Source organism: Lepisma saccharinum, chromosome 19 (assembly GCF_977018435.1).
Source record: "Lepisma saccharinum chromosome 19, izLepSacc3.1, whole genome shotgun sequence".
NCBI classification, from domain to species: Eukaryota; Metazoa; Arthropoda; class Insecta; order Zygentoma; family Lepismatidae; genus Lepisma; species Lepisma saccharinum.
The window spans coordinates 15488714-15777071 of record NC_139247.1 but is presented as its reverse complement, the minus strand read 5'-3'; the positions used below and the strand labels follow the sequence as shown (position 1 = coordinate 15777071).

The window sequence follows — 288358 nt, the reverse complement described above, 5'->3', positions numbered from 1 at the left end:
CTCTCAATTATGAAATGAAGGATGAATGGTTATTTAATTATTCTCTTATCTATAGTCGCTTTCTGCCACTTTCGGCTAATTGTGAGAACGAGGAAGAATGATGAATGATGAGCAGTGTGGGGAATGGAGAATCTCATCCTCCCAACATGGCGTTTTTCCTAGTTTTCGTTTTGAGTCCATTTTATGCATATATAAGCTGATCGAGACTGAATCCTAACCACTATGTGCCTCCGCTGGGTATCGAACCTGGGGCCCTTTTGTAGTCAAAGGGCTCCAGGTACTTTTCATTCAAAATGCTGACTTCATATCAGTCTATAAAAAATGAAATATTTATTCTAAAGAAAAATATGTTGATGTGGACATAAATACGTAATCCTACCAAATTTTATTTGTGTATAGTTGTAATCATTAATTTCGGTAACACCCTAATTGCAATATTCATATATCAAACTTGAATTGATATGCCACTTGCATAGGTATGGTATTCTCAAAAACTATAGTAAAAATAAGTAACTGAAGTAACACTGCTATCAAAATTATCGAATGACTGGAATCATGATAATAAATAACAGAATCTATTTATAATAGGGAATTTTTTTAATACCCATATGGTTGTTTTCATTTTTTTTATGCAGAAGTAGCGCAAAAAGTAGCGAAGTAGCGAGTAGCGAACAGGAGTAGCGTAGTGAGCTACTTTTTGGTAAATGTAGTTGTAGCTGTAGCGAAGCTACATTTTGGAAGAGTAGCTGTAGGTGTAGCGAAGCTACTTTTAAAATGTAGCGTTCTGATCACTGATCATATTTACATGTTACCTCACAACTTTGAGTTTTTATGCACATGAATATGACAAATAATTTCCGAATGCCTCTATTTTCTTCATGTGACAATTCACAACCATATTCACGTAACTGGACATAAAATCGTGACGTGTCCAAATAAAATTTATAAAAGAAAAACTAGTAGCTAATTTTGTTAGCTTTAATAAACATAATATAATAAGTAATATGAGCAGGTTTTTTCGCCCTTGTTCCTGTGTCGTTCTTACAACCAACCCTTGTCACTTAGGAAGTTGAAATGTTCTTTCCTTAACTTTTTTTTTTTAAAAAAAAAACTACACACAACAACATATACACAAGAGGACTCTCAGCATTCACTAGATGCCAGTCAGGGCATAGCCAATACTTCATCGTTAGTAGTTGAATGAAATCAAATACAAAGTTTTACTTAGAAAAATAAGTGTATTTCACCTCTTGCCAAGCAAAATACAAGGGAGAATCATTGAATATCTTAATTTAATTTTGTTTCTTATCTAGTAGATTTTCCTTTGTATGTTTGCACAAGTTTGCTGCATGTTAGCACAGACCTATTGCTGATCTACATATATTTTCAACTTTGAGTTAGTGTCTCTATACCTTAAGAAGAATAAGTCTTTGGGGGTCCACGTGCAGTCACTTATGAGCCACTGCGAAGGCCTTTCCATCTATCTGCCTGCGAACTGAGGCCATTGTTGAACTTTCTCCTCCATTAGTAAACTTCCTTGCGTGGTAAGCATGCATGCAGCTATTGAATTTTCATTTGCCGAGGAATATCTGTATATTATAGGCTGACGGAGTCAAGAAACCACTCCTCTTCACTGGTGCAAGTATTTATTGTATGCGACATCTTTAACATAAAAATGGCGTTTAGAAGCTCACTTGATTAGTGTTGCAGCCTTGAGATCGTTTTGTAAATAACAGTTGATACCTGATGTAAATTTGAGCTGTATACAGTCTGTCCTACAATTTTTATTGGACTTCTTAATGTTTTAATTTACTAATATGCGTAATTCCGACTGGCTCTATGAAATTATAACATCTTACAACTCAGCTAACAGGTTTTACAAGATATACATCTACAGGTAAGTCATTATAGTCTGACATATCCGAAATAGGTAAACATATTGATGAAACACACAGATCACATGCCAAGTTACAGAGTTAAAAAAGTAGCAACTATAAGTATTTTAGCAACGGGAAAGGACGTGTCAAAGTTAGAGAAAAATGAAATATTTGAATAATGGTAAATATTAAACACAACGCAGTTATTGCGATGAACTCTAAGAGATACGATGAAGTTCACAAGCCGTGACAAGCAGTGTTTGAGGAAGTCTAAATTTAAAAGTTGCCCAAAAGATTCTATCGGGAGAAAAAAGTGGCATGCTTTAGAGAGATGGGGGTCGCATAAGGTGATCCACGTGTCTGACTGATGAGGCTCATCTAAAGAAGAAGTTAAATGGAAACAGGAAAGATCCTAACATTATTCATCACTTTGTTTCAAATTTCCATAAAATTGTATTTTTCCTCAGCAACCGTTTTTGTGCTAAATTTACTCCATTACTGCCACATCTTCTGTCATCGTCAGAAATATCATGGAAGATGAGTATGTTGTTAATGCCCACTTGTTTCGCCACGTTTTCTTAAATTGCAAGATTGCTTCTAGATTATCTGCACCACTTGATGTGTTTCTGACTTGCACAGAACTTGGCAAGTTTTAGTTTTTTTGCGGGAGCGTTGACCTCACGCCTGCCAGTTACTTCTGACACATAACAAGGTTGCTGACAAAATCTCACTTAATTCTTTTGTCTTCGCTGTTTTCGTGACGTTTTTCTGTTAACTGTCAGGAATTCTCTTTGGCAAACAATAAATGATACTCGTCACCTCAGTGATCAGCTTAACTCCTAAGTATGTTAAGTCTGACACGTTCTTTAGTCAAAAGAACATGATTTAACTAAAAGATCAAATAATAAGTTCACATGAAAGACTAGAAAGCATTCGCGTGATGCCTCTCAGGGTATGGGGTAATATCTCTCTGTTAGTTCGTCAAATAAAAACAAAAGTTAAGTTTGCACTAAGAAAAAGGAAGTCTATTTTACTTCTTTGTAAACTAAATACTTACTGTATATGCCTAACATATAATCCATGTTACTCAAAGAATTTAAACTTCTTATAATGCAACTAGATCACTCTATTCAAAAACCGAGCCCGAACTTTCAAAGTCATGACAAAACACACTCGTAATTGCTATGGCAACTGCTCTTAACAAGATAAGTATATACAGGTTAGTCACTATCCTGACATTATCAGTGATAGGTAAATTACAGAAATTAAGATTAAAGAACAATAAACATTTGTACAGGAGAAAAGATAATTAATAACAATAAATACTTGTGCAATGGGAAAAGACGTGTCAAGTCTCAGGTGAATGCAAGATAAATTGGCTTCTCAAACGTATTGATTTTTGACCTTCTTTTGTCAGATTAAAAATACAGTTTATTATGAAGCTCGAAAGTCGTTTTTAAAAAGTAACTGAGCTTCTGGTACAAACACTCATTTGAAAGAGAACTCAGTTACAGTTACTGCAAAATTTAAATGTGTCTATGAGTTTCCTTCACATGTAGCCTCCCCAATGGCGTAGTGGTATCGTCGTTGTTTTGTAATCAAGGGGCCCTTGGTTCGATACCAGGTGCATGCACATAGTAGTTTGGATTCCACTTTAAACTGTAGATCCAGTCTCATTTATCCTTTCTGTGCATTAGCAACGGAGCCCAGCTTCCTTTCCTTAAGCAATGTCACGAAAATCCTTTCATCTTAGAATCCATTGAAAGCACGAATGACCTTCGTACATTACACTTCTTTCGAGTGTCTGATTTGCATTACACATCTTCCTCTGGAAAGAAAATTATTACCCTTGTTGCGGCTAAATATGTTTATCTTGCAAACACTGCCACCTTTCATTAGGTGAAATCGTGAAATTTTTCTCTGATTTTGTACACGAGTGCAGTTTCAATCCTTGGGAAGGGAGTTGCGGCAATTCTGTTGCTTGAGGGCAAACTCAAAGCAAATAACACAAGTACAAAAGGCAAAGAGGCTTACGAATCAAGTTTCATATAAGAACGCTGTATTGATCAAGAGAAATCGCAGTGAACGTATGAATAATGAATGGTCAAAGGAAATGTGCCAAGCGCCTCGGTTGTGGACAATTCGCAACAACACCAACACCCTAGATCCGAACGGAAGTAACCTAACTTAAACACCATGTCATCATTCACAAATAGCTTTGGGCAATGCGGCTTACCTAGCGATATTCTGAAGACCCTAAATTGTGTTTTTTCCAGTCCGTTGAGTGGCTGACGGATTCACAAATGAAGTCTGGCAACACTTTGAAATCTCGCGTTGCCAGCTATTCACGTAACGTCAAGCGTGAAATGTGCATTTTTAAAACATTCAATGGAGAAATACAGCTTAAGATTTAAGGTCCTAATTTTCTCCTGTCACACCAACAAAGGAAGGAAAAGAGATTTTGAATAAGCTAGCCTTGAGGGGAATTATCTAATTGGAGACGATCTATAAACTAACAATATAATCCATTTTCTCTGGCACAGTTCCTACATCGGTGTATAATGAATCTTGGTGGTGAATTTGGCACATTGTGACATAAAATTGATTTCTGCGCCCTCTTTCACATGCTATAGGAAGCTGGATCTTAATGTACAGATTCATTGAAATTATGTGGTGGTGAATTGAATTCTTCTATCTTAAATCTTTCGATTGTCTTCTTCATTTCCCGGTCTTCTCATTATAAATAAACTTACTATTATTCCTTGGCGGAGAACACAAGACGTTTCAGCCTACTATAAGGCAACCTCAGAAGTGTGATGCATAAGGCTTTTTATAACAATATCAAACGTACACGGTCAGGACTCAATTAAACTACCACTGATGTTATTTACTACAATCTGCACCCTCAAAATAAAATTCTAGTTCAAAGATAAAGCTGTATTAATTTTCAAAATCTTGTTTGATTACACTAACAAAGCCCCACATTTAAAATCCACTTACATCAACCATAAAATCAATAAATCACCTAGCAACCGAAACTGAAATTTTGAGGTTAGTCAAAACCATTGGAAAAGATTACAACTTTGTGTCAAACAAATCATGACGTCATATTTATTTTTATAATTAACATATTAAACATTGAATTTTGCAAGGAAATTTCATAGAACCTATTGTCCTGTATACAAATCACACAGGTTGATGAAAAAATTCCATGTACTTCAGGATTTGTATGATTTCAAACTGACACAAATGTTTTCTGGAAACACTGAAACCTGCTACTAAAGTGCAAGCTATCTTGACAGTGACGTCAGCTGGGACCGCACTACAGGTTGATGCGAAACCATTGTATCACTCCGCGCAGAGCATGAAAGATTCTCTCTGTCACAGTTGTGTCTCAGAGTCCGCAGAGAAAGCACACAGGAGAACGGAACGTTTTTGTGTACAGCTGATCGAGGGTTGGGTCGGGTTAGAGGTGGGGGGTAGCAAGGACTGCTCGACTTCTGACACCCTGTCAATGTTGCCAAACTTACATGGACGAAAGGTCAATTGAGTTCGAGTGCGTCTGTTGTTTGTACCGAAATGAAGGGAAAAACCGTACATAGTGAGAGCCGAGAGGTGATTTCGAATGTTGTTAAATTTCTTGACAACGAAGCGAGAGAAGGATGTTACACGTTTCCGGTCAATCAAACTACAAAGCGTGCGGCGGCTGCAGTTCAAATGTCGGACACTTTCATTAAGAAAATTAGAAAGGAAGGAAATTCCGGGGGCAAATTTACGAAATTTACGTCTGCCGAAAAGCATAGAATTGTTGTAGACGACTTTGACAAGTGTTTGATTAGAAGAACTATTGGTAATTTTTATACGGTTGAACATGAAGTGCCAACAGTAAAAAAAAAGTGCTTTCGAAATTAAAGAAAGAAATTAATTTTCGGGGTAGTCGTGAAACTCTTCGCAACATTATTTGCAATGACTTAGGATTATATAGTATTATATATTATATAGTATATAATATATATAGTATTATATATTAGTTATATCAGCTAATCAAAACCAACAAAAATCCCCCGCAATATCGGGTCGACACTCTTGCAGCAGAAAACGGCCACACCGTACTTCGTCTTCCACCTTATCATTGCGATCTAAACCCTATTGAGTATGTTTGGGGTATCATAAAGGGTCGTATTGCATCACAAAATGTGGATCGTAATTTGGGCAGAGTACTGGAAGTTGCAAGAGAAGAATTTCAGAACTTTCCCAAAGAAGAATGGAAAAGGTCTTGCGAAAAGTAAAGGCGAAACAAGTTAGCGCCTCTGACCTGGTACCTGCAATCGCCGCCACTGTCTCTAAGGATATAATTATAATTAATAATTAAATTGAAGATAAAATCTGTTTCTTAGATGGTAATATTTACTTTTTCGCATAGTAAGAATCACAACCATGACAATAGATTTTATTGTCATTAATTATTTAAATCGGGAATCATCACGAACGCTATCCATACTTCTTCAACCACTGACCGCGCCTTCCTGAACGTCGTGTTTTGCGGCAGGTCCGCCAGAATTTCATCTGTCAGAGAACAGCTGTGAGGCATCGTGGCAACAGCGTGCCATTTGAGAGCAGAGAAAGAGAAGATTTTTCCCCCATATTCTCGTCTGCTGCCTTTCACCGCAACAGAAACAAGTGGGGGTGGATTTTAGTTTGCATATTTTCCGAGGTTTTTTTCTTCTTTGCTGAGCAGTATATATAATTTTAACTTCGACTTGTAACAAAATAATCGTGCCGAACACTCTACATTTCAACAAGTTTTTAAGTACCTAATATTTTTAACACATTTATATGCTCTGTATACGCTGTAACGTGTTTTCATTAAGGAACTATATTTTTGTGCTCAAGCCTTGCGAACTTTCCGTTCAAAGGCGCGTTGCCATCTCGTATTCATTATCCGATTCCGTTCATTTTCTTGTATTTATACATCGTGCTGGTTTTAATTGCTCTTTATTTTACATGATTCCATTCTAAAAGAAACCTCGCATCGCGACATGTTGGACTTCCTTCCCTTGCATTTCAAACTATTGAAATTCTTTCCCTTGTTTGTCTTTTTTCTTAGTGCAGACAGTGAAAGTATCAACGATGGAAGTTTGCAATGCTGTTACTACGTCACTGTCAAGATAGGTTGCACCAGAGTTTAGTCTAATTGTGCCCATGCGAATCCTGTAAAAAGAATCACGTACGGTCTAATGCGTCAGGCTTTGTGCTCGGGCTACAAACGTCATCGGGGGTGTGTGCCTTGATGAGTGTCAAGAACCTCAGTTGCGAAGTAAAAGCTGTAGGGGTAACATCGCTCTCCGGTCACAATGTTGCCAAGCGTACGCATTTTTTGTTAATTGTTTTTATTAGCTTGTTTCTACAGTGTTCGGATGTTTTGTGCACTAATTTTCCGTGCTTTGTGTATTATTGTACTACTTTTATCCAGTAACGGCTCTGATCAACTCTCTCTCTCTCTCTCTCTCTCTCTCTCTCTCTCTCTCTCTCTCTCTCTCTCTGTCTTCCGTTTTACAGTTCGTTGGCGACGCTGTGCATCCAAGACTTATTTGTTTCGTCCCGCCAGCAACGTTTGGGTGCATTGTGACACGAAAATGCCCGATGTCAGTCGAAGGGAATTCAACTGTTCGCTGATTCGTTGTTGCCCAGCCACCAGTTTGAAACGCCAGCAGTATAGTCTGTCTATTCCGTGTCCGTCATTCAATTGTTCGTTTTTACAAGCGTGCAACCATCAGAGCCATCTGTCGATCCAGTATTTACAAGGTCTCTATGCATACAACGGGCACGAATGACAACAGGTTAAGTGGCTTCGTAAGAGCGTCTGCCCTGTGCGGCCTTTGTACCTGGCATTCCTCTTTCGGCTGTGACCTCCTCGCACGCAAGGTGCCTTCGCCCGACTGAGGGAATGTGAGCCGCCTTCGAAACACCTAACAGAACACGAGTGTCGCTCACATCCGGGATTCCATCCTGAAACAAGCGTGGAAACATGCGTGCTCGTGGAAGACCTTCGTGTTCATTCATTGGAAGCCATGTCGCGACAGGCGCGCATTATTTGGTAGTTTGTGCACACGCACTTATCTAAAAATATGTTTCGGGGGGAGGGTCCAAACCAAGTGTCTCAGGAATAGTAATAAGAATAGCAATAAAAATAAGGTAAATGCCCCAGTGATCGACCATGTACCAGTAACCGACCAGTCATTTTTAAAGGTCAAGAAACAAGGCAATATGCAAGCCTAGCAACACGAGAAAATATTTGGCAACATTGTACAACCCTCCAGGCCCGTACCCAGGAGAGGTGGCATGGGGGCCATGGCCCTTCCTCAAACGTTGAAATATTTAAATGTGAACCTATAAAAACTACGAAAATAACATCGTCTATTTACAAGTTTCAAAGATATTCAATTTTGTTTTTGCATAAATTAATGTGTTTCTTGTGTAGAAGTCTCCAGTCTGCAATATTGGGTAGTTTTAGTTTTATAATCATTGATGCAAGGCTACCACACGTCCTAATCACCGATTTAGTCAGTCTTAGACTGTTGCGGAAATATTGATGTGGAGACTGAGAATTTATTTTTTGGATGAGGCAATATCCGCTCTTCAATATCAACAGTAAGTCTAAAATTGACATGGAAATTTTGGTGTTAGGATTGAGTATTAAATTTAAGGGGGAGATAGGAAGCTCTTCATAAAGTGTTAAATCTTAGATTGTCAAGGGATTTCTGTGGTGAAGAGAGAGTTCGCACATTAAATTTTGGAGACTGTATTTAGCGATATGGTATCCACACGTTTTCGACCCCGAAAGAACCAAAAGAGAAGATGGAAAATACTAAATATCTCGAAAGTATTGACACCCCATTAAATTAATATTCTTGAAAGCCTGCAAAGAAATGGATGCAAAAATGTTCTTGCTTGCTTCGCTTGCAATGATGTTTTGCGATAATGTGTGTTTGGCGCTGTACTGAGGTGAATGTGACGTTTTATACTGTAGCTGCATTACAAGACATAAGCGATATTCTCGATATTCATTAATAACATAACTTCTTAAAATATAATGCTTAGTGTTAATTTTTTTGATAACTCACATTTAGACATGTTATTTATTGTAATAATAATTGCTAATACGCAACATTTAATTTATAAATATATTATTTTCTAAACATAGAATTATCATGACTTTTCAATGGCGCTCGCATAAGAAATTTGAAGCAAATTTGATAACATTGTTAATTTGCGGAACACAGAACTATTTGAACTATTGTGTAATCTCTCTCTCTCTCTCTCTCTCTCTCTCTCTCTCTCTCTCTCTCTCTCTCTCTCTGTATATATATATATATATATATATATATATATATATATATATATATATATATATATATATATCTTCATGGCGTGGTGCTATGCACAGGGGAGCACTTTACCTTTTTAATATATATATACTGCTGGACAAAAAAAACCGGACACCTTAATATTTGACATCTGAATTGCAATTTCTTATGAATTAAGCTCTCAGTTAAGTATTGAACAATTGAACATTCATTATTGAACATTTTGCATAGTTTTCCATTTACTATTTATTTATTTATTTACTCGTATTTACTTATTTGGGACACCTAGTAGACTCAAAATTAATTTCATGCAATTTTGTTTTAATTTATTGATTTTCAATTCCTGTTGATGTTATTTTGTTTAATGTCTAGAGAGGCATGAATTTTGGTTCATAGTAACCATAGTAACAGATATTATTGATATTGTAATTTCTGGTGTTTATCTTGCAAGTGTATTGTAAGTTTGCTATCTTGAAAATGAGACGTGAAGAGGTAGCAAAAGCAGTAGCTCTTCGTGATGATGGTCGTATATTGCTAGGGTGCTAAATATAGCACAAAGTACTATCAATGAAGCTCTCAGACGGTATGATATAACTTGTTCCTATGGTAGAAGACCGGGTTCTGGTCGGAAACGATGCACAACAGCACGGGAAGATCGTTTCATGTGTATCATAGTCTTAACGGAACCATCGTACGACTTCAAATATTGTGGCACGGCGTTTGAGAAATGTTCATAGAGCTGTGGTTTTTTCACGAACAGTTCGTAGAAGACTAAATAAAAGTGGTTTATCATCTCGGAGGCCGGCTACACGTCCCAGGTTGTTAGCACGTCACCGGAAGCGAAGACTGGAATTTGCTACACAACACTTACATTGGAATGTGGAGCAGTGAGAAAAGGTTTTATTCTCCGATGAGTCAAAATTCAACCTACGTTCATCAGACGGGTGTGAACAAGTGTACAGAAGACCTAGTGAACGTTATGCACAATGTTGTTTCGTTGAAATAACACCCTTTCGAGGCGGTGGTGTAATGGTCTGGGGAGGTATTTTTTTACAAGGACGTACAGAGTTGGTTCTTGTAGAGAATGGGGCAATGACAGCTCGCAGGTATATTACAGAATGTTTTGCAGATCATGCAGTACCATATGCACCATTCATAGGCCCAGATTTTGTTTTTATGCATGACAATGCGCGTCCTCACATTGAAAAATATTGTCACGGAGTACCTGGACAAAGTTGGGATTACGCGATGAGAATGGCCACCACAAAGTCTGGACCTAAATCTGATAGAGCATGTCTGGGATCAACTGAAACGACATATCAGAAACCGTGCAATAGTTCCAGGAACAATTGAAGAGCTAAGACTTGCTATTCAAGAAGAATGGGAGCAATTGGACCAATAAGTGATTGCCAACCTTATTCGAAGTATGCCACGGAGGTTACAAGCTGTAATTGATGGCAGGGGAGGTAACACCCGCTACTAGTCAGCTTATATACCCCACCAGTAGCACTTAACAATATTAAAACAAAATATTGCTAAGATTTTTTTTTCTAATTTTTTTTGGTAGTTTTCTGTAACTTTCGTTTATGTTCTAATTTAACTTATTAACAATAAATTTTAATTTGCTTTCTGTTGAATATATTCAGGTTTTTTTATTTCCAATAATTTCTGCAACATTTAGTTAGCCTTCGAATCAGAATTTATGCGTTATCACAAAAAATGCAAGTGTCCGTTTTTTTTGTCCAGCAGTATATATATATATATATATATATATATATACACACACAAAATTCGGGTCTGGTCCCTCCAAAAAAACCTGGGTACGAGCCTGCAACCCCCGACTTCTGTCGTGTGAACAATAACCAGTTCAACGAGGAGTGTGTCGTCTGTTATCTAGATAACATTGTTGGTAGTGCAAATTTTGACTTGTTGTGTTGGTTTCCATGTAAATTTATTATTAGAGGCAAGTGTAACTTTTTTGTAAGTATTCTTTTTCATTCTGTTTATTTGTTTTTACCATTCCTTCAACATATTGTGTTTGTAATGTTAATATTTTTGAGAGTTTAAAATCGAAGACTTTGACTAACGTTTAATAACCCTATGTCGAACATTGGGACACACATATTGGGTTGGTGCGAATGAAATGTCCGCTTTGGCGTCTGGTGGGAAACTTACCTCAACAACACAACACAGGGATTGACTGAGGTCACAGGTCTAACGTCATAAACTCTGTATATGTCCAGCAAACAGGCTGGAGCACCCAGACAGTCAGGAGGCAGTGTGTTGCTGAACAGGGTCATCTGAAAGTGCACCATGGAGAACACACAATTGCGAGTGATTTGTCTTTACGAATTCAAACTGGGACATTCTGATCAGCAAGCCACCAAAAACTATAACAGTGCATTTGGGCCAGGAATGGTAAATGAACGCACCATTCGCCGCTGGTTTGTCAAATTTCGTTCCGGTGACACAACATTGCAAAATGACCCCCTTGGCAATCGACCAACGTCATGTTCGGATGAGCTCCTCAGGAACGCCGTTGAAGCGGATCCTCGGAAAAGTGTTCGTGCCATTGCAGACGAGTTAGGCATACACCATACCACTGTCGTTCGGCGGCTCCGTGTGATCGGTAAAGTGAAAAAGTTGGACTCATGGGCACCACATGATTTGACACCGGTCAACAAGACTCGCCGTCTGGAGGTGTGCAGTTCTGTGAGTGTAAGGAATAACCGGGATGGTTTCCTGCATTGGATTGTCATTTCAGATGAAAAATGGATCTGCTATGACAATCGTAAACGATCAGGAGAATGGTTGGATCGTGATCAACGTCCAGGGCGGTTTACGAAACCACCTCTCCACCCACAGAAGGTGTTGTTGCTGGTATGGTGGTCTATGGTGGGTGTGATCCATCATGTCTTTCTCAGGCGCGGTGAAACCATCAATGCAGATCGCTGCAGTGCTGAACTCCATGAAATGCACCACAAACTTCTCCGCAAGCATCCAGTAATGGTCCACAGACATGGTGTCCTCATGTTGCACGACAATGCTCGCCCACATGTCGCGCAAAAGACGGTGCAGGCTCTCCATGAGTTGCAATATGAAACCCTTCCTCATCCAGCATATTCTCCCGACCTCTCTCGCACTGACTACCATCACTTCCGGCATCTTGATCACTTCCTGACAGGGAAGACCTTCGCTGATGATCGGGCGGTGCAACATGCCGTTCAGGAGTTTTTTGCGTCGCAGACTCCAGACTTATTTCGCCATGGAATCCAATTGTTGGCTGAGCGATGACAAAAGTGTGTGGCTGCAGACGGCGACTATTTTGATTAACCAGGTATTGTAGTTTTGATTTTTTTGAACTTTGGCACTAACGCACCTGGGCCGGACATTTCATTCGCACCAACCCAATATTATGATGAGTGCTCCAAAGTTTGACACCCGAGTCGAACACTGGACGCGCTAAATAAAACCAGGCCCGTAACTAGAATTGATCTCCAGAGGGGGCTCACGGGTTCGCAAGGGAGGCTTTGTAAACAAAGTCCATTTTTCCAAAGTTTAACAGTATTAATTGAAGGTATATTGTGTGTGTGTGTTGGGGGGGGGGGTCATTTACATAACATTTATAAATATCATACGAATATTACATATTTTCTATATCCAAAACATCCCTTGAAGTGTTAATTGACTGATACTAAAATCATTAAGCCACTCAACTACTCATCTCCATACTACTTTTGGTGATACAGATATTCATATCACACAAGAAAAGATGCATAATATTAAATCATAATGCCTACAGTACATTCCACCCTCAGCTGAAGCAATGAAACTCCCCTTTGTTCCCAAAACTTGGGAGCTGTTGAACTTTGATGCAGATGTGAAAGGAATGTGGATGAGAATCTTCTAAATACTTGCCGCTACTTAGACTTCTTATCAATAAGATGAACAAATGAAATAGCTGTTGTTCATGTTCTTTGAATTTTACTTCACCAAATTGTGAGCAAAGTAATATTTTCTGTCTTCTTTTTTGGTCTTCACTGCAAACAAATTATATAAACTAGTTTTACCTAATGCCAAGGGGGCTGACTGCAGTGCTAGGGGGGGGGGCTGACCGCAGTTCCAGGGGGACTGAGCCCCCCTTGCCCCTGCCTGGCTACGGGCCTGACTAAACTAGTTCACATTAACAATGACCAGCAAAATGAGTGAAAATGAGTCAGGTCTAAAATTCAGCTTCCTACGACACTGGGATCCAGTGTTCGACCACCCCTGGTCGATTACCTTTCGAAGATTGGTGAACGCGTTTAGATGTTGTTTATTGACTCCTGGTACTTAACTCCATGTCAAAAACTGAGTTTACAGAATATGAGAAAACGTTCCTTTGGTAAATTTTAAGGACATTGAGTGTATTGTGGAAGCTAAAGTCTTTAGCGTTCGGATCGTCGATTTTTCGATCAGCAGGGCACGAAAGCAATTAACTCCCATTTTTTTTAAACTACATATGATAATTCAGTTTTTTTATTTTATCTTCAGTATACATATGAAAGTATGGTATACTCGAATTACAAAACAATATATCCATTGTTACTATCATTAGCCGTTTGAAAAAGCCCTTTGTTTCCCTTTTGTTATTATGTGATAAAATAAAGATAAAATTCTATATCTGCTCAAATTTGAAAATTTTAAATTCTAAATATAACAATGAGTAAAAAGGAACATTTTAAGTAACATCCAACAATTTAGGGTCCAGGGAGAATGCAAGGGCAAAGGTCCAAAGTTAAAAATTTTCCATAATTACGCAAAATTTGCGAACGCCGTAACTTCCATGTTTTCCAAACTTGGGGCACGAGAATTACATATCCTCATACAGTGGTCTTTTGTCGTGTTTCCCTCCAAATGTGGTGCATCCAGCGCCCATTGGGCCGGCGCTAGAAGCGAAAGTCTGGACATTGTCCCGAAGCTGACAACACTGCCGCTATACTCGTATATGATGTTGTTGTTTTTTCTTCAAGAAGTATTACCACAGATAATGACCTAGTTAGAGTCTGTGCCTTATCACAGACTGTATCATTTAAAACATACTCTGGACGCTAATGTTAAAGATCGTCTTATGCAAGCACTCGTCCTATCCACATTAGACTATTGCGCTCCAGTGTACAGTAATATATCCCAGGGCCTAAACTATAAACTTCAAAAAATTCAGAATTGTTGTATACGTTTCATATTTAACCTAAACAGAAAGGAACATGTATCCCCCTATTTAAAGAAACGTTCTTGGCTAAACATTAACAATAGAAGAAAATACTTAACACTCACCTTGATGCACAAAATACTTAAGAGTGGCTCCCCAAAATACTTATCCGATAAGATCTGTTCTCGTAGAACATCAGCCGAACATAATATCCGCAAGAAACATAATCTAAAAATTCCCAAACATAAAACCGCAACATATAACAAGTCCTTCATTGTTACAGGGATCAGGGAATGGAACAAATTGCCTGCACCATTGACTAACATTATTTGCCATCAAAGTTTTAAGAAAAATCTGAAGAACTTACTTTTGTCCCAACAATTTCATTAACCTTCATATGTTAACAATGCACCTGCACTTATACATCATATAATGCATACCTAACCTACCCCCCCCCCCCACATTGAACTACCGAAGACTTATTACTTATCTTTACTCAACAATATATATACTAATCTATTCAATGTATTATTTTATCATTGTATAATCTTTATATTATCTTTATTGTATTATCATGATCATTATGTGTTTTTTTTCTTTCTTTTTGTTTTTATTCATTTATTGTATCTTTGACAAGGGTTGGTTGTAAGAACGGCCCACGAGGCCGAAACACGCCTGCTTAAATAAAGACCATTCTATTGTATTCTATTCTAATTCCTCCACTTCTGGACATAGACAGACAGGGGCGCCGACTTGTCAAAATTATTGGGGGGGCTCTGATCAATGAAATAAATGAATGAATGAGACTCTCCCTCCCTTTTTTAAAAATAAAAATTAAGTCTTCGTATAGCAGTTTTTAAGCAGCTATTATATTCCTCATGCAAATGATATGTAACATGAAAAAGTTTAGAAAATGTTTCAAAGTCTCTTATGTCTTTTGCGTCTGCTCATTTTTTTCTTAGATAACAATTAACATTTTTATTGAAAATTATGTATTTCCATTAAGAGACCAACCTAACAGTTTTATGCCGGCCTCTGTAGCCGAGCGTGTTGGGTGGTCGACTCAACTCGCTTTGATACAGGGGTCTCGGGTTCGAGTCCCGGCGAGTACATGGGTGTGTTTTAATGTCGGCAACAGACATGTGATGGGTTGCAAATAACCCATAAAATAACGAATATTTGCAATATTTAACAGTTTTATTTAATTATTTACATAAATGCTAACACAAATCGCAGGAAAATAGTTTACTTTTTTGTTCTTGCTACAATATTTTACTTTTTAAATTTAATTTTGCAATAATAAAAAAAATAGCATGTACACTAAGATATAAAGTGACATACACAACAAAAACATATGAACGTGATTTAAAAATAAAGCGAAATTTGCTCTACGCAGTGGGTTATTTTTTTATGAACTCATTAACGAGCGGTCACAGGTCCAAATTATCAAGCACAGTTTGATGTATGTGGAGTACCGCTAAGTTGCTTAGTCTCTTCTGCCTCATTGTAGATCTCAAATATGTCTTTAGTCGGCTAATAGCACTGAATGACCTTTCGGCTGTGGCTGTCGTCACTGGCACAGACCATCATGAATTGGGCTCCTGGAGGGTGCTGTCTTCCAAGAGAAACTTCCTTATGTCACGCATGGTAGTTAGAACCACTTTCTTCTGTTTGGCGATATCACCAAGCATGGACATGTGTAAGGAGAGCCTATCGGCATCCAAATCTTTGCGAAAGAATTCTCGCTTTTGCTCAAACTTTGTTGTGCAACTGTTCACAGCATTCTTTCTCTACGGCTGTTACCTTTTGTAGTCCTGTAGATTCATGTCCTTGTTTAACACATGATTTTGCTGTGTCACACACGTCAGTGTATATGGATTTATAATACTATTTTGGAGTGTAGAACTTGTGATGTTTGGCAGCATCAGGATTTTCAAGTCTGTTAGGGGCGTGACGTTGCCGGGGCAATTCTGGCTCATCAACGAGGCTCGCCTTGTCCTCTGTACATTTCAGCCAGAACTGTTCAAAACACATTCGCTTTTCTTGAAAGATGTCAGTGAAGTATTTTAGTTTTGATTCCACTTCTGTGGCACCAATGCGTGGAGACAATCTTACAGTTTGCCTCTTGTATTGGACCCATCACATGGCAGTAGAGGGAGAGAAAGAAAAATGTCTTGAAGTGAAGCATTGTCTCCAGGTATCCAGCACATTTTAATGCTGTGTTAGTAGAATCTTCTTCAGAAAATTTCTCAAGAAAATTGAGAAGGTTTTCATAGTTCCTTAAGATCTGTTGCATACTGGAGGCTCTCAACGTCCACCGACCAGGGAAAGTGGTCGCAGTCCAGTATGGCCAGCCTTCTCATTCACATCAATAATATTCCTATATATTTGCATTCTCTTAGGGGTTTCCCAAACAGTTTTTAACAAGTCGTTGGCTACATTCATTATGTCTCTGATTAATATATGTATAATAGTAAATAATAATTATATACTTAGTATATAGTAATAAGTCATGTGTTTTGCTGTCTCCGATTATAGCCCCCCCCCAAAGTTGATGGTTTAGCGGTCTCAGCCCCCCCAAAGTTGATATCTAGAACATTTCAATATTTATTTAAAGTTAAGTTCATGTGGCACAATTCAGAGTAAACTTTACAAGAGAAGAAAAATAATACATTAGATCTTCTTAAGCAAAATTATTTGGGGTGCTCTGCCCCCACATCATTAACATTGGGGGGGCTCGAGCCCCCCTAAGCCCCATGGAGTCGGCGCCTATGTAGACAGATTCCTTATCTCCTGAACTCCTTCCCTCCTCTTTTCTTTCTCAGGGACGGCGCTACAGGGGGCTAGGGTGGGAAAGGCCTGAAGCCCCCCCAAAACGCGCCTCAGCCACTGTAGGCCCCCTAGATTTTTGTAGTACGGTAGACGCATTTCAACCAAAAACTTATAAATGTAAAATTTCCATTTTCCATTATGAAACTTCCATTGGGTCAAGTACAATGTTCAAGTACATTTTCTAGTTGGGGTAGATCGCAATTACTTTATTACGACGTGTTCTTGTTCTGAAATCAATGGACCACTGGTCATTCGATAGTAACAAGTAATTTGCCAATCATGAGTCGGCAAAATTGCTACGAAATCTGCTACCTGCCTGGAAGATGGACGTATTCAGTGGCTGTGAGATTGGTCTTTGATTGTCGTTGGCAGCCTTTGTAACTCTTATCACTATATTTCTGAAAGGTCTAACAAGTGTGACAAATGTTTTTTTAAAAGTAGGACGACGTTCAAAATGTAAAGAAGCGCTATGTTTCCTTTCTGTTTATGGCTGTAGCAACACAAGCCTTCCTATCCTCATCACTGCAAATCTTCGAGAGGGAGAAATACGAAGTTAAAGAATAAAATATACACAAACTATCTAATTCCTAAATGCTAAACATTGGAAATATTAAAATTGGCCTCCCAGCCCCCATAGTCTAGCGATAGAATTGCTGCGTTGATATCAAGGGGTCCCAGGTTTGATCCCCGGTGGAGGAAACATTTAATTAAGTCATTCAGATTCCACTAGAAGGGCTTTCCCTATGGCGTAATGGCAACGCGTCGTCTTGTAATCAAGGGGTCCCGAGTTAGATACCCGGTGGAGACATATTGCACATTGGTTCGGATTCCACTTTAAACTGTAGGTTTAAACATCTGTGCATATAGTGGACTTAAAAAAAAAAACAATTCAATTCAATTCCACTAGAAGCTGTAGCTCTCGTCCCGATTAGCCTCTGTGCATATAATAGACCTTAATACAAATTCAATCAAGTAATCATTGAAATACGGTGCGAGTATCAGCAGTCTTGGGCAATTTTCTTGTTCGCAGTCCTAGTCCTGCATGTTAATTAATTATAATTTGTTAGGTTAGGAAATTATTGCTGCAATACCACCATAGTGACCAAACTTGATTCTGTGCAGAAGAATCAATCTTTGAAGCACTTCTAAAGCTATTGATCCGATTCTGTTCAGTATTTATGCATAATATATTCTGAAATTTAATTTGAGTCTTCAGCAGTTATTTTCACTAATAAAAATGCCCAGTGCAAGAGTTGCAACTATATTCATTGCTTTTGTGGCAATGTATTTTTCTCCTAGTAGAGGTGAATTTGTAGTGAAAATATGTTTGTTCCTTGAGAGTGGCGGCTCCTAAGTGGATGGTATTTCTCGCATCCTCCCCATTTTTAGCCCTACGTTCTGAATTCCAGTTGTTGAACAAGAAAAAATAAGACATTTCATCATGGAAGAGAAAATGGTACTATTAACATACTTTCTATTCAAGGGTGGTATTGTTTATTTGATGGCTACTTTATTAAGTTAGTGCCGCTTTTCTGAAGCACGAAAAGCTACAATCTTTCGCCGCTCTCTAATGTTGTGATTTGAACGGTTTATAATTATGGCACACTGAGGCAGATAGGAACTCAAAATAAAGACCCTTCAGCAGCTGCTTGCAATGGTTGAAATATTTAAAATTGCCTTGTACGAACTTTAAAATCTTTGTGTTATTGAAATGTGCACACCCCCATCAATGGCTGCTTACGGCAAATCAAGTGTTGCCTTCGTAATCTAAATGGTAATAAGAGGGTGAGTGCTATATTTATTCTGTCCTGTGAGAAAGAGCTTGCAAAATCTTTGGATTTAAACAATCTTGTAGCTGCTCATGAGAACAGACGTATCTTATCGTAGTTTCTTGCTGTGTTTTTTTTCTTATTTTATAAAAAAAGTACTCACATTCTTTACATGGAAAGAGTGTTACGTGCAGTATTTATACATATATCCAGCGAGTTGATAATGAGTGTACTTTTTTGTATTTTGTTTACTGTTCATATGAATAGTAAGTATGTGATATTTTTCCTCCCGATAATGGCTTAAGACAAGTAAACAATACAATTATGACATTTTAATTGATATAAAAGATTCGTGCCTGTGGAATAAAATGCAACACAACATTTCAGTGATTTATCTTTGGATCTGACTGTAAAACATGCCACTGGTAAAATTATACCGTAGGAAAGTATTACCTTTTAGCCTATATTAGTTAGCCCCCAAGAATTTGACTCCGAAATGCGTAGTCCCCTCACTTATTTTAGGCTGGCGCCGTTACTGTTCTTTCTTCGTTTTTCTTCCTTCTTCTTTCCTCCTTCCTTTCTCTCGTCCTTTGTTTATTTTCAGCCCCCAATTCCAGTTAATTATTTCTTCTCCTTTTTCTCTATTTCCCTGGCCTCTTTCCACTTCCTCAGTATTCCTCTCTTCTCCCTACCTATCCTCCTAGCCATCTCCCATTCTATGTCGTGTCCCATTTATTTTGTGTGCTTCAATGTAGCATTTTTCTCCATATTTAATCTTGCGTCATCCTTATGTTGCTTCAACCTGTCTTTCATTCTCATTTTTGTTTCCCCTATGTACACACTCTCACATTCCTTGCACTGAACTTCATATATAATCTCTTCCTCTTCCTTCTCTCTGTTTTCTTTCTTCTTCTTGGTCGTTATCCTAAAAATGCTGTTACCTCCCTTTCTGTATGTTTTTATGTCCGCTTTTCTAAGTACTTTGCTTATCGTCTCTGTGGCTTTCCCTATACTCCTTATACCAAACCACCTCTCCTTTTATTTCTCTTCCCCCTCTCCTGTTTCTTTATCTTCTTTCTTTATTCTTCTTCTGTTTACGTCAAGTTTGTCTTCCTTTTCGTACCCATTCTTTTCTAGTTGCTCCCATAGGCTCTCCATTTTTCTCTCTTTTTCTTCTTTCGTGCATATTATCTTGATTTTGTCTTCCATATTCTTTATAAAATTTATTTTTGTCCCCTCACTCACATCACTTCATTTGTGACAGAAGACTCCAGCTGCACACTTTTTCTGATGCCAAGTGGTTTTAATCTCCTTTCCTCTCTCCCTTTTCATCATTATATCTAGGAAACTTATCTTCTCTTCCTCTTCTATTTCAAGTTCCAGTAATATCCTTCGTGCTTCATCTTCTATTTCTTTGACAAATATGTCCAGCTGCCTTCTTGTTCCTCTCCATATAGCGAAACAATCGTCCACATATCTGGAGAACCGAATTATCCTTTCCCCTCCTTTTTCGATCACTTTCTTCTCCCATTAATTCATCACCAATTCTGCTAACACTGGGCTTAAGCTAGAGCCTATATTTAAGCCTTCACTCATTTTCATTGTTTTATCCCCCACTCTGCAGTAACCATTATCCCAAACAGTTTCCAGTGTTTTCACTACGTCCCGTTCACCTAGTATTATTTCTTGTCCCATCTTCTTCCTAACAATTTCCACTATGTGTCTTCTTAATGCTCCGGAACATGCTTTTTACATCTAGGCTAAACATTGTCGTCTTGTTCTCACTAACCTTCATTCCTTTTATAAGTTCCACTACCTGCTCACTGTTTCTCACTGCTCTGCTTTCTTGCTCTTTCACTAACAATTCCAATTATCTTCGTTATCTTTTTCTCCAAGGGTTTCGAAACGTTGTTCCTGCAATCCATTACTGGTCTCAATTTTATCTCCTCTTTGGATATATTGAGAAAGCATTTCAAACTGGGTAGTCTTCCTGCCTCTTTTTTGCACTTTTTAAATCTTCTCCTCCCACAGTCTTTTATTATCTTCTTTTTAATATTTTGTTCCTCTTCGGAATCACAAATATACTCATAGCTGCCCCCTTTTAGATCTTCATACTTCCTCTCGTACCATTCTTTTTCCAGAACTACAATGGCTCCTCCCTTATCTGCCTGCTCCACCACAATATCATTTCTTGCCTTGATTTTCTTCATGTCTTCCCTATCTTTCTGACATAAATTATCTAATATTCTCTGCTTTTCCATTTCTTTCTTCAATATAGCTGCCATCTTCCTTCTAATCTTGTCCCTTCCTGCCTCTTCTTTTATCAGGAGCACTGCTTCCTCGATGTAACGAAGAAGTTACTCGTATATTATATATGTTATATACCTGTATGACATCGAAGAAGCAGTTAATATTTATTGAATAACAGAAGTGATGTTAGATGATGTCGGAGAAAAGTAAAGTTTCTGATTAATATTTTATACATATTATTATGAGTAGTAGTGTGCATACATCTTCTTTGTAATGTCATTCATAGCCGTAGAATCCTTTCCTTCCAATAAGTTCAGAGGAAATTAATAAGCATCGATTATGCAACAAATGTTAAACGAGTATACTTTCATTATTTAATTTTAGTACTTGGTAAGTCTTTCAGGGGGGTTCGGTCCTTGTTTGTGTAGTGTGTGGTTGAAAGGTTTGTTCACAGACATCACTCCTAGAGCTAGAAGTAATAGTCGAGAGAAGATAATGTCGTCTGGGGAACTAATTGCAACAGAAATGAAACCAACTACCTTGATCGTAAAAAAAATCTTGAAAAAATGGCGCCAAAAATTCACCTTGCAAATTAATAAAATATATAATATCTCGAAAACTGTGCACTGTACACAAATAGTGATGGCAACCAAAATGAAAGGTCAAAAAATTTGCTAAATTATGATTTATGTTTGATGGAGCTACCATAAATCTTAATTGAATTAGAAAGTTTAAATTCTTTTCTTTAATTTTTAGAATTAGCATAAAACTTATTTCCGACACAAATAACAGCAAATATGTAAGAAGTATGTAATTTATGACATAAAGCCACCCCAGAGAACGTTCTTTGTTAGTTCCTTAATGGCCATAAAATTGAATAACTTTCCTGGACTATAACCTTCGGGAATGTTTAATCATTTGTAACACTGGTAATACTTAACATTTTTCATTACATAGGAATTTACATTTTTCTAGAATTATGATTTTGTAATTTTTACAAAATTTTCTATGTACTCTACTTCACAAAATAAAGGGATCCATATTAATATCACAAAACTACAATGACGTAGTTTTCTCGACAATTTTTACACAGATTAACCAGCAAGTGGAATATTGTACATTCAAGTTAGGAATAGGTAACAAATGTCAAAAACAAAATTGAGTTCATATTACTACCTATTCCTCTACTTTGTTCATTTAGTTCATGTAAATGTTAGAAGCTCGATGCATTCTACGTCATCTTTATGTTGCATTGTCATTAGACATATCGGCTGCAATTTCGAAAGAGGCCATGTTGTTTCGTACAGTCTGACGGATGGTACTCAACTCAGCCTGACAAGATCTTTTAAACATACGAGTGGCGTTGACTAAGATTTACGAGAATGCATTTTGCTAACAATTTGCAACAGCTGCAGCGATGACGTTTCATTTTCTGGCAACGGCCATGCATGCAGTTCACGTGGAGATGCACCATGAGAGACAGGGGCGTAGAAACAATTCTTTCCATAAAAATCTTCCAAAAAACAACAACTGTGAATTGGAATTTGTCAAGAGCTTCACCGTGGCCGTAGGCAGGGAGCGCACAAACAAAAGGCTGCGTGTGCTTGTGGTTAAAAATGTATACCACGAGCGCACGTGCGATGTTGCCACGTTCTGTCAACTGTTTTTGCCTAACCTAACCTAACCAGTTTTATTCGGCACATCCCAATATTTTCATCATTTTACGAGTACTTATGTACTTACAAACAAAGTCATTGGTTGTATTCATTAAAGTTTTGTTATAATAAACATGTGTAATACTTCTTGATATTTAACTTGTTACGCAATAAAATGATCCTCTACACAGGCCAGCCATTACACAATCATAGATGTGGCAACGCAACATTGGATGTTGTGCGCTCGTGGCACCTTTCATATAGCACGAGCGCACAATTTCACATTTTTGTGCGCTAGTGGACTGCACCCTGCACCGTATAGCTAGATATTTTGGCGCCCTAAACTGAATTGCGGTTTGCCCTCTGCCCTCCTCCCCCACTATAGTATACTAAGCAACAACATTTTATGTGCGTCCTTCGATATTTTCTTCTTATGCCACGGTTTGTGATATTTACAACCTACAAATATTGATATGATGATAATAGAACAACTCTTTTGAAATAATACAGGTTATATTTAAGGATTTGTAGTTTGCATTTATGATTTTTTAAACAAAAGTAGCATATTTAAGAATATTTCAGTTATGTCTTATTGTCTGAAGAACATATTTAGAATATTTAGAAACGTACTATTACAGTAAATCCTCGTTAATCCGGACTAATGAGGGGGATAAGTTGACCGGTTTAACGAAAGTCCGGATTAACTGAAATAACCTAAAAGAACAGTAGAAAGTGCATTAAAACTACGTTTATAGCAACAAAACACGTTTATTATGGTGTATTTAAAGGGCATAGGCCCAAATACACTATACAGTATAGTACAAAGTCTGCGGGAAAGAGAATTTCATCAGTGGTTGACTGCCTTTTCTTTGGGAAGTTCTCTTGTTGACTTCTAGCCACATTTAAAACCTTGCATTCTGTTTTTTTTTTTTTTGCCTGTCCGGATTAAGCTAAGTTCGGCTTCTCGGGGTCCGGATTAACAAGATTTTACTGTATTTATTTTACCTAAAGTTTCAGATACAGTACTGAATTACCATTTTACAGTAACAGTAGGAAAATAACAATAATAACAACAACAAAATAGAGTACAAGATGGCACACACAGAGACAATTCAGAGCCACACATCCATTGTTAACACTTGGCGAAAACTGTGCTCTGCCAATAATATGTCAACATTGAGAGACAGTTTATTGTTTGAGTGAGGAAGCCTGTAGAAAAGAGACCGCTGGAGAAGGGAGAGCCTTGTGGTGGGATTGTGGAAGAGCTTCACGTTGCGGGTTGGCAGAAATTCGGATTTAATTTTACCATTCACGATTTTGTGCAAAATTTTCATGACTGCTAGTGTGTGGTGGTTGGATAATGTGTGTTTTGTGAAGGTGCCTGAGAGAAGGTATGCTGTGGCGAGTAATAGCGAGGAAAAAGTTGAAAACAGGATCAATCCGAGAAAGAGTTGTGTTTGAAGCCATGGTCCAGATAGGGGAGATGAGGGATTTGTAAAATATGCTGCTGGATAATTGGTTTTGGATTTCAGTGAATGTGTACAGAAGACAGAGAAGACGCATTGCTCTTTTAGTAGTGTTTGTAATGGGCTCATTTCTTAATTTCGTGTAAGATTTTGTTCTCTTTAAACTGAATTGCATTCTGAATAACCTCTCCAGATTTTAGAGCGATATAAAGGTTGAAGGAAACTAGTGGCACAGGAACATTTTTGATTAGGGGGAAGTTCACTTGAAAATTGGGCTTCAATCGCTCCTCTGTATTTGAATTTTATGAAATTTGCAAAATCTACAGGGTGAGCCAAAAATCACAAACGGATATTCATATAATATTATTCTTGTGAATGAAAATGTGGCAATCCATGCAGAAACTGTTTAAACTGAACAAGATGCATTAAAGAGTGAAATAGAACAAGAATTACAGTGCTGCAATGAGCGTTTTTTTCTCGAATAGTTTGCACGGCCAACGATAGATGGCAACCAGAATTGATAGGTCTTACGCTCGAGCGAAATACACTCGAACTCTCGAACCCTATTAGTACACGTATTTCCGTCATTTGTCTATGGTAGTGGGCCCTCAAATATGGATCGTGAAGTAAAAGACGAAGCGAAATTGAAAGATAAGTGAAAATAGGCATCATCTTCACGTTAAAATGCAGTTTTGTGTATCTTGCCGAGATATGTGAAAATGAAATAGATGATTATGGGCTGAAACTACCAAGGCTGACATTTTATGTTTCTACGATTATTGTCACATTGAAATGATGTGCGATTGAATGTTATAACTGCATTTTATAATTTCGCAGAATATCATTATCATTTTCGATAAGTGAACAATTATGTACACGTACCTACTTCTTGCACTGCGATACGATATTTGTAATTGCTTAGGCAGGTCTGTCAGCATGTGTATCCCAGGGGCGATTTCTCCATGTAGGAAGTGAGGAACTTCCTACAATTCATTTACTTGCTTCCAGTTCTCTACTATTTAGGAGTTTCATAATAATGCGCATTATAAAATTATGAGCGCAATGTATGTACAATTTGCTAGGTTAGCTACTGTCAAGAGTTGACTGGTGGCGCTCCTTCCAGCCCAGCGCCAAAGACGATGGACACACACGCTTTGCTGCCCCGCCTGAGGAACCTCGCTGGTATCACTACAAACAGATGGGTGAGGAGTGGAAAAGGGGCAGGGGGAAGGTTGCGGTTTTAAAGCATCCAGCGAGGAAGCCTCGAGGGGTTCCTCGATCAGTGGTGCCAACCTCATCAAAATGATGCTAAATCTAGCACAGTTTGATCTTCGTTGGCACCTAACATCCTGCTTTTGGTATAATGGTAAAATCTAGCATAATCTGCAAACGCAAGTCCCTGGGAGATGGAAATTGAATTCAAAGGAATATGTTTTCAGGAAATAGAAATACAATTGCGTCCAAATCTTAATTATACTTCACCAGCGGACTTGTTTTTAAAAAAGAGAGTATGCATACACAGTGACAAGCTTTTTTACAACGATGCCACGATCCATCCTCAATCTTTTCTTTATCCTGTCGATTTTGTTCGTGAGAAGATTTTATGGCAGGTAATCGATAGAAGGTTTGGGTGAATAAACAGTTTTCTCAAACCGTTTCAAGTTCTATGCTGAACTCATTTCGTCTATTGAACCATTCTACACAATTTTGCGGGAGAATTAACAATATCACATAACTGTAGTGAATAATAAGTAACGCAAGCTCGAAACTCGAAAGGTATGTGCATAATTGAACTTAAAACTGCAGCTATCCGAAAAAATAATTAACAATAAATCCTAGCACAATTTAGAAGCATTTGGCATAATTTAAGAGTTTAAGCAGCACTTTTTATTATCCTCAATCCTCACGACAGGGAGAGGGGACAACATCGAAATTCCTGCAATATCTACTAAAATATCGTCAATGCTATTTTCGTAGGTTTCTATAGCTTCACATTAAAATATTTCATAGTTCAAGGGGCCAAGGGCCTGCACCTAACATTCTAAATATTTGAGCGACTGTAATTGAACGCATTTTTCAAACCTTCTCCGGTTTACCATAATTCCTTCCTACACTCCAAAAAAGCCGCGAGTCGCCACTGGTATATCCATTTTACGATTCGGTCTGTAGATATTGCATAGTTTCATATAATTGTAATTTCATGTAATTCTGTTCATAGAATCTCAGTTTTCAATTAGCTTGTAAGGTTATATCCCACAATTTAGTTTAATTATTATTGTATTACCTCTGTGCATTTTTTGTCTCTATAATCTAATAATTAAATTCTTTGCACAAGTGTTATTTAATTCAAATTGTGTATTACATCATTCATATTTCTTGTGAACTATATTTATTATGATATTGGTAATGTAATGGTGGCATCCAATATTGAACACTGTAATTGGGCATGTTGTGTCTCAATTAAATAAATAAATAAGTGTAATGTCAGTGCAATAATTAGTGGTCAAACTTCTCGGTATGTTGGATATCTTTCTCGGTGCACAGCTATAGAAAAACATAACTCCTAGCCACAGTATTGGGATTGACAGACGAATTTTTACCACACAACGTATATGAGAAGGACATGCATTCTTCTCAACGTACGACAACTTTTTACGTCTATTTGGGTTGTGAACAACACGTTCTTGCACTGTAAATAATATCCTGTCGTGACTCTTGCGGTGAAACTTGGTATGTAGGCTAAAAAAACCATGGGGAATCGAACGCTGACGAAAAGATAGTTCAAATTTTCACCACCAGGTGAAAATGTGGCGTAAAAGTAACAACAACTAATAATTTGAGTTTATGTGGGAACAGCAGTGTTCAATATGCGCCCTGTCAACGTGAATGACTATTTGGAAGTGTAAGACAACGTGATGAATGATCAGACGAAGCGTTTCCAGGGATGTTGTTTACTCTGCACCAGACTGCACCGCCACATTTCGACCTTGTTAGGTGAAAGGATTTTCGATTCATTTAAACTTGGCTAAGATGCAGTAGTTTTCGGGTCATAACTTCCGCTTAATGCTCCATACCAGAAACTAAACATTAATTTATTTCCAACCGCGATTCCAATTTCTGCTGTGTGGGACTACTAGTTGAGATTGTACTGTACGTACACAAAAAGGGTTATATGGATATTAGTAGAAATTCATCACGGAGTAACGGTCGATAAACCCGTGGATAGAAATATATTACTATTTACTTTGAGGATCATCAAACCTGACTTACTTGCCTAACCACCACAGCATACCAAAAGAAATGCATGACGAACTGATAACAAAGCACAGCAATTACAGAAATATTATGAAACAGATACTGGTCTACACACTGAAGAAACTGAATAACAGCAAAAGCTTTGACATTTACTTTCACAAGTGCGTGTATTTTATATAGAAGGATCTTTAGTAATACAGCGTGTGCAGATATTTTTCATCGCATAAACGGTTATCCATCAAAAAAACTTTCTATGCAAGTGGAGTGAAGGTCGTTAGTATTAACATGAATAACATAGAAAAAAGAATTCTTCCATGTACTTGGCAACACTCGGTACCATCATACATTGCGGCAAAACAGTAAAGTAGTGAATATGGCGACGGTGAAGAAAAATGTGTGTGTTGTGGTTGTGGGAAATAAAATCTCCTGTAACTGTTCAGCGTCATTATAGGAAATAATACAAGAAGGAACGAAACAATCATTTTACGGAGTCTTGCAATAAAGTTACAGACTTGGTGGAACTGAAGTCCAGGATCGAGGATATTGTGAAAGCCACTAAGGGTGCCCATGCATAGGTTTATTAATAATGAGATCTATGTTGACTAAACATTCTTTGAGTCAATTAATGTAATTCCATGTCTGTTGTTTCCGAGAAACTTTTTACAGTAAAGATATTTTTAATCTGGTACGGGTTGAATAATTTATGGACACTGCATCTTGCGGGATGGTCCAAAATGTGTAGATTCTAAAATTGTTAAATTTACATTTACATTCGTGTTTGCGTGTCTAGGACAACTGGAAGTCAAATCAGAAGCAAATCCCTTGAGAGTAACTCGCTCTCATGCTACTACAGTAGATGGCGTGCGGGGATTACCGGCCAGTTGTAGGTCAGCAGGAGCGGCAATTATTACGGATGCCCCGCATGGCACGTTGCACATGCCACCGCCCGATGCCAGGAGCAAACGTTTCTGCACTAACGTGATGGGTCACCTGGCAGCAGCTGTGGACTGGCAGGCTTCCAGGCTGCTCAAATGACGCCCGTTCCTGCTTTCCTTGCTCTAGAAATTGCCACACGATACTGTAGTACCTGCATGCATGGAATGTTTGTGGCAGAAATCAAGTTTTAGTTGTAAAACTGGTTAAATTGGTCAACAATGATGTTGCGGTAGTTTATGGAAGAATTTTGTGTCCTTTCCTCTGCGTGTTTGTGTGCGTGCCCGAGGGCGCCGACGCCTATTTGGTTTCAAATTGGACGTATTTTAATTGTTACCATGGATTAATTGCTGTAATGGGAATAAACCATATTAGGAAGATATAAATGAAAGATGGATAAAAACATACAGGCATGACTAGCGTCCATACTCTTGTCGAAGAAACTGCAAAATAAAAAATGTTTAATATTCTTCATAGTATGTGACAGAATTCTTTGGATGTTGCCTTGGAAGTAGGTATTAAAGCCCTAACTCGCAATTTTTCTGAAGGACAAAACTAGTTGCAGCCGTGTTGATGGTGCTAGTGGTTCCTCAGAAGTAAGGATAAAATAAGGTCACAGAATGTGCAAGAGCTTAGGTCGCGTTATTCGGGGGGGGGGGGGAAGAAAAGAAATATGAAAGATATACAAATTTTACGAATGCTTACGTCATTTCGTCCCTTAACTGAATTATGCAGACTAACTAGACTCTGGCGTCTGGACACTCAACCAGTGGGGCTTGTGCTGTGTCTTATCAATCTATGTTTGTGATTCTCCTTTCACAAATTCCATTGCCTTTCATCCTCATTTTTGTGATTATCCTAAAGTGGCAGAAAAGCGGAGTAAAATAAAACAAATCAATGAATGAGTCATTGGGTTCCTGCGTGTTTCACTTTCTCTTCCTGATCCAGAAACAATATTCCTCAGATGTAATGCATCACTATAGTCATTACTAGGGAAAGGAACTTTAGGTAATTAAATGTTTTTTCTGCGATAAGATAGAGACCCTCATTTTTGCCAAAATTCTGATTATAGCCTTATATGTCAACACAGCAAATTTTATTTTACATAAAAACACATATTTTCCAGTTTTCCGTATGTAAATACATATTTTGCGAATTTTCATTTTAAATACATAAAATCGCTCATTGACTTCATCCACCTCGAAATCCTCGAAGGAAAAATGTTTATAGGCTACTCTGCACCTCTTTCATATCGAGAGTGCTAGGTTTGTTTTGTCTTTGAACACCCTCGCTGGCAGACTTCTGGCACCTCGCCTACGATCCTATTGGGAGAAAATAGCTGTAAGTAGTAGCTGGGGCTGGCTACAAGTAATGATAGCAAGGCTTTTTAACGAAGCAATGCAGCTATTGTGGCCGGAAGGCATAACATTTGACAATGTTCTTCTCCTCGTGACAGATGCTGCAGCTTACATGAAAATAGCTGCAGTAGGCCTTGCCGTTAGCTACCCCAAAATGGTGCACGTTAAATGTGTGGCCCATGCGTTGCATAGAATATGTGAAAAGATAAGAGCTCTTTATCCCAATGTCGATAAACTGGTTTCAAATGGCAAGAAAGTTTTTATCAAGTTGGCTAGAAGAATAGACAATTTTAAACAAAAATGTCCTGAGGTTCCCCTTCCCCCTACACCTGTAGTTACGCGATGGGACACTTGGTTGGATGCAGATGTTATGGCCAGAAGTTTGAAAAAATTGTATCTGTTGTAAATGATCTCGACAAAGAAGAATTCTGCAAGAACTGTTGATGGAGCCCTCCGTAAAAGTCGAATTGGCATACATCTCAACAAACCTGTCCATTCTCTCTAATTCTATATGAAAGCTTGAATCGTCCGCGAACACTTTGGCAGCTTCCATTGTTAAAGTCCGTATAGTAGAATCGAAACTGCAAGAACTCACTGGATCTAAGTGTCTAAATGTACAGAATTTTTTGGGAAAAAACAAGGTTTTCAAACTTTGTGCCAAATTGCATGTGTTTTGGAAAGTGAAGTAGAGGAAGAGGAAGCTTTGGAAAACTTAAGCGTTAGTGACATTTCGTGATTCAAATATGCAAGAATTGTTTCTTGTGACGTGGAGCGATCTTTCTCACAATATAAGATGCTTTTTAGAGATAATCGTCACAGATTTACAATCGAGAATTTGGAAAAAACTATGGTGATCCATCCACTGCAACTCTTCCAAAAAATTCCTCGCTAAGAGGTAATCATTTAGAAACTAATTTCAGGTGTTTAAAATGCATGTTATAGTTTGTTTTTGTTACCAAATGTTTTTATTTTTGTCACATATTTTCCTGTTTTTATCACATATTTTCAACATTTATGACACATAAAAAATAAATATTTCTGTGTTTTTTAGCACATAAAGTTCCGTTCCCTAGTCATTACCATCGTGTGCTTAAACATTCCTTAAATCACAGACTAATTCATGCTCCAAACTGTCTGTCCTTAGTGCAATCGATCATAATTATGTGAAGGTTAAGAGAAGGAATTGTTAAGAGAATATCCCAGTTGTTCGTTCGAAATTTAAAATATCATAAATTATACGAGCTGTTCTCCTACACGTTAAAATCATTCCGGCCTCTGTGGCGGAGTGGTTAGCACAGCGCGCTACGACGCCAGAGGGCCCGGGTTCGAATCCTGGCCTGGGCATGGATGTTTGTGAGTGTCCATTCATCAATTTCATCACGTCATCACTCATTACCATTTTCGTAAATTAGCCAAAAGTGGCACAAAAAGTGAAGTATAATAAAGCAAATGAATCAATCCGTCATGCTTATATTTTGTACCTATTCATCACTTATCCCCGCCGTCACGATTAACCTAGAGAGGCAGAAAAATGTTCTAAAAAAATCAAGAATCTACAAAAATACTGTGAATCACAACATTTACGAATGGAAATGCGGATGCACATTTCTAACCGTTCAGTCTTAAACTTAGTGGACACTTTGATTTTCGCGCAAGGAAGTGTTCCGACGTCAACAAACAAACAGTGAGCTACTTAAAAATATAACTTCAAACGCGATTTAGGTTGCAATTGTTTTAATTGTTAATTAACTGTTTTCCCGAGTGATCTTTCAGTGACGTTTGTTCTATAGTGAAGAAATGGTTTAATCAGGCCCGTAGCTAGAATTGATCTCTAGCTCACGGGTTATCAGGGGGGTCTTTGTAAATCAAATCCATTTTTCAAAAGTTTAACAGTGTTAAATGAAGGTAAATTATGTGTGTTTGAGGAGGGGTGTCATTAAGTTACATAAAGTTTAGAAATATCACACAAATATTACATTTTTCTATATCTTTAAAAACATCTCTTGAGGTGTTAATTCACTGCTACTGAAATCATCCCTTACTACACACTCCATACTACTTTTGATGATACAGATATTTATATCACACAAGAAAAGATGGATAATATCAATCATAGTGCCTACCGTACATTCCACTCCCCGGCGGAAACAATAGAACTCACCTTCGTTCCCAAAACTTGGGAGCTGTTAACCTTTGACGTAGATGCGGAGGGGATTTGCATAATGACATAAAGTCACAGATTTCTGTATAAATGGGAGGTCGGAACAGGGGCAGCGAAGGTACATTTGATTGAATTTGAATTTAAAACTTTGGTTGCGTTTATTCTATTTTGCACCTGTCACATTATACGGGGGCCAGCCCCTTACCATTACAAATAACAACTCTAAACGTCGCATAAGTAAAATCTTAAAATATTCTGACCGGCTAAAAACTGAGGCTGTAAAGGGGCACTTAGAACACACAAGGACAAGAAACAGGACAACACATAGAATTATACTGGCCATAGGGTCAGTCGCCAGAGCCTCGTTAGTCTGCAAAAAGCACGTGGAAGTGAGGTTGACAATTGGGTGTACTACATGAAAGGATCACCACTTACACCCCGGAGGTACAGATAAAGAAGCTCCCCTGTGAAGAAATTTTCTTTGTCAGGGATAAAAACGTCCCTGGCAGGGATTACAAAAGTTTCTTCTGCTAGGGATAAAAATTCTTGTGTGTGTGTGTGTGTGTGTGTGTGTGTGTGTGTGTGTGTGTGGAGGAGGGGATCGAACACTGGTTATAAGCCTCACCCTTTCACGAATTTTTTGGACACACCCTGAATCCAAGGATGTATTTAGTAGGGTTCAGAGGGTCCGTACCCCCACCGAAATACTTACTAAAAAAAAAAATGATGGAAATAATGAAATAATAAAGTAACTAAAATAATAAAGTAACTAAAAATAAATAATAAAAATATACTTGTTGTTTAATCGAGGCGAGGGTTATTTATTTCAGCCAAACTCATTGGAAGGCAAGGATTATATTGTGATCATGACTTTGAATGACAGTACCAAAGAAGATTTATGCAAGATTTATTTCTACTTATGAGGTATCCTTCATAAAATATCACGAGGAGCTTTACTTTTCGTCAGCTGGATCTAACATCCTTTTTTTATATTCAATAAATGTTCAATTATTTATCTATTTGACTTTAATTTCCTTACCAAGGCTGCAAATTTTGCCGACCTTAACTACACGTAAGGTAGATAATGAATACGTGGTGTTACATCACTATCCTTATACCGTCATGTTACCTATTCATGTAATAAAAATATAATATTAATTAATTTGCATATTTTAATTAATTTAATATAATTATAATTATTTTAGCTTAAGTATTATTATCATTATTATTATTTTGAGACACTTGGTTCGGACCTTCCCCCCGAAACATATTTCTAGATGCCTGAACCCTGTATGCACTTTTTATCTGGACATTCAGTTCTTTCTGAGAACTTCTGAGTAGGGAGCAATTTAACTGCAATGTAATTTGCAACGTGCTTCTTTTCCCGCAATTCGCAGTCATGAAGATAACTGCACATTCCGTCTTCAGTCAAACATATATTTTGTCAGGATTCCTTAATCTGTACTTACAGACCTGCCGTGACTTCTTTCAGGCTGCTACTTACTGAAGTAGACATCAGGTACTGACAAGAACAGCCTCTGCTCTTTGCCTGCCATAAAATTACATAGGAATGGTTTACCTGACACAGGAGACACACGTAGCAGAAAAGAAGACTGAAATCTAGAGCCATATCTACCAAAATCGTTCAGATCATTTCTGTATGTGCATGGATGTCTGTGGGGGAGTCCCAGCAAGTCCATTGATCCCCTCTGGAAATTTGCATAGTGCATCTCAAGTTACAGAAAATCAGAAATAAAGTTCAGGTAGTTATTATTCGAACAGAATAACGAAGTAAAAAATGTGTTAAATAAGAAAAATGATTGTAAAACATATCCTACCATTTTAAACGAAGAATAAATTGTTTCACATTATTTTTAATATTTTTAAAAAAATAGAGTTTTATGTGATAGCCCGCACATCATAAACACTATGTCTTGAACGAGCTGCGTAAAATTTGAAAACACAATAAAATAACTTTGCATTTCAGTACATTAAATATATGAAGTTTAAAATAATAATAGAAACAGTTGTTCTGGATATTCGCTCATCTGGTGAATCGAGCAGGAAAGTCTCGCCCAGGTTAGAGGAGCCTCCGTTTTAATGTTGTCATTTTCGGAGGGAAAAAATTAATATATCAAGCACCTGTCTTTAAAATGCATATCTATGAAATATGTACTTAAATGGAATAGAATGCTAAAGTATAGATGGTCTCCATTTCTTTTTATAAAAAGCAATTTCCAAAAAATGGTAAAATGATGTATTTCAAAATTGTGGTCTAAATATGGGCAACATCACAAAAAGCAATTAAAATTTTTAAAAAACAGTCATTTATCGCTAAAACATTATAAAATTCATATTTATGAATAATCTGTTGTTTTGAAAATCAAGCGGAACGGGGGGAAAAATCGAAATTAAGAAAAACATCCAAATATTTGTTGAAAATGTGATCTCAACATAAGACCTCATGTCATAGCCCATATTTAGACCAGCAAGCTATTTTTCTTCTTCAATTTATTTTCGCTCTCTGTGGTACATATTTCACAAACAAATCATGGCAATATAAAAGCCCACATTTGTTTTATGTACCGGTAATATCATAACCTATACAAAGCAGATGAGAATTCAGAAAACTCTGAGTTAAAACATACCTGCAAAAAGTTTTCGGAGGTCGCAATTCTATAACAGCGTCCAAGGCCAAAACTAACCACCACTTTCTCTTGCGAATTGGCGCCGCAACCTTTGCCCTTGACAGATAACCAGTTCCCATAGCCTCCGTCAGGCTGCAGAACCCGGTATCGCTGATAACTCCAAAACCCATATTTAAACCTTCGCCCATATTTAGACCTTCTCCTCTAATATAATAATAATAATTCTTATTATTATAGTTTATTTATTTAAAGTACTGAGAACAGTTAAAAATAAAACCTTATACAGCACTATGTCACAAAGAGTATATAAAAGGATTAGTTCATAATGGTTATTACAGTAAACCTCATCTTATACCTAAAGATAATATGTTAAACGAAGTCATAGCCATAATCATCGATTAATATTTTTATAAATTCCCCACCATTTCTCATATTTATTGATAGTAATCAATTTGGTCTTGTTTTGTATTTTGGAACGTTATATACTATTATATTTATAAAGTATTCACTATCAATCCTATTTGACAAAATGTTTTGCATCAATAAATTAATTTTATATTTCCTTCTTGAGCTCAAGGTTGTTAAATTAAGTATCTCCAACCACTCCACCGGGTATCGAACACGGCCCCTTGATTACGTTACCACTACGCCATCTGTTGATCTGGTGTCCAGTTACAAGGTATTTGATGACGAGAGGCTAGACACAGCCTTAGAAACTTGGAAATACATGCTATCACTACCAAACCTGACCTGCCTAACCTATCCACGTATGCATATAATAGCTTAAATAAACAAAATTTAACCTGCCAAACCTATTTACATGCTTATTTGTGCTACTATATGTCTACGTGGATAGGTTAAGCAGACCAGGTTTGTTGATGTTAGCAGGTAATTCCAAGTTGCTAAGGCTGTTCCTACCGCTTGTTATTTGATGTTCACGGATGCATCAGAATTTGTCGTGTCCTCAGACAAACAGACGGAGACAAGGGAGCGGTTCCAGGAAAAAGTTTCAGTGTTGACAGACACAAAGCAAAATGTGTTTGCCAGCATCGAGGAAAAGTACATACGAGCGCATTCGGTGTGAATGTTTGTCTGAGTTTTAAAGGAAATAACTGTTCTTCGGGTGACCATTTCAAGGTCAAACTATCAAAAGAGAACAAAAAGCACTTGACACGTGAGATGAGATCGGATACTGTTGTCCACGTGATTTGGATATTCATTGTCAACGTTTTAACGAACTTGTTCCTTGGAAGGCCAATGCATCTTGTGGCCCAGATTGATAACCAAGCAGTCCGTCTTCAATAGCCCCGTCCAGTTCGCTGCACATTTTGGCTCTCCCTGCACTGACGCGTCTAGTTGGTTACAAAGTGCAACACCGAGTCGGCTACTTCGCTGATTTAGTGTCACGTAGTGTACTTGGTGTCTGCACTGTTTGCACTACGTTCTGGAGCGGTGTACAGTGTGGTGTATAGTCACGTAGCGCGTGCTACGCTAGCCAATCAAATGAATGATGAAAGCAAATGAATGATGTTCCATCTTTTGAATTTGAACACCACTTATCTACTTCGTCTACTTCGTTTCTTTGCACCAGCCTGAACTTCATCCAATTGAAAGGTGCCTTCCTTGTCCTTTCAACTTTCTATCATTCATATCAACAGGTGAATAACTAGGAAGAGCGACGCATAGCGTTACTCAAAATTAGGGAGGAAAACATAACAACTTGCGGGATGCTGATGAGAGAAAACGCTCAAAATCAAAATAAAACAAATACCATCCTTTTAATATCATCATACCTTAGCTGCATGGCAGGGGAGAGACCTGCGCTCGATCGCCAGCTTTGAACTTCGAATGAGACGAAGAAAGTGAAACATCCATCGCGACACTTTAGGCTGCTCTCATACTGAATTAGGCTTCGTGGCGGTTCCTCTCTCGAACATTTAGGCCACCCTCTGTCGTAGCGTCCTCGAGCATAAATCGCCTTCGAGAAATTATACAATCGCAGCTATAACATAAAAAAAATCACGAAGACAAAGCGTCCATAATCATCTTTACCTTCCTATTTCCTTCGATCACCTTTCATATTCAATTTCATCTGTTTCTTCACCTCGGCTAGACTCAGTGGGCTAATGGAATGCTCTGACCCCTCTCAGGTACGGGTATAGTAAGAGAAGTGCATGAGGTATGAGGCTTCAAGTATACTAAATCATTTCTGACATAGGCTATGGGAAAGGAGACTAGATAAATGAACAACTTCTGATTCTGAAGAAAGGTCTGCATCTTCAGTAGGCTTCTTTATGGGCAATTATTTTCCTGAAGATGGTTTATTTTTAAGATTCTTTCATAAATTTACATCTTCGTTACAGATCTGCATAAACAAAGGACTGAACAGATTTCCTTCTTATAATCAAATATATGCAACTCTTGCAGTTCAATTACTGAACATGGGTCAAGCTGTCATATCCGTTATATAAAGACGACCAGGTGCTTGTTTGGAACTTTCTGAACGCTCCCTGATATAATGAAGTATAATTTTGACATGACTGGCGAAGGTTTTGAGTATTGACTCCGACTTAATATAAATTGGACATTATGATCTGGCTTCAAGATATGGAAGAAGTACAAAACTGCTATAATTCGTAAAATATTATAGATATCGACTTGATATCGGGTATGGCAACATGTTAACATGTTCACAGGGCGAAACCTAACCATGCCAGATATCAATAATGAATAACCTGATAAATAATTAATAGTCATGGAGACGAAATAATCTGATCTTATTCTTCCGTATGATGGCATGTTAGCATGCCTACAGGGGGAACCTACTCATGCGGCAGAATAACATTAAGTCCTGTGCTTTATACAAAATTGGAAATACGAGTATATTGCGTATAAGTTTCGAAGAAATCAAACTGAATTATCACAAAGTTGAAAGCAGTCTTAAATTAACTTATTCTCACGCATGGTGACATGTTATTATGTCCACAGGGCAAACCTAACAATGCGTCAGAATAACAGTAAGTTCTGAGATTTGAGTCGAGATTTAACATTATATTGCGAAGATATAATTTAAAATTTCATAAAGCTTCAAAATAAAGTTTAAATGAACTTATTCTTTCGTATGGTGACATGTTAGCATATCTACAGGGCGAACCTACCCATACGTCAGAATAATAAGTTAATTTGAGAACGAAGACTAACTTCTTGAACCTTCCCATAAAGGGAGCTGAGTATTTAAGATGTTAACCCATCGGAGTCGGTGATGAAAATGCCCAAGAATTAGGTTTCGAGGCTGTATTTATACCCCGCATGTCAAGCAGAGCGCCTCCCGTGACATAAAAGATAAACATACAGCTGTGATATGTAGAACTAATTTGTGTACAATGGCAATATTTTAAAGATTAAACAGTATGTTCCATAAGGTTCATTTTTCTATGTCTAAAAACAACAATTGTGACCCTTGAAGTTCCTATAATATTCTCTATTACAAACTTTGTCACATTCTTAAAGAACTGCTTTCCAATGTCCATAAGGTAAGGCTTATGTATAATAACTTCAACTGAAATTTAGCTCTTATGGCTTTCATAATAGTTTAATTATAAAACTGAGAATAACATATTTTTAACCAATTGCCAATAATGAAAGATTTTGCTTTCATGAAGCTTGCAAATAAGAAACACGAAATTTCTCAATAACAAAATGTATGTAATTAAGTCGACCATTAAGTACCGTAACTTTCATAACGTTTACAGTAAATATAAGGAGCAAAATAATTATGAATAGATAATATTAAATATGGCCGAATCTTTGATAGGATTCTGGAGGATCACATCACAATGTATGCCACATACAACATATACCACTCACATAAATAACAAAATATACTTTTAAAACATAAATAATGCAATTTTACAGTTACAAATAATGTTGAAGTTGTTTAACTTATGCTCGTTGGGCATTTTTCTGAAATGGCTCCAATGCTTGGAATCGAATATTTAAATTATTATCTTCATCCCTGAATTTTTTCTTGGTTGTTCGTTACACACATTCTGTACAGAATTTCTTGGTTGATTAAAAAAGCACGAATCTTCGAAATATCGTTATGGATTTCCGTACTGCAGACCTCAACAACTACACTAGCGTTAGCTGTGGCAGAAAACGGAAGTAACAGTGCTCAGCGACCATCTGTTAACCGCGGCCAACACACTGTAGGGCACGCCTCTACCGGCGCATTCTTGAACTGGGTTAACTTATCAGTAGACCTCGGATTTTTAGGTTCTAAAAAGTGTGCTTTTAGGTTCTTAAAATAGGCTCTAAAAATTCTAAAATAGGTTCTAAAAATCATAAATTAGGTCCTAAAATCTTAAGTTAGGATCTAAAAATCTTGAAGTAGGTTTAAAAAAACTGAAGATGCTGATTAGGTATAGTCACCGGCAATGAAAAAGGGGCACCTATATCCTGAAATAAGCACTATCTTGCATAACGTTATATGTGTTGCCTAACCCTACGGCGATGGCAGAACTTACCATTGGAAATTTGCTATTAAAATCCACTCTTCGCCGTATGTAGTTAGGCAGCAATCTTTCTTCATGTTGTACATAGTAAAACTCCGCAATTTTGTCTGTGAGGATCATCTTACATGCTGAAAATAATCTTTCAACAAAAACATAGTCAGTGGTGCAAACTTCAATGCTGAAATGTTAGTTTGCAAGGCGTGAATGCCACAAAGAAGCCAAGTGACGCGAAAGTGAGCAAGACCACACAGATCAGACCACTTTGGATTGTACAGGTAACAGTGGCACCAGACACTTTGCTCTGTTTAAAGCTTTGAAAAATCACCATGGACTTGGAGGAAGGGAAATTGACAAAGAGTACGTTTCAAACACGTTCGTCATTGAATTTTTTCGTGACCAAACAAACAAATGCCTCTGTGTGACACAAAAATCCCGTAAAACATTTAAAAAGGCTTGATATAGGCGCATAACCTAAAATAGGTTCTCACAAGCAAAATAGATTTTTTTAGGCACTATAAAACTTCATCAGTTGTTGCGTTCTTTTTAACGAAACGCTGACATAACTTATTATTATTTCTTACATTCCTGTAAAGGTAAAAATAGGTTAAAAACCTAAAATCCCAGGTCTACTTATCAGCAACATGAATACTGTATGTCAGTGGTTCCCAAACCTTTTCATTTCACGGCACCCTTAATATTACAAGATTTTTTTCACGGCGCCCAAGTCAGGATGTAGGCCTATCTACAACACTTGAAACGCCAAGTTAGTGTGGTTAGGTTGCTTGACTTAAGTTAAAAAATAAACGAATATTTCAAATCTAGAAACATTTTATGTATATAAGAAGTTCTAAAACCATGTGTAGGCTGACAAGTAAGTGTCATTTCAGTGAAAATATTGGAACATTTCTCGGCGTCCCTGTAAGCCAGCCAAAACCCCTGGCAATTGGTGACGAAAAAAATTGGGGAAAACCCAGGAAAGAGCCGCAGCGCACACTTTGGGAACTACTGCTGTATGCAACAATGTTGACCCCGGAAGCCAATTAAGTTCGTAATAGACACTTAAGCCTGAATCACACGGAACTGGATATCCAGTAGGAATGCCCTAGTTGGCGCTGGACTGGCTACCCATTTGCTAGTTTTCGCCTCACACGATAATTGTTGCTGTACTTGTTGATAGACTTTTGTTCCCATAAGACATTGCGCAGAGCAGACAATCTGTAAAGATTGACGAGGAATTTGAAGAATGTTGCAGTAGAATTACTACTTTGTGCTTCTTTTAAAAAACTAAAATTAAAAAGTATGGACTAGAGATTGGCTCGAAAAAAATTATGGTAATCAATGCGTACCGAACAAGCTTTATAATTAACTCAGGTATGCATATTCATACATGAGATTCACAGGATTCATTCACATTTTTTTTAAAAAAATCAAACATTTAATTGAATACACTTGTAATAATAAGGATTTTAATTTTCGACTAATCATATTTGCCACGTACATCTCATCGCTTTGTATATTAATGAACAGGACACGAATGCACTGAACGTCATTTTCCTTTTTTTTTATCGAGAAACTAACAAAAACAGCCAACACTCAGAATCCACAGACAAAAAACTCCCCTTTGCAAACTCACAGATTATCACATGGCCAAACTTTACTCTGATTGGCTGTTCCACAGAATCCAGTCGAATAAAGCGAGTAGCAATTAGAACATGTTTCTATTCCTCCAAACCAGTCAAGCAGCCAGCCAGGTAGCCATCACATCCGGGTTGGTAGCCAGTTCATCGCCAACTAACTGGATATCCAGTTCCGTGTGATATGGCCTTTACACAATTCATAAAAATTCTCAGCACAATAATTAAACAGTAAATAGACATCGACTGATATTTGAAAACATTCAATAAGAGAAGGCTTCAGCTCTCCAAGGCTTAAATTTACATTCAGAATTTAAGAGAAAGTATTAGCTCTGCGTCCGATTACAAATACGATCACTAACTGTATGCTACATTGAATATTCGAAATTCCCTACTTCAAAATTTTCCGTAACTTCGTTTGTTGTGCATCTTTCACGAGGCATTTTATGACATGCTACAATGAAAAATAAAAGTTTCTGGAATCTTTTGAATATGAAATGAATCAATCACAATTTCCCACGAACTTAGAATTATTTCTTTAATTATAAATATTTCCGTCTGACGCATTTTACCTGGTGAAATAGATTTTGTTGTGACTAAGAATCGAACGTACGACCGTTGGATTTGAAAGCAACTACGCTGACTATGCATTAGGCAGTTCAATTGAATATCAGAATATAGTTTTATCTACGACGTCTTTTTTCTGCCTTTAGCTTATCGTGATGGTGATTATTTGATTTGGTTGACTTTACTTCGCCTTTCTGCCACTTTTCGTTAACCGCGAAGATGAGGATCAGTGATGAAATTCATGTAGGGACGCTCCCAAAGAACACTCATGCCCAGGCCGGGATTCGAACCCGAAACCCCTGGCAATGGTGACGAAAAAATGGGGGAAAACCCCGGAAAGAGTCCGCCTCCACCCGCATACTTTCAGGCGTATACGTTGTGCCCTGGTACGTACCTAAGAACTTTAAACCAGTGCGTCTGTTTGACGAATAATAGTTCCCTCTTTTTTGTTTCCCTTTATTGTTCCATATTGGGCTATACAATTACAGTTATATTCCTTTTCCAGAATGTCTGGAGTAGCGACGCGCAGAGGCGAAAGCTTGTGGGCGGGGCCAGACTAGGTGGGGAAAGGTGCAGATGCAGAATTCCCCTTGTAGGCTTCCGAGCTGTCATGTTCACTACAGAACTACTGGACCAGTCGAGTCGCCCCCTCCCGCGTGGTCCCCTACCCTCTGCACGTTCATTGGACGAGGCACACAGCCGCAACGTTCGCTAAGGACGCGTTCGCGTTCTCTTACTACAGACATTCCGGAAAAGGAATATAGAGTACCTTTCCTGTTCTGGTTTCCAGGACAGGGAAGGTTTACAGTATATTCGTGAATGTTCTAACATCTTTATTTATATCTACGTGTGTTCACTTATTGCTACACCTCTTGGTATTAAATTACGATGAGTAAAATAGATAATTAAATTACATGTTCTGTGTGACGTAAATATTAGTAGTTAACATATTACATGTTACGATTTGGAATATCTCGCCTATTCTGGTTTCCAGAGTAGGCTAGATTTACAGTTTATTCATAATATTCTATTGTATTTCTACATAAGTGTATTACAGATATTTCTATACATTTTGATGTTGACGTACAAATAGAACAGATAATTTTGTTACACTTTACATGATTAATTACACAGGACTGCATGTTTCAGGGGTTTGAGAAGTAATGGTGGGTTTTTAGTATATGTATGGTGCTGAACATGGAAATGATATCCGTTTTATTCCTTCACCCATAGTTCTTTCTCTACAGCTATCACGTCATAGTATGTAGTACACGTAAGTTCACTTTGTTTTGTCTGCATGTATTGTGGTTTTTTAACTTTCCGTCGAGTCATTGATTTATTTGGTGTTTTAAGTCCACTTCATGCACAGTAAGGCTAATCGGGACTGGACCTACAGTTTAAAGTGGGATCCGAACCACTATGTGGCTCCACCGGGTATCGAACCCGGGACCCCTTGATTACAAGGCGTCATCGGGGAGCCCCGTTTAGTACAGTTTTGTGTTATTTTGTTATAAGTATGTTGGTGTAGTCAGTGGGCGAATTAATGCGGGGGATGCCAGGGATTTTCCCTCACAGAAAATTTTATCTCCGGCAAAGGAGAATTATTTTTATCCCTGCTGGGGATCTTTCTATCACCCTCAAAGAAAATGGGATTGAAAGTATGTAGTATGCCATTTCTTAACTATGTGGCAAACAAAACAAAATCATTCGCTTTCATTAATGGTCCATTCATCAAAATTTTCCATGTCGAAAAGTATGCAGCGTTGCTTTGTGGATTAAAGAAGAACACCATTCAGAAGCTGAGTAAATTTACCGAACCGAGACAGCAGCAGGCTGTTTTCCACTTAAGTTTTCATGCATAGTGCTGATATTTTATGAGTATTAAGTGTTTACAAATCACAAGAAACTTATAGGTAGATTAGATCAACATTAAGTTTGAACTTGACAATATAAATTTTTGCTCAAGTTTTCGGTGTTACTAGTTCGATAGCTCTTTTTGTGTATGAGTTCGCATTTTCTTAGAATGTAATTATACTAAATATACTTACGTGTATTGACCTAGGTTAGAACCAATTTTCTATGATTCTAAGCTCAAAACAATAGTTTAGTTTACTGACTGGAAACATATACAAATTTGCATACAAAAGAAACCTTACCTCCTGAAATGAAATCACAAATTCGGCACTGAGTGGGCACTCCCCCACCTAGAACAAAAAGCTTAATTCGCAAAGCAACAATGCCTCCCTGATGCTATGCCAGGAATTTCACAAGCAGGGGTGACATCATTGGCAGTGACCAGGCGAATGCTTTTAGTATTTCTACAAGAAATTTCAAACATTATCCTATGCCAAGTTGAAAGAAGTTGTATTTTATGGACAGATATAAGAAAGATGATCTAGGATGAATGTTTTTAATCTACAATGACACATGTTGAAAACCAGGCATGGATGAATTTTCGTGGATGAGTTACATTTTCTTTTCGGAAAGCAACAACATACCAAAAACTGGAAAATGTTTGTAACAATGTTGAAAATCTTCCAAAAATTGGGATGCAACATGAGTCTCAACTTTCCAGTTGTTGATGACACAAATGTGTAGTACGGTGAAAGATTTCACTACGAAATGATTTGATTGATTTGGTGTTTTAAGTCCACTTTATGCACAGTAAAGCTAATCAGGACTGAGCCTACAGTTTAAATTGAGATCCACCACGAAATGAAGATAATGGAACAACGTTTTCAAGATCGTTGGAGTGTGAACTATTAAGATAGTAGTCTAAGCAAACTAAGGCAATTTTCCACCTAACCTGGGCAAAATTGCTTTAGAAGCGGTTTAAACATTTTCTAGCTCAGAAATCATTGCTGAATAACATATCCAAAATCAGACAAAGTCGGACCACGGGAAAGTCCCCAAAAACGTTTTTCAAATTAACGGACTGTGAATTTCCTAATGTTATATGTTTTTTGTGAATAATTTTTAATATTTCGTGTATTACTTACAATTTGTTTTTTCTTGTTGTGTCAAATTATATTTTGCCTTGACGAATGCAGATCTCTAAATTGTGTGCGATTTGTTCACTGTGTGAACTTGGCTAGGGCATACAATGGTGCATCAACTGCCAAAACGGGTACATGTCTAGAGTTTACATATTCTGTAGCCCAACGCACGACATTCATCCCAGGTTCATAGAAAAGGGGCAACATCATACATCAAGTTTCATGATCTTCTGATACATTCTTGGAGGCGTGAAAAGCTGACCAGGAAACCGTATCAGCTTTTTGAAGTACATCTTTCTTCAGAAGTTTGCAAACATACTGGAGGCAATTGCTTTCCTCCAATTTCGCAACTTCTAGTTGTCCCACCTTCGGTTGTGAATCATTTGAATGCTTTGGAACAGACACATCGGTCGTCTTCAAAGCCACAACTGGGACAGTGGTGAAGATTTCTCCCCTTGTCTTCGATTCCCTTGTGCATTGAGTGGACATTTTAGATTTTCTGAAAATGTGTAGTTGTATTCCCTGACCCCAAATATGTATACTTAGACACCAAGTTTGTGGTCCTAGGTGATTTAGAAGCCGAGATATTGATAATATACCTATATTTCAAAATGGCCACTATAAAATTCAAGATGGCCGACGGAGGGGTTGGTTCCTATCAAAAATTGAAGCTAAGCACCTAAGTAGTACCTGGAAAAAATTTGGTGCTTTTGTCCGACGTGTCCACATTAACGCGAAATTCGACGTTAAGCTGCCACACTAAATTCTTCGACCACAACTAGTGCTACAGCTTTCGGTGGTCGACTCAATGATCACTCCTTCGAATCAGAGCTACGTTGTGATATCAACAATTTCTTGAAGAACATAAAATCTTCAATAATAGAACTCCTGAAAAATTAAGTTAAAAATAAATCTATTAAGTTCTATACTATCCTATCCTCTGAATCAGGGTTGGCATGTTTAAAACAAAAGTGTTTAAAACACTTTGTTTTAAACGTTTAAAACACACGGCTTTGTTTTTTTACAAATGTTTTAAACGTTTAAAACAATGTGTTTTAAACATGTTTTTTTAGAAGTGTTTAAAACATATTTTGGTACTTGATATTTTATAGTCTGTGATAATTTTTTTGGTTTGTCTTTTCATTGAATCAGTGTCAATTAATCCGTGCTTTACGGGTCTCACTTATCGCACAACACTTGAGCAACATTATGTTCTGATATCACGGGAGAAAGCTTTCTAATTTTGGCTAAATGCCTGTTAGGCAGGCTAGCTATGTATGCACAAGGTAGCAAAACTGTTGTGCGACAAGAAGGGCCCGTGCTTTACTGTAGAAATCGAAACTTCTCAGTTCTTTGTTTCGTACCGTCCTGTAAGTTTGAGACTGGTGGAAGTATCTGAATACACAATGCGTGATTTTGATCACGACGTGAATTTTTATTCTCTTGCGATATGATTAATTGGTTTGTTTAACTGAATGAAGCGCAGACGCTTAGTTTTGGTAACACAATTTTGTACTTTGGATAGATAAATTGATCTGGAGAATCTATTATCTATGCTATTATGACACTGCAGGTTGTTTTCTCCTATATAAACTGTTCAGGCAGCAGGAAATATTTCACCCTGATTTTTCCACGACGAAGATAGTAATTCTATAATATTTAGTTTCTTGAAATTTACATGACTATGAATCCTAACCTACTTCAGCAGTGGCGGAAAAAGGGTGCTATTACCCCCTACTTTTGTCCCTGCAGTAGAGGTGTGCGGGATTCCGAAAAGTCGGTACCGGGATCGGGGTGGGTGGGGGGGAATCCCGTCCCGATCCCGACTTTTCGAGGTCCCAAGCAGTAAAAAAGTCGTCAATTCTCGACGTTTTCTTCATTGTAAATGTATGTCTGGAACGTATCGGAAATTGTTAGTTTTTGTACCAGAAGAGCAAAAACAAACACTTAAGATGAAAATTACGTGTAGAATTCGAGATTTCAAGAGCTTCGGGAAATTTCGAACATATACCGTCCAGAAAATTTCCCGACTTTGTCGGGCGAATTGAGAATTTTCCTCGAATGTCGGGATTTAAAGAATTTCCCGTCCCGACCCAAAAAATTATGTCATACACACTCCTTCCCTGCAGTATGGCAAACATTATCTCCAAAGGGATATAAACTGTCCTTGCAGCCACTGTACTTCAGTAATATAGTTTCATAAAAATGAGTATTTTTTTCTAGGGGGTGTGTGAGATAGACTTTTTTTGGTCGGGACGGGAAATTTTTTTAAATCCCGACATTCGGGACGGGAAATGATCGAAATTACCCGAAGCTCTGAAAATCTCGAATTCTACACGTAATTATCATCTTAAATGCTTGTTTTTGCACTTCTGGTACAAAAACGAAATGCTCGGGAACGCGAAAAGTCGGGAATTTTTTTCCAGATCCCGGTCCCGACTCTTCGAGATCCCGCACACCCCTATTTTTTCTTTAACGACTTTAACTATAATTTACTGGGAAAAGGTTGACTTTCTTTTGTTTAAAACACATGTTTAAAACATGTTTATTTAACTCATGTTTAAAACTATGTTTAAAACAAAAGAAACATGTTTTAAACAAAAAAAACCAGTTTGTTTTGTTCTTTTAAAAAAAAAACACAAATTTTGCCAACCCTGCTCTGAATATGAGATACCCGATGAAACACATTATATATATCACAATTGTTCCAAGACACAGACTCAATATTTGAGTGATATCGATAATTTGGAACAAATCTATGCACAGGTTATGGACACACTGCTCACAAAACACGAGGAATTCGAGTCCAAAGGATCTGGTTGGAAATTGTGTGGGAGTCCACACAAAGTGGAACTGAAAATAAGCCAATTCTCGTCCCTCTCTGCTTCTACCTATGTCTCTCTTCTAAAGGATATTCGGGATATGAAAGCAGTGCCAAATATACAAAATAATGATAACAAGTGTTTTCTGTGGTGTGTCTTGGCAAAACTTCACCCAGTTCATTGGAAAAACAATCCAGAGCGGGTTCATCATTATATACAGTATGAGGCAGAGCTTGAGTATGCTATGTTGGGTATCGAGTATCCTGTTGCTATATTTGATAGAACAAAATTTGAAAAAGAAGTAAACGAACCCTTGGCAATCAATATGTTTGCCTATACAGAAGACAATAATATATATCACCTCAGAATAAGCACCATTGATAATTATAATGCTACTGACATCGATTTGTTACTTATTTCAGATGAGGAAAATTTCCATTACTGTCTTATTCGCAATCTCTCTCGTCTGGTTAGAAGCCAAGCCACCAAACATGACGGAGAAATCAAAATTTGTCATAGGTGTTTGACCACATTTGATAATCAAGTTCAACAGAACTATGACAAATTCAATAATCAAGAAATTGCTATCCAAAAAATTGAAGAGCACACATGATAGTGTGGTGAAAACAAGCCTGTGTGTATGGTTATGCCCAAACCAGAAGAGGTCAAGAAATTTAAAAACACACGGCCCTGTTGGAGCATCCAGCTATAAAAATAGTAGATTTTGTGCATTTCTCAAACCACTCAACAATTCTGATCCTGAAATATCTTCGACTACACCTTATCAGCTCAATTAGGTATGTAGTTATGGATACGTAGTTGTGTGGCGCAATTCATCAAAACCAAATGAGCCTTATGTATACCGATGACCCGATGGCGTGAAACTTTTTTTTCCAAAAAATGAAGGAAGAGGAGACTAAAATTGGTAGGGTATTATCTGTGCCGAAACCAAGAGCCCCATTATCTGCTGACGAAGAGCAAGTATATGAGGTCAGTGAGAAATGCCTACAGTACGATTCATATTTTACAGATAAAAATAAGAAAATTCATCACCATGATCGTTTCACGGGAGAAAATCTCGGGCCTTTATGCAACAACTGCAATCTCAAAATACAGAGAAAGAAATGTGTCCCTATATTCTTCCATAATGGAAGTGGGTATGGTTTCCACCATTTGTTTAGGCATCTCGGTTATGATACAAATAACATAGATGTCCTTGCAGAGAATCAAGAGAGATATATCAGTCTCAGCAAAGAAGTGAGGATTCCTGGGAATCCATATGAATGTGACGGACCATACTAAGTTTGAATTTGAGTCTCTTCCTCCTCAAGAGGAGTTCTACAGCCAACTCAGAGAAAAGAACATCACAGATCAGGATTACCATCATGCACATCTGATGTGGGTGGAATTAGGATGTAGGACACTGGGAGACTACCATGATGCATATCTATAATTGGATGTGACAATCCTTGCCGATGTATTCCATGCTTTTAGAAAATTGTTCATGGATATCTATAAATTGGACTCAGAACACTTTTACAGTCTCCCAGAAGTTAATCTGAGGGGGCTCATCATTTGTACACTGTAGTTTCGGGAAATTCCCGAGGGCATTTTTACAAAAATCTTGGATTAGACAGGGTGCTACACTTGAGCAAAAAGCTCATATGCTCATCTTGAGCTAGGTTTAAGTGTAGCCAAATCTGCTTGAGGGGGGCTCATCATTTGTTGAGTTTATAGTAGCGTCAATTACACTACTTCCATTGCACCATGCCCCCACGTACAGCTCCAGTATAATGTCATCAAACACAACAACAGAATTATCGAGACATTCATGAAGTGGCTTAACATCTGATTCAAAAGTGGCAATATCCAATCCATCATATAGCTTCATCAGCTGCTGACATTTTAATTGTTCCAAGCTCTTAGAGAAGACATACAAGTGCCTGTTTTTCCAGTCTAACCAGTTGGGTGCCAATAAAAAATTATCAATCATTAGTGTAGTTTTACCACAAGCTGATGGCCCAACAATAAGACATCTAACATTATCAGGCAGCAACTTGCCATTTCTCTTAATCTGCTGTTCAGGTTCTGGCAGCCTTTTTATAACATCCCAGGTGCTCATATTATCACTTTGTCTGCATCGATCCAGCTGTGTTCTGGAAGTCCTAGGCATTTGACAAATAACTTGTTTCCTTTTCTGCGGATGATTTTTTCTATGAGATATGTGTCAGGCTGTTTAGTTCTGTTGAGTTCTTCTTCATAGAACCGGCCTTTGAGAATTTCTCCTCGGTGATCAAGTAAGAATCAGCAAATATAAGCACTTATTTAAAAGAGGCTTTACAAGAAACTGGAGCACTGAATTATTTACAGTGGTTCAAGTTAAACCTGGGACCCTTAACACATATATAATAAAAGATCACCGAGGAGAAATTCTCAAAGGCCGGTGAATGATGAAAAACACAAACAAACAGAACAGCCTATTATTGATGCTATTAGTGAATTAGTTAAAAATATCAAAACTGTTACAGAGCAAAATCAAAATTTGATCACAGAGCTTGTACCTGTAGCTGCAAGGAACATATTAGATTATCCAATCACCCCACTTTCCAGTATTCATACACCTAGTCCTGTTGCTCCTCGAAGAATTGAAGCTACTCTGGATCCTATTGAATTGGGTCTTCTTGCTCAAAAATATTTAAGCACACCTAAAGACAACAAAGATGAGGTCTTTGGCTTATATGCTGACACAGAGCGTGATGGTAGCATCATACATAGAATTGGCAATTTCAGAGTAACATTTATGGGAGATGATATAATTGTATATTCAGAATCTCATCTTGGAGAAAAGGGTGGTTTTGTTAAGTATCTCGGAACACCTGGGTTGTGGGAACTGATGACTAGGAAAAGGCCTGGCAGCTATACAGATCAAGATTATGAGCACTACAAAGAAATATTAATAAAATCAGATGCTCTATACCAGAACAATGATCCCACACAAAAAAGAGTCAAGTCTAGCAGTGGAGCAAAATATAACAACTTAATCAAGCCCATATGGTCACAGATCAAGACTGGCAGTGGAATCAAACAATACAACACCCTGCCTAAAGAATTTGTGTGGGTTGATGATGTCAGGAAACTTGTAGATAGGTTATTGGTGATAGCTGGGGAGGAAAATGCTGGCAACCACAATTTTTACAATGAAAAGGTTGGAATTATGGACATGATAAGCACCAAATTGTCTAATTTTATAGTGAATGACACTAAGGGGATTGGATATCTTATAAAAATTATTAATACTCTACCACCTAAATTTTGGAATATTTCTGAGGGTCGGGGGTTGGTTAATGACATTATAAACAAGCTGCCATTTGAACTACACATTCCAGGCTATCAGAATTGTGGTCCAGGCACAAAATTGGAGCATAGATTAAACAGAGGTGATCCTGGTGTTAATCCCCTAGATGCTGCTTGCAGAGACCATGACATAGCATACAACACACATTCTGATCTTGACAAGAGACATGTTGCAGACAAGAAATTAGAAGAGGCTGCATTTGGTGGATTTGTAAGCAAAGATGCTTCTTTGAGTGAGAGAATAGCAGCATTGGGGACCACCATAGCTATGAACACCAAACAAAAACTGGGGTGGGGGCTGTGAATATGTATATAATAAACCTACAATGAAGGCCAAGGGTGTTATGTATCAAATACCTTATGCAGGTCTTAAATCTCTTAAAACTATTGATAGCCTTTTAACCAAAAAGCAGCGGAAGAAAAAAAGCTCTTGTATTGCCAAGGGCCATGGTATGAAATTGTTGCTTAGTACCCCCAATTAAAAAAAGAATACAACAATCCAGGAAAAAATCACATGTGGGGGGTTTCATATTTACTATCCCGGCCATCTTAGCAGCACTTGGGGCTGTTGGGAGCTTGGCTGGGGGATCAGCTGCCATAGCAAAAACAGTAATAGATGCCAAGAAAAATAGGGCAGAATTAGATGAATTGAAGCGCCATAACCTGGCCATGGAGAAACAAGGCAAAGGTGTTAAGAGAGCCATGAATAAGTTTAAAAAAACAAGAGCCGCTTACAAACCAAGATATTGAAGCTTTAATCAAGCCACTGGGCATCAAAAATTTTAGAGGTGTGTACATGTCTGATTCTTTGCCAGAGCAACCACTCAACAAAGAGTGTGGCATTGTTAATTTGGATAAGTACAAAAATCAGGGCACTCACTGGATTTGTTATCTTAAATATTTAAACAATAAGGCATTTGTGTTTGATTCATTTGGAGGTGTTCCACCTGAAAATTTAGTAAAATATCTAAAATCAACTAATCTTTATTACAATAATGCCCGTGTTCAAAACTTCAAAGATGTTAATTGTTGACATTTGTGTTTATCTGTTCTCAGATACATGTCTCAAATAAATAAACCATCAATTGAAAATTTTCAAAAAGCCTTGTGGTATTTAAAACATCATGGGGGTATTCCATCTCACCAGCCAAAATTCAATATTGAAACTCAAATTCATGATGATATAGTGTATCCCAAAACAATAGCTCTCAGAGCATTTTATGGCATGTACTTGATCCCTAATATTACACACCACAACAACAAAATTGCAGTAGGGGATCAAAAAATTGTCATCACTCCAGGGCAATATAATCTGTCCACTCTAAATGCTCAATTACCCAGAGGTATAGTATTAACTCAAAATTCTGTCACTCACAGAGTAGAGATTGTATCTGCTACAGAAACAGTGGATCTGGGTACTATAGGAGAGCTGTTAGGCTTTGAGAACAACACAAAACTTGAACCGGCCATCAAACACACTGCTATTAATATACCTAAATTCTTAGCCATAGAGACTCTGAATATTCACTGTAATGTGGCTGAGGGTATGATCACCAAATCAAATGGCATAGGCACTCACAAACAAACTGGCATCATTGCAACATTTAAACCTAATTCTGAATTTATGGAGCCAATCATCTACACTCCATCCCCAACATTATATTTTCCTGTGTGCCATAATAGAATAGATAACATTGAGTTGATGGTCACTAATGAAAAAGAAGAATTAGTTGATTTTGCTGGAGCCACAACAACTGCTATCATAGAGATTAATATTTAAATAAAAATACATACAAAAAAAATGGAAAATATTGAGAGTTATGAGCTACAATCATTCCCCCCAAACAGGAGGACATTTGCAAATTTAAATCAACCCAACACAGAAATTGAGGTTGATCTTGATGCAGGGGATGGCTTTATACACCCCCACAGAGCAGATCTATACATCAAATTTGATGTTGTAAAGCTCGATGGAACAGATTATCTGGCAAATTCAAATATAAGATTGGTAGACAATTTTGTGCCGCATCTGTTCTCTGAAATTGAGATCAGAAAACATGGTGTTGTTATAAACAGAGTGGATTATCCCGGCATTACCTCCACAGCTTTGGCCACACTAAAATTATCCAAAACCGAGGCTTCTTACTACAAAATAGGTGGATTTGAGGCTGGTGATAAAATATTATCCAAGAGCCACACAGTGCTGTTCCCTATGCGCCTGTTGCCAGGATTCTTCTCAGATTACAAAGATATTATGTGGAAGGGTGGTTTAAGAATCACATTTAGAAGAGCTGCCAATGATAATAATGCTTTGATGAGGTACAGTACATTAAACTCTACATAGGAAGCTCTGCCTAATACCCTACCTGATGAAGGCAAATGCATTATTCAGACTATGGAGCTAAGAATCCCAGTTGTTGAATATGAAGCCAGTTATGCTCTTAAATACAAAGCAGATATAATAAAAAATCCACAAGTACCTTTACAATTTTATACATATCAATGTGTACAGAAGCCTGCCGCTGGTACTTATTATGAGTTTGATGCTACAAATTCATTCTCCAGTATACAATACGACATGCCGGATTTTGTGGTGGTTCTGTTTCAGACTGGAAGACACATTAATCAGGAAAAAAATTCAAGTAGATTTGATAACTGCAACATCAAGAACATATATCTTAAAAATGGCAGAAATGAGGTATTTCCTAGAGAAAATTATAATTTAGACATGTCCAAGGATGATTTCCTCAAATCATATGAAGCATTTACAGCATACAAAAGGGTCACTACTGGCAATACTGACATGTATTACACACCAGATGAATTCAAAGCACAGAGACCGATGTTTGTCATCAACACTTCAAAAAGAAAACAAGTTGTGGGTAATGACAGGACAAACATTAAAATTATCTGTGAATTCCACGATACACTCCCTGATGACACGATATGTAGTGTTATTCTTATAGGTGAAAAATCATATGTTTATGATGTAAGAAATGAGAGAGTCACAGAGCAATTCTAGAAGAGCTCTGCTTATTACATTATCTTAATACTAGATATACAAGTTGAGCCTGGTGCCCAATTGAACTTAAACCGGAAGTGGACCGGAAGTAAATATGTGCGGGTGGGTGTGTGTTTTATGAGGATTTTGGCTTAATTTCAAGTGTATCCAAAACAATATCAAGAAGGGGCATATTTTTAACAAGCTTATGGACAACAATCTGGCTGATGCAACTTTTGTAAGTATGGGCAAATCAATCTGAGGGGGCTCATCATTTGTACACTGTAGTTTCGGGAAATTCCCGAGGGCATTTTTACAAAAATCTTGGATTAGACAGGGTGCTACACTTGAGCAAAAAGCTCATATGCTCATCTTGAGCTAGGTTTAAGTGTAGCCAAATCTGCTTGAGGGGGGCTCATTATTTGTTGAGTTTATAGTAGCATCAATTACACTACTAATGGACACAGATATATGCAAGGGACAGCAACATACATATGACAGAATATGACCCAAATGAACCCTTCAGCTACATATTCTATCTAGATGTGAATAATTTGTATAGTTACTCGATGATGCAGAAACTCCCCTATGGTGGTTTCGAGTGGATAGATCCTACATCGATCCAAAATTTTGATGACACTGAGTATGGTTACTTTGCCGAAGTGGATCTCGTTTTCCCTCATGATTTGCACGATCTGTTCTCAGATTTACCACCGGCTCCCGAGTTCAAATGTCCACTCGAATCAAAACAGAAAAAGCTTCTGATGACTCTCGAGTCTAAAGAGAGATATGTTATCCACTATAAGAATCTCATATTCTTGATGGAGAAGTAGTCAATATAGTGCAAATCCGAAGATTCCTCAAATCGATATGACTCGAAAAGGAAACAATGGAAAATACAGAAACAAAATCAACAATTTTATAAATGTGGAGTCGATATGAGATACGTTGTGACGTTATAAATAACCTCTAATCAAAATGACAAGACATAAAATCGAAGACAATCTGAAATTGCGCGACTATCTGCCCCAGAAGATTTAAGGGCTGTAAATCCGAAAATCGAGGATACTATGAAGAGCATAAGCGTCAGGACCAACCAATTATTGATGCCATCAGCGGTCTTGGTAGAGAAATTAAGAGTGTCACAGAACAAAATAAGTATCTCATTAATGAGCTGATGCCTCTTGCTGCTAGAAATTATGCAAATTTTTCTTCTACACCACCAGTATTCACGCTCCTCTAGTACTCCAACAACCACCTAAGGCCATAGGAGAATCACTTCGGAGAAAATAGAGTTGGGTCCCTTGGCGAGAGTTTGCCTGAGTACTTGGAAATTCAACAAAGATGAGTTGTTTGGATTGTATCCAACCATGGAGAAAATTGGAAAATTGGTTTGGAAAATTTGGAAAATCTAGAGTTACATTTAAAGGGGATGATGTGAAAATCAATTTGGGTGGATAAAATAGCTGGCCTAGATATCCGGGCACTGTGGAACTGTGGGAACTCATCACCAAGAAACACCCCAGAGATTATACAAATGAAGATTATTAGAGTTACTCAGAAATTTTAATACTGTCTAATGCTCTGTACCAAAACAATGATGCCAGTCAGAACAGAGTTAAATATAGCAGTGGGGTACAAATACAAGAATTTGATCAAACCTATATGGAACCAACTCAAAACTGGTAGTGGCATCAAACACTACAATACTCTACCCAAAGGGTTTACGTGGATGGATGATGTGAGAAAACTCATAGATAGATTGTTGGTAATAGCAGAAGAGGAAAATGCTGGAAACAATAATTTCTATAATGAAAGAAATAGGCATTGTGGTATGATCAGTGCCAAACTACCAAATGTTATTGTAAATGACAGTAAAGGCATAGGATACTTAATTAAAATTACTAATACTGTACCCCCAAATTCTGGAAGGGTCGGGGTTTGGTTAATGACATCATCAACAAACTTCCTTTCTAGATGCACTTACCCGGTTACCACTACTATGGTCCAGGGACCAAACTAGAACAGCCACTGGAGAGAGGAGACAGAGGAATCAATCCTTTGGATTCAGCTTGTAAAGACCATGATATTGCCTACAATACTCACACCGATCTGGGTGCCCGTCATTAAGCAGATCAAAAATTGGAGCAAGCAGCATTTGGAAGACTGATCAGCAGAGATGCCTCATTAGGTGAAAAAATAGCAGAACAGGGTACGGCCATTGCTATGAACACGAAACAAAAAAATGCGCGAGGACTATAATATCTTGCAAATATATAAATACCCATCATCATGAAACCTAAAGGTATCGTATACCAAGTACCTTACTCAGATCTGAAATCTCTGGGATCCCTAGACAGTCGCCTCACCAATAAACAACAGGAGAAAAAAAATCTTGTTTGAGTAAGGGTCGTGGAATGAAATTAACTCTCAGTACATCTCAATTAAAAAGATTGCAGAGTTCCAGAAAAAAGAAACACACCGGTAGTTTTTTATTTAGTATTCCTGCCATCCTAGCAGCTCTGGGCGCCATGGAAAGTTTAGGAGGAGGTAGCACAGCCAAAGCAAAAACAGTCATCAATGCAAGAAAGAACAAAGCCGAACTGGAAGAGCAGAAGCGCCACAATTTGGCAATGGAGAAAAAAAGCAAAGGGCATCAAAGCTCTGAGAAAATATAAAAAAAGAACCGCTCTCCAACTTTGATATTGAAAATTTGATCGAGTTACTGGGGATCAAACACTTCAGAGGTGTTCTCATGTAAGATTCCCTACCCATCAAGGGGCCATATAAAAAAGAGTGTGAAGTAGTCAATTTGGATAGTTTCAAAAATCAAGTCACTCACTGGATCTGCTATTACAAACAAGCCAACACTTCTTTTGTTTTTGATTCTTTCGGTGGCATACTACCAATGGGGGGTTTAGTCAGTTATCTTAATACTCCTAATCTCTATTATAGTGACAAGCGCATCCAGGGTTTATAGGATGTAAATTATGGCCACCTACGTGTTTCTATGCTGGCCTTCCTATCTCGAATAAATAACCCATCAATTGAAGATTTCCAGAAAGCATTGTGGCATCTGAAGCATCATGGGGGTGTTCCATCTCACCAGTGAGACTTCGGTATTGAAACTCAGCTTACACGATGATATTATCTATCCTATATCCAGAGCTCTTTGTGCTTTCTACAGTATGTATCTTATTCCAAACATCACAGAACACAATAATATGATTGTAGTAGGCAATTGAAAAAAGGTTATCACCCCTGGTCAGTATAATCTATGTACATTACAAGCTCAACTGCCGAGAGGAGTGTTACTATCACAAAACTCCGTTACACACAGAGTGCAATTGGTTTTTGCAACTGAAACAGTGGATTTGGGTACACTTGGTAAACTACTGGGTTTCAAGAACAACACCAAACTCGAGCCTGGTATCAAACACATAGGTGGCAATATTCCTAAATTCTGAGCCATAGGGACTCTGAATATCCATTGTAATGTGGCAAAATTGATGATTACCAATTTCGATGGAGACATAGGCAGTCACAAACAAACTGGAATCAGAGCGACTTTTAAACCGAATTCCGAGCAACTTTTAAACCGAATTCCGAGTTCATGGAGCTGATCGTCTACACACCCTCGTAACCGATCTATGTTCCAGTGTGCCACAATCTCATAGACCACATAGAATTGGTGGTAACCAATGAAAAGGGAGAAGTGGTAGATTTTGCTGGTACATCCACAGCATAGAAATTAATATATAAACATGGAGCATATCGAGAGTTACGAATTTCAATCTTTCCCTCCTAATCGTTGCACTTTTTCCACAATCTCACACGATTCACAATCTCAACCAGCCTAATCGGGAAATATAAATAGACGTGGTCGTTGGAGAGAGCTTCGTGCGCCCTCAGAGGGCCGATCTGTATATCAAATTTGAAGTAGTGACAAATGAGAGCAGCGAGGATTTTCAGCCGGTGCAAACATAAAACTAGTAGATAATTTTGTCCCACACTTGTTCTCTCAAGTTGAAATCAGAAAACACAGTACTGTGATAGATCGAGTAGACTATCTGGGCATCACTTCCAAAGTAGATGCAACCTATTACCTATTACCAGGCAAGGGGGATTCGAAGCAGGAGCCAAAATCCTGACAAAGAGCCACACATATGGAAGGGTGGTTTGAGGGTCACTTTTCGGAGGGCAGCCAACGACAATGACGCTGTGATGTGTTAGAGTACCTTGAACACAGATGGCACGGCACTCCCCAATAGCCTACCCGAAGCAGCTAAGTGTATCAAGACCATGAAGCTAAGAATAGCAGTAGTGGAATACGAGACTAATTATGCCCTCAAATACAAAGCTAATATTCTGAAAAATCCGCAAGTGCCCATCTACATAGTTTTACACCTACCAGTGAGTCCATAAACCAGCCTCTGGTGGGCATTATGAAATTGACGCCACTAATCAATTCAGTAGTATACAGTAATGATGCTAGATTTCGTAATTGTGCTGTTTCGGTCCGGGAGGAACAACAACCAGGAAAAAGATTCGAGTAAATTTGACAATTGCAAGATTAAAAATGTCTATTTCAAAAATGGGTGCAATGAAATTGTCCCTCGCGAGAATTATAATCTGGACAGAGCGCAGGACGATTATCTCAAATTATATGAAGCATACACCGCATACAAGAGAGTAACTGAGGGAAACATAGATGTATACTATAATCCCAGTGAATTCAAGGCACGCAAACCTATGTTTGTCATCAATACGTCGAAAAGAAAACAAGTGGTTGTTAATGATAGAACTAATATCAAGATTGTGTGTGAATTCCGTGAGCCTCTGCCCGACAACACTTTATGCAGTGTTATTCTTATTGCAGAGAAGACTTTTGTATATGATGTGAAGAATGAGCAAGTCTCAGAACAATTTTAATATACACTCCAGTTGCCAAGAGTCTCTTAATTTACTAGGCCATAACACTGCTGTATGAGAACAATTTTAATACAGACAAAGTCTCCTGGGAATCAAACTAGGAGCTCTTAATTCACTAAACAACACTAGCACTTTGAAGAAAAACTTACTTAAACCAATAATTTGACAAACACTATATGTGCTTACGCAACAGAATTCTTACTGCTTTATCTTGGCCAACTATATACCATGTTATCATGATGCAAGACGACGCATTGTGACACACTAAGATGCAATATAATGCAAGATAACACAATATTACGAACAATAACATAATTGGATGCATCATGACACACCATGACACATATTGACGCACTATGACATATTTTGACGCACTACTACAAAGATGAGCACTGGAAGAGGGGCGAAACTTCTGATGACTGGGAGAAATTTGGCATCGAAGCAGCAACTGGAGGCTGTGTGGTAGTTTTGACACGTATGGAAAACATGGGGTTCATTTGGTTGGCCGAAGATCAACAGAGATTGAAGCCCAACGACTGGAGAAACTGTTTCCTGATGATAGAGTAGACGTTGCAGGCAGAGTGGAGAGAGAGAAGGGGGTTATGGTTGTTATGGGTTGACAGTAAGCATCAATGGGGCAATTTGAAGAAACAGGTACAGGCTGATCAGGCAACGGCAACGCTTCTCGATGAGGCTGACAAGAGACGTTGTGGGGGCACAAGAAACCTTTCCCATTGCTGCTACTCTTGATACTGTCTACTAATTGAGTACAATTATTCTGCAATACGGCACTAACCAACTGGTCAATACCGTGACCTCACGTGGTAGCTAAATCGACCTGTCAGTTGCTAGGTTCTGCGTGACAGTATATCAACCCATCAATCTCCCGGCAATATCGTAATATATTGCAAACGCTTGATAACAAATACAAATCACAATTATTATTTGTTAGATTTCTCCATCTCGGGACACGACAATTCAGAACAGAGAGACAAATGATAGATAATTACAGCTTTTCTGCGAACAAATTATCGTTGTGACAAATCTCTCTTCTATTATTTATAGCATAGAATATGAGCCAGTGTCGCAGTATGATTAATATAGCTGCCGGGCTTTATGCAGCCAAGGTTAATATGGCTGCCGATCATGCTAGCATCGACAGGTTATTTGTCCTAGTTTATCCACTTGATATATTGAGTGTCTCTAGCTAAACAGATAACAGAATAACACACTAGATGAATAAACAGTCTTAGTTAGAGGACGTAATCATCCTCTTGATTTGATTTGATTTAATTTATTTTATTTTACTTCGCGTTTTGTGCCTCTTGGTTAATCGCAACGATGAGGATGAGTGATGAAATAATAAAAATTGGTGAATAGATATTCACACATAACCATACCTGTGCAAGATTCAAACCCGAGACCCCTTGCGTCGCAGCATGCTACAACTCTGGTCCCGGGTTCAAATCTTGATTTGGGATAGGTGTTCTCTATGAATATATAATGACGCAAGGTACGGCAGTTGAAAAAAGAGGTAAGTGCATATGCATTTTACTATGGAATAATTTTAGTATTAACTTCTGACTTGGTTTATGTATAGTCTCAAAAATATTTAGTGATGATAAGATTAAATTAATAAAAGATCAATCTCAAAAAATGTCAAGACCAGGATTCGAACCAGAGACCCCTTTTGTCATGGCGTGCTGTTCTAACCATTCCGCAACTAAAAACAGCTAGTAATTCCTTTATTTAATAATATCACTATATATTAATTACTGCTGGAGGTAATATTCAAAAATTTTCATTGGGCCAGAGCATACTAAGCTGCTTTGTCATTGGTCAGCACATTGAGTGCTCAGCCAAATCACCAGGGGTCACATGACCCCCTGCAATCACAGTATAGGCACAAGATTGTTACACTGCAAAATTCACCAGATTAATTTTAATCATCCTAACAATAAGATTGTAGACCTTGTAGGATGATTAGCATAAAATTAGGCAATTTGTTACACTTATAGATTAGCTAAATCCACCAAAAGATATGAAAATGTAGCTCAATTTTAGTTAAAAATAGGCCCCCTAATATTACTGCCCCACTAGTACTAGGAGGACATTGAACTGTCTATTTCCTACTGCTAACAACAACTTGATTGTCCTGTACAACAGCTTGTGGCAAGTGTTAGCAAATCAGTGGTTTGAATAATATCATGACAGACAGTATGACAGTCACTAGTGTGGGCAGTACTTTTTCTTAATGTAATAATGAGGATTATTTGGCTACGTTCTACAGGAGGATACCTAAATATTTCGTGTACTAGAAACTTTTACTCAAAATTGTAATTTACGGATTAATTTAAGAGGGAATTGCATTTAGCACTTTGGTTTTTCTCTAGATCTTTACTGCGTTCATTTTAAAATTTTAATTTTCTCAAAATTTCCGGAGGGGCTGTAGTTCCAACTGCACCCTCTGTGATTACAGTGATGAAGACGATTAATTAAACTTTGTCCACCCTTAGAAGTTGACTTTATAATTAAGAGAACTTAAAAAAAATATATTTGAAGTAATTGTTATTTTATCGATTTTTAACCTCTATAAACAATTTTTAATATCAAAATTGGATAAGAAATGGTATTATATTGAAAGATAGTTTTAGTTTAAATATTGTTAAATAAAATGAAAACAGCATATCTCTCTAAAAAGCCTAAATTGCTCTATTTTTGCCTTTAGTAGAAAACAGCCAGTCAGCCATTTTGAAATCCATTTTTTGCGGGGTTCCCGTGATCCAATTTTATTAGTAATTAAAGTAATTAATTAATTTATTATTAATTAATTAATTATGATTATTATTATTTATTAAAGTATAATAAAACAATGGTCACGTGAATTTGTAGAAAGTTTTCGAAATATCCCCCCCTTGATAAAATCCTCCGTACGCTACTGCCTAAGAGGATGACAATTCTGAAACTTAGACGAGGTGTAATTACTCATTGGGTTCAGTGCTCCAGAGTTCTACCACAGAGGATGCTGAGGGTACCCAACTTTACTATAGGTTCCTTTACTAGACGATAAACACGATGGTGAAAGATTTACATTCTTGCTTATAAGAAGAAGCCTGAAACAATATTCCAGCACATATTGCCTAAAACACACAAACATTTTTGTAGAAAGTATAAGAAAGGTAGTATAAATCATCATAAGATATCAAAACAAATATATCTTATACTTATGTGCCTTAATGGAACTACAGCAGCATGAAACGTGTTACACATCTGTGAAGAAGTTACTTCATAGGTCATGCTACTGTGTTGAATTCTTTCTCGCTCCAAAGAAGTGCAGTGTTCAGAAGTCTTCTGCCAAGGTTCTTGCGAATGTCTTGTGGGACAAGGATGGTGTAGCTACTGTTAGTTTACTAGTACCTCGAGAAGATCTCCAATACAAGCATGAACGTCCGGAAAGGGGGGGGGGGGGGGGGTGGTGGGCCTCCTTGAAAATGAATTTCACACATAATTTCATTTCAGTCAAAGTAATATGTATTAACTATTTGAAGGGTGTTCAAGGAATCTTGATAATTTGAGACTGAAGCAGTGGTTGTTGAGGAAGCATCACTATTATGAAGGGAAATATGCCTCCTTGCCCCCCGGAAAAAATATCTTGCTTGACCCTCCCTGGAAAAAAATCCTGCGGACGTCACTTCTTGATCAGCTGAAGCAGAAACTGACGCAGGAAGTTGTCCAAGCGAGTAATTTTCCTCCATAACAATGCACCATGGCAACAGACCTCTGTCACAATGCAAAAATTGACTAACGTAGTGTTCTATGTGCTCCCCCCCCCAAAATGAAGGGGACTCGCAGGAGCAATCAAATACATTTTTTAAAAGGTCTTCAAAAGTTGCGAGGTAGATTGCACATGTGTGTTGGTCTCCACGGAGGATATGTTGAATAAAAACCTTAACACCATTTGCCAAATCTCATTTCTTCTAGCTAAAGCTAAAGCCTTGTCAGCACCGTCTCGTATATCCCACTTAAGAATACAACTCTTCGATTTTACATCCTCGGTCCCCATGGGAGGCAGGGTGACAGAATTAATTTCTTATCTGAGGAGAGGGGCTAGCTAACCATTTGATATCCGCCCGGCTCTGTGACATTATCAATACTCATATGAGTTACACTACTGTTGGCAATTATTTGCATATTTTGCATGTGGGGGCTCACAGAAGACCGGCCAACGCTGCTAATGGAAAAGCAAATTTATAATAAAGTTGAAATGTTCTAAAGAGCAATAGTTTGTTTAGGAGGAGAAGCAATCGCCCGTCAACCACTGGTGTACTAAAGGGGGAGCTGATGTGACTACAGCCCTTCCCATAAATTTTACAAAATCAACATTTTCAAATGAAAGTAGCATAGAACTCTGAAAAAAACAAAGTGGAAAATGCAACCCCCTTTAAAGGATCCCTAATCATCATTTTTGTCTTTGAATAACTTTTACAATAAAGCTTAAAAGTGGCAATTACAAAATTGTTTAAGTGTATTCCGGCCATACCTAGAACACAGCCATGAGATATCCACTTTTACGTTTGCCCTCTATATATATATATATATACAGGGTGTCATTTTAATGGCGCCCACGGACCACAGATTCGTGTAGAGGACATCAAAACAAACAACTTTTCTCAGTAACATTTTTCACGTTGGTGCGTCAATTCGACGCTACAGCCGTTCAAAAAAGACTGTTTTGCCGCCTGGATGCTGGCAACCCAACACAACATTTGATCGTATCTGTGACATCATTTCCTGCAGCGATACAGCGCACGGTAGGGTTGCAAGGAACACACAAATTTTGTGAAAAATGATAAACTACCAACTACATTATTAGCTGTAAAACTAAGCGAGAAACGCGTCCAGTATACCGAACATCATAGCCTACTAGCCAGAAGATCAGCAACATCTCAGGGGAAGGGGGAAGTGAACCAACGATATGAGAAATGGTAAAAACGTATTCAAAATGAAAAGTCAATATCGGATTTTGTCTCAGCCTACATGTCAAATATCAACAACAATAACTTTTATTGTACTTACAACTTACATGTGGCTGTTTACGCCCAGTTACATGTCAATTATATTTGCAAATCTCGTTGCAAGGTTGATATCTACAGGTTTGTATCCGAGGTTCACGTTGTTACATTACGGCTAAAACACGTACAACCACAGTAACAATCTAATTATGAATCAGTAGCGAATACACTACCCTGTTCACAGTTGCAAACTATTACATGTGTATCCGGTGCATAGATAAACACAGTCGTCGGAGAGTTTGTTTTACTACTATTTATATCCCTATATTTTCAACCATTTTTGTCACTTGCCTCATAATGCCCTGAATATACATTATATTATGTGTTGCTTACCTTTGGAATTTTGAGTTCTTTCATTTCTATTTTGTCATCTGTTCAGTGTGTCACAGACAACTAGTATCAGAAGGACGAAGTGGATAGACTAAATTGTAGATGCCAACTTGGTAACTAGATTTGCAAATATTTGACATGTAAGCTGATACAAAATTCGATATGACCACTTCCACTTGAATTCTATTTTATTTCTACCATTTTTCGTATCGTTTGTTTACTTCCTGTTAGGTTACAGAACGTGTTTTCTCGTTTTGTTTTACGGTACATAATGTGGCTGAATGTAGCTATGTGATTTTTCACAGAATATGTGTGTTCCTGGCAACCCTGTAACACATCGCTTCACGACGGGATATGACGTCACAAATGCAATCAAATGTTGTGTGTGGTTGCCAGCATTCAGGCGGCAAAACGGGCTTTTTTGAACGCCTGTAGCGCCGAAACGATGCTCCAACGAGAAAAATGTTACTGAAAAAAGTTGTTTGTTTTGATGTCCTCTATACGTTTCCGTGGTCCGTGGGCGCCATTAAAATGACACCCTGTATATATATATTCTGCGTACGCTAGTGTCTACGATTGATTTGATTCATTGATTGATTTGGTAGTTTTAAGTCCACTTTAAGCACAGTAAGGCTAATCGGGACTGGACTACAGTTTTTAAAGTGTGATCCTTACCACTATGTGCCTCCACCGAATATCAAACCAGGGACCACTAGTGGCCGCAACTATTGCATAGTTACTACATGACAAATTTGCATTATGAATTACTCCCTCCCTAACTACTTCTATCACATTTTATTGATGACAAATCCAGATGGAAATTTACAAAAAGTTGTTCCCAGGTGTAAAATTGTGATGAGCTTGAAATGCTATTTCACATCATTGTCGAAATATGTATCTGAGTTTATGTCGGGCTGAGGAAGTTTTCAGACCAAAGAAGGGCCACCAATGGAATATGAGCTTGTGCAGTCTGTCATGCCGCTATTGGTGTGAAACGTTGGTGTTGATTGGTTTGTTTCCAGGCAACATATATCGTTTGCCACTTCGGTGTGAAATCTCCCTAATATGCATGCTGTACGAGAGTATTAATCTTACTGTATACACTAACGGCGCGAGCTTCGAATCTTAGCGTGGGAATGCGTGTTATATTGTGAATGTCCCTTCATAAGTTTTATCTGATCATAACCTGCTGGTTGAATGTCTATATTCCCACCATCAAATAACTATTATCTTAACTGTGTAACTTTGGAACACACAGCATGCTAAGTGCTTAATCAGAAACCAACAGAACTTTTTTGATTACCTTCACAGAATTACAAAATACGTGTTATATGTATTATTCTGCATATTCTCATTCTGCTAAACAATATTACAAATGAAGAATAATAATGTGACAAAAATAATTTATTTGGTGATAACAGTATATATAAATGTGTCTTTTTGTTGATTGAGCAATATATTGCAAAAAAGAGTAAACAGCTCTAAAAACTGAATATATCGCAAGGCCTCTTGCTTCAAAAACAATTGCAAAATATGTCAGTTTGTTAATTTAAGCTATATTATTAATAGCTGTTAATGTAAGTGATCTTGAAAGCTGGTGCCTTGTCAGTTGTTCTTTTGCATAAAATTTCACTGTTTTGTTTGGTTGCACTATGAGGAATCCATTTTCAGAGAACCTTCCAGGGATGCCATCCACCTCAAGCCAAACAAAACATGCAACATTATCAGTCGATAAAAATATATGGAAAACTGAGCTGTAGTGTGGGTCCCTATACAATGCAGGGCCCATTATTCTCAATACCTGAAAGAGAAAATAATATATAGTTTAACTACCACTGTATTTTGATGTAAAGGTAACAATTGTTGCAGAATTAAAAGAATATCACAGATCAATTACTTACGTGATATTTAGAAATTTTGCACTTCCGCATTGTACAATTTAATGGTTAAATCCTATTAATTTCGAAGATGCACTGTCTTCATTCACTAAGGGTACAGTGTCTGGTTCCGAAATTTCTAAATTTCACGTAAGTAATTTTAAACCACATTTACCACATCAACATTACTTTGCCAACCTTCATGGTGGAGTGGTTAGCAGAGCCCACTACAATGCCAGGGGTCTCGAATCTTTCAGTGTTCCTTGCGAGTGTCCCTTCATCAATATCATCACTCATCCTCATCATCGATATTAGCCAAAGTGGCAGAAAAGTTATGCTAACTAACAAAAATCAAATCGACATTGCCTCAAATATTTTGTGAATTAACATGACTACATTAACCCTCCGTCACATGCACCATGGAGTGAGACTCCGCAATTAGGAAATTTTATTTTATAAACTGTAATAAAACCAGTTTGAAATAAGGCCTCCTCACTAACTTCCCCCTTCACTCTTACCAAGGCACTGGGGCAACTGACAGCAATAAACATTCAGTCCCTAGTTGGCAGTGAGTCAATTACTTCGAAAATGGAGTGATGCTCGCGCACGTGCCTCTGTGTATTAAATATTGCGGAATCTCACTACATGCTTTACATGTTAAGGCTATCAAAGATGTGTATCTATGGGATGCATTGTTAGTTATGTATGCATAAATACTTCCCAGTGGTTTAGTGACTATTTTGCATAATTGAATAATCAAATAAAAATTGGTCAAAACACTGGGTTGGTTAACAGATTTTGAAAATGATTTATATCACACACAAACTAAATGTTTTAATTGATCAATTGATTGATTTTGTTTATTTTACTTCACATTTCTGACACTTTTGACTAATGGCGAATATGAGGATGAGTGATGATATGATGAAATTGATGAAGGCACAATCACAAAAAACACCTATGCCCAGACCAGGATTCAAACATGTGGCCCCTGACCTCATAGAATGCTATGCTAACCCCCCTGCCATGGAGGGAAGTGTTTCAAAAACAAAATCTCAGTTATAACAAAGTTAAATGTAAAATTAATATTGATAGCCTATATATACACACATCAAGCCAATATTTGCATCCAAATTGTGTAGAGAACATTTTATTAGATATATATTTAAAAGTTATTATTCATAATAAGTAAATAGTAACAATTAAATTGTATCTATGAAATTTTTGCCATCATTGAGCTACTATCCCTTGAACCCTGCCCATTATTTCTGTCTATTCTGTGTATGGCCATGGGTATTATGAATGGAATGCGTGTGGTGTTAAGGTTAAAGGAATGTACTGTGGTATTTATGTTTGTTAGGTAGATTTAAACATGAATTTGTTTACCTTTTCAAATTGAGGCCTCCCAAATGGTGTATTTGTTATGTTATCATCTTGTAATCAAGGGATCCCGGGATCAATACCCAGTAGGGTGTATCGAAAAAAACTTTTTTTTTGAAATGTTAAGGTGGCTAGTGCGGAAAAGTGGCCATTTGTGACCAAAAAGACGTCTGATTTTTTTCAGATTTTTGGAGGTTGTTTAGGTGGCGCGCATCGACCTTGAAGTTTTGATAGTGATTTGGTTATACAACACGCACAATAATTTCACAAAAATGTCATTATTTGGCTATTTCATGTCTTTCCTTCTGCATTATGGTCAGTTATGGATGGTTCCTTCTTGAACTCAAACCACACCAGTGTAGTACACAATTATGTAGCCCGACACCTCTAGAATTTGATCCACTTGTTCGGATTTCTCCCACACCACTTGAGATATCTGATTGATAGGGTCATTCAACATAACGCATTCTTCGCCCATCTTGAAAATCTCCTGCTGGCTCTAATAACCGACCAAAACCCAGAAATAAGAAGTCTTGGTTGGCAAAGAATTAAGAAAGCAAGAGGATTGAAAAAAGACAAAAGAATTTGCACTTTTGTTTTACCAACCATCAATTTTAATGCAGACCAACACTATGACATGGTTGATTGGGCTTCATGCTCCCTCCATGAGCCTCCGTTGACCAATAATATTACAAATAAAGAAGTAGATGACTACATTAAAAACAAAAAAAAGAGCAGAAATTCAAGACCTCCCCTGCCACACACAAGGAGTGAAGCGACTTGTGAAAATCATCACAGAGGCTGCTTCTTCCATTTTCGGTGCCAGCGCACATCATGGCTACATCAAAACCAAATTGGAATCTAGAGAACATATGCCGACATTTCGAACAAAAAAGTGACTATAAAGTTCAAGGAGAAAACTAGAAGAAAATCTTGGCCTGCCCCTTAGTAAAATTATGTTTGCCAACATAATTTGGGTGGGTGGGTGGGCAAGTGGGTGGAGCTCGCAGTCCAGCCACCTCCTCGTGGTAAGCTCTGGGTTATTTTCAAAGCATAATAAGCTATGAAATTAAGCGAAGCGCTGGACAGTAATTGAGGAACTGTTAGCAATTAGAAAGCCAAAATATTTTATTTAGTCTTTTATATCGGAAAACTTTCGAATAAAACACAACGTCGAAACCAATTGGAAGCCAACAATAGAAAAAATGGATTTTTTAGCCTCAAATTGACAATTTTTGACCAAAAGCATACGTAAACAGCATAGGAAACCACCCCTGAGGCACGAATGTAACATATTTGCCATAAACAAAACAATAAACGACCATAATGCAGAAAAAAAGACATGAAATAGCCAAATAATGACATTTTTGTGAAATTGTTGTGCGTGTTGCATAACCAAATCACTATCAAAATTTTAAGGTCGATGCACGCCACCTAAACGACCTCCAAGAAAATCTGAAAAAATCAGATGTCTTTTTGGTCACAAATGACCACTTTTCCACACTAGCTACCTTAACATATCGAAAAAAAGTTTCTTCGATACACCCTAATACCCAGTGGAGGCACATTACATAGTTGTTTGGATCACACTTTAAACTGTAGGTTCAGTCTCGATTGGCCTAACTGTGCATAAAGTGTACCTAAAGCAACAATTCAACAAATAAACCAAAAAACCTTTTCAAAATGAGAAATAATATTAATATAACACTGTTAATGATTTTGCATCAATTTTTTTAAAATATATATAAATTTTGTTTCTTACCTTTATCTCAACATTTTGTAGGCCCTTTATGCTTTTAAAGTTGGTTGGAAATAGGTAATTGTATGGTGAAATGCTGGACTTATCTTGTGTTTTGAGTGAAAAGTGGAAAAAGCAACTGTCGATTGCATCAGAGCCACTTCCACAACCTGATGACTCAAGCAATGGACCGATTTCCTTTACATAAATGCTCTTGGCAGAAGCAGCAGCCTGAAAGTTGAAAAAATGTTATCACTTTTAAATCATTGGGAACATACCCCCTTCATTCTCTCCATAACACAATCAGCAAAATTAAAGATTAGAGCTATGTAAAAGTGTGATTTGTTTCACATTCTAGTAACTTTTTTTTTTCAGGATGAGTGGCATCATATGCATGGTAGTCAGAAAGATGGGTCAAATGTGTAGCTTGTTCTGAAAATTGACCTGGTTTATGCAAAATAAAAATATATTGTACATATTTATTATATATTAATTAGATATAGAAATAAAACACCAATTCAGGCATGCAAATACAACAAAGCAGATGTCTGACAATTTCAAATTTTCCCGTAATTTCTGTATACATGAAAAAGTTGTTACTGGGGGTAAACCAATTAACGTGGGATAATATGCCACTGGGTGAAACTTGTCAGTCCTTGGGATTGACGTTAAAAAATAAAAAGAACAACCAAAATCTTGTTATTTTGATAGCCAAGAACAGAAATAAACTTAAATTAATTAATATTTGAGTAGAAGAAGAAGAAATGGAGTTAGCTTGAAAAATTGAGTGGAAAATGCCAAAACCAGGTTAGAACTTCACGTTTCCATCTTCTGGCACTTAATCTAAAGAATAAGTTGCTCAATGACTTTACAATATTCCAAAAATGAGATTATGTTGCGTAGAACAAACTTAAAGTTTAATTCATGCACAGGTTCACAATTGTATTGAGACTAAGTCATGATTGATTTAAATTAAGTAGCTTTATATGACATAGTTATATTTCATCAACAATACATGAGACTTTACTCATGTATTAATGGAAGCTACTTTTATAGGGTGACCATAAGTTCCGTTTGACCAAGACAGTCAGAGGCATAACCCAGTTGCCCCATCGATATAATTAAAACTCCTCTATTTGTCCCAATTTTAAAGACATTTCATGCTAAAAAAAATTGATAGAATTTTTAAACTAGTGTCATGGCAAAAACTGTGGTAAAACAGCTGAACTGTGTTTCAAGCAATTCATAACAAACAAAATGTTCAGGGTGTTCTATATTTGTAGAGCAGTGAAAAAGTATGGCCAAGAAGAATACATGTACTTCCAATATGGACTTGCAACAAGAATTTAAATTCCTACATCTTGACACAAACTCAAAAAGACAAATCTTGCGTTGTGGGTCAGATGTGTGGGGTAAGATTTTTTTTTAATTTTATGAAGGCATGGTGGAGACTAAAGCTGTTCTCAAGAAAAATGATTCTTCTGATAAATACCTCTGGCATTCCTCAATTTCAGCTTAGGACTAACCTCAAAGGTTGATTTAAAGGGATCAGAAACACTATCTAAGTCATACAGAGATTATGATGTCTATACAATGATCATTCAATATACAATAACCGGAAATATGTTGTAACAAATATTGAATAAAAGTGCCAAAAGAACTACAATACTATGTTTTAACATAGTATCACCTAGTTCATTGCACCTACACCAGTGCTTGATAAACACACTGATTCAACAGGAAAAAAAATCTTTTGGACGTGTGCATAACCACTCATGCACCACTGAGTCATCATTCTGAAAATTCGATCCACTCAGTGCATCTTTCAGTGGGCCAAAGGTGTGGAAATCGGAAGGTGCATGATCGGGCAAATATGAAGGGTGGGTAAGCACTCAAACTTTAGGTCCTCTATGGTAGACATTGTGACATTGGCATAGTGTGGTCTCGCATTGTCATAGAGCAAAAGCACACCAGTGGACACCAGACCATGTCGTCTGTGCAGAATGGCTGGTTTCAGTTTTTCGCGCAAAAGATTTCGGTACGTGGTACTGTTTACATTATAACCTCTGGGCATGTAATGTTCAAGAATTGGCCTCTTGTGGGCCAATAGAAGTAAACCCAACTTTCATCTCCAGTGACAATACGATGAAGAAATGCCTCACCGTCAACTTCAGAATGGTGCAAAAGCTCCCTGCACACATCAACACGTCTCTCCTTCATTTCCATTGTCAAACATTTTGGAACCCACCTCGCACACACTTTCCTGAACCTCAGTATGTCTGACTGATATGGTGGGCTGATCCTACACTTATTTCCATCTGGGAAGCAATTTCACTGACAGTAATATGACGGTTCTCTCATGTCAAGTTCCCCACTTGAGCAATGCTGCTTTCCGTGACTGCAGTGAATGAGCGACCTGGACGTAGAGAATCTTCAACACTGGTTATGCCCTGTTTGAACTTCTCAGCCCACTCGTACACTTGTGATCGACTCATATACAATTATCACTGTACTGGACTGTCATGCGGCGATGATTTCTATCGGTTTCATGATTTGGCTCAACAAAAATCTTACGACACTTTGCTGCTCCTTCTTGGAGCTTTCATGCATTTGGTGACCGTCTGTATAAGTATGTGACTAATCTGAAGTTTTAACGTTATACGGAGCCTCTCGGTAACGTAAAAAATACAAGTTTACCCTTACAAGAACAAAAAAATTGAATTAATCAGCTATCAGTATATCACTTGCAAGAGATAAAATTTCAGCACTCATATCTGTAATGTGATGCATATTATGTGTCTACCAAATCAATCATTTTATCATGTCTCAGGATTTTTTAGTCTTACCAAGAAAATATATGACTCATTACTAGGGCCCGGGAATTTATGTTATAACATATTTTTCATTTGGCTTTGGATCTAATCATATCTGAGATCTTTACATATCTGTTGAAAATCAGTCGAAATAGACAAACTTGACAAAGCATATTTTGACATATTTCACCTATTTCGCATTTTTACAACATATTTCTTCAGTTTTGTTGTAATAAGACATATTTCTGTATAATTTCGTAATTCTCTCGCACATAATCAGTTATTTCATATTTTTTTCTTTGTAGCTTTAGCACAACGGATAGTTTATATTGTCGATGGCAGGATATGGAAATTACGGAGGAAGAACAATAATACCCAACTTTTTTTATCCAGCCAACAATTGATAGCCATGCAAACATTATTGAGGAAAAATGTTCTCTCTCATTGTTGCATGGGAAGTAAAGAAGTTTTGTTCTCATTTCTTTGCCTTTTTCGCTTTTCACAAAAATCAGTCAAAAGTAAAAATAACATTCGGTACATTACAGCCCCTACTCTACTCTATCGGGTATGGGAGAAATTCGAGAGTACTATTGTACATATTTTTGACTTTACTGGGAATATTTCTGCATTTTTCTGACATATCTGTAATTTTTCATGACATATTTTCCAATTTATATGACGTAATTACATACATATTTTACAGTTTTATAGGACATAAAGTCCAGGGCCCTAAGGAATAACCAGATTGAAAGTTCTTAAAAGAAAATTGCTTCACGTCAAAAATCTTCTATTTAACAATGTACACATGAACATAACTGAAATTTGCATTTTTAGTTTACGCATCATATGCTTATGCATAAAAATAATCAATTTGTAGCTCCAATTTTACAAATTACAAGTTGTCACGTTTTTAGAGAAATCAAATATGCAGAAATCCATCTTTAGGACAAAATTGCAGTTTTCCGTCTTTCAATAATTATCATATACTTTTTCCGAACATGTCCAATATTGATAACACAAATGTTCAATATGCTATTAGCAAGTATTTTATACTCTTGTCAAGTTATCAATACTTATCTGAAAGTCCTATCCTCTTGACGAGTCACTATTTTCGTGCTTCTTCATGTCAATTTTTAAGATACATATCAAACATATGAATCCTTATGCAAAATATTTCAAAGTTTTTATGGATTCATTCCGTTTTCAAACATAAAATACCATTTTTAGTCTTATCCCAAATTTTATGACTCCTTTCTCTGAGTCCGCGATCTTTTAGATGATCAGGCAGTGGCGTCTCGTGGTCTCAAATTTGGCCTGGGCTTATTTTTTAAAGAATTTAAAATATAATGACAATTCACATGAATTACAAAAAAATAGGTATTTCTTTTCTTCTAGACTACAAAACTGGACTTACTTTTTTGAAAGAATTTAAAATGTAATGACAAATTACATGAATTACAAAAAAACTGGTATTTATCTTGTTCTAAACTACAAAACTGGACTTATTTTTTTAAAGAATTTAAAATATAATGACAATTCACATGATTACAAAAGAAACAGGTATTGTTGTGAAACATACCTTTCTAAGAACGTTGACTCCTGTTCTTTTGCTCAGCAAATTTTGTTATTACTTTTTCATTGAAGCCCACTATGTTTGAAATGTATTCTATCTCTATTGTAAGCAAGTGCCAAGGCATTTGGTCTGTCTTGTCCCATTGCATTTCTTAAGCAGGTTTTAATACGCTTCAATGTGCTGAAACATCGTTCAGATTCAGCTGATTCCACTGGAGTTATTAAAACTATGTTTGTCATTTTTCTGTTCCTGAAAAGGTACCCTCTAAATAATTTTAAATAAAAAATGAATGCAATCTACTGACAGAGTTTATGCTTTTCAACTCTTCACTACAATAAAGAACACGAAGTTCCCTCTTTAGTTTTCCCTCTTCTATGAAGGGATAATAAATCTGGGAAGATGCCTCTGTTTAAAGATTGTTCTCTTTCAGTATGTCCTCGTACAGCAAGTTCATGTCGACCACAGAATTTTAAGCAATCGATAATTCTATTTAATATATGCCTATTTTTCCAGACAAATTCATTGTGTCTTGTAATTGACAGCCTATGTCCTTCATCAATTTGTGTTCGAACATCAACCCTGCCAAACTCACTCAAACATAGCGAATGAAAGCCACCAAAAACACTACAGAACAACACGCGAGATCGAACGCGATGCAACGGAGCTAGCCCCGAATCAGCACTCAAATCCATTGCACTCTCCCCTCCTCTCTCTGCTAGCACGTGACCTTCACTGTAGCATAGGTGGGTGTAGGCCACGCCTTCCTTTGCGATGTGCCCCGGAAAACAATAATTGACATCAATGCCGCTAGGAGCGCTGTTGTATCCATTGCAACAGACGATAAATTTATGTGGGTAAAAATCACCTTTTAAAAGACTGTGTGATAGTTATGCGTTATGGTGATTGATAATTACGTGAATACGTCCGTTTTTCTTTAGGGGCTAAGCCCCGGAAGCCCCAAGGGACGAGACGCCACTGTGATCAGTGTATCCAAATTCACACTGTTACAACTATATGCACAGCATATCAACTTGTTAATATTTTTTAAGTAATAATTATAAAATTGTACAATGTTAATACATGAATATGATTATAAAATGAAGTTAGTAAAATAGAACAGATATTACAATACTCTATTACGTGTTTTGTATTTCTTTTTAATTATTAAAGGTAAAGGTTCATTGAAAAAAAAGTTTTTCCCAAATAACAATCACATGTAAGCAACGGGTGGGTCTAAACTTACAAGTGATGATAAAAAATGCACTCTTAGTTTACTTGGCAACGTATTAATAACAAAAATGGTATGACACGAAGCATACAAATTACTTTAATTACTTCCTTGGGTCATCTGCTATCCAACAAGGCACAAATGTTGCTAACATTCACATTTGTGTACAAGAAATAATACTTCATTCATCTTCATGTGAAAGGAATCAATGAACAATACAATTAAAGAACATTATACATCTTGCTCAAAGTGGGCACCTCCGTTACGAATGCAGGCACGCAGGTTTTTACGGACATTTGGTCTCTTAACTCATGATGTGATGGTGTCATTGATGTGTTGACCAGCTGTTGAGATCCTCTCCCAGAGCTCTTCTTGCGAGTTTACCAGTGTCTTGTAAACTAAGTCTTTCGTGTGGCTCCAAATGTGAAAGTCGCAAGTTGCAAATCGGGGGATTGAGCCGGCCAGGGAATCGGGCCACCTCGGCCAATAAATTTCTTTGGGTAATTGTCATCCAGCCACTGTCGCACGCCCAGGCAGAAGTATGAATGGGTGTCATCAACAATCATTTGATCGAGCCATTTTTCCTGCCCAAAATCTTAAATAGTATCACTTATGAACATTTTTTGAGGAACGGGATGGCAATGTTGTTGGAGGATGTGCCTCTAGCTACAAGACGTGACATGATTTATTAGCATGATGACTGTCCAGCTTGATCCCCCGATTGATTTGACGCCTTGCGACTTTTACATTTGGAGCCACATGACAAGACACCAGTAAACTCGCAAGAAGAGCTCAGGAGAGGATCTTAACAGCTGGTCAACACATCAACGACACCATCACATCACGAGTTAAGAGACCAAATGTCCATAAAAACCTGCGTGCCTGCATTCGTAACGGAGGTGCCCACTTTGAGCAAGACGTGTAATGTTCTTTAATTGTATTGTTCATTGATTCCTTTCACATGAAGATGAATGAAGTATTATTTCTTGTACACAAATGTGAATGTTAGCAACATTTGTAACTTGTTGGATAGCTGATGACTCAAGGAAGAAATTTAAGTAATTTTTACGCTTCGTGTCATAACATTTTTGTTATTAATACGTTGCCAAGTAAACTAAGAGTGCAATGTTTTATCACCACTTATAAGTTTAGACCCACCCGTTACTTACATGTGATTGTTATTTGGGAAAAACTTTTTTTTCAACGAACCACTTATTTGTTAGCTATCAGAAAACGCTGAAATAAGTTCCATACAATGAGCAATTTTTTCTCAATTCATCTTTTTATGTGAAAAATTGTCATTTTTTAAAAAAACAATAGAAATTCGATTATCTCGAAAACTACTAATTTTTGGATGGGGTATCATATGATCAAATTTATTGCAAATTGTCTCTACTTTAACCCCTTTCAGGAAATACATCTAATTACCAGTCACCCTGTATATAATTATGTACACATATATACACATTGCATCTTACCATGTTGAACTTGTAGTCAAAACTTGATAAGGGAACAAGGCTATTCCACTTAAAAATTCTTGTTACAAGAGTCACATTTGGCACATCTGTCAACAAATCAGATATGACATATACATTGAGTTGATCCAGTATAGTTGAATATGGAGAAACAATAACAGGTGAGAAGAATTCCATGGCATAATAGTGTACCATCTTCCAACGGCCTCCAAAGTCTGTCAAATTAAATGGAAAATAACATTAGTAATTAAAGCTTTATAATAATAATTCTTTATTTCCGTTGATCCACGTCCATAGGTATAGAAATCATCATATAATAATACATACAGTAATAAAATATTAAAACAAATTTAGACAAGAATTACAGTAATGATTTGAAAAATTTCTACATGAAGGAAATTCAAATAAGGTAATAAAATATTAATACAGTTATAGACAAGAATAACAGTAATGATTTGAAGAATTTCTACATGAAAGAAATCCAAATAATGGAAGAATACAATATAGAAATAAAATTACATATAATATTTAAGGCAAGCACAATAATAAGCTAAGACAATTTTAAATGTATAATGAAATGTAAATGTAAATACGTAACTTTACAACATGGAAGAAAGTTGAAGAAAGTAAAGTATATAAAGAACCAATTAATGATCATTTAGGCACAATAATAGCACATAGTGAATAATTTGTATATGATAATATAAATGGTATAATAACCTTTTCTGTACAATTGAACTCTCTTTGTTGACAGTTTATATAATTATAAATATTTAAAAATTTAGAAATTCATTTATTGAATAAAAACAATGTCATAATAAGAATTTTGATAATTCCTTCTTAAACTGGGTACTTGATTTCATTATGTGATCAGGTAATTTACTATACAAGTGGATACCTTTTTCAAAAAGAGTGGTTTTGTGGGTTTGTATAACCAGATTGTATTTTTTTTTTGTTTTGATGTACTTCCTTGATACATTTGGAGAATCTAGACATATCTTGTTTTAGATAGCACAGTAAATGTAATTAATATATATAGGCAGAATGCCGAGATCCCTGAAGATTTTCCTACATGGTTCATTTATTTTCTTTCCTGCCGTAATTCGTACTACTCTCTTCTGCAGAGTGAAAATTTTTGCACTGTTTCTAGCATTCCCCCCAAAATACAATTCTGTATGTTACTTGAGGCTGGAAAAGACTGAAGTATGTTGTTCTTATTGTCTCCCTGTTTGTTATGGTTCTTAAGGTTTGGATACCATATATGGTTTTGCTTAATTTCCCTGCTAGGTGCTCAATATGTATGTCCCAGTTGAGATTTTCTTGTATCCAAATACCCAGGAATTTTATGGAATTTGTATATTTGACGTGTTCATTTTCTATTTTTATTACTGGTTCTTCATTCTTCTTATTTCATGAATGATGGAATTTTATTGCTAAAGTTTTGTTATTATTAATCGTCAACTTATTTGTGGGGAACCATTTGCAGAGTTTGTTTGAAGTGTTTTTTTATATTTGAATTTAGTATTTGTTCATTTTTGCCAGTGAGCACAATGCTCGTATCATCTGCATCTGTGTTTTTGAAGTGGTTACAACACCACCTAAATCTCCCAATTGTATCCTATATTTTAGTCTTATGTCTGGCATCTGGGAGTATCATATTGTACCACGTGGCCACAATTAAATTTCCCCTCTCTGGAGCCTGGTCGAAGCATCGGGTAGAGGTGAAACTTGGTATAGAGGCTACGGAGACCATGTAGAAATAAATTCTGATGCAAGAAAAAAAGAGTTCCAATTTTCACCACCAGGTTGAAATGTGGCACTGAAATCTGGTGCACAATGAACAACATTCCAGGAAAGGCTTCATGCAGCCATTGATCACACTGTCTTACCTTTCCAAAGGGACATTCACATTGACAGGGTAATCAAGGGGTTCGATACCCAATGGAGGCACATAATGGTTCGGATCCCACTTTAAACTCTAGGTGCAGTTCCGATTAGCCTTATTGTGCATAAAGTGGACTTAAAACACCAAATCAACCAACCAACATTGACAGGGGGCATATTGAACACTGCTGTACTGACATAAACTTAAATTACTGATTGTTGTTACTTCAGCGCCACATTTGCACCAGGTGGTGAAAATTTGAATTATTCTTTCTTCATAAACATTCACTTCCATAGCCTCTATACTAAGTTTCAGCACAATCTGTTGCTTTGAACAGGCTCCAGAGGGGTCTGAGAAGAGGGAATTTAATTGTGGCCAACCGGTATTAGGTAATTGGCACTGCCACTAACAGGTGATTCATGGGTATCTAGTGAGTGTCTGGGACCATCCATTTAGCATCCCACTTTAGAGAAAGAAAGAAGACCATGAGATAAGAAATCTGTCCACATGTGAGGGCAATGATGAGATGCAACACTCAGGAAACCTGGATAGAAAGCATCTCATTATAAAGACTGACACCTTCATGTGTTGTTGTGTATAGACTAAAGTGCTGCAATGAGCAGGGCCGGGTTAAGGTGGGTGCTATTGATGCTGCAGCATTAGGCCCATTCCTGAAATATTCCCAGATGAATACAGACGAGAATTTTCCAAAAGCTGAACAGTTTTCTTTTGCTATATTAACCGGAAAATAAATCTTAGAATGAAATTTGGAGCCCCAATTCCGGACGCCTAGACACAGCATTACTTATTATACAGTTACTATTATTCTTTGTGCTGTGATGTAATTATAACATCGTTGTGTTTATTGTTCACCGAAGGTTTCAAGCATCAGACCCAATTTAGTCTTAATCTGGCCCTGGCAATGAGTGGCAAATAGTTCACACGGATGAGGATAGATAGTGTATTGACAGCTTCTTCACTCGAATGAATAACACTCGAACAGGCAAAATGAGTGGTATACACTCGAAGCCCAGTAGTACACACATAAACGTAATTTGTCTGTGATAGTGGATCCTCAAATATGGATCATGAAGTGAAATTGAAACATAAGTATACATAGTCATAATCTCCATGTTAAAAAGTACTTTAGTCTATCTTACCAATACAGTGATACATGAAAATGAAATAGGTGATTGTGGGCTGAAACTGCCAGGATGGATATTTTACATCTATGTGTATACTAGCATGCTACCCACAAGCATACCACACTTGTAGTGGAATGATTGGCAACGTCCTGTATTTCAAGGCCTAATAAGCAGCACTGTAAATCTAAAATCTATACATGGAAGGAACCCACTCTATGCAATTACAATTCTAAATCATAATTCCGAATATTATTATGCAAGACTCAAATACAATATATTGTGGAATGTCTGTAGGTGCAGGTTTGAGTCTCGCAACTCAAGATGATGAGACAGGAGTTTCTCAGGTAAATGTATGTAGTTAATTTCCACAGCCTGTGTTCTGTCAGACATATTACATCAATGTTAGATAATTCATTTTGTATAAATATTTCTAACTTAAGCTTTTTGCTGTGGTAAGGCCTTGTACATTTTGATGAAATATATTTAGAAAGATTTCTTTGCATTTACATTTATATCATGAGCATCTTTCCCATCTTTTTTTTGTCACATTTGTCACTTGGTTCTACCATAAAAAATCTTTATTAAGTTTATGTGGTACACATTTTTCCCTTCTTCACAGCCTTAGAGCTCCGTCAGTTGTATTAACTATTTCAGATTTTTCATTTATTTCTGGTAGCTTGTCACTCGACTTTATCTTCACAGTGGAACACATTACACAAGGATTCTTTACTCACCTTTTTTTGGTAGATTCATTTGTTACCTGTCCTTCTTCAACTGCATCTTTTTCCTTTATTTTCTTGAGATATTTTTCACTATTTGACACTTCCACTAGGGTTGTTCCCTTCTCCTTTCCAGTTGAGTGAGGTGCAGGGAGGACTATAGGATCATTGCTGTTATGTGCGGATGTGTTTTTCAGCAGTAAGCAGAGTTTATTACATATAATGTCTTTGCCTCTTCTATTCAGATGCTGACCATGGATGTCTGCCTCTACCAATGTCGTCGATACTCAACATTTTTTACTGTGGAGAAGAATTTGCACACTTTCGATAGTTTTTAGTTTACACTTTCAATTTCTATGTTTACACAAGAGGTTGGTATAAAATCATACCTATGTGGGACTTCTGTAACAATAACATTTGTGTTTTGTATACTTTCGAAGCACTTTTTTAGCAATGGTATCACATTTTTTACTTCATTTTTGGCGATATTGTTTGATCCACCCATTATAATGACAAAGTCTTTCCTTCCTTAGTTCATGCATATGGAAGCCGCTGAGTTCACTACTTCATTCAGTGGGGCAACCGATTTAGTGTATCCAGTTTCTTCGTAATTATTGCGTTTCTCTGTCATTTTTGATGCAATGCTTCAACTATGACTATCCCCCAAAATTAAAATCTTGCCTGTGCACTGTTTATTTGGATTGTATTTCTTCTGTTTTTGGAGTTTACCTGTTTTGATACCATTTTCTTTTTTGCTCGGCTTGGTTATGTAGACAGGCTTTGTTGTTGTGAGGTTAGTTTCTGTACTGTATAGCAACTCATATGGATTTTGATGTACAAATTTGTTCGAAACTCTGTGGTTTTGACCATTGGTACTGGTACGCAAATTCATTGCTGTTTCTTTACTTACACTACACATAACTACTTCTGACCACACGTTTTCTTCCTTTTGTCCTTTTTTTTGCATTTAGCAGTTCAAGTTTATCTGCTTCAAGCACTTTTATGATTTCATCTTTAGACGACAGTTCCATTTGCAGTTCTTCCATTTCTCGCATCATTCTGTTGCAATCACAGTAGCCTGGCATTTTTGTTCTCTTATGTTCCACTCACACATATGCTTTTTTTACCTTCTTTTTTCAGCTATGTAGTATCCTTGTAATTTCGTAACATATATGTAGTACACCAGACAGATTTTAAATGTGTTTTTTCAACAAAGAATTGATTTCTTAAACACACTTACTAAGAATGTACAGTAACGGCCGCCATTTTTTTTATCAATTCTGTATGTCATCTAGCATTGCCAGTGGGAACTATCGAGCATTCTAGCAAAAGGCCCCCATTACAGTACTCTAGTGTATACGATTGTTGTCACATTAAAATGATATTCCATTGTAAATGCTTGAGTGCGGGAGAATTGAACGAGTACGACCGAGCAAAAGTGGTCTCATGTAGTATTCTAGTATAGACTCTGTACTGTGTGTACAGATAACCTTCTTGTTAAATCTTTATTTCATTTTAGTCGATTCTTAAGGTCAACTTTAGATGTAAGCATTTCCTTTGGCATTTTTGATAGCATAAATGATATGCAAATGCTTCCAATAATCTTGTAGCAGATAGTAATTTACATGGAAGCATTTCATGTAACATTTCAGTTAGTTTTTGCAATTACAATGTACAATATATACAACACAAAAGGCACATCGAGTTACGCCATCTATGGTGAGTGCATGGTGTTTACAATTGAAACAATTAAAATATTCTTCCATATGTATACTGTATGCATTATAAAGTATGTATTTAAGCAGTGCCATTGCTTTAAACATGAGACCATTTTCATAGAAAACGTTAGTCCTCTTGGTTGAATATTTATCGGCTTTTAATAATGTGAAATGATACATATCTCACTCGGACGCTATCACATCTGCACTCGTGACCTTGAGGTCGTCTCTGATTGGTTATGCTAAGAAAAATGCTACTGAAATATTACCAATTCTATCCCTGAGAAATGCCATAACATTTTTCACTTTACATTGTAGCATTTTCGTCATAACATAAATGTTAAGAAAAATGCGGAGGAAAAGCTTTCGTCTAAAGTGGGCCTTAGTTGGAAGAAAACCCTGATGTAAGGTGGAAACGTTAAATGCTTTTTATGTAAATAAAACTGCCTTGGTCAGCATATTTAATGTTTTTTTTCTAAATAATTGAAGCATTTTGATTCTGACTCTTTTCAAAATTTTCTAACTATTAAATATAAATAAACTGAAATTTTTGATAACTATTCAAAGGCACCATGAATGAAAGAAAAAAATATTTTGCAAAGAACATACCTATGGAAGACCAGCTTGGAGCAGGCCAAACATCATTAAGTTGCCAATACAGTGCACCCATTGTGTTGCCTTCCCCAGTTGAAAGTAGCATATTGCGTCCCCTTCTGTAAAACTCTGTTTGTGTTTTATATATCATTGCCTGATTTATCTGTAGAGATTAAAAAAATATACAGTTGCAATTGAGAGAGTATGGCCTGAAACATTTTAATAATGGCAGAATTCATTAAATATTTTAATTTATCATATTGTACTATATCAAAGGATGTACCTCGATTACACTGGTCAACATTTTGAGAAAAAAGTTTGGATGTTTTTAAATCAATAGATCTTTCTGGAAGTATTTTCAATGCTGATCATGGAATTGATATCCATCTCTTCACATCACAACAGGATTTTTCACAATTTTACAATCAAAATTCTCATATTCGCCATTACATCACATTTATTACACAGCGCAACAAAATAAATTCATACAAGGAAATTTCGTTTTTTGCCAAACCAGTAGGTGATTCTACAAGTATTTTGAATGCTGATCACGGAAATGATATCAATTTCTACCCATCACGTCAGGATTTTTCTCCATGTCACTAAGTTCAATCAACCCACCATATTATAACATTGAGTATTGGACAGTGTGAAGGAAATTTTCATGAGGGATTTTGAAAATAGAATTACATATTCAAAGCCAATACAATTTTCATGCTAACGTGTCATGTGAAGGTGGAAGGTGGATTAAATGCACACAATTTATGGTTCAAAGTTGGATGATTTGTACTGTAGAAAATCAATATTTTACCAGCATTAAAACAGAGCAATCCATTGAGGAAATAATGGAACTACACATTATATTGTAAAATTGTGAAAAATCCTGAAGTGATGGGGAAAAATTTATACTATTTGCGTGATCAGCATTGAAAAAACTTCTAGAATCACTTATTGATTAGGAAACAACCAAAATTTCTCTTTTGTTGCATTATGTACGAGGCGCATGAAGAAATTAAGTTTCCCTATTTTTTTCCCGTGAAAGTAAACATAATCAGCCATGTAAATTGCACATGCGCAGCAGAGCTAAGACGTATCAATCATATGCCAGGCGGACAGATCCCGCCCGGCGCCAGTAGCGAGGCAGCAGTAGTCCGAAGTGGAAGCTCGTATTCCTTCTCCCGCCGCATGCCAGTAGCGAGGCAGCAGTGGTCTGAAATGGAAGCTCGTATTCCTTCTCCCGCCGCATGCGAGGTTCGGTCGGTGATAAAGTTCCTGAATGCACAAAGCATTGCGCCAATTGACATTCATCGTCAGCTCTGTGAGGTCTATGGGCCGAACATTATGAGTAAGCAGATGGTGCGTCGCTGGTGTCGGAAGTTTTCGGAAGGTCATCAAAGTGTCCATGATGAAGAGCGCAGTGGGCGTCCATCCCTCATCACTGATGATCTGGTTGAGCTGGTGCGGCAGCGCATCGTAGAGAACCGTCGCTTCACGATTACGGAGTTGAGTAGCCTTTTTCCACAGATATCGCGATCCGTGTTGCATGAGATTGTCACGCAGCGCCTGCTTTTCAAAAAATTGTGTGCCAGGTGGGTGCCGAAAAACCTGACACCCGAACACAAAATGAAACGTTCAGGAGCAGCACTGACATTCCTGCAACGGTACCATGATGACGGCGATGATTTCCTCGACAGGATCGTCACCGGCGATAAGACGTGGATTTCACACTTCACCCCGGAAACCAAGCAGCAGTCAATGCATTGGCGGCATAGTGGATCTCCAGTCAAGAAGAAATTCAAACAGACTCTGGGAGTTGTTTGATCATCCACCTTACAGTCCTGATCTGGCTCCCAGCAATTTTCACGTTTTCTTGTACCTCAAAAGATTCCTGTCCTCGGTGAGCGTTTTGGCAACAACGAAGAGCTGAAGACGTCTGTCACACCCTGGTTCCATTCACAGGCGGCAGAGTTCTACGACAGTGGGATCCAAAAGTTGATACCACGATATGACAAGTGTCTCAATTCTGGTGGTTGCTATGTTGAAAAGTTGCTGAACCTTTCTTGTACCTGTTGCCAATAAATGGTTCCTGAAACTGTGTTGGTTTTTTTTTTAAAAAATAGGGAAACTTACTTTCTGGATGCACCTCGTAATAAATGTACTGTAATGACAAATATCATAATTTGATGAAATTGTGAAAAATTCTGACGTGATGGAAAAAAATGGATTTCATTTTTAGAATCAACATGCTGAAATTATACAGAGACAACAGTCATCTGCAAGACATCAAAACCCATGTTGGGTTATGAATATATATTTTAATGGAATTATTTTTCTTACATGTAACAGACTCATAAAGAAATCCCATGGTGGAGTGGGAATCACAATGCACTATGATGCCAGTAGTCCCAGATTCGAAACCTGGCCTTGGCATGGATGTTCTTTGAGAGTTTCCCTCCATCAATATCATCACTCATCCTCATCTTTGCAATTAGCCAAAAGTGACAGAAAAGAGAAGTAAAATAAACCAAATCAATCAATCATAAAGAAATCCTGCTTTCTTCCAAAGCACATTTTACTATGTAAAATAATCTTATTTGCATTCCTTAAATCAATTCACTTAATCGTTATTTTTATTATTTAATTCACTTTTCTTGATATACGCATATATTCAAGGTGCAGTCAGGAAATAAGAATCATTTGTGAATACAGGAACTTTGATTTTAAGTTTTTCAGGAAACCAAGCTGAGAAAAACTGAAAATGTGAGAAAATGTAAAATCGAGGAAAATTTTGTAACATTTTGCTATGTTGGAACCATCAAGATTAAATGGATATTGAAGGAAATTGAAAAAATCGAGGAATGTAAAATGAGGTTCCACTGTATTTCCTCTGCAGATCTCTGGCTGTGGCTCTCTCACATACATGCCATATAGACGTCATTATGATAACATCAGGCTATGCCCCGCTAACTGCGTACAGTGTATTATCTTTTTTTTTTTTTTTGTATGTACGCATTGCTTGCATTTAGAATTATTTTCCTGTAGTTTACGGTTATTACAAGCATAAGAAAACATTTTTTCTTTTTGATGTTTCAGGAGAACACACGCTCCTTTCATCAGACATTTATTTTCATTTTGACTAAAGATACAGTTATAACAATGGTTAGTAATTTTTTTAAACAAAAAGAATCCCTTATAGTATAATGGATGTTGTCAATGTTACATTGTTGTAATATAGCAACTTAACTGTGAAAAGAAGCAGTCTGTTTTAGTTTTATTTCAGATATATATATTTGGTCTAGGAATTAATTCGTGAGCCTGGACAAGAGATGGCGTAACGAGCATATCGTCCCACAGTTCCGTGTATCCACACATGCGTTGAAAACTCCTGTCAGCGCGCATCGTTCGTAGTATAGGGCAGTTGATTGACGCGTCAAAAACAGCATTTTGTAGTCAACTGAACATGGCGCAGTTCGTGCCAGATAAAGTGTTTTTGCAGGGTGTTCTGCTTCATTACTTTAACATGCAGAAAAGTGCTACCGAAAGTCATCGTATTTTGGTGGAAGTGTATGATAACCATGCGCTAGCTGAGCGAATGTGTCAGAAGTGGTTTGCACGGTTTAGAAGTGGTGATTTCGGCCTGGAAGACCAAGAGCGACCTGGACAGACAAAAAAATTTGAAGACGAAGAATTGAGAGCATTGCTCGACCAGGATTCGTGTGAAACGCAGGAAGAACTTGCAGAAGCATTAGGCGTTGATCAAACAACAGTTTCCAAACGCCTCAAAGCCATGGGAATGATTCAAAAGATGTCACATTGGGTTCCACATGAATTGAAAGACAGAGACGTTGAAAGACGAAAACCATTTGCAAATTGCTGCTTCAAAGACAGAAAAGAAAGGGGTTTTTGCATCGCATTGTTACTGGCAATGAGAAGTGGATCCATTACGAGAACCCGAAACGAAAAAAGGCCTGGGTGAAGCCAGGTGAACCAGGTCCATCACAACCGAAATGAGATATTCACTGTGCAAAGGTTATGCTGTGCATATGGTGGGATATGAAAGGTGTGGTGTACTATGAGCTGCTGCAACCGGGTGAAACTATTAATGGAGAACATTATCGATGACAATTAATGTGTTTGAAGCAAGCTCTGGCCAGGAAACGACCAGAATGGGAGAACAGACATGATAAACTTATTTTTCAACATGATAACGCTCGCCCACATGTCACAAAACCGGTCAAAACCTATTTAGAAAATGTCGGATGGGAAGTTTTACCCCACCCGCCGTATTCACCAGACGTTGCTCCTTCGGACTACTACTTGTTCGATTGCATGAATAATGATTTGATTGGACAGCGGTTCACTTCTTCAGAAGATATCGAAAAATGGGTTTCTGACTGGATCGCTTCAAAGGATGAGGACTTCTTTCGCCACGGAATCCGTAACTTGCCTGACAGATGGGCGAAAGTGGTGGCTCGCGATGGACAATATTTTTCTTAAGGTATTTATGTATTTTGTGTTTGAACTACAGCTTCAATATGTGTGTAACAAGTGCACAAATTAATTCCTAGACCAAATAAAAACACAGGAATAGGATCAGAAAAGGTGCCAGAATGGCGGATAAACACTAATGATGAAGGAGACAGTAAACACTTACCACACAAAGAGAAATTATTCTATATTTCGCGATCTGAGTCGCATTTTCAAGTTGATATATACTAATGATGGAGATATATATATAATATATAAATTATGAATCCAAAATATCATCAGGTAATTCAAATTCATCATTGTTTTCACAAAGTCTCTTGATGTTTTCTGTTACATTAAATTTTAAAGATAGTGGCTTACTCCATTTGTGAAAAAGAAAACTCCATACTGGATCTATGTTACCATTTTCATTATTTAATTTATTCCAGTGTTCTTCTGCAATGAACGAAGCTTCCCAGACATTCAACTCTGTTTCCCGTTAATCTTTTTAAAACCCTTCTCTGTTTAATCAAATGCTTCTCTTCGATGATATGAGTTGACAAACCTGTTCTTGGGTTTAGATTTATAATGTCCAAATCGTGTTCATGCCATCTTATTGCCATTTTCCTTGCTGTTTGTCCCATATAATCCTTTGAACATGAACAACTTATATTATATATTCCTGTGGTTTCCACATCTGGTAGAGTTTCTCATTTTGAATTCATTAAATGTATATTCCAAACTTCTTGGTGATTTAAAAACAATTTTGATATTAAAACTTCTAAAAATTTTTGCAATTTTATGTGAGAATCCCTTGTGGAATGGACTGCTTCTTTTCACAGTTAAGTTGCTATATTACAACAATGTAACATTGACAACATCCTTTATATAAGGGATTCTTTTTGTTTAAAAAAATTACTAACCATTGTTATAACTGTATTTTTAGTCAAAATGAAAATAAATGTCTGATGAAAGGAGCATGTGTTCTCCTGAAATGCCACAAAGAAAAACTGTTTTGTTATGCTTTGTAATAACCGTAAACTACAGGAAAATAAGTGTATTATCTGTTTCTTGATGCAAGAAATATGAAAGCAGATGGCATTTGTCATCAGATTTGTTAGCTCCATGGTCAAAAGTCATGAGCGAAGGGACAGACAGGTCAGACTGTTAGAGGTTGTGCTCTGAAAGAACCAGTCCGTCATTTGTGGTTGATGATGATTTTCTAACCACAAGCAACCACATATAAGTGTCCCCAAACATATGGGTTATTATTGGCATGTACGTATGTTGCTGCATGTTTCGTGAAGTTATGTCATCATCATTTCAGGTAAAAAATACTAATTTTGTGCTCAAATTTTTACAAGAGACTTTCTGACATGGATGAAAATTATTATGAGACAATATTCCCAATTGTATGCATTTTAAACTAACAATTCGTTAATCAACTATGATACACAGAATTACTGAGGCAATAAAATGTGATTCATTTCATATCCATGCATTACTAAAACAATCTCAAATTTTTTCCATGTCAATTATTTCACGTTAATTATATTTTATACACTTGCAAAAGCCTTTACATTTAATTCAACATTACAGGTCCTACATACAAGCAAAATTACCTGCGAAATGTAGATAAAATTTAAGTATTGCTCAGGTTGTTTTATGCTAGGGAAATTGAAGTTCTTATCTATTTGAGAAATAAGGTATTGGTTGCCTCCAGCAAGATGCTGCCTGTGCTTGCTCCACTCACTGTTGAGATTCCTATCAATGGGGCTTGTCACCTGAGCAATGGTCTCATATGAAGGCATCGATTGGAATCCGTACTCAGAAGAAAACCTTGTTCGTGGATAGACGTTAGGGTTCCATCCATTCATGAAGTAGTTGTAGTAGTGAACTGAAACAGAATGAGGATAAAAAATTATTTTACATTTTCATAATACATGGTGGCACATGCTACTAACTTGGGCTATTTGTTTGTGGACCACCCTTTACAAAAATATCTGAAATTTTTTTATGTTTTCTTAACCCTTTTTGGATGAGCAACGGGCATAGCTCACCATACAGCTACTCTCCATTAAGATGAGTGATGGGCATAGCCCGTCATTCACTACAAAATTCTGTTGTGAGTGAAGGACTGACTATAATCGCACCGTGTCTCTTGCGCATGTGTGTGTTGTCACGTTTTCTTTGTAGCTGAACTTTACTAGAACTCATGTTGCACTTAGCATATGCTATTGAAAATAGCATCGAAAAATTTATATTCACATCGTGGAAACTTTTTACGAGGATACTGCTTTGGATTTCACATTTAGTGATGATTGGTTTTTTTTAATTAGTGATTTCTATATTGTGTATTGAAAATATGTTTTCAGGAACTTAATTACAATGTATATTTTTTTATCTTTTTTAGCTTTGAAAAAATATTCATAAATGTGAGAAAATCTGTGTAAAATGGGACGTCTTGTAGATTTCAGAAAATACTGTTAAATAATGACACACTAACAACATATTTTCTATGATTTTCTAAAAAAAACAGGTCTCCTGGGAAAAACTATGTATTGTTAGGTCCGTTTGGAAAGGGTAAAGTACATTTGTACTTATGTATTAGTCGTTTAAACAAAACAATGAAAATAAATGATGAAAATTTTTCTCTAGCTATTGACCAGGTGAGTTGTGGAAAGGATTCCAAGCTTTTGAGAGCAAACCTCACTCTCATCTTCACTTCTACCCTAGCTCAAGAGAATTTTTTCATCATTGGTCACCAGGAAAACTTCAAGACTTACTTTAAAATAAATTATGATTAGATGAAATTATAAACTCTATATTATTCAAATTTTGGGAACAAACTCACAAACTTCAAAGCCAAGATCATTAGTCAAACTCTCAAACCATATAGTGAAAAGTGGCCAAATTAAAGAAAAACAAAAATAAATTTTTGTACGAACATCAGATAGAATTAGGAATGTTCCAGACAAACTGAAAAATGACTTTTTATGGTAAACGATGAAGATGCAAGTAAAATTAAAGCTGTAAGGGATATTAATACACAATCTACAACAATGGTAAACAATGAATATAAACCAGTAAAAAGCAGGGAACACAAAGTCGTAAAAATTAACAGTGTATGGGTAAGGAGAGATGGAATGGCAATATCTCTAAATAATTTCCATAAAAAAACATCCAAGGTATAAACAATGACAGAAAACTAGAGACAGAATCACTGTTAACAGATAAACTAGCAGACATAGACATAGTCTGCTTTACAGAACATTGTCTAAAATCAGGGGAAATTACCCTCATAAACTTTCCAAACTTTTACCTAGATTCAAACTACTCAAGATGCAACATGGGGAGAATGTACGTATATTCGTAAAGAAGAACATAGTGGCAAATGAATGCAAAAATTTTTACCATCTCAATATTGAAAAACATCTCGAATCATGCATAATTTAACTACCTCTCTTTAAAATAACAATAATATGCATTTACAGAATGCCGGATAGCGATTTAAATATATTTATCAATAATGCAGAAAACATTTTGAACCACTACCAACAAACCAATAAAAAGGTAGCATTAATAGGTGACTTAAATATTGATTTTATGAAAAACAATGTACACCATAAACTCAGCATGCTTTTAAACACCTTCAACTGGAGGCTATGGTAAAAGAACCGACCAGAGTGACAAAAAACTCCAAAACTGCTCTGGATAAAATACTTTTAAACACATTACATTTTCAATGTTCAGTAGAGTTTTATGACACAGGTTTTCTTATCACTTTACACAATGTTTTAAAATTTCCATTCATTTCTCTCACAAAAGAAATGATGGAACTGAAACCACAACTGAATATATAAAGAAAATAATTTTTAATGACAATAATTATGTCTACTTCAACCACTGGTAGTAAAGAAAACTGGAAAGATATATATGAGTGCAGTACAGTAAACTAGGCATTTGATGAATTCCATAATACATTTTCCTATTATTATGATGTAGCCTTTCCAAAACAACGAGTTAAGAAACAAAAATGGAAAGAGAAATCATGGATCACAACGGGAATAAAAACAGCAAGCCAAAAATTTAGATTTAGAATATTTCAGTAAATATAAACCAATATATAGAAAAGTGCTCCAAACAGCAAAAAAAATGCACAATGACAAATTAATACCAAACACCTCCAACAAATCCAAAGCTATGTGGGATGTAATCAACAAAGAACATCACACTGCAGCACAATGAGCTAACCATAAAAGACCCCCAGACAGTGGCAAACATGTTCAACAAGTACCTCACTGAATTAGAGATAGACAAACTAAAACCACATCAAACCTATTCACAAATAAAGGTAAAATCCTGTAGCACATCAATGTACCTACAACCAGTCACTGAAAAAGAAATGGCAAGCATCATTTCAAATATGAAAAGTAAATGGTCCACCTGTCTGGATGATATACCTTCGACAGTCATAAAGAAAAGTCTTACCCGCATCCTCCATCCATTGTCCACCCTCTCCTTCTCCACAGGAGTTTTCCCTGATAAATTAAAGGTGGCAAAAATTAAACCAATATACAAAAAGAGTGATAAGCTCAACATAAGTAACTACAGACCCATAGCATTACTCTCCCCCCTTCTCTAAAATCATAGAAACTGCAATGAACAAACAATTGACAACCTTCTTGAAAAACAACAACATAATCTTAAATTCACAACATGGCTTTTGGAAAGGCAAATCCATAAATACAGCAATATTTGAATACATAGAACATGTCAGAACACTGTTAGACAATAGAGAACAATGCGTTGGACTATTTCTAGACTTAACAACATCTTTTGACACAGTACCGCATGACCAACTCACAAATAAACTAAACCACTAAGGTATGGGGGTTGATAAACTCATGGTTTAAGTCCTATTTACAAAACTGCAGTCAAGTCGTGGAAATTTTACATACAAAAAACACTTCTATATCTGCCTGCCTTTCTAACCCTTGTAAAGTATCATGTGGAGTCCCCCAAGGCTCGATCCTGGGACCAATACAATCTATTATATACATAAATGACTTGTCATCAAACTTAGAACCAACCAAAACAACTTTAATTTGACACAAGTATAGTGCTGACTGGCAAAATTGAGCAAACACTTCATTCTATCATCAAACACACAACAGACAGACTTTCAGAGTGGTTCAGCAGCAACAAACTAACAATAAATAAAAACAAAACAGTAGCAATAAAATTCCACCACCCAAGAAATAGAAGCAACAACATATCAACTGTAAACATAGAAATTGAAAACATTAAATTTGAAAATTCCAGAAAAATTCTGGGAATATGGCTACAAGAAAATTTCAATTGGGACAGCCATATTAACTATGTAGCAGGAAAATTAAGCAAAATCATATATGGCATAAGAATCATGAAAGATGTAACAAAAAAGAGCACAATAAAAACCCTATATTTTAGTCTGTCCAATCGCAACTCACATATGGCATTATATTCTGGGGAAATGCAGCAAACAGCACAAAAATATTTAATCTTCAGAAAAATTTATTAAGAATTATGATGGGAAAGAAAATGTATTAAGAATTATGGTGTGAAAGAAATGGAATGAACCATGTAGGGAAATCTTCAGGGAACTTGGCATTCTACCACTAGCCTGCCTCTATATACTTAACTTATTATGGCATGTAAAATGGATCTGACACAGTTCTCCAAATGCAACAAGGAATGCATCATTACAACCTACTCTTGCAGTTCCAATGCATAACACATCCCTATTTGAAAAACGTCCAAAATCCACAGGCATCCACCTATACAACAAGCTACAAGATCATATAAAAACTATTGAATCAGTAGCCAAATTCAAAAAGAAATTAAGAAATCAACTGTTGTACTATTGCTTTTACTCAGTAATAAAAATTTTTGAACCTCTAGTCCATCAATTCACTTGTGGGTTGATGGATTTGGAGGTTCATGGATTCATCCACAAGAGTGCTGGATCTAATTTCACATGTTGTACCTGTTATATCACATGAACACAATTTTAGTATCATTTTACAATGTTATTAGCATTACCATTTTATTATCTCTCAATATTTAATGTTTTAATCCATTACAGAATATTATTTTTATATTATAACTTTAACATGTCTTACTGGTGTTACTTTTATGTATAAACAGTAAAACTAATACGAGTACACACCTCCAAGCATAAATCTGTAATAGGCTAAGGTATCATTTCAATGTATGTATATTACATTATTATATTTGATTGTATTAGTATATTGTAATGTTTGACTGACATGTCCAATATCACAGCATGAAAATGCAAATGAGATTCATGGAGGAAAAAACCTAAATCTAAAATATAATAATAAAGTGATACCTTCTTCTTTATTAGAATCAAAACTGAATCAGCAGTTGCAATACTCTCATACTCATGCTAGTTTTTTTTTCCTTTTAACTTGAGCTACATCATAACTTGAGCTACATCATTTCTGTTCTTAGAACATTTTTATTAGACATAATTTTCAAAGGAAATTGTCCTCACTTTTTAACTTTGATATTTTCTAATAAAATCTGCATATCTAAAGGAGATTTCACACTGAAGCTACAAGCAATATATGGCATGTGTCGCTTGAAAATTTTGCCAGTTGAACACAGGCTTCTTCAGCCTGTCATACTGCTATGGTGTGAAACGTTGCTGTTCCACAGCAACAAGTGCCACGTGTTGCTTGTTGCTTCGATCTGAAATCTCCCCACGATTCATCTATGATAAAATGTGTTCAGCAGTCACCATAAAACATGATCTTATAAATGTACATCACTGCCATTCTTGTTTCCTTTTCAAAGAATCTGTAAGTTAACTTATCAAGTCAATTGCTATGATCAACTTTGCAATTTTTCTACACTGTTTTTTTTTTATCCTTTTGTCAAACTTTTATTTTTATTTTTATAACTAAAGCAAGAGGATGTGTTATATATTTATAATTAATTATATCAGTAACACAAAGGCACTAATATTTATAAATGTGCTGATGCAAGAAATAAAGAAAACAAAAACACTTATACAAGATTCAAAACCTCACAAATGAAAGTAAAATATAAAAGTATGATATGATCACTTTGTTGAGTATTTTCAGTGCTTGTAAGTGAGAATTGTTAGGTAAGGGATGTTTTGCTGAGTCTTGGGTGTTAGGATTCAGGTTTCTTGTATGGTTTATCATGGTGATAACAAAACAGGTGGGTAAATTGAGGACTAAAAGTGGTAAACATTGTAAGTGCCAAAAGTGAAAGTGTTGGGGAATCGCATCATTCCGCACATCAGCCCATAAGAATGTTCACACTAGTGACTTCTTTACACGCCCTTTGAACTACTTAGAGGGCTACCAGCCACATTTCACGTTTACCACATTATAAAGCATGGCACATTTCACAGTTTAATGTGGAAAACGGTGCTTGAATTCTTGTGACACTTACAGCATTTACCAATTTTAGTCTTCAATTCTCCAAACTTGGCGATTGTGCCCCCTTCCCTGCCTGTGTCTAGTCTTCTTATATCACTCTCTAACAAGCACTTGATAAATATCTAAAAAGTTACTAGAAAATTATGTAAAATATAATTTGTTATGTTTGAACTTACTGTCCCCATATAAATTGCTGTAAGGGTTCCTAGAAAGATATCCTTCTCTTTCAGATTCAAGGCCATTGGTAGGACTTGAAACAAGGAAAGGTCTTGATTGGTCTATAGCTAATACGGCTCTTCGAATCACATCTACATACAATGTAACATAATCTTCTTCATAAAGCGTTTGGTTTCTACCTGTATCATACCTGCAAAAATTAATTAATAAAAATACTGCTATCTTAATTTATTATAACCAAAGGCAAACAAAATTAAATTAAAATGAGACAGGTTAACAAAAGTTACAACAACATTGAGATTAATATCAATTCCAATTAATTGGGGATGACTGTGTATAATCTGTGAGAAAAATAGCTCGACATGTAGTATTTTTTTTTATAAATTACATTTATGGACACTAAGGAAAAAAATAGCCCAGTAATGTTAGGATAAAGTACATATTGCACACAAGGTGTGACATTCAGACAAATTCACATTCATTGTTTAATTATTTTCTCAGCATCTTCAAATGTGTACTCTATGAATTCATGTAATGTCATTTCCCTCAATTTCAGAATATTCGTCCCCCTTCTGAACTTTCAGTTTCAGGAAATTACATTTTTTGTAATTGAATCAGAAACCCCTATCTCCATGAATATCGTTTGTAAGAAAACAACAAAATAATGTGTGACAAATTTTGTTTTGGGTGTGACACCATGCATATTATTTAATTTATAGGAGTAAGGAAGAATGACAAGTCTATAAAAATTATCATAAATACGTAGATTCTTCAAACTAAAATTTGTTTCAGAAATGAAATAGGGTACTTCAGAGTAACAATAAATGAGACAATTAGAATGAATTTAGTTTTCTTATGGCATAATACTATTAGGCGCATCCAGAAAGTAACCTGTCCAGAAGGGCTGCAGTGTGCCTAGCCATATGCGGCTTCACATTGTCGTCATGCAAATTTTGCCGGCTTTCAGTAAATGTCCTACACCAACGGCACACCATCTGCTTGCTCATGAGGTCTGAACCATACACCTGGCACAGCTGATGAATTTCGATCTGCTGTATGTTTTGTGTGTTCAAGAATTTGATCACTGAACAAACCTCGTACGTGGCGGGAGATGGAATAAGAGCAGCCATGTTTCATCGCTGCCTCAACACTACTGAGAACTCTCGGTAGGCATCTTCTAGGACATTCATTAGCCAGGGCATGTGCCTCTTACACATGTGCAAAACCGGTTTCAATACGCATGGCCTGCCACCTGTGGGCGAGTGGGAAACTTACTTTCTGGATGCATCTAATATATCGTAATGAAACTAAATTAATTGGAAACAACTCACATACAACCTCACTTCTACTATAAATAATATTAATAGATCATATGCAGTGCATTTTAAATGCTAGCTATGTTCTTTAAAAGCTATGAAACTAATGTTTTATTAATAGTTCCATATTCTGCATAGTAATCCCCTTTCATTTAACATACTAAGTAATACTTTGAATAAAAATTAAATTAACATTGTTTGTCCACTTTCACAAGGAATGGCTCAAATACAACTTAATTCTGCACTTATTTGTGAGAACTGAACTTACCAATTACCTACTAACGCTGCCTCATTTTCGTTATTCCCAGCCCAAATGGCAATGCTTGGATGATGTTGAAGCCTGCGAACATTCTGAACAATCTCTGTATGAACAGATTCCAAGAAGTTGTTGTTGGTTGGGTACATATTGCAAGCAAACATCATGTCTTGCCAAATCAATATACCCAGTTCATCAGCTAGCTGAAAGACAAACAAAAAAGCAAGTTGAAATTAGTGGTCTGTGTGGTTTTTCCACAACATGTTCATGATGCTGAAAATTGTCCATATCATATGGAAGAAATAGAACATGTTTCAATATTGTTTTTTTCATTTTCCAAGTACAAAAGTGTCACTTGCTTTTAAAAAATGCTTGTTGAATTAAGAATTGTATAGTTAACATTAATTAGTTTGGTAGTCTATTCATCAATAATATTAGCTGCCTGATATTTGTATTTGTTTTTTTGTAATTTTATGTTGCATTTCTGCCACCTTTGGCTAATCGTGAAGATGAGGATGAGTGACCATTAGTTGAAATTGATGAAAGGATACTCACAAAGAACTCCCATGACCAAACTGGGATTCAAATCGAAGACCACTTGAATCAGAGTGTAATGATCCTGGGAGATCATACTCATTAGTATCACTAATGTTTGTTTACTCGGTGAATATGTAACCATAGTTATTATGTTCAAAGTTATTTTATTTACTTGTTCAATGTTACATGTGTTAATACCTGCTTTGATAATTGTGTTTATCAGTAGTAATTTATTATTATTTTGTTAATAAGGCCCTGCATGGTCACAAAGAATATGTAATATTTATCTTATAATTGTATATTACCGTTTAGCACACATTTATTATAATAATATGTATTTATCGTTGGTCCCTTGAGCATGGAGTTCAATCTACTGCCGTAGAGATGGCCTTGTCTGCTCTAGCATGGTTCCACTTAGTTCTTGTGAACGGCGCTAAAGGCGCTACTTGAACCCAGGCTATATAACCAGCCGTGGAGCAGATTTTCTTCAGTTGGCTTTCAGGTCGGCTCACGATAAGATCTCTCTTACCAACTGACCTGGAAGAAAAGAGCACTCCGCTCTTGCGAGAGACCAAGCATCCTAAGGAAGGAAGGTGCACTCCGCTCTTGCGAGAGACCAAGCACCCTAGAGAAGTTGTCCTCTGCCTGCGGGCGAGAGAAGCCGCACTCCACCTTCCAGCAAGAGAGGTTGAACTCTGCCACTGGCAAGAGAACTCACTTCACTTTTGAGTGAGAGATACCCCACTCTGCTTATTGGCGAGAGATAAAAACTCCACTTTAGAGTGAGAGGACCTGCTCCGCTTTCTGCGAGAGATTTCCTCCCCCTATCAACCTGGGGCACCCCGCCAGGGTAGTGTGGCATTGGGTTTCTAGGCAACCACCCAGAAGAAAAAATTACAGGTCAGATAAGATACTACGGTTATCGTGAGGGTGACCTTAAAATATGCCCCTTTGTTCCCCGAAAGCCAACAGTTCCCTGTAAAAGCCTGCAACTATAAAAGTCGGCGCTAGTAAAGGAGTGCACTTCTTGACATTTGTTGGAGCTAAGGAGACGACCCCAGAGGGCAGCAGCAGCAGTGTATCTGTTCCCAGTTTACGGCAGTTTGCAGAAGCCATTCTCCCCCATTGTGTGGCAGTATATTGGCCAAGTGAGTGTAATATCCTACACGAGCGTGTGCTAAACTTACAACGTTTATAGTTGCATAAGTGTATCCAGCTACATTCATTAAACTTTCTCTAACGTTGGACAGTGTACTTATTCCCGAATCCTGAGTGAAATAGAGTCTCATACCACTGCTGGAGAAAACGTTAGAATAATGGGTAAAAATTTGCAGAGCGTATGGTGCTATTGATTGGTCGTGGCCAAGTTAGTAGACTTGCATCTCGTTGACATGCTCATGTAGGTGTAGTAGGCACCCTTTCTCGAGCAGGACGTTGCAAGAGATGTTTGGTGGTGAGATCAAAAGGCAACCATTTATTATGCTTGGCCACCGAGGTGTTAGACTGGTATTTCTATACTCAACTTTCCAACTTGATGTTAAAACATTATGATATGTGGATGATTGTGCCTGACTATTAACATTAATTCCATTGGCTAGAACTGTGGTGGAGTGGTTAGCAGATCATGCTACGATGCCAGGGATCCTGGGTTCAAATCCTGGCCTGGGCATGGATGTTTGTGATTGTCGTACATCAGTTTCATCATATCATCACTCATCCCCATCTTTGCAAATTAGCCGAATGTGGTACAAAAAATCAAAGTAAAATAAAGCAAATCAATTAATCAAACCATTGACTAGGACATTTATTTTCTATTGATCAGTATTTAATAATACTAGTTGATACAGCCAGTTTTATGTATATTTTCAATGTACATTATCAGCAGATCATAGTGTTTAGTGATTAGGGCTGTAGTTTTCATATTTTGCTGCAAAAATATGGAGTGCCTTACCTAAGAGCATGTCGAGTATATCTAAAATAGAATCTTTCCATAATGAAGTAAATAATTTTCTTCTAGCAGAGCAGAGATTGTGTTCAAATATTATGTTGTAACTTGTATGTTTATGTTATTTATTTTGTCTACATCCAAAAAAAAATATTTTACTTCTCTTTATGTTGTTGTCTTTTCACAATTTTTGTATCATTTTATTCCTACAACATTTATTACAATTATTTCATCAAGAGTAGCATTCTGTAACTAAATCGTACATTTTATTGTATACTGTATTAATACTGTAACCCCATATGTATAAGAAATGTAAATTTAAATGTAATTCATGACACAGGTTAGGTGGCAGAACAGCATCATGCAAATAAAGAAATTGAATTTGAAGGGTATTACATGCTACATACCCTCTAATTAACTTTACTCATTAGAGTATACCTTTTGCTGCAATGAGCACACTTTCTACTTTTAGGTCTTGTTTTGTTTTGTTTATGTAATTTGACCATTACTCCAGTGAGTTTATTATGATCAAATGGTTCTGATTTCACATGATCGGGAACAAAATGTTGTTCAGTTTAAGTTTCAGACTTATGTGACGATATGGCTGCAAAAGCACTTTGCAGCAAATGACACTAATTCAAGAGTATGCGAAAACTGTTCTAGTGACAAATGTGGTGGCTATAAAAAGAGGCACTGTGGAGTGATTTTGGAATAGACAGGTAGAAACAACTACAGAAGAAGACTTTATGACAACATAAGTAGTGTAGTCTTCAAAGTACTTTTTTTTCTCAAGTGTATCATTTTTGGTGCTATTAGCAGTAGATTGTTATTAAAGTTATTAAAAGTATACAAACTAACAATTCAGAAAAGTCATATCCACAAGAAAACAAAATACAATAACATGATGTATTGTAGCCTATAAATTACTGCTGCAGCCTTTAAGTTTAAATGCAATAATTCAAATATGCATTTGAAGAGCTTTATTTTTAAAATACCTTGTATATTGTAACAAGAACTTTAATCCCCTATAACTTAGCATAAACCCTGTTGTTGTCTTGTAATGAAGGTTCTGAAATACTGCACTTGCAGATCACACTTTACACTGTAGATCCTATAGGTGTGTTTCACCTACATCACAAACTGTTACAATGTGGCTTTGAGCAGCCATGATTGAGGCCAGTTCTTGTAAGCATATGGAATTCAAGCGGAAGATGGTAACACAGAGATTCGTGATTTAAAACAAATGTGCAGTTGGTGCAGATGTAACGGATGCTATGTGGGGGCTATTTCCTTGAAAACAACAAATAAAATTGGCCGCAAACTATCCACATTCTGACGTCACATGATACCCACCTAATAGCTCATCTTTGCCAATACAGATTAACAGAATAGATAAGTCCTTGTATGTAGCATAGAAAACATGATTAAAAAAGAATACCTGCGGTAGCTGGTGGCCCTGATTTAGGTAAAGAGCTAGTAGGAAGAAATGGAATAATAAAGAAAATTATATCAATAATTACACATAGTTGTTCAGGGGTGCTCATCCCCCCAAGTGCAATGGCACAACCCCCCAAAATCATGTCATGCATCCCCCCCTAATCATATCATGTCCCCCCAATTCATATAATTCACACCCTCAAATCATATCATAATCCCCACAAAGTATTTAATTACTGAAAGTAACTCTTTCATAGCTTTAATGAACAGTCTACTTGATCTGCTTCGCCTCCCTAAACAGGGGTGTCCATCACTCAAGACTGCCCCTAAAATCGTTCATCATAATCCCTGCAAAATAATTTGGATGAATATGTAATAATTGATGTCTATTTGAATGAAATACCATGTTAAAGTGTCCATATTTTCTAATTGTTCGATTTTCTAAAAACTTAAAGCTAGTACATTGATCGGTTAAATGTAGTTAATTAAATTATGTAAATATGCATATAAATAGTGTTTGTGAGTGGGTTTATAAAACTCACAATTTGAGTATTAACACAAATTGTTACACAACTTAAGATAAAGATAGAAAAGTCAACCTTAGCAATCAAAATAAAATGCTCCAGCTATATGACCAATTCAATTATTGTTTCATAAGAAATTATAGAACCCTAGCTAAAAATTCTTAAGCTCAGGGCGATAATATAATACTGTTCTTTTGAAAGAACTCACCCCCCACCCCATTTTCTTAGGGAAAATATAATTATTTTAGTAACCCATAACAATATGCCGCTGTTGTAGAATTCAGTTGGTTGATCGTGGAACCACCACGGGACAGTGGTCTTCGCTTTATCATGGCAAATGAACCTCTGTTCTACCAGGAACTTCTTCAGTGGATCGAACACGTGAAAATCACTGGGGGCGAGGTCTGGACTATACGGTGCATGCTCCAGAATCTCCCATTCGAATGACTGAAGTCTGTCGATAGTCCTGTTTGCCATGTGAGGCCTGGCTTTATCATAGAGGATAACCACATTGTCCACATCGAGAATCTCTTGGCACTTTTTCCTGATGGCAGCTCGCAGAACTTGAGAGTCTGCCACAATAGCTGTCAGTGTTTGTGGTGTCATGTCATGGCATGAAATCCAGCAGGAGTGGTCCCTTGCTCCAGAAGTTAAATAACACTTCGCTGCTCATACGACAAGGACATGAGGAGTACTACAGCCATCATTGCAGACTGAGAGCAGTGCTGTGCCATGGAGCAGCTGAGAGTTAACTCTGGACTGTTCCAAGAAAAACGTATTGCATTGAATGCATATCTTGGTTTCTCAATCACACGTATTTCGGCTGAAAAAATAGGGGAAAAGACTTTTCGATTTGCCCTCGTACAAAACTTCACATTTACCTCAGAAAAGTGCCAAACACACATTCTGGCACCACACAATTGTGAACGTAGTGAGCAAGAAAATTTTTACATCCATTTCTTTGCAGGCTTTCAAGAATATAATTTAATGGGGTGTCCATACTTTCTTAGGATCACGAGATATTTAGTATTTTCCAGCTTCTCGTTTGGCAATTATGGTAAAAAATGTATGGATACCACATCGCTTAATACAGTCTCCAAAATTTAATGTTTGAACTCTCTCTCCACTACAGAAATCCCATGACAATCTAAGATTTAACACTTTATCAAGAGCTTCCTATCTCTCCCTTTAAATTTAATACTCAATCCTACCACCAGAATTTCCATGCCAATTTTAGACTTACTGTTGATATTAAAGAGTGGATATTGCCTCCTTCAAAAAATATTTTTCAGTCACCGCACCAGAATTTTCGCAAAAGTCTAAGACAATAGTAACCAACCCCTCAATTTAATGCTCAATCCTCCTCTAACTAAAATAGCCTCCATAATCTAAGACCTAGAGTTGGATACTGTCTCCCCCCCCCAACGTTTAATACTGAACCCTTCCCTCAGAACCAACATTTCAATTAATGCCTAATGTGTAAGAGTTGGATATCCCCCCCCCCTTTTCGATAATAATTTTAAACACTTCCTTTTCTTCATATAATGTATTAAATATAGTGTATTTAAGGTGTAAAATTTTTACATATATTTTGGAAAAATATATAAATGTTGAATTTTATATTATTTGAAGGGAAAAAATCCCCCCCCCCCCAAATCTCGATGGTGCAGCCTGCACCATAATCCCCTCTATGGGCACCACTGTACTTATTAGAAAATGGGGTTACTAACAAAATACACACTAAATTTTAGTGTATGTGCAACAAGCTTGTCTAACTATTGATCTCATTTTCTCTATTACTGCATTTTCTTCCTACTATCATTTCACCTAATTCAGTAATTCAGAGCCACCAGCCGGTGCTGAGATTTACCTTGTATTTGGTAAAATGAAACAAAGTGTCAACTTACTTCATAAAAGTAGTCTGGCTCATATATCCCTCCACCCCAGACTCTCAGCATGTTCATGTGTGCTTCTTTGGAAGACATTAGCAGATCCTTGATAGTTTCTCTGCTGGCTCTTTCTGGAAGAACATGCGCTGGAATCCAGTTGGAGCCTTTCATGAACATTGGGTATCCATTTACTTTGAAGTAAAAACTTAGACCTGGAAATGAGCACAAAAACTCTGTAAGGTACAAACAATGTAATTTGTTGTCATGATTTACATATAATGCAACCAAATATAAGGATATTGTTTTACTTTGTAAGCTAGCATTGGAGTTCAAGCAAATCTTCAAACATTCTAAACTTCTAAGTTGGCATATTTACTTACAAACCACATGCACCTTCTTTTCATGTAAGAAAATCTGACAGAAATCTGGCTTACATACCATAATTTACATCTCAACAAATATGTATTACTCTAGTAAAACCTAAATCTGTTCTTGAAATATAGTGTATTGCTAGAAAAAGACCTGCTAGAATTTGGATTGAAAGGAATATTCCTAAGAGTGACCCAAAATTTAATCAATAGGAAATATTTAATGAAGCTGGTAACTCTAATAGAAGTATTTTGGTATTTTAAACAAACCACACACACCTTCCAGTATGCCTACTATGTTACAACTTATTGAGCCTACACAAATGGGAGCTGTGTGCATGCCTTAGAGCCAAAAATCAAAATATTTTTCTAAAATAAAATTACAATCAGATCCAATTGCAAATCAACATAATGTAACCCATCTCCTCTCAATAATAAGTTCCACCTTGACCTGAAATATTTTATAAATTAAAAAAAAAAAAAGTATATATTTAAACTCTAAAATTACGACGGTATACAAACTGAACAATTTACAATAATGGTCCAAATAAAACGTAGTATAGAGCCTCTATATATGAAAAAAAAAAAATAAAGAATCTAGCATCAGAAATGCGCAAAAGCAGTACACTGCTCTTCATAATCAGAATACATAATGAAGGTTGTGCGAATTACTCACAAGTTTAATATATATATAATATTAACTTACGTTTTACGAGTATTGAGGTAACTCCTGCGACGTTTCAGGGTGCAACTGCTCCCTTCTTCAGGCTGCTCACGTTTAGGTTATGAATAAATCATAATCACGTTGAACTTTCCATAGGTTCAGGATATAGGATTGGTGAAAGGTCTATGGTTACAAAAACAGTAAAAATCTAAAACCTATTACAGGTACACATCAAACTACCATGCCGTTTTCCCAATTAGAAACTGCTCCTTGGAATGTTAAAACTTTAAAACTGTGAGTAGCCACGGTCCGCGTGTGCTGTTATACTGTATACTGTAAGGGAGTAGTTGCACCCCGAAACGTTGCAGGAGTTACCTCTATACTTGCAAAACGTAAATTAATATTATATATATATTCATAATCAGAATAGATGTGATTGATAGAAATGTGGAGATGATAGGAGAAGGAGAGATAAATGCACTACTGTTTGCTATTAATTTAAAAATATGGGGATTGAAAGAGGAATAGTGAAATATTAGCATGCAATGTTAATTGGACATTATCCATTGTCTCTATTAACTATACTTCGAGAGAGCACCTCTTCCCTTCTCTTTGCGTGAACAAATTAATTTTGTTGGAGAAAGGATTGAACCTATGGAAGATTTGTGATTTTACTATTCCGTGGTGTCCCTCTATAGTTCAGGTTATATGGTGCTATATGCCGATACTCTCTGGTTAACCTTATTCAATAGCGTATACCTTCTGTTACAATGCATTGTATCACTTTCATTTTATTATAATCATTAAAAGCAATGTAGAAGTTGAACTTACATGGCTTCAGATTTTGAAGTATTAAGTAAGTCTCATGTAAAAAGTCTCAACAATGTTCTTGTTTCTCTTTTCTGCAACAATTGATAGGGGACTATAAAGGCTCTTATCTTTAACTAACTAACTAAATAACTCTCTAGCCTTCTTAAACCCGAAGGTTCATGGCTGCAGCAATACAGGCCTTCCATCTGTCCCTATCCTGAGCAAGATCTACATACTCTATTCCATCTCAACGTTATCTCTCCATCTTCATCTTTGCCTTCCTACAGTTCTCTTATCATCAGGTTTCCCAACAAGAATCCTGTAAACTCTTCTTTTTTCTCCCATTCGTGTCACAAATCTTCTTGATTTAATCATTCTCATAATATCTGGACATGAATACAAATTATGTAGTTCTAAATTATATAACCTTCTCTACTCACCTGTCTCCTTATCCCTTTTAGGCCCAAATATTTTCCTAAGGATCTTATTTTCAAATACTCGCTCTTATCTTTAAACATGCTAATTCTTGGTATTTCAGTCTTAAACACAGAGAGAGAGAACAAAAACAATGGAGAATTGTTGGTCTTTCACACAGCTCCATGTAAATAGTAGGATCTTTAAAGAATTTTCTTCCACATTTTTCATTACTGTCATCAGCAGTATTATTAAAGTTATTAACTGTATATAAAATGACAATTTACAAAAAACAATTTCAACAAGAAAATAAAATACAATAACATGCTGTACTGTAGTGTACATCATACTAGTGTGGTCATTATATTTAAATGCTATAATTAAAAGACACGTTTCATATATATATATTTTTTAATTTTTACAAAATGCCTTCTCTATTGTAATATGCCTCTTTTATACCAATTACGGGCATATCATCATCAGTATTCTACCATCAATGACTCTTTTGAATAAGTTAAATGATTTCATCCATATATGTGATGCAAATATTGTCTCAACAGTTCATGACAATTAGTGTATAGTAGAGTGCTGCAATGAGCATTTTTCGCTCGAGGGGCAAAGAGTTTGCACAGTCAACGCTAGATGGCATGCAGAATTGATATGTCTTAAGCTCAAGCGGCAAAGAGTTCGCACGGTCAATGCTAGATGGCATGCAGAATTGATATGTCTTAAGCTCGAGCGAAAAATGCTTGAAAGAGCGAAATACACTCGAACTCTCGGACCCTATTAGTACACGTATTTCCGTCATTTGTCTATGGTAGTGGGCCCTCAAATATGGATCGTGAAAAAAAAAGACGAAGTGAAACTGAAAAAAAAAAGTGAACACAGTCATCATCTCCGTGATAAAAATTAAGTTTTGTACATCTTACCGAGATATGTGAAAATGAAATAGATGAATATGGGCTGAAACTACATAGGCTGACATTTTATGTTCCTACGATCATTTTCACGTTGAAATGATGTTCGATTAAATGTTATAACTGCATTTTATTATTTCGCAGAATATTATTATTCTTTTTGGTAAGTGAACAATGATGTACACATACTTCTTACACTGTTATACGATATTTGTAATTGCTTAGGCAGGTCTGTCAGCATGTGTATCCATTTAAAGTTTTGGTCTGTAGATATTATTGTATTGCATAGTTTCATATATATATTGTATTTGAGTCTTACATAATATATGGAATTAACATTTAGAATTGTAATTGCATAGAGTGATTTCCTTCCATGTGTGAGTTTTAGGTTGACAGTGCTGCTTATTAGGCTCTGAAATACAGGACGTTGTAAATGATTCCACTATGAGTGCAGTACGTTCGAGCATAGCACGTTCGAACATGGAAGATTTGATCGAGTTTGAGCGAGCTAAAGTGGTCTGATGAAGTACTCTAGTGTATACCCTGTTTGACTTCCATGCCAGAGTGGTTAACACATGATGCTATGATGCCTGGGTCCGAATCTTGGCCTGGGCATGGATGTTTTTTAGTGTTCATTCATCAATCTCAGGATATCATCACTCCCCCATCTTCACAAATTAGCCAAAAGTGGCTCAAGAAAGCAAAGTAAAATAAAGCAAATCAATCAATCAAAAACTAGAATAAAAATCAGTGCAGAAGTGTTAATAACCAGAAGATATGGAGCCAACAATGTATCAAGAAGAAGGTTGCAAATAGAAGAGTTAAAGAGTAGTGGGAGAATAGATGAGGAGAAAACAGAAGAAAGTAACTGGGTACTGGATACTACCAACGTGTAAGAAGATTGATACAAAACAAGGACATGCTGCCCTACACGACAGAGTGGTTGCACAGCATGCTATGATGCCAGGAGTCCCAGGTTCAAATCCCAGCTTAATCATGGGTGTTATTTGTGAGTGTCCCTTCATCAATTTCATCTGATTGCCACTCATCCTCATAGTCGCAATTAGCCAAAAGTAGCAATGCGATGCTAAATAACAAAACTTAATTTGGCCAGCCCCCTACGGCAGAGTGTTTAGCACATCACACAATGACACCAGGGGTCCTGGGTTGAAATCCTGGCCTGGGCATGAATGTTGTGCGTGGCCATTCATCAATTTCATCATATCATCAGTAATCCCCATTTTCGCAATTAGCTAAAAGTGGCACTAAAGTGAAGTAAAATAAAGCAAATGAATTATAACACCATTAAGCCTTGTTTCCATGATTATGAAAAATTAAGTATGCTGACCAAGTCAGTAATTTATTTTATTAAAAACATAAACTAAACGTAACGTTTCAACCTTATAGCAAGGTCTTCATCAGACTCTGTATCAAGTACAAAAGTGTAGTGGTGTACTTGATACAGAGTCTGATGAAGACCTTGCTAGAAGGTTGAAACGTTACATTTAGTTTATGTTTTTAATAAAATAAATTACTGCCTTGGTCAGCATACTTAGCAAATGAATCAAAACTTAATTCAAACTCAAAACAAGGACGTGCTTATGAAATGCAAGAATATAATCTGAAGGACACATGTACTTGTAATTGCGTATGGTGCAGAAGGGTTGGACAATGATAGAGACAGAAGCCAAATTAAGGCAATTCTTGACAAATATAGAGCCTAGTGTAGAAGATCTGAATATACAATATAAGGAACTAGGAGATTCAACATGGAATAGACCTAGTGAAGCTGCAAGAGAGAATATATCAGGTCAAGTGAAGATAGTTTGGACATGAAGAAGATGGAGCTAGAAAGACTTCTAGCAAGGGCATACGTGGACAAGGAAAAGGCCAAAAGGAAGAACAATATTTTACTGAAAAGATCAGATAGTGAAAAGTAGGGTAGAATTAAAATGCTGTTGAAAGAGAGATGTAGTGGAAAAATATAAGTAAATAGAGAAGTTTGACTTCCATGTCAACCTAGCCAGAAAAAAAAGTAAAGTGCTCCCCTGTGCTTAGCACCACACCATGAAGGCGTATGGTTGTACCTAGCCAGAAAGTGGAAATGATAAAGGATAATGATAAGCTATACATTAGTTTCTTTAATGGAGTGACTATTATTATTATTATTTTAATTTGTAGATTTCAGCACTGTCTTATCTGAACATATTACACCATCTCGTCTATTTACTCCATGCTTATTACATGTGCTCCAAAAGTGTTAAATATCATGTGGTTAATCTACAATAATATATATGATTGCTATATATCATCTCACCTTAATGATTCTATAATTATTAGTATCGGTTTTGGAAATTTTGTTGCCAGATATTTGTACTAACACCCAATTTATGATAAAAATAATTAACACTATACTTCAACATCAGTTCATTTTAACTGAAAAAATAAGTACCTTTCTTCTCGTCACCTGGAACAACTGGTTCTTGAATAAGTTCAACTGTTCGGAATCCAATTCGAATTGTTTTTTCACTTGTCTCATTACTATCATGACTGACAAAAGTTAAAGTCACATTATACAAAGGCTGCAAACCAAAACCATTAGGCCACCAGATGTCTACCTCCTCCTAAAGACAGAAAAAACAGATTAGCTTCAAGTTAATATATGATTTTGTGAATAAGCAGTCACATGTTCACCAGTAAACCAACTATTTTCACATATTTTTATTCAGTTAGCTTTAATGTATGAGTAAATGCTCATTATGTATTATGCAAACTATTAAAAGAAGCTTCTAAACCAGAATTTAATACTTTTTAAAGAACTTAAAGACTGGTTCATGTATACCACTGATAGTTCTCCATCGCACCCTTGCGATGACTGGGTTTCCATGTTGATTGTACTTGGGGAGGGCGAAGGAACTGTAGCGAGTGGCTATTTAAAAACACATGACCTACGAGATAAATTTAACCTCTACAAACAGAGTTGGCAGGAGAAAACTGCTTATTCCTTCCTGCTTTCTGTGCTGCACTTGGCAGAGGCAGTGTTGCTACATGAAGGGAAATTCCCCTTGGGGCAGGGAAATCTAGGTCCAATTTTAGGCAAAAAAAACAACAGATTTTATGAAAAGTATAGAAATTACCAGAAAATTTAAACTTGTCAGACTTCTGTTCTTTTACTTGCATTCCTGCATTGGTATTTTTTCTATTACATCTAATTAATATAGGTGAGGTGTATAAAAAATATATACAATAAATAAGAATTGTTGTATTAAACCAGGTCAAATTTCCAGAATATGCTACTGTCTGTAATAATAGCTATAATGAAAACAAATTGTTATAGCCATACATTGTTGCACAGCAAATGTACATTTTGCATGTTCCTGTAATGCATTTTCATATAAGATTTGTTATTGGGAAGTTCGAAAGTGGACATATAAAATAATTATGTGGAACGACATGATATATATTAGTATGTGATATAATCTCATCCTCATGCCAGTGATTGAAATTCTAAACTAAAGGGCTTAGGAAACGAAACATAATGACAAGTAATTAAAGCTTTTCAGCACCTTTATAAGCTTTCATCTTTCATAAAAATCCACACAAGCACACACATAAGATAAGATTAGAAAACATTTATTTCATCCATGAATCACTTATTTGCACATACATCCAATAATATCGGACATGTCAGCTTGTTTACAATATCATAGACAATGCAGTAGATTGGTTGATTTGATGTTTTAAGTCCACTTTATGCACAGTAAGGCTAATTGGGACTGGACCTACAGTTTAAAGTGGGATCCGAACCACTTGTGCCTCCACAGGGTATCGAACCCGGGACCCCTTGATTACAAGGCGACGATGCTACCACTGCGCCATCGGGGAGGCCCCTCAATGCAGTAGAAGAAAACAATGAAATACAATTTATGGTTACTGTGAAATATAGTAAAATTATTATACAATAATACGATGCCAATACAATACATTTTAACTGTAGAATATAATAAAATATCATTGAGTACAACATAATGTAATGAAATACTGCAGTTAAATGGAAATGTTACCTTATACTGGAGTGCTGGATCCAGTCTCACATGTTGTACCTGTTACATCACATGAGTGCAATTTTAGTATCATTTTATAATGATATTAGTCTTACCATTATATTATCTCTCAATATTTAATGTTGTCATCCATTACAGAATAGTATTTTTATATTGTAACTTTAACATGTCTTACTGGTATTACTTTTATGTATAGAAAGTATAACAAATACAAGTATACACCTCCAAGCATAAAACTGTAATAGACTAAGGTATCATTTCATTGTATTAGTATATTGTAATGTTTGACTGACATGTCCAATATCACAGCATGAAAATGCAAATGTGATTCATGGGTGAAATAAATCTAAATCTAAATCTACCAGTAACCAGGCCATGTTTGGAGAATCTGATACACAATGAGATGCCTCAATATCAGTATAATATAATGTGGTTTATGTTTTACAATACCTACTTTATTTTTAATAATATCTGAATTAGCAAAAGTGGTGAAGAAAAAATATATACATACATACATATATTATTGCAGGCTTAGATATTCATCAATTGAGTAAAAGCAGTGTTCCAGTAAATATTTTTTTACAGTTCTTTCTTAAAAGCTTTGCTTGTTTCAATGGTTTTTATGTGGCTTGGAAGGTTGTTATACAGGAGAGTCCCTGAGTACTTAGGTTCTTTTTTATATAGAACTGTATTGTGTACAGGTATTAGTAAGTTAGTTTTATTTCTTGTGTTGTAATTGTGTGTGTCATGGTGGCACCTAAACAAATCACAGAAGTTTGCCATTACATAATAGAGCAGGTAAAAAATGTACAAGCATGTGAGTGGCAGAACACCAAAATCCTTGAACAGCTTCTTACATGGTTCCTTTGGTCTTGTGCCCCTCTCATGATTCGTACAACTTTCTTTTGTACAATAAAGATTTGCCTACTCTTGTACGTATTTCCCCAGAATATAATTCCGTACGTTAACAAGGACTGAAGCTGAAATAAATTGTTTTCATTGTCTCCAAATTTGTGGTAGCCTTTATTACCTTGACGGCATAGATTATCTTGCTCAGTTTGCCTGCCAAAAAGTTGATTTCTGGTTCTCAGCTAAGATTTTCATTGATCCACAGCCCTAAAAATTTAACAGATCTCATAGTTAACCACATTGTTTTCTAATTTGATAGAAGGGTTACCTTGTGGTTGGCTCCTTGTGTGATGAAAATTTACTGACATTTAGTTTTAGTTTGTTTGTTGAGAACCACTTATCGAGATACTGTATTGTGTGACAAATGTTGGAAAGAAGATCACTGTTTGAGCCAGTCATCACCACACTTGTATTATCATATAAATTATTGCATTCGTATTAATGTCACATTTACTTATACTGGCTTACTTTCTCTGTTGCACAAAAGCTGTTTGAATATCAAGGCCAGCCAACCAGCTTTACATTGGATACTGCATAATCAGTACATCAAATCTAATGACTGCTATTACCACTCTTAACCTTTTCAGCATGGAGAACAAATATCTATGTTTACTCTTACTGTGTACCAATCATGGACAACATAAATATATGTTTTTATTTTTTGAGTGCTTAAACAAAAATATATGTGTTTATACATTATTTGCCGATTGTTTTGCTTCAAACGTTTCATATTTTAGTTCATAATCTGCCTGCTTGATGGCAGCACAAGTGCTATTATTTAGCCTCCCCAATGGCACAGTGGTAGCGTCGTTGTTTTGTAATGAAGGGGTCCCAGGTTTGATACCCAGTGGAGGCACATCATGGTTCAGATCCCACTTTAAACTGTAGGTCCAGTCCCGATTAGCCTTACTGTGTATATAGTGGACTTAAAGCACCAACTCAAAGAAACAAATAAACAAAATCCTCTGTATCGTTGCATGTGTGCTGTGCATTTGTAATTTGACACAATGCCTGAGATGAGTGTTAATTTTTGCTATTTTTGCTTGTATTGAAATTGTTTTAGATTTGTAACACTGGTTGAATTGTAACTCAGAATGAATATAAATGTTGCCTTATTGCCATCAATATCCATCATTCACTGAATGTTCAAGAAAATGAAGAGAGAATGTATTGAACAAACAAGACCATGTAAGAGATTTTACAATATTTTTGGAATTGCAGCACGGACACTTGAAGAAAACTACATACAATTGTTGTCAGTGATATTATAAACTGTGATACTTTGTATTCATAAACAAAATTTAAGGTCTATACAGCAACAAAGAAATTAATTTTCAGAAAAAGGTCAAGAGATGGTACATTTCTCTGAAGGGTTAATATACTATAACTGGCTTCTATACTATTTATCTCACTATTTAACTTACCTGATCTATTTTTACATCAACAGCAATTATAGCCTCTTTCTTCTTACTTGGATGGAGAACTACTGGAGATGTTACAACTTGTGTGTGAGATTTCAAGTGCAAATTAACAATCATATTTCCTGTAATACTTTCTCTGCCAGCCAATTCCAGATATGCTTTTAACTGTAGGTTCCAGTGAGCATGTTCCAGACTTGTGGAAGTAGAAACATCACGAATCTTGGCAGTATTGTAAGCTTCGAGATCCACACTTTTCCTGTATTATGAAAAACGGGAATCCCATTAGTACCAGATGCCCTTCATAAGTATTGTATTAATGCATACACATCCCAGTTTATTGGAGGACTAATTGTTTCTTTGGATAAATGAAATAATAATAATTCTTTGTACATATACTCAGTGTTCTTACTTACATAATGTCAGTCAAACAGGAATTACTTGCTAGACCCTGGAGAGTTTCAAATTTTTGCATGAAATGCAAAATATTTTGTACCAACTAAATTTTGTTCTTGACCTGGCAACCTTGCAAGTTTAATGCTGACTTTTGTCAACACTGCCTTCTTCCTACACCTGATGAAGTGGCTTGCTGCTGTGTAAATTTGAAATTCTCCGGTGATGGTGAGCAGGCACATAGTCACCAGAAATTCTACATATATCTAATTTAAATAGTTATAGTGGTAATTAATTTTGCTTCCTTAGCAATATGAAATGTCTTGTATAATTCATTTAATCTGCAGGTGATCACATTTTTGCCTTTAGATGGAGGCTGCTGGTAAAGGATGAGTCCTTCTCCCCCCACAGACAAAATAAAATTCTGGTTATGGTTTGCTGGTAAGTGTTTTCCAATTTCATTCACATTTTTCTTTCTAGCCTTTGTGGCTTTGTGTCTACATTAACCCCTTAAGTGGGTGTTTTGATTTTATAAACTGAGTTACAAGCAGGTTACCTGAGCTGTGTTCGGGGTTGTAATGTGTAACGTTAAGCAGGTTGCCCGAGCTAGGTTCGGGCAGGAAAGTTTTTTCCAACTTCAGATAGGGTAATGCAAATTGTTCTCGGGTATTGTTGTGTACACTATGCGGAATCCGATGCACAGTTGTTTTTGAGATAGAGAGAGAGAGAGAGAGAGAGAGAGAGAGAGAGAGTGAGAGAGTGAGACAGAGAGAGTGAGAGTGTACCTTAAACCTAAATGGGAATTGAAACTACTGCACACATAATTTAAATTAAACTGTCTCACTAAATTGTCAAGGAGAGAGAGAGAGAGAGAGAGAGAGAGAGAGAGAGTAAGAGAGAGAGAGTGAGAGTGTGTGTGTATCTTTAACCTACATGGGAATTGAAACTATTGCATACATAATTTATAGTAAACTGTCTCACTAAATTGTCAAAGAGAGAGAGAGAGAGTAACTTAAACCTAAATGGGAATTGAAACTACTGCACACATAATTTAAAGCAAACTGTCTCACTAAATTGTCAAGGAAAGAGAGAGAGAGAGAGAGTGTGTGAGTGTGTGTGTATCTTTAACCTACATGGGGATTGAAACTACTGCATACATAATTTATAGTAAACTGTCTCACTAAATTGTCAAAGAGAGAGAGAGAGAGAGAGAGAGAGAGAGAGAGAGAGAGAGAGAGAGTGTGTATAACTTAAACCTAAATTTGAATTGAAACTACTGCACACATAATTTAAGTAAATCGTATGTTGAATCTTAGACCCCAGTTCAGTGAGGCCCCAATCTACCCTTGTCCCAGAGGGCATATGGCTGTGGACAACATTATAACATTACATGTCTTGTAAATGAGAGAAAGGTGAATGAACACACAAACATTCAAGCAAACTGTACAAAACTGTACAAAACGAAATGTATCTATGTATGTACTACTGTATATCCATTTAAAGAAAATAATTCCCCGCTATGGGAACCTTGACTGGATCTGAAATGCACAAAAAGCAGCCAAATTCAAATGCCCGAGCACAACTCGGGCTCCCCACTTAAGGGGTTAATTTGTAACATCACATGACAGTAAAAATCAATTTCTTAAACACTATTGACATAAAATATTTTAATTCATGTGCTTAGAAGTAAAAAAATAATGTACAGTAGATTCTCTATTTTAAGTTTTGCAGGGTATTAAATTTCTTTAAAAAACATTGACTGATGCCAGAAGAGATTGGCCCCTGCTTGTAAGGGATGTCCAAGAGGAAAGTACATATTAATTAATTCATTGTCTCACTATAAAACAAGTTAAGAATTGAATAAACATTATTTGGAATCATGCTGTGATTGAAGCTATTCCTTCCATCCAGTAGGTATTCACACCAAGGACGTATTTAGGGGGGGTCCCCCCCCCCAAAGACTTATCAAGTACCCTATTTAAATAATGAAAATATACTTTTTTTGCATTTGTTACATACTCTATGGTTATTTATTACAGCCGAACTTATTGGAAGGTGAGAAATTGGGATCATATGGCTTTATTTTATTAATGGTTTAAAGGGTAAAGTATAATAACTTACCATATACCAACAGATGGGAATGCAGGTCCCCAATCCCATGCAAAGGAAGCTTGCATTTTCCTCAAATGATTAATGTGGCATTCCCCTCTGTAAGAATCTGGGACACATTGTGGAGGAACAACGTAGCTTCTAGCTTGCTCTTCATATTCTCTCCTAGCTGCCAGAATTGGAGACAAAAATTTAACTTCCAAATAATTGGCATTGGCCTGAAAAAACACAGTAAGATCAGTTCGATACCCCTTCATATGCATATAATAAATAATGAAAACATTATACATGGTGAAAAAGGTACATCCAAGATTGTCTTGGGAAGACAGGGTGGGCAAGGCACTTTCCTTTCAAAAAGTGTATTGACCCACAAAAAGTACTGCTTCAGTTTGAAGTCTTCGTTTTTACTAATATTGTAGCATTTCACCCTGCATGTATGAGATGTATATTTCTAGTTTCTTTCAAGGTATTTTTAGGCAGTGGTATTTCTATAGAATATATATAAAGAATTTGTATTTCTATAGAGGATTAAATAATAGCTATCACCTGCTCTGCTACACTCACTTATGAGAATAATAATAAGAGAGGGTATGCAGACTTAAATATAAATGCCATTCCTCTCAATAAAAAATGCCTGTATGTTGACAACAACCAAGTTATAGAATGATTATTCTTGAAATATTTAGTGTATATTTCTGGCTGTAATGGATGATATTCAGTAATCAACTCCCTCTGCAATTCAGTGTGCATAATCACGGTCCACTGCCGTACTTCAGGCAAAGATATCACATATCCTGCATTGATGACATGCAGGGTAAGCATTGTAGTACCAGGACCATACCCAGGATTTTTTTGAGGGGGGCCAAGCCCGAAACCATATACATATGATGGAATATATATCAATTATTAAATTAATTAATAATACAAATAAAGAAAATAATTTTGCTACATTTATAAACTAACAAATTAATTCCTTTAACAACTGGTTCAAAATGTCAAGAAATTAAATGATAGGTGAAACGTTTTTTTATAAATGTTAGATTTTATTTAATTATTGCTTTTTATTAATAATGATAATTAAAATTTCATACTTGTATTGTGTTATTTATCTATAATAGTGTAATTCTGCTAATGGTCTCTCGAAAGGAAATATTTCCTTAACAGAGTTGTAGCTAGAGATTTCAGTGCCCAGGACGAGAATAGATTTTTGCTCCCCCTGCACCAAATTTACACACACACATACACCCTACCTAGATGTAGCTGTTGGCATTCTTAGACACTGAAGAAATTTTATGTACCTACTCTTTTCCGTTGAATCTAATGAAGAAAAACTTCACATTTAAGGAATGTGGCTAATAAAAGGACATCTTCATTCAAGCAGTGTGTGGTATTGTTCAAATCTGCAAATTCGATTACAAATTAAAGATATCTAGGTGGAGGGCAAAAAATAAGAGACTTTAAGATGCCATTAGTTTTCTATTAACATGTAAGTGCTATGTTTTATTTCCGACAAAAGGACGTGAGAAAAATACAACAAATAACAGGTCAGTCAAATATCTGTGTGCCAGGGTCCTAGGGTGACAACCCTCTTCGCATCTACAGCTCCTATCCTTACTTGTCCAATGTGATATAATTATAAAGTCTTATCTATGACTACAGAAGTATGTTTTACCAGCTCCAAAGTAAGAGAGAGAGAGAACAAGAGATGTATGCAACATTCACACACAGACAAACATCATTCTTCATTCCTTGTATGTGTTTCTGTTATTATTCTAAGTAAAATATTTTTGAAGTCAAAACTAATAGCTTATATTTGTTGGTATAACACAAACTTTTGCCCTTGCAAAATGTCAATGGGGGGGGGGGGAGACTTTAATAGAATAAGATCATTGGTGAGAAAGTGGGAGATCCCGTCCACCATGGGAATTTGTACTCTGGATGTGACCACCAACGCTATGTTAGTATTGCAGCTGGGCATATAATTGTAGTGTTGCAATATTATGGACCAAAGTAACAGGAAAAAAATTAACTCAGCAATAGCCCCCTACTCCAACCTGTCTCCCTGACCCAACAATTAACAATACAGTCGTTTACAGAGAAGGCTGTCATATGGTGTACAGCTTGGTGCTTATTGCTTAAATTCCATTCTCAAAAGTAGTAAAATAATATAGTATTCCCAAATTTACAAATTTTAAATTTTCTTAAACCAGCAACACTGAACAACCATGATTTGATTTCATTTATAATAAAGATAATCTATGTTTACAAAATAATATATTTACAAGTTAAATGATACGTATTATGAATGATTCTCATAATGAAGAACATGTCTGCATGTGAATTAACCAAAAACAGGACATTTTCTCATCAAGATTGGAGTTCCAAAAAAGGCAGGAAAGGGATTAAAAATAGTGAAATTAGGGCATTTAGTAGCTTTGCATAAATGGTTATACAACTAAAATTACTAAATATAGTAGACTACAGACTTCTGGAGTCTGCCTCTCTCCAGAAACAACCAATTCATTTATGCAAGTAAATTGAAATTCTTGCAAATCGGAAAAATCGGCCATGCTCTTTTTATAGTTTTTTATAGGTTCACATTAAAATATTTCATGGCCCGAGGGGGGTGCATGGCCCCTTGCCCCCGCCCCCCTTTGCCAAAGAGATTCAAGGTATGATTATCATGTTCATATGAGAAATGTGTACTTATAAAATATCATAAATTTCTTGCTGTAAGAAGGTTTCTGATATGCTTTCCTTAACATGTGGGAATCTGTTTGCCCAGTTTCTTGATGTTTCTTCCCAAAGTTTGCTGTGTGATGACATCAGGTCGAATTACATACATTGATTATTCATAATTAAGGTACTCAGGTTTTCCGCGAAGCTGTTTTACATTATTTTCTATTAATTTTGGTAGCCACTGCCACCATCCTCGTGGCTTCCATTACTGCAGCAATTAACACTAGTGAACAGCAGGTGACATATACGCTCACATACAGGTGACAGCAGCACACCTAGCGGCGATTTAGGAAAAAACAACAGAAACACGCCAAGCAACAACACAACGAATTCCAACGCGGATGGTGGCAGTGGCACTGAAATTAATAGAAAATAATGTGAAACAGCTTCGCGGAAAACATAAGTACGTTAATTATCTATTACCGCGTCTCTCATTCCCATAGCATTAAGTATGAATTGATTATTCATGTTAAAGGCAAACCACCTCTGTTTCTAAAACAGCAGCAACTACAAGAATTTTAGAATATAGGAGAGTTAGTTGAAGATGCAAGAAACATTTTTAAGGGTGTTTAATGTTCTTTACTTTTGTATCAAAGCATCACAGCAAGACCATGGATATTCAGAAATATTTCTAGTTTGAAGCAATGAGAATTCTCACTAACTAAAAAAATGAATATTCAAATAAAATAAAATTGTTTCATTGGTTGTTTTCCTTACCTTCAAGAGATGCTTCACATCCACAACAAAACGATTGAACATGTTGTAAAACCAACCATATTTTTGACCATTTAGTTTCACTCTTGCTACCGTGTCAAGTCCATGGAACACCAGAACAACTCTTTTCATGGATAAAATTTCAGATGGAACTGGAAGGAAACACAATATTAGTAATTTTATCTATGCATATATCAAATAATAATATAGAAGAAACAAATATATTTGTGTATGCTTTTATGAATGTACACATACACACATGCATAAAGACATATAAATATTCAAAAATGCACATATATATATTAGAAAAATAGGAAATTTGAAACTATGTTTTAAGAGAGCTTATCTAGCTAGCTACAAATGTTGAAATGTATGTTTGTTGCTTCCAATAGCAAATATGACATTTCAGATACTCTATTGCTGCCAATTGGATTACTGGAAAGGATTGTATTCACTTGTATCCACAAGGTGAATTGAAATATGCTGCATTCTAACAGAATAAACACATTAATTGGAATGTATGGCTTTCAATTGCAACCAATAGGTGAACTGGAATATACCACATAGAATTGAAACCAATACACGAAACAGAATCAACAGATGTACTGGAACAAATCAGGATTATTCTTCCAAGTGAAATAAAAACCTAGAGCATATCAAGAAATAAGGCTCACTATTAGTGCATACACTGCATAAAACTCTTTAAAACTTGAAAGAGATGCTAGTAATATATTTTAACTCGAATAAGGGCTATTTGGAGTGATACATTATTTCCATAGAACATGTTTTGATCAATGTACATATGTAATAATTGGAAAAATAGCAATGATACAGTATTTCGTATATTTAAATTAATTACCAATTATATGTTGAAATTGCATAAATTGCATTTTTCAAATGTGTGATGTGAATTTGTAGATTAAAATCATGTCATGGAAAATGTGCAACATCCAATTAAATTGAATCAAGAAACTGTAAATAAAGCAGTTAACTTTAAAACCGAGAACAATTGCTTCAATTACTTAGTAACTTGCAATTCACCAATTGATTGATAATCATGGTTCAAAATTATAATTAGTTTGACTGTTCATTCTAGCTGATTGCAATATCTTACACACACTTATAATATAATAATAATAATATATCTTTATTGAGCGGGCGAGGTTCAGCGTACGCTGCTCTCCCACCTAACCCTTGTCAGAATACAGTCTACAGTTACAAACGGTATATATATCCAATAAGAAAAAAAGAAAAGAAAATAATAATAATAATAATAGTAAATAAGTAAGAAAGATGAAAAAAATGCATGGACAATTTGAAATCAAATAAGAACTGTAAAGATACAATTAATGAGTATATGTATACAAAAATACATAAAACTAAATTCTAAATACAATTTTAAGTATATATATATATATAGGCACACACACATGTACACATAAATGCATATTTGTTAATGTTTGATGGTGCAAGAATAGAAATATTTGACATGAAGTAATATAAAATTCTTACATTGACATTAATACATTGTGGGATGTATTTTTATTTGTGTGTGAGTAGTTGTATTGATACTATTATAAACCCAAGAAAGTATGAACCCCCCTCAAGCAGATTTGGCTATACTTAAAACAAGCTCAACATGCCCATATGAGCTTTTTGCTCAAGTGTGGAACCCTGCCTAATCAAAGATTTTTGTAAAAATGCCCCTCGGAAAGTATGAACCCCCTCAGATTGATTTGTTTACACTTACAAAAGGCACTTCTGTGAGATTGTTGTCCATAAACCTGTCAAAAATATGCCCCTCTTGATATTTTTTTTGGCCACACTTAAAATTAAGCCAAGATGCTTATAAAACCCACACCCACACACACCCACACCCACACACACCTACACACACCCACACCTACCCACACCCACCCACATACACCCACACCCACACCCACATATATTTACTTCCGGTCCACTTCCGGTCCACTTCCGGTTTAAGTTCAATTGGACACCAGGCTCATCTTGCATATCTAGTACTAAGACAATGCAATATGCAGAGACCCCTCTAGAATTGCTCCGTGACTCTCTCATTTCTTACATCATAAACATATGATTTTTCCCCTATGAGAATAACACTACAAATGGTGTCATCAGGTAATGCCTCATGGAATTCACAGATAATTTTAATGTTTGTCCTGTCATTCACCACAACCTGTTTTCTTTTTGAGGTGTTGATGACAAACATGGGCCTCTGTGCTTTGAATTCATCTGGTGTGTAATACATGTCAGTATTGCCAGTAGTGACCCTTTTGTATGCTGTAAATGCCTCATATAATTTGAGGAAATCATCCTTGGAAATGTCTAAATTATAATTTTCTCTAGGAAATACCTCATTTCTGCCATTTTTAAGATATATGTTCTTGATGTTGCAGTTATCAAATCTACTTGAATTTTTTTCCTGATTATTGTGTCTTCCAGTCTGAAACAGTACCACCACAAAATCAGGCATGTCATATTGAATACTGGAGAATGAATTTGTAGCATCAAACTCATAATAAGAACCAGCGGCAGGCTTCTGTACACATTGATATGTATAAAATTGTAAAGGCGCCTGTGGATTTTTTAGGATATCTGCTTTGTATTTAAGAGCATAACTGGCCTCATATTCAACAACAGGGATTCTTAACTCCATAGTCTGAATAATGCATTTGCCTGCATCAGGTAGGGTATTAGGCAGAGCTTCTCCTGTAGGGTTTAATGTACTGTACCTCATCAAAGCATTATTATCATTGGCAGCTCTTCTAAATGTAATTCTTAAACCACCCTTCCACATAATATCTTTGTAATCTGAGAAGAATCCTGGCAACAGGCGCATGGGGAACAGCACTGTGTGGCTTTTGGATAATATTTTATCACCAGCCTCAAATCCACCTATTTTGTAGTAAGAAGCCTCGGTTTTGGATAATTTTAATGTGGCCAAAGCTGTGGAGGTAATGCCGGGATAATCCAATCTGTTTATAACAACACCATGCTTTCTGATCTCAATTTCAGAGAACAGATGCGGCACAAAATTATCCACCAATCTTATATTTGAATTTGCCGGATAATCTGTTCCATCGAGCTTTACAACATCAAACTTGATGTATAGATCTGCTCTGTGGGGGTGTATAAAGCCATCCCCTACATCAAGATCAACCTCAATCTCTGTGTTGGGTTGATTTAAATTTGCAAATGTCCTCCTGTTTGGGGGGAATGATTGTAGCTCATAATTCTCAATATTTTCCATTGTATGTATTTTTATTTAAATATTAATCTCTATGATTGCAGTTGTTGTGGCTCCAGCAAAATCAACTAATTCTTCTTTTTCATTACTGACCATCAATTCAATATAATCTATTCTATTATGGCACACAGGAAAATATAATGTTGGGGATGGATTGTAGATGATTGGCTCCATGAATTCGGAATTAGGTTTGAATGTTGCAATGATGCCGGTTTGTTTGTGAGTGCCTATGCCATCTGATTTGGTGATCATACCCTCCGCCACATTACAGTGAATATTCAGAGTCTCTATGGCTAAGAATTTAAGTATATTCATAGCAGTGTGTTTGATGGCCGCTTCAAGTTTTGTGTTGTTCTCAAAGCCTAGCAGCTCTCCTATAGTACCCAGATCCACTGTTTCTGTAGCAGATACAATCTCTACTCTGTGAGTGACAGAATTTTGAGTTAACACTATACCTCTGGGTAATTGAGCATTTAGAGTGGACAGATTATATTGCCCTGGAGTGATGACAATTTTTTGATCCCCTACTGCAATTTTGTTGTTGTGGTGTGTAATATTAGGTATCAAGTACATGCCATAAAATGCTCTGAGAGCTATTGTTTTGGGATACACTATGTCATCATGCAATTTAAGTTTCAATATTGAATTTTGGCTGGTGAGATGGAATACCCCCATGATGTTTTAAATACCACAAGGCTTTTTGAAAATCTTCAATTGATGGTTTATTTATTTGAGACAGATATCTAAGAACAGATAAACACAGATGTCCACAATTAACATCTTTGAAATTTTGAACGCGGGCATTATTGTAATAAAGATTAGCTGATTTTAGATATTTTATTAAATTTTCAGGTGGAACACCTCCAAATGAATCAAACACAAATGCCGTATTGTTTAAATATTTAAGATAACAGATCCAGTGAGTGCCCTGATTTTTGTACTTATCCAAATTAACAATGCCACACTCTTTGTTGAGTGGTTGTTCTGGTAAAGAATCAGACATGTACACACCTCTAAAATTTTTGATGCCCAGTGGCTTGATTAAAGCTTCAATATCTTGGTTTGTAAGCGGCTCTTGTTTTTTTTAAACTTATTCATGGCTCTCTTAACACCTTTGCCTTTTTTCTCCATGGCCAGGTTATGGCGCTTCTGCTCATCTAATTCTGCCCTATTTTTCTTGGCATCTATTACTGTTTTTGCTATGGCAGCTGATCCCCCAGCCAAGCTCCCAACAGCCCCGAGAGCAGCTAAGATGGCAGGGATGGTAAATATGAATCCCCCTACATGTGATTTTTTTCTAGATTGTTGTAATTTTTTTAATTGGGGGGTACTAAGCAACAATTTCATACCATGTCCCTTGGCAATACAAGATTTTTTTTTTCTTGCGCTGCTTTTTGGTTAAAAGACTATCAATAAGCCCAAGAGATTTGAGACCTGCATAAGGTATTTGATACATAACACCCTTGGCCTTCATCGTAGGTTTATTATATACATATTCACAGCCCCCACCCCAGTTTTTGTTTGGTGTTCATAGCTATGGTGGTTCCCAATGCTGCTATTTTTTCACTCAAAGAAGCATCTTTGCTTACAAATCTACCAAATGCAGCCTCTTCTAATTTTTTGTCTGCAACATGTCTCTTGTCAAGATCAGAATCTGTGTTGTATGCTATGTCATGGTCTCTACAAGCAGCATCTAGGGGATTAACACCAGAATCACCTCTGTTTAATCTATGGTCCAATTTTGTGCCTGGACCACAATACTGATAGCCTGGAATATGTAGTTCAAATGGCAGCTTGTTTATAATGTCATTAACCAGGCCCCGGCCCTCAGAAATATTCCAAAATTTGGGGGGTAGAGTATTAATAATTTTTATAAGATATCCAATCCCCTTAGGGTCATTCACTATAAAATTAGACAATTTTGTGCTTATCATGTCCATAATTCCAACCTTTTCATTGTAAAAATTGTGGTTGCCAGCATTTTCCTCCCCAGCTATCACCAATAACCTATCTACAAGTTTCCTGACATCATCAACCCACACAAATTCTTTAGGCAGGGTGTTGTATTGTTTGATTCCACTGCCAGTCTTGATCTGTGACCATATGGGCTTGATTAAATTATTGTATTTTGCCCCACTGCTAGACTTGACTCTTTTTTGTGTGGGATCATTGTTCTGGTATAGAGCATCTGATTTTATTAATATTTCTTTGTAATGTTCATAATCTTGATCTGTATAGCTGCCAGGCCTTTTCCTAGTCATCAGTTCCCACAACCCAGGTGTGCCGGGGTACTTAACAAAAGCACCTTTTTCTCCGAGACGAGATTCTGAATAAACAATCAGATCATCCCCCATAAATGTTACTCTGAAATTGCCAATTCTATGTATGATACTGCCATCAAGCTCTGTGTCAGCATATAAGCCAAACACCTCATCTTTATTGTCTTTAGGTGTGGTTAAATATTTTTGAGCAAGAAGACCCAATTCAATAGGATCCTGAGTAGCTTCAATTCTTCTAGGAGCAATAGGACTAGGTGTATGAATACTGGAAAGTGGGGTGAATGGATAATCTAATATGTTCCTAGCAGCTACAGGTACAAGCTCTGTGATCAAATTTTGATTTTGCTCTGTAACAGTTTTGATATTCTTACCTAATTCACTAATAGCATCAATTACAGGCTGTTCTGCTTGTTTGTGTTTTTCATAAATTCCCCGGTTCTCTGATTTCCATCCCTTAAATCTTTTTACAAGATAATCTCTTAACTTAAGATCATCAATTATTGGCCTTTTCATGTTTATTTATTTATATTTCAATGTCTAGAAAATTGTTGATTTTATTTCTGTATTTGCCACTATTGGGTGTTCTTGTCATATCAATAGTGACAAACCCATAACTGTCCTGGTTCCACCACCTACTGCAAAACTTGGAAAAATCATTGTAGCTCAAGTCCCCACCTACATATTCATCATGTATGTGTTTGAGGTTGGTATGATCTTGATGAAACACACATATAAAATTGCTGTTGTCTCGGATCAGCTGCTTCGGTATTTTAGAAAAAGTCTGTGCCAGGTAGAAGCAATCAATGTTTTTGTGTCGGCCCTGTGTAAAGAAATTTCTAACCTTGTTTTGATTATCCAATATAATGTCATCAAACACAACAACAGAATTATCGAGACAGTCATGAAGTGGCTTAACATCTGGTTCAAAAGTGGCAATATCCAATCTATAATATACCTTCATCAGCTGCTGATATTTTAATTGTTCCAAGCTCTTAGAGAAGACATACAAGTGCCTGTTTTTCCAGTCTAACCAGTTGGGTGCCAATAAAAAATTATCAACCATTAGTGTAGTTTTACCACAAGCAGATGGCCCAACAATAAGACACCTAATATTATCAGGCAGCAAGTTGCCATTTCTCTTATTCTGTTGTTCAGGTTCTGGCAGCCTTTTTATAACATCCCAGGTGCTCATATTATTATTTTGTCTGCATCGATCCAGCTGTGTTCTGGGAGTCCTAGCCATTTGACAAGTATCTTGTTGCCTTTTCTGCGGATGATTTTTTCTATGAGATATGTGTCAGGCTGTTTAGTTTTGCTGAGTTCTTGTTCATAGAATCGGCCTTTGAGAATTTCTCCTCGATGATCTTTTATTATATATGTGTTAAGGGTCCCGGGTTTAACTTGAACCACTGTAAATAATTCAGTGCTCCAGTTTCTTGTAAAGCCTCTTTTGAATAAGTGCTTATATTTGCTGATTCTTACTTGATCACCCACCCTGTATTTGGCCTTTCTTGTTGTTGGCTGGTATCTAGGATAATAAACAGTCCTGATCAATTTTTGCTCATCAGATGAAGTTACTTCAGAGGGTTTCATGTTGATTGTGGAATGGACCGAGTTGTTATATTTATGTAGAAGTTCTGGAAGAATATTTATCCATTTATAATTACCTTGGAGGGTAAATTGTTTATACATAAGATTTTTTAGGGTTTTGTTGAATCTCTCTACAATTGAGGCTTTGAGATCACTGTAACTCGAGTAATGTTTTATTGCCTGGCTTTTAATAAATTGTTGAAACACTGAATTATAAAATTCTTTGCCATTATCTGTTTGCAAATAGCGCGGTGATCTTCCACTCTGATTGATGATTGTCCTGAAGGCTTCTGTAACACATTTTCCAGTCTTGGATTTGAGTGGCACAGCCCAGGCAAATTTTGAAAATGTATCTATTACAGTGAGTAGATACTTGTAGCCCTTGTTGATTTTGTCTAAGTTTTTCAGCTGTCCACTTGCCATCTCAATCAAGTCGCTCTGCCATAAATCATCTATGCCCTTTGTGATTACTGGGAGCCTCTTAAAATTATGTCTGGCCTGTCTGTGTAATTCATCAACAATAATTTGTCTAGACATAATATGTAAACAAAAATATTGCAACTATGGGGTGTTCAGCAGCTGAGACTGCAGGATTTTCTAAATATAATTTGTCTCCAATATGTATTTTAAATTCCAAAGAGCCATCATCTTCATTATAGGCTGTTTCTAATGTATTGGGGTCTGTAAAATCCTCCAATTCTACACTGGTGATTTTTGGTTTGTTATCAGCATTTGTTATTGATAAGGTGGGGTAGTGGTGTGCCTGTGGTTGAAGCCAATATTTGATCTTGATTGGTCTCAGTGTGCCCCCAACAAAAAACTGGTAATAAAATTGTGCAGGGGACAGCATATATATTTTGCCACCTGGTGTAAATGGTGAATCATATTCTTTGTTGGGGATGCTGTACAATTCAAGAATTACTGAATGTTTTGGATTCTCGATTATGCCGGTTATTTCTTTTTCTGCTGTGAGCAATCTGCTTGTTACAGATTCAAGGTGCTCATTGATGGTCCTAACAACATCATCATGGCCTGGCTTAATTTTTATGTCCACAATAAGTTTCTTGTATTGTTGCACAATCTCTTGTAGCTGCGTGGCAAAAACAGACAGAGCATTTGCTTGATTGGATTCCATGGTTCCTAGCTGTTGCTTGATATTAGCTACAATTTGTTGCAAATTTTCAACAACTGCCAATTTTGAATTTTGAGCAGTAAGATCATGGACCTGTCTTCTGATATCCTCAAACAGGGCATGCAGTTCATTAATATGTTGATTGGTTGGTAGAGTGGCCACTGTCTGAGTGAGATGTTTGATCTCTGCCTGGATATTCTTGATATCTTCTGATTTCAATATGCGATTCACTGCCCTTTTTATATTTTTAAGTTCCTGTGATGTGGGAAGATTTGATACTGTATTTTGCAAAAATTCAAGTGCCAATTTCACATTGTTTAATTCAGAAGCATCAGCCACATTTTGCATAGCATTTTGGAGCAGGGCTATATCTGCCTGAGTGGGTGTTGATTGCTGTAAAATTTCAAGCTTTGTTTGGATATCATCTATCAAGTGATGAAAATGAGATAGTTCAGATTCAGTGTTGAGGTTTTCAAGCTTTGTGATCTGTTCCTGGACACTGACAAGTGTGTCTACAATTCCAGGCAATCGGGATTCTAGTACATTTGCCAAATCACTTTGCACTGCTGCTATTGTACCTTCAAGATGGGTTATGGTACTTTGAATTTTTCCAAAATCTTCATATGTTTCAAGTTGCAGCTTAATATTTGCAACACTCCGAGTTATTGCATTCAAAGCATCAGAAGATGGCAAGTTGTTCATAAAATTTTCAAGTGTCTCAATTTTTTCTTTAACCTCGACTATGGCATTGTTCAGGGGGTCCAGATTAGGTATCTGGAGTGACTGAATCTGTTCTTTTAGAGTGGAAATCACTAGATCAAAATCTTCTTGTGATTTTATGCTTTTGACAATTGTTTGGAGCTGTGTCTGGACATTATTTATTTGCTCTTCCAATTGCTGTTTTAATTGCTCAGAGTTGTTAGCCTGGGTCTTAAATTTGGCTTGAAGAGCTGCTACAGCTTCTTCTAAATTTTGAAAATTATCCAATGTTGCCAGATCAGTATATTTCTGAAGCAGCACTTTGAGTTCAGAATCAATTTTAAGAAGAGGGTCCATGCATTGTGATTGTAAATTTGTAATTTCTAATTGAAGACTGGCATTGAGTGTGGTCTGTAAAGCTTGTAAATCACTTCTTAATTTCTTGACTCTGACATCAAGCATCAGAATCTCATCACTGTGATCTTCATGTCTTGTATGGCCAAATATATCATTAGGCATTTTTGTTTTAGTGGTTATTTATTATAGAGTATCTGATTCTTAATTCTATAAAAAAAGGTATAAGCTTGTCATATGACCCAGGGACCTCAATATATAAGCAGTCACCAGCAGAAACAGTATATACAGTGCCAGAAATCATGTTTGAGTGCTTAATTCTATAAATATTTCTCCCTACTGAAATTTTAACATCACCCTCAGGGGTTGTAATAAATTGCAATTGCCCACCTACAGGTAATTGGTAATGATTTAAATTATTGTTAAATATGTACAATATTTTGCCCGTTTCATCATCAACATCTGTAAGTATGCTGTTCAGATGAATAATTAACAAGCCACTCAGTTTAGACAGCATATCAGAAGAGGGTTGTGGTGTTGGCAGATCCATAATAGCCTGTTTTTTGAACCCAAATAAGTTCATAGGCATGTTTATTTATTTCAAATCATGCTCTGTAATTGGGCATTGATTTCCATTTTTCAAATCACAATGCCCCCAAGGTAGAGTATGTATGCCACATGATAAAATGCATCTCTTATCATCATGTGGGTCCAGGGCCACTTTTCTTACAATATTGCTAGTCAATAAGTGATCCACACTCTGAATTCTGGATTCTGATGTTTTGATTAAATTCTGGGATTTGAGGCAATTTTCATAATCTTCAAATACAAGCTCTTTTTCAACAGTTACTTTGCCAATACCCTTGGCCTTTTTGGCAACAGCGCCACTACATGTTTTAAAAGTATACATCTTGGCACTTAACCCAGCAAATTTCACAATAACATCACCAAGTGTCTCATCTTTTAACTTGCCAGGCACCTTTTTGTTGTGGTGTTTAATTATTGTATGTTCACTGGTATCAAAGTATTGAAACAATTCAGGCTGTGACATATCTTGATAAACATCTTCTGTTTTAATATCAAGAATAAAACTATCCGTGTCCATGTACATCAATTTTATATTATCACCATAAAAAGGTTTCAACACATCATAATACAATGTTAACATATGTAATTTGGCCAATTCCAATATCACAGCCCCTACATAAATAGGTTTATCAAACTTAATCTTTGTTTTTTTCATGTTGAAAAGTGCCATATTTTCATCATAAATTCTTCTGTAATTGAAATTAGGCTTTGCAACCAATTTTTTGCTCAGGCTGGGGTCAGTAATTATTTTAACATCGGTATGTTTTCTGACATTTTCAATAGTTTTGCCATACACAGAATTAACCATCAATTTAAACAAGCCCTTATCAAATTGGCTCTTTGCAGATGTTCGAAGCTCTGTATTTGTATCAATGTATGGTTTCAACCATTCTGAGTGCCTGAACCTCAAAACTTTTCCAATTTTGGTCACTTGAACACCATGTTTCATCAGGAACTGGAGGTTTTTGTAATATATGACATAACCCTGTTTCGGCTCCAGAGTCATCATGAGCTTCTTCTGTTTAGAGCCAGGTGAGCACTGAACCTCGGGAATTGGGGGCAGATCAGAAAATTTATTGTGCAAATCATCAGGAATTGTCAGATCAACCTCTAAGAATAGGCCATAATTACTGTCATCAAAGTCCTGAAGATCTTCAATATTGAAATCTTCAACCCATTCAAGCCCTGCATATGGCAGTTTTTGCATCATGGCATGACCATAGAGGCTGTTTGCATCTACATACACTATATAATTTGATGGCCGTGCTGGATCATAATCAGGCATATATTTGTTATTTGCTCTGGCATATCTCTGGGAACATGGCACCATGCCTCCTCTCATACATTGCTCCATAAACAGATACGTATCTTGATCTTGGATCTGATCCAATGGCTTTTTGGTGTTGAAAAACATTGCGGCCCATGCTAGGCCCGAAACACTGAAAAAATATATTGGATCCAGTTTATAATTTTGCATAGAAGATTTTCTGAATGCCTGCAATATATCAGCTAAGAGGGTCACATCAAGTTTCAAATATGCCATGTGATAATCACCAAATGTCTGGCAATTTAAATTGTTCCACATCAATTGGGCATGGTGATAATCTTCATCAGTGATTCCAGATCCTCTGATTTTGCTGTAAAACTCTTCTTGTGGTGGCAGAGAACACTCATCAAATTTAGAAAAATCTGTAACATAGTCATATGGATATACACCCTTCCGCCTAATTAATTTCAGGTCCTGATTTGGAAACAAGGCACTTGTGATTTTGAATTGATCATCAGATAATTGATTTGCCAGTGTAGCCAGGCTAGCAGATAAAATTCTGTAAGAATCAAGAAATCTTATGTGAATAGGAACACCATTAACTTTAATTATCTTGCTAATAGATATATATTTTTCATCATTTTCAGCTAAAATGTTTAAATTCTGCTTGTCAAACCCCTCGTATCTGATCAGATGATGGAAATCATAATTGGATGCTCCATGGCAAAATATGGGGACAAATTTTGGTCTCTTGATCTGAATATTGCAGCTATTACACAGGGCCATTAAGAATTTACCATCTGTATGAGAATGGTGTTTCACCTTGATATTTGTATCTGAAAATTCAGAATCACATACCGGGCATTTTTCTGCATTGTTGAAATCTTCAATCTGTTTCTCTGTTAAAGGCAACATAGGCTTTGATTTTAATAAGATGTTAGATGCTATGTCACGGCACTCATTTTCTATTCTATGTGCAAATATTTTGATGGCATCTGGTCCCATGTATAAGTGTGGCTCACTAGCTACACCATCCCGTATAACTATATAACAAAAACTGGAAGGCTCATGTAGCTGGTATGGTGTAATTGAAGATTCTTCAGGATCTGGATTGCAGAATGCAAGAGGTTTGAGGTTTGATTCAAAATCACAGACAATATATGCTGGGTGTTCCGACAAGGCTTCAAACTTTTTGAATTTGCAATTTTCACTTGGATTGGGCATCACCATATGAACAGGTTTATGGTTGCCACAGTATTTCAGATGCTCAATTAACTTGTTTTTAGCAATTTCTGTGTTACATTCAGGAACCCTATTTACCATTTTCCTGCCATCAAATACAGTTAAACATCTTCTGCACAACTTAAATATTCTATTAAATTTGTCTAGTTGTGTTCTCACTAAAGCTTCAAGACTGTGTATCAGAGTGTAATGATATGTGCCATCCTTTTCAATTAAGAGCAGATCAATCGGAACAGCAGAATCATCATCAAATGTACTGATTCTGAGAGGTTCTATCAAGCAATTGCCAGTGGAACAAATAAATACATTAATAGATAATTGTTTGCCATTGATATGCCTGGCCCTTTTTTCAAATTTATCAATATTCTGAACAGACATTGGATATTCTAAACCCTCCATTGCTTCATCGAAATTGTGTTCATATTGTTTATAATAAGTTATTCTCTCAGGATTCCTTGAAACTGGAAACAAAGCAGCTAAAATACACCACAAAAAGCATTTCTGGTCGGTATTTTCAATATTGACCACGGCTCTTTTGTTTTTAATATTGGCAGGTAATGGCAAATATGTAGATCCTTGTAATGGGCTGAATTCAGAAATATTAACATATAACTTGTGTGGAGAACCGCATAGGCTCCATCCAGACTCTTTTGCTGCAAATTCAGAGTGTTTAATATTCAATTGATCTATCAAATTGCTTATTATTGTGTCTGAATTTGCGTTTGAATATACCGGTACAGTTTCTGTTATGTGGGGCTGTGTAAATTTTGTGCCATTTGGCTTTTTATATTGTGTAAACAATTTGAGGGACAGCTTATAAGAGCCATTTTGTGCATTTAGAATTGCCTGCAGATCAGAATTTATACTGTTCAAAAAATTATTAATACCACATCTTGGCTCTGATACAAACCGATAATCTCTTAATTGGGCATTAAAACTGCTATGGATGGGTGCATGGCGTGGCTGCTTTGCAGGTCCAGCATTAACAGGTGCTTCATGCTTTCTTTTCAGACCAGATGTAGATGGTTGTGAGGGCAATATTGATGACTGTGCAGAGCAAGTATCTTTATGTGTATATGTGAAGTATTGCATGCTATATTTTTTATGGCATTTGGGGCATATTTTTGTGGGAGTTCTGTATTTGTCTGGGTTACAAATCTTTTGGTGCTTATCCCAATTGGGGCTGGATATATTCTTATTGCATTGATTACAATATTTTTGATTCGGCATTTTTGTTGTTGTTTATTATATACAATTTCTTGGGGTTCAAATCAAAACTCTATGCTGGATAAAAAATATCAGCTGGGTTCAGCACTGTGCTTTGTGTGTGCGTGTATGTGTGTATGTGTGTATACACTTAATATTTTTGGCTTTGGTATTTATATACAATTTCTTGGGGTTCAAATCAAAACTCTATGCTGGATAAAAAAAGCAGAAATAGGCCACAACTTGGCCACAAGTGGACCGGAAGTAGGCAAACTGGAAGTGGACCGGAAGTGGACCGGAAGTAAATATATGTGGGTGTGGGTGGGTGTGGGTGTATGTGGGTGGGTGTAGGTAGGTGTGGGTGTGTGTGGGTGTGGGTTTTATAAGCATCTTGGCTTAATTTTAAGTGTGGCCAAAAAAAATATCAAGAGGGGCATATTTTTGACAGGTTTATGGACAACAATCTCACAGAAGTGCCTTTTGTAAGTGTAAACAAATCAATCTGAGGGGGTTCATACTTTCCGAGGGGCATTTTTACAAAAATCTTGGATTAGACAAGGTTCCACACTTAAGCAAAAAGCTCATATGGGCATGTTGAGCTTGTTTTAAGTGTAGCCAAATCTGCTTGAGGGGGGTTCATACTTTCTTGGGTTTATAATAGTATCAATACAACTACTTGTGTGCTTCTAGATTCAAACTGTTTACATAGTAGATAGTCCTTTGCTGTGGATTTAAGAGCATGCAGTGTTGATTGGTTAGTTATTGTTATGGGCAATTTATTCCAGGTTGAAACTGCATTTACCGAGAATGATGATTTGAAGGAGGTGGTACTGTGATGACATGTAAAAAGTTTGTTATGCCCTCGCGTGAAGTGTGAGTGTATTTGAGTGCCTACTTTAAGTTTTCTAAATAGATAATCTGGTATACTTACTTTCAAAATTTTGTTTACGAAGGTGATAGAGTGCAGATGCCTTCTTCTGTCCTTTGTTAATATTTTCTTTGTGTTCAAATGAGGCAGGATATGTTCATATTTTCTTATGTTCAATGCAAATCGTATACAATAATTTTGCATCACCTGAATTTTCCTTTTATTTCTGACTGAGACCCCAGGACCATAAACTACATCACAGTAAACAAAGAGTGACCACAATAAGAGCTCAACGAGCTTCAGTTTAACTTTTTCTGTTAGATAATTTTGAGACCTATATGAATTTCTAAGAATGTAGAATGATTTTCTACACAGTCCGTTGATGTGTTCTGTCCAAGTGAGAGAACTATCAATCACCAAACCCAGGTTTTTAGATGTTGTTTTATGCGGTATGCACGTCCCACGTATCTTCAAGACTATGCCGTTATACTTGTCGTTCGTAATTGTTTGTCTGTTCCCCAGTAACATGTATGTGGATTTTTTGGAATTTAATATCAGTGCATTGAAGTCACACCAGGTGGAAATTCTTTTTAATTCATCGTTGAGGACCATAACATCACGTCTAACTGTAATTGGCATGGTAGGTCATCAGCATAGAAATGATATGTACATGTTTGTATTGCTCTCGATAAGTCTGCTGTGTATAAAGTAAACAGTAGTGGCCCCAATATTGATCCCTGAGGCACCCCAGTTTTTATTGGCACAGATTTTGAAAATGATAGTGGAGTGTTAGGCATTTGTACTTTCTGGTATCTGTCTGTAAGATACGAGTTGAACCACTTGATTGCTAATGTGCTGAAATTATAATATCTGAGTTTAGCTAAAAGCAGATCATGCCGTACACTATCGAAGGCTTTGGTGAGGTCTAAGAGGACTAGTATGACTACACTCCGTTCATCCATGAAATGAAGGAAGTCATCTACTACTTTTGTGAGTGCAGTGGCTGAACTATGTTTACTGCGAAAACCTGACTGTAATTTTGGTAAAATATTGTTTGCATCAACAAATTTGGTGAGTTGCTGACACACTACTTTTTCAATAATTTTGGAGACAACAGGCAGCAAGCTTATTGGTCTGAGGTCATCAAGACTTTAAATATTCTTCTTCTTTGCTAGTGGGATTACGTGAGCTTCCTTCCATATGGAGGGAAATTCTCCAGTGCAGATAGAGAAATTATGATTTGTGTTAGTGCAGGTAGTACAAAGGGAAGCGATAACTTTAACATTTTAACTGTGATTTTATCAGCTCCAGCTGCATTTGAGTGTATACTATGTATTGCCTTATATATATGTCAAGTTCTGTTATTGTTTTAATTGTGAAACATAAATCTGTGGTATTGTCATTCTTGTTTGTCATGAAGTAATTGTACTGTTCTTGGATAAGTGTTTCAGAAAAATTGAGATTCTGTGTTACACTAACAAAAAGGTTGTTTATAACATCTGCATCCCTAAGATTAGATGGAAGGGCATCAATATTATTTGTAGTTTTATCAACAATACCTAAATCTTTTAATTTTTGCAAGGTACCACGTGTATTCATATTTCTGCTGTTTATATGGTATGTGAAATATGCTTTCTTTTCCTGCCTTGTAATTGACGTTGTGGTTACCAAGAGAGTATATTGTAGGCTAGCAAAGTTATTGCAAAGCCTGCAGACCAAGACTAAAGTACAGAAGAAAAATCTATCAGAAATTGTGAGTAAAATTGTTCATATCAAAATGATTATGGAGTCAGCAACCTGATTTCTTAGTATTTTGCAGCATGGCTATAGTTGACAAGGCAAAGTGGCTTCCTTGAAGATGCTCAGCAAATTGGGCATTTACAAGAGCCTAGTTTTCTCCCTTGCTCCATTGTCTAGGACCAGAGGGGGATTTGCCACTATGCTCGTAAGCTACAGCCTAGGGGGGGATACAAAAATGATATACTGTAGGGGCGGGAGTGACAAAGACCATGGACTATTAAAACACCTTAATATTCTTATAATAGCAAAATGAAACATGTCAAGTCCTTTTACTTGCTCATTTTATGAAAGACGTTAGAAGAAAGAATTTTCCAGTGTTTAGATTACTTCTCACATCATAACCCTATTTTCAGAACTGTATTTTAACCATAGTGCAAGCACAGACCCTTATCTGTAGTGCAAGTCTGCATGGCAGACCAGTGGCGATTCCTCCATGTAGGAAGTGAGGAACTTCCTACAGTTTCATTTATACTTATTTCCAGTTTTCTACTTTTTAAGAATTTAATGAGCATTATAAAATTTGAGCGCAATCAAGATTCGCTACGTGACTGTCAAGAGTCAATGTGCTAGCTATCACCCGTTTGTTCCAGATCTGTTGCCCAAAGACAACCGACCATCTTTGCCTGCCGCTGAGGAACCTTTCTCATCATCCTACATGCAGATGGGTGAGGGGCAGTGCAAGATAGGGGGGGTACATGGGGGTTGCCCAGTTATACGGTTCACGAGGAAGCTCCCATGGGTACCTCAACAGTGATGTTAACTCTAGCATAATGGTTCTAAACCAAGCAAAATTTGAACTTCGTTGGCACCTAGCACTCTGTGTTTGGCATAATGGTAAAATCCAGCATCATCTCAAAAAGGGGCGTCCCTGGGAAACAGTGACATTGAATTCTAATGAAGATATTTTGAGGAAATATTATTTTTAAAAAAATCTCCAGATCTTGTTTGTAGTTCTCTAGTGGATTTATTTCAAACAAAAGGAAGTATGCCGAGCAGGGACAAGCTTTTACAGGCCCTGATGCATCCTCTTGTTTTCATCTTTTCTTTATCCTCCTCGATATAACAAGGGAGAAACATTTCATAAAAGGTAATCGGTAGAAAGTTGGAGGTCATAAATAAAACAAATGGACGCGCTTACCAGTCATAGAATTTTCTTCAACTTTTTTCAAACACTATGCTAAACCCATTTTTTTTTTTTTTTTTTTTTTGAAGGGTCGAAATTCCTTATGTTGCTTTACTACAATAAATGATCAGTGACGCAGTTCACAACTCCAAAATAACAAAATAAAATTGAACTTAAAACTACTACAGTCATCAGAAAATGATAATAGTAAATTAATATTAATTGTATAATAATAATAATAATAAACCCTAGCATAATTTTATCACACTTAACGTAATTTAGGAGTTGAAATAGCACCTTTTCTTATCAGGAGGTTGGTATTGGCAGAGCTGTTCTTAATCCACACATGACAGGCAAGGAGGGCCTGCAGCTAACATTACAAACCTAATGGCTAATCCAAGGTACAGGCGATAAATGTCACTGTGTAATTGAATGCATTTTCGAAAACTTTCCTCGGTCTGTTTAACATAACTTCCTACACCCCAAAAATTCCACGAGTCGCCACTGTGGCAAACAGCGAAGGAAGCTATGTGAGGTCACTTAACAGTAGCTAAACATTTTAAATGGCAACAATTGAAAATCAAGTGGAGGGATATTGATGGTTGAAATCAACATCATTGTATCTCAGTTCTCTGCCTATGTTGCTACTGTTATGTAGTGTCAATTTCTTTTTCTTTGATGCATGTGTGGTATTAGTGTTGTTTGGCAAAATGCATAGTGCAAGTGAATCTTATAAACGAAAAGTGCGAAAAGAAAAGGAAAAGCATCTTTCAGGACATTCTAAAGAAAGTACCCAAACTAAATTCATTTCTACCAGGTATCCAAAAAAGTTCGTACCGCTGGAACGAAAAGTGAAAGTCAAACGTCATGTGTTGGCAACCCTGTCTGGATGAAGTTAAAAGTTTACATTCCCGGCAACCGTCAGTCAGTACAGAGTCGGGAGGCGTGTCGGTCGCATAGACACCAGGTCTGTAGGAACTACAATCCTGAAGGGAACATGTCAGTGTCAAAGGATGTTTTACGGCCGTGTTTACTGTATGAGTTCAAATTGGGCAGCAATGCTGCAGCTGCTGCTCGAATGATATGCTCCGCGTTTGGAGAGGCATCAGTGAGTGAGTGCACAGCGCGAAAGTGGTTCAGTCGCTTTGCATTGGGCGATGAGAGCCTACAGGACAAGCCTCAAGCCACTATCGACGAAGCCCTGCTGAAGGAGACCATCGAGCGCGATCCACAGCAAACGTGCAAAGAACTTGCACAAGGGTTTGGATTGTCGGATGAAACCATTCGATTGCATCTGCACAACCTCGGGAAGACTTGGAAGCTCAGTAAGTGGGTTCCTCACGTTTTATCCCAGGAAAACAAACGCCAGTGGCTCATCATTTGCTCATCATTGCTGTCATGCCACAAGAAAGCCCCATTCCTGGACCAGATATTGACATGTGACGAGAAATGGGTGTTATACAGTAACCACAAAAGAAAACATCATTGGTCGTCTCCTGGTTCTGTTTCATTGACTCCCAAAGAAAACATTCATCAAAAGAAGGTTCTGCTCTGTGTTTGGTGGACCAGCGCTGGTGTTGTGCACTTTGAATTGCTAGAGCATGGCAAGACCATCACATCTGAGGTGTACTCGTCCCAGTTGCAAAGGGTTGCAGCTGCACTGCTTCCGAAGCAGCCAGCACTAGTCAACAAGAAAGGAGTGATCCTTCTTCAAGACAACGCTAGACCTCATACGGCGAAAGCGACCAAGGAGGTAATCAACACACTTGGTTGGGAAATTTTACCTCATCCTCCTTACTCCTAGGACATTGCCCCATCCGACTTTCACTTGCTTTTGGCCATGGATAACCATTTGCGTGAGCAACAGTTCCGAAACCGAGATAATGTCGCGCAGGTCATAGGACAATTTTTTGCTTCTAGAAACCAGAACTTTTACAAACGCGGGATTTATAAACTTGAATCTCGTTGGGAACATGTAATTGAAGCTGAAGGAACTTCTTTTGCTGAATAAAACACATTTGCCAGAAATTACAGAGTCTTTATTTCTCACTGCAATATACGGCATGAACTTTTTTGGATACCTGGTATGTTCAGAAAGTGTATAAAGCAAATCTGTCTTGTTCAGCAGCCCCATCAGCTTAAACTGTAACAAGTCCTCCAATCAAAACCTCAGAATCAGAACCACAGGTTGAGAGAGCTCTCAATTCACAAAAAAAAAGAAAAAAGGATGTGACATTGTCAACCCTCCAATTTCCCAAGGTCAGATAGAATCAAGCAGTAAAATAAATCTATCTGAAACCTCCTTGTGGTTCTATTTAACTTCTGATGACATTGATTCACATCATTCAAAATTTGCCAGAAGAACATGACATCAATAACTTATATTTTTCAAATAAGAAGCATGTTTACCCTGAGCAAATGAAGCATGCCATGAAACAGATGTTTTTTTTCGAAAACGCGAGTGAATGCTACATATATTCAAAATGGAAAGACAGTTTTTTTCTGTATCCCTTGTAAACTATTTCAACGTGATGAGCATTCTTTCATACAGGATTTTGTGACTGAAAAACTCTGTACGGCTAACTGAACATTGGAATAATAGTGAATATCGCTAATTCATAAAGACATATGTTATGAGTGAAAGTGTGTTGAGTAAAGTAGATTCTGCTTACCATCAACAGTACTTACAAGAGTGTGATTATTGGAAACAGGTTTTACGTCAAGTTGTCAGTGTCAAAGTTTATTGACCTTCATGTTTTTTTTTTAATCAGATGTGTCTATATTTTTTAAAGTTTACAAATGTTATTATAATACAGAGCATGGAATTAGTGGAAGTGAAGTACCATGATAACAAAACTGTTAATAATAATAATGATGATGACTGAAGGGTCCAAAACAAAGGATAGTCTAGGGGCCGATCCCTCTATCTAGAACCACATATGTTATTGAGTGAGGTAGTTCAGAACTTGGGCTCAGAATACACCACTAGATAGTACATTAATTGGACACCCAATTTATTCAAACAAAATACAACAGAATTTTCTGTATACCAATAATGACATTTAATTTTTAAATGAAATGAATTGATATTTGCAGCTGAAAATGTCTGTTGGTTTCAATTCAAAGCGTATTGTGTATTGTGGTAAATATAGTATAAATGTGAATGTTCCATTGTTTTATATTGAGAAATATTACTGTTAATTCAATAATTTCTTTATTGTAACACCTTATGTGCTTAGCAACCAAGAATTTATTATTGTATTATATTGCCACATGGTTTTGGTGTTTTATGTTTTTAGATCAAGGGTGGATCCATAAATTGTTGGGAACAAACATATTAATAATTTAATTGAAAAATTAAGCTGGCTTTGCTGCATGATTAGAATCTCAAGAAGCATTCTTCTCTTTATCAGGGTTTAAAGAAACGATATTTTGGAAAAAATATAACCTGTGCTTACTAATGGATTTTTCTTTTGGGACAGTTCACCCAAAATACAGAAAGTTCTTATTTTGTATAAAAAGATGTTTAAAACAATGAGAAATGTATCCCTAGCCTAGCAAAAAACAATCTTTGAAAAATTCCAAGTATTGCCTCCTCCATACACATGTTAGAAGCAGTGTGTGCTTAATTCATACAAATTCTGAAATACAAGATGAAGGTTGTCAGACATAATGTATTGTGGTCCTAAATGGAGAAATGCTACCTTCTACAGTGTCTTGATTATTTTGTTTGCTTGGGAACGAACTTGATGAATGTGCCTCATATTTTTGTACTGTGCATTAATGCAAAATATACATTTTACAATAACATTAATGTGTTGGAGAAATGTAATACCGAGAACATCATCCATCACATATACATGCTACTCTTCTCTCTTGCACACACACTAAAACAAACATGCAAAACTAAGTTTCACTTCCTAAAGGAATGCCTCAAAAACATAAATTCCTAAACATAAATGGAAAACACTGGATTTTTCACAATAACAATACAACAATACAATAACAGGAATATCAAATAAGTATGCTATGATTCATTCATTCAAAGTTCAGTTCTAATAAGTGCTTTTACAAAAATATAATGCAATTCAGTTAAAAAGGTGAGGAGTGTTAAAAACAATACTCCATTTAAATCTTTAACAAATGAAGGGTACACACCGCAAAGCATGTGCATTAAAGTAAATTTGATTCACTGTAGTGCATCAAAGGATGCATACATATTTGCAATTTCAGTGTGTTTAAAATCGACTTATTGCGTCAAATGGAATATATAGTGTGACATGTGCATCTTAGCATGTAAGATGCATCACTTTTAGTGCATCCTGTGCATCAACAGCACACCCTTTAATGTGTTATTGAAATAAAAAAATATATGCATTCCCTGCTTCAATTGACACATTTCGGGTTCTGTGTGAACAATCTGTATGATACCATAGAAGAACCTTTACTTTGAATTACTCATGACCTTGTGTCTGTTTCTTCAGCCCACTCTCGATCTATGCCAACAGTGGTTCCAATTTATATGAGTCCATCCTACCAAATAATTTGTTGTGTTGTTATTATTATTATTACCATATCTGTTATAGTGATTCGTGGCAGATTGCTTATTGAAATCCAGTAAATTACAGATAAAAAAAATAAGTAAAGTTGCATTGTTGGTGTGTATTATTAACATGACACATGGAATGGAGGGGATTTATGAATTATATTGTGAACTTATCTTTCTCTTTCTCTCTCTCTTTCTCTTTCTCCCGAGAGAGAGAAAGAAAGGAAAAAGAGAGATAAGTTATTCTAGCCCACCCAATATATTTCAAATTTGGTGCCCCAGCATGACAACCAACCATAGGGTGTACTTACTCTCCAGTATAATCACACTTGCAGAGTTATGTAAAAGTGAAGCAATTACTGATTAAGATCCCACCTTGAGATCAGAGCCAGGGATATATCTCGTCATTTAAGTTCAGGATATCTAAGTTCACTAACCCAAGTATCTCCCTGCCTGTCCAATATGTGTTCGCTACCTCATGAAAAAGGTGATGGTCACTAGCCACCATTTGCATGGTCTAATTTGGTACAAGAAAAGTTAAATCAAGGAATTAGAAGTGAAAGGAAAGGGACTGGAAACCTAACAGTTCTAACAACGAAAATTATTATTATAATATTATTATTTTACCAAAGTGCTTAAAATAAATTTACATATACTAACCATCAAAATATCTATAATATGTCCAGTTATCCTTAGAGACCCATCGGAATTCCTCGTCATTGAAACGGTAGAACAGGTCGCCTTTGAGAACACCAGCATTTTGAAGATCCGTGTAGATTCCCCCAGGAATTGTAGCTGCCACTTTAATACCTGTGGAAGAAGCAGAAAAAATGCTTGTTACAGTCAAAAATAACTTGGCTCTGTTCGTATTGTTTAAGAAACTATACTCTATGCCAGTAGGATTAATTGTTTTCTGGTGTTTCATTCACCCTTTTGCTCTTGTTGTTGCAATGTATATTGAGGATTATAAAGCATTTGCTTACAGATATTTTATGCACAAAAGGATTATTGTGATACTAAAACAGTAAAAACGCGAAGAACAACATAAGGAAAAGGAAAAAAGTTTCGTTTAATATAGCCATCCATATCTCGTGTGAAGATCCGCGTTAGGTCGAAACAGCCCCGTCAAGTTGGAACCCGACATTGGAACCTGCAACTATTTCATAGCTACAAGTTTTGCAGCTTTATGCTCCACAAAGAAGAAAAAGAAGTATTGTATCTCTCTTAACTTAATTTACGGTAAATCACTATTCAAAAGTCGGATTCCAACTTGACGCTGATAACGAATAATAAATCGTGATTTGCCGAAATTTGGGAGGGATGCAAAACCTTTTTCTTTGTGGACAAAAGGGTGCGAAACTATGTGCTATTCGAAACCTCCAAATTCAAAATTCTGGTTTCAACTTGACGCTGAAGACGAATAATAAATAACGATTTACCGAAATTTGGGAGGGTTGTAGGATTTTGCTTTGTGCAACAAAAGGGTCCAAAACTATGCGCTAGTAAAAACTCCAATTTCAAAAGTCTGGTTCCAACTTGACGCTGACAACAAATAATAAATGGCGAATTGCCCTAATTTTGGATTGATTGATTGATTTGATATATATTGCTTCGCTTTTCTGCCACTTTTGGCTAATCGCGAAGATGGGGATGAGTGATGATATGATGAAGCTGATAAACGGACACTCAAAAGAATACCCATACCCAGGCCGGGATTCGAACCCAGGATCCCTGGCGTCGTAGCATGAAGAGATAACCACTCCACCACTGAGGCCGGCCGTATTTTTGAAAGGGTGAAGAACTTTTTCTTTGCGGAACAAAACAGGTGCAAAACTATGTGCCAGTCAAATCCCCCAAATTCAAAAGTCTGGTTCCAACTTGACGCTGAAGGCGAATAATAAATCACGATTTACCGTAATGTGGAAGAGGGTGCAACACTCTTTGTATGTGTAACAAAAGGGTGCAAAACTGCGGGCTAGTCGAAACCTCCAAATTCAAAAGTCGGGTTTCAACTTGACGCTTAAGACCAATACATGGCAATTTACCATGGGTGCAGAACTTTTTATTTGTGGAATAAAAGAGTGCAAAACCATAGGCTAGCTAAAATCCTCAAATTCAAAAGTCGTGTTCCAGCGTCAACTTGTAACCCGACTATTCAATCGTAAATAACCGTAATTTGAGAGGGGTGTAAAACTTGATCTTTGTGGAACAAAAGGTGCAAAACTTTTACCTATGAAACAGTTGTGGTTTCTAAAGTCGGATTCCAACTTGACGGGGCTAATTGAAATTGTATAAGGCTGAATCACACGGAACTGGATATCCAGTTTGTTGGCGCTGAACTGGCTACCTGGCCGGATGTGATGGCTGCCTCGCTGACTGCTTGGAGAAATAGGACATGTTCTAATTGCTACTGGCTTTCCTCGACTGGATTCTGTGGAACAGCCAATCAAAGCAAAGTTTGGCCATGTGAAGATAATCTGTAAGTTTGCAAAGGAGAGTTTTTTTTGTCTGTGGTTTCCGAGTGTTGGCTGTTTTTGTTCGTTTCTCGATAAAAAGAAAAGTGAAGAGATGACATGCAGTGCATTCGTGTTCAGTTCATTAATATTTAGATATTTATGCAAAGCGATGAGATGTGTACCTGACAAATATGATTAGCTGAAAATGAAAATCCTTATTATTAGTGTTATATTTTTTGCTTTTGTGAATGAATCCTGCGAATCTCATGTATGAAGCCTGGTTTACATTGGTCAAGTAGACGGGAGAGTAGCTGGGGCGAGTAGAGTAAAGCGAGCTATTCTGCTCGTGCAAACAAATGGGGAGAGCACTGGAGCCAGTACTCGCTCCAGTAGTCAGGACAGTCGAGTGGCCGTCCACGAAGGACAGCCACTCGACCGAGTTGCTTCTTCTCCCATCGATTTTTTTTCATTCGCGCGCGAACTCGACAGACCACTCGGTCAATGTAAACGCTTTCTGAGGACAGTATAGAGTCTGTGTTGTGTGAGTGTCCATGGAATTTGTGTCGTGTCGATTATAGGAACAAACAAAATAAACTACGGGCGTACGAGGCTATAAGTGTAGGAGTGAGACTTGATGTATTTGGCGTAGGAGAAGTAAAATTAAAAATAAGAAAAACAACAACCAAGAACGATCGAAAATAGAAAAATCAAGGAAATTAGTTTTGTTTCCAGACATTTCCTCGTGCATTATTGTATTCATTTCTCGTGGAAAAAAGTGTGCAAACAGTTTCAGAACTTTTTTTTGAATCGCCAACGACGTCGATGGGTTCATTCTGTGAAAAGAGCACCAAACAGCTGCAGCTACTATCCCACTTTGCTGGAGTCGAGTAGAAAGTGTGTTAACAACTACTCGCCATAGAAGGGTCGAGTCGAGTAGACAGGCCAGTAACTCGTCCCAGTAACTCTCCCGTTTACTCGACCAATGTAAACCAACCACGAATATGCATACCAAGAGTTCATTAAAAAGCTTGTTCGGTACGCATTGATTACCGTATTTTTTCGAGCCAATCTAGTCCATACTTTTCTTTTTCAATGTTTAATAAAAGAAGCAAAAAGCAGTAATTCTCCTACATTCTTCAAATTGCTCGTCCATCTTTACAGATTGTCTGCTCTGCGCAATGTCTTATGGAAACAAAAGTCTATCGACAAGCAGTGGCGAAGCTAAGGCGTAAATACTGGGTAGGCTGAAAAATCTGCTTATATTTTTTTTATACAGCAGGTTCATGCGTCGATTCTTGTTGGTCGCAAAAGTATCAATTCCTCTTTGCTTGAAGCCTTGATCAATAGAAAGTTCTTTAACCAGTTTTTTTTTCAATGGCTATTGTACTGAGACTGAGAGAACTTTATCTTTCATTTTTCATTGAATTACAGAGATATTTTTCTTTTACTCTCTTGAGGGTGCTCATACTTCTTTCGGAGGAAGCTGGGAATGTCAAGACCAACTTGATAAGTTGTGTTACTTCTTTGTAGATTGTTTGAAGATCATTGCTAACTATGAATTTTAGAAGGTCTGCAGGAGGTAAATGCTTTTCTTCATCAGCACAGATATTCTTTAAATCATTTTTTAATCGTTCTTTGTTGAAAAATGGATATGTGGACAGAAGGTTAATTAATTTCATCACAGGAAAATGTAGTTTATATTCCCCAAAGCTATTTTGGTCTACCAATTCAACAAATTTTATCTTTTCAAGATCTCCAAAACGTATTTCCAGTTGCACAGTCAGTGTGTCCAATATTTCGTAGGTTAAGGATCTGAGAGCCACGAAGTCTTGTCCACTTACATTTATTTTACTGCAAATCATCTTAGAGTTTCCAACACAATTTCACAGTATTATATTTTTATAACATAAATACACTATGTGACACACACACAAACACACGCGCGGATGCACTTGAAGTAAATTAACATTCAACAATGCAGCGCGTGAACGACGGACGCACTTTGCACGAGAAGAAGCACAACAGGTTTGGTCCTGAGGCTAGCCGCTTTTACCCAGCGAATCGGCGGTCCCCTCCCCTCCCCTTCCCCTCCCCTCCCAGTACACAGAGCTCACGCTATAGCTGCCTTTTAGAGTTCGGCCCGAACGCGCTCTCTCTTTCTGGCCTGCCTGACGAGATCAGCGGAACCAAACGTTCGGATTACATAGTTTAATTCGTTTTAACGAACTTTGATTGTTACAGGGTATAAGAACATTTTAATTTCAACATTTTTTTGGGTAGGCTAAGCCTCAAAAGCCTCATAGGAGCTTCGCCACTGTCGACAAGTACAGTAACAAATATCATATGAGGCGAAAACTAGCAAATGGGTAGCCAGTCCAGCGCCAACTAGGGCATTCCTACTGGATATCCAGTTCCGTGTGATTCGGACTTAACTACAGAAGTTTTCTGGTTTCTTGGGCACATAAGAGGACATACTGAAGAGCGTATTACTGACAACTCTTCTGACGTCATTGTCTCTTAAGCAATCTCCTTTCCATTATCTCAACTTATACAAATCACTTACACAAAGCACGAGAAATCGCATTCATATTTCCTTTCTTGTTCACGAGAGAAAGTTATTGTTTGAAAACTGCCCGAAGTTCAGTGTCGGGAGAAAGTAGTATGTAAAGCAATCAAGTTTTTGTTTCATCTTTTCTGTTGTTCTTCCAGGTTTGCGTGGAGAAGGAGCAGAAAAGTCTTACAACGCTCATTAGGCACAAATTACCCAACAGTTACCATCGAGTGATATCATCAACAACCATAACAGCGTCTGACCTAGATGCATCCTGAGAGCAGTGTTGCCAGGCCTCTGCACTCCAATTCCCTTTCGCTTCCATGGCATTTCACGCATTTCTATGCACCGAAGCAAGGGCGAACCTAAGATAGGGAATGGCGAGGTTGCTGTACCTTCCCTGCCAAATGCGAAGACAAAAAACTGGGATAAATAAACATAAAAATTAAAAAAAAAAATCAGATTCTTAGAAGTTTGCCCATCTAGATATTAGGATCAAACATGGTTAAAGATAAGACAGTCTGAAGATTGGTGAATATCTAAAACTAGAATAACCATTTGCAACGACCCAAGTTACATCGTAGCAAAAAACTTGTTAGTTCTCTGTTTAATACATGTTCGTTTGACTCAATGTTATTCATTCATTGTATAACACGGGCCTGTATGGTCAAAGACGATTTCTAATAGTGTTATCACACGTATAGGAGGGCCTGTATGATCATAGAAGATATCTAGTGTTATCACACATTTAGGTATGATAATTTTCTGTGCGAGGTTGGCAACTCCGCAATAATAAGAGAGTTTGTAACGATGGCAAAATATAGAGGTTTTTTTCTTACTGTTGGGTTATCAAAAAACAAATGAAAGATGACATTAATGTAAGTCTAAGTTTGTGTTATTTCAAGGCTTGATGTGAGTAATCTTGTGACTATTACCTGTTGTTGAAAATAGCAGAGCCGAAATTTAATAGAAACATTTGCCTCTGCAAGGCTTGTGTAAAATATCCCAGAGGAAGTGTCTCACGTGTTGAGTCCGGTGTGTTGTTAACTAGTTTCTAGAAAAAGCTATTACTCTTAATAAAACGTTAATTATGTGATATTAAGACCTTCACTTAAACCCAACAAGCCCTGGGCGTAGAAGAGTTCTCATACTCCTATCCGGAGACGTAGCACATTTCTCAAATTTCCTATTTGGTAATTTACAATCAAGCTATTAGATGTGTTTAATGTTTTAAAAAAGCCCTAAGAAACTTCCTAAATTGAAAATACAGTAAAACCTCGTTAATCCAGACCCCGATAAGCCGGACTTGGCTTAATCCGGAAAGGCACAAGGAGAGAAGAAAAAAGCAGAATGCAAGGTTTTAAATGTGGCTAGAAGTCAACAAGAGAACTTCCCAAAGAAAAGGCAGTCAACCACTGATGAAATTCTGTTTCCCGCAGACTTTGTACTGTACTTTGTAGTGTATTTTGGCCTATGTCCTTTAAATACACCATAATAAACGTGTTTTGTTGCTAAAAACGGAGTTTTAATGCACTTTCTATTGTTCTTTTAGGTTATTTCAGTTAATCCGGACTTTCGTTAAATCGGTCAACTTATTCCCCCATTAGTCCGGATTAACGAGGTTTTACTGTAGTGATAAACGATAAAATAATTGAACAGGTAAAAGACTTTATACATTTCGGAAGCCGCATTTCACAGTTCGAACATCAGAAAGATGTTGAGAAAAATGTAATAAAATGTAATTGATTAAATGGAATTTGGGATGAAATTTTGGAAGACAAATGAGAAAGGAAATTCAAATTAGATACCACAACATAATTTCAAATGAATGTTTGACTCTTCGTCAACATGATAAAACTAGAATAAATTTTTCACAAATGAAATTTTTGCGGTCTGTAAGCCTTACGAGGCAAAATTAGAAGTGAAGATATAAATGGAAGGTCTAAACAATGGTGTATATATTTTAAAATATCAGTTAAAGTGAATGAATATGTTCTGAGGATGCCACATAACCATTTTCCTCGAATAAATTACAGGCCAAAAGGAAAAAAAGAAATTTAGGAAGATCAATTCGCCGATGGAATGATCAATTTTTGTAGTCTCAGAATGGGGTTTGTTTGGGTTTGTTTGCAGCTGCTGCAGGAGGAAGAAGAAAAATCTTCCTTTGATAAAGATGGTCTGAAAAGTTATTGCTTAACAAATATGACACACACGTTTGACTAAATGTTGTCATTTTGGGAAGGATTTTACAGAAATTAATAAAATGAATTGCACTCCAAACCGCGTTGACTAGCCAGGTGTGTAAGGTATACAGTACCTAAGATATTAATCATTACGTAGGTCTCCCCGATGGCGCAGTGGTAGCGTCGTCGAATTGTAAACTAGGGTCCCGGGTTCGATACCCGATGGAGGTTATAACGATAAAATCTTGCTAAATATAAGGTAAATCAATTAATCATCGTAATAAGCAATAATATGCATTGGATTGTGACTGTTCACCGGGACTTGGACGGCAGAGAGCGAAGGACTAGCCTGTTTCCCGAGAGAAGAGGCCGAGCCTCGGGTAAAGAAATAAAAAAATACAACTTTATTACCAATGGTCAGATTCAACTGAAATTAAAGACAGCCCAGCAGCAGATTATCATCGACGAAATTCCCAAAGCAGAATTTGATAGGAGATAAATTAAGCCCGATATTAAAGGTTAAACAGCTAGACTGGATAACAATAGCTACAGACTCCCTGGCACTGTCTTCGGAACGAACGTGCAGGTTACAATAGGCCCGATCTTTGGCTAACCTCTACTCGAGGTGCTGCTCGAGAAGGGTCAAAGAACTCCAATTACACGGGGGAAGATAGCAAGACAAGAGCCTACGACTTGAGGACAATTTAGCAACGCTTGGACAGAGAGGGTACAGTAACGAACCGTTTGAATAGCAAATAAATAGACGAGCAGAGAAGCGGAAGAGACAGTATTATTCAGATTTTCTTCGACGCGCTATCAACCAGTTTTTACTCAGATTTTTCTTCGACGTGTTATCATCGTCAATCTCTCGAGAACCACCCGCGAAAGTATCCGCTTTGTGTCGCACCGTTCCGTGTTGTGTTATTTCGCACGTGTCAGTGTACTATCAATATGGAGTAGAGACAGAGAAAGGCCCTGCTGGGGGGCGTCCGACCCAGTTACCACCTACGAAGATGCGGAGATCCTATCTTATCGCCCGGAAGCTACCTATTGACCACGCCACAAACATCCACGACTTCACCACGAGGACTTTAGCCTGAGCCGACAAAGGTAAGCCGGAATGGACGTGAAAATGATAAGCTTCGTTCGCCCCGTCGTGACATCCAATGAACTCGCTTTAATTACATAAAAAATCTCGAACAGACATTGCTTATTACGGTGATTAAATTGCATCAACTATCATTTTAACATGTAAAACCGTACAGCGTTCAATTATCCATTCATCCAAAGTATTTAATATTCAGATTGTACGACGCTATAAATTGTCAACATAATTATATATCAGTGATCCTCGTTAACCTCAAAATTAACAATATATAGAGTAACATTCATTCAACAACAACAACATAAAAGGAGTAGTGTTTTTACAGTGCAGGTTAAGCTCCTACCGGAACAGTTTTTTTCCGTAAATGCAAAAGTAAATGTCAAATTAAGAACTGTTTAAATTAATGTAGCTAACTGTAAACATGCCGCCGAACTATTATTGTATTAATTACTAATGTATTTTGGATTGCCGAGAAATGAATGCGAGAGTGAAAGTATGAGTGAAAGGGGCAATGATGTAATGTTTATGCATGTGCTCTTTTATAGAAATTACAGTATATATATAGAACTAACCCTGTAGTGTGATTCGTTCTACCCTATGTAATCTCTTGGGCTCCAACTGATGGCACTTACCCTGGGACAAAAGGTAAATAGGTTGTTAATGATTGCCTTTTGTTTATTTGTTTAATTGTTTTTGTGGGTTTGACATTACCATTGTAATGTAGAACCAGAATGACGTCAGGCACGTTAAATAAGTAGACGTCGCGTTACGTCCAGTCAAAAGATGAACATTGCGACATGTAGGTTCGACGAGTAATTCCGAACAATGCGACATGTAGGTTCGACGAGTAATTCCGAACATTGCGACATGTAGGTTCGACGAGTAATTCCGAACAATGCGACATGTAGGTTCGACGAGTAATTCCGAACATTGCGACATGTAGGTTCGACGAGTAATTCCGAACAATGCGACATGTAGGTTCGACGAGTAATTCCGAACATGGGACATGTAGGTTCGACGAGTAATTCCGAACATGCGACATGTAGGTTCGACGAGTAATTCCGAACAAGTGACATGTATATTCGACGAGTAATTCCGAACATGTGACATGTAGGTTCGATGAGTAATTCCGAACATTCGACGTGTAGGTCCGAGTAGGCCCGAATATGCGATAATTAGGCCCGAGTAGGCCCGAAGTTTAAATAAGTGTCGATAGTTGGAAGGAAGTTATTAATAGTCGCAAAAAATGAGTTTATTGTGCCATAATTATTCAGCTATAGAGCTATGTGCCTACATGCCTTCGACAGGAACCAAGAGATTGATAGAGGTAGAAAATCAAATATTAATCACTTAATGCAGTTAAAAAAAATACCACGCAGGACGCCTAGAGTATGAAGCGTTTAGTTCTTTGTGTTGCTATAATCAGTAATTTTCTAGTTTAGAGTATTTAAGTGTATTTACGCATAGTTAGCATGTGAATTGAGTATTTAATTGTTTGTGCAATATATATATAGTGGGCGTGAAGTAATAATGGTTAAAGTAATTTACGTAGCGAGAGATTTTGGATTGTTATGCGGCGATAAGGATAAAGCATCGATCGAGGATGGTAAGGGGGGAGACGCAAAACCCCGTAGGGTCTATTTATGAAAAAGAAAAGAGAAATTTATATCTCGCTGCGAGAACGCATCGAATCCAAGGAAGAAGAGAGAGAGAATAACGACCGAGGAGAAGGGTGATGGAGAGAATAACTCGACAAAGGAAGAAGATTGAAGAAATGGACAATCTAAAGGAAGGAGAGGAAGTGACGTTACTGGAAGGCGACCAGGGAGGAGAAAGCAACCGTGCTCCGGAGAATACCGTTATCCCTGAAAGTGAGCAGCCAACGGCAGTGTTACCAACCCAAGGCACCATGGATGTTCAAGCGATAATGGCGCTCTTCACTACGATGATGAAGCAACAAGATGAAGAGAAAGAACGTCGAAAAGAGGAGAAAGAAAGGAAGAGAAAATTGGAAGAAGAAGAGAAAGAGGAGAAGAGAAAATTGGAAGAACAAGAGAAAGAACGTCGAAAAGAGGAGAAAGAAAGGAAGAGAAAATTGGAAGAAGAAGAGAAAGAGGAGAAGAGAAAATTGGAAGAACAAGAGAAAGAACGTCGAAAAGAGGAGAAAGAAAGGAAGAGGAAATTGGAAGAAGAAGAGAAAGAAAAGCAAAAAGAATTGCGAAGAAGAGAGAAAGAACAACAACACCGAGAGATGATGGATCAGTTTCTACAAGCATTAAAAAAGAATGATGAGAAAATAGAAAAAGCCCAAGAAGAGTGTGTTGAAAGACATCGTGATAACTCGAAAGACATTGAGAACCTGGAAAAGACGGTGGAAACTGAAGTCAGGCAGATACATGAACACCTGGCACACCTGGGAGAGAAGATAGAAGAAAAGAAGAATGACGTAGAAAAGAGAATAGAAGAGGAATTCCGAATGGTTGATCGTCGACTTGCAGCGGATTCCAGAATGGTGGAAGAAAGATTTGGACAAATCGAAACAAAGATGACCTCAGAAGAACAGCAATGGAGGAAGATAAAAACATGACGCAAGACTTACACCAAGACGTCACGCGAATCAAAGAAACGATGCAGAGAGAGACTTCTTCAATCGTTATTACGTCACCACGAACGAGGAACGAGGAAGAACAGCGAGAATTAACGCCCCTGGCGACATTAGCGCAGCAAACATCTCGATCGGGGAGTCAGCCCACAGGCGATGACGTCATGGAGCGGGATAGCAGTTGCTCGCGAGTCCACTCCGTGGTACAGACCAGTGTAGCCACCTCGGAAATAGGCAGGCGTGCCATCTTCTCGAAGTTTTCACTGGACAACTTTATGATTTTCGACCAAGAGAAGACAGAAACTTTGCCATCCACGTTTCTTCAAGAATTCAAAAGAGATTGCATTTTATATGGGATTCACGAAGAGGATTACCTGAAGCTCATCCAGAAACTTCTTCGCGGTTCCGCACGCATTTGGTTAGACCACCAGGTACCAGCGTTCAAGACCTTTAGCACCTTCGAAAAAGCTTTCATTGAACAATTTCAGTGCAGATCATTGGTAGAGAGGAAGGTTACCCAGTTAAGAAACAAGCGGTACGACGTCAACGGAAAGCTCACATACAAACAGTTTTTCTGGCAGAGGGTGAATGAATTCCGTTCGCTTAAGCCCGGAACCGAAGTGATAGTAATCCTCACGGCTATCAGAGCTATGTACCCGAGCTACGTACAGAGACAGCTTACAGGAGATGTGTTAGAAAATTTTGACCGAATGTCGCTTATCCTTGAAGACATGGATTTGCTGAAGGAGAACGAAAAACATCGATGGGAAGATCAATCAAGCAGAAGAGGGAATAATAATTTTCATAGGAAGAGAGTAGAAAATTTTCCACGAGTGCAAATGGCGACTACACGCAATACATACAATGGACGTCGACAACAATTCAATCGACAAGAACAATCGCAGTACAGTCCTCCAAGACAGCGAGACAGCGATGCCAAACGCTCGAATCGAGGAAACTACCGTGGAGGCAGACAGAACACAAACGCAGGTTACCGAGGGCGTGGCGACATACGATTTTCACGCGGGGAGGAAGACAATCGTATGGAAGAAGGCAGAACACAAGCTATTCATTTAGTAAGAACCACCTACAACAATGAGAAGCAAGAGACTGACGAACAATGGCCTCAACCATCAACGAGTAGGGGACTCAATCCCAACGCGCCAGATTACCAGTCAGGTACTCGTTGGGATAACAGCCACGGCGCAAGAGCGGAAAACTAAGGGCCGTATTCATAGTTAAATCTCAAGACACTGTGTAAGAGATTCTTAGCCAAGACGATCTTGGGAAGGTAATCTCGTCTTGAGACAGTGTCGTTTCATAGTCGTATCTTGAGAAACTCTTGGCTAAGAGCCTCTCTTCCCAAGGAAAGAAACTTTCTCTTCGCCAAGACGACGATCCTGAGATACGATTGCCTGAAGTGATACCAACTTAAAAGAACTGCAAGAGAAATTGTCAAAAGAAACAACAAAACACATTTTGAAATACATTAATAAATTACGTGAAGTTATGAACAGAGTCGTAAAAGTACATTTATTTCGATAAGTGATGATTTTGTTACAGAAGATGAATTACTTTCCTGGCTTTGTATATTTTTCTTGGGTTAGCGATAGGGTTGTATGTTGGTAGTAAAACAAAAGAAAATCACGCAGCGGTGTGCAGTCAAGACGTAAATTCACAGCAGGCGCTGTGCTGTAGCTTCATATTTTGTTGTTCATATACGTTTATGAAAGAGAAACAAGAACAACAAAATAATTATCTACTCACGGATTAAAACTTATAGATACTCGAGTTTGGATTCAAATTAAAAATTAACCAGTAGGCTAATTAGTCTACATAGAAACGAGTTACATCAAAACTCAGCGTACTCAATTCTGCGTTAATCTATGCTACGCAATTTTTTTTGTCTTGAGAAAAAAGTGTCCCCCACTTTTTTTTGCATACGATCGCTCTCTTTGAAATTCTATAAAAAAGAAATGGGTGGTCCGATTCTAATGAAATTTTATTACGGTGCAACCAGAAAGGTTTTAAACAATTCTTAATTTTCAGATTTTTAAAATTTGTCAAAAAACTATTCTTATCAATTTTTGCGAAACTACTTCTCTTATAGTATTGTAGTCCTACAAATACAATTTTGTTCTTGCTTTGAAGGTCTTTGCATCTGTTTTTCAAATCCATTATCATTGTCAATTCACATTGCAAAACAGATTTTTAATCAATGGAGTACAGGGTGTCTACCAAAATAACAAATCCAAAATTCTTGATCTTTCTTCCCTTTTTCTTAACCTTATTTAATTGCTCACTACTTAGGCATAGTTGCAAATTTAGATATTTTTATTCAGTGAAAAACCCTTACCAGAAGGCCGGTGAAGATGAAAACTGAAGCTGTGCTTGACTTGCTTTAATTATTAATGCATGTAAAAATTAATGCTCCAGATATCATCTTAGATGGGGAATGGCCACATTATGTTGTGTAATATGTTTACAAAACTTTATGCATACAAAAATGTAATTCTTAAGAACCAAAGTAAACAAATTTTAAACACAACTCAATATAATTTAAATTTTCAAATATTCAATATTATTAAATCCCAGGACAGGTATATAACAATTTAACTCGCTACACTGTAAAAAAAAAAAAAAAAAATAGCAAACATTCTTGACCACAAGCATGATTTCTTGACTGGTAGACAGCCTGGAGTAAATATGTACATGGAACGTGTCCAACACTGTTAGCACTAAGAGCCTGCAGTTTCTATGGTTCAACGGACATCGCTGCATTGATATGTGCGAGAACCATTTCAATTCAACTTTTTTGGGACACAAATTTGATACATTATATATTAGAAAAATCAATTCATTTGTGAATATATATCCATAAACATAAGATAAAAAAAAAGTTTTAGTTGAGCAAAATGGGCATTTACAGCTGCAGGCATGCATGTGAGGAATCTTATGAACTTGAAGGTTACCAACCTTACCACTCTTTCACTGTAGCATAAATCTGTTTGAACATAATTTCCTTATATCAGTTATATCCATAAGCATAAGATAAAAAAAAAAGTTGTAGTTGAGCAAAATGGGCATTTACAGCTGCAGGCATGCATTTGAGGAATCTTATGAACTTGAAGGTTACCAACCTTACCACTCTTTCACTGTAGCATCAATCTGTTTGAACATAATTTCCTTACATCAGTCTAATACTGGGATGCTTCTCCATTTTCTACCCAAGTATCAATTTGCAACAAATGAGAAAGGGCTATCTAGTCCAAACTTACCTGCACATTGTCATGTTCTTTTCAGAAAACCATAGAACAGATATTGTTCACTTTGTTAATATTTACATTTTTTTCCTGAAATCTACTCGATGTCCTCTTTCCACATACATAAAATAGAAGAAATCATGAAAGAAACTAAAAACTTCAGTAAATATCTGATATTCCCCGGACACCTATAACTTCTTCGTTTTGTCAATTTTTGACATTTGTATTTACCTATCTGCTTCGCGGAACATTCTTTAATTCATTCATGTTTTTTTGATCAAAGTAATTGTAATTTTTTTTAATAAAAGTGTTTTTGTAACTGAAGAACGTACGTTTCCGCAAATGGTTTGTGGGGCTATGTGTCGATGGTTCGTGGGGCTATGCGAGAATGGTGTGTGGGGCTACGCATATTTCTTTCGAAACCAATTTTTAACTATTGTAACCTAAACGTGACCCTACCTAACCTAACCTTACCGGGAATCGTTCAAGGGGCTATGTGTCAATGGTTGAATTTCCGCTATGAAACATTCCCACATCACACAAAACACCTTCCAGATGTTAAACAATGCTACTGGAACTTATTACCGTTAAGTAGTTTCTTCTGTAAAAATGAAAAAATCTGTCCGGGGAATATCAGATTAGTACCAAAACTACTTCTATGGATTCGAAATCCGAAGCGGAATACTCATAATGAATTTCCACAATGTGCATTTAAATTGTTCATTCCTATTCTCAAGAGTATAAGCGAAATGCAATGACATAATTCGACACAAGTACAAGTAAAATTCATCAACGAAGAAAGCGTAACATCTAGAAGTTGGAATTTCAAATGGGTGGTTACAATACACGTGAACAAGATATGCGGAGCGATTATAGCCTGGCATTTATGCACAAAATGAGTGTATAGCAAAGGACATCAAATATTCAGAATATGTTAAGAGCTAAACTTTTGACAGAAGACAAAATAAATCTACCGTCATTTAATGAATATCTGAGATGTATCAAAGTTTAATGCAAAAGTGTATAACAATACACTGGGTGTGTTTTTTATTCCATCATAAAACAGAAGGTACAAGATTATGGGATTCTCACATATGAGGAGATGCACAAACATTACCAAACTAATTTATCCCACTCCCTAATCACAGCCTCTCTGCCTTTGCTCATTTACGCTGTACCATAGGCTATAGAAACAAAGTGAGAGTCCATGGTCACAATAAAATGTTCCAGCGAGCTATGATCAATTGAAGGGCTTGGGTGGAAAACATGGTAAGTGACATTTTCGTATTTTTGAGTTACAAAGTAAAATGTGCCATCCTTCAATTTTAGAGTGAAATTGCCATGTCATACAATTTGCATTGGACTCGGTGAAGCCTTCTGAAATTGGTAAACACAACACAAAAACAATTTATCTACAGTATAGCTTCTAATAATATTTTTTCATAATGAACTCGGAAATGACCAAGGTGTCACTTAGCATGTTTTACACACAGAGACCTTCAATTGCTTCCTATGAACATTTACTCATTATTTTTCAAATCGTATAAGGAGTATATATATACTTTTTTACCCAGTCAATTAGAGTAACATTAGCTTGATGGTACACTATCATCAGGCCTTTTCCCATTAATGAATGATATCAAGAGAATTTGATGCACTTACTTACCTCAGTAACTCTCAACTGTACCAGGCTATACTGAATAGTTGAAAGCATATAATTCCTGTTGTAAATAATTTTTGGTGTGATACCACAGATTTTTATGTTACTTTTTATCGATTGTCTGTGCATGTGTGCACATGGTGCATACATACTCCCTCCCATGGCTTCCAAGAATATCCACATGTTACAAATTCATAAAATTGATTGATTGATTTAGTTTACTTCGCGTTTTGTGCCTCTTGGCTAATTTGCGAAGATGGGGATGAGTGATGAAATTGATGAATGGACATTCACAAACAACCGAGCGGGATTCGAACCCGGGACCCTTGGCATCGAAGCGCAATGTGCTAACCACTCAGCCACAGGGTCCGGCACAAATTCATAAAAGAACCAAAGGAATTAAGATAGTTAATTTTCCTAGACACATGGACATCACTGAGAAGTTAATTTTACTAGACACATGGACATCACTGAGAAACATTAAACTGTGTAATAAATAAAAATCAAAACTAATTTACAGGTAAAGCACTAATTTATTTTGAGAATAATCTTGTTCACTGGTCATACATAAAGGAAGGTCACATTTCATTATTTTCTTTGACTCTAAAAAAAGGGGAAAGAACATAAGTTAAATGAAATTATGTTGTCCACGTATACAAAATACACATGTTTTTGGTGACATTAAAACCATGTAGTAAAATGCATGGTTTTAAGGAAAATACAGTTTTGCAGGATAACTTTTTGATATTCTTAGTATCAATCAATAGTATCAATGCACACAGCACTTGGATGAATACGAATTTAACGTCATGGAAAATGCTTCACAATAAAAATCAAACGAAGAGATACCCAGGTGGTATCTCATAAAACTAGGATTCCTACCACTATAATTCACTGTCACACACATATGCTGATGCAGAAAATTGTGCGCGAGAGAAAAAGAGAAACATTAAAATCTGAGTGAATAGTCTTTGACAAAGTATAAGCTGACCACATTGTTATATTCATATGAACAGTCTATTCACAAGAAGCTCCTTTGCAGCTCACCATTGTTACGATGCACACGTGTAGGCTCTATTTCTACAGACATGATATCTGAGGTTCCTTGAAAATTTCAACATCGCCACTGTATATGATACCCATATTGTGGAAAACTGCACACGCGATAACAATGTCTCGAACTGTTTCCAAGTCTTCTGGACAAACGTGGAAAACGTCGCTTCCATATCCCAAAGGTACTCTCCACAACATTCCTCTGCTGAGCATGGGCATAGTTGTACCTCTTTCAGGATCAGTTGGTGGGTCTTGGAATGGACTGTAGAGGTATGGTCGAGCTGAGCTGAATATCCCTTGCCATAAAGAATTGCATCTTGTCCTTTGGAATATCGAATTATCATAAATACTTACTGCCCATCTAGCCACGAAGTCAAGAACTCACTTTTGGGACCTGCGCTATCTGAAAAAATAACAACAAAATATCCTTAAGACTGATCTCACAATTTAAAATAAGAACATGGAAAGTTGTAAAGAAAATTCATTCCACATAAATTAATGCCTAACCACAAATTAACCCAATACACATACCTGATTATTAAAATGTCCATATCTTGTGCATTTTGAAATGCAGAAAATACTCATTTCTGAAGTTAATTACATGAAAATAACTGTGTTTGTAAAAGTTTTTCAGTATTATTGAAATCTAAACAATTGCTACATACCTGCCTAAACTACTTGCATAAGTGCACACGAGCAGGATGGTAAAATTATTCTCATCAGAAAACCTGTTCAGTATTTGCTTATAGGCACATGTAGAATATGATTTATGTATATGCATGTGTGTACTATGAGAATATCGAAATTACAAAAGCAGAGTTTGGACCTATATTAATTTATGTCAAATAAAAATTATCTGAAGGGATACAGCCTCTTCTGTGTACACCTTTGGAATGGAAAATAGAAGAGAAATATTCATGATTTCACAATTATGCTTGTTCAAATATGTTCATGTTAAATCATATATTTTTGTGTAATCATATATACTGTAGTAATAAAATAAAATCAGCGACTACCTTCAATCACCAGGTGATGAACCAAGCTTTGGGGCTATTTTCACCAGGTCTCGTGATTTGTCACTGTGGAAATTTATTTTTAAGACACAAATATTTTCTTGTATTCTATCTTTTGCACTGCATGTTAGGGAGGGCAGTTAGGTATTCCATTTGTGTGTCTAAAAATAATCAGAAACTTCTATAGTGCACAGGTTAGGTAGTTTGATTAACTGTTATTGTCTTGTTTATTTTCCCAAGTTAGTGTGAGTAATTTGACATACATACATTGAAAATGTGTGAAAGATATATCTGGTCTCACCACATTGTGCCAGTAGTTGCCCAAAATAGAAATACTAGGTACCCTTAACAATCTGTACTCCCTCAAGAAAGTAAATGCCTTGCATGGTTTATGTTAAATGTTGAGGTTTTTCACTATTTCTAGCTCGCACAGATGTGTCATTGTGAAATAAAGTACGTCTGTTACCTTACTGTGAAACAGCCTGAGGGCTTCGTGCAAGTGAATATAGCACCCAGCACGACATTCCACAACAGGAGCTAAAATTTTTCGTCGTTAAGTTAGGAGTGTTAGGTTTGGAGTTGACGTGTTCTTTCGCTCTTTTTGTGTGCACATAAACGGTTTTTTACTAATAAAAGGCGGCGAAAGTAACCGTAGATGGAAGGTTTTAACTTACGCCGGTCATACTTTGGAATCAAATACATCCGTTATTTGTGTTTTCCGCGAGTTGGAACCAATTTAATATTACGTAAAACATCGAAATCTGTCCATTAAAAAGAAAACAAAACAATTCTCGAGGGAGTACATTAGGTTAACGGCACCGAAATCCTATTGTATTCCATTATTTTGCTACACAACTGAGTAACAAATCGATGCACTACTTCAGAATCAAATAATGTTCATGCAGAAGCAATATTATTATAATACAGGATTACACTTTTCTTTATGAATCAATAAACCGAAGAAAGAGAGGCAGTACAACCAATTAACAAGGTTTATGTTTCCTCAAACTAAGATAATTACGTAGAGAGTAGTTCAATTTACATACCTGATGCAAAACTGAGGCATAAAAACTGGACAAAACAGCTGTTGCAATGAGAAAATCTTCAAAATATCCATCCTCTTCATCATAGTTTCTAACTGCAACGTCCATTTTTATTTTCTCAAGAGAACATTCTGTATCTCAAGAGATCTGTTTCGTTCTCTTGGCGAATACAGGATCTTAAGAGACCGAATATCGCTCTTACGCTGCCAAGAAGTGTCTATGAAACAGCGAATCTTAAGATGGATCTTGAGAGAAAACTATGAAACGCCAAAAGTGTCTCTTGGCACAGACTCTTCTTATCCAAGATGGTGAAGTAAACCGTCTCTTGGCTAGTATCTTGAGATACGTTTATGAAACAGCATGGCGTCTTAAGAGAGGTCTCAAGACGCTTTCCTTTCTTGAGAAACGACTATGAATACGGGCCTAACACCCTCCGACGACAGCTCGGCTCGTGTCGGCGGAGAGAGTATTGAACATCTAAAGAGCCTTTAAACTTGTAAATTATTCCGCATACTAGTGTAAATAATTTAACACAATTATGATATTATTATTAATATTCTGAGAACTTATATATATATATATATATCTATATACCTATCAATATCTGAGCATATATCATGTTATGCTAATGCCAACATTAATAACGTATCATTTATATTCTTATTACCCAGAAGAGATATTATTTAGTAAAGAAACATGTATTTTAAAAGGTTTGAATTGATGATAAGAAATATTTTATGTAGTAAGTCAATAATTTTGAACTATATCTCAGAGTGAATTTTCATCATAACTTAGAGTGTGAATGTAGTAAGTTTACATATGTATATGCATACATAATAGTATAATTCTCATAAGTGTTAGCAAGGTGTTTGTTAAATGACCAATGTTACAGAGTCAAGAACTGAAAATGAATGTTGAGTAATCCTGCAATTTTATGTTTGGTTAATATTAAAGGTAATGATGTAAAATTAATTGAAAACTGCAATTTAGTCTATAGAGAAAGACGACTATATATTCCAGGGTTCGAGTCCCTATTCGAGCGCCTGTGTGTAATAATTAGGCAAGATTTAACGTTAATTATTAATTGTGTTTTGATGAATTTCTCCTTCGCATATAATCTTAAGCTCAGAAAAAATTCATGTGTAAGGAGAGGGGAATGTTATAACGATAAAATCTTGCTAAATATAAGGTAAATCAATTAATCATCGTAATAAGCAATAATATGCATTGGATTGTGACTGTTCACCGGGACTTGGACGGCAGAGAGCGAAGGACTAGCCTGTTTCCCGAGAGAAGAGGCCGAGCCTCGGGTAAAGAAATAAAAAAATACAACTTTATTACCAATGGTCAGATTCAACTGAAATTAAAGACAGCCCAGCAGCAGATTATCATCGACGAAATTCCCAAAGCAGAATTTGATAGGAGATAAATTAAGCCCGATATTAAAGGTTAAACAGCTAGACTGGATAACAATAGCTACAGACTCCCTGGCACTGTCTTCGGAACGAACGTGCAGGTTACAATAGGCCCGATCTTTGGCTAACCTCTACTCGAGGTGCTGCTCGAGAAGGGTCAAAGAACTCCAATTACACGGGGGAAGATAGCAAGACAAGAGCCTACGACTTGAGGACAATTTAGCAACGCTTGGACAGAGAGGGTACAGTAACGAACCGTTTGAATAGCAAATAAATAGACGAGCAGAGAAGCGGAAGAGACAGTATTATTCAGATTTTCTTCGACGCGCTATCAACCAGTTTTTACTCAGATTTTTCTTCGACGTGTTATCATCGTCAATCTCTCGAGAACCACCCGCGAAAGTATCCGCTTTGTGTCGCACCGTTCCGTGTTGTGTTATTTCGCACGTGTCAGTGTACTATCAATATGGAGTAGAGACAGAGAAAGGCCCTGCTGGGGGGCGTCCGACCCAGTTACCACCTACGAAGATGCGGAGATCCTATCTTATCGCCCGGAAGCTACCTATTGACCACGCCACAAACATCCACGACTTCACCACGAGGACTTTAGCCTGAGCCGACAAAGGTAAGCCGGAATGGACGTGAAAATGATAAGCTTCGTTCGCCCCGTCGTGACATCCAATGAACTCGCTTTAATTACATAAAAAATCTCGAACAGACATTGCTTATTACGGTGATTAAATTGCATCAACTATCATTTTAACATGTAAAACCGTACAGCGTTCAATTATCCATTCATCCAAAGTATTTAATATTCAGATTGTACGACGCTATAAATTGTCAACATAATTATATATCAGTGATCCTCGTTAACCTCAAAATTAACAATATATAGAGTAACATTCATTCAACAACAACAACATAAAAGGAGTAGTGTTTTTACAGTGCAGGTTAAGCTCCTACCGGAACAGTTTTTTTCCGTAAATGCAAAAGTAAATGTCAAATTAAGAACTGTTTAAATTAATGTAGCTAACTGTAAACATGCCGCCGAACTATTATTGTATTAATTACTAATGTATTTTGGATTGCCGAGAAATGAATGCGAGAGTGAAAGTATGAGTGAAAGGGGCAATGATGTAATGTTTATGCATGTGCTCTTTTATAGAAATTACAGTATATATATAGAACTAACCCTGTAGTGTGATTCGTTCTACCCTATGTAATCTCTTGGGCTCCAACTGATGGCACTTACCCTGGGACAAAAGGTAAGTAGGTTGTTAATGATTGCCTTTTGTTTATTTGTTTAATTGTTTTTGTGGGTTTGACATTACCATTGTAATGTAGAACCAGAATGACGTCAGGCACGTTAAATAAGTAGACGTAGCCGAGGCGACAGTCAAAAGGTACTTGGCACAGTGTTTCGGATCCCACTTTAAACTGTAGGTTCAGTCCCGATTAGCGTTACTGTACATAAAGTGGACTTTAATTACCAAATCAATGACAATTAATCATTACATAAAGGACTGGAAACGCAAAATTCACTACGCACTGTGAGTGAAACATGACCGCTGTGCCAGACATCACAACAAATAGATTGGTTGATTTGCTTTATTTTACTTCGCTCCTTGTGTCACTTTTGGCTAATTTGCGAAGATGGGATGAGTAACGACATGATGAAATTGATGAATGGACACTCACAAACATCCATGCAAAGGCCGGGATTCGAACTCGGGACCCCTGACGAAGTAGCGCGATGTACTAACCACTCCGCCACGGGTCCGGCTACAATTATATCGTCGACCCCATCACCAAGTGTCGTATATATATATATATATAAATTGGGATATTTCACCTGCGTGTAGTACATGGTGGTCCCCAAAATCTGGCAAATCGACGTCCCTGAACTATCATGCGTTTTTGAGATATTCAGTTCTATAGGATTTGTCAAAGTGTCGTATCTCAACATTTAGCGAAAAAGTTATTGTCACAAACTGTCGTATCTTGAGTTACGTCTCTTTGTGAAGAAAATTTTCCAGCACCAACTGAGATACGCCCGCCTGGTCCCTGGTTTGTAAACACAATTTATCTCGATGGGAAGCTAATATTTTTGACATTGACCGAATTGTTGGACATATTGTTGCAAGTAAAAGGTTTTTACTTTGTCGGAAACCGAAAAGGAAACCCCAAAAGGATTTACAGTCATTAACAATGGTACTTAAGTACATTGTGTACAGTCTATTTACGACGTACTCGCTTAGCTCTAGTTGTTTGTTACTAGAAAAAGAAGCAAAATGGATATTTGAGTTTAGAGGCAAGATGGTATCGCTACGCGTCAAGAATGAAGTGTCCACCAAACACTTGATTTTTTCTAGTGAAAATATGAAAATACTTTGTAACAAGTTTTGAAGTTGAAATCATTGAAAGCCAGAACAAAAGAAGTATACAGGAATCGTGATTATTTCTGTTGACAGGAAACAACGGAAAATTCCTCGTCTGGCAGTGACGTTCCTTTGTTGCAGATAGAAGAAACCCTTTTTGAGAATTTCGACCTAAATTCATATGGCGATATCTGTGCTTCTGATACTAACAATCCTACTTGCATGCAGATGTCATGTGAGGTCCTTCATGTAAGAAGAAAGTCTTTAGTGCCTGTATCAAGTGTATGTATTTAGTGTGCTGGGATCATTTCAAAACAATATAAGATGCAAATATAATCATAAACCAATTACGATGTTTAAGACAACAACCACTTCCTTTGGGGATCAGCCAACGAATCCTGAATATTTTTAAGTTAAGAGTAAGCGCAAGATTGGTCTGCAAAATTAACAAATTTAAAGATGCTGATAGACTAAGAAGTCAAGGCTGGAATCTTAGAGCGAAGAAGTTTGTTCCTCAACACCGTCTGAGAAAACGATATAATGAACTTGAGTGTACAAAATTCGAAAAATTTGTCGCCTAAGATCTGGTGAAGAAGAGCAAATATTTTATATTATGAAAACCCTGATCTTAAGTTCAAGAGATAATTTATTGCTAGGTTTGTTTCTGTTGAAGACACAAAATTAAACACAATCAACGAAGTGGTTCGTTGTTAGAAAACTATCAATATTTTCTTCCTTCCTGTACTAATGAAAAACTGGTCGTATGGAATACTACTTTCCTAAATACTTTCAAAATATCAGGAAGAGTTGTTAGAACTAGACTTTAAAAAATGAAGGAATCCAGCGCTTTGGAAATAGATAAGAGGGGCCCTTACAAAAGCCTTCAAAACAGAGATTAGATTACAAAAGTGACTTGTTCATTTAAAGAGATTTCTACGAGTGGACTCTCATTTCAGTAACTGCAGTAGCCAGTCCTCGAATAACATTGGAATCTAAAATTTGACTGTGATTAAAATGTATGAGAGTTATCTCCAAGAAACCCGCAGGTCACAAGGCACAAATTTCAAAACACGAGTTTTGTCTTAAGTCCACTTAGTGCAAAGAGAGGCTAATCGTGACTGGACCTACAGTTTGAAGTGAGATACGAATCACTGTGCAATATTCTTTCACCGGTGTAGTTTCACAAAACACGACAAATAATTTAACAGTGTGAATTTGACTTTATATCACCTCAAAAATTACTGCGCTCACTCTGTTGAACCTTTCATGATTGAAAATTAAAACTAAATCTGACCTACATGGAAAATTGACAGATCGTCAGAATGCAATTGATAAAAAATGATATGAGACTTCTTTCCTTCAGTACCAATGTGAGATGCGTTGAATGTAATTTGCACAAGTTATTTACGTGTCCGAATGCCAGGAAACTGCTCTATGTTATAGACGACGATTTACTAACTACAGTTTCACGGAATATAAGTACTAAAGGCTGTGATTGCTATTAATGGTATAAGGCATCATCATTTGACAGAAATGCTGTGTTTGTCTGCCAATAGGATATATATTTCCCCTTTCTCACCTAAATCAGATAAAAGTAGAGAAATGAATGTGTTGAAGCATAGTATCAAAGTTATATTCCTATAATTGAATACTTTGTTTCAATCGAAAAATTATATCTACAAGTATTTTTAGTATTTTGCAACAAACCTTTTCATATTTTCATGAAAAAAACAAGGAAAATAAAGTGATAAACTACCACAATGATACAGCATTATAATAATAGTAACAAGAAGTCAATATGCTAAATCATAATGCAAGAAGTTGCTCAATCAAGTAATGACGCACTTTAAATTAAAAAGGTGTCGTATCTCAAGCGTTCGGACATACCACCCTCGTCACAAATGGTCGTATCTTGTTTATGCCCCTTTTTATACCACTAGATATAGGCCTAACATAATTTTTGAGAATATTGGTTGAAAACAAACTTTAATCTTCAGTAAACTCGCATCCGAAATATTAGTTTCAGAAGTGAAATATTATTTCTGTAGTGATAGTTTTGAAATACGTGGAAACTTTTAAATCGCTCTCCTGAAAAATTGCAAAAATTGAGATACGACACTTTGTGATGAGGTCGAAGATATGCACTTAACACTGCTTAACACTCATTTTGGCAAAAGTGTTCTATTTTCACGAAAATAACAACAACTTAAAACAAGTCACTCGCTAAAAACAAAAAGTTTCATAAATACTAACATGGGTAAGGGATCACCTAGGAGAGGGTTCTTCAAAGGCCCAGCCGGGACCCAGTACCGGATCCTGGCGTCAATTATACCGGGCCACTTGAGATTCTCTTGAAATTTTGAATAAACCGTTAAGCGGGACCTCCGAAAAAAGTAAATTGCTTCGTTACGTTGCTCCACAACTAAGTTTCTGTGTTAATTACAGGGTACTGTTTGAAAGGTCCGCGTGCGACGTTGTTCTGTCATTAGGAGACTTACCTCCATGGAGCGTATCTGCTTCCTAGTTCGTGCGGGGAACAAAGTTCACGAAATGCTGAACACCGAAACGAGATTCAAAATCGTCACGAGCAGGGAGGGATTTATAAAATAGGCCCCGAGGCTGTCCTTTGTTTTGAGCCTTATTATATTATTAGGTATTATTATTTTTATTAACAATTTTGTTATCAATTCTGTTTGTTCTCTCTTTCACTTGGCGTTTATAAGCGCCATTTGCATAATGCATTTCGCCACACAACACTAATACCTGTCACGCACCAAAGAAAAAGAAACCGACACTACATTACGGTAGCCACACTGGCCGCGAAATGAGAAACAAGGATGTTGATTTCATTCAATATCCCTCCACTTGACTTTTAATTTGGTGGCATTCAAAATGTTTACATTCGTTTCTTAGAGGAACAATCATTTACATTCGAGCACTGTTATGTTACTTCGCGCGGCTTCCTTTGCAATCTTCCATTCAGACTTGCTCTCCGATGTATGTAAGAAGTTATTTAAAAGTTGTACTCTGTACCGGCTATCTCTGCGCAAGTAGTGACGCGAGATTGCTCTACCAATGAACACGTGAGAGTGAACGGGACTGCGTGGAGGGGTGACATCGGCTGCAGTTACTAGCCTTCGCAGCAGCATATACTGCTTCGCTCTGCCACTCGACCCCCCATCTCTACCGCTATGCGCGGCCTTATTCATTAAATAAACAAGTAAACGGACTTGACATGTTTTTTTCTATTATCACAATATTAAAAGAAAATAATAGTCAATGGTCTTTGCACTTCTGCCTCTTCAGCGTGTGTCATTTTTGTGTGCTCTTCCCCTGGACTCGCGGCCGATAGGCTATAGCCAATAGCCTATAGCCTACTGTCAAATCCCTCCCTGATCACAAGAGATTATAGGGTCAATCCACATGAAGTGGTACAACACTGGTTGCTTGACCGTTTTTAAGAAAGTACATAGCCTATTTTGTGTGCTATGAGCCTCATATGTAGACAGTCGAGAACCAATGATATTTTATTTTTACTATCACCGATTTCAAGATGGCGGGCATTTAATTATCATGGCGTGTGTCATTTTCTCCATCGTAAGCATCAGCGGTAACTTTTATTCTCAGCTCTAGTAAGTCCTAGGACTATGAGACAAAATCTGTGATGTTAAGCACATTATAGGCTACAATTATATTTGTATATGATATTCTAAATATTATTCCTTCATAATAAATTTTAAGGTCGAAATTGTGTATTCTAATCGCTCAAAATGTCATTTTCGTATATATATTTTTGAGGGGGAAGGCAGTGTGTGTCAAAATGATTTGAAACTTGAAACTTTAATATTTTTTTTTCTACAGGATCATAAACATGTACTTCTTGTTCAAAAATTCCAAGTTGAGGGTTAAATAACCTTGGTGGGCAGTTGTAAATGTAAATGTAAATGAACAACATTACAATCCTGAAATGGATCTGCAATAATGTACGAGGGCGTGCTGAAAAGTAATGCCTCCTATTGTTTTGTGTAAAGGCATTTTGGATTTTGAGCAACCATGTATTGTACTTATCAGACGTTCCCGCTTCTCCATTGAAGGTTTCAAACTTCTGTCACCAGAGGGGTGCTGACTATAGCGAGAAAAATGGCAGCATGTAACCACGCAATGTCGGTGGAGCTCCTGAAGCAGCGTGCAGTGATCGAGTTTCCAACCGCAGAAAATGTGACCCCCAATAGACATTCACCTGAGAATGAAGGCTTTGTATGGGGGCGATGTTGGATTGTTCGTTCTCGTAATGAAAACCCCAGGTTAAGAACTCTCAACGTATGTGACAGAACGGAGTGGAATGCCGCTTACACTTACTGCAGCTAATCGGGACTGAACCTACAGTTTAAGTAGGGATCCGGACCGCCTCCGCCAGGAACGAACCCGAATCCCCACGCTTACAAGGTGACAGTGTTATCGTGACGTAGGGTATCTGCCTGTCCATCCATCCGTGTGAAATATCGGTAATAGGAATCTACAAGAGTTCCCTACAAGTCCTACCAAATGATAGCTCAGTAAATAGGCGAAGTTCCCCGTGCATACAGCACTGTGGCATGAAGGAACATTTAGGGGATGTGGAGGTAGGGCTCCCCACATTCTCGACTTCGGCCATTTTGGTGGTGATATGATCAGCACCACGCTCCGGTCACCTTTACCCATAGAGTTGTCTCCAAGGTACCCAATGATTTGAGGACGCACCCCGGGAATATAACTTTGGCTTCCACGCGGCAATCAGACAAAATGATAGCTCAGTATCTACCATAAAATAGCTAAATGAACAATTTGAGTAGCTGTGGGAGAGAATCATCAGGATAGGTTCAGTCCCGATTGGCCTCTGAGCATAAAGTTGACGTAAATTTGCAAATGCACTATACATCGAAACTGTGAAGAAAAATATGACATTCCACGTAAATAGATATACAATGGCAACCCTGACTGGCCAAAAGTGATGAGTATGAGGAGCGCAAATCACGAATAGCTTGACCTGTTTCTTTCAAGCTTACGTAAGGCAACATGGCAAGGTTCTCACCCACTCGTATCTCACGGATTTGTATGATTTGCTCGAAGAAGGTGCCGGTGAGGGAATACGGTAAAGGGCCATACTTGCGATCTCGCCACCAAAGTTCCCGGGTTCAAATCCAGACATGTGCGTTCTTTGTGAGTGTCCCTTAATCAATGGACATTTCCACTCAATTTTTTTTACAACAATTTTGAAAACTACACCCTGGGAAAATGACCCCTGCAAGTTTTCGCGTTTCTCTGCGTCCAGTTTAAGGCAGAAACGAGACTTCCAAAGTTGCGGGGCTGCGAAATTTCTTTTTCCACATATCCCAGGACCCGCACCGGAAGTGATAATGAAATCCAGATTCCGGGGCCTCACAAAATCAGAGATGCCAACCCAGGAAAAGAAATAGCTTTAGAAAGAAGCTACGGACATATGCGAATATGCCGTTTTCTTTAAACAAAAATGAGAGTTGTTAGTTAGCAACATTTCGACTGAAAGGCACAAGCAGATTAGGGCGGATTAGGGGCACAAGCAAACACAAATACAAACTTCGTGGCAAAGATGTCGCATTTGCTTCTGGAAATTTTTCTCTGCGACATTTGTGCAAAAACCCTACAAATAAATATAAAGAGTCATTGAATGCACATGCCAAATGAGCTGATAAATGTACAACAAATTAAGGTAATATTACATGTCAGTGGATTGCTGCAGCTTGAAATGACACCAGTATAAAGTGCTTGGAAATTTGGAGGAAGTTATTCACGTAAGAAAGATTTGGTGAATTCGATTCTTTGGAAGGGAAATTGTTTCATGAAACTCACGATCTTGTTGCCGAAAGTCTGGGCTTCGAACCCTAGCCAAGGCAAGGGCAGTTTTACCGTTCTATGCTTAGAGAAACGCATTTCCGTAAGTAGTTTCTTCTGTAAAAATGAAGAAATGTGTCTCCGATGTATGAAACTGTGTTTCGGTAAATGTATGTTATATCGGAGACACATTAAAATCGGATATTTTGTGTTTCGGATGGTTCGTACTTACCAATTATGTATTGGGGAACATAGTTAAAGGTGCCATTATGCTTTTTACACAAAAATAACATAGATTTTTCACATTACGAGTAATTCTTTTGGTTCCTTTCTTCCGTTGCGGAACATACAATGTGCCACGCACAGCTGTGGATCATTGCGCGTCGTGCTTGTGTTTTGTCAATTTGGAGTGGGTATGCAGTGTTTCAACCTTCTTAACCGAAAAATGCCTACTTTCGTGTTCATTATGTCATCCAAACCATTGACGGATAGCCCCACAAACCATTGCCGGATAGCCCCAAAAATCGTTCATGATAGCCCCACGAACCATTGACGGATAACCCCAAAAACCATTCACGATAGCCCCACAGACCATTTCCGGCAAGGTTAGGTTAGGTAAGCATAGTTAAAAAAAAATATCATAAAAAAAAGCACCTTTGGAAACACTGGCGAGACCGCGTGACTTTCGACGCTTGCGCCATCTGCAGGTACATAATGGAAACAACAGCATAATGTTGTCGCTTTGCACAAAATGCAAGTTTATTATATCAAAAGTGCTTGTTTCTTGTTGTGCAGCATTCTACGGTGAGAAAATACCTCCATGAACTTTCCAAATGGTACAGAAACTCATTTCCGTAAGTAGTTTCTTCTGTAAAAATGAAGAAATGTGTCTCCGATATAACAGACATTTACCAAATTTTCTTTGGAAGAAACGAGAAATTCGTATCCAGGTTGGGGGGAAAAGTGACATGGTGGCACACATTTCTGCACAAATCTAGTTAAAGCAAAAAGTGCCTACGTTGATAGGTAGTTAGGGTTAGTTCTCTTAGCCCAAAGAATAATTTTTCATTGTATTTATGCTAATGGAACCTAACCTTGCAAGCATTCCTCGTCTGACATTGGAAGACAAGGTAGCAAAACTCTTGTGCGGAGAGGAAGACCCCAAAACAAATGACAGCAACTGTGTGTAAACAATATGGACGTGAACAAATGGAGAAATGCATTGCTTTTAGTAGTAGGAAAAACTTTTTTTATGCGTAGTAATATAATAGTAATCGGAAAAGTACCACCGGAAAATGGATGTAGAAGGTACATACTTTCAGGGGATATAAATTTTGTTCGTCTATTTAGAGGAAAAAAGCAGCCCATGTACTGCAGTGAGACCGTTCTATTTCATCTCATCGTTTCAATATCCTCTACAGCAAGGAAAAAAATATAAAAAAGATGAAAATCATTCAAAATTTAAATGTATTTAAAATTAACAAAATTTAACAGTATTAAATGTGTGTGTTGTAAAACTAGTTTTTCTATGTATCTTCTAAAACATTTCTTGAGGTGTTAATTGACTGCTACTGACATCATCCTCTACTACACACTTGACTACTAAAACAATTTTGATGATACAGATATATACATTATACAAAATGAATGCACAATATTCAATCATAGTGCCTACCATGTATTCCAGCCCTTCCTTCCCAAAACCTGTGAGCTGTTGACCTTTGACGCAGATGTGGAAGGAATGTGGATTATGACATCAAGGTCAAATTCACAGATTTCTGTCTAAAGGGGAGGCTGCAACAGGGGCAGTGAAGGCACAGATAAAGTAGCTCCCCTATGAGAGAAATTTCTAAAATCTAGAGATGGAGAAAGTGATGCCCATAACTAGATACAGAGTGGCCAAAAGTGGGAAAACATGTCATCAAAAATTTAAAATGTTTTCATCTTTTGGGAATTATGTATAGAATAAATTTGACCATATGACAAGATTCACAAAACTTCAAACTATACATTTCAAATCTTCCAAAATCAATATCAATTTTTTTATGATACAAAATTACATCTACAGTACAAAAATGTCTTAAGGTGACCATAACCGTTGCCGGAAAGAGTTTACAATACCGCACCACTCTCCAATTTCTATGAAATGTTGCCTACTCACTAATTGTGAACTAAACACGAATCTGCATGTAATAATTGGCGGTCAAGTATGGAAATCGAGGAAAAAACTAAATAAACTATGTTTTCTTAACGTAACGTAACCCTACCATAAGAACAATAGCTCCACGGAAGATGCCATTTTCCCAACATGAAGAATTCAACAGGCAAGACAAGGTATAGTTCTCGTAGTTAAAATATTAATTTTTCTTTGTATTTATGCTAATGGAACCTAACCTAACCTCATAGGCATTCCTCGTTACGTCAGCAAGATTGTTGTGCATAAAGGAACACCATGAATGAAATGCGAAAGAAAGATAGTTCCGAATTGCTGTGTAGGGACAATCACCGTGGTAAATCGCAATGTTATTTTACAATTTCTAGACATAAATGTACAATATTAACAAGTGACTGCCAAATATGAACTACAGTTACGTCATCAGGACACCGAAATTAGTAAGTAGGCGAAATTTTATAGAAATTGGAGAGTGGTCCGGTATTGTAAACTCATGCCCCGGTGCCTCCACCCTAATCACTTTCTTATAAATGAACACACAACATTTCAAATGACCATGCTTATTATTAGTTAATATTGTTTCATGCATACATGTGTGTATGTGATCAGGGGGTCTGGAACTCCATACCCCCCCCAAATTTGGAAAATACTATGGTTGATTCATAATACTTCCCGATGAGACACGATGTAGCAGGTATAGAAGAAGTCTTTCTGTGTGCATGGTTTGTGGATTCTGAGAATAATATCCACTAAAAGTTTACAAGTTTCACACTGGGTGGTGATATGTCAGCTGAAAATCTGACATCAGTTCTTTTTTAACAATGTCACAAACTTGGTCTTGACATGGAAAAAAATCACAGGTCAAGGTTATGATGTGAGTGGCAGGTGTGTTCAATCGTGAATAAATCAACAATATCCAAAAGGCATGTGTGCCCACTGTGCCAGTCATACTGTAAATGTATCCCTATCTTCAGCCATGTCGAACTCCACCGTGAGTAACTGTTCTGGTACAGTAAGTAAAGTTGTTTTTTTTTCGTCAGAATAATACATGCAGTGGTGAATTCCTAAAAACAATATATTGCATTACTACCAGGCAGTAAGAAACACTATTTAAATACAGAGAAACTAATACTCACTTTATCCGCAAAACTGTTTTTTCTTCTTCGTTCTATTAAACACTATTTGTTAGTGTGTGAAACATGATTTTAAGCAAAACATGATTCACTTCGTATGTAGTAAATTTTATTATTAATAATAATAATAGATACCCTGTCATCATTAAATACTTGATGTAGGGTGGGGGGGGCATGCCATTGTAAATGGGCACCCCTGGCTGGATCCCCCCTAAGATTCTATTTCTGGATATGCCCCTGTATATGATTATAGACATTCGCGTACACTTGAAAAATTACAAAGCCTTCAATAACAGAAGGTAAATATCCACAAGTAGAGATGAAGCAAACACTGTCTGGTACTGTGGGGAATAGTTGTTGTGCAATGATAAATTAATCAGATTGGGTGTACTGTGATTAAGTCCATTAAGATGAGACTGAGGGAGATTTCCAAGCCATAGCACCATTGCAGGCTACATTTCATTGGTGAAATCATCAAGTTACAAGTGTCTCCCATCACTTGTCAGTTTGGTGTCACTTCGAAATGATGAAATGGTGTGAATTTTCCCTAAGATCTCTCAAAAATGTGGATTATTATTCAGAAAAAACTCAAGGGAACCTATGTTATCATTTTAACACAATAACTTTATGTGGATACACTGTCTGAGAAACGAATAAGAGTCTTGAAGGATGCAAATCTCTCGCACAATGTATTAGTTTTATTGCTACATGAATTTAAACCATGTGTATGGACCCACTAAGTTAAAATGGATATTAGTAAAAACAATTAAAACAAATATTTGTGATGAGGCCATGTTCGATTTGATGGTAAACAGTATTACAGAATAATACAAGGTCCTCTTTGGATCTGAACCACTGAGTAATGTATCTCCATTGCAAATTGAATGTGGGATCCTTTAACATGTTGACTGTCAAGCTCCTGAGCTAATGATATTGCTTGGAGCCAAACTACTTCCTGATATTTGCTTATATGATCAAAAGGCTTGTATCTAACATCGACAATACCCACTAAGAGTTTGAGTTTAAGCCCACTTTATTCACAGTAAGGCTAATCGCGACTGAATCTACTGTTTAATGTGAAATTTGAACCAGTATGTACCTCCACTGGGTATCAAACCTGGGACACCTTGATTACAAGATGGTTACCACTACACCATCAGGGAGGCCCTGCCAATATGATAAATATGCATGTAGTGAAGGCCAGAAAAAATTGTTGGCAATGAAGCCTGCAGGTGTAACTTGCAGTTTGATGTAATATTTGCATTAAACTAGCACCTGAAGTTGAAAATTGTATCTGGGGCAGGGTGTCTATCAGTTAGGAATGTGAAGGAAGTCAAGCAAGTAGGCCAAGAAAGTCAAGAAAAAGTCACAAAATTATGCTTGTGGTCAAGAATTGTTGCTAATTTTTTTTTACAGTATAGTGAATGTACATTGTACTGGGATTTGATAAATTGTATTAAGTTGTGGTAAAGATTTGTTCACTCTGTTTCTCAAGAATTACATTCTTCTATGTGTGAAGTTTTGTAAAACTATTAAAGTAATGTGGCCATTCCCCATCCAGGATGAAGTCTGAAGCATTAAGTTTTACATGTATTAATAATTAAAGCAAGTCTAAATCTCTTTTTAAAGTAGAGCTTCAATTTTCATCTTAACTGGCCTTGCGGTAGGGTTTTTCATTGAATAAAAATATATATTTTCTTTACTACACCTAATTAGAGGACAATTAAATAAATGTTAATAAAAAAATGAGGGTCAAGAAAATGTAAAGTCATGGAAAAGTCAAGAATTTTGGATGTTATTGTGGTAAACACCCTGTGGGAGATGCTCTTATGGTTTGACATGGTGACAATGGGACTGTTGAAGGATGCTTTGGGAAAATTTTGCTAGCTGGGGGATACCATGTTTACTACTGAAGTCAATAATGATTGGCACTGTGCCTAACAAGAAAAGATACACATTGTTTTCCAAACCTAGTGGATTCACAAACAATGGAGGAAGCTCAAAACAAAGAAATCAAAGACACAAACTGAATAATCCATCACATCATTTGTTCATTCCACAAAACTTCTGGTCAAGCAATAGAGAATCGGTCAAGAATGATGGTGTCGATACTTGTAATTAAATAAATTCTTCCAATCAGCTAGTTTACTTCTGCATAGCAAATAGAAACCTGTCTAAATAGAAACCAGACATCATCCATCAGTACTCATCCCATTCCTGCTGCAGCCTCCGACGAGGTATGGTTCGGTTTGTTTTGGATTAGTGTTCTGTTTTTACTGTCAGATTATGAACTCGCTACACTCATCCTTTTGCCAGATACAGCATTTAAAGAAATCAATATATATTTTATTTGCATTTACTAATGAAAAGTTTGAGATAGACACTGTCTCCCATCTCTATTGACATTCCACTACTGCAAGTATTTATTATCTGATGTGATGGTTCTTCTATTACCATGAGATTTTAATGCACTGATTACATTTCTTACAACTGCAAGCATGTACAATTCTTGTAGAATTTTTGAAGTGGAAACAGGAACTGAATAGAACCAAGTATTTCAACAGATCAGGACAAAAAACATTTCAGGATGGATGCATAAAACAGTGGTATGTTCGTCAACTAGCAATCGAACGTGTAAACTGTCCAGCAAGAATTGAAGCCACAGTAAATGAAGAAACTGGGCACATAACTGTATTTTATCATCATACTCATGTTGTTCATGCACAGCAACCACAAACCCTTCGTAAGCATGGCTATTTCAACTGAATTTCAACAAAATTTTAGCGTACCCCCTTATATGGAAAATAGGAATTATGGTTGTGCATAAATAAGTCTAAGGATTGGGTTTAGAAAGTTGAGAAGATATTGTGACAGAAGTCTACTTACAGTGCATGAGTCATCTAAAGAAAGATGGTAGTTGTCGTCCTCAGAAGAATGTCTTGACACAAAATTTTAGATTGAGTATACCAAAAAAATACTCGTACCAGGTGTTGTTAAACAGCTTCTTTGCACAGAATTTTAGTATAATGCCTTTGAAACATTAAAATAGCAACAAATATTTTGCCTCCTGTAATGTTCTTTAATGAGATTGGACTATTTTTTTGCAGGGTCAATCTGAAGAGTGTGAGTGTGTTACACACACACACATATGTATGTATATTGTAGTGTGGCATCTGGTTAATTATGGGATCGAGTCACGCCGGGACGTAGCTCAAATAAACATAAGATTTCAATTTGGGTCACACTTGACCACCTCTACCCTGAATGGTGTGGACTAAGGACGTTGGGAGCCTTAGTCGGTTGAATGATACTCACCACTTGCGTGATGATTTGGCCCTCGGCTATTGGCGTCGGCGACAGTTGGGCAGAGATGGGTGCACTGGAGATGCTGGCCTAGATGTTGACAGCAATAGGAGGCGGCAGGAGTTTTGGTGGCTTATCGCTGGACCGCTACTTCTCCGGACTTGGGCTGGCTTCTTGGCTTCTGGCTCTCTGTAGTCCAGACAGCTGCAATCGTACCGCACGCTTGTTGCGACCTCGTGATGATGTGATCTTGTCAATCAGCGTCGATGGTGTCTATTTACCATCTCCAGGTTTATTTTTATACTTCAGAATTCCTTTGAGATGTGGTGGACTTTGCACCTCAAGATATTCACCAGGGGTATCCCTTGATGCTGGTGGAAAGTTATAGTGGAGGTGCAATCACTGCTGGTAAGGGTCGTTGCCTTGCTGACTGTGCAGAGCCGAGTGGAAATTTCTTATTACTAGGCTCTGCATCCGGTAGAAATTGAGGTGAATGAGCATTCAACCAATGAGCTTCAGAGCTATGCTTTAATAAATGAAGATTTCAATTTTTATGCTCCCAATTCCTTCATATCTCTCTCTCTCTCTCTCTCTCTCTGTGTGTGTGTGTGTGTGTGTGTGTGTGTGTGTGTGTGTGTGTGTGTGAGAGAGAGAGAGAGAGAGAGATGTATACACGTATGTATAAATGAAACAAGATGAAGAACTCCAAATAAAAAAGATGTGATATTATACCCAATTCATAACATGAAGAACTGTTCCAAAGAGAAAACATTATTGGCATGTATTACTTTCTTCTCATTACACATTGAGTGTTTGGGAAGGTGTTGAAAACAGAATGTTATAATACGGTGGCGCTTAATTGAACCTAATGACATGGAGAAAAATCTGACATGATGGGAAGAAATTTGTCATGTCCTCCATCAGCATTCAAAATACTTCCAGAATCTCCTTTTGGTTTGTAAACAACCGAAATTTCCCATGTTTAAATTTAGTTTATTGCATTCTGTAATAAGTGTAATGGAATGGTGAATGTGAGAATTTTAATTGTGAAATTTTGAAAAATCCTGTCATGATGTGGAAAAAATTGATGCCATTTCTGTGATCTGCACTCAAAATACTCTTATACTTTCAGAATCGCATACTGATTTGAAATCATCCAAATTTTTCCCCCAAAATGGAGGGCTGTGTGATTATATAATTTCAGCAGTTTAAAATAAGAAAGTCTAGTTACTGAGTTATGACAACTCATCACATCACATTAAATAACTCCTAAATTGTTCTCATGTAGCATTATAGCACTTTAAAATGTCTTGTGACATTTTATGTGAACTTCTTTCTAGACCCACAGGATGCAAAAAGAAGAAGAAGTTTTTGAAAGTTTGCAAGCCTTTTTAAAGTGTTGCAGTTACACCGAAAAATTGGTGGATTATTATGAGCGTCCCTACTTCAATTTGATGTAATCAAGATTCTTGTTGTTTCGGTTAACCTGGAGAGGGAGGAAAATGGCATAGAAATATATACAAATACGGAAAAATAATAATGCTAATTTGACCAGCTCTGTTTATGCCCCTGCTGCCCATTCTTTTCTGTCATGTGCAACAAAAACAAGCCGCTGCAGTGTAGGTATCAGTCAGCAGTCCCACAAAAGACTTACACAGAAGGGTAGGAATCCACAACTCTCCCTCCACACAGTGACATTCATTCCTTTCTCAAGAACTCTGGAATCGGCCCACATGATGATAATGGTGGTTTTGAAAATGTCCACGTTCTTACCCAAGAGTTTGCAAGCAAGAATTGGCAATGGATGATTTGTTTCATTTTTCCACATAGCATTGACCACTAGGCAGTTACATGCCTTCGATGTCACATTTGGGTGTAGCACATCAGTTCTGCCTTGGTACTTGTCATCTGCTTTCCAGAAGGGTACAGCATTTCTCGAAAATCTACGAGGGGTGACTGAAAAGTTCTCGGCCTACCCATGATGCATTTATCGTAGCTGAATGTTACTTTAGCTAATCATAATATATGCCTTTGCAAAGCCCCATACCAAATTTCATAGCACTATCTTTTCTTGTTTTTCGGATTTTGATGTTTGAAGTGAAGACGGTGAACATTTTCTGAAAAATGGATAAAGTGAGCATTCGTGCGGTTATCCAATACATCCTGAAAAAAGGCACGAGTGGACAGGACATCCACAAGGACACGATGGAAACATTGGGGGAGGATGCCCCATCGTATTCTACTGTGAAAAAGTGGGTGGCGGAATTCGAGGGGGGAGCACCTCTGTCCAAGATGCACCTCGCAGTGGAAGGCCGGCAACGGGCTGTACTGGAAGAAAACATCACAGCAATACAGGATCTTGTTATGGCAGACGGGCGAGTGACAGAACATTACATCGCAGAGAAAGTGGGGATGTCCCAGGAATGCGTTTGACACATACTAACAGTTGTGCTGGACATGCACAAGGTGTCATGTCGATGGGTCCCGAAAATGTTGAGTGCTGAGAACAAACGTCGGAGACACCTCTTGTCTGCAGCAAACTTGACCCTCCTTCAGGCTGATCCTGAGACATTTCTCCAACGTTTTGTAACCATGGACGAAGCATGGGTCCACCACTTTCAGCCAGAGTCCAAGGTGCAATCGAAACAGTGGAAACACCCCTCCTCCCCTTACCCTAAAAAGTCCCAGTCGGTGAAATCAGCTGGCAAGGTGATGGTCTCCATTTTTTGGGATGCGAGGGGTGTCATCCTGGCTGAGTATCTAAAAAAAGGTGAAACGGTGAACGGTGCGTATTGTGCTGCTCAACTGAAGCGTTTGAGGCAGGCCATCAAGGTGAAATGTCATGGAATGTTGAAGAAGCGCGTCCTTTTCCACCAAGTCAATGCACCCGCGCACACGTCCACCATTGCAATGTCCGCCATCGAGTCCTGCGGCTTCGAACTGCTTCGACACCCTCCCTATTCACCAGACTTGGCTCCCTCAGACTTTCATCTGTTCCCTAAACTCAAGCAACACCTCGGTGGAATCCATTTTCCATCAGATGATGACGTCATGGCTGCGGTGGAGGACTTTTTTGCAGTGCAGGATGAAACGTTCTACAAGGAAGCTATCATGGGCCTGCAGCACCGGTGGCAAAAGTGTGTGGCGCTGAAATGGGGCTATGTTGAAAAATAGCCATGAACGATTGAGCTCCATGCAACCCTTCATGGGTAGGCCGAGAACTTTTCAGTCACCCCTCGTATGTGGAACTTCCTGTGTTGGACCCCCAAGTCACAAAGGTGAATGAACCTTTGAAAATTACATATCTTGACTAAAGAGTTGTTTCTCTTGGCTGCTCGTCTAGTCACTCAAGATCATTGGCAACAGTGGAGAAAATTCAAAAGATACTTATCGATACCAACATGGCTCCTTCCTACTGTTTTTATGAATTCTTGTTCAGATTTCTGGCCTCCCCGATGGCATTGTCACCTTGTAATCAAGGGGTCCCAGGTTCGATACCCGGTGGAGGCACATAGTGGTTCGGATCCCACTTTAAACTGCAGGTCCAGTCCCAATTAGCCTTAATATGCATAAAGTGGACTTCCAACACCAACTCAATCAAATTGTTCAGATTTCTGTACAGCAATCGCAACAATTTTTTCACAAGAATAGAGTGGTTTAAGGAGTAAAAAACTCTGGAGATACATTTATTTGAATTTGAACTTAAAATTTTGGGTGCGTCAGCACCTAGGCTATTTTGCACCTGTCACGTTATACGGGGTCCAGCCCTTACCATAACTAAAATAGCATAATTGCAATGTTGTTTTACTAAACTATTAAAATCTAAGATATGAGAAAATACCATGTAATTCAAGTGGTGACATTTTATGATAAATACTACTCCCTGTGTCCCATAATTATAGTCCGGTATGCCAAAATGGTAGTACAGGAATGACAGCCGAAGAGGCAGATGGAAAGCACAATTTGTACTGATCCTTGAGTAGTAAAGTTGTATGACTCATTCCCTTGTTTCATGTTCTTCTGCCTACATCAATGTCGCAGTTTGAATATTATGAGACAACAAACAAAGTTGTACTGGACAATAATTATGGGACAGAGTGAGTAATATTTTTTTGTGACTTGCAAACTGTAAGTTATAGCAATTACTGCCATGTCGAACAAAGTAAGGAAAGAACATTTGACTGCCATAACTAGGGGTGTCCAAGGATAAAAATTTGTGATGAGAACATGTGTAAAATACAAGATTTTCACCATGTTCACAAATTTTGCAAGTTTCCCATCCCGAAACTGGTCCAGAAATGGCAAATTTTATCAGTTCCGTATGATAGGATTTCCCTCCCCAATCATGTTTTGGGAAACTTACAATATTTGTGAACTGTAGGAGCTGGAGTCATTGGCTGTGAGTATGCGACTATTTTCGCAACAATTGGCACACATGTCTATTTGATTAACAATAAAGAGAAAATCCTCCCCCATCTTGACGAAGAGATCTCACGGTGAAAATCTTGAATTCTACACACTATCCCCCTCCCTCTTAAGTGATTGTTTTTGCACTTCTGAAATAAAAAGCCATTCATTTAAAAAAATTTAGACACTTTTAGCAGAAAAAATACCAAGAAATAACCATTTCCCAACACAATCCTTTGGAATTTCTTGATTTCTCGGGATCTCGAAAAGTTGAAAATCATTTCCCCAAGTTGGCAATTCTCATGCTGTCATTTTGAATTACTTTTCTTTTATACAGTAACCTTTGATGCATAAAAACATTGATCTTTGCTGCCACGATGGAGAGCAGATTAAGTGCTCTCTGCTTGATATCAATGCATCATGAAAAATTTCAAAATGAAAAAGAATTGTTCATCATGAAAGTGATAGATATTTATGTAAAGGAAACAAGGCGAATCCAAATTCTATTTAAATAGTGGACTCAAGTCAGAATTTGTCAACAGCACCAAGGTATTTTCACTCAATTTCAATTTTATAATTTGTAACATAATAATAACAAGAAAAGGTAACAACTTCTGTAACTGAGGGTCAAGATATGAAATCTTACTTTGAGTCTCCCTGAGAAAAAATCCTGTGGACACCTTTGTACCACATTACAATTGTTAAGTTTGGATTGAACTCCATCCCTTATCACAAACCTCTATTTTACTTCTTTTGTATTGACCTGTGTTATCTCCCATGGCTCAATACTGTTGTCTTCATTACATTTAGCCATTGCATCATTCACCATAACATGTTTTTCCTTGTTCTTTGTTGTCTGACAAAAATTGTTGGCAAAGAACCACTATTGAATTTTCTGGGTGCCTTTGGATAATTCTATTGCTGTCTTGTTCCTAAATAGTATTCATTATTTGATTAGTTGACCTCTGTGGCAGCGGGTGACCACAGTGTGCTAAGATGGCGGGTGTCCCAGGTTTCGAATCCCAGTCTGGACATGGGTGTTCTTTATGACTGTCTCTTCACCATATCATCACTCATTCTCATCATCATGAATAGACAAAAGTGACAGAAAAGTGATACTAAACAAAAATACATTTGTTTTTTTTGTTTAAACATTTATTTTTTTGTTTAAGTGATCTTGCAGGATGGCAACTTTAGGACCATGATAATATTCAAGTATAATTCCCAGTTTTAAAGGCGAATTTTCCAAAAATTCAAGGGTACATGCAGACAGATGTTCTCTCTATTTCAATCCTACATATTAGTACAGTCTCTCACCACCCACACACAGATATAGTAACAATATAAAGGGTCTGAGTCATTACAATGGATCCAAAAATTCTAATTCAATTAAATGGTGTACATACTTCAAAAAATATTTAATTTATGGTGCAGAGTTTACATTTGCCATTTAACATACTAAGACTCGAAATGCATCTACAAAAATAAATCACAAATGTTACGGCATATACTAATCTATGAAAGATTGTTAATTGCATAAAAATTTCAAACTCAATTTAACATCAACTTCAAGATATTTTAGCTTGCAATAATCTTCCATCTGTCAGATAGAATGTTCTGCAAAGGATACTAACAAAGTAAACGGATTGAGAGAATTCTGTTCTATTTTCCATGCAGCTTTCTTTTCCTTCTTTGATAAAAATGAAGCTGAACTGTGAAAAACGTGCCTCAGTGAATTTATAGACCTGTATAAATTCAATGGAATTTTGATTCACAAAAGTTGCTATTTTTACGTGCACAGAGAAAAATCCATGCAGAATTAGAATTGGAAATGGTCTGGAAAAAATGGCTTTCTGCGGATTTTTTCACAAAAGTGTGTCAAATCAATGAAAATACAGGAGTTGGCAGTATTTTTCCTGTTTCATTGTTTTCGTTTAGCTCCCTACTGTAAAGTGGACACCCATTTCATAATATAAAATGCAATTTACAATATGAAATTCGTAGCTAGACATAAACATTGTTGAAACGGTTCCTACCGAGTGTTATCTTCATATTTTGGTTGGCTTATTAAATAAATCTATGTAGTATAAACATATTCATGTAATTAGAGTAGTTTTGTATGTTGTTTTTTTTAATTTAACCTAATAGTATGATCAGTAAGATACTATTTACGATGTTTGAATTTGTTGTACGAACACGTTCATGAAGCAAAGAAGAAAATACTGCTCTACCTTTAGAAAGTCTAGTATCAAATCTCTTTACATTAAATTTTGTGTTCAGTAAAATATGTATATTTGTATTCTGGCTTTCCAGTACATCATGCATAATTTGGATAAATGGCTGCTAACCCTGGTCACAGAGAAACTAGTGGTGTATTTTCGCTGCTTGTTGCAAAATTCTCAACATTTGTGAGACCTCAGCCCAGTAAATTTATTTCTTACAAGTCGATGCCCTGATCCCAACAATTTCACTGATAAATACATTTCTGATCTTTAAAGTTTATATGGAAATTAATATGCACCCTTAATTAATATTTATATATCAACTCTGGCATAATCATGGTTCAATTGTGTATAGACTTGCTGTCAAATATAAAATTTGATTTAAATTTGTTGTCAATCCCTGGGTGCAATGGATTTTTGCGGCCCAGCAGTTGAAAAACACTGGCACTAAAACTGAAGCAGAAGCAAATAAGACTGGTCGCAAATGTCAAGCAAAAAAATCCTATTTTAGAACTCTGGACTGGACCTACAGATTGAAATGAGATCCGAAGCACTCTGACCACTGAGGTTCAATCTTCTTGTTACAAGGCAACATTAATAATTTATTCCACTCCAGAGGCCCATTTGTGATTATAAAAGGAAACTTCTATCAAAAAGCCGGCCTTTTTACAATAGTACAAGCAATTTGTTCTCTGTGGTTTACAGGCTAAATTAAATCTTAATGTCTGATGAAGTAGCTAACAATCTTGTTAAGTTTAGAGAATATTCAGACCAAAGCAACACATGACAGTGGGGGGCCATGACAACTGACATGGGCCCCTTCAGTCTGTAAGCAAGCATCCACCATGCATGCACAAGCAAGACCGAGGTGAAATGACGTGCGCCATTGAAGGAGCTTTCAGGTTGAACTGTCAGAGATGACGAGCGACACAGTCGCATTCAGTATAAAGCAAAACATTCACCGTGCATACCATTGAGAAAACAGTGTAGTCCGAGCAACATGCAAGTGACATGTTTAGGTCATTGTCACACTTTGTTTTAAAAGGTTGAATGGTTTACTGAGAGTCTGCTTCCAAGTGACTGACACATGTCACTTGTTGCTTCGGTCTGAAAGTTCCCTGAGAAATTAGTACAGGCCAAGTAACAAGCGACACTTGCTTTGGGGTCATTGGATGTCAATTCATCCAGGTCATGTCACCCACCATCCCAGATTTTGATTAAATTCAGTATACTTATACAATGTTTAATGCTGATTACAAAAACGACAATATTTTATAGATTGGTCTAGGGGTTCAGAAGTTAACGCACTTTCTAAAATCTCCGTGTACGCCACTTGCAGATCCACTTTGAATGACACGCATTAGGTTATAAATGATAGTATCTTTCCTCAGGTTTGCCGTAGAAACTTCAAGTTTCTTTTCTTTTGTTAAAAATGGTGTAAGCTTTCATTCAAATAAAGTTTCAGATGAATGTATTAATAACCATGTATTTTTATGTATAGTTCCATGTAATATTTAGAAGAATAAATTACTTACTTCAATAGCAAATTTCGTGCAATACCCCCCCCCCTTTCAATTTCCCACCAATTTTATATGTGGGTAGCTCGGAGTATGTGCTAATGCCTGATGGAAGAATTGGGATGGGCGGTTCAGAGACAGGGTGATAAAAAAACCTGAGGGAAAATACCATCATTTATAACCTATTGTGTGTTATTCAAGGTGGAGCTGCAAGTGGCGTACACAGAGATTTTAAAGAGCACGCCAAGTTACAGGTTTGGTCACATGACAAGTGGAGTTGTTGTTCATTTGTTTGAAATTGCAGAGGTAGAAAGCCAGCAAGTTGTTTGTTGCAGTTCTTCAAATGTGTGGAAATGTATGTATAAGAACATTTGCTATGTGATTTCTGTGGTGAAACACAAGTGTTTAAAATGTGGAAAAGCAACGTGTTCTCGGTTATATCTACTGATCGTATTTGGCACTGCAGTCGAAGTGCAGTTTGAAAGATTTACACTTCCAGTCAACGCCTTCAAGACCACACTGCAAGATCATTCTCGAAGTATACTCGCTTCAAGTACGGTCTTGCATCTTTTGGACACGGCCTGATAGTCTCTTTGAATATTCCATAATTCATGTATTAATGTTAAATTTCAAGGGTACCTATTAATTAATGTATAAAGTTGGAAAAAAATAGGATGATATTTGCGAGAGAAATTGTTGGGATCGGAGCATCAACTTTGAAAATACGAATTTACTGGGCTGTGGGCTTAGAAATGTAGAGAACCACTGTTGTTCAGAGCATCCATTTTCTTGTTCACCTTCGATGCTTCATCATTTACAAATGATTTTCCTATGAGATCATGGCACATGGCAATGAAGGAGATTTCGAATCAACATTTTTAAAACTTTGTTTACATCACCTATCCCAATACATGTTTATAAACCTTTACTGTACACTAATGCCTTGCAATAACAAGTTAGTATTATGTCACTCATTAAGGAGAAGTCTGATTAGATAGTGTGTCTAACTTGGCTTGGATATCACCCTTTTTGTGCTACATTTTCCAGTGATTCTTCCATTTCTAGTAGATTCAGCCACATGTGAAGGATATTGAAATAATCTAATGTGTGTCTATTCAGCCGACCTCAGTGTTACTATAAATACCATGATCCTGGGTGGATTACAGTTGTAACTTTATGCACACAAAATATGCCTGTTATGCATGCAAGACCTTTTAACACATATTTTGATTTGGTATTTGCTAAACAAGCTGTGATTGATCAATAGTTCCAAAGTTATTGAACCTTGCAGTTAGCTACAATACTTATTGGTCAAATATGGGTCACAATTTTTGTTGTGCACCACCTTCTTCCACAGGCTATAGCTTGAGAACTATTTCTCAGAGAAACCTAATATTTGTATAGAACCTTTCCATACATAACTGGACCATCATCCAAATCCAAGACTTTCTGAAATTGAACTGAGAGGAATGACCCATATAATTTCTTTACTGATATTTAAAAGTAGTTGCGGTAGCTCAGTCATTAAGGCATCTGACTACCATGTGAGAGACCCGGGTTCGATCACCGGCGGGGGAGAACCAGGAATTTTTCCACCTGTTCAAGCAGCTCCGATGCCCACCCAGCGTCGTATAAAGTGGGTACCTAGAGAAAACTCGGGGGGGGGGGGTAAAGGTAGCCAGGGGCATGGTGCTGATCACATCACCCCCACCTTCGGCTGTGATCAAGATATTGTGGGGACCTAAGCTCACACCCCCTATACGCCATCATGGCATGGCGAATAACACAGGGGAGCACTTTACTTTACTGATATTTAAAAACTGTTTAAGCTATGTATATGATGCATCATATCTGGTTGAAAATGTATGTAACTTTTTGAATTTGGTATTGCCTAGCCTTTTTATATAAATAAAGTTTACTATAAGTTGTCTTACTTCTGTGTACATGGACATCTCCAGGATCTTTTCGAGGGGGGTGGGCAGGAATATTTTTACCCCTCAAAAACACTATTTCAGTTTGAAATTATCATGTTTCTTCAATGAATTTATAATAAATAACATGAATTACGGTGACTGAAATGAAATTATGTGTGAAATATGTAGTTTTTAGGTGGACAGTCATTTTCCTTGGCTCCTTTCGGATGTCCATATCTGTGTATGTAAATTACAGTGGCACATTCTCCAATTACCACGTTTACATACATTACAACTTTTTTCATATTCTATTTCATTTAAAGTATGGTTTATTGCTCATTATATATTCTGCAAGCTACGAAAACAAGCTTCTAAACCAGAATTTAAGTAAATTATTTAAAAAACTTAAAAACTGGTCTCCATCACACCCTTCTGATGACCTGGTTTCCTCCCAGATTGTAGGTAAGGGAGATGAAAAGAAAGTAGGATGAGTGGTTATTTAAAAACATGAGGCTTCAGGGTGCTTGGCAGAGGCAGTGTTGTTATGTGAAGGGAAATTTATCTTGGTACAGGGAAACCTATGTCCAATTGTAGGTAAAGAGGTAATTTTATGAAAAATTAAAAAAGCAGAAAATTTGAAGTTGTTGGATTTCCATTTTCTTTTATTTACTAGCATGCCTTCATTAGTGTTTTCTTCTATTACATATATTACATCTATTACATAGGCCTATATCTGGTACACCAGATCAAATTTTCAGAAACCTGTGCGTTACTGTATAAAAAGCAGGGTACCAGTTAGATATAGTGAAAACACATTTAACTCATTTATTTCCGAATTATTTACATTTGTACTTACCTTATATGCATAGCGGAACATTTTTCAACTTGGGATTATGTTTTTTTTCACTGAAAAAAAGAGTAATTTTTCACATTACAAGTATTTATTGGTCGTTGCTAATTCGCTTTCGTGACACACAATATGGCGGGCAAATCTTGACTCATGTTGTCTATTGTCAGCTGATATGCAGTGTTTCCAAACTTATGAACCGAAAAATGCCGCACAAACTATTCACAAAGGGTTTTTAAGCTAAAATTGATCCACAAACCATTCAAGGAAGGTTAGGTTAGGTTCAGTTAGGTTAGGCAAACATAGAAAATTAAATTGGGGGAAAAAACCGCTCACACATCATCTTGTAAAACTACCGTGTGGTTGCTACACTAACACTTATTAACCGAAAAATGATGGTTTTTAGGCTAACATTGATCCACAAACCATTCACAGAAGGTTAGGTTAGGCAAAAATAGAAAATTAAATTGGTAAAAAAAAAAAAAACTCGCTCATATGTCATCTTGTAAAACGACTGAGTGGTTGCTACACTGACAGGGGGTTACATATTCGAATGCACGGAACATTTGATTCACATAGTCGACGGTAATGGTGGCACGAGCTATCGTGCAACGGAGATACATTAATGTCGAAAATGACATTATTTACCGGCCGAATAAGTTGCACGAATCGAAAGAACACTATTCCCAGCATCCAAAAGTCCACAGGAACTCAATTCCACAAGTACTTTCCCATCATTTCTCCTGTAAATTTGAAGAATTCTGTTTTCACTATATCTAACTGTTACCAAACGCAGAATTTATACTAGCATTAACATGAACTCATTTCCTAAAGTATATATTTTGGTCCTTTTCATCATGGACATAATGGCATATTAACTTAACTTTGTGTTCTGTAATTTATCATCAAATTCTAAACAGGGTCATTCCATGTGAAAATGGTAAAAGAACTAAACCTGACCCACCTAACTACGAAAGTATGAGTGCAAAATGTGAAATTTTTTCAACACCTTTAAATTGCAGTATTTTGGCAATCATGGCACCTGTAGAAGGGTATTGAACAAAATCTTCAAACATTTTGATACACGAATGACTGGTGTCAAGCACATGGGGCCGTTTACCCACCATACCCCTCCAGAATTACATTGAAATTTATATTAATCGACAGTTTTTGATGTTTTGCGTAATATAATATCAGTTGCAGCGTGTGGAAAACAGAAATAACTGAGATATTCGATCATAAAGTATGACCAGCAAAAGCCTGCCATTTTAGAGTGCTTCCGCCAATTTTTTATTATTGAAACCCTTTGTATGCCAACTCAAATAGCAAAAGAACAAGTCGATAATAACTATTGGTACGAAACCTAACCTAACTATGTAAAATTATACTTGCTGTTGTAGAATGTCGTTTTGGGTGCTAGATTCAATTGCACGAAGCTTTCAGGCTCTTATTGGTACATTATAGCACATTTTCGCGAGCTAAAATCAACTGAAAACGTTCAGAAACAACAAAATATTCATATACCATGCAAAACCTTTCACATTCTATAGGGGGTGTACACAGGGTCATGGGTACCAAACTCCACAGTGTGTGTTAACAGACGTAAATCGGAATCGAACCATGTAAAAATTACGTACGTAGCATGATGAAATCGCAATAAAACAAAAGGAACTTGGGCCCCAAAATCACTATAAATTGGGCATTTATGAAAAAATGTGGGGGTTGTACGGATATATCACTACCTCACATAACACACTCATATCAACATGTTTCAAGAAGCTTGCACTAAAATATCATTAACTATTTAATGTAAAAAAACACAGTGCATTAATTACAACCCCTCACAGAAGAGGTTTATTCGGAAATATTAATCTGGCTAGGTCTAACATTGCATTTAGAGGGGTGTAGGGGTAAATTTACAGCCAAAGTAACTGTAAATTGGGCATTTGTGAAAAAATGTGGGGTTTGTGCTGATAAATCACTGCCTCGCAGTACATACCCATATCAACATGTTGCATATTGCTGGAATCTTGCACTAAACGATCATTACGCGAATGCTAAGGTTTCTCTTACAGACATTTCTTTCGTCACAGCTCCTCTTCCATTTTTCAGTATCATAATTTTATACTCTAGTTACTGCATTATTCATTCAACTGTCTTGTCTACTCACTTTCGGGAGTTTGTATCTTGCAATTTTCAATATAATTTTATACTCCAGTTATTGCATTATTATCATTATTGATTCAACTGTCTACTAACTTTCGGGAGTTTGTAAAAGGATTTCACCTGAAAATGATATCAATTGACAAATTATTCACACTCTTCTTTATAATTAATATATATTCAATTGATATACAGAATAGGACAACAACAAACAACATGCTTCGGTATCCGATCTTCATTTGTTTACATGACGATTGCGCGAGGCCCCTTAATCAGGATTTCATCATCACTTCCGGTGCTAGTCCTGTCCTATGTGGAAAAAGAAATTTCGCTGCGGGGCTAGCGTTGCGCTGAAAACACGTCGCCGCCATGTTACTACGTCACTCCTTAGGGAGAGCTCGTTTGTCGTCTGCTTCGAGCGCCCAGTTCCGGATGGGTAGCCCACGGTGAGCGAACACGTGCAGCAGTTTTACAAATCTGTACCGATTTAAATAATGGAAGAAGGAGCGATAGGAGAAAGGAAAGCTATGCTTTGTAATGATCATTCTTGTATGAAATATCCGTGCTGCTCACGTGCAAGATAAATGAAAGGGTTCAGCTACGTGTGTGTTCTCAGTCCATGCGAAAAATATTGCTTATAAAATTAGTTGCTGACCAGACACTCAAAACTATTTTTTAAACTTATATTTATCGATATTTACCGTAACCTATGTAGTGCAAAATAGGAATTTTAGCATTCTTCACTTTATTTATAAAGCCTATTTAACTTTATTTTCCATAAAGCAATTTCAGTTTGTGTTCCATTTCTGTTGCGCAAATTATGATCAAATATTTTTTGTGCAGATAAGAGAAAATACACTGAGAAGATTACATTAGTTGCACAGTATATATATCTATACTTAGTTTATGTATAATTATTACAAGGAAATAATGTATATAACCATGGGCTTATTTAAGTAGGATTCAACGGGTCCAACCCCCCTTTTTTTTTGGTTCACTAAAATTACCAGTTTCCTTGTTCTATCCGCTTGTTCATAAAAAAATCCTTCGGACTTATTTCATTCTCTTAAATTAGAGACGTATAGGACGGGATACGGATGGGAAGGAAATTTCGTAATACCACACACCAGATGGGACTGCAGACCAATATCTGCAATTTCCTGATAGTTTCGGAATTTCTGCGATAAGAAACTGCATTGAGAATATCAAATCAGTTATTTCCCCCCCCTCGAATCATATTAAAGGAATTTGGTTCTTAAAAACGTAGTGACACAAGATGAACAGAAAATATCAATACTTCGTGACTACAAACACACAACTTTGTCGGGTCCAACATCCCCTCCCCCCATGCTCCTCAACAAGCTTCCGGCCAGCAGTGTCCTGGATTTTCACTTACGAAATAAAGCAACCCTAATCATACCAAAAGTTGATCCATCCCACCCCCCCGTGAACTATATATACGCCCATGTGCATAACAATATCCCTTACTGAAATGGTACGATATAATTATTTTGAATTTTGTACTGCGAAAAAAGCCGCCTCATCTCGTTACCCCGAACGCATTAATTGGTTGGCAGCCTTGGTCTCGTTCTCGTTGAGAGTTGTAAATGTCTCATTGACAGTCTCGTCTCAATTTATAAACATCCGTCTCGGTTTGGGAGGGCAATTCTCGTTCTCGTCTCAAGTCTAGAAAAATATAGAATTAACAACGTATGCAAAGTCTTATCATTATAAATACAAAAAAAAACTTTTCTTAATATTTTTTTTATTATTATTATTTTCTTTGACTCCTCGTTTCGACGGTACAGCCCTCAAAAACTAAATATTATCCTGCTTATATATGCAAACCAAACTACAGATTCAGAATTACCAGGAATGAACTGACGTTGTAATTATTATACACAAAATTCATGATTTATCTGAGGAAGTCACATGTTCCAGGTTTGACTCTCGACCTGGGCATGACTGTTTCCTTATGAGTGACATTTCATTGAACTGGAAATTGTTACATGGGAGGATGTTTGCTCGAGACTTTGGGGACAGCTAGGGGGATGATTCTATTGTTAATGTTAGTGTTGCTTACGAGACGAGGCATTTTCCGTTTCGTCTCATAAAAGGAGATGGGACAAGTGAATGTTTTCGAAATGAGATGGGACAGAAGAAAAAGTTCGTCTCTTATCATGGCAGGTTGGATGATACTTAGATTGTGCAGTTGATGGTAGTGTGTGTGTGTGGGGGGGGTGTACTCCTGCATCCCGACTTCGAATACTGCTTGTAGTTATTCATCTTCATTGTAGCGATTAGCCAAAAGTGGGAAGAAATGTGATGTTAGAGATAATACATAATAAATTAACCATGCGTTCTCATCGTTGCGGTTAAACAAAGTGAACGGAAAAGCGACGTAAAAGTAGGCTAAATACAATGCAATATATACTATATTAACTGAAGAAAACTGTCATTTACTGCAGGAAATTTAAAAACTCACCATAAATTTTTATACCGTATAATCTCTTATATTGCAGAAATTGGCGTGTAAACCGTGTGTTCTAAAAGTATTATCTTAAAATTTGTGAATAAAATATTATGACGAAAAAAATTCTAATTCCAGAAAAGGCATTCCTGTAACATTAAGTTCTTGCCAGCCAGAACTAACCTATGTATTCGCAATGAACAAGGCTGTTCACGTGTTCAGCCATTGACTTACAAGGTTTGCTTTGTCACCTTAATGGGAAAACCCTCTACCGAGTGGCTGAATTATAGTTTGAGTTGGTATTTTAAGTCCACTTTATGCACAGTAAGGCTAATCGGGACTGAACCTACAGTTTAAAGTGGGATCCGAACCACTTGTGCCTCCACCGGGTATCGAACCCGGGACCCCTCGATTACAAGGCAATGACGCTACCATTGCGCCATTGGGGAGGCTCGGCTGAATTATAGTAAATACTACTATACTGCTAGGGCATAATTCATCTCCAAGAAATGGAGCACAGATTTTTACACTGGAAGTTGTAAGATACTTGTTTTACACAGTAACAAGTGAATTTTCTGTCGCTTCCACGGCTCATGCTGAGTTGAGGGGACGAGCAGAAGCCCCGCCTGCACGCATTTCTAAGTGATGACGTCAGAGGACCTCCTGTCTCTGGAGAGGACGTTTTCAAATCCGTGACGTAGTAGGTGAATTTCAGCGGTGTTTGAAGGCGTGTTTCTCGACAACCGAAACAAATATCGCCGAGATATTTTGCACATCTCATGTTTGTGTCATTATCTGTAAAATGAATGGATTTAAAACGTTTTTCATGTCAAAGTGGAAATGTCCATTGCGTCATATCAATACTTATTATAATTGTCGCGATTAGCTAAAAGTGACAGAAAGGTGACGCTAAATAAAAATACACAGTGTTGCCAACCACACTGTCCTGAATATACAGGGTGATTAGAAAATGTTAACACTATATGGGAAATAGAAAATTTGCTTAAAGTGGGAAACTTTTCTGCAATGACATGAATTTAGTGCTAGTCAAAAAGAGTGAGAATGATTTGTTTTTTACATCACACAGTGAACATGCAGACTGAAACAAATTTGCGCGAGAATAACGTGTCTCGTGGAATCGGCAGATTAAATTGCAAGCGCGTATGCGCATGCGTCTGGCAAAACTGCGGAAACAAAACACGAATGGTCAGAAGTCGCATACGGAAAATGAAGTCTGTTCGTGAGGAGCAGTACGCGGCTTGGAATTTTTGCGTCCGTCTGCAGAAATCCGCCACGGAGGCATACGAAATGTTGCAGCAGGCATACGGTGAAGTTATCCTTCCAGAATCAACCGGATGTCGGTGGTTCCAACAGTTTAAGGAGGGCCGTGTTTCGACCACAAAGCAGGGTGCTCCGGTCACCGCAATGAACGAGATCATGGTTAACACAGCTGCCGTCATTGTTCGGGAAGATCGCCGAATAACAATAGATGAACTGGCGGACGTGTTACACATTTCCCATGGTAGTGCGTTCACCATTCTGCACGATTGCTTGCACATGAGACGCATATGTGTAAGATGGGTGCCGAGATTGCTAATGCCTGAACAGAAGAAGGTGAGAGTGGAGGTGTGTCTTGACTTCAGCGCCTGGTAGCGGAGGATGACGAGCCCTACCTGAATTCCATTCTGGAAATCATCCGGTTCTCCGACGCCAAAGAAATCCAAAGCTGTTCCGTCGGCGAATAAGGTAATGGTGATTTCCTTCTTCGACTACCGTGGAATTATCTGCCAACATGAAGTGTCCCCGCATACTACGATTACGTGACAGTTTTGAAGATCCTGGCTGAACACATCCGTCGAAAACGCCCTGAGCTGCATCCATCTGGTTGGCGCCTACACCAGGATAATGCGCGCCATCACGTTTCCAACGTTGTTGCCCAATATCTAGCTCGACAAAACATTGAATGTGTCCCGCACCCTCCATACAGCCCGGATCTTGACTATTTTTTGTTTCCTCGTCTGAAATCGGAGTTGCGGGGCAAGCATTTCGACTCATCAAAAGCCGTTCTGAAGAAGGCGGAGGCTGTTCTGATGTCAAAAGACGGGTTCCAGTACGTCTTCCAGAACTGGCAGACGCGTCGGACTAAGTGTATACTTCGAAAAATACCATATCAACCTGGACCCTACCTAATGTATTGCGTAAGTAAAAAAAAATCATTCTCATCCTTTTTTGACTAGCCTCGTATATATAGTAATTTCAAGTTCAATACGGACGTACAGTCCTGGAGCCAATTTTAGATATATTGAAAACATTTGATACGCCAATATTGAACTGCAGCGTCCTCCTAGCACTGCACTTGTCAGCAACGACGTGGGACACTGGTGCAACTTGCCTTACTAGCTCAGTAGAACATGATGGTAATATCCCAGGGTTCGAGCAGAGATACTTCGTTCCTTCCCTTTTTGTCCATCTCTGAAGTCCCTTGAGGTCCACGTGTCTGTTCACCCGCGATTCTGATAGTACAACTCGTATTTCAGTTTTAAACTAAAAACCGGGACGGGATACATACTTATTATAATTTATTAGAATAAGACACGTGTGTATATAGCTTAATACAAAATAAAAATGAAACACAGTTTAGACCGGTTACATCGAGAGATGAGTAACCCTAATTTTCTGCTACGCGAACTACATCTTCCTCCTGAACGTCTTAACGAGAAAAAAAACTCTGAACGGCTGTCAAAAAAACCGTTACTTCTCTTCACTCACTCTGGTACCAACCGCGCCGCTATCCCTCCACCTCGGGCCATAAGGAAGCATGGTCCACTCTCCCCCTCCCCTACTCGCAAGGGTACGGTGCACAGGACTCGCGGGTCAGCGCAGGTTGTTTTGCTCGTGGTTCCACTATATATATACTATACTATACTATACCTACTATAATTTTTAAGTACCCGAAAGTTGATACAAATAATGTATATAGGATCCGAACAGTAACATATTGAAAAGTACATTCATCTGGCACAGTGAATTTTGATAAGTGATGGCAACAATGCAAACGGCAACGCGTAATCTTCTCACTTCACAAAAATTTAAACAAATAAAGAATGGCTTTCAAAATAACGAGAGGAAATAATGGCGTCTGCCAAAAACATGAAACTAAGAATAAATATAATACATTTATATTAAAAATTAATAACTTCGGCTTGACTAAACTGATTGAAAGAAAACTTACGCCATTCTTTACAATGTTTAAAAGAGAATCAAACTATTGGTGTTGTGTACATAAAACTTGCTTAAACTTGCCGCAATTTATACTTCTAGATATATCGATGTATAAAGTTAACGATGATAAAGGCGGTCATATTGGGAAATTTGGCTGAAGGCATTAATATAATATTTATCAACTTATACATGAATTATTAACTGTAAAATAAGTTAAACAATAATAACCTACAATAAAAATAATTATAATATACTAGCCATTATATACCAATATTCGTTAAATATTAATATAGCACAACGAAGTAATGGCCAAATCGGGGTCATTATAACTAGACCTCGGATTTCAGGTTTTTAACCTATTTTTTCCTTTGCAGGTAAATAGGAAATAACAAGTTATATCGGCGTTTCATAGAAACGAAACAACTGACTAAGTTTTATAGTGCCTAAAATAACCTATTTTGCTTGTTAGAACCTATTTTAGGTTTATGTTTTACAAGATTTTTATATCTCACAGAGGTATTTACTAGGTTTCGTGGCGAAATTATTCAATGACTGGCGTTATTGAAACATGTTTTTTGTCGATTTGCCTCCCTCCAAGTGTATGATGTTTATCAAAGCTTTAAACAAAACAAAAATATCTGACGTCACTGTTACCTGCAGACAGTGGTGGCGAAAGGGGACAGTGCCCCCCTACTTTTACCCCTGCACTATAGACTCTTAATGCTAAGCCTTGCCTACTAAGATAAAGTAAACTGTTCTTGCCCCCCCCTCCTCCCCATTCTCAGTTTTGGCACCCAATCGTCTCTACTTAATGCACAGTCCCAAGTGCAAACTTTTGATCTGTGTGGCTTTGCTCACTTTCGCGTCAGTTTGGTCCTTTTCGGCATTCACGCCTTTCGAAGTAATATTTCAGCATTCAAATTAGCACTATGACACGGTCGTGCCAGAGTGAACCATATGATATTATGAATAGTCATAAGAATATATTTATCTCAATACAAATTGAGAATGAGCAACATGAGACTATATATTGGTATACGCGTGATACCTCCCAGGGCACGGGAAAACATTAAGATTTGCAGTAAATAGACACAAAACCACAGAACTTACGTTTTAACATACTGTATGAATTCAGAATATATTTATCTTGATTATGCAATTTAAAAAGAACCAAAGTTGTACATCATAACGAAACTCACAAATAAAAATCACAGTAACAGCACAATATTTCTCTCATGCACTTCCATTAATCTCGTCCCTTCCATCCAAGATTCATATCTATCAGGCGGAATGGTGTACTTCAACAGTCTGTTCATACGTCCGGGAAGGACATGTCAATCGCCCCCTCCATTGAGAAACAAAATCGACGACGACTCGTGGAAGCACTCACAGTCTAGGAGATTTTGGATTCAACCTTCTAAAAGTATTTTCCTCATGTCTGGAGAACAATTAAAAATCTTCAGATTGTCGAAATTCACCTTGCACACTTCCTTACGAGTTTTTGTGTCCAATAACACTGCCGTGTTGAATTTCACTTGGGTAGCTATGAACGGTCCTGTCCACAAATAAAACAACTTGGAAATGGTTCGGTTAACAGCTGAACTTGGACGATGACTTCTTAGCAGCACCAGGTCATCCTCCTTCAACTGCAAACTGCAAAGCATGGCACTTCTGCTTTATTTTCGCCTCTGCACAGCATATCGTTCCCTTAACTGCACTTGAACAACCTTACTCTGCCAGTCTTTCTAACCGTCTTCTGACACAGGCCATGGAAAATCTCTTAGCACTTGTGGTGGAATTGAATGGCGGAAAAACAATTCAATGGGTGAATATCCTGTAACTTCAGAAAGAGAATTGTTAATTAACCAGGAAACTTCATAAATATGCTTGGAACAAATCTGGTGATCGTGCTGGCAATAAACCCTAAGTAAACGAGTTATCTCTTGGTTTGCTCTCTCTACTAAGTTTCCTTGAGGGTGGTAGGGCGTCGTACACACATGTTTCTTTCCCATGGATTCGATGAAACTCTGCCATGACCGGGAAGTGAACTGGGATCCTCTATCCGACAAAATTAGTTTAACAGCTGGATAATGGGCGAAATATCTCTCCTTCATTAAGCGAATTATCTCAACGGTACTAGCCTTCCGCACAGGATAAACTGTGACGAACCTGGAGAAAACATCTATAAGGCTGAGAATATAATAGTACCCTGAAGAAGGCGGTAACTTTCCAATAAGGTCAATGGAAAGCATCTCATGAGGTTCCTTTCCACTAATGTGCAACTTTTCCTTCATGATACCTAACTTGTCAGGCTTCACTTTTGCACAAATCAGGCAATCACGGATATAGTTAGAAATATCAGGTTTCATTTTTTTCCAATAATATCTGGATTGCAATTGCCTATAACACTTTCCCACACCAAAATGACCGCCGTCATCATGAATTTTTTTCAGCAGCTCGGGACGTCTGAAATTCGGAACACACAACTTGTACTGTGGAGCCTCCCCACTGTAACTTCTAAACAGCAATCCATGATGAAGTTTAAAGGACTTCCGTAACCTGGTCATGCCTGCATCTTCGTTTTCAGTAGGCTGCTGAAGTTTAGCAATCATTTCACTGCAAAAATAATCTTTAGCCTGGGCTTCTTTCCAATCACTCACTTCTTCATCTTCATCTTCTTCCCAGAGAAAATTTATGTGGTAATGCAGACAATCAGACTCCAGCTTGCTCTCAGTATCTGCCTTCACAGGATATCTAGATAAAGTATCAGGAATAATGTTTTCCTTTCCACTAACATACACTATTTCGAACTGATATGATTGGATTTTCAAAGACCAACGGGTCAATCGACTATTCCAATTTTTACTATTTTGCAGCCACGGTAGTCCTTTATGATCAGTATAAATTTTAAATTTTCGCCCCTTAAGATAGACTGCAAAGCGTTCTATTCCAAATAATATAGCAAGGCACCCAAGTTCATGAACAGAAAAATGAAGTTCATTGTTACGTAACTTTCGGCTAGCATATTGGATAACGAAAATATCATGTTCATCTGTCTGGAACAAAACGCAACCAAGCCCTTTTCCACATGCATCTGACTGTAGACAAAATTCTCTAGTAAAATCTGGTTGCGATAGCGCAGGTGCACTAACCAAATCAAGTTTCGTCAATTCGATAGCTTCATTTTCTACTTCTGTCCATTGAAACTTCACATTTTTGGACAAAAGATAAGTAAGTGGTTGCACTTTCACTGCAAAATTTTCAATGTACTTTCTCCTCAAACCCGCAAGTCACAAAAATTTCCTGACGTCTTTTCTATTTCTAGGTCTAGGAAAATTTAAAATGGCGTCGTTCTTAGGATCAGTTCGGATGGAATCCAGAAACAATATGGCCTAAATATAATATTTCCGACTTAACCAAGTCACATTTCTTCAACTTCACCGTCATTCCAACTTCTTCTAGTCTGGTCAAAACATAATCAATGTAAATGTTTCTGCAAATCACAATCGAACAGTAATAAATCGTCGATATACTGGGTCAGAAATGAATCAGTTTCGGGTCCAAATATAGAATGCATAGCCGAAACAAAAACTGAAACTGCGTTAGCTATTCCGAAAGGCATTTTTGTAAACATCCACTGTCTTCCTTTAAGAAAATGCAGTGTATGACTGGCATGCTTGCTTTACAGGAATCTGCAGATACCCGGATACCAAATCAAAACTAGTGAAGTACTTGGCACCTTTAAATGTCTGGAGTGCTTCGTCTATTCGTTCAAAAGAACTTCTAGGAACAATAACAAACTTGTTCAACAACCGAAAATCTACACACGGACGTACAGACCCATCCGGTTTGTCCACAACAATGCGCGGGTTCAAGTACGGAGAGTTACAAGGCACAATAATTTCCCAATCTTTCCATTTTTGCAGCTCAGCCTCCAGTTTTGCCCTTTTTGCCACTGGAATCGGGTACGGTTTTTGACTCACTGGAACGGTACTGGACAAATGAATATCACAAACTAAGTTCTTGGCAGTGCCAGGCCTGTCTGAAAACACCTTACTATGTGCAATAAATATCTCCAACAATTCGGCTCTTTATTCCTTATCCAATAATTCACTGGAGTCAATCTTCTCCCTTATATCCTCCAGCGGTGTAGCCCATTTATCGTAGCTAGCTTCAATCCTCCGGACGCTCATTTGCTTATCAACGGAATCATCATCATCTAGCTTTTTCTCAATTGGCTCTCCATCCACCATTAGATACAACTTTTTATGCTTGAGATTGATCTCTACTTCATATTTCTGCAGGAACGAATAACCCAATAATAAGTCTGAAGGCAAATCCTTCACAACAAAAATTTCTAAAGATATGGTGTTCTCAGCAATTTCCAACACGATTCTGCGCTTTCCCACAACTCGAGTTCGACTTTTTCCAGCGAAATCAATAAGTCGCACCTCTGTAATAGCTTGTAACATGGCCCCTGGCAAATTTTGCTTTATTTTCTTCCAAATCTCTAGACTCAGAACAGATATTTCAGCTGCAGTGTCCACTATACAAGTTATATCAACATTTGCTACACGTGCCTTGAACTCAGGCGCTCTTCCAAAGTTTTTAGACTGACTAGCCTGACACAATTTGTAAAGAAACTCACTCTCTTCATGATTGATAACAAACACCAGCTTCAGATCATTATTTACAGACTGGGAAATATTTTCTGCAGGCCCCAGTTCTATCCGAGACAGCCCGACATCAGAAGGGGACGTTTCTATGGCAGGCGTGGGGTAAAATCCCCCACCTGGTCGAGATTTGCTCCATTCTTCCAGCAAAAATTTCTGGTCAGCTCGACGCTCTGTTGCTGCTCGTTACTAGGGTACGACACTGCAGCATCTGCTTGTAAGCCACTGCTCGCCACTTGCAAGCGTGGAGATCTACGACCTTCCCTCAAAGGTTCACTGTGCTCCGGTGAAGATAACGGTTCTCAGTTCGTGGTATCTCACAAGGTTCGTATCTGGCAGAAGCATACTCACGTCTCTGCCTATTTTGGCTTTGTTGCGGATAACGATTGCCGTTTCTATATGGACCTGCAGAGCGATTTTCACGGTAATTATTCTGCCTCTGGACCATACGAACCCTCGGGTTTCTGTTTGCCGAGTTGCCTGGAATATCTCTGTTGGTCTGGTGAGTAGGATTCTCCTTCCTCCACGCAGTTCGCCAAGCATCCTGCTCTTCCGCTTGCTCGTATCTCTTAACAAAATCTGCAAGCAAATCAACAGTTACTGGAGCGTGGGCCATACACAATTGCTTCACTCTATAAGGCAATTGGCCGATTATGAGGTTTACCACCTCCTGCTCTGTGTAGTGGCTACTCAGGTTTCTGTAAGCAGAGTAAACAGACCAAACATATTCTTCCAAACTATTGTCATTGTTTTTGTTGTACCGTTTGGCCCTAACAGATGCCAACTCCCTTTCTTTTGCCTCTGAAGACGCAAAACGCCTCTTAAACATCCTTCGGAAATCTAAATATGTGTGGAAATCATTCTTATGAGAGTAGAACCAATGATAAGCCATGCCCGTTAGCAAACGAGGAATAATCTCCAGCCTGTATCTATGCGGGATCTGAAGGATCTCAAGGTTGGTATCTAATTCTTTCAGATAAATCTCAGCCGAAATGGCTATAATATTTCCGTCGAATTTCCGCATGGAATTCAGGTCAGCCATCCGGGGAGTCATCCCACGACCCGTAGCATTGGTTCGAGATTTTCTTTCTTTTCTCTTTTCCGAGAAAGTCGACTCGCTGCCTGAAGAACTGGAAACGATCTCTCTGTGGCGTCTTTTGTTTACATGTGTACGATTTCGTTGCCCCGAAGAGACCTCAGAACGACTAGGAGACAGCAACCTTCGAAATGGCGCGCCCAGCTGGTCCACCCGCGGTAAGTCTGATTCACCGGAGAGTGGCAACTTGCTTAAAGTGGTTGAAATTTGGGCCACTTCGTCACAAAGATTACGCATGTCTGAAGAAAGCTTCCCTTGTTTGGATTCCATATCATTTTCCCACTCTTCGGCATTCTCTCTAGGCCCCTCTGTGCTTCTAAGTTTTTCTGCCACCGTCTCTTCAACTCGCAAATTCAGGTTTTCTCTCAGCTGATATGCCATACTGGTCACCTGGTTGTCCAACTCTCTGGACATTTCTTCCCTGAAGCCGCTCTGCGTTTCAGTGATTTCCTTTCGGAAGTCCTCCTTGGTCTGCTCAGCTTCTTCCCTCACCTGGTCTTCCTCCAGCACATGAAATGATCCTCACAGACAAAAGGTGGAGTTTGAGTGTGGATAACGCAAAAAAGATTCCAGCTGCTGAGAATTTGACTGACATGCTTGACGTAAGCTCATAATCTCAATTTCAAGGCTTTCGTTCAATTTCTGCTGTCCCTCAGACATTTGCTGAGTCAGTTGTTCGATCCTCCGTTCCATCTCTGAATTGGACGCAGCGAGTTGTGAACAACTATGGGACAGTTCTCCATCCTTGCTTCTAGCCGGCACTCAAGAGTTCTATTACTTTCTTCCAATTTTAGTTGTAAACTGTGCTCCAAGATATTAATATTTTCCTGAAGTTTATCCTCTAACCTTCTAGAGTTCTCATGTAACTTAGCCTCCAAGCTATCAGAATGTTCCCGCATTCTAGATTCTAGGTTATTAGCATTTTCAGTAATCTTTTCCTGGATTCTAAGTTCTAGATTACTAGTATTTTCAGTAATCCTTTCCTGGATTTTAATTTCTAGATTACTAGAATTTTCCTGGATTTTAAGTTCTAGATTACTAGAATTTTCTGCCATTTTAGCTTCCAGACTGCTAGCATTTTCTGTCATTTTTTCTGGATTCTAGTTTCCAGGTTGCTGGAATTTGCCTCCAGCATTCGCTGCAATGACGCGAGCAAATCAGCAGTAACAGGAACAACCGGAACTGAAAGTTTTTCTTTGCATGCGAGACATGTTAATTCACCAGGAGAATTACTTTCCTTTGGTGACTTTAGCTTTGCACAATTCAAATGAAAAGTATTGTGACACTCAGTTCAAACAAACGTATCATCAAGCCTTGATGTACTCTCACAGCAAAACACATGAACTGTGCTTTCATCAACATATGAAGCTTTGCTTCCACTTCTTAATATTTTCTTTTCCATTGTTGCGAATCAAAAGTTCTGAGTCAACTGCAAATCTAAAACACGTTACCAAAGATTAACGTAGCTAATGCACAATGTGTTCGTGGCCCCACGTTCTGTGCGCCAAATTATTGACACGGTCGTGCCAGAATGAACCATATGATATTATGAATAGTCATAAGAATATATTTATCTCAATACAAATTGAGAATGAGCAACATGAGACTATATATTGGTGTACGCGTGATACCTCCCAGGGCACGGGAAAACATTAAGATTTGCAGTAAATAGACACAAAACCACAGAACTTACGTTTTAACATACTGTATGAATTTAGAATCTATTTATCTTGATTATGCAATTTAAAAAGAACCAAAGTTGTACATCATAACGAAACTCACAAATAAAAATCACAGTAACAGCACAATATTTCTCTCATGCACTTCCATTAATCTCGTCCCTTCCATCCAAGATTCATATCTATCAGGCGGGATGGTGTACTTCAACAGTCTGTTCATACGTCCGGGAAGGACATGTCAACTACTGACTATTTTTCTGTTGAAAGATAACTTTCAGCACATGAAATGATCCTCACAGACAAAAGGTGGAGTTTGAGTGTGGATAACGCAAAAAAGATTTATGGTGGTCACTAGGACCATGATAAAATTCAAGTATAATTCCTGGTTTTCAAGGTGAACTTTCCAAAAATTCAAGGGTACAAGCAGATGTTTTCTCTATTCCAACTTTACGTATTACCGACTCTCACCCTCTCTTCCACACAAAAATATTGACAATATAAAGGGTTTGTTTTATTTTCTGCGTAGCTTTCTATTTCATCCTCTAAAAAATGAATGAAATAAAAGATAAACTGAGAGAAACTTGCCTCAGGGCATTTATAAACATGTTTAAATATAATGGGACATGGATTAATAAAAGTTGCAATTCTTCACGTCTACGGAAAAAAAATGGAATAGAGAAAACACCCGTTTGTACCTTATTTCATGTCTTGCCAAAATTCATGAATAATTTCCATAATTTACGCATAATTTCCAGTGCCAATAATTCACGTGTAATTCCCAGAATTCAAGGAATTCCAATTGAGTAGCCACCCTGATATTGTGCAGCAAATTATGCATACGTAATTCATTTTTCATATCAACAAGTAACTTTTTCTAACAGCACAAATGCAGTATTATAATAATTTGTAGGTAATTTTGAAAATGATACAAAGAAATGAAAATTTGTTTAGAAAATTAGTATTTCGTTATTACGACCCTTGTGATATTTTGATTTTAACGATTGTATCTAATCAGTATTTTTCAGGAATTTTGTACCAAATTTAATCTTTTTGCAACCAATATTTCTGGATTTTTCGAGCCTAATTTAAGGTTTTTAGAACCTAATTAAAGGTTTTTAGTACCTATTTTCGGATTTTTAGAACCTATTTTCGGATTTTTAGAACCTATTTTCGGATTTTTAGAGCCTATTTTATGAACCTAAAAGCAAACATTTTAGATTGATTGATTGATTGATTTGGTGTTTTAAGTCCACTTTATGCACAGTAAAGCTAATCGGGACTAGACCTACAGTTTAAAGTGGGATCCGAACCACTTTGTACCTCCACCGAGTATCGAACCCGGGACCCCTTGATTACAAGGCGAGGACGCTACCACTGCGCCATCGGGGAGGCCTGCAAACATTTTAGAACCTAAAAATCCGACGTCTAATTATAACTAACGTGGATTAGCATCAGAAATTCCCACTAACATGAAAAATAAACGTCAATAATGGAGTTCTTTCAACAACAAAAACAGCAACAATAACAAGAAAAGGATTTCAAGAATGAAATAGAAGTAAATATCTCTAATGCTAGGAAAAACAAACAGAAACCACAAGAATCGCAAAGCAAACAAACTATTTAATATTTACCTTTCCATATATTTACCGAGTTTTTAATTGAGGATTGATGTTCAATGGCAACACTTTGCATGCGTTTTCTTCATGTCACTGAGTTTACCGCCGGGAAACCAATTTTTTTCATATTTTTCTTCATTTAGCTTTAATAAACGTACAGGGTGAGGCAAAACTCATTAACCATATGGGACTATATAGAACCTATATAGGACTAATGTGCGTTTTAGGTGCTGAGATGGTGCTGACCAAAGACGAGTGTGTTGAAGTGGTACTGTTGGCTGTCAGTCGCAGTGCAAGAGATAGACACTCAATCACGTATAGTCTATCGGGGTGGAGGCGGTTGAATTCTGTAGCAACATCTCTTGCACAGCGACTGCCAGCCAGCAGTACCCCTTCAAGACGCTCGTATTTGGTCAGCGCCATCTCAGCACCTGAAACATACATTAGACACACATTATAGGTCCTATAGTCCCATATGGTGCTTCACTTTTGACTCGCCCTGTATATAATATATTATGCAAACTTTCTCCATTGCACTCTTCTGATGACCGGGTTTCCTCCCCGATTGTACACGGGGAGGGCGAGGGAGCCGAAGCGAGTGGCTATTTCAAGACACGCGTCCTTGCTGGGTCAGTTCCACCGCTGTAAACAGCACTGCCGGAAGAAAACTGCTCGTTCCTTTCTGTTTCTGTTCCGTGACTGGCAGAGGCAGTATTGCTATATGAAGGGAAATTCCCCTTGGCGCATAGAAATCCAGGTCCAATTTTACATAAAATGGAAGATTTTACGAAATATATAGAAATGGCCGGAAAATTTGAAGTTGTCTGATTTGTGCTTTTTTTTTTTGCATGCCTGCATGGGTGTTTTGTTTCTATTACACCTTATTAATCTGTATGGGCTGTATAATAAATATATACAATAAATAAGATCTGTTGCGGTAAACCAGGTCAAATTCAGAATACGCGTCTGACACACACCCACACACACGCACACACAAACCCGATGTATGCGTGTGATGCGTTTATGTGTGTGTATGTACGTTGAATATACCCCTCACCACCATCCTGCTGGTAAAGTCGTAGTGAAGGGGCCCCAAGTTCTATAACCAGTAGAGGCACGTAGTGGTTTGAATTTCAATTTAAACTGTAGGCCCAGTCCTGATTAGCATAATGCACTGATCTGTGCACAAAATGGACTTAAAACACACACGCACACACACATATACACGAACACAATCGTGTAGGAATCTCTACACGTTTATTTGACATGGGTGAATAGTTTTAAGATGTTGAAAGGTTGACACCGCCAGTGACATAACTGGATCGTGCATTGCAACATTTCGGATAAATGACACTTTGTGTGGCGTATTGTAACCATAGCGAACTCTGACGCATGAAAGTAAACAGGAAGCAGACAACAATAGAAGTAGATAACAATATGCACAGAACTCGATACAGAATAGAATGAGAATGTCTATAAATGTTGTCAAGGTCAAAACTAGCTTTGACAACAGAACATGCAGAAACGAAAACATTTTTACTTGCATATCTCTACGCATGATTTTTTTCCAGAGGATGCTGGAATTGTAAATGTGAATATTACATATCTGCGTTCTAGGGGAGGGGATACACTCTAAAATATTTCTAAATTACCACTTCTAACCTTCATTTTAAGAGTTGTTCAAAGAAAAAATTGTGATCGGGGATCTTTTAAGAGGAGTTTTCATTTACCACTTTCGTATTTCACAAGTTGTTTCATTTGATAATGTGATTTTTTCAAAATTTGGAGCCGTAGAGTGCCACACACGTAAATTTGCCGTTGCGTAGAAACGAATTTTCGTTTCGTCTCCCTCTCTCTTAGCATCACGTGTTCTACCCTGCTCGAAAACCTTCGCTATTGTTGCCATATTGTCATTCCATTCCTGGACACACTCGCGCAAACTTCATTGAAAACAATTGAACAGCGCTCCAGCTCGCGGTTCCCACCGGTCAGCAGGGACGGCAATGTGGCAATATAGCACGGCGTAGTCGTTGCTTCTTTTATGCAGTGCATGTTCATTGGCTAGCTAGTAACTAGTGTTGCCAACTGTAATAATGAAGCACTATTTCTGTCACGGAAGGGGAAAGCAGGTAAAGTGGCGGTGAGTTTTGTTGGATTGGAAGCACCATATTTTTATTTTATACTAAGTATTTGACCGGTTTGACGTTGTGTGCGTGTATTGCGTGTGTGTATGTAAAAGTGTGTGTTTGCTAATGAACGTTAAATTCCATAATGCCTCCAGTTCTGTCGAAGTTGAAATCAAAAACCTTGCATAGCCAAGCTCGGGAAATTCTAAGCAATTCAACTCTGGCTCCGGCAGGTGTTCTTGTAGAAATTGCATAGAGGAGGCTGTCATTTTTGCTGCTTAATGCGATACATATTGTTTTCTGTGTTAAAATTGCCATGCTTTGATGGGTGACCAAGTTCATAGCAGGGCCGGCGGAAGGGGAGGGCGAACCGAGCGGCAAAATTTGAAGAGAAGAAAAAAATAAGCCTATTGAAAACTGTGATCGAGCGAGATATTCTTTTGCGCTGAATAGTATTGAAATAGCATAAGAAGTCTCATTATTTATTTTATATTTGATGTTTTAGTTAGGAATATATTGATTTTCAATTTTCCGTTGCTGCGTAATGACCGGGGGGGGGGGGGTCGAAATAGAGCGGCATCTACTGCCACCTCCCAGGGAGGCAAAATGACTAGCGCCGGCCCTGGTTCATAACAAAAGAAAAAGCCGCGCAGCTTATCATCTAGTGGCAGTATATGTACTTGTTATTGTTGTCGAAGCCGGCATCCTTTGTAAATGTACAACAAAGGCAACCGACTGTCACAGATCTCAGAGAGGAAATAATAATACTGTTTGAGGAGGAGTGTTATGGTGCAATTGTAGCGGTTTAACACGTTGGCATGTTATTATCTGCCGTTGTAGTTCCATACCAGTGTATACGGGTTTTGGGAGTGAAAAGTTAGAACGCCACCAGTGCATTAATGCAATGAAAAATAATATATACGTATATATTTTTTTTATTTTGTTTGAAATCACTCAAATAAGGAATCGTATGAAGAAGTCTTCTTTGCAGAATTTTTGGTAATTGTACTTATGTGTTAGTTCATATTTTGCGAATTTTTAGTCCATATGTATGTAGCTACATACAAAGCCACTTGTTAGTACATATTAATCCTAGTCCTGGTATAATGCATGACGTTTAAAACTCAACGTTAGATAGACCTGAATTCTCTAATTTTATTGTTGTACGTAACAGCTGTGCATCGGCGCACCGCAGCGATTTTTCTATCTGCTCCATTAGCAACACTGCTTCTTTAGTTCTGTCGCGCATTGCACGGCAGAATTATCTGCGCTGGACTCTACCCCTATCAGCTCACCCCAGCGTACGCCAATGCAACTAATATACATTCAGGGAGCGTCAGTGGCGGATCTACAAATCTTGTCCTCCCCTCCCGCAAAACATTACCTACCTTCAAACACACAAACACACATTGTGTGTATATATATACGGTATTACACATATACAATGTATGTGTGTGTATAATTCTTGATCCCATGTTGACAAAGTCACATACAAGGGCCTACAGGATGATTCAAAAGTCGCTTAACACTCCCTATAAAAAGTAAAGAAGTAAGGCTGTCACGGTATCTAGTGACATGTGAAACGCAGTTCGATATAAATTATCTTTGTTTATTGATTCATTTTATGCACAAACATGAAAGTGTGAGGTTTGATCTTATTTTGTGAATAAACTTGTATCCGAGCCAGACGTCGGGAGTTGGGAGATGGGGTTTCTCTTGAGTGACACGTCGCCGCTTAGAACATGACATATTTGCACCAACGCGGAGATAAGGAAAGATTATTTTCGCCGCTACCGGGCTCGAGTCGCAGCAGGCGTTCGAACCCATGTTCACGGATGACCAGGAGAACCAGCTGGAGCCCAACTCTGCAAGGATCCAGGACGCGTCGCTGACCGCGCCTTTCAAGACAATGGACAGAGGTCATTTCCATCCCCTGAGAAAGCGAAGCCAAGCCACTAGAGCGTCCTGTTCAACGGAAGAATTCGAATCTCTTATATATAGGCAGTACTATGATTCCAGACACAGTTTTTACCCGGATTTCATAGAGAGAGCATCTCCGCGCTACACTCTCGCGTGATTATTGTTTTGTGTCCGTGAACTTTGTTTCCTTACGTACTGTGAGCAACTTGCGGATAGGGAGTTACCAGTGTGCGCCTTATTTTGGTGAAGATTACGCGGTGATTTGTTTTTGCCAAGCGGGGACTACATAAGGATGGAGGGCTAAAGAAGATAGAGAAGGGGGGGCGTCGCTTCCCTGACGCCTGCAACGACGCCGAAGCCAGTCAGACGACGCCAAAACCAAACACTGCCCAAAGCCCGAAGGACGCTTTCAGATCGACGTCCCAACCAAAGCCCGAAGGACGCTTTCAGATCGACGTCCCAACCAAAGCCCGAAGGACGTTTCCAGATCGACGTTCCAACCGAAGCTAGTTACCAGAGAAAGAGAGGGAAGGATGATACCAGAACGACGCCCAAACGAAGCCCGGCACCAGAGAGAGATGATTGCAGATCGACGTCCAATTGATGCCCGACACTAGAGATATTCCGAACCGGCGCGTGACCACGTACACCCGACGCTAGTGACAAGAGGAACGCCCGAAGTACTGAGGAGGTGCAAGTACACCATGTCGTCGCAATTATTCCTCGTCGCGATCGACCTCGGAGGACAATTTCGCCACAAAGGAACCGTGTGCAAGTCCCGCGTCCAGGAGAGATGAATAACCACGCCATGTAGCAGAGTCTGGTACAGTATACTTCAGAGGGTATCATGTACATGTAAACGTGCGTCGTTAGTATCAACACCGTACAGTTAACGCCGAAGTCTCACTTATTTGCAAAGTTACTCAGGAAAAACCTAAACCTAACCCCCGCGTCTGATAATTTTTGGTATTGTTATAAAAAAGAGTTATTTCATGTTCAGATGTGCTAATTTAATTGTCTGCATTCAGGGCTAGAAGCTCCATTTCATTTCTTTAATATTTAGTATAAATTGTCAAAGTGTGCTCCATTTCTTGTGTAACCTACCGCCCCGTCGCGCCATTTAATTTGTCAATGGTTGACTGATGAGTCCCTTTTAATTGTGGAAAGCGTAGTTGTTTTTATTGCAAGGTCGTGTGCGTGAAATAGTATTATTTGTTGCATAGTGGTTTTTAAGGTAATTTTTGCTCGCGCCGACGATTGATTAGTGTATTCCGGCAGCTGGAGCCAATTAAGTTTTTGCATCCCTATGTAATTGTGTAGTTGTTCTCATTGGACGAGAGAGGCTTATGTGTAATACCCCCGTCCGAGAAACTTGTATAATGTCGTTCTTACGAGTCAACGCATACGTTCATTCGAACGAAAGATTTAACCACGCCGACCCAATTGTCTTAGTTAACCGCTTTCCGAGGGCTGGCACTTAAGTTAATTTAAAAGAGCACAGGAGCTGGCAGACAAATGCCCTAAATTCACATAAAGGTTTAGAAATTAAAAGGAATGATATGTTAATGAGATCCATGATTTGTATCCATACTTCACATGTAAAAATACCTCATGTGTGTGAAAGAGAGATAGAATGAATGAGAGAGCGTTTGAGGAGGCTTTGTAAACAGTTGTTGATTGCAATATTTTTTTTGTTGTTACAATATATATTCACTTTTTACCGTTCGTCAGTGTTGTTATTTGACGTTTTTCAGGTACCAGATATTATGCTATTAGTGTTTTATGATTGTTCGAATCTACATATCAAAGGTAAACAAAACAGTGTAACTTTCCAAGGTATTAATCTCCGCCTCGCAATAGTATGACAATAAACGACCGTCTCAGTACCGAACTTGATAACTGGACCGTGAGTCACGACCGGTTTCCCGTACACATAACGACGTTTGGCCCCGTGCCGGGGTATGATTGACACGTCATTTCGGGAAACGTGAGCGCACTCGTTACAAGGCTGGCTGGGTACAATTGGTCAAGATAGAAACAGGTTAGGCTTAACACTGGTGTGTTCCAAACGGATGTCCGCCATATTCGTGGCCGCCATAATGAATTCAACTCAAAAAAATTTAAATGTGAGGGGAATGATGTGCATAGGCGCCGATTTCTTCAGAGATTTGGGAGGAGGGCGAAGCTAAGTAATGCATAAATTCGGATTTATTTCTGTTTGCGGGTGGGTGGGGGGCAAAGTTTTCTTTTTCTTAGTTGGGATATAATACACTTGAGTTGTTAACCTTTGAAAAATTGTAATTACAATAACTAGCTTTGACAACAAAACAACAAATTTTATTAGCTGGACAAAAAATTCACTGTACTATATAATGCGGGCCACCCCGATGGCGCAGTGGTAGCGCCATCGCCTTGTAATCAAGGGGTCCCGGGTTCGATTCCCGGTGGAGGCACATAGTGGTTCCGATTCCACTTTAAACTGTAGGTCCAGTTCCGATTAGCCTTACTGTGCATAAAGTGGACTTAAAACACCAAATCAATCAATCAATCACTGTACTAATGTGATTATGTAATTATACAACATAATACATTACATGTAACTTTTGACTGAGAATTTGATTATCATATTCAGTTTATAATACTTTTTCCTACAATCCTTTATAGGAGTTTAATATCTTCACACATATGTACATAAAAAAGGAAGGCCCAAGATAAAATTTTCTTCCAGGCGAGGTCGATTTTTCGCACCCCAACTATCCACTCAGCCACCCACCGCCTCAACTTTCTACCCTGATCCAACTACTTTCCACCTTCGGCCAATAAAAAAAACATGACCGTGCTGTGTATTTACGGTTTTAACGACGATAAATAAAAGCTTTGTATTTTCAATGCCTTAATGTCAAAGAATGCGTATATTGTAGGTTGATATCAAAATAACAGTAGCTTCTTAGTTTAAATTGCTACATGATTTTGCAATATACATTTGTCATTGAGAAGTAACTTCATTTAATTTTCTTCTATACAAATCCAACTCTTTATAAAACAAATATCCACATTTATGTAATCAGAAATAAGGATTCGGGTCTACTAGTAAATCGGGACGCCCCGGTCTGGCGCTGTCGAGGGCTGTGCCCCGGGCAATCGCTTGCGTCGCCTGGCCCTTAAGCCAACCACCCACCCACACACACACACACATACACTTATTGTTTTGAACGCTGGTTAAGCATTTGGTATAAATATGTAACAGTGCAACTTTCAGCCACATCAATGTACTATGAAGTAGCACACACATGTTCACAGGTACATGTAAAAAAAAAATACTAATCCTGATTATATAGAAGAGTGGCATATTGAAAACAGAATATTTTCAACTTATGCTTGACTTTTCCAAAGGGAAACAAAGGTGCCAATTTTGAAATGCTTCATGCTCTTTCAAGAGCATGAAGACTACAACATTCTCATGCTTCTTCCTCTATTCTCGTATATATTCATTCATAATATACCATGCGTTTTCCTTAATTCATTGTCGGTTTGAAAAAGGAAATAGTAAACGCACAACCACAAGAAAGACACTCATGATTCTGCCCATTTCAGAGCAGAATCCTGCGTAATTTCCTACGTTTTGTGTGCGAAGATTCTGTGTGCAAAAGTTATGTACGTGTAATATGTTGAAAGTTATACATTGGTCCCCCTATAGGGAGGGGGGATCAAACGAGAACTGGAGGGGCCCGGGCTCCCTGGCTTTCCCGGTTTCGGCGGCAGTCATAACTTTTTCCTGAATAGAGATAGGTTAAAGAAACTTTCACCACTGCATTTCTCGTGAAATTCTAGCCTGATTTGATTCTAGTCTGCTACACGGGAGACCCGGGATGGGTGATCTAAGATCGGAATTTTTCCGACTTTGTCCCCGCATAAAGCGGCCCCATGGCCCACCCAGCCTCGAATCAAAAGGGTATCCTGTGAAGGGTAAAGGCGGCCGGAGCGTGGTGCTTATTACATCACCTCCAACATCGAAAATATGTGGGGCCCTACTCCAACATATCCTAAATGTGCCTTCATGGCACGGTGCTATATGCATAGGGAACTTTACCTTTACATTTACCTGTTTATATGTATTCGTTTCTGTACCCCTGAGTACCTACGTTTATTTTTTACATACGCATATACGAACTCTCTTCAATGCCAATTGCTGAGGGCCCCCTAAAGGCTTACTTGTCTTCGGGTCCCCGCACTGAAGGGTTTTGCGGCTTGTAGATCCGGCACTGGGGAGCGTGTATCTTCGAAATAGACAGAACAATATGTTATGTCAAGCGTGAAACACACAATTCGGGTGCAGACCCAGTACCTCGAGGACAATTTGGAGTTTAAGGAAAGGACATGTAGCAGCTATAAGCGCCAATTTCTCTTGATGTCGGAGGCAGAGGATGAGGAGGGGGGGGCTAGGGTGCAGGCAAATAATCGTTTGTGAAAAATATAAACGATGCTTTATAGTTGACCTAGATTGTTCTAGTTTTTGTTATTATAATAATATTTATTATTTTATGAAATTATTATCATCAAAGTAGAGTTTGTGAGCATGCTGCATACTGCCTTATGCATACTAGAAGTCCAGGTTCGATTCCCGGGTTGGGTCGTTTCATGTGCGAACTTTTCCACCAATATCCCTGCACTGAGTGGTTCTCGGGTTAACCCAGCTTCTAAAGATAGGTAGGTTACTTTTTGGTTCTATAAATTTCAACTCTCTTTCTTTCATCTGGGCATCGATTGAATAGCATATCCAGATGTCGGGCACACATGGTACTGTCCTCTGACACGACCAACGTTGCCAGTACTCCTCGCAATTTGCAATATATATATATATATATATATATATATATATATATATATATATATATATATATATTACGAATATGTCATAATTAACCCAATCGTTATTTGTACAATTAGTATAAATTTATCGTCCTTTCATCAATTCCGTAAGTATCCACAGAGACCATTGATACAAATCGAAGATTCTTGCAAGAACTCCACAGCTGTCTTTTATCCATGTTTGTTATTATTTCGTACATTTTTTTACTCTTCAGTAACTTTTTCCGCATATTGAACGTTCACGTAGAACATGTTAAATATTATAAAAATATTCACATAATCAAAGCTAATGTCCAGTGTAAGTATCATGTCTCTATCGGTTTTTGTACAAGAGTTACTTAGTTCAAAGTCTAGGTTGCGTGATTTTTTAGTCACCCTGTACATGGGGCAAACCTGAACATATCACCTCTACATTCCCCACCACATATGTATTCATATTTCAATTTTGATTTTTTTTCGCAACGTCACCATCAACCATACGCGTGTACTGTACCTTCTAAACAAATAGTACGAGAATATGTATCGACGCCAGGTGAGGGGCAGATGTGGCCGCTTCCCCAAGAATTCAGAAACAATTAAGTCTCATGGGCATGACCCCTTCCCCGGAAAGTGAAAACTTGATTTTCTTGTTTAACTTCAAAGTGTAATCCGAACTACTGTGCAACGTGACTCCACCGGAGGCCTACACCGGAACCCTGTGACCCCAAGCCGATTGATTGGTTTGGTTTATTTTACTTTCGTTTTTCTGCCACTTTTGGCCAATCGCGAAGATGAGAGTGAGGAATGGTTTGGTTTGATGTTTTAAGTCCACTTTATGCACAGTAAGGCTAATCGGGACTGGACCTACAGTTTAAACTGGAATCCGAACCACTATGTGCTCCCACCGTGTATCGAACCCGGGACCCCTTGATTACAAGGCGGCGACGCTATCACTGCGCCATCGAGGAGGCCAAAAGAGTGAGGAAAGATACGATGGAATTGATGAAGAGACACTGATAATCCCAGACCGGGATTCAACTCCGTGACCCAGGCCCGTAGCCAGAATTTTATTTCGGGTGGGCTCATCCCTTCACAGACGTCGCCACGTCAAAATAATGACAATAATAATTAAGCAATACCACGGTTATAATTGTCATTTTACAATAATAAAATAAACCAATTTTATCCAAATTTCTTCTTATTTTTATTATTATATTATTAAATGGAGAGACACTGCTACTCGACCCACGCATGGGAAAATAGCCAACACAAGTGTTGTCCCTTATTTTTCATACATTTTGTACAGTGAGTGTACTGAAATTCATAGTTATTGAATTTTGTTATTAACTTTTACACATTCCATTAAAAAAGGCTTTAAAAGTTAGGGTCAAATTTTATTCATAAAGCTTATATTGTGTGACCACTCACAAAGAAAACTACGCATTTTAAGAACTGTGGATCCATTTTTTCTTTGGATTAAATGGTAGAATATGAGAATCTAACCTCTGTTATACACTAAACGTTTTCGATCTAATGTTTAATCCTGCTAAGGAAGTAAAATTAATTACCACCATACACTATTTAAATGAGATATTTTTAGGATTTCTAGGGGCTTCAGCCCCTTAGCCCTCTCCCTGGTTACGTGCCTGCCGTGACCCCTGGCGTTGTAGCGCCCTCTGATAACCACTCCGCCACGATTCCAAGGCGATTTTGTTATTGTAAAACCACTGGCGAAACCCAATAAGTCAAAGGTAAGAATGCCTATAGACTGAGGATATAATGTGCCTGCATTTCACTTCCTTCGGTTGTTGTCTATTGCCTTCGCGTTGCCAAAGAGTACATAAGATAATACAGTTGTAAAAACCTTAAGGTCAAGGTTATCTTATCGTAAGATAGTTTCACAGTAAACAGTTACACAGGGCTGTGACCTAGGTTTTTACATTCTATACTTCACTCCCTTGTTGGTTGGTTGATTTCGTTTTTTAAGTCCACTTTATGCACAGTAAGGCTAATCGGAGCTAGACCTACAGTTTAAAACTTGGATCTGAACCACTATGTGCCTCCACCGGGTATTGAACCCGGGATCTCTTGAGTACAAGGCGACGACTGCTCTATCGGCGAGGTCTTTCACTCCCTTGTGTTGTTGAATTATATAAAAGAATTAAACGGCATTGGGAGTGTCATTATTCATCTTAGCGATCTCAAAAGCTATGGATTCCACACTAATATTCGATTCTTTTTACGTCACTCCCTTCCCAGCCCACCCCTAGGGGTGCCAGGGGTGTATTACCCCCACAGTATTTCTTTCCAGATTGTAAGTCATATGTGTACCAAGTGTTGTTGATATTGGTCCAGGCGTTCGAGAGTTATGCGGAACAAACTTACATACATATATATTGGCCTACACACATACATCCATTTTTATAGATTTTGTTGTAGGGTTAAAACTGAACGCATAAAATTGGGGGCGAAAGTGAAGAGAGATATGTTAGAACATGTTACAACCGTTCCAGAAGATGGAAGCTATGAAAGAAGATCGACGTGAGACAGACGATAAACGACAAAATGATTGATTCGAAATATTTGACGCTGATTCTCTGATGCTTGCGGTTAATCGCTAGTGCATTGATTTGAATATTCAGGAATAGTTATATGTCGTACTCAAATATATTTAATACATTATACGCATATTGCTCCAGTTTGGTATAATGTTAATTACTGAATTATCAATACATATGATCAGAATAGCATCTGGCACGTCGCCTCTGTGGTCCACCACGTTAAATACTGGACTCAACGATTCGGCCATCAACTGGGACATTTTCGAGTCGTGGTGTGAGCATGGGTGCTCCTTTGTGAATATCCAGCATGAAATTTCATCCAATCATCTATTCTCATCGTCGCGATTAGCCTAAATGGGCAAAAAGTCGATGTAAAATAAGAAAAAATGCAAGTGCTAGGAACTGACGGACAGAGTCTACTTCGGCATGCTGGTGCTAGGAAATTACGTTCAACCAATTAAGACGCTGTACACAAGAATATAGGTGTAGATTGAACAAATGCCTGTCTGCTGCTTTGAACATACGTTTTATTGGATGAAAATGTACGTCGCAGTGTATGGCCCGGCAAACTAGCGCAGCGGATTTACGTCCCTTATTTGAACGTCAATGTAATCTCGCCTTTTGCAAGCACCACGTGATCATACACCACACCGTACACCGATCCAGAACGTTATGCAAACAGTGTAGACACCAAATACACTGCGTAACACCAAATAGACTTGTAGACGGTTAGGTGTTGCACTTTGTAACCAACTAGACGTGAGAGCGCAGAGTCCGAAAGGACAGCGAACTAGACGGGGCTAGTAGGAATAGTTGCTATTGTCCTGGCAACACTACAAGGAGTTGCAGTTGGTTGCCTAAATTTTACGAGTCGTTGAATCTGCTACAGAACCTATACCCTACTCTACTTTCTTTCGTAAGGGAGTGTTTAAATTTGTAGAATGAGGCAAGTTTCGTGAAATCTTCTTTTGGGTTTTGTGGAAACGCAGTGATGGGTAAACATTCATATATTAATGGAAAAGTAAAACTAGAATCTTATCTTTTCGGTGGATGATCACAATCATAATCAATGTTTTGTTTGGATTCACGTCGTTTGCTCTAACCAACGAAACAAAGAGGCTCATTTAAAATGTCATTGTTTGCAACAATGAGGAACAAAAAACGAAAGGGAAAAAATTACAATGAATAGTAGCACCAGAATATTCAATTTACTCAACAGAAGCGGTGGTCTGGAAGGTACGGTCATACGCGGGTACACAGCCACTGATTCGGGGCTTAAAAGTCTTGATGAAAGTTCAGTCAGGAAAAGATACACTACATTCCGTCTCACTGTTTTGCAAATTCTGTATTAGTGTGCTCAATACAGGGCCGTATGTAGAGTTGGTACAGACTGCACGAAAATCGCATTCTATTCTCTATATTTAGTGTAATTCTTAGACCTTGAATAACCTATTTTGCTCGTTACAACCTTTTGTAGGTTTATGAGAATAAATCAAACTTATTTTAGGTCTTTATTTTTTAAGGTTTTACAGGATTTCTTTTTATCACATAGAATGAAATTTTAGTGTGAAAATAATATTCTGTATAAAAGAATTGCATGTGATTTAAAATTGCCATTGCGATAGGTAAAAATAATAGTTTGATTTTGAACACACCCAGTTTTGTAATTAAGTATAATGATCGTTTCACCAATGGCATGTAGAAATAGAAATAAAACAATAATTTAAAAACCCTTATTAGCCTCCCATAATTCTTGATTGTAACCTTCAACATGTTCCGTTTAATAAACAGAATGATGATAATGCATAATACAACTTTGTATATAAATTAATTACAGTAATGTTTATATTGTGATTATATAGGACACCTGTACTTAAAACTAATCAATATTTTTTTTTCAGACCTGAAAAATTTTGGTTTTAGGCCCCGCATCCACCTAGGGCCGGCCCTAGAGGAACTTGTATATATACTCTTATATTAATTGATAGTTTACACGGTTTGGTACATAACAATTTCATTTCATACATCTAGGGAGCTGTTGTTGTTATTTTACAAGTGTTAGTTCATTTTAGATGTCTTGCTTGATATTTGTTGTCAAACGTTACGGGGCTAATCACTATTTACTTTGTGTTGACAACAGGGACGGCGACAGGGGTGGGCACGGGTGGGCAAGCGCCCACCCAAAAATTCCTGTGCCCACCCGATTGCCCACCCAATCAAATTCAATAAATACATATACAATAAAAGTGTGTTCATAACATGTATATTTTACTTGTGAATATTATCTATTCTGAAATGTTCACATATTATCAAACCATAAAAACCTAATTTTGTCATTAGAAAGTGAAAGTAATTACTAAAGCTATTGAAACAAAAACTGTGATCAAATTAATACTGCCATGATTAAAAGCAGCTAGTAGGCTTAGGAGGCTTAAAATTATGCAGGATATGATCAAGATTAGATCAGAATTTAGGTTGAACTTGAGGACTGCAGCTTCGGGCCTCCACATACGTATATAAATCCCGACCTGGGTAATAAATCTCCAAATAAACAAATAAAATCATCATCTTAGCGTTATTTCCTCCAACAACACAATAAATTATTTCGACTTTTTAATTATTATTATAATAATTTAATCAAGAAGACTTCGATGGGCAGGCCATGTGACGTGAATGGCAGAGGAAGGAATAGTTTACAGGTTTCTTGTTGGGAAACCTGATGGTAAGAGACCAGTAGGAAGGCCAAGACGAGGATGGAGGGATAACGTTGAGATGGACCTAAAAAAATCGGTAGGGATGGGAAAGATTAGATTGATCTTGCCCCGGATAGGGACAGATCTGTATGAGTGAATGAAACACCCTCCCTTGCCCGGGAAAACAAATGCTACCACTACCTAGATAGAGGCGGCAAAATCTCCCTCGGACAAGCGAAATAGCGTTACGGTCCAGGTTAAGTTCGTGTGTAGGAACCGGTGACCAACAGTGCATAGTAATAAGCCAAATCGAATAAAAACAAAGACATATGTACTTCCAAATTACCACCTCTTTACCTGTAGCCGGGAAGCGGCTAGCTGCATACCTGAAAATCACGGGTAGCGACATGCGTACGAAAATGATATAGCCCAAAATTAACATGAAAATAAATAATATATTCTATTTGTAACCCACAAAAATGGAATCATTACAGGTCCCCACACTTGCACTCTCACATTCTCTCTCAGATTCAATCCTCATGGGGTTATCGACATTAGAAATTATACATGACATGTACAGGTTTTATGACGACAAGCCCTAATTATTGCATTCTCAATTAATTTTATCTTACTTTTTGTCTAATCAGGTCATTTGTGATTTTGCTCCAGTGCTACTTAAATCCTAGCCAGCCCTTACTTAAGTTCACCTTTTGTTTTTAAAAAAAGAAACTAGTCGGCGCGGTGACCATACATTACTTGACCAGTATAAACAAAGGCGTCTCAACGGCAATTACATTCACGTGGGCGGACGTTTTCCTTTTACAAGACCTCACGTGGTTCAAACATAACAAATAACCTCCGTTGAGTGACGCAAACATGTACTCTCTAGCAGGCGGGACTTAAACACTTCGCCGCGACGAGCAATTCACATTACCAGGCAAATACTTTAACAAATAATCACATATGCGACCGGACATAGCTAGCAGCGACACAGCGCTGACACATAAAAATGAACAAACCTCAAGTAGAATATGCAATTAAGCGGGCGGCGCTTTACTCTAATAGTACGCACTTTAAACAAATACAAAGGAGCACAAACAACAATGAATTTAAGATCATAAAAAAAAATATCACAAGGAATAAGAAAAATTGACCTGAGACGAATAGATTACAAATGACAAGCGCGACGGGAGTTTGATGTAAAATTTCGAGTTGAGTGGGCGTTTTCCAAATGTCGACGAATTTCAAGGGCGTTCTCTAAATCAATCGGGCCGTCACGTGTTAAGGTTCACACAGATGAATACTTTACCATCTCTCAGCTTCCGGGGTGCATCCTGGCGTCTTTATGGGCGATTGAAACACATAGTATCCACGCGAAAGGTTCCTTTGGTCGCGACGATGAAGATGCGAGAAGGATTCAAACACCTAGTTTCCCGGCTCCTCTTCCTCTCGGGATCGGTGGATCTCCGTGGTATGGCGCGGTTCGGACGTCGCATCTGAGCGGTCGTTGTAGGCGTCGTCGGCGTCGTCTGGGCGTCAACATCTCTCTCTACGTCTCTCTGTCGCGGCTGGTAAGCGTCGTCGGCGTCGTCGGGGCGTCAACATCTCTCTCTACGTCTCTCTGTCGCGGCTGGTAGGCGTCGTCGGGACGTCAACGTGGCGGATGGTAGGCATCGTCGGCGTATCAATGGGGCGGCGTTCGACGTTCTCTCTCTCTCCATGGCGGCGGATAGGCATCATGGGCGTATCAATGGGGCGGCGTTCGACGTTCTCTCTCTCTCCATGGCGGCGGATAGGCATCATGGGCGTAGTTTCTTCTGACCTCGGGCGAATCGACGTAACGCCCTCATCTCCTTTCTTCCTCTAGCCCGCCATAGTTTCCGGTGTTCCTTGTTTCTCAAAAATTATAAATGGCGTAAGGTAATCACGGAAACACGTTTCGCTTCAACTTCCCCCAGCGGTTGAGGTAGGCGCACTCGTGTAGACTTACTGCCTATCACACACACTGGTGTTCGCACAACACAACAAAGTCCACTGTACACGGAAGGTAGCACAAAGGTGCTCTCGTTCCAAGAATCGCGGCAAAAACTGTATATGGAGAGGTAGCTCGGAGCTGCTCTCGCTACAAGGATCGCGGTAAGACTGTATATGGAGAGGTAGCACGGAGCTGCTCTCACTACAAGGATCGCGGTAAAACTGTGTGTCGAAAAACCATGTCCTTCGTTTTATTTAGATTTTGAAAAACGACGCTATGCGCACGTTGGAGTGACGCTTCCGAAGGGGTCAGTCCACTTTGCTCTATTGTCTCCAAACTAGGACGTACCGTGTCCGAAGTTGACTTGCGCGGATTAAGCTTCCGCCTGGCTGTCGCCCATAGCTCAATTGCAATCGCTGTCCACAAACTGATCAATTAGAACCGATTTGATCTGGCGTCCGTAATTGTCGCTTGATCGTGACGAAACTCCACACATCTGTCCTTGCACACATGCCGCTGCGCTGGTATAAGTTTCACCTGAATCTGACCGTTGGAAACCGAGATATTTAAATGTTTGTCATTACGGTCGAATTTCCTAAGCTTTAGACGCATAGCGTGACCCTTCAGGTGCTCGCCCTTAACACAAGCGGATGTCTCGTTCCTCCCGTCGGCTTGGCAAAAATCAAATATGTAATCTCACAAATTAAAACACTTAACACTTTGAATCAACTCGTCTTTTTACCGCTACATACATGAATAATAATGATAATAATAATGACGGTAAATCTGACTGTCACAGATCGAAGGCTTGTGTTGCTGCAGCCATAAAGCTTCGGGTTTAAGTATGCTAGGGAGTATAATAAAAAAGTAATGTAAAGTGCTCCCCTGTGCTTTGCAACACGTCATGAAGGCGTATAGGGGGTGTGAAGTTAGGGCCCCATACTTTCTTAATCTCGGCCGAAGCTGGAGGTGATGTGATCAGAGTATAATATAGTTTTAATTAGCTCTGCATTGAAATTCCAGATGTGTCCCCTTTTTATTTCATTACAATCTTTATATACCTGTCATCTTCAAATATCAATATGGTATGCGAAATATCAACTTTATATTCGTTCTACTAATAAGTAGGAATCACAATAATCACTACAATACCTAAGTAAATAAATTTTAATAAACAATTTATGTATGGAAAAAGCTACAGAATTATTCAATTGCTAACGAGTGGCTTATCCTATTTAGAAATCCTCGTTCCACACATAAATTTTGCCATATGAAATAGCCGAAAATGTCAACAGAATCTGTAGATGCAGCTGAAGTAAAGAAAAAAGATTTATGTCACGAAGTATCCAGAAGACGATTTTGTTAAGTGGTGGAGAGGGACAATTTCCCATAGGCCCTTCTCTCTTCGGCAGCTGGCGATCACTGTTGCCAGCTTCGCTCTTTTGGGGCCAGATCGTTTGGCTGTGAAATATGGCACCCGCTCCCTGCCACAGTATGATGCCATCACTGGCTCCGGCTTACATAGACAACTTCTGTCATAAGTATACATCTTGTACTGACGTGATATTGTTGTATTGGTTGCGTCGCCCCACCCCTCTTACACTCCCAGCTACTTCTCTGTATAGCGCCTTGGCTGAAATGAAGAGGGCGTAATGTTGTTATCCTTCACCCACACCCCCACTCATTTGACACCTAAAATTACCCAGGAGGCACTTTATACAGTTTCGTAAATCTAGTTCCTTGAAAGTTTTTACTCTGTTTACGGTGAAATTTAGCTCTTTTATGTGCATCAGGTTTGGCAACACTGGCAGGATGTCCGTAGGCGGCAAGGAGGAATCCATTGCTCTTATGGACGTATTATTTTATTTATTCTCTTGGGAATATCAAACTGCCGATGGCATAGAAAAAAATATCAACGGAAAAAGGACAGACTGAGGTAGTACTTGACAGGCGGAAAAGTCGAAACTTCCATTTGATTAGCCGTAACTTTAAGTTGAAGTTGATTTTCCCATAAGGAATACTTTGGTTTCTGAAAATTCTTATTCATCATATTTTTCAAACTCGTATCCAGCTTAATAATCAACTTTAAAAAACGCTTTTACTTGCAACATGTGGAGAAATTCATACTCTATTGAACACCAGCTTTTTCCCTCAGTGACGTTGCCCATTTGAACGATATTGAAGCAAATGCACAACTGGTGCGAAATTGTCCCTCATCCCCTTAAGCCCACTTTTATGCTCAGATAGGCGGGACTAAACCTACAGTTTAACGTGTAGTCCGAACCAGTGTGCATTATGCTTCTACCAGAGGAGGGAGGAGTCGAACACAGGACCTCTTCATTTTTAATGTGACAGCGTTATGCCATTAGGGAATAAATATACAAAAAGAACTCGCACCAAACGTGTCATTTTATCACCACAGAAGATGCGTCCATTTTAAGAGGGTGATTGCCTGAGACATAAACAGGGTGTACCAAAAGTCCCATGGAATTGTAGACAAACCTGCAAAATGTTATTTTAACAGCATGCGTGTGATGAGAGGATGGTATACCATTAAATCAGGCCAATGACCACCATTTACTCCAGAGGATCTGTGTGCACACCGCTATTTTCATGGCACAGTATTATTCGCCTCCAGGTGCGATGTGAAATCCTCCGTAACATAAGATGTCAGGTCTGGATTTCGGGTTTTAAGAGAATTCCTCAATGATGTGTTCAGAGACAAATGAATTGGATCGCCAAATTTACCAGCGCCTCTGAAATGGCCACCCCGAAGTCCAAATCCGGCATCTTGTGATAATGTCGCCATAATCGTTATCAGCCAACTGAGGCACTTCAAGAAGCTGTTCGCAGTGCGTTTGCTTCCCTCACGCCAGTCAAGTTACGGAGGATTTCACATCGCACCTGGAGGCGAATAATACTGTGCCATGAAAATAGCGGTGTGCACACAGATCCTCTGGAGTAAATGGTGGTCGTTGGTCTGATTTAATTGTATACCATCCTCTCATCATACCCATGCTGTTAAAATAACATTTTGCAGGTTTGTCTACAATTCAAAGAGGGGGTAATGGGACTTTTGGTACACCCTGCATTTGAGACTTTCGGAAAACAATGTCATTGTTCACGTAATACGCTGCCTTTATCCACTAACGAAACGCTCTGCAATTGAAACTACCATCTCAACTTACTAAGAGCTATGGACTAATGAAACTCCATTTTTGGAAGAGTAAGTTTGGGTTGATGTGTTTTATTTTAAGTCATTTTTCTGCTAATTTTGATAATGACGACGTTATAAGGTTTAATGGTGATTAGATGAAAGTAACGAAGGGGCGAAAACAAACACATGCTCACACTCAAAATACAAACCCTCATAAATCATTACTTTGGCAGTGGTTCCAGGCGCCAGGGACTCGTTGCTCTGAAAGAATAAAGCTTCCGGGGTATGCTGCACAGGACATTCTAGTGTGTTCGAAATGGTCATGCCATACAACCCAAGACATCTATGAAAAATAGATGAATTATTACTGGCACGATGATCAACTTTAATGAATTCCTTGTGTCCTAAATAATTTTGTTACCTCAAAAAATATTTTCATGTAACCATACGTGTATTGTGTCTCCCGCATTAGTAACATGACTGTTCAGAAAACGAATATTAACTTATCTAATAATCTCTTCAATTCTGAACAGATTTTTCAATCTTACTTGTTTATTACTTATGAGTGATATTTTGTCAAAATAGCTTTCATTAGCCTAGGAATACTTCATGGACAATGAACAAAGAATTGGTTTTCCGTGTGTGTTTTAAATCATTCCTAATAAGACGTTCATTTTAAACCAAACATTCAGTGGCGGCGACAAAACGTACCACTTGGGTTTTCGGGACGAAACGTACCACTCAGATAAACAGCTACCTGTGAAGGATGCAATAATAACTTCAGAATACGTATTCACTACGCGACAAAACGTACCACTTCAAGGAAGACGCTTGAACTTGCCCTCGTCATGTTAGTAATTACAACACTGTGCGCTATCCAGCACCCAGCTAGGTTATACGTTTTACCTCATTAGTCATTACGACTTTGATCTCTTAGGTTAGGTTAGGTCGAGTATCGGGAGACTGAGGAAATCCGTTTGCATATACGCATGTGTGCCACTCTGGCCTTCTTAAAAACGGAGGAAGTTTATGATGGATGGCTGGAAATACACTCTCAAGCTCCAGAAACAGCGAAGCTAACTCTTTTCTTTGATTACTTTGTGAATAGTTCGTTGCAAAACGCGGAAATTCTAATAACAGTGTGGAACTGTCCAATGCCTGGATAAAGTGTGATGGAAATCAGCAAAACTAGAGAAAATCGTAATTTCGGTAAATGATTTTTGATGCCGTCCCATCAAGTGGTACGTTTTGTCGCATCGCAAATATTTTAAGACTCATTAGAAGACGCTTCGCAGGTAGCCGCCCAGGTGGTTGGTACGTTTTTTTCGCTGGTACGTTTTGTCGCGGAGAAGCGGGAATAGGGGATTGATGCAGTTCCCCCGCCACATTTTGCCACTTTTTGCCCCCACACTATGGCTTTCTTATGCTAAGCCTTTTCTACCAAGAAAAAATATATTGTCCCTGCCCTTCCAATGTTGGCATCCAATCGCTGCTACTATAAACATTCAGATAGATTTGTCAGTTGTACAAACCTTGTATGCTGGAGCATTGCTCTGTTATGGGATTGCTTATAAATAAATAAATAAATAAATAAATAAATAAAGTGACCCCCAAGGAGTAAGAAAACTCTTTCAGTCAAAAACTCCTACGATGAAAATACTATGCTCAGGAACATGCATTTAAATTACGAGAAACTTCACGATTGTCTACCATCACACTTTCTATCATTGTCACCTAATACAAAATCAAGTATGTGCCTTGTATTTGCAACAGAAGCTTAAACCTAATTCACATTTATTTCACTGTATTAACATGCATGAAAGAATGTGATCAGAATGTATGAAATAATTGTGTCCATCAGAGACAAAGCGAAAGGAAATGGAACAAGATGAGACAATAGATTAGAAAAGAATAAAGAGGAAAACAAGAAAAGGAAAGGGAAAAGAAGTAAGAGGAGAATCGGGAGTGTAAGAGAGAAGGGGATACATACGTCTTACATACACATATATATACTATACATGGTCTTACATTTATACTGCCCACCCTAATCTATCAATATGGAGCTTCTGCCCACCCGGTCGAAAATTTCTGGCGCCGCCCCTGGTTGACAACTTACAACTTTTTGAAGTCTGACGGGAGCAGTCGCACCTCTGTTCCCCTTTAATTCACACACAGTGTTCGCTTTTTTATTTGTCATCTTTTCAGTTATTCGACGTTCTTTATTTTTATAATTTTTTAACGAAAATCTGTGCAAAGTGGAAATATAATCCCCTCTTCTGGGCAATTGTAGTTTTTTTATTGTTATTATTTAGCTTCGCTTTCTGCCTCTTTTGGCTAATCACGAAGATGAGGATGAGCGTTGCTATTTTGAAATTGATGAAGAGACACTCACAAAGAATACCCTTGCGCAGTCTGGGATTCGAACCCGGGACCCCTTGGCGTCGTAGCGCGCTCTGATAACCACTCCGCCACCGAGGAAGGCTGGGCATTGTTACAGTTGCAAGTAATCTTTCCCCTAGAACTCGTTATTCACTTTATCCGCTGCTCTGCAGACGGCAACGATTTTCCTTATCACTTTCTCGTTGTTGGCAACACTGAGTCAAAACAAGCCATTATATACACATATATGTGCGAATGCGTGTTGCCAAAGCAGAAGAAAACACTTGCCATGGATGATAAATTTTTGTTGCTGAGTGTCGGATATCGACCAAGAACAAAAGAAGTTCTGACTATTTATGACCTGCAGATGCTTTTGCCACTCTTATCGCTATTTGAGTCTTGTGTTATCGATTCAGAAACAGATTCTAGAGAATAGATGTTAGTTACACTTATTTCCTCAAACAAGCAAACATAGGAAACGAATATGGGCATGCACATTGCCCATAGGCGTATCAAGGGGTGAGCAAAGTGGGCCACATCCTGGGACCTCGCACAAATTCTAGTTGAACGTTACAATTTGAATGAATACGTCAAATATTTAATATTTTAAATAAAAAGATGATAGCATTCTTATTTTTGAAGACACGCCGCTATAAATAAACTACGAATAAAATCATTTCTCGTATCGAATCTATCGTGTTATGCATTTTAATGAAACTCAGAAGTAGTCGTTTACCCTTGCATATAGGTAATAGATGCACACTGAACGTTGCACTGTAACAAGCGATTCGTACTGTATTTAGCGTCCGCTACTGTAGGTCTATGCATACAGATAACCGTAAATGGCGTATTACATATATCAGTAATGTCGGGTAGAGATAGTTATGTGGGAAGAAAATTCTCATCCGGAGGGTCTAAAAGAAACCAATGAAATACGTACATGAAAACGAATACAAGGAACGCATTGTAAGGTGCAAAATTATGGTCGGGAAAGGGAAAAGAAGGTTCTGAAAATGTTTTAAAAAGGTGCAAAAAAGGTGTTGATAATATGCCTTTATCCAGGTCTAAAACAGTTACATTAACATTCTTCATTCAACACTCTAGCCTAGCAAATAACGTAATTAGTTACTGTCAATCAGTAATGTTCTCTTTTTCTGCGCCTTCTGTACATAATTCGCGCGGACCGCAGAGAGAACTGTGGTTCTGCCGAATAGGTTTTGTTGAAGTTTGTGTTTTCTCTCGCCGGTTTTGCTACATTCTTTTGGGAACTACACACACCATGCACCATAATGCATCGATTGATGTACTAAAGTGCTTTTTGTAGTTTCTTCAAAGAATCAGATTCACATTTGATGCATTTTGGTGCATTTTCGTATGTCGTGAAAAAACACCAAAGTGCATCAGTTGATTCAAGTGAGGATTTATTTCAGTCGAGATGCACTTCAATGCATCAGTTGATGCACTTTGACGCACCTTCCTAAATCATCAAAAAAGACGCATGCTGGTGCATCAAAACGCATCAGCTGATGCATTAAAGTGCACTCGACTGAAAGAAATCCTCACTTGAATCAACTGATGCACTTTGGTGTTTTTTCACGACATACAAAAATGCACCAAAATGCATCAAATGTGAATCTGATTCTTTGAAGAAACTACAAAAAGCACTTTAGTGCATCAATCGATATGATGCATTTACTTCTCTGTGTGTATTGGGGCTGCAATGATTATATTACACCATTTTATAGTACTCGTTCTGCTCTACGAAATGAGACTATAAGATTTTATGTAGCTGCTCAAGAAGAGTGAACATCATTTATTTTTCTGTCCATTTTTTTTAAGAAAACATGAAAGAAAAGGAAGGAAGAAGGTGCTAAAGCATCAAAGATGAGTAAGAAGGAGATAAATGTGCTAGTGTCACAAAAAGGTGGAACAAAGTGTGTTAATTTGACTTGATTTCATGTCCTAAAATACATATCTCAAACGATCGGTATGAAAACAGCTATATATTTGGATAGGTGCTGCACCTTAAAATCCTTTCCCTAGCTACAACGGCCAGAATGCCAAATAAGCAGAGTAGGCATGGGCGTATGAGCCCAACGCCTTTTAGGGTCCCCTCGACAAAGTGTCAAAATGACTACGATTTGATCTTGAAACAATTTAATTGCTTCTAAGATTGATTGATTGATTGATTTGCATAATTTAACTTCCCTAATGCGCCACTTTTGGCCAATTTGCGAAGATAGGAATGAGTGATGACATGATGAAATTGATGAATTGACACTCACAAACATCCATGCCCAAGCCGGGATTCGAATACGGGACTCCTGGCGTTGTACCGCGATGTGCTAACCACTCCACCACGGGAGCCGGATAATTGCTTCTAATAGATGGAAAGATACGAATCAACTAAAAAAAAAGATACAGACCCTGTAGAGAAAACACTGCATTAATCCTAATGTTAATACGTAATCAATAATAATTATTATTAAAATTTGAAAATATTTTGCTTACCTCAATTCATTTTTATGGATTGGCATTGATATTTCAAATTTAAAAAATGGATGGGGGCCTCGTGATATGTAGCTACGTCAATGCATATGAAACCAGCCAGCACTTCTAAAACTCGGGGAAGTGGGGCTGTCGCAATCACGGAAGAATATGTTCTAAATAATAATAGAAACCGAGAACGCGACAAATTTACAACCTGAGACGACACCGTCTCATCAGCGGCGGCGCCAATATTGATCATCTAGGGGTGCTTAGAGGGTGCAGAATGAAATTTAGGGGGTGCGATGTTGAAAATAAAGGGTTAATGAAATATGCATGAATGGTTTAGCCACCATACTATATATACCAATCTTAGTAGGTTTTTTTTAATGAAAATATGCCAATGAATCTGAACATTAGTAGTGACTCTTTCATTTTTCTTGCTTCCTTTGACCACAAGAACAACATGGACAGGGTAGTTGATGTGGCTTCCCTTTCAGATTAATATATCAATAGCTTGCCTGCAGTATGGAATAACTCCACTAACTAGCATTCTACGATCATTATGAAGACATGATTTTCATTAGTCATTACCAGTGGCGGCGATAAGGGGTATGTAGGTGGACTGTTCCCCACCCACCCACACAATTTGTCCCGCACAATGGCCTCTTAATGCTAACGCTTGTCTACCATTAGTGCTAACGCTTGTCTACCAAGGAAAAGTAGACTTTCCTCCCCCAACCCCCAGTTTTGATTGTTCAATATCTGTGCATCGTGAAGAAGTACAAAATGACAAAGAACTATTTATCAGCAAAGTGATGTTTATAGACAGAAGGCAAGGGAATCGCTTATCTATTTAAATAGAACAAGTGTAAACTTGTCAACAATGCCTAAGTATTTTCAATTCATTTTTAATTTTATGATCTGTTAAATAATAATAATAAAAGTTAAAATATAAATTTCTATAACTGTAAAATCGTGCGGGCGCTCTTGTTCAGAACGACGAAATGGTGCAACACGTACCGTTGCCGCCTGTAGCGTGTATCTTTTCAAACGACGCTACCTCAGGACTAATTGCAAGCAAGTAAGCGGACAAAGTTGTAGAATGGAGAGCATTGCAACCACGTGAGCGTGAAATAACCAACTAGGAATTTTTTGTAGCGATGCTCATCTTCTGCGGTTATCAAGGCATGAAACGCCCATAATCCGTTATGTCAGAGTTACGTCTGCGCGTGAAGTTCTCCGTTTAAGCTTATGTAACGTGTTCAAGCTAAATACATTTTTATGTGCGATACGTTCACAGGAGTAGTTAATAAATGCACTGGGCAATACAATACTGCAATTATTTATAATGTCCAGGGGCGCTTGTAGGAATGAACCAAAGTCGGCCTTATCCAAGAATCCCGGGATTCGGCTTCTTTTTTGCAGCTTGGAAACAGTGGCGTCGCGTACGGTTCGCATACGAGTGTTCACAATAATGTTTTTGTACTGAATGCAAATTTACTCCTCTCCCTTGTAACTTCATCTTCAATTGAAAAAGTGAGAATAACATTCAATTTATTTTCAACAATTTCCCCCCAAAATTCACGCTATATTTGAAGTAATAGAAGAAGGACCTAGGGGAAATTTTCCCTCTCCCCCTTACAATCCGCCAGGTTTAGCGAATTCTCGTTAAAGTTTGCAACTATGTAGCACAGACCTTTTCGAGTCCCCCTAGACATGCCCTGTATATGCTGAACTCTGGTGCCGAATGTAAGAAATATTGCCGCTTGCATCAGTGTTCGCACAGCGAAGTGAACATCTTCGGGGTATAGTGGCTAACAGCCCCTTAGCTGTCAGCTCTATGCAACACGCACAGCAATTGTGTTCAACGGCCTTCGTGGAAGACCGTGGGAGTCAGTGTTACCAACTATCTAGAAAAGTTATCAGACGTGAAAGAAGTCGCGTCAGAGTAAATTGTGTGTATATACTCGTACATCAAACATAGTATTTTTTTGAATAAATATACGTAAGTGTGTGTCATTTAATATGTACGTAATTTAAGACATATACATGAGTGTTCACGTGCTCCTGCGAACCTGTTTGACTCATTATCCATGTTAATAGATGACGAGAGCGTTTGACACGTCCTTTCCCCTTGTACAAATATGTATTGTTGTCTCCTTTCTACTCCTACAAATGTTTAGTTCTTCCCAGTTGCAGAAATATTTATTGTTAAACTTAATCTATGTAATTTACTATGCGTTTCTTGTCTTATTTAATATTTAGACCTATCACTGATAATGCCACAGGACAGTGACTGACCTGTATGTATATATCTTGTAAGACCTGTTGCCAAGAAAATTATGGACTGTGTTTTGTCTCTAGCTTAGGGTTTTGGCTTTGAGCACATAAGTTTCAACAGATTATGGTATACAGATTTATTACCACGAGTGTAAAATAAACTCATGAATCAATGGAATGATTGGTGCAAGGAACAATTTATGGTTGTGGGCAATACATATATGTAGATGGATAGCAGATTATACTACTAAAAACCCTTGGTTTTATTCGTACACACTTCCACGGCAGGTCATAGTATACTGTTTACCATAGACTTATAGTCCAATTTGTACTGAATAAAACGTGGTGTCATTTGTAACTCTAGTGGTCATAGATTTCAAGATATTAAATTTCATTTAAAACGTTTTGGAATTTTGAATTTCCCGCTAAAAAAATGCTAGGCGTTCGCGCAAACACGCGGAAAAACAACTTGGACGTGTAAGGGTTAATGGAGCTAGCACTCCTCTTAGAGTTTACGTTTTACACATTTTCATTTTTAATGGAAATTCGAAACTTTTGCGTGCACATGTGAACGAGGGCGTGGGAATGTTAATGGGACTTGGCATCCAGCGACGGACAATGCAACGAATAAGAAATTTCCAAACGGGTTTTCATTTACATACTCGTGGGATTTCAACCTCACGCGCCCAGTCCAACAGCTCGACGCCTTACCACGAAATAAACCTCGGATACAAAAAGGGGAAAGAACAATTACGTCTTGAAAACCAGCATTTAGTGCAAGATCTCCTTCGGCCACGTTAAGTGAAAGCGAAGTCAACTGTGGGAAATGGGAAAAAGGTCGTGGGAATTCCCACAAGATACACCATCAAGGAAACAATTCATTAGTTGTTCAGACTGTGTTGCTAAAAACATTGATTGCTGGTAAATCCCAGGGCGAGCCTCAGCTACTGGGCGGGTCCGCAGGGTGGTGGATAGCGGAACGGTCTGCAGATATGCAGATTAGGGACCATGACGGTTAGACCGGAGTCCCCCCGAACCGAGGCGACCAGGTTATCAGAGTGTGGGAGTGTAGTTCTTGGCAAGACTACACTCATTAAATACCACAATGCTTCATAACGGCCTGGTGACATGGCGAGTAAGCACCGCCATTAAATAGGTGCTGCCCCCGCTGCCTTGCAGGTAGGGATTAACTCAAAGGCTAAGGGAAGGAAAACCCTGAAAGAAAACCATGGGTAGAGAGAGCTCTGTAAGGCGTGATGAAGCCAATCTCTCTAAGGGAGTACACCCAATACAAATCCTGGTCCTCCAGGTTGGGGGTTGAGGCATTGGGCTGACGACCCAATCCTCGGAAAATATCCGCTGTTCAGAGACCCAACAATGAGCCTCGGATATGGAAGGAAACCAGATGACGAACACGGCTACGAGTTAAGGTAAATGATCTCAGGATGGGGACATGGAATGTGCAAACAATGCTACAAGCTGGTAAGTTGCCAGAAAATATTGATGAATTTATAAAATATAAGTTGCATGTTCTGGCACTGCAAGAAATAAGATGGCCTGGGAGTGGTCAGATAGACAAGGGAAACTGTACAGTTTTGTACAGTGGTGCTGAAACCAGACGACACAGGGGTACAGGCTTTATAATAAGTAGAGAAGCTAGGAAATCACTAATGGAATTTATACCAGTAAATGACAGACTGTGTAAAATTAGACTTAAAGGCAAGTTCTATAACATCTCCATCATCTCTGCTTACCCACCTAACGAGGATGCAGAAGAACTGGACAAGGAAATATTTTATGACGAGTTGGACTTGTTAAATGAAAGTACAAGTAGACATGATATACTACTTGTCATGGGTGACTTCAATGCAAAAATTGGAAGAGAATCTGAAGTCAAAGAAGTGGCAGGAAAGAATTCTTTACATTCAGTCACCAGTGAGAATGGTTGGAGATTAATACAGTACTGTACGCAAAATAAAATGCTTGCAAAAAGTACCCAATTCCCCAGGAAAGATATTCATAAAGGCACCTGGAGAGCTCCCGGCGGAACATACACAAACCAGATAGATCATGTTCTGGTGAACAGCAGAAATGCCACATCTGTTATAGACGTTAAAACACGCAGAGGGGCCAATTGTGACAGTGATCACTTCCTAGTCAAATCTATATTGCGGCAACGATTGTCTAATATAGGCAAAACCAAGGGAAAAAGGAGAACTGGTTGGGATATAGAAAAGTTAAAGAAAGACAGCGATAAGAGAGCTTTTCAGGAACAAATACACCAACAATTAAGTGATGAGAATGAAAATAATAGCATTGAGGAAATATGGAATGATATGAAGAAAACTCTGATTGAAACATCAGAAGAGATATTAGGGCAAAGGAAGAGATCTAACAGAAAAGATTGGTATGATGAAGAGTGTAGAGTACTAATAAGGAAGAAAAATGAGTTACGGAAAAAGATGATTCAAAGAGAAACAAGAGCATCGATGAATGCATATAAAGATGCTAGGAAGGAAGCGACTAAAATCTATAGGAGGAAAAAGACATATTGGATGGAGGAGCGAGTAAGGAAAATAGAGGAACATCAGACAGAGGGTAATACAAGACAAATGTACAAAGCTGTTAGAAATCTTAGTACTGGATATCAACCAAGGTTAAACCTATGTAAAGACAAAAATGGGAAGCTTATTACGGATGAAGCCAAATGTCTGGAAAGATGGTCAGAATATTTTCAGGAGCTCTATGAATCTAAATTTAATATAACAGATAATGCAGGTGAAGACCAAACCCAAGTTACAGAATGTGAGGTACAAAGACCATCGTTTGAAGAAGTAAAGTGTGCAATATTAAAATTAAATAATAATAAAGCACCTGGAGAAGATTTGATCCCTGCGGAGATATTTAAAAAGGGTGGAGAAACACTTTGGAAGAAAGTTCATGAGCTAGTTTGCATGATATGGGATCAAGAGAAAATACCATGTAGTTGGAAATATGGAGTTATCTTCCCCATCCATAAAAAGGGTGATAAAAGGAATTGTGGCAACTACAGGGGGATAACACTATTAAATATTGGATACAAAATATTTTCCAATATCCTATATATGAGAGCATCTAAGCACGCAGAAGAAATCCAAGGGGAATATCAATGTGGATTCCGTCCAAATAGATCTACCATAGATCACATCTTCACCATATCTCAAATTATTACACTTTTTATTTATAGACTATCAACGAGCATTTGATAGCTTACACAGAGCTGGGATCATGAAAGTATTCAAGAAAGTAGGATTTCCGGATAAATTAATAACATTGATAAAGGTAACCTTGGAAAATAGAACAGCGGGAGTCATGGTGCAGGGAGAAGTCTCACCAACCATTAACATAGAAACAGGAGTGAGACAAGGGGATGCTCTGTCCACCCTAATTTTCATTATTGTACTACATGATATTATCAGTCCACTGCAAAAAAGGGGGAGTATATTCTACAAAACAACACAGATACTTGCTTATGCTGACGATATTGTGATAATATCAAGGACACTTGCAGATCTTAAAAGCACTTTTTAAAAGATGGATAGTAAATCCAGAGAAATAGGACTATTAATTAATGAAACTAAAACAAGATATATATGAGAATGTCTAGATCGCCAGCCAGACGAAACTCTCTGGCTTTGAATGTAGGTACATATCACTTTGAGGGAGTACCCACTTTTACTTACCTTGGAGCTCTTCTACATAACAACATAGAAGAAGAAGAGATTGTTAACCAAAGGATACAGGCTGGAAATAGACAGTATTATGCACATATAGAATTATTTAAGTCAAAAAACCTCTCTAGGAACACAAAATTAAGACTGTATAGGACACTTATTAGACCAGTTATAGCATATGGTGCAGAATCTTGGAAACTTACATCTAAAGCAGAAAGCAAGGTAATGTGTTTTGAAAGGAATATATTACGTAAGATCTTTGGCCCCGTTAGGAATGAAGATGGATCTTATAGAATTAGGAATAATATGGAGTTAGAAGGATTGATTCAATATGAACATGTGGGGAGATATATAAAATCTCAACGCTTAAGATGGGCAGGACATCTGATGAGAATGGAAGAGGATAGGCTACCACGCCTGGTATTCAATCAGAAATTGTGGGGAACAAGGCCAAAAGGAAGACCGAGGGGAAGATGGATCGATGCGGTTGAGGAAGATTTGAGAAGGATGAATATACGCAATTGGAAAAATGTAGCTCAAGATAGAACGAGGTGGAGGAAGATTGTTTGGGATGCCAGAGCCCACCAACGGCTGTAGAGCAAAAGAAGAAGAAGACTTATAGTCCAATTTGTACTGAATAAAACGTGGTGTCATTTGTAACTCTAGTGGTCATAGATTTCAAGATATTAAATTTCATTTAAAACGTTTTGGAATTTTGAATTTCCCGCTAAAAAAATGCTAGGCGTTCGCGCAAACACGCGGAAAAACAACTTGGACGTGTAAGGGTTAATGGAGCTAGCACTCCTCTTAGAGTTTACGTTTTACACATTTTCATTTTTAATGGAAATTCGAAACTTTTGCGTGCACATGTGAACGAGGGCGTGGGAATGTTAATGGGACTTGGCATCCAGCGACGGACAATGCAACGAATAAGAAATTTCCAAACGGGTTTTCATTTACATACTCGTGGGATTTCAACCTCACGCGCCCAGTCCAACAGCTCGACGCCTTACCACGAAATAAACCTCGGATACAAAAAGGGGAAAGAACAATTACGTCTTGAAAACCAGCATTTAGTGCAAGATCTCCTTCGGCCACGTTAAGTGAAAGCGAAGTCAACTGTGGGAAATGGGAAAAAGGTCGTGGGAATTCCCACAAGATACACCATCAAGGAAACAATTCATTAGTTGTTCAGACTGTGTTGCTAAAAACATTGATTGCTGGTAAATCCCAGGGCGAGCCTCAGCTACTGGGCGGGTCCGCAGGGTGGTGGATAGCGGAACGGTCTGCAGATATGCAGATTAGGGACCATGACGGTTAGACCGGAGTCCCCCCGAACCGAGGCGACCAGGTTATCAGAGTGTGGGAGTGTAGTTCTTGGCAAGACTACACTCATTAAATACCACAATGCTTCATAACGGCCTGGTGACATGGCGAGTAAGCACCGCCATTAAATAGGTGCTGCCCCCGCTGCCTTGCAGGTAGGGATTAACTCAAAGGCTAAGGGAAGGAAAACCCTGAAAGAAAACCATGGGTAGAGAGAGCTCTGTAAGGCGTGATGAAGCCAATCTCTCTAAGGGAGTACACCCAATACAAATCCTGGTCCTCCAGGTTGGGGGTTGAGGCATTGGGCTGACGACCCAATCCTCGGAAAATATCCGCTGTTCAGAGACCCAACAATGAGCCTCGGATATGGAAGGAAACCAGATGACGAACACGGCTACGAGTTAAGGTAAATGATCTCAGGATGGGGACATGGAATGTGCAAACAATGCTACAAGCTGGTAAGTTGCCAGAAAATATTGATGAATTTATAAAATATAAGTTGCATGTTCTGGCACTGCAAGAAATAAGATGGCCTGGGAGTGGTCAGATAGACAAGGGAAACTGTACAGTTTTGTACAGTGGTGCTGAAACCAGACGACACAGGGGTACAGGCTTTATAATAAGTAGAGAAGCTAGGAAATCACTAATGGAATTTATACCAGTAAATGACAGACTGTGTAAAATTAGACTTAAAGGCAAGTTCTATAACATCTCCATCATCTCTGCTTACCCACCTAACGAGGATGCAGAAGAACTGGACAAGGAAATATTTTATGACGAGTTGGACTTGTTAAATGAAAGTACAAGTAGACATGATATACTACTTGTCATGGGTGACTTCAATGCAAAAATTGGAAGAGAATCTGAAGTCAAAGAAGTGGCAGGAAAGAATTCTTTACATTCAGTCACCAGTGAGAATGGTTGGAGATTAATACAGTACTGTACGCAAAATAAAATGCTTGCAAAAAGTACCCAATTCCCCAGGAAAGATATTCATAAAGGCACCTGGAGAGCTCCCGGCGGAACATACACAAACCAGATAGATCATGTTCTGGTGAACAGCAGAAATGCCACATCTGTTATAGACGTTAAAACACGCAGAGGGGCCAATTGTGACAGTGATCACTTCCTAGTCAAATCTATATTGCGGCAACGATTGTCTAATATAGGCAAAACCAAGGGAAAAAGGAGAACTGGTTGGGATATAGAAAAGTTAAAGAAAGACAGCGATAAGAGAGCTTTTCAGGAACAAATACACCAACAATTAAGTGATGAGAATGAAAATAATAGCATTGAGGAAATATGGAATGATATGAAGAAAACTCTGATTGAAACATCAGAAGAGATATTAGGGCAAAGGAAGAGATCTAACAGAAAAGATTGGTATGATGAAGAGTGTAGAGTACTAATAAGGAAGAAAAATGAGTTACGGAAAAAGATGATTCAAAGAGAAACAAGAGCATCGATGAATGCATATAAAGATGCTAGGAAGGAAGCGACTAAAATCTATAGGAGGAAAAAGACATATTGGATGGAGGAGCGAGTAAGGAAAATAGAGGAACATCAGACAGAGGGTAATACAAGACAAATGTACAAAGCTGTTAGAAATCTTAGTACTGGATATCAACCAAGGTTAAACCTATGTAAAGACAAAAATGGGAAGCTTATTACGGATGAAGCCAAATGTCTGGAAAGATGGTCAGAATATTTTCAGGAGCTCTATGAATCTAAATTTAATATAACAGATAATGCAGGTGAAGACCAAACCCAAGTTACAGAATGTGAGGTACAAAGACCATCGTTTGAAGAAGTAAAGTGTGCAATATTAAAATTAAATAATAATAAAGCACCTGGAGAAGATTTGATCCCTGCGGAGATATTTAAAAAGGGTGGAGAAACACTTTGGAAGAAAGTTCATGAGCTAGTTTGCATGATATGGGATCAAGAGAAAATACCATGTAGTTGGAAATATGGAGTTATCTTCCCCATCCATAAAAAGGGTGATAAAAGGAATTGTGGCAACTACAGGGGGATAACACTATTAAATATTGGATACAAAATATTTTCCAATATCCTATATATGAGAGCATCTAAGCACGCAGAAGAAATCCAAGGGGAATATCAATGTGGATTCCGTCCAAATAGATCTACCATAGATCACATCTTCACCATATCTCAAATTATTACACTTTTTATTTATAGACTATCAACGAGCATTTGATAGCTTACACAGAGCTGGGATCATGAAAGTATTCAAGAAAGTAGGATTTCCGGATAAATTAATAACATTGATAAAGGTAACCTTGGAAAATAGAACAGCGGGAGTCATGGTGCAGGGAGAAGTCTCACCAACCATTAACATAGAAACAGGAGTGAGACAAGGGGATGCTCTGTCCACCCTAATTTTCATTATTGTACTACATGATATTATCAGTCCACTGCAAAAAAGGGGGAGTATATTCTACAAAACAACACAGATACTTGCTTATGCTGACGATATTGTGATAATATCAAGGACACTTGCAGATCTTAAAAGCACTTTTTAAAAGATGGATAGTAAATCCAGAGAAATAGGACTATTAATTAATGAAACTAAAACAAGATATATATGAGAATGTCTAGATCGCCAGCCAGACGAAACTCTCTGGCTTTGAATGTAGGTACATATCACTTTGAGGGAGTACCCACTTTTACTTACCTTGGAGCTCTTCTACATAACAACATAGAAGAAGAAGAGATTGTTAACCAAAGGATACAGGCTGGAAATAGACAGTATTATGCACATATAGAATTATTTAAGTCAAAAAACCTCTCTAGGAACACAAAATTAAGACTGTATAGGACACTTATTAGACCAGTTATAGCATATGGTGCAGAATCTTGGAAACTTACATCTAAAGCAGAAAGCAAGGTAATGTGTTTTGAAAGGAATATATTACGTAAGATCTTTGGCCCCGTTAGGAATGAAGATGGATCTTATAGAATTAGGAATAATATGGAGTTAGAAGGATTGATTCAATATGAACATGTGGGGAGATATATAAAATCTCAACGCTTAAGATGGGCAGGACATCTGATGAGAATGGAAGAGGATAGGCTACCACGCCTGGTATTCAATCAGAAATTGTGGGGAACAAGGCCAAAAGGAAGACCGAGGGGAAGATGGATCGATGCGGTTGAGGAAGATTTGAGAAGGATGAATATACGCAATTGGAAAAATGTAGCTCAAGATAGAACGAGGTGGAGGAAGATTGTTTGGGATGCCAGAGCCCACCAACGGCTGTAGAGCAAAAGAAGAAGAAGACTTATAGTCCAATTTGTACTGAATAAAACGTGGTGTCATTTGTAACTCTAGTGGTCATAGATTTCAAGATATTAAATTTCATTTAAAACGTTTTGGAATTTTGAATTTCCCGCTAAAAAAATGCTAGGCGTTCGCGCAAACACGCGGAAAAACAACTTGGACGTGTAAGGGTTAATGGAGCTAGCACTCCTCTTAGAGTTTACGTTTTACACATTTTCATTTTTAATGGAAATTCGAAACTTTTGCGTGCACATGTGAACGAGGGCGTGGGAATGTTAATGGGACTTGGCATCCAGCGACGGACAATGCAACGAATAAGAAATTTCCAAACGGGTTTTCATTTACATACTCGTGGGATTTCAACCTCACGCGCCCAGTCCAACAGCTCGACGCCTTACCACGAAATAAACCTCGGATACAAAAAGGGGAAAGAACAATTACGTCTTGAAAACCAGCATTTAGTGCAAGATCTCCTTCGGCCACGTTAAGTGAAAGCGAAGTCAACTGTGGGAAATGGGAAAAAGGTCGTGGGAATTCCCACAAGATACACCATCAAGGAAACAATTCATTAGTTGTTCAGACTGTGTTGCTACAAACATTGATTGCTGGTAAATCCCTGAGCTAGGACAAGATTTAGATCAATTCGACCGGCTAAAATACTCTTCACCACATTAAAAACGCCCCTACTCCCCCCCCCCCAATATTTGATCCCTGGTTCTTCTACTTTCCGCGTACCTCCAACAAAAAAATGATCATCATTATAACGAAAAATAATAGCCTTAGGCTATATTAAAAAAGACTTAAAGTGTTACTGTTAAAGAACACATTTATTTTATGTATGTGTTTATTTAATACCTACGCAATAATACCAAAATAACAATAGGCTATTACTGAAGACTAACGAGGCCCTGGCGACTGGCCCTATGGCCAGTATAATTTTGTTTGTATTGTCCTGTTCTTTTGTCCTTATGTGTGCTGAGTGTTCTTTGCAGCCTCAGCTTTTAACGAAAGTCAGAACATTTTAATATTTTATAATTTTAATTAAGCAACGTTAGAGTTGTTATGTGTAAAGATAAGGGGCTGGACCCCGTATAGTGTGACGGGTGCAACATAGCCTTAGTGCTGACGCACCCAAAATTTAAAAAAAAAGCAAAAAAAAACAATAGGCTATTCTTTTAGCTTAAATTGCTTCATGAATTTGCAATATACTTATGATATGCGGCAGTAACTTCAATTAGTTCTTGGGGTGTAAGGGGTGCTCCTTCCACGTAGTGCACTCAATAGTCAACCTCACTTCCACGTAGTACAACCTGGACTGCAGACTAACGAGGCTCTGGCGACTGGCCCCATGGCCAGTATAATTTTGTTTGTGTTGTCTTGTGTTTCGTCCTTATTTGCGCTGAGTGCTCCTTTACAGCCTCAGCTTTTAACGAAAGTCAGAAGATTTTAATATTTTATGATTTTAGTTCTGCAACGTTAGAGTTGTTATGTGTAACGATAAGGGGCTGGACCCCATATAATGTGACGGGTGCACAATAGCCTTAGTGCTGACGCACCCAAAATTTTAAATTCAAATTCAATTAATTCTTGTCAACAAAAAACCCAACTCTTTTAAAAACAAATAGCCACGCACCAGGTTGGAGGCACTTAGTGGTTCGGAACCCACTTTAAACTGTAGGTCTAGTCCCGGTTAGCTTTCCTGTGCATAAAGTGGACTTAGAAGTAATCTCAAACAAACAAACAAATAGCCACGCTTATGTATGACATAAGATTTTGGCGCTAATCTAGGGGCACGCCCCTTAAGGGTGCCATCTTCAGTGAACGCCAAACCGGAAAACATGGAAGAAGGTGCATAAAAACGCATCAATTGATGCATTAAAGTTCAGCTCTATAGATTGAGTTGGATCATATGATGCATTTGGAGTCACCTTTACAAACGACATACAAAAGTACATGAAAATGTACAGCCGATTCTTGCCAAAGGTCAAAAACCGCACTTTAATGCATCAATTGATGCGTTTTAGTTTTCTGTGTAGGAATGACATTGCTGAACGTGACCTACGAAGACTCCTTCATCGCTCCATCTCTCTTTTCCGCCCCTCTTACAACGCTACAGCAGCTCTGCCCGCTCTGCAGTCCACCCGTGCACAGGAGAGTGCTCTTACACAAGTACAACGGGTTACCCAGAACTGTTTGAGCAGCAGGCAGTTCCTTCCATTATAAACATTACATAACATGCTATGACTCGATGCCAAAAATGAATAATTTCAGTTTTTTATAGCGCAGAAATAATAACTTATTGTTTCCTCTTTTCCGGAATTTTGGCTTTCTATCGCATTGAGCTTTCTGAATGAATTCTCAAGAATTGTGATTTCTCTCCACAATTTCAATCAGCTCTTCTGATATCAAATGCACACTGAAGGATTTATCAAGCATTGCATCCAGCCCAAGTTCACTAACAAAACTTTCTCATAGTGTGTCTAGAAAGTCATGTACAGATTGTTATATTTATCTGTCACACGTAACTAGTTATTTTCAAACACTGATAATACCTATGAAGTGTATCTCTATATATATAAAAATGGATGTATGTGTGTATGTGTGTGTGTATATATATATGTGTGTGTTTGTTCCGGTATAACTCTCCAACACCTGGACCGATTTCAACCAAACTTGGTACACGTAGTACTTGCAATCTGGAAAGAAATACTGTGGGGGTAAGACACCCCTGTCACCCCTAGGGGTGGGGTGGGAAGTGGTTGACATATAAAAATAATCGAAAACGACCGATATTAGTGTGGAATCCATAGTTTTCGGGATCGCTAAGATGAATAGTGACACTCCCAATGCCGTTCAACTCCAAGACACCCCTGGCACCCCTAGGGGTGCGGGTGGGAAGGGGTGACATGTAAAAATAATTGAAAACGACCGATGTTAGTGTGGAATCCATAGTTGTCGGGGGTCGCTAAGATGAATAGTGACACTCCCAATGCCGTTCAACTTCAAGATATCCCTGTCACCCTTAGGGGTAGGGGTGGGAAGGGTGTATGTAAAACAACAGATATTAGTGTGGAATCCATAGTTTTCGGGGTCGCTAAGATGTATAGTGACACTCGCAATGCCGTTCAACTCCAAGACACCTCTGAAACTCCTAGGGGGTGGGGTTGGAAGGGGGTGACATGGAAAAAGACATATTAATGAGGAATCCATAGTTTTCGGGGTCGCTAAGATGAATAGTGACATTCCCAATGCCGTTCAAATCCAAAGTTATTTTACACTATAGTTAGATTTCATTATTTTCCTGTCTAATAGAAGATTGGTATAAATAAATACGAGTTGGTGTTCTAAGTGCACTTTATGCACAGTAAGGTTAATCGTGACTGGACCTACAGCTTAAAGTGAGATCCGAGCCACTATGTACCTCCACCGAGTATCTAACCCGGGACCACTTGATTAAAAGTCGACACTGCACCATCGGGAGGCGTCAAAGAGCACTTTATGCCAAGCAAGTTAATCGGGAGTGGACCTACAGTTTAAAGTGGGATCCGTACCACTATGTGCCTCTACAGGGTATCGAACCCTACGGAAAGTTCTAATAAAAGTAACTAAATTTACATGTAACAAAATTACGTTACAGCAGATTGTTGAATTCGGCTTATCTAAAGGTACGTTCAGTATTAACATTGACATAAGACAGGTCATTTTTAATAATTATAGAGAATAACGGATATTTTACTGAGACACTGAGGAAGGTGGATTTAATTTAATTTGATTTTTATTATTAATCGTAGCTTTTTCTGCCACTTTTGACTAATCGCGACGATGAGGATGAGTAATGATATGAAATTGATGAAGGGAGACTCATGAAGAACGTCCATGCTCAGACCGGGATTCGAACCCGGGACCCCTGGCGTTGTAGCGCGGTGTGCTAACCACTCCGCCACGTGAGCCGGCTAATCCTCTATGGGACTGTGTTGTGTCCTGTCCATGTGTTTTGGCGATTTTCCCTTCATCTATTTCATCTTTTCACAATTCATCCTCATCTTCGCAATTAGCCAAAAATGGCAGAAACGCGAAGTAATATACATCATGCAGAGAGTAGAATTGAATTCCAGTAATTGAATGTAATACCACCGTCCGAGAGGAAGGCAATGGCCACTTACTTCTGTTGGCGTTCTTGACCGTCCACAGAGCGTCGTATCCGTCAGAATCGAGGCTGATTCTTCGCTCGCAGAGAACAACGCACCCGCAGGCGAGCAGCAGCGAAAGTCTTCCCAACATCACAACGACACTCTCTCCGACACACTTCCGACACTTCCCTCCAACGCGGAGGCACGATGCAGACTGAACGCCGGCGACCAGCTGACTACCATGACTGCGCGCGTGACCTTCTTGTCTTGAGGGAAGATCGATAGCTGAGTGGAGCTTCGGATCAGAAGCGGAACGGGTAATTATGCAGATTAATGTTCCAATAGGTGGCGGTATGCAAGCGGCAAATCATTAATGTATTACGAAATATGCACTGCACTCAGTGGTGACAACTTGTGGAAAACAATGGGTGCGCTCAACTCAGACATTTCTTGTACAGTGGCGCCAACTTTATGGGCCTGTGGGTCCCAAACCCAACAACATAATTTATCGCCTTATTATTATTATGGGTCATTCAAATCATGCAGGAGTTGACACTAATAGTCACCGATTATGATGATATTTGGTACACAGAGTTGCTTTGCTCCAAAACCAACACGTGCCAAAGGATTTTGTTCAAATATGATTATTACGTATTATGTGAGGGTTGTTCAAAATGTCAATTTTAAGCAACATGTCTTTTTCAATTACGTATATCTCCGGAACGAATGAAGATACTGAAACGTTCTTGAGATCGTTGTAAAGAGGAAGGACGGTACACATTATGAGATATTCAAATGTTGAAACTTAGTAAAATTTGAACACTGTTCTAATGTTCAAATTTCAAGTTTGAACAGCTCAAAACAGCCCCCCCATCGATTTATCTCATTTTTGGATATTTTTAATTACCATCCTTCCTCTTTATACTGAGGAAGGTTTATCGTGGTGTTTTTTATATAAGGAAGAAAAATGAAGTTGAAATGTGTCCTGCATCAGCAATGAACGGAGGTACAGAGTCCCTATGATGAGATTTTTCATTTGTGTCGCGCTAAATGACATATATAGCTACTTATTGTTCAGGGACAGATGATATTCCACTTGAAAATTGGCTTCCTTATGTGCTGTTATTACTAATTTATACGTTACTGTTTCCATATTTTTAGCCGCGTTCGTGTGGGTCAAGATTTGGGCGTGTTATGAAAACGTCTGTGTTAGCCAAGAAAATGAAAGAGGGGTGGGAGAAACGACGAATCACGATATATTTCATTCGTGGATTGTTTATTGAATCGGTAAATAACATATTTTTAAAAAAATGAGTAAGGCTGCATTCATTGTTAGTGTGCACTTTATTCAAAGGATGCCAGTTTTTTAAAACAATCAAACGGGACATTTTTCATATTTTCCTGAATGAAAAATGGAACAATACGAAAGGGCAAAATGTACACATTTTAATATAAAACCTGTTTCGTCATAAATACTTACGTATGAAAACTAATCGAATACATAAATACTGTGTAAATAATATAATATGATTAAGTGTGGTGAACTCCAACCTAAGAGTCCTTTAGAATTAGAAGTCATTCATTGATATTTTGCCGATTAATTGATCTTCATTACATCCTTCTTTTCAACATTTTGTAAACGTTTACACACGTCTGATTAAAGTTCACCTTATTAATAAACATAGCTTTAAAAATTTGTACTGAGAGAGCGTTCTTGCCAACTGAGACTTCAATATTTTAAGAAAATTAGAATACAATGACCAAGGGCGCCCGCAGAAGGGAGCCAGTGGCAGCAATAGCCCTCCTCCTGAGATTTCTGGAAAGAGTTAATGTAATTCGAATGGTGAAATTGTAGAGATCTTTTATAATAAAATAAATATTGTTTCTTCTTACTTACCGGACGTAAGTTACAGCAACTATTATTATTATTATTATTATTATTATTATTATTGTCATTATTATTATTTTAGAGTATTCTTGGGCACGTAAAAGCATGGATCAGAGGTACCATGAAGGACGGTAGATTAAGTGGTCTCTGACTCTGATTGATATCTGTGCATTGTGAAAGAGTACAAAAAGATAAAGAACTGCTCGTTCATCAACAAAGTGACAGGGTAGATGTTTATTGAAAGGAACAAAGGAGAATCCACTTTCTATCTAAATAGTATACTCGATTCTGAACTTGTATGCAACGCAAAAGTATTTTCAATCCAATTAAAATTTATGATTTGTAAAGTAGTAGTAAGCACTTTACTGGAACCCTCAAGGTGCTAGAAAAAGGGGAAGACCCAAAAGCTCATGGAGACGTACTGTTGAAGAAGAAGGAAAACAACAGGGGAAAAGTTGGAAAGAAATGAAGAAGATCGCATGCAACAGAGTGAGATGGAGACACTTCGTGGATGCCCTATGTTTCAATAGGAACTGAATTAATTAAGTCAAAAGAAGTAGTAGTAGTAGTAGTAGTAGTAGTAGTAGTAACAACAACTAATAATAATAATAATAATAATAATAATAATAATAATAATAATAAAACGTTTCTATGACTCTGCCCCCCTGAGAAAAAATCCTGCGGGCCCCTTTGACAATGACACATTGTTGACATTGAAATGTGAAATAATTTCTACCCAATGTCATAATTCATAGTAAGAGTAAAGAAGGTGTATTATTGCAGTATTCCGTTTCGATAAGTCATTGTCACAATAAAGGGACGGACATTTTAGTTTAGCGTCTTCGTTTTACGGTCGAAAATAATCGGGACAGAAGTAAAAAAAAGGGACTTTCCCGGCTAATGTGTCTGGTCGGTCACTTTATTACTTTATTCATCTCTCCTACCTACCGATAGTCAACTGGCTTGTATTCGTAGTTTCCGAAATGCCAAACTGCCCAGTTGATCTGACTCTGTGGCAACAAAGAGAGATCATAATATTTTGACTCAAAAACGGGACATTCCTAGGAAATCAATTACCCCCTCCCCTTTCCTGAAATGTCGTTTAGGCCTAATTATAAAATCATTATCATTAACGTATTGTTATTATTTATAAAAAGCTAGATCGCATAAATGATACTACGACGCCAGGGGTTCCGGGTTCGAATCCCGGTCTAGACATGGATGTTTGTGTGTGTCCGTTCTTCAATTTCATCCTATCATCACTCATCCCCTTCTTCGCAAATTAGCCAAAAGTGGCACAAAAGGGAAGTAAAGCAAGTCAATCAATCAATCAAGCGTAAATGATGTATCTCAAACAATAAATGAAATATGATCTCCCGCTATCAAAAGGTATTAATTATTCGAATCTCCGTATGATTTACATAGTGTTTCACGTCATTTCTGATAAACCTTTGATGAATGGCAGAAGCATTTAGCAAAAGAACCAATCTTCTTGACGTCGTCGCCTTGTAATCAAGGGGTTCGATACCCGGTGGAGGTACAAGTGGTTCGGATTCCACTTTAAACTGTAGATCCAGTCCCGATTAGCTCTACTGTGCATAAAGTGGACTTAAAACATGAAATCAACCTACCAACCAATCTTCTTTAGATTGAAAGCAGCTTTATTCTTCATCAATCGTTTACATATATCTCCGAAAACCTTTTCCTTTTTTTCTATTGAGTTTATGTCAAGACGCAGAAACTTTTTTTCAATTTCGCAAAGAAACTGCATGCTTATTCACTGCTCAAAAAATAACGGAAGACATAAAAAAAACAATGTCTTTTTTATGAAATGTCTTTGAAATTTAGACTTGGTTTTCACGATAACTCCTACACTTTTATAAAACGGTACAAATTGTGGCTTTTTAATAATATGGACGGGACGACCGGGACATACCTGTGAAACGGGACTATCCCGGTCAAAACGGGACACCCTAGCTAAGGTGACCAGATTTGTAAAACAACAACACGGAACATTTTTCATGTTTTCCTGAAGTGAGAAACAGGACGGCAAACTGTACACTTGTATCGTCATAAATACTTATGTTTGAAAACTACTTAAATAAATAGAAACTGTGTAAATAACTTATGTGATATGGTGATATGCACGGACAATTGCGATGGCGGACAATTGCGATGACGGACAATTGCGATGAACACAGTTAGAAGTAAAAAGGCGGGTAGACAATTGCGATGACATTTTAATTCTTCTAACAAATTGAAGGGTGACTTAACACCCCGTACAATACCTCTTACAAGATAATTATGTGAAATACTGATATTTTTGGCTGGTAATTTGGTTCAATCAAGTTTTTGAACATGGGCTAGAGCCAACAGACACCCTTTGAAGTAACCCGTTTCCTCATATGTGAGAATACACTTTCCAACTCTCTAGTCAGGCTTCTTTCTTTTCTTACCTTTTAGATTAAGTTTCATCCGCATGTACTTCATGTTGGTGTCATCTGCTTGGCTCTTGAGGCAGGCTAGAGCATCATGAATTTTTTTAATGCGGTATTCCAAGCCACCTATTTATTTTGTTGTTCCAACCTTCTACAGCATGGCGCCTTTGGTTAGGTTAGGATAGGTTAGGTTAGGACAGGATAGGTTAGGTTAGGATAGGTTAGGTTATGTCCTGATAGTCGCATTAATTTGTAGGATAACCTTCACCGTCAAAATCTTCATGTCTGTCAACCTGTAGTAGCACCATTTTGAATTCGAAAAATTCCTATGCCATGATGATCTATGGGTTTTGTATAGTTTTGAACAACCTTTAAAAAGTTTTGAATCCGATTCAGTTTTTCGTAATAACGAATTCAAAAATGCTACTACAGGTTGACGCCTCAGTAGCACTTTCACCAAATTCAACGGAAACGATGCCATTTCGTAGTCTAGGTTATGTATCGTTTTGAACAACCTTCAGAAAGTTTTGAATCCGAAGGACAACTTCAAAAATTCAAATACAAAAATGCTACTATAGCAGCACTTGTTTTGAATTCGAAAAATTCCTATGCCATGAAATGGCATCGTTTCCGTTAAATTTGGTGAAAGTTCTACTGAGGCGTCAACCTGTAGTAGCATTTTTGAATTCGTTATTACGAAAAACTGAATCGGATTCAAAACTTTTTAAAGGTTGTTCAAAACTATACAAAACCCATAGATCATCATGGCATAGGAATTTTTCGAATTCAAAATGGTGCTACTACAGGTTGACAGACATTAACAAGCAAACATTATTTAACATCAACAGGTACATTCAACATAGTAAATTGCGCGATGTTCTCCACATATTGCTTTGGCGGAATGCTTGCACAACAATTCTGTCATTCTCCTTTTTTTGCTTGGACAGAAAGCACAAATCTTGCGTTTCCCTATTTTCTATGGCTCTGGTTCATCTATAGGAACATTCACATATGCTATTTCCCCCATGGACAAATGTACCAGGGGAGGTAAGTTGCGCATTCCAAGATGGTTCATTTTGCAGTATTCCCAGAGGCGCAACCACGATTTTTTGTCTGGGGGGGCAAGTACCACGATAAACGTACCAATAATAATAATAATAATAATAATGTTATTATAACATTATTATTATTGTTATTATAGATTTGCTTTATTTTACTTCGCTTCTTGTGCCACTTTTGGCTAATTTGTGAAGATGTGGATGAGTGATGATATGATGAAATTGATGAATGGACATTCACAAGCATCCATGCCCAAGCCGGGATTCGAACCAGGGACCAACATTATTATTATTATTATTAGTAGTAGTAGTAGTAATGGTATTAGGAGTAGTATCAAAGACATTATTACCCTCGTAAATTATGCAAAAAGGGCGTAGAAGTTGGTGCTAAAGCATTTGTGTTCGAACAAACGATTTGAATTATTTTTCAACACGTTCAATTTCACATTAATAATGGGAAACAAGCACACAAACTATTTTTGAAAGACAGAAAATACTTGATAAATGCATTCCAAATATTTTTTTTTACATTAACATGTATAACTTTCATGCACGATAAATGTTTCACATATATTATATGCAACATTGAGCGACGTGGACACTAAATTATGTACGTATTCAAAGTTTATTTAATACATATTATATACAACATAAGTAGCTATATTATTTAAATACATTACACAGCCAATTCGCCCATCTCACAATAAACCAACAGCAAAAAATATATAAATTCTGTCTCAAATATGCACGCTCCCTTTCCTCAAAACAATTGTTCATGCATTTAAAGCTAAATGAATTAAGAGAAGTCTTATTTCTCTGTCTGAAATTTACGATGCATTATACAGAACAATGATAAATTGCGAGCGAAGCGAGCGAGAAATTTTTTGGGTGCAAATAATTTCATGGGACGCCAATGCATTCTCTCTTTTACAACTTTTTTGCCTTCCTGATGGTGTAGTGGTAACATCGTCGCCTTGTGATCAAGGGGTGCCAGATTCGATAACCGGTGGAGGCACATGGCACGCTGGTTCGGATCAAACTTTAAACTGTAGGCCGTCCCGATTAGCCTTTCTGTGCGTAAAGTGGACTTAAAACCACAAATCAATCAATCAATCTTACAACTTATTGTCACTTAGATCGTTCGGCGACCAGGGCCGCCCCCTAGCTACGGTTCTGAACTTGATAAGACTAAGAAAAGAAGACATTGCGAGCGAAGCGAGAAAGAAAATTTTACGAAAAGTATTTTTATTTGCATAAATTTCAAGTTGTGGGCGATAATTGCCCCCTGCAGGTATATCTGCCCGTCAATGTTTGCTCCACCTAGAACTCATTTCAGTCAAAGATTGTAGGGGGGGGGCAATGCCCTCCCCATCCCCCCTGCGGTTGCGCCACTGAGTATTCCATTTCAGAGCTGGAGTCTGAAGAATTTGTAATCTGTCGAGGGTGTTGCTGTGTAAACATTGATTGTTGTATGATGTAATAAACTCTGGAACGACGTTTGGTTATTGGTTAAAAGAAAATGCAGACCAGTGTCCAGACATTCTGTTACCAAGCGAGGTTGAGTTGCGTCAGCTGTTAGGCTTAAAAGGAAAACCGAGACCATCTGGAGAATGAAACGTTCAGAAAGAAAAAATAGACTGAAATTTCACAGGATGTCTCGAAAGTAGTGGACAAATTTGAAAAAACAAATGGAAGATGTAGTTTTTCATGAGAGCTCTGATTTTAAATCTATTTTATTAAGCATGAGAAAGCATCAGCTTAGATTTAGGGAAGAAGATAGGCTAGCGCGGAGTAGGGATAAACAGGAACTACTTAAAATTCAAAATAAGTTAGAACAGGATAAAAGATTTGATTTCCTATATCGGAGTATAGAGCAGACTAAACGTAATTTTCAGGAAATAAGCGACCGATTAGGAGAAAAAGTAGAGAAATTAAAACTTAGAGCGCAAGAGAATGATCAGCAAAAAGCCAATGCTTTAGAACGGTCTGCCAGTCAGCAGCGTAAAGTGGTCGTTGTCAATCACGAGCCAACTCAAACAAAATCGAGTTGTAGCGGAATTCAGGAGAATGCTGAAAAGACACAAGATCTGAATAAACAAATAAGTGTGCTAGAAAGAAAGATGGCAGATAATCAGACTATAATGGAAATATAATTAGAAGAGGCAATACTTAATGTTAGAGACGAACTAACCTTCAAAATTCAGCTTAATAATAATTGTTTGAGCAATGAAATCAAAGAAGCGACGCAAAACCAGCCTTTCTGTTACAAATTACGAGATTTTGTGTGTTTCATTGTGAAGATAAATCTTTACACCAAATCGGGTTGTTGTCGTCTGTCAACACAGAATCATCAAATTCAACTTCCCTATATTTTCTTCACTGCGCGTGATATCCATCTTTTTTGAACATCAATAGTTTAAAATGTTTAAACCCGCCTCTTGCATTACTTACCTAGAGATATATAAAATAATACAACTTTACAGAGATATACATAAGACGGCGAAACAAAGCACACAACTTCGGTGTATCTACGCATTAGACTTACGTTACATCTAACGCTTTGTCCTGGCGATGATTAAAGAACAACAAATGACAAATCAACTGGACAGCAATTCAACACAGACAGTACCAGTTCTTCCACAGCTGAATGCCAACTGTGAAGGCAGGGACGGCGACAGGGATGCCCACCCAATCAAATTCAATAAGTACATATACTCGGGGATATATGAATGATTAAATATTTAAGTGCAACTTGGTGTTCATAACATGTATATTTTACTTGTGAATACATGTATTATCTATGCTGGAAATGTTCACATATTATCAACCCATAAAAAGCCACTTTTGTCATTGTTGAAACAAAAACTGTGATCAAATTAATACTTACATGTTTAAAAGCAGCTAGTAGCTTAGGAGGTTCAAAATTATGCAGGGTATGATCAAGATTAAATCAGAATTGAGGGTGAACTTGAGGACTGCAGCTCCGGGCCTCCACTACGTATATATATTCCGGCCTGGCTATGGTTAAACTAATCTCCAAATAATTTACAGGATTCTTGTTGGGAAACCTGATGGTAAGGGACCAGTAGGAAGGCTAAGACGAGGATGGAGGGATAATGTTGAGATGAAGGAAATCGGTAAGGATGGAAAAGACTGGATTGACCTTGCCCAGGATAGGGACAGATGGAAGGCTTGTGTTGCTCCAGCCATAAACCTTCGGGTTTAAGTATGCTATAGAACAGGCATGTCCAACGTGTCCATCGCGATTGACCGGTCGATCGCGGGGCGTTTGTTGGTCGATCGCAGTTATCTATTGTAATTATACGAATATACGTTATATGAATTCAACTTCTATAATGTATAATGGCTGAGTAGGTACAAATTTTTGCAAAGATTAACGATTAATAGTAGCTCACTGCCTGTTGTGACAATAAAAAGTAGATCTCTGCTTGATTGAAGTTGGACATGCCTGCTATAGAGTATAATATAATTTTAATTAGCTGTGCATTGAAATTCCAGAAGTGTCCCTTTTTTTTCATTACAATTTTTATATACCTGTCATCTTCAAATATCAATATGTTATACGAAATATCAACTTTATATTCGTTCTACTAATAAAAAGGAATCACAACAATCACTACAATACCGAAGTTAATAAATTTTAATAAATCAGTTATACAGGGTGACTGGTAATTAGATGTATTCCCTGAAAGGGGTTAAAGTAGAGACAATTTGCAATAAATTTGACCATATGATACCCCATCCGAAAATTAGTAGTTTTCGACATAATCGAATTTCTATTGTTTTTTTTTAAAAAGGACAATTTTTCACATAAAAAGATGAATTGAGAAAAAACTGCTCATTGTATGGAACTTATTTCAGCGTTTTCTGATAGCTAACAAATAAGTGGTTCGTTGAAAAAAAAGTTTTTCCCAAATAACAATCACATGTAAGTAACGGGTGGGTCTAAACTTAAAAGTGATGATAAAAAAATGCACTCTTAGTTTACTTGGCAACGTATTAATAACACAAATGGTATGACACGAAGCGTACAAATTACTTAAATTACTTCCTTGTGTCATCTGCTATCCAACAAGGTACAAATGTTACTAACATTCACATTTGTGTACAAGAAATAATACTTCATTCATCTTCATGTGAATGGAATCAATGAACAATACAATTAAATAACATTACACGTCTTGCTCAAAGTGGGCACCTCCGTTACGAATGCAGGCACGCAGGTTTTTACGGACATTTGGTCTCGTAACTCGTGATGTGATGGTGTCCTCCTTGATGTGTTGACCAGCTGTTAAGATCCTCTCCCTGAGCTCCCTTAGTACGCCGCGCGGTCTGACGAAAGTAAGCCCAGTGTCGCCGAGGCTTTGGGCGCGAAATTTGAATTCGTATACATAATGGAGAAAAATCGTAATAACTCTGGCACTATGGGACGAATCTACTTCGGATAACTTTTGTTTTGCAGGTAATACATCGGTGCATGCAACCATGTAAAATTTGGATGCCCCACCCGTGGGGGGGGGGTTACGGGCGGGGGCTACATCCCCCGAATTTCAATGAAAAAATCATAAAAATGTTGAGTTTGCCCCCTCTTCTCCAACTACTTTGGGGAGGAAACCAGAACTTCTGCTTTTTTTTCAAAGAATGGATCTTCCGCAACAGAATGAAACTTGATTCATGTTCGTGGGTGCAACACAATTTGAATAATAAGGCAAAACGTAAAACTCTGTTTTTTTTTTCCTCAAAACAGCGAATTTGCATATTATTCATAAAATTATTATACCTCTGACACTATGGGACTAATCTACTTCGGATAACTTTTGTTTTTCAGGTAGAGCATCAGTGCATGTAACCAAGTAAAATTTGGATGACCCAACCGCGGGGAGCGTACGGGCGGGGGCTACATCCCCCGAATTTCAATGAAAAAATCATGAAAATGTGGAGTTTGCCCCCTCTTCTCCAGCTACTTTGGGAAGAAAACCGGAACTTTTGCTTTTTGTTCAAAGAATGGACCTTCCGCAACAGAACGAAACTTGATTCATGTTCGTGGGTGCAATACAATTTGAATAATAAGGCAAAACGTAAAACTCTAGCGAATTTTAGCCAATTTGCATATTATTCATAAAATTGTTATATAACTGACACTATGGGACCAATCTACTTCGGATAACTTTTGTTTTGCAGGTAGAACATCAGTGCATGCAACCATGTAAAATTTGGATGCCCCACCCGTGGGGGGGGGTTACGGGCGGGGGCTACATCCCCCGAATTTCAATGAAAAAATCATAAAAATGTTGAGTTTGCCCCCTCTTCTCCAACTACTTTGGGGAGGAAACCAGAACTTCTGCTTTTTTTTCAAAGAATGGATCTTCCGCAACAGAATGAAACTTGATTCATGTTCGTGGGTGCAACACAATTTGAATAATAAGGCAAAACGTAAAACTCTGTTTTTTTTTCCTCAAAACAGCGAATTTGCATATTATTCATAAAATTATTATACCTCTGACACTATGGGACTAATCTACTTCGGATAACTTTTGTTTTTCAGGTAGAGCATCAGTGCATGTAACCAAGTAAAATTTGGATGACCCAACCGCGGGGAGCGTACGGGCGGGGGCTACATCCCCCGAATTTCAATGAAAAAATCATGAAAATGTGGAGTTTGCCCCCTCTTCTCCAGCTACTTTGGGAAGAAAACCGGAACTTTTGCTTTTTGTTCAAAGAATGGACCTTCCGCAACAGAACGAAACTTGATTCATGTTCGTGGGTGCAATACAATTTGAATAATAAGGCAAAACGTAAAACTCTAGCGAATTTTAGCCAATTTGCATATTATTCATAAAATTGTTATATAACTGACACTATGGGACCAATCTACTTCGGATAACTTTTGTTTTGCAGGTAGAACATCAGTGCATGCAACCATGTAAAATTTGGATGCCCCACCCGTGGGGGGGGGGGTTACGAATTTCAATGAAAAAATCATAAAAATGTTGAGTTTGCCCCCTCTTCTCCAGCTACTTTGGGGAGAAAACCCGAACTTTTGCTATTTTTCGTTCACACTTGCATCTTGTGTAGCTACTGTGAATCTATTTCTTCCCTGTTGATTCGGCTGTTTGTGGAAATATGTCCGGAAGGAAACGATTGTGCCTTAGGGAAATCGATGAGCTGTTATATGATACGAACTGTTTATGGTGAGGCCTCTCCTACAGGAGGGAAGGGAGCCTTTGCAATCGTTTGTTTTGTCTCTACTTCTGGATAGACTCACGCTTCTGGCGCCTCTGGCTATCTTCAAGCTTCATTGCATTTCTAACGTAGGGGCGACAGAAAGCTGACACCGTCAAACCTCATCCAATCCCCTCTCTCCTTGCCCTACGCCCCCCCCCCCGCCACTACTTCAGCTGGATCACCAGGTCTAAACACAAAGAAGAATGTGTGCCTTATCAGTACTAAATCACAGCGTTGGAAGCTTGGAGGAAAACAGCATCGTAAATACCAAGCATTTATTGTGTCTGTCAACTGACGAGAGCCAACACGTGAGCCCAAGCCCAAACCCGTGACATATTCCGAGAAAGGAGGGAGGGAGAGTTGGAATTTTCGTAAACACGATTGCAAAACATGTTCCCGAACGACCTGTCAGTGTTTCAACCTCAATATACAAATAAGTGTGGCAAACCATCGATAATTGTATCTAAAGCTGTTTGTAACATATGTGTTACAGCGGCTACTAGGGACATAATTTTTTTGTAACATATGTGTTACGGGGGCGGACTAAGGGGTACGCTTCGTGTCATACCATTTTTGTTATTAATACGTTGCTAAGTAAACTAAGAGTGCATTTTTTTATCACCACTTGTAAGTTTAGACCCACCCGTTACTTACATGTGATTGTTATTTGGGAAAAACTTTTTTTTTCAACGAACCACTTATTTGTTAGCTATCAGAAAACGCTGAAATAAGTTCCATACAATGAGCAGTTTTGTCTCAATTCATCTTTTTATGTGAAAAATTGTCCTTTTTTAAAATAACAATAGAAATTCGATTATCTCGAAAACTACTAATTTTCGGATGGGGTATCATATGTATTGCAAATTGTCTCTACTTTAACCCCTTTCAGGGAATACATCTAATTACCAGTCACCCTGTGTATGGAAAAAGCTACAGAATTATTCAATTTCTAATGAGTGGCTAATACTATTTAGAAATCCTCGTTCCACACATAAATTTTGTCACATGAATCAGCCGAAAATGTCAACAGAATCTGTAGATGCAGCTGAAGTAAAGAAAAACGTTGTCACGAAGTATATAGAAGACGATTTTGTTAGTTTGTTTCTAAGCCTACTTTCATGCTCAGATAGGCTAATCGGGACTAAACCTACAGTTTAACGTGTAGTCCGAACCATAGTGCATTGTGCTTCCACCAGAGGAGAGGGAGTCGAACACAGGACGTCTTCATTATAATGCGACAGCGTTATGCCATTGGGGAAAAATATACGGAAATAACTCGCACCAAACGTGGCATTTTATCACCACAGAAGATGCGTCTATTTTAAGAGGGTGATTGCCTGAGACAAATATTTGAGACTTTCGGAATTAGCTACCTTGATCCACTAATGAAACGCTGTGCGATTGAAACTACCACCTCAACTTTCTAAGAGGTATGAACTAATGAAACTCCATTTTTCGAAGAGTAAGTTGTGGTTGATTTGTTTTATTTTAAGTCATTTTTCTGCTAATTTTAATAATGACGACGTTATAAGGTTCAATGGTGATTAGATAAAAGTAACGAAGGGCCTAAAACAAACACGCTGACACTCAAAATACAAACCCTCATAAATTATTATTACTTTGACAGTGGTTCCAGGCGCCAGGGACTCGTTGCCATGAAATAATAAAGTTTACAGGGTACTCTGCACAGGATAGAGGTTGACATTCTAGTGTGTTCGAAATGGTCACGCCATACAACCCACTGAAAAATAGATGAAGTATTACTGGTACGATTATCAACTTCGATGAATTACTTGTGTCCTAAATCATTTTGTTACCTCAAAAAATATGTTCATGTAACCATACGTGTATTAGGGATGGCCAGATCCGGATCCTCGCGGATCCGAAATCCGGATCCGGTTGGTTGGATCCGCGGATCCGGAATTTTCAGATCCGGATCCTGTAATTTCGGATCCGGATCCAGAACTTTCGGATCCGGATCCGTCTTGCCATCCCACATGCGCTTCTTTGAAAAGTAAGAATGTGCTTATAACATATTGTTACCTGCTAATATACATATATATATATATAATATACATAAATACACATATATATATAGTGTGTGGGGGCGCGTGCACGATTTGTAATTAATTAATACACTTACAAGGGAGGTCTAAGTCTCCCCCTCCGATTTCCATGAAACTTGGCAGGTGTATAGAGCCCCCCCCCCTCAAATATCAAGATGAGGAGAAATTGAAGAGGGGATCTGACCCCGAAACCACGTAAATATGGCATAGGAAGAAACAGAGGGCATAGGCCTCTCTATACACCTGTCAAATTTCATGGGAATCGGAGGGGGACACAGGGGTCAGATCCTTACTTCAATTTCTCCTCATCTTGACATTTGAGGGGATCTTGCCTCCTAAAACAGTTTCTAGCTGAAACAAAAAAACAAATATTTCTTCCTTTGGGCCTCTCTATACACCTGCCACGTTTCATGGAAATCGGAGGGGAAGACAGGGGTCAGATCCCCACATCAAATTTGTCCTTGAAATTTGAGTGGAAATTGCCCCCTAGAACAGATTTTTAGCCGAAACAAAAAAACACGTATTTCTTCATTTGGGCCCGTTTATACACACACCTGCCAAGTTTCATGAAAATCGGAGGGGGACTCAGGGGTCAGATCCCCACTTCAATTTGTCCTCATCTTGACAATTGAGTGGGTTTTGCCCTGTAAAACCGTTTTTTAGCTGAAACAAAAAAAAAAAAAACACTTATTTCTTCCTTTGGGCCCCACTATACACCTGCCAAGTTTCATGGAAATCGGAACCTCCCTTGTTAGTCTTACACTTTGTAATTATATAACACTGCATATATTATAATATTTTATTTTAATTTGTAAAACTGTAACTGTAGAACAATTGTATAATTTTTGTATAACATTTCTATCTTCTTGTGTGTGTTAAAGGTTTCATCCTGGAATGGAATGTCTCACATTTATGTGTGTTTTCATTTCCAATACATTCGAATGAATACATATTCGTTTCAATGGCATTTACAAAATCACCTCTGACATTTTATGTTAAAGAAGTAAGATTATTTTTGTGCACGAGTGTGTTAGCCGATGTGTAGCAAAGTATTTTAGGAACAACACTTGAAAAAAATTCTTGTAGGACTAACTAATGAAAAATTTCTTTGTAATCGAAGATCATAATACCTTTTAAGGTCTGGTAATATTATAATGGGATTGAGATACGAAACTCTAGGATCCGGATCCGAAATTTTCGGATCCGGAACTCTCGGATCCGGATCCAGATCCGAAACTTTCAGACCCGGATCCGGATCCGTTTGGCCATTCCAAACGTGTATTGCTTCTCCCGCATTAGTAATATGACAGTTCTTCAGAAAACGAATAGCAACTTAGCTAATAATCTCTTAAATTCTGAACAGATTTCTCAATCTTATTTGTTTATTACTTATGACGAGTGATATTTTGTCAAAATAGCCTTTCATTAGCCTAGGGATACTTAATGGACAATAAACAAATAATTTGTTTTCCGTGTGTGTTTTTAATCATTCCTAATAAGACGTTCATTTTAATCCAAACATTCAGTGGCGGTGATTAGGAGGAGCGGAAAGTGGGGTGTCCACAGGTGGGATTATGGCGCAGGCTGCGCCATCGAGATTCTTTGGGGGATTTTTTCCCTTCAAATAATGTAAAATTGAACATTTATATATTTTTCCAAAATACAGGTAAAAATTTTACACCTTAAATTCACCATATTTAATCCATTAGATGAAGAAAAGAAAGTGTTTAAGGTCATTATTGAAGGTGCGGGGGGGGGGGATGGTAAATATCCAACTCTTATATATTAGGCCTTAATTGACACGTGGGTTCTGGGGGGAATTCTGAATTAAACGTTGGCGGGGACAGTATTCAACTCTAAGTCTTAGATTATGGCGGGTATTTTAGTTAGAGGGGCATTGAGCATTAAGGTATCCAATTCTTGTGTATTACTATTGTCTCAAAATGTTGCAGACATTCTGGTGTGGAGACTGAGAATTAATTTTTTGGAGGAGGCAATATCCACTCTTCAATATCAACAGTAAGTCTAAAATTGGCATGGACATTTTTGTGGTAGGATTGAGTATTAAATTTAAAGGGGGAGATAGAAAGCTTTTGATAAAGTGTTAAATCTTAGGTTGTCAAGGGATTTCTGTAGTGGAGAGAGAGTTCGAACATTAAATTTTGGAGACTCTATTAAGCGATACGGTATCCACACGTTCGACCCCGAACGTGCCAAAACAGAAGTTGGAAAATACTAAATATCCCGGGATCCTAAGAAAGTATTGACACCCCGTTAATTTAATATTCTTGAAAGCCTGCAAAGAAATGGATGTAAAAATGTTCTTGCTTGCTTCGCTCGCAATAATGTGTTTGTTGCAACAATGCGTGTTTGGAGGTGGATGTGAATTTTTATGCTATAGCTGCATTACAAGACATGAACGATATTCTCCATATTCATGAGTAACATCACTTCTTAAACTATAGTGCTTAGTGTTGGTATACTGCTTATTTTAAAGCAGGTACATCATTTGTAACAAAAAGCTAAGAAAAAAGTTACTTTCGCTGTAGGGATTACAATATAGTTTCAGGGTGCAAATGATATGATTTTTTGGGGGGTGATGACATGGACATGATCTTTGTAGGGATGCGCCATTGGGCTTGGCGTATATTGTCCTTGCCCCTAAAATGTTGGCACCCAATCGCTGCTACTACAAACATTCAGATAAATTTTTCAGTTGTACAAACCTTGTAAGCTAAGAAAAGTAACCCCCCAAGGAGTAAGAAAACTATTTCAGTCAAAAACTTATACGATGAAAATACTATGCTCAGGAATATGCATTTAAATTACGAGAAACTTCACGATTGTCTACCATCGCACTTTCTATCATTGTCACCGAATACATAAAATCAAGTATGTGCCTTGTATTTGCAACACAAGCTTAAACCTAATTCACAGTTATTTCACTGTATTAACATGCATGAAAGAATGTGATTAGAATGTATGGCTGGGGTATGAAATAATTGTGTCCATCAGAGACAAAACGAAAGGAAATGGAACAAGATGCGAGAATAGATTAGAAAAGAATAAAGAGGAAAACAAGGAAAGGGAAAAGAAGTAAGTGGAAAATCGGGAGTGTAAGAGAGAGGGGGATTCATACGTCTTACGTACACATATATACCATTTATACTGCCCACCCTAATCTATCACTATGGAGCTTCTGCCCACCCGGTCGAAAATTTCTGGCGCCGCCCCTGTGTGAAGCTACCACAGATAAGTGAATACATGTACAATCGCACCTTCTGGTAAATGAGGGTGGCGGAGAGATTTTCGTTATTAATCGCCGTCAATTTGACGAAGGCTTATCAACATTACTTTCAACGTTTGTACTGAAAGAGCGTTTTTGTCATTTGTGCACAAACCGTTCATGTACGAAAACACTCGTTAAGTGGGGGCATTAGTTCAAGGTAGAGAAGACACTCGAATTGGAATATGGCACATTGTTGACATTAAAATGTGAAATAATTTCTACCCAACAATGTCATATTATAGTTCATAGAAGCAGTGGAGAAGGTGTATTGTTGGAGTAATGCTATGCATTGTCACAAAAAAAGGACATCTTGGCGTCCCGTTTTAAGTTTTAAAAAAATTGGGAGAGATACTAAAAAAAGTGACTCTCCCGGCTAATACGGAACATCTGGTTACGTTAGAATCGTGATTTTATAATATCAAGTGAGCTGGTGAAAGAACTTTCCAAAATTCATGGATTTTTTACGATGCAAATAAGGAAGCTAATGATAAAGAAAAGTATTAAGTTTTTCCAACAAAGGAGGCCCTTGCTTAACATCTTCAGGCTTTTCCAACTGAGAACATACTTCAGTGTTGATAGAAATCCTCTTCTGGTGTTAGGTAGAGAGAATGTTTTCAGATTTTTTGTTTATAATTTAAGTAACTATATTAGATATCAATAGTTTAAGAGACTTAGTCCGGCCGATATGTGCAGATATTTTGCTGAATTGTGCACTTTTGTGATAAAAGCATGAAACTTCGAACGTAGTTCAATAGCCGTCTTAATATAATTTTAAAGATTGGAAGCATTCAAAACACCCTGTTGGTCAGCAATGGCGGCCGATTTATTAGTAGAGTGCATCACACATAAATTTGCCGTTGCGTAGAAACGAATTTTCGTTTCGTCTCCCTCTCTCTTAGTATCACGTGTTCTACCCTGCTCGAAAACCTTCGCTATTGTTGCCATATTGTCATTCCATTCCTGGACACACTCGCGCAAACATCATTGAAAACAATTGAATAGTGCTTCAGCTCGCGGTTCCCACCGTTCGGCAGGGACGGTAATGTGGCAATATAGCACGGCGTAGTGGTTGCTTCTTTTATGCAGTGCATGTTCATTGGCTAGCTAGTAACTAGTGTTGCCAACAGTGGCGTCTCCTGACCCTGAACTTCAGGCGTTGGCAAAGAAGGAATGTGAACCCCTCCCCCTCTCATTTCTGTGAACCAATATTACAAATTTTCTCCGTACCTTTTTGGTGTAAATTTATAAATATTTAGAAAAGCATTAAATTACATAAATTATTTTAAATGAAGTAAATACTTCATTTAAAGTATTAATATATTTGAAGGGTAAGGAGAAAATTAATATGTTCAATACTTCGCCATACAATTAATTTTTAAAGCACGAGTTTGCAACCAGAGGGGTTGGTGGAACTCCTACCTATCACCCATAAAAAAAAACACCGTGGACATAAGAATGACCCGTTCATTGAAAAATCGCTAAAATGCACATTCCCCTTACCCTTCATTTATCCTTCCAAAAAGTAAAATTTGAAAAATCAACTGCTCATTACTTAGTTACTTGAATTCTAGTCTATTCTTCTTTCTTTAGAGAGAAATGCGCTGATCACCGCCTCATAAAATTTGGATTTAGCCCCTTCTCGCAGCTTAGAAAGTAATTCTTTCTGGATGGAGATAAGACTTAAATTCGTCATCCGGTTCTGAGGTTGAGTAGATCGGCAGAATGTGTGGATCCTCTTCAATAATGAGAACGATCTCTCGACAGATGACGTCGTGGAAGGAATTGTTGCGGTCAACACTGCTAATTTATATATTTATGTAAACTCACCCACTAGATTCGTGATAATTTACAATCTCAATTGGTGTTTTCTCTGATCCTTCAGTGGAAGCATACACTGCCATAAATTTCCTACAATTTATGTACGAGATGGTGAGGAAAGTTTTCTCTTTTATTCAAGTTTTATTCAAGTTTTGTGGGATTTAGTAAATCAAAATATTGCAATTTTTCAAGTGATGCGAATCTAATTGTTATCTGGTTGCTGATATTATCAATGATTTCAAAGTAAAGCCTCCGGCAGTGGTCTTTCTGTGATTCGTTGTTCAGTCGCCTCCTTTTCATTTCAACAATCTCTTCCTCTTCTACTGCACCAGTTATAGAATTCCATAGTGTTTCGAAATTCTCACTTTCCTTTTTCAGCTGTTGTTGAAATTCAGTTATTTTATTACTGCAATACAAAATATCAACATTTTTAGACTGCAATATACTGAATAATACGTCTCAAAAAGGCAAGCAAGTTGGATAAAGCCTTTTTTAAAAATATATTTTCGAAGTCCTTCAAGAAGCTAGAAAATCCTCTGGAGTCATTGCAGTCAAATGATGGAAGTCTCCACTTTCACTAACATGTTCAAAAAACATAAGCAGTGCTTCTCTGTTGTCATTGACTGTCCACACTAGCCTAGAGGTAAAATTTCATCTGGTAGGAGCTAATGACGGGAGCTTTCTGGACATGAAAGCAGAAAGTTCATGTAACCTCTTTGGAGAATGAGTTTTAAGTGATTTAAGACCACAAAATAACACCTTAAGCTCTTTGTTACATTCTAACGATTGTTGCAGCACCAAGTTCTTTCCTTGAACATAACAATGCGTATAAAAAGCTTTCGGATAATTTTCCAAAACTTTACTTTAAAGGCCATTCAAATGACCACTCATTACAGAATACCCATCGTATGTCTGGGCAATTAATTTATCCCCACACTTATATTTATCCATTATTTCAGTCACGTGACTAAAAAGAGCTCCTGCAGTTTTATCGGCGCTCATGTCATGGAATGCAAGAAATCTTTCAATGTATTTTTTTCTGTGAGGCCGAGAAAAAACGTAACACTGTTGACACCTGAGATTTTTTGCTAATGTCTGATGTTTCATCGACCATGGTAGCCACAAAGTCTGTGTTTTGAATTTCATTGTAGATTTCATCTCTCAGAACATCCGAAACTGAATTTATTAAATCATTTTGAATACCTGCCGAAGTACCGCGAAAAAATGTAGAATTTAATAAATGTTATTTTAATGAGGGATCAAACTCGGCACTTGCAATAAGGAATTCCATGTAATTGCCCTTATTTAGAGACGCTGCATTTTCCTCATGGCCTCGGAATGGCAGTTCTTGCTTTGCTAAATAGCAGACGGCGTTAATCAACCTCTTTAATATTTCCCTTTTTCATTGTGTAGCTCTATTTCAGCTTTTCGTTGAGTATCCAAAAGAACGTCAATTCTAGTAGGGGTGGCAACAAAACTACTAAATTTAAAGAAACTTTATTATAAAGATGCAATTCAGACTCGCTGTGTTTTCTCACTGCAGTATGGAGATGATTGAAATCCGCATACCCTTGATAATTCCCAACACCTTTTTTTGTCTAGAATAATAAACATGTCCAACAGTAAAATTTATTCACCACATCACACCCGCAAAGACAGTCTGATATTTCATAGAGTTCTTTTCGAAAATGTCTCTCAAAACCTTTTCCAGCACAACTTTTTCCTTTAACACATGTTGACATCGTGAGATTCGAACATGGTCGACTATTGTCAATCACTTGTTTCTTCTCTGAATACGATAGCGAAGAAAATAAATTATTTAAATATTTTTGCACAACACTTTCACTATTCTCCATCTTAAAATAATCACGTCACTTCACACCACACGTTTAAAAAATAATGCACAACAATCACGAGCAAAACAACGCGGAACGCGGGGCGAATGAAAGCCAAACCGTTGGGAACAAATACAACGCCTTGAGAAGGTAACCATGCTGGTGGGTGGCAGGGTGCGCATGCGCGGTCATGCTATGTTTTGGCAGTGGTAAGACGTTGGATTTCCTCGCAACGCCCTGCCCGTCACGGACCGATCTGCCTGCCTGACAACCACTGCGCGCTGCGCCGCGTTCGAAAACTACCGGGCGCTCGTGACTGACAATTGAAGAAAAACGCTCAAAATCGTAATTTATAAAAGTACAGATACTTTCTTCTTTATTTCATTTTCCTTTGGCCGTTGACACACGACTTACACACCCAGAGAAATCGCCACTGGTTGCCAACTGTAATAATGAAGCACTATTTCTGTCACGGAAGGGGAAAGGCAGGTAAAGTGGCGGTGAGTTTTGTTGGATTGGAAGCACCATATTTTTATTTTATACTAAGTATTTGACCGGTTTGACGTTGTGTGCGTGTATTGCGTGTGTGTATGTAAAGGTGTGTGTTTGCTAATGAACGTTAAATTCCATAATGCCTCCAGTTCTGTCGAAGTTGAAATCAAAAACCTTGCATAGCCAAGCTCGGGAAATTCTAAGCAACGTGCACGAGTTCATGAAGGAGGAAGCCAGTCATGGTGTTAGCATCCCAATAAAGCATTTTGGCAAGAGAGCAGCGGCTGCGACTGGAGTTCCTGAAAGAACAATCAGGGCTATCATGAACGAAAGACAATTTCTTGAGATGTCAGAAGGCCCCTCCACATCATTCCACACTCCCGGGAAAGAACGACAAAGACCAGCGACCAAATCGTCAGTGGACGCTTTCGATGAAAACGTTATCCGTAGGCGCATATACGACTACGCTCTGCGTGAAAATGAAGTGCCGACATTGAAAAAAATGCATGTCAAATTACAGGCGGACATAAATTTTGCGGGAAGTCAAGAGAGTTTGCGACGTTTGCTGCGAAAGATGGGATTTAGGTGGAGGAAGACTCAAAACAATAGAACCATTCTGACAGAAATGCAAGATATTCGCCTTAAAAGAACAAGGTTTTTGAGGCAAATAATGCACTACAGACGACAAGACCGACCAATAATATACATAGACGAGACTTATTTGCACAGCACCCACACCACATCGCTTTCTTGGTCGGATGACTCTGGAAGAGGGCTTCGGGTGCCTTTGTCTAAAGGACGGCGCCTGGTAATAGTTCACGCAGGAGGCAAGAATGGATTTGTCCCCAATGCCCTACTCTTATTCAAATCAAATTCCAAGTCAGGAGACTACCACGATGACATGAATAGCGAAAACTTTATGAAGTGGCTCCGTGAGAAATTAATTCCAAATCTGCCGCCCAGTTCTGTGGTGATTCTTGACAACGCTTCTTACCACAATGCACAAATAAATCCTGCTCCTACTCTCGGCTCGTTAAAGAAAGACATGCAGAGTTGGTTCCAAGGAAGAGGCATTCCCTTTACACCTGATATGACGAAGCCTGAGTTATATGACATAATTAAAGTACATAAAGCGAAACGTGTAACATATAAAGTGGACTCTTTGTTAAATGAACATGGCCATTCCGTTTTAAGACTCCCACCATATCATCCTGAATTAAATCCCATAGAAAAAATCTGGGCTCTTGTAAAGAACTGGGTGGCATCACATAATGTGACATTTAAATTGGACGACGTCATGACGCTTGCGACACAAAAATTTTAAAAAGTCACGACCGAAGAATGGGCGTCAACATGTCGTCATGCAGAACAGATGGAGCGTGAGTACATGGAACATGAGGGATTAATAGACGACTACGAGGAGGCGGCTGCCCCTCTCGTCATCCATGTAGGGTCCGATTCCACCGACACCGAGGATTTATTAGGAATTGAGGAAATACTCTCTTCTGAATAACTGGAGGTAAGTTCCCAGTTGTTTTTTTTTTCTGAACTGTAGACAATTTACCGAACCCATAGCTGTGTTCAATGTTATCTACTGGTTATAATCAGGGCTAGGATTTATAGGTAAATTACATACTTTTAGTTTGACGAAATATCGCTGAAATTTTGTGATATCTGTGCGAATAGTAATGTTTGTAGTGATTTAAGGTACATTTTATTGTCAATATTTTTCCATATTTCTAACTTTAATAAATACTTACTTTTACATATTTAAGGAAAATATACTTAATTTTACATATTTCAACAGGTTTAATTTACAAATTGTTCATATTTCATAATTTTGGAATTATTCAAAATACAAGGGTCGTTCAAGGTTGACCGGGACTTTTATTTCTGCAGAGGAAATAGGTAGCAGAAGAAACACCAAACTATGTCAGTTTTTCGAAGTATTCTCCGTGCGTGCCGAGGCACCGTTGCCATCGTTCTGGCAGCTCCCGAATTCCTTTGGCGTAGAAAGAACTTGGTTGTTGTCGTAGCAACTGGAGGACATCGCTCCGCAGTGCTTAGTCTGTCGTGAATTTCTTCCCTCCCAGATGGTCTTTAAGGGGTGCAAACAAATGATAATCACTGGGGGCTAAATCCGGACTGTAGGGGGGATGGGGCAGAACTTCCCAGCGCATGTCGGCCAGAGTTGTTGTTGTCACATTGGCCGTGTGAGGGCGGGCATTGTCATGGAGAAGAATGACATTTCCAGACAACATCCCAGGTCTTTTCTTGCGAATGGACTTTCGTACAGCACCACTCAACAACCTTTATGCCGCCACTCCATGCTGCGTCTTTTGGTCTCTGGGGTTGTATTGTGCAACCATGTTTCATCACACGTGATGATGGATTGCAACAATTCATCACCTTCTGCTCGAAACCGATTCAGAAGCTGTTCACAGATCGTCCTGCGTGTCCACTTCTGATCGAATGTCAGCTGGCGGGGAACCCACCTTGCACAGATTTTGCGGAAGCGTAAGTGGTCGTGAATGATTGTCTCAACACTCCCGACACTGATATTCACCTCGGCAGCAATATCCCGCACTGTTACTCGCCGGTTCTCAAGAATTATTTGCTCAACACGTACGATATTCACTGGTGTGACTGCAGTCGGGCGAATGTGTCCATGCGCTTCATTTGTCACCAGCTTCCGTCCTTCGCGAAACTGCTCACACCATTCGTACACTCTTGTCCGCGACATCGTTTGTTCACCATACTGTGCTTGCAATCGTCTGAAAATCTCAGCTGGTTTCACTTTCTCCTTCACGAGAAATTTGATTACACACCGCTGCTCCACAGCCACAGACACACTGCTTGCCGCCATTTTCGCTGCAACTGCTGCGCATGCGCGAAATACGTCATGCCGGGCGCTAGTTACTCGCGAAGGAATACATTACGTCACCCGCACGTTTCATCATGATCCGGCTATTCATCGATTTTTTACGTACGAAAATCCCGGTCAACCTTGAACGACCCTTCAATAAATTATGTGGCTCCAACATCATTTCAACTCTGGCTCACGGCGTGTTCTTGTAGAAATTGCATAGAGGAGGCTGTCATTTTTGCTGCTTAATGCGATACATATTGTTTTCTGTGTTAAAATTGCCATGATTTGATGGGTGACCAAGTTCATAGCAGGGTCGGCGGAAGGGGAGGGCGAACCGTGCCATCGCCCAGAGCGGCAAAATTTGAAGAGAAGAAAAAAATAAGCCTATTGAAAACTGTGATCGAGCGAGATATTCTTTTGCGCTGAATAGTATTGAAGTAGCATAAGAAGTCTCATTATTTATTTTATATTTTGATGTTTTAGTTAGGAATATATTGATTTTCAATTTTCCGTTGCTGCGTAATGACCGGGGGGAGGGGGGTCGAAATAGAGCGGCATCTGCCCCCACCTCCCAGGGAGGCAAAATGACTAGCGCCGGCCCTGGTTCATAACAAAAGAAAAAGCCGCGCAGCTTATCGTCTAGTGGCAGTATATGTACTTGTTATTGTTGTGGAAGCTGGCATCCTTTGTAAATGTACAACAAAGGCAACCGACTGTCGCCGATCTCAGAGAGGAAGTAATAATACTGCTTGAGGAGGAGTGTTATGGTGCAATTGTCGCGGTTTAACACGTTGGCATGTTATTATCTGCCGTTGCAGTTCCATACCAGTGTATACGGGTTTTGGGAGTGAAAAGTTAGAACGCCACCAGTGCATTAATGCAATGAAAAATAATATATATATATATATTTTTATTTTGTTTGAAATCACTCAAATAAGGAATCGTATGAAGAAGTCTTCTTTGCAGCATTTTTGGTAATTTTACTTATGTGTTAGTTCATATTTTGCGAATTTTTAGTCCATATGTATGTAGCTACATACAAAGCCACTTGTTAGTACATATTAATCCTAGTCCTGGTATAATGCATGACGTTTAAAACTCAACGTTACATAGACCTGAATTCTCTAATTTTATTGTTGTACGTAACAGCTGTGCATCGGCGCACTGCAGCGATTTTTCTATCTGCTCCATTAGCAACACTGCTTCTTTAGTTGTTTCGCGCATCGCACGGCAGAAATATCTGCGCTGGACTCTATATCTTTTGACACAAAGTGTAAACGAAATTTTATTGTTCCTCTTTGAAGATTTATCTCTGTTATTGGTCAAAGGATAGAAAAACTTTCCAATAAGTCCTACGAAAGCATTCTAAATGCGTATTAATGACGAAAAATACAATGATTGCCTATGTTTAATAACTTGCGTAGAGAGAATATTGAGAATATGTAGGCAACATCGAAAGCAAACCACACGAACATTCACATGATTGCTCTCGATGAAATTCTAAATGTGACATTTTTCAGATTTTGGAATATCATAGCTGTATTTCTAAAGGAGAGGAAAACTCGAAGACAGTTTTCCTGGCATCAGCCGAAGGTCCATCCAAGCCAAACTCGGCAACTTTATTTCTAAAAGAAAACTGAAACATTACGGAGCAAATTATTGGGCGGGCTCGAGCCCCATAAGTTCATATTAGTTGGAGCCACTTACTACACTGGTGACTTACATAAATAATAAGTATTATTACCACGGTTATAAATGTTATTATACAATAATAAATATAATAAACTAAAAAATATTTTATTCAAAATAATAATAATAATTATTATTATTATTATTATTATTATATAAATGGGGAGACTCGATCCACCAAACGAGTAAATACCAGAGCAACTATTTTCCATTATGTCTTTCGAATTGTATGCAGTTAGTATATGAATGCATTTTGATATTAACCTTTGTACGTCTCGTTCAAGAATGGCTTCAAATGTTAGGGTTTTTTTTCATAAAGTTTGGTGTGAAACCATTTGAAGGGCCAGGGGGAAAAACGATGAATGTCGATTTTTCGCCCATTTTGAGATCGCAGCGCTATCTGATAGTTCAGAAGCTGTACTATAAGAATGAGAACGGCCTTGGTTGGGAAACGATGAGAAGTGCCCGAAAAACGCATTATTGTTTTGGCATATATTAACGTACTTATGGAAAGAAATACTTTGTTTTTCATTTCCTGGCAAATCGTCTCGAATGAACATTCATCGTTTTTCCCCCTGGCCCTTCATTTGTTCTTTGGATGAATTGGTAGAATATAACCTTGCTCCTGTATTTTTCACTCAATGTTTTCGATCCAATGCATTTTTACTTTGATTATTGTGTTCGAAAACTAACTAAATGAACTATTTTCCTGTTCTTAACAATAAGAGTAACAAACATTCGGGTTTCATGTATATTCAAATAAACGATATCAATTTTCAGGGTGTGTCCACCGACCCGTTCGACCCCCCCCCCCCTCCCGACGCCCAAGATTTTACATGTGAAACATATTAAACATTACCTTCATTACTTTAAATTTGTTGTTTTTACATTCACTGCTTATTACGAACCAATCAGAGCTTCAGGGCATATGCTCACGATATGTTAAAAAAAACTATACATATATTCTAATCTGCAAGTTTCAAATTACACAGATATATTGAACATTCTGTTTCGGTTCTGTGATGATTTTTACAAGTTTTACAGGCGGCTGAGAAAGCGGTTTAGAAAACAGGAAATTAATGTGGGGGTAAGTTTAATGAGAAATTAATATGCATCTTTTCAAGTAACAAAGAAAATTAATGTGTGCAAGTTTATGTCTTTAAATGTAGATTGGGTACGTAACCGAGCCAGAGAAGATTTCGGATTGAAGCTTTGGTAAGCATGTTTCTTTCCGAGTAGGCTATCACCTCACGATTTTTACCTAATTTCTCATCGTGGTGTTTGACGAAAGTGGTACAAATACGACGGATAATGAGAAAATAGAAATATAAGTAGTTACGCACGGATGAGTATCAATTGCGTGAGGATCATTTCACGTAGTATTCATGGGCATGAGAGAAAGAAAAGTATGGAAAACTTAACAAACCAAAGGTACTCATAATGCATAAATAATAACAAACCAGATCATATTGGTGCATTTGATTGTAATGCTATCATCAACGTGATAGAACATTGTCACATCGAATACATCAAAAAGGATGGTTATGCTTTTTTTCGTATTTTTGTTATTTACTGTCGCTTTCTGCCTCTTTTGGCTAATCGCGACGATAAGGATGAGTGAAAACATGATGAAGTTGATGAAGGGCACCAAAAAAGAACAATAAATTCCACCTAACCGGTCTTTCTTCTCAGTCCATTTCTTGTATTCTACGTTCTCATTTTTAGGGGTATTTGGGTAATGTATGTGTATATAGCACCCGCCAACATCTCTGGTACGCCACTGCCTACTACGTATAAACCTTAATAATAGCGTCATTCAGAGGACTTAGATTAAATACACAACATCATTGTTACAATAATGGTGGAAATCCTCCAATAATACGATATCAACTTACAAAATCAGATCACCTTCCATGCAGCTCTACTCATACGCACATCCATATTCACATATTGTCAATGCATTAGTCTCCATATTCGAAATCTAACTTGTCGTGTTTAATCATGAATTTAATGTTTGTATAAGTCGCAGTACAAACGCGTACAATTTTTCAGATGTGGTTATAAAGTATGGAACTTCAACTGCTGAGGGTCGGTGAGAAATTTAATAAAACTCTTGATTTTTTTTTCTGTTATGGCTCAAGACACATTATGCTTCTCATATGTTTTTGAATTTCCATTTTTTTCTTCGTCGCAAAAGCAATCGAATGACCCGATTTCTTACACCTCTGTAACTCGTGCCGCATTCAAATAATCGTCTGTCCTGAAGCCATTGTGTAACCCGTGCGAGATTTCGTGGCATCGTAAATTATACAGGAAAGTGGAGGAAATATGGATGTAACGTGACTTTCGAATCATGTAAAACAACTTTCACACTTCACCTGTCACTCAGCATCTTCTAGCAGACAACTTCTCTCACCAAAAATTTCCATTGAAGCTTTTAAGTTCCAATCTTGCCCACGAAGTCAGGTTCACCAGAGCAACTGAATAACGTGCGAAGTTGTTATTCCACGATAAGTTGAGTTTCACGAGTTCTAGCCTTCGATGTGAGCAGTCTAATGTTCGATCCTTAATGGGAGTTCTAAGATTTCGGTGTTGACTCAGAATAGTGAGAACAATTGGGGACCTCGTCTAGAAAGCCTGATAACAGCGGTGGTGGGACTCGATGCACTGACCACACATCACCCAACGAAAAGCCCTTGACAAACCTTTGCCCTCAAAGGGATGTTGGGGCAAGGAGTTCAGCTTGATTTTTACATTCTGCTAAACACAGCAATACTTAGTAGTTCGTAATTATATTTTTCGTGCGTTGCAGTGACGTGTGTACGGGATACAATCAAAAAGTTCCCGAAATGGTCATGTGTTCTCCTACAACACGAGATTAAGTAACCCTGCTTTACCAGATAATCATAGGCGCCGACTCCATGGGACTTATGGGGGCTCGAGCCCCCCCTAATGTTAATGATGTGGGGGCAGAGCCCCCCAAATAATTTTGCTTAAGAGGATCTAATGTATTATTTTTCTTCTGTTGTAAATTTCTCAGAATTATGCCACATGTACTTAACTTTAAATACACATTTGAAATCTTCTACACCATCAACTTTGGGGGGGGGGGGGTGCTGAGACCGCTAAACCATCAACTTTGGGGTGCTATGACCGGAGACAGCAAAACACATGACTTATTACTATATACTAAGTATATATTTATTATTTACTATTATACATATATTAATCAGAAATATAAAGAATTTAGCCAACGACTTGTTAAAGACTGTTTGGGAATCCCCTAAAAGAATGCAAATATTTAGGGGTATTATTGATGTGAATGAGAAGGCTGACCATACTGGAACCACTTTGTCCTCGTTGGTGGACGTTGAGAGCCTCCAGTGTGCAACAGATCTTAAGGAACTATGAAAACCTTCTCAATTTTCTTGAGAAATTTTCTGAAGAAGATTCTACTGACGCAGCATCAAAATCTGCTAGATACCTGGAGACAATGCTTATGCTTCACCTCAAGACATTTTTCTTTCTCTCCCTCTACTGCCATGTGATGGATCCAATAGAAGAGGTAAACTGTAATATTCAGTCTCCACGCATTGGTGCTACAGAAGTGGAATCAAAACTAAAATACTTGACTGACATCTTTCAAGAAAAGCGAATGTGTTTTGAGCAGTTCTGCCTGAAATGCACAGAGGGCAAACCGAGCCTAGTTGAAGAGCCAGAATTACCCCGGCAACGTCACGTCCCTAAGAGACTTGAAAATCCTGATGCTGCCAAACATCACAAGTTCTACACTCCAAAATAGTATTATAAATCAATATACACTGACATGTGTGACACAGCAAAATCATGTGTTAAACAAGGACATGAATCTACAGGACTACAAAAAATCACAGCCTTAGAGAAATAATGCATCTCAACTGTGAACAGTTGCACAACAAACTTTCAGCAAAGGCGAGAATTCTTTCGCCAAGATTTGGATGCCTGTAGGCTCTCCTTATAGCAAACGCGGTATACACATGTCCATGCTTGGTGATATCGCCAAACAGAAGAAAGTGGTTCTAACTACCATGCGTGACATAAGGAAGTTTCTTTTGGAAGACAGCACCCTCCAGGAGCTTCTGCCTGAAGTTGCCAAATTCATGATGGTTCTCCGCACTGTGCCAGTGACGACAGCCACAGCCGAAAGGTCATTAAGTGCTATTCGCCGACTAAAGACATATTTGAGATCTACAATGAGGCAGAAGAGACTAAGCAGCTTAGCGGTACTCCACATACATCAAACTGTGCTTGATAATTTGGACCTGAGACCGCTCGTTAATGAGTTCATTAACCCACTGCGTAGAGCAACTTTTGCTTTATTTTTAAATCATGTTCATATGTTTTTGTTGTGTATGTCACTTTATATCTTAGTGTACATGCTATTTTTTTATTATTATTGCAAAATTAAATTAAAAAAGTTAAATATTGTAGCAAGAACAAAAAAGTAAACTATTTTCCTGCGATTTGTGTTAGCATTTATGTAAATAACTAAATAAAACTGTTTAATATTGTAAATATTCATTATTTTATGGGTACGTCAACACTACGGTTATTTGCAACCAATCACGTGTCTGTTGCGGACATTAAAACACACCCATGCCCTCGCAGGGACTCGAACCCGAGACCTCTGGATCAAAGCTAGTTGAGTCCACCACCCAACACGCTCGGCTACCGAGGCCGGCATAAAATTGTTAGGTTGGTCTCTTAATGTAAATACATACTTTTTAATAAAAAATGTTAATTGTTATCTAAAAAACAAATGAACAGACACAAGAGACATAAAGAGACTTTGAAACATTTTCTAAATGTTTTTCATGTTACATTTCATTTGCATGAGGAATATAATAGCTGCTTAAAAACTGCTATACAAAGACGTAATTTTTATTTTTAAAAAAGGGAGGGAGTGAGTCATTCATTCATTTATTTCATTGATCAGAGCCCCCCCAATAATTTTGACAAGTCGGCGCCCCTGCAGATAATACAGTGACTGTGTTTCTGAAGTAATTACAATTACACTTAAATTTAATGTCAATTATGCATTACAATATAATGTTAAAAATCAGCACATTGCAAGCCATATCCACTATTAAATAAACTGTACATTGACTCCGAAATATCTGAAAGAGAAAGATAGTATTTATCGAAATAGTCCCAAGGAATATTACAATAATATGTCAAATAAAATGTGGTAAATCGATGATGGAACAGGTTCTTTTGAACAGAATAAGCACCACCAAGTTATTGGAGTTTAAAATTCATAACTTGCATTACTTGGACCCAATTTACAATATCAATAACAGGGTTATTTAATATTCGTTTAAATTACCAGTAAATCTGTTTGTGCGTGTAGTGAAACCTTTGAAACCGCCCCCAAACGTCCTTCATTTTACGTAAACCATAAAACGCACATCGTAAAGAATAGCCTCGCACTGCCTAAGAGAACCTTTTAAGCACACGAGTCTTCAATAAACAAAATCAAATCTGAATCTCGAAGAAAGACTCACTCCAAAAGAAAGCATCATTTCACAATTCCCCCACAACTATATTTCCATTTGTCGGATTTGCATTGGCAAACGAACAGATTTAATAAATAAAATATTATATAATTAAATATAATAAATAAAATATTATATAATTAAATATAATAAATAAAATATTATATAATTAAATATAATAAATAAATAAACAACAATAATTGAATAATACAACAATTAAATGCAAACACTTCCACCCAATGCTCTTGTATAATTGTCGTAGCTGTCACGACTTGAACCGGCCATATTTAAATATAAATCCCAATTATGTAATTTACATTAAAATAACACATACAATTATAAAATCAAGGTGATATTCCGATGTAGGATGTATATATGAAACTGGCGAGGTTGTAAATATAAAGGGTGTCATTTTAATGGTGCCCACGGACCACAGATTCGTATAGAGGACATCAAAACAAACAACTTTTCTCCGTAACATTTTTCTCGTTGGTGCGTCGACGCTACAGCCGTTCAAGAAAAAAAAAGTTTTGCCGCCTGGATGCTAGCAACCCAACCCAACATTTGATCGTATCTGTGACGTCATTTCCTGCAGCGAAACAGCGCACGGCAGGGTTGCAAGGAACACACAAATTTTGTGAAAAATGACAAACTACCAACCACATTATTAGCTGCAAAACGAAGCGAGAAACGCGTCCAGTAGACCGTATATCATAGCCTACCAGCCAGAAGATCAGCAATCATCTCAGGGGAAGGGGGAAGTGAACCAACGATATGAGAAATGGTAAAAATATATTCAAAATGAAGTGTGAATATCGGATTTTATCCCAGCCTACATGTCAAAGATCAACAACAATACATTTTATTGAACTTACAGCTTACGTGTGGCTCTTTACGTCCAGCTACATGTCAAATATTTGCAAATCTCGTTGCAAGGTTGATATCTACAGGTTTTGATTTGATTTGATTTAGTTTATTTTACTTCGCGTTTTGTGCCTCTTGGCTAATTTGCGAAGATGGGGATGAGTGATGAAATGATGAAATTGATGAATGGACATTCACAAACAACCAAGCCCGACCGGGATTCGAACCCGGGACCCTTGGCGTCGCAGCGCGATGTGCTAACCACTCGGCCACAGGGTCGGGCCTACAGGTTTGTGTCCTTGTGGTACTTTTGTGCTGATAACGGAAGTAGCCGAGGTTCACGTTGTTACATTACGGCTAAAACACGTACAACCACAGTAACAATGTAATGATGAATCAGTATCGAATATACTGCCCTGTTCACAGTTGCAAACTATTACATGTGTATCCGGTGCATAGATAAACACAGTTGTCGGAGAGCTTGTGTTACTACTACTTATATCCCGGTATTTTCAACCATTTTTGTCACTTGCCTCATAATGCCCTGAATATACATTATAATATGTGTTGCTTACCTTTGGAATTTTGAGTTCTTTCATTTCTATTTTGTCATCTGTTCAGTGTGTCACAGACAACTAGTATCAGAAGGACGAAGTGGCTAGACTAAATTGTAGATGCCAATTTGGTAACTAGATTTGCAAATGTTTGACGTGCAAGCTGAGACAAAATTCAATATTATCACTTCCACTTGAATTATATTTTCTTTCTATCATTTTTCGTATTGTTTGTTTACTTCCTGTTAAGTTACAGAACGTGTTTTCTCTTTTTGTTTTACGGTACATAATGTGGCTGATTGTAGCTATGTAATTTTTCACAGAATATGTGTTGTTCCTGGCAACCCTGGAACGCATCGCTTCACGACGAGATATGACGTCACAAATGCAACCAAATGTTGTGTGTGGTTGCCAGCATTCAGGAGGCAAAACCGGCTTTTTTGAACGACTGTAGCGCCGATACGACGCACGAATGAAAAAAATGTTACTGAGAAAAATTGTTTGTTTTGATGTTCTCTATACGTTTCTGTGGTTCGTGGGCGCCTTTAAAATGACACCCTGTATAGTAGTAAAGCCAATCCATGACAAAGTGATCCTACCACTTAAAAAAGTAAAATTAGTCCAAATACTATTTAAACAGCATTAAACTTAACCTTTAGCTTTAGCATAGTGCGGGACACTAAATAGTTACTAAATGATATTTTCATGTCCTTGAATGGCTTTAAGAATACAGATTAACAAAGAGATGTGGAAAATGTGATAAAGGTTGTCTCTTTTACATTAAGACTTGAGTTTATAAGCAATGCACAATAAATTTGTAATTTTCACAAATAAATTTGGTTATTATTAAAATTTATGAGTTAGGGAGGTTGTTTTCCTCTTTGATATAGTTCACTTAAAGTATTAGGTGAGTAATATGGTATTAAATGTAGTTAATTAATGAGGTATTCACATAGGTCACACCCGGAACTTTTGAGTGGTCACACACGGAGCTTATATATAAAAAAATAACAGTAAAAATAAAAATGTTTTCACTGGAATAAAATACATGAGATGAAAGGTTACATTGTACATTCCCTCCCCCCAAAAAATATGATGGATAAGAAAGTTGTAAAAATTCAGAGTTTTAAAGTTGTGTGGTGGTAGCTGAAGCTTTTACCGCCGTGTGAGACATACCCGGAGCTCCCGTTGTTCTTGAATTACCCCAAAACAACGCTGTTCACAGAGCTCACTCTTCAGAACAGCAACAATTTCATCATTCTGAATACTGGAACGATGATGTGGATGAGCTCAATGTCTTTGTTTACAAAATATTTAGATTTGAAGCGTGTGATTGTCACACCCGGAACTCATAGATTGGCCCTAAGACCAGCCTAAACCCAAGTTTACATTGGTCGAGTAGATGGGAGAGTAGCTGGAGCGAGTAGGGTGAAGCGAGGCAGGGCACCATGAGGCAGGGCGAGTCACTTTGTTATCTAAAATCTGATTGCAGATTTCGTCCATGTACGCAATAGGTCTAAGTCTGCCTTTTATAATTTTGGAAGCTGGTAGCGATGCATTATAACAGTTTAGAGCAGAATCAACGTACAATGCATGTAGAATTAATGTATCAATTTACATGTTGCAAAGTGAATATATTTGTAGGAAATAATTGGTTATAAAATATGATATAAACTAAAGATTCAATGACTACATTTAATTGCTGGCTTCAAGTTGCCCAAGTTTGCGGTCTATGATTGGATGTCTGTGCCTGAAGAGAATGGATTGGCGCATGCGCAGATCGTTTTGTCGCAAGCTGCTCCATTCGAGACCAAATTCCACGGCCTTTCTTGTCGCAAACTGTTCAAATCTGTCACAAAGTTACTCAAGTGATTCGTCTGTGCGGCTGGCCTAAGTACAGACCTGGAATCATATCTATACGGCATACGCTTTTAGAAGGAACATGAGTTCAGTTAATACGCCGCCAGTTCTGTCGCGCTGCTGCCAAACCAACTGCTAGCGGAAAGGAAACGCAGAGATTTCGACGTGTCCAATATTCAGCTTTTTATATATAATGCATGCACGTGATATTTGAGAATAATGAAATATATAGTAAATAATTCTACACAGGATTATACCATATCACTGCAGCTTATAAGAGTATCTCGTACCTGAAAGAAGTTTGAAGGTATTTATTGTAGAGGAACTGCAAGACCATCATCATCTCTCGTTTCTGTTTTCTGGCATGTTTCCCAGAAGATTTGAATAGGGGCTCGCCGATTTCTGTGGTAGATACGTTACCCTGTTTTATAATAAGCAACACAGTATGCACACAGTACACCACACGCTTTAGTCGTAAGTTCTCGACTCGGAGAAAACACTTTCAGCACGCACTTCTTCCGACGCCAATTCCTTGAAGCAAGAATACACTAGATTTTTGTTTTGTGAACGTAATATTTTACCCTTGGTGCCTGTACTACTTGTAGTAGGTTTCGAGAGCGACATTATTAATTTGATTTGATTTACTTTATTTTATCTAACTTTTCTGTCACTTTTGGCTAATTGCGAATATGGGAATGAGTGATGATATGTTGAAATTGATGGATGGACATTCACAAAATCCATGTCCAGGTCGGGATTTGAACCCGGGGTCCCTGGCGTCGTAGCGCGATATGCTAACCACTTCACCATGAGGGCCGGCACAAAATTATTAAGTAACACTCGCGGAACATACACTATTGCATAACTATCGAACATAAGGGCTGGACTTCACAGAGCGCTACCACGCCAGACATTCTTTAGATTTCATTTCGTAGATAAGAGGAAGAGGAAGGGATTATCTACGAAGTGAAATGTAAAGAATGTCAGAGTGTGTACATAAGAGAAACGAAAAAGAGGCTGAAAGACAGGTTGAAACAACATAGGGATGATGTACGACTTAAGAGAGAGAGAGAGAAATGCGATATTCAAACACACGAGAGAGACAGGACATGACAGTGGGATGAGGCTAAGCAGATAGGAAGTGAGAAGAGAATGCTAGTGAGAAAATGGAAAGAGGCCAAGGAAATAGAGAAGAAAGGTGAAGAAGACACAATGAACTGGAATGAGGGACTGATGATAAACAAAGAATGGAGGTGTTAGAAAGAGTGGAAAGGACAAGAGAGAAAGAGGAGAGAAGAATGAAGAAGAATGAAGAAGAATGAAGGAAATAGAGCGTGAGATAAAGAGTCCAACCACATTCACTTTCAGGTGAACGTAAAGTTCACAAGGGAAAGCCACCTGCTAGAATGTTCCAGAACAACTTTCTAATAGTCTGGAAGGGGAGTATTTTTGTGTATATATATCGTCCTGTTCTTATACCTTGTTACATTTGTACTTGGTACAGAGTCTGAAGAAGACCTTGCTAGAAGGTTGAAACGTTAAGTTTAGTTTATTTTTTATAATAAAATAATTTTCTGCCTTGGTCAGCATATTGAGTTTTTCAAGTTTCTATAGTTTAATAATGTCGCTAGGTGAACAGTTTTATGCAATGAACTTCCAACGCCTGCGTTATATTATGTTTAACTATCCACAAAGCATTACTTGAAAACAAAAGAAACTTTAGAATTGTCACGTTTCAAACGCAATCCTGCGCACAGCGTCTCTCTGACCCACATCTACAGGTTTTGCTATCAGTGAGCAAGATTCTTGTATACACCGCTGTGTGGCACTGTGCTGCTGTCTCGCAATGCCTTTTGCCAGATACGTCATGTGCTTTGCTTGTAACCCCAAGGTCGGGACGACAAGGGTACCGGCGCTCCTGTTCGCAGATGATGTGGTTCTGATCTCAGAGACAAATGCCGGCCTACAAAGGGCTCTGGACGGGTTGGAAAGATACAGCAGAGAATCCAAACTGCAAGTAAATCTCACAAAAACAAAAATTATGGTGATCAAGAACGGATATGTATATGGAAGAGACGAAAGGTGGACTTTCAGAGGGCAAGAATTGGAAAGGGTGAAAGAATAAAATACTTGGGATTAGTTCTCACTATGGCAGGGACATGGACAAGACATATGCAAACTGTACAAGGAAAGGCTGGGGCAATAACAAACGAAATAATGCGGACAGTATGGAAATTGGAGAAATACGATATACATTTGTGGAAAAACTGTATCGTACTTTATTAATAGAGTCAATAGGGTACGGGAGGGGATATGGGGAGCAAAGGGGGGCGATGTACAAAACAGAATCCAATGTACTTTTTTCAAGAGGGCTTTGCATATCAGCATGGGCACTACAAACTGCGGCGTACTACGGGAACTTGGACTGGTCAGGGAGCATACGTGGGGTATGTTGAGAAGGGTTAAATACTGGGCGACATTAATATCGAGAAGGGAGAACTCGGTAAAATGGCAAGCGCTGATGCAACAGGTACAAGGGGAGGAAATGGGAACATGGGCGAAAGAGATCAGAGGTAAACTATACGAAATTGGACTGGGATGGATCTGGGAGGGGGAACACGTCGACCAGGGGACATTGCAATTAGTGAAACAAAGATTAGAGGATATACATAGGCAGGAAATAATAGCGGAATGTGAAACTAAGAGATCGCTCGAGCTCCAAAGAAGGGGACCGCAGGAGTTGCTGTTTTAAGTCCACTTTATGCACAGTAAGGCTAATCGGGACTGGACCTACAGTTTAAAGTGGGATCCGAACCACTTGTGCCTCCACCGGGTATCGAACCCGGGACCCCTTCATTACAAGGCAATGACGCTACCACTGCGCCATGGGGGAGGCCCGGGGGGACTGCAGGAATGGGGACAAGTAGCGTACATCAAGAAGGTGAGCATGGTGGCAAGAAAAGGGTTGGCATAGATGAGGCTAGGGAGATGGAGACACAACACAGTAAAATATGAGGAAGGGAGATATAAATGCGCATTATGCAATGGTGATGATGGGACAGAACATTTATTCACATGTCAGAACACGCGCGTTCTGCAGGAGAAGAAACTGCGCAACATAAGCTGGCAAAGAGTGCTCGAATCAATCGTAGTGCAAAGGAACATGGAACTATTGGAAAAAGAGGGGTATATTTACAAACAGTTAGGGGGAAAAGAAGTGTTGCACAGAGACGGGATAAGGAAGATGAATAAGTGTTAGTTTAAGTGAGAACAGTTAAAACGACCAGAACTGCTATTTAACACGGAATGTAATGGAAAGTGTAGTCTGTAAGAAAAATCGTAGTTGTGTAATACGAGTAGATGTAGTGTGCACAGCCGATGGCTCGCACATGAGATGAGCAATAAATACTTACTTACTTGCTTGTAACGTCTGCCACTATTATATTAGGACACTGGTGAATGCACCGATGGCTACACCGGTGTCGCCAACGCAAAAAGTTCACGAGACACTGGTGTCGCCACCAGAAATCATATTAATTTTAAACATGACGTAAATGAAAAAGAAAAAACGAAGAAAGAAGAAAGAGTTTGGCATACACCCAATGTTGGCTTCCAGGCAAGAAAAAGGAATGTACAGTCACGGACACTGCCGGGTTGTAATGAATGCATTGACATTCAATGGAATTGTTACAACCCGGCAGTGTCGGTGACTGTACCATGTACTCTTTTCGGTGAACTTTGTGCAGTGACAGTATTTTTTAAAAATTACTTTCGTATGTCAAAATCGTCATTTTTTGAGCTAATATATAAAAGAGGATATAACAGGTGTTGATACAAGAATGAAGAGAAGTGTTACACCAGAGGAGAAATTGGTCGTCACATTAATGTGAGTCGATAAAGAATTTAATAATTATTGGATTGTTTTGTTGTTTTAAGTCCACTTTATGCACAGTGAGGCTAATCGGGACTGGACCTACAGTTTAAAGTGGGATCCGAACCACTATGTGCCTCCGCCGGGAATCGAACCCGGGACGCCTTGATCACAAGGCGACGACGCTACCACTGCGCCATCGGGGAGGCCTTAATAATTATTGAAACTCATTCTACAGCCAGAATATACCTTGTGTAATAAACAATTTCGAAACTTCTCATTTGATACAAACGTTTTTTTTAATGAAGCTGTAAGCACTTTTAATTCTTGAAAAGCTTACAGGTGAACTATGTTATGTTGGAAATAGGTACAGATCACTCGTTTCAGTATTATCTGAATCTGCAGTGGATGCCACTGATGATGTTCCTGAATTAGTTGAAGTAAAGGTATTAATTTGGTAGTTTTGGTGTTGCGAGTGAGGCTGCACTTTAGTTTACGGTGGGTGACCATGTGCTGCAAATAAAGGGGCGACGGGTGGTCGTCTTCTTACTGATTGTTTCTAAAAAACGCAGTTGCTCAAAGTACAAGTACGGCTTTTGTCTTCCAGCTTCCGAGCCAGTTTTCACATTTTTTTTCGCAGCAGCTCCCGTGCATCATAAACGAATCCCTTTCCACTTTTCTGAACGATTGTCACTGGAAAATAAATATTTTTCTTAAAATATCTCGGTATCATTATCGACCCTCAGCTAAATTTTAATCTTCAAATAAATAACTATATTCGTAGAATCTATCACCATATTTACATATTTCGAAAAATTCGTAAATATCTCAATAGCAATTTTGTTGATTTAGGAGTTCGTTGATTTGGTCAATGCACACATGGAAACGCTATGTAAATCTGTATATAAAACAACGTATGATAAACCAATGTAATCAATCCTCCGAGATAATGTTATAATTTGCTACGTTAAAACTCCCTGAGCAATAGTACTGCTTTTTACCAGCTGTATATTCACTTTCTGTACATGTATAACGAACCTGGGACTAAAAATATAAATGTTATGTGAAACTTCCCCTTTCGTAATTCCGGCGCAAATATAATCTGCTCGCATGGCATCCAGGGTGAGGTGGAAGGAGAGATTTGAAAGGATAATACTAGGATAGTAATCCAGAGGGCCGGATAAAAACAAGGACTTGGGGGGGAGCACCTTTCACAAACTTAAACGTGCAGGAGAGAGAGGGGGGGAATCTGAGAGAAATGAGCGAGTACATTGCGTAGCTACTTGTGCGATCAGTTTCAATAAATAAGTGCCAATTTTAAAAAAAATTCTGCCGATATGCTTTTTGGCATCTTGCCGGTATCCCATACCGGCTTCCATACCCAGTTCGACCACTGGACACGACTCAATCCGCGACAATTGCGGGGAGGAATGAAGAGATCGTAAATAACAACCCAGACCTGCTATAATGATTAATTCAAACAATTCTCAGCCAGTGCCCAACCAAGGACTGGAACTCATTGATGATAAAAGCCGCCAGTCTGTCTGTATGACCCTCCAGAGTTATGTTGCCACATTAACGATTTCTGAACTTGCAAATAGTAGCCTATTTCAGGGCGGTCAGGTTACTTTTGGAGAAATAAAGGTAAAGTTCCCCGTGCATATAGCACCGTACCATGAAAGGGTGACCATACCTTCCGTTTTGACCGGGACAGTCCCGTTTCAGAGGCGTGTCCCTGTTGTCCCGTTCATTTTATTAAGAAGCCACTATTTGTCCCGTTATATAAAAGTCTCGGAGTTATCTTGAAAACAAAGTCTAAATTTGAGAGAGACATGTAGCATTGTTTTATCTATGTTCCGTTATTTGTAGAGCAAAATAAGCATGCAGTATCTTAACGAAATTGCAAAATGAATTTAAAGTTCCTGCGTCTTGACACAAACTCAAAAGAACAATCTAGAACTGTGTGTCTGATATGTGGGGTAAGGTTTTCTGGGAGATTTATAAACGCTGTTGATGAAGAATAAAGTTGCCTTCAAGATTGTTTCTTCTGCTAAATACTTCTGGCATTACTCAACTTCAGCGTACAACTAACATGAAATATTGATCAGAAAGGACGAGAAACACTACTATGTAAGTCATACCTAGATTATAATAATTAATACCTTTTGACATGGGGAGATCATATTTCACTTATTGTTTATGATGCATGATTTATGTGATCCATCCTTTAATAAATAATAATAATACGTTAATAATAACAATAATTGTATAATTAGGCTTAACCGATTTTTCAGGAAGGTGCGGGAGTGGGGGGGGGGGGCTAAACTGATCTCCTCGAGATGTCCCGTTTTTTGGTCAAAATATTATGGTCACCCTAGACATGAAGGTAGTACATTTAGGTTAAGGCTAAACACATTCTCGATCTCGGCCATTTTGGAGGTGATATGATCACAACCATGCTCCAGCCGCCTTTAATCCCGAAGGTTGTCGCAGGTACCCATCGATTTGAGGCTGGGTGAGCCACAGTATACTTTTGGGGAAGTGTACTTAGTATTTAATTAATAAAAATAGTACGTCGTTAATGCTGTTCCTGAATATCTTTTCTTTATTTACTGTCATTTGAAAATAATGTTGGTATAATCTGTTTTTCTATTTTCAGACAGTTTGCCAGAAACGGAGATTTTTTTGTCCAAATTCTACAACAAAACGTCTACGTGTTTCTGCCGTTGTTCAGCGGCGGCGCCAGGATTGTTCATCTAGGGGTGTTGAAGGGGTGCGGAAAGAAATTTAGGGGGTGCGATTCTGTAAATAAGGAAAACATGAAACACGCATGCAACCTTTCAAAACTGGGCGAGCCAGGTGCCAAAACTGGGGGTGGGGGGGTGGGGCAAGGACAGTTTACTTTCCCTTGGCAGATAAGGTTCAGCATAGTGCGGGGGCAAAAGTAGCAAAAAGCGGGGGGCAACTGCATCCCTAATCGCCGCAACTGATTAACATAAATTACTGACTCAAATGAAAATATATGTGTGAAATATATAACTTTAGATTGACATTCATTTTCCAGGGATACTGCCTCCCACCTTGCCCTCCCCCTGGACATACTTCAAGAAAGTGGCGATACAGTGTAAACATTCAGATACACGTTGCAGTCTTATTGAACTGAACTATGTAGTGAAATACAAAATAAAATCATCCTGCCCTTAAAAATAGAATTTTTGAACCTTTTCAATGTAACCAATGAAGGCACAAAATAAATAGTACATTATACGTTCCGTCTGCCACACGACAAAACGCGAAGAGCACAGCAACTGTGTCATCTTTAAAATCCCTTCTGCCGCACTATCCCTTACAACGAACTGTAAAATTTCTTCGTGAACATTGAGCTTCTTCTTAACAGTTTTTGGAAAAACTTGAAATGGTACGTTTACTAGACATGTTACGTGGAACAATTACATAGAACATATTAAGAAGAAAACTACTCTTCATGTTACAACTCGCATTAAAAAAATTCCCGAGCACGACCTGGTGATACGTTAAAAGCAGCTGAAATTTTTGATCCAGTGTAAGGAAGAACAAGTAAGCGGAAAACAAACAGTTTATCAACAATGCAAAAAAAAACAAAAAAAAAACGTAACTTACATTAAGCTATATGCAATTATCAAAAACCACGAACAGGCCACTTGAAGAAACAAAAGAAGAAAAAATTCATAACAACAATGCTGACGAAAGAAAAGAAAAAAACGGCCGCTGATCTTTACAGAGGCTGCCCAGTACAGAAAAGTATCGGCATCTCTTTCAGTGTTTGCCTGCTGCATACAATAATAACGGTCTTTGTAACGACCCTGCGTGGTCATCACATGTAGCTATCCTGCGTGATAGCCATATTCTTAACACATTGACTGCCGTGTGTATGATATGTCATACACATGGCTTCTTGCTTCTGGGCCACGTGTATGCTACTCCATACACAAACAAGAACCTGATTTTTGGCCGCGTGTATGGAAACGCATACACAGTTCAAGCAAAACTATATGACTGTTAAATAGCCGTGGCGTACAGCTAAGATGGGGCAGTAATAATTTTAATTTCTGTAATGTCTTACAAGAGTAAAAAAATCTTCAAAACTTTATTTACGCTTACGTATTCTTTTCACTAGTACGTACAAATGTATTGACAACTAAAAGAGAAGGGTAAATGTGTAAATACATTTTTTTCTGGTTGGAATTCACAGCAAACGATTATACATTATGGAATACATTGCTAGTACATCATAATTCTTACAAAACGATTCGTTATACGATAATATTTTTTTGTAAACTTATGTTCCTTGTAGATATATAGATAGATATAAGGATGACATATTTTATACCGAACACTTTGGAAGTTCAATAATTTTTGTTGAAACACTCCCGGCACATAAAAGGATTTTTGGGACATTTGTCAAATACTGTCTTCACCCACCTGGCAAACTTCCTCCCTGTCGAGTCAGAATTTCCACTTCTGCCATAGATTTTGTAGCAATGTTCACAGCGTCCTTGCTTCTTTCTTCCATTATCCCCTACTTTGTTTATCAAGTGATGAGGTTGAGTTTTTCTGCTTTGTTGCACAGGTAAAGTGAGTTTGCTGTCCAGGAGGTAATTGTTCAGAAAGAATATTTAGGATTACAAGTTTCCTGAATTCATTTATGTGTATGTTACTGGACTGGATGCAGTCACTGTAGAGAATGTAGGCATTCACGAGAGCCGTTCCCCATATAAATTCAATAATAACTTTCTTGTACCATTTTGTAGTCTCTCGCAGAGCATTTCCATATGAAGCGAATTGATCACTTACGTCAATGAAGGACTTGCTAGTAGTGTAATCAATAATTGCGGTAGGCTTTCTAATTTCTGAACCACGTCTTTCTGTTACAGTGACCTCTTCAGCAGAGTGAGCTGTAGATAGGACTAACACATCTCTCTTATCTTTCCACTTCAGAATAGTCACACCTTCCTGAGTTTCCATTCCTACAATATTATTACTTTTCCTCAATTTATCTTGAACAACATCTGCTGGCAAATATTTACGGTTAGACCTAATTGTACCGATCAGATGGGTATTATTGTCAATGGCAAGGTAAGCAAGAGGAACGCTGGTGTAATAATTATCTGTGTAAAGACGCCGGCCTTCACCGAGAAGATCTCTTACAAGCTGTAACACAACAGTTTCAGGAACTGATATGTTACCGGCCGTTTATATTTCCAACATAAAGAATAATGTTCCATGTATAGCCCCTGCTGGCACACAACTTGAAAACTTTCACTCCGTATTTATTCTTTTTGGAAGGGATGTACTGCCGAAATGAAAGTCTTCCCCGCCATGGTATCATACTTTCGTCGACACAATTTTTTCCCCTGGTGTGTATATTTCATGGAATTGTGAAATGAGTTTGTTGGTGATGTTCGTAATTTTATGTAATCTATCATTAGGGACAGCACGTGAATTCTCTGCAAAATGCCACATTCGTAGAAGCAGTACAAATCTGTTTCTACTCATTATACTTCGGGGAACAGGAAAATCAAACAAAGCACTAGTGCTCCAGTAGTCTGATCACCACAAAATTTTAAAACAGCGTGATATTCGGAAAGAACAAGACAAAATGTGGTAACACAAAGCGAATAATTACGTGTATGAAATCATATACACATGGCATACAACGTCAAATTAAAAACCTACGCCGCGTGTATAGAAATGCATACACACCACAAAAACCTCAACAATGGGCTTAATTTCAATTGTATTGAGATATTATGCATACACATTTCATTCACAGTCGGTCAGTAACAAGAAAATCGGATTGGCCCAGAAGAGATACATTTTCAGTTACACGGTGGCAGTCAATGTGTTAAATATATAATTATTAATGCTTGCGAAATGCCCTGCGAGGCTTACGCTTTTGATTTATCTAATTTTGAGTGCATTGTTGTTAAGCATATATTGTTATGGCACACACGTTTTGGTTAAAGAAAGCATGCTAAATACCCTGCGTGGTTTACTCATTCAGTTATCTTTTGTGCAGTAATTGTTGTTTAATTTGTAACTTGCATTGTTGAATCTCTTTATCTTGTAATTTCTTTAATGTAACGTGTTCAGTTTAGCACACAAGTGTTAAGTTTATATCGCCACATGCTAGTGGTTTTTACAATGCTAAACTTGATATTTTATAACGCACGAGTTGCATCTCGTGATTTGAAGGGAGTTTGCAACGCTGCAGCCGGCTTAGTTCCGATCTTCTCCACCCGCCTCAGTGCTGCCACCAAACAGTATATAAACAAAGCAGCGAGGCCCGGAGCTCAGTCGACTGCCAGATGCCGACTGCGAAAGACCTGGTTCCCAGATCTAGTCTGGAAGTTTCCCCTACCAGGATCCAATAGCTTCCTTGAGAAGGAAGGAGGAGAATAAAAAAAAAAAACAGATTCCCTACCTACCTGGTCTGCCCCATAAGAGCTTGATGTGCTACCCTTGGGTCGTGGCGGCCCAAGCCCAAGTCTCCTGGGTGCTTCCAGACCTACCCTTTGTACCTTGCCGTCTCTTGCTACTGACTGGACATGCCAAGGGACCGAACCGTTCCCTTGTCGTAGCTGGATTGACTTTGCGGCGTCCTTTCACACCAACACCTTTGTGAAACCGCGGGCCCTTGGCCCGTCCCTCGCTATTGACGCTTTCGCATGTTGTCCCCAGACGGCGTGGCACGTGACGGCTTCCCAGGTTCCTATTGGTTACCTGTACTAGTTGGTTCCCCCCTAAATTAGATAAACATACTAATACTGCCCAGGTACCTCACTGAGGAGGATTTAAGAGCGTATGTGCTAAACTGGTTATTTACATGCGTGTATAAATATAAATAAACGTTTACAAGTTGACCTTTGACCTTTCCATACTAAACCCCGCAAGCCCTGAGATACTTTGAGTCCATGTCTTCGGCTGGCTACAAGCTAGCATATATGGGTACACTTTTGCACCGCTCCGTGGTGTAGTTTGCAGTGCTCCGGCGCGCGGACGTTGCAAAAGATTTTGGCGCCCAACGTGGGGCTCGAATTTGCAAAAACACGGGGCTCGACTTGTAAAACGTGGGGTCGGATTGGTTACATAGTGAAACCGTATATGGACTAGAAGTGGCTCACTGGTTGAAGTGCAAGTGCTAGTGACAGTGTTCGTCTATTGAATTCACGAAGGTAGTGAAGGTAAAGTGGTTTTGGATAACCATACAGAATTCACGAAGGTAAAGTGTTGTGACATATTCGAGTGTGACAAAATGGAAAAAAAAACGTCTGGAATGAGTCTACGGAGCAGAGGGAGAAAAACCATGGAAGGTGAGACTGGGTTCGCATGCTGTGATGATCCTGGAGCCGAGATGGAGTCCTTCCAGTGTTTTCAGTGTCTCCAGAATTTCCATTGGGGATGTGAGGGGCAAGAAGAGACCTCAGAGACTATTGCAGAGGCAAAGTGTAAAACATGCTCATCAGCACCCTTGGTAGCGTCCCTGCTTGAACCAAGTCTTCCAAGTAAGACCCAATCAGACCATTGGCTGCTGGAGTGGTTAAGGAAAGATAAAGAGGAGCGTAAGAAAGATGAGGAAGAACTGAGACGTAAAGAAAAGAAAGAGGAAGAAGAGCGTAGACAAGCTGATGAAAAAGAAAGAAAAAGGGAAACTGCTCAATTAGAGAAAACTCGAAAGAAAGAGTTGTTAGAGCTGAGACAGGTGGTCGAATCCATGGAGGAGAGGAGACTGCTTGAGAAGGAAGAGGAGATAGCCCGTATTAAAGAAGAGAAAGCAGAAGAAGAATCTAAAAGGGCCAGAGAGAAAGCAGAAGAAGAATCTAAAAGAGCCAGAGAGAAAGCAGAAGAAGAAGCTAAAAGAAAAGAAGAGGTACAGGAGTTTAGGACTCTGATAAAGTCTCTTGAAGAGAAAAGAGAGGTGGAGAAGAGAGAAGCTGAAGAGAAAAGAGAAAGGGAGTTAGAAGTTCTCCGTGTCCTGGTGGAAAGTCAAGAAGAAAAGAGAAAGAAAGAAAAGGAAGAGGAGGAAGAAAGAAGGCAGCTAGAAGCCGAGAAAGGTAGAGAGGAGTTGCGAACGCTTTTCTCTCAGCTTAAGGTTGACCAACGAGATAGTGTTAGGGAAGAGTTGGAGAAAATCCGGATCTCTTGCCAACAGGAGGTAGTAAGGGTAGTAGAAGAACAACTAGAGCCCTTAGCTGAGTGGCGTGGAGAGATAGAAAGAGAGCATGAGCAGATGAAGAGCAATCTAGATACCTGCTTAGAGCTGGTCCAGTCTAGAGGGGAAGCTACTAATGAAGATCCCGAGAGGGTTAAACATATAGAGGCCTCTGTCGAAGCAATGAGTTCAGTGGTAAAAACCCTTGGAGAAAGGACCGAACAGATGGAAAAAACTGTACGAGAGCAGAAG

At 37.9% G+C, this 288358-nt stretch overlaps 1 protein-coding gene across 1 annotated transcript; it reads right to left on the bottom strand.

The window, feature by feature from the left end:
- Window positions 1-65373: 65373 nt before the first annotated feature.
- beta-Man (beta-mannosidase) lies at window positions 65374-241819 on the bottom strand. Its single transcript, XM_083140766.1, has 14 exons — window positions 241578-241819; window positions 140297-140446; window positions 117675-117823; window positions 114231-114436; window positions 111723-111975; window positions 107778-107949; window positions 102171-102364; window positions 95833-96023; window positions 94248-94438; window positions 88219-88493; window positions 82145-82292; window positions 76072-76283; window positions 69004-69210; window positions 65374-65785 (listed from the first exon to the last, which is right to left on the bottom strand). Exons 1-14 carry the CDS (start codon window positions 241693-241695, stop codon window positions 65534-65536), a joined length of 2718 nt encoding a protein of 905 aa, XP_082996892.1. The 5' UTR covers window positions 241696-241819; the 3' UTR covers window positions 65374-65533.
- Window positions 241820-288358: the final 46539 nt, after the last annotated feature.

What these genes read in the sequence shown, in the direction of transcription:
- beta-Man (XM_083140766.1), bottom strand. Translation starts at nt 241,695, where the DNA reads ATGTTGGGAAGACTTTCGCTGCTGCTCGCCTGCGGGTGCGTTGTTCTC. An exon ending in GGTCAAGAACGCCAACAGAA is followed by an intron (nt 140,447 to 241,577) that starts GTAAGTGGCCAT and finishes CTTCTTCCACAG; the next exon opens with GTATTAAAGTGGCAGCTACA. An exon ending in ATGTGAAGCATCTCTTGAAG is followed by an intron (nt 114,437 to 117,674) that starts GTAAGGAAAACA and finishes GTGTTTTTTCAG; the next exon opens with GCCAATGCCAATTATTTGGA.